The sequence below is a fragment of the Neolamprologus multifasciatus genome, chromosome 3 (genome assembly GCF_963576455.1).
Source record: "Neolamprologus multifasciatus chromosome 3, fNeoMul1.2, whole genome shotgun sequence".
NCBI classification, from domain to species: Eukaryota; Metazoa; Chordata; class Actinopteri; order Cichliformes; family Cichlidae; genus Neolamprologus; species Neolamprologus multifasciatus.
This window is the reverse complement of record NC_140441.1, coordinates 39,451,805-39,740,162: the sequence shown is the minus strand read 5'-3', so window position 1 is coordinate 39,740,162 and position 288,358 is coordinate 39,451,805. Positions and strand designations below refer to the sequence as shown.

Genomic DNA, 288,358 nt, shown 5'->3' with positions numbered 1-288,358 from the left:
AACTTAATGCTCTGTGAAATGCAACATTACTTCTGTTTTGCATCTGAATTATCTCTACATGTTTGTAGACAGGAAACTCTATTGTGTTCAAAATGTGGATTACACAACGTTTTACCTGCTTCCACCTTCCACTATGCTTTAGTCTCCAGATATGTATTATCCCTCTTACTTTATATACAGATACCAAAAAGTTGTCTACATTGTATTGATTTGCCTTTTATAGTGCAAAACCTCTGTCCCACATATTACGCGCCCAAATGATCAAATTCTGTTTAAAAAAAAGAATGGTGTATTGCCAGCCACTATACAAAGAACCGAGTCTAAAACCAGACCCTACAAACAAAGTTTACAGTGCACAAAATAACAGCAAGCAACACAACACAATGCAATTCAACGAGGTGTTTACAGAGTGTTTAGAACAGTGCAAAATATAAGCAACCAGTTTCCCTCTTAACAAAATTCCCTAGAGTCAAATGCCCAGTATTAAACTCAGGCTGCATAAAACAATTCTCAATGTAATGACACTTCTTTTTTAAAATAAGAAAAGAAACAATGACCTCTTACCATGTGGGTTATTTTGTTTTCCTATTATAAGGATAATAAGGTGGTTCTCCAAAAGTGGTTCTTTTTTCGGCTTTGTTTACAACAATACAGCTCAGTGAAGAAATTACACAGCTAAGAAAAGACTGCTGGGCAGATCGAACCATTCGAACATCACCACACACGCTTTAGTTGGGGTCAGCACTGTATGGGTCACCTACAACTAAATTATATGTAAAAGTGCCAATCATATAGCACCCAAACCTTATCAACAGCACTGCCTATATAGCGATGATGGTGTAAAAAGCCCTCTGTTTTGATTGGTCAACCCGCTCCCTGTTTCTACTCAATTCCTGTGGCCCTGGGAGGGCACAGAGAACTGAAATGCTCTAGAAAGACATTACAGTTAGGGTGAAGCCTATAATACAGAAGAACATAATCATTTCAGAGCTAACCAGATAATATACAATAAAATTAAGTAAGTATAGGATGCAAACGTGTTGCAAAATCCAATGTGTTAAGACTACATCCTACATAGTCCTAATGTATAAGAACCCAGTTTATAGAACCAGACAGTTTAGAAAGTTTCAACCCAGAAGATAGAATTTTTTTGCAAGATTAACGGTTTCTAAATATTAAATCTAAATAGTAAATCTACTGTAGAATAAAACTTAACATAAAGCTCAACCATATAAGAAACAACCTAAATTAAGTGCGCAACTCAATTAAAAAACTTAATTAAGAACTAAATAAATCATCTACCTAATTAAGTACCTCACCAAAATGTCTTCCCAGTCATCCTGTTTCAGTGTCTGCAAACGACCAGAGGCCTGTTCACTAATGTCTGATCAAATATTAATCTCTAAGATAGGTGTGTGTTGCTTTTTGGTTCCTTTTTTGGCTGGCATTTGTTTTTTTTGGCAGATCAGACAGTCAGATGTATTCTTTCATGTCTATGGATTCAAATTGCAGGGCCAGGAGAACCACTGTTTGAATAAAACATCAATCACCTCTACTGAGCATTTACAAAAACAAAGCATCATGAAAGTGAATTACAAACACACGGTGTAAACTATAATAAGAATGTTGAATGTATGAATAAAACATGCATATCAGGACTTGTATCAATAAAATAATTTCCCAAAATTATTGAATAAGTCTTACATCATCAGTCATTAACAATTTCCATCGTTGTGAATAATGCTGAATTTGTGTGGATCATTTGGTCAGTTGATTATTCTGAAAATGTGGAAGTATTCAAATGACTCGTAAGTGAAAAGGTGTGGATGTAGTCACAGCCCAGCGCACATGTGCACATGGCTGTATTTTTCCATGCGACTAATGATTTGTACTACATTTCCACCATCCACCAAGATTTTCCACCAGAAATGCTGTTTTTAAACAAAATATGTAGGTAAAATAAGTCATAAAAAGTAAAAGCTATACTTTTAAATATACTACAAAATGTCTTCTTGAATTAAGTCATCTGTTTCATTACTCATTACAATACCTTTGCATTACTGCCTAGCATGTCCGGAGATGCAGTGTTAGTAGTTTTTATGCAAAAATATATACATTTATACATACATGTTTTGCACGTCACTGTTTGAAATTTTCATTATGACTTAGAGGTACTTTAAAAAAAAAACATTCAAAAGTCTTCATCAACGTGTCTTGTTTTTCTGCATGGTGAACAAACAACAAAGGTAACACCCAAGCAGATCAAACCAGGATGGAGACAAACGATAACAAAGGCGTTCCTTTGGATGAAGTTATAATTGTTAATGTGAAAAACATTCTTTCTAAAATAAAAAAAAAAAAAAATGGACTTTCGAAAAACAAAACTCTCTAATATTTTTTTTGTAATTTAAGAAACTAAAATAGAAAAAATATGACAAAATATGCTTAGTTTAATATGTGTTAGTTTGGTAAAAACCTTATAACAGCTTGGCTCATGATGCATTGATGGATGTTCATATTGAGAGAAAAATGTTAGTCAACTATTTTTTTTAAAGTTGTGATTTTATTGTAATAGTAAATACTTATTTATTTTATTGAAATACTTATTTCCTTAAATCTTGAATCTCTGACATACCGTCCAAACAATTACACATAAAAATGACTACAATTAACACTGAAAATTAAAAATTGAACTAAATTTAATATTTTTAGACAAAAGCTAAACTGGTAATTTGAATTAAAAATATCGAAATGAAATAAAAAATTATAACTAATTGGAAAATTTAGAAAATATAATAACTCTGATAATATAGTATAAAAATATAATAACACTGTGTAACCAATATTTAAGTAAATACTAAAAAGTTAAAAGATCGTGTTGTCATTAAAACTATAATGGTACAGAAAACCCTGTGCTTTGATTGGTCAACCTACTTCCTGTTCCCTACCACTTAGCCCATGTCTTTTTTACTCTAAAGTATTAAAGAATAGTACAAAACAACCAGTATCCAGTCATCCATCTATCATAGAGCAACAGCCTTCAAAGTCCTGGCTTCCCTCTAATAATCCGCTTTCCCTAGCTCATCCAGGGAAAGACAGAGGTGGACCTCATTTTTTGGCCAGCCGAGAGATACAATCTCTTGGCTGGGTCATGTTTATAGACGTGAAACACTCTAAAGACTTACTTCACAGTTAGAACCTTTTTAGTCAGCATTTTGATGACTCAGATGATCTTTTTTAATATATCTAAGAAGCAGTTGATAATGTTGTGAATGAAATGAATGAAAATTCTGTGTTTTTACATTGAAATGTGCAATATTCAAATCAGTTTTTTTACTTTTTTGTTTTTAATGTTTTTCTTGGAGTAACTGTGCCTTACAGTATCAGATGGCTGAATGCTAAAAATAAATATGGCAGTTGCACCTTTGCACATGTGCACGCATGATAAGGTATGAGAGAAATGAAAAGTAAAGTCACTTATTTATTGGGTCTAGATACCTGGTTTGTAAAGCTCCGGTTCAGTTTAACCTCCTGGTTGTACTGAAATTACTTTTTCTCTTATTGGCGCCAAAAATGCAGAAGTTTTGAAATCTTGATCTGACTGTTATTTTCATGTAAAGAACTGTAGAACTGTTTTTCACTGAATTTGAGGATTTTAGTGTCAAGTTAACAAAATAATCGATAAGCAAGTGACACTCGTAGAACAGTGCAGTGGTGAGAAAGATCTATAACATCTAAAACAAAACAGAAACAACAGGTTTCTGAAACAATATTTATCTTACAAGGGGGGGGGTTCACATTATTACCAAATAATGCAGCAAATATACGGGAAAAATGTTGCATATTTTTGCCTATAAATTAAGGCATATTATCAACATTTTATTAAATAAAGAAAAACATTAACAACAAAATTAGAAATACCGCAGTAGGCTTCTCTCTGATTGTCCTCTGATTGTCGACTCTTTGACTGTTGATCACTTGGATGTGATCCAAATACATCTCCATGTAAATCACTGATTTAGGTATGTGTTGCTCATTATATTTGTATGTGCATGACTCTTGTCTACGCTGGTCATATTACAACAGGCAAATCTTCAAATTATTGCAGAGGTTATTGAAGGAGGTCAGGTTACATTTCCAGGAGCACTAATATTTGAATGAAACAGCAATTACCTCCACTGGCATTGTACAAAGAAAATGTAAAAATACTTTTCACATTTTCACAGTGCATCATGTGACACCTTCAGCAGCCTAGGCCTATTGCAGCAAAACAAAAGAATGACTCAGGGTCACCTGATCCAGCCGTAAATATTGAAGATGCTTTATCAAAAAGGAAAGCTTTAAGCCTCACATTAAAAGTAGAGAGGTTGACTTTCTCCTTGCATCTTTGAAGTTATAGTTTTGGTCACTACCCACGGCTCAGGACAACAGGTGAGGGTGGAAATATGAATCATTCCATTGTGTCCAAAAAAGGTGAATAAAACTGGCGACAAAGGGCAGCCCTGCTACAGTCCAACATCAACCAGGTACAAGGTTGTGAACCTCTGCCCCAGTTTGTTAAATATTTAGCAGTTTATGCAAATCTTAACTGCAACACTTGTTAATTACAAAGAAAAAGAAATGGTGCTAGAGGAAAAGTCAGGAGATTAGCAAAGTCATCCGATGTTATATGCTTTGTGGCCATGGACAGGTTTACCAAATTGCAGTCTTTTCTAAAAGATGGCAAGATTTTACAGACTGAGTTTTGATCCAAACTAGAGGCTGACATTAAATAGTACAGAAAGTGGATGCTGGGATCCTGCCAGCTGATGTCCTCCTGTGAGGAGTTTTCAGGTTCTCCCTTTGCAGGTGTGCATTTTCTCCATAAAGCCAAACTATTACAAAAAATCTAATTTGTTAATCATAGAGTGATGTGTCACTAACCAGAGACATCCAATGCTGAAATTTCTGATCCTGCCTGTAATCTAAGGCAAGTTTAAATCTAAGGCACGTTATTGGTTTAACAACATTAAGGTCCACACAGGTGAGGAGGTGAAGCAAAGCTTGTCCACAGGAGGCAAAATTCAAAAAACCAACATCATGACTGGGAGATTGAAAAGGCTACTAAAAAAGAAGAGGTGGTACCTCAGAAATGAATTAAAGTCCTTGGTGAGTGAGTGATAGAAAAAGGTGTCAGAGTGACTTTCTGTGGAAGTGGAGCATCGTTGCCTGAATTGGTGGTATCCAAGGTAAAGGACATGGATGATGAGTGGAAGGAAGAGAAGATTGGAGATGGAGACAGCCTTCTTTAGACATTAAACATGGGTTAATGGCAAAATCGATGGAGGAAGCAAGGTGTCAGCGCCCGATGAAGAGTTGATGGACATATTTAAATCCTTGGCCTGAAAGGGAACAAGAGGTGAAACAACTAAAATGGGAGAAGACAGAAAGAAAAAAAAGGATAAACAAAGGCGTAGATTAACTTTCAGGAGAAAACTACCAAACAAACAACACAAGCTGGTGCTGTAGTAGAGCAACACATGTTAGTTTTCTCAGCTTTTTTTTCTTTTTTTTTTTCGTGTTTTATTTAACTTTAGTTTGATTTTTAGATTGTTTGGTGGTGGTGTTTGATGGGTCATATATCATATTCCAGTTGTACACAGCTTTCAGCTACAGAGACCATCTAATCTTACATCATCAGATGCCAGAGACTCTCCATCGGAAGCTGGAATACCCAGAGAAAATCCATGCTGGCAAGTGGAGAACCTGAAAACTCCACACAAGAAGGCATCACCCGACAGGATCCCAGCATCCATTTGCAGTTAGCTAACCAGTGCATCACCTTGCCATCCACAATAGTGCCTTCAGCTCTGACTGAAGTAGCACTAACTTGGAGAAGTTATTTCATTTCATTTCTATAGCACCAAATCACAACAACCGTCACCTCAAAGTGCTTAAATGCATATATAGGACTCATAAAGAAATGTAGTGTTACCACAACACCAGAAAAGGCATTATGTTTAAAAACAGTATCCACATGTTCAACTAAAATTTTCCTTTTCTTTTCTTCTTAGATTATGGCTTATCAGTTCACCAAATAACAAATATCAACATAAAAGACTCCATGCATTTGAATCTGTAAAAGCATTTAGGTCTAAGTCTTTAATACTTTTGTCAAAACATACTTTATCACTTTGAAAATGCCAAATTAATTAATATTATTACTTTCATAATTATAACAAGTCTGTTTAAGAGAGAAAATACATTAATAATTAATGGGGTGGCTGTTGCTCAGGAAGTAGAGCAGGTCACCTACTAATCAGAAAGTTGGTGGTCTGATCCAGTCTGCATGCCACGTATCCTTGGGGAGGTTGCTCTCCGATGCATCCAACAGAGTCTGAATATGTGCGAATGTTAGAGAGAAAGCACTTACATAGAAAGAGCACAGAAAAAAGTTCTTGTGTGAATGAGGCTAGTTGAGTGCCCAGGTTGTCACGGTTCTGGGTCAGTTTCGACCCAGTATTTTGAGTTTTGGATTGTTAGTTTATTTTTGAATAATTGTCGTGGTTTTGGGCACTATGAGATTTATTATTATTAGAATTCTATGTTTCTGTTTATTCGGTTGTATCTCACATTTAGTTTAGTTCAGGTTCCATGTGTCATTCTGTCTGTTTGTCTCTCAGGTCGGCGTCTTGGTGTAGTGTTCTCGTTTCCTGTTTTATTGTGAAGGTTTGCGTCTCATGTGAGTGTGTTCAGTTTTCCCTCTGTCTCGTCTTGTTGATTATTCCCAGCTGTGTCCACCACCTGTGTGTAATTCCCATGTTTCTCTGTGTGTATTTAAGTCGTGTCCTCTGTCATCGTAGTTGCTGGTCCGTCTGTGTTTCCACCATGTTTCGTCTGTGTGTTCCCTGCCGTCACCATCTTGTACCGTCGTCCACCTTGCTTCATGTTTGAGTTCCGGTTCGTATTCAGTAGTTTAGTTGTCTCCAGTATAGTTTAGTGTGATCTCTGTTTCCGTTTTTCCACTGGCGCATTGTGTTAAATAAACCACCTTCACTCCTCCACTACTGCCTGCGATTGGATCCTCATTTATTATTTTATACGGCTCATCTCACTCGCCGTGACACAGGTAGAGTAGAAAAGTGCTACATAAGAACCACTCCATGATTCCCTCAGTAGAGTTTGAACAGTGTAAGGTGCACCAAAAAATGGAGAATGTTTGAACAAATCACCAATTAGCTCTGTTGGGATTCAAAGAAATAGAAAGAAAGGAAAAACACATAAAATGAATGATCACACGTGTTTTACTTTATTGAAATCCAATCATTTTTACCAGGAATTTATTTTGTTGAATTACAGTATCTTACAATATACACTATAATAGATCTTCACGTAGCACATAATTGCAAATGCCGTTTCTTCAAACTGAATGTATTTAAATATCTATCCACTTTTAAATAAGTCTGATGAAACCAGTCATTAAGAATTTACAATATTGTTACCTTTTTAGCAATTACAAATACACCACAGCAGACTGCTTGCCCCTCAGTGAATATTTCAGTTCATCCATAATCTAAGAAGTTTGTATTAATAAGTCCAAATAATCCTGATATGTCAACCAGCACAGTTGAGATTAAAGTTTTAGACTAAATTTCTGCATAGATTTTCCTTCTAGATGAACATATTTTACAGCCCAAGTATGTCTAAACTACTCCATAAATAAATTTAAATACACATGCTTCCAAGTTAAAATTAATAAATCCAATGAATTATTAATCCCTGAAGTGCTGTCATGTGTCTGGCCAAGGAGACAGTACCAATTTGTTTATTTGTTAGTTCACTGAAAGGCTTCAGTTAGTAAAGAGTGAGGAAAAAAAGATTTGCACTGCCATTTGCAGTTTTGTCTTATTACAAAATACTTGAAATATAAAAAAAAAAAACCACTACATTTGCAGAAGTATTTGTGGGTGTTTTCTTGTTTGGTTGTTTTTTTTTCTGTACTACTTGAACACTCCCCAGTGAGATGACAGTGACCGCAGTGGCAGCTGTTTAGGTTTGAGACCCCTGCTCCATGGCTTTTTGTCAGACTCAGAAATCATGGTCTTGGTTTTTGTGTACCCATTGCCCTCATTGCCAGTTTCCAAAAATGTTTTTTTGTTTGTTTGTTTGTTTTTTTTTGGAAAGAAGTAATTTGGATGACTCTTCAAGTGACACCATTGATTGGCCACTCAGTGGCATGCAGGCTGTTGTGGTGTATTTGTATGCAGATCATTCCGTTTTATATGTGTCCATCTTAACTCTTCAGTTTACTGCCAAAGATTCCTCTACTTGTTTTTACATTTTTGAATTTCGTTTTCTTCTTACTTTGATTTAGTTGTTTTTTTATAGCATTGCAGCTTTCCTGTCCGGTGCAAAAACAGCAAAGGTAGCACCAGACTGCTGGGCACTGAAAACCAGATATCGCACATATAGATCACACAATTTTCACTTGGCCCCAGCAGCTTTAAATTGTAGATGATAGTGCTTATCAGATTGCCTCCGATCCTGAACAGTAGTGTCCCCATTATAGCTATGATGGTGTACCAAGCCTTCAGCTTTGACTGGTCAACTCGCTCTCTGCTCCCGCCTACTTCCCCTGGGCCTGGGCGCTTGAGGGCATAGAGAACAGAAATGCTACAAAAAGAAAAGCTAATTATAAAGAAAGTCATAACACAGAAGTGCAAAATTAATTGGACAATAAAGACAGTTAGATAAAACACAGACAGCCATCCAAAGCTCAGTAACCAGACACAGCCAATGATCATATTTCTCATCCTGACACAATCTGCCTGCTTCAGTCTTCGATAGGTGATGGGTTTAACAACAGCAAGGTATCTGTCCACACATGTGAGGAATTGGAACAGAGCCTGTCCTAGCCAAGTGACATACCAAACATTGAGCCCCAGAAACCTCATCTCTTCAAAGTTTAAATAGCCACCACAAAATGAAAGAGTGACTGCCAGGAATGAAGCCAACTCCATGGCTAAGGAGTGGTGGAGGAAGGCATCAGAGTGACTGACTGCAGCCCTGGAAGTAGAGTGCTGTTTTTTCCATTGCTGGTATCCCAGAAAGAGAACAAGGACGCATAGAGGAAGGAGGAGGAAGAAGGTGATGTAAGATGCAATGAAGACTAAAATGGTCACTTTGGATCGGTAACACTGAATCACGGTGGAATTGGAGTTTGTGAGCTTTGTAGGAATGAAGGGGACTGCAGCGAACGATGAAGAATTGATGGTCATATCTAAATACATGTCGGGCTGAAGGGGAAAAGGAAGTACAGAAAACAATTAGGATGTTAAAAAGAGAAAATAGTTTAATTACCTTTGGACTCATATAATTTATCTAATTTGTAAACTGGTTGCCCAAGTCTTGGAATCGGATAACCAAGAAAATAATGATTCTAACTGAAATACATAAAAGTATCTCAACAGCAATTTTCAGTTTTTCACCAGGGGTGCAGCTAAAATGGCAACATACAATAGAAAATAGCTGTGATATATATTCTCTTTCATGCTGCTGCTGAGGTAGCTGAATCACTGGAAGTGGTGGAATTAAAGGTTATTTTTGTAACCACAGATCTCAAAGGGGAATCCCTAATGAAACGTAGAGAGTCTTGTACAAATTAATGTCACAAGAGAGGTAATGCAAATATGTTGCTAACATTCAATTCAATTCAAATGTATTCATACAGCACCAAAACACAACAGTCGCCTGTTCTATAAACTTAAACACTTTGAAGTTTATAGAACAAAGTGTTCCACCCATTAAGAAAAAGACATAGACTTTACTTCAGAAACAAAGGCTGAAAAAAACCTTTATCCCCAAAATCAAATTTGGGCACTTTTTATGTACTGCTTTTAATCCATCTATGTTGCTTTAGCATAATTTAGTATGCTTTGTGTGCATGATTTTCCTTTAAATATGATAACATTTGAAAAACCCATGTAGCAACTTTTTTTTTTCATACTAACACTATTATGTCTTTGCGAAGCATGAAATTTCAACAGTATTAAACATAGATAATTAGCACAAGGATTAACATGATCTTTAATCTACAGCGTTCCCCAAAGAAAACGTTAAAATGTTAGTTTTTTTTAAAAAGGTACCTCAGCAGAAATTGTTCTTGTCCCGCGTCTCTGAAGTGTCTGAATGTTGTTTATGGATGTCTGATCTAGATATACCTCAATGTGAATCTGCGGTTTAGCTGTGTGTGTGTGCGCGTGTGTGTTTAAAGTACAGCTGAGAAATGTGCTTTGATTGTGGAGTGCGATTGTGTTTTGAATAAAACCGCAATCATCCCTGTTGACACTTTAATACACAATCTTGCAACTTTTTAAAATAATTTTAAACAGCTTAAACTTTCATGAAAAAATGCAGTATTTCAGTAACTCTGATCTAACTGATTTATAACCAGCTTTTAGATTTTACACTGTAAATAATAATGTAGAAATTGCATGGTTCATTAAGTCGCTCCAATGACTGACAGGATATTTAAAAGGATTCAAATGAACAAGGGTAAAGATGAATGTATTAAAATTAACTCCTATCACATTGTCCAGCACACGGGTGTGGCTGCTTTCCTACTACAAATTTACATTCAAAGCACGGATGACTTTTTTTTTACAATTAGTTTAACAGTTACATTTATCATTATTGATAATAGTTTTTGATATGTGTCAATTGTAATGACTGTGTTTAACTCCTGAGAGTAAGAATTTGAGTTGATAGAACAATTTCTAAACAGAATAAATGAGATATTACTCATTGAATAAACCAGAATAAATCATCTCTCAAGTTGTAAAAGAAAACACAAACAGTAAATTATCAGAACATTTATGGCATAATTATATCATAACATATATTATGCTATTACATAATACCCACATAATTTTGAATATCTTATTTTAATTTCACACAAAATAAATTTCCTATTTGCATGACTCATTCACTCAACAATTTGCATTGCTGACACTATCATAGCAGTGTTAAGGATCATTTAGTTAACCCATTAAGATGAACATTTGAAAGCATTCAAAAACTCATAGGCACAGAGGCATGCATTCAAATTAAACCCTACATGTAGGTCACCTCTCGGCTTGTGCACAAGTCATGTGTTTTCATCTGTAACTCTACTTGTGGATAAAATATTTTCATAAGCAAATCACAGCGAATCAGAAATATAACAGAAAAATAAAATTCAATCCAAACATTTCCTTTTCTTTCAAAAGATACCATATATATATATATATATATATATATATATATATATATATATATATATATATATATATATTACCACTTAAGAAATATTTAAAGAACACACCGAGAACACAACAGATCTATGTCAGGGTGTCGCGGTGTGGAGAGAAGGAAGAGACGACCCAAATGCAGGACTCACAGGTTGGTGAAGGATGTGGACAGTTTTATTGTAAAGGCAGGATTAACAGAACATAACAGATGGACTTAAACTGACTGAAAGACTGAATGGCTGACTGACTGAACTGGAAAACGCACACGCGGGACTGATGATGACAAGACAAGGAACTGAGGGAAACTGAGCACTTAAATACATGGGCTAATGATGATGATGATAGACTGGTAAGTACACAAATAAACTTAATCTAACTAATAACACAGGAAGTAGAACTAGATACAATGCATATAGACACATGGCTAACACACTATGAAAGGAAACATATGGAAAATAAACAGTGAACATGAACAAACTGAAAACACTGGGTCAATGACCCAGGAACCCTGACAATCTAAATAGGGAAAAAAAATAGAAGAATAAATGAATCCATGGCAAATGCCTGATAGGCATTGGTGGAATACCAGAATTGACAGTATATTTGTCATAATGCTTTAATCGGATTAAAAAGTCTTTCTTTCTTTCTTTTTTACTTGCATATTCAATAATGGTTATGATAATTATTCCATTATGGCTAATTAGCCTTTATAAATGTCAGTAATATTTAAATGGGTTGTGATGAAATTCTGTAAAACAAAAACCAAAAAACGAAATAAAAATGAAAAAGTCATCAACAAGTTAGTTTTCCTGCCCTGTACAAAAACAGCAGGGGTAACACAAAACTACTTGGCAGAGTCAGCCACAATCCAATGGGCAGTAGCAGGCACTTATAGTAGCCTTGTGGTGCAAAAGATTTCAGGACAGCACAAATAATGTCCCCAACAAAAATAAACCACAGCACTGCTGTTATGGCCATCACAGTATGGAAAGACTTTCTTTTTGACTGGTCAACCCGTTTCCTATCCCCACCCACCTCTCCCGGACCTGGACGAATCAAAACACAGAGAACAGAGATGCTGCAGAAAGAGACAACAGTAAAACAGAACGTCAAAAAGCAGAAGAAATGGATTGTGGGAGTATTTGGGGCATATAAAAACATTAAACCAACCCACCCAAAGCTAAATAGCCAAACACACCCAATGCAAATATTTCTGATCCTTGTCCAACCTGTAGTTTTTATTGCCAAGTAGGTTATGGGATGGACAACAGCTATGTAGCACTCCACACAAGTTAGTAGGTAAAATACAATCTCTCCACACACGAAGGATGATACAACATAGATACCCACTGTAAACAAATAAGGGACAGCAAATCCACAAAGATACAAGGGACACCAAAAGGTCCCAATGAGTTCCATTAGAGTCAGGTGGTAGGTGAAGATGTCAGCATTGCTCACGTTTTTGATGGAGCGCTGCTGCCATCGCTGATATCCCCGATAAAGGACCAATACAGCAAAAGGAAAAATAAGGACTGATTTGGTGATAATGAAAGCAGAGATAAGAATGAAAAATTTGACGGCAGGACATTGGTAGGACTCAGAATCGACGGATAAGTTGGAGAAAGAAGAGTAGTTGGTCAGCATCGTTTGTCTGACTTTGGAAGCCTGAACAGGATGGAAGAAGAGGGCCATTAGAATCAGATGTGCTTCATCATTATGGTATTTTTTCAACAAATACTTATCTTTTAAATCATATTAGCAGATAAACTTCCCAAATCCACACACTGCAAATATGCTATATTACATAAAATAGCATGCATACATTTAATGCCAGAATATTACATTTGTATTTCAAGTATGGGCGGTCTGCATCCCTTTAAGCTTGCCGTCTAGTAGTCCAAATGTGAATTTAGTCTTTAGAGGTGCTAGAAGTGCAAACATGAAAAACTCATTACATGTGTATTGTCTTGGAAGTCATTACAAAACAACATATTTTGTTCTTTGGTATCTGAGGATGTGTGCCATCAATAGAAAAAACTCTCAGCTTGTAAGGTGTGAAAAGTGAAGCCTGTGTGAGTGCCTCAAGCCTACATTCTTTCTAATTGCTGTAAAGATTTTAATCTCTCTAGATAAAGGCCTGTGAAATAATACAGAATTCATTTATTTGTGTAGATAATAATAAAAAAATAAGCTACAAATGCTTTTAATGTTATGCTTGGCATGAAAAGAATCATAACCTAATTGTCATTTAGTTAGAAAAACATTCAAGGTTTGACCCAAAAAATAAATGAATTCATCATTGCTTTATTAACACCCACCTGAGAAGTTGTTTTTTACTTGTTCTTCTGGAGCACCTGAACCCTCACTGCTCGCAGATGAAGTGATCAAATACAATACGTGCCATTTATAATGTTTGCATAATGAACTTGTGAAAGCAGGACTGTGTTGAGAGTTGGATGCTTCCTGTAAAAAAAAAAGACGTTGTGTTGCTTTTTGTGGTAAATTGCAGCAGACAAATTGCTGGTTTTTGTCTCTGGTAGAAGGTCTCTGGGAGAGAAAAGCATTACTACAGTATGTAATGTTTGATCCACGTGCATACATTGATCTAATACTGCAGCTAGTCAAGCTTAAACTAGTCCTATCTACTCCATAAAGTATTCAGTTGGGTGCTTATGCTGTTCCAGTTGGTGTGGATACTACAGAATAATCTGAATCATATGGTAAAGTTGAAAGACGGGATCAAGGGTGCATCTTCCCAATGTTACAAAAAAATGTTCACAACTCATACAAATGTGAAATAAAGTGACCTGTGCACAATATTGTTGAAAAAAACAGAACTCCTAAAGGGTCTGGGACATTGATACAGTGACTAAAAGTGTAAAAATGTATTTTGAAACACAACATATAAGAAAAACTTTAAATTAAGGATTTGACACACTCATCCTCTCAGTTGTCTGGTTCTGGACATTATGCTGTTTGTTTTTGAATATTAATCGTGATTCTTAGGTTCATGGTTATTTCATCATGTTCGAGGTGTGTTTTGTTTTGACTTCAGCTCTTAGTTCAGTTTATCCTGTTGTGTTCTTTTAACATCTATTAATGCTCAGGATTTTTTACAAGTCTGTTGTGGCCAGTGCTAGCCTCTATGCTGTTGCATGCTGCAGCAGCAGGTTGAGGGTCACAGAAGCCAACAGACTCAGTAAACTGATCCGCCAGGCCATTGATGTTGAGGGGATGGAAATATTATGTTATATAATTGAGTTTAGTCTGTTACTATTCTTATTATCTTGGAGCAACTGTAACCACAAAATGTCCTTAGGGATTAATAACTGATGCTCATTGTAGATATTAACTGTTAGCACCAAATCTAAACTCAAAGACCGTCTGGGCTCTTAGCGGTAGTCAACAGCTCATTTGGTTTTCTCAAGGCCACAGACTCTAAATGGCAATTTTTCACGAGTCAGTCTTCTTGGACTAAGCTAAGAGCCTTGCCATTGTTTAGGCTCACTGGTCGAAGAGTCTGTATGCAGTCAGTGAATCCACATCTTCTCAACCTTCAGTGTATTTATACCACTGTGATAGAAATCTTGTATTAGCTTGCACTTTATTTACCCATCACATCAAGCAGTTTGACAGCTGATGAGATCAGTCATCCAGTTGGGTTAGTTCAACATCCAGCCAAGCAATGAGGTCCCCATTGTGATTTAAATAAAGCAAGAACGTCTGTAAATCATTGACATCTTTATTATTTGGTTTCAAATAAATTGTACAGTAAATATACAGAGAAAATTTGGTGTAATTCCAGAATGTTGATGCTAGAAGACAAATCATGCATTCCATGTTTATAAACGGATACAATGTAGCATATACATTTTTCAGTTTTATTCATTCATAATTACCTTTTAATCTAACGTCTATCTGATCTTCCTGATGTTTTTCTGGCCATACCACTCTTGAAATATAGTTATTGTTAATTATTTTAGATTTCAGGACAGTAAAGGATGACTAGGTCAAATTCAACATCTGGATTCTGTGTACTACAGTTCATTTGTTGTGTGTTTGTCTTCAAAGATGGTCTTTTGCCCTTGACCTTAATTTTGACTTGCATTTAGCTCAGTCCACCCTGAGGTCTGAGATGCCGCTGAAGATTTTTCTCTATCAATTTTTTCTACTTTCATTAGTTTTGATTTACTTTCATTAAATCTACAGAAAGTTATTTCTGAAGGTTATATATTAATATATTTACTTGATTAAATTAACTGCAGTGTTGTTTCAGTATGCCACATTCATGTCTAAAGTCTTTTTCAAAGAGGATTGAATGTTTGGTACACTGCATGTGTACCAAACATTCAAGCCTTATATTTATTTTTCTGTAATGCTACAGTCACACCAGGGAAAATAGTATTTGGAGATCATGGCATGACCAAACTTTTTGTGACCGCATGTATAAGTACCAGAGGCTTAACTGACTTCTTTTGCAAAGTGACGTGTTGCAGACGATTGATGCTCATAAGTACAGACCGATTATAATTGTTTGGGGGAATTAAACAGTAGTTTAACATACTTTTGCTAATCTGGGAGTTGAACCTCAATTTCTTTGCAGAAATATTTCCTCCTAGGAAACCATTACCATTACAAGTGGTCAGCTAGAGTTAACTGTGCTGCACATTCATGTTATTTTCTTTCTAGTAACAAGGAAGTTGCCATCCTACATTGGCTTTAGTGTAACTGAGCCACAACAACAACAACAGGAAATTGTTGTTGTTTTTGCCAGCCTTTAGCTCAGTTTAGTGAAGTTCTTGGTGTGATATGGAAATGTCCTCAGGGTGTCATCAGTGCACCCTAGCATCATTGATAGGTGTGGTCAGAGGGTCACCTTTTTAACAAAAAGAGGTGAGCGTGTTTTTTTTTTGTTGTTTTTTTTAATTTAACAAAGTTGTAGCTTTCCTGCTCTCTGTAGAAAAAGCAAGGGTAACATCAAACTACTGGGAAGACTGAGCCACATTCCAAATGGCATCAGCAAACACATACTTTCGTAGTCCAGTAGATTTAAAGCATACAGGGTAACAAAAATCAGTTCTCCAACAAACATTAACAACAAGACTAGTGTTATGGCCATGATGGTGTGGAAAGCCCTCTTTTTTGACTGGTCAACCCTGTCAACATTCCCTTCCCCTGGCCCTGGACGAAGCAGAATATATGAAACAGAGATGCTGCAGGATGAGACAACAACAAAGGAGAATACCAAAAAACAGAAAAAATGGATAAAGGGAAAACTGGGACTGTACCAAACCATCAAACCAATCCATCCAGAAGTAATTAGCCAAACACATCCAATACAGATTTTTCTGATCCTAACCCCACTCTCCTTTTTTAATCCCAGGTAGATTAAGGGATGAACAACTGCTAGGTAGAGCTCCACACATGTTAGCAGGTGAAACATAATCTCTCCACAGAGGAAGGACGGTATAACACAGGCACCCAATGTAAACAAATAAGGGACAGCAAATCCACAAAGATACAGAGGACACGAAAAGGTCCCAATGAGCTCCATTACAGCCAGGTGATAGGTGAAGATATCAGAGTGGCTCATGTGTTTGAATGAGCGATGCTGCCACCATTGTTGGTGTCCCAGATGAAGGACCAATGCAGTAAGAAGAAAAACTGTGACAGATTTAGTAATGATGAAGGCAGAGAGAGTAATGTTAGCTTTGAAAGTGGAGAAATGGTGGAATACAGGATTGGTGGATAAGATGGAGGAAGATGATGAGTTGATGGACATGTCTTCTGTATGCTAGTGGAAGCCTGTAGAGGATAACAGCTGAGGAGGAGGAGGATAAAAGAGAGGGAAAATAAGGGACATGTGAATCAGATGTATATCACCATTTTGAAATTTTGTTAAGAACTCTTTGTTTCAGGTTAAAATCTGTTCCAGTGACCAGTTTGTTTCATTCTTGTTTTCTGGTTTTGAATTGGCTGTATAAAATGAGATATTTTATATAGCGGCTTATAATAATGTAATGGTAAATTTGTGGTGTCATTAACACATAATTCTCACACATGAAAGATTGAACACTGGGAGGAAAAGAACAGAGTTATTGTGCTCATCCTGAGCCTAGATGTAAAGAAGAGTTGTGTAAAGTCTGTGGCAAATCACATTGATCCATCTTGGGAAATAAGAAGCAGCCTAAACTATCTTTACCACATAAGAGAAATATTCTCAAAATATAGGTATTATGGAAACAAAGCAATTGGTAAGACATAAAAATAACACTAAGATTGATCATGCAAATTGGGACTAGATGCAAGTGTCAAATAAGTCCCCAGGTGAAGGAAGGGACTTTGGTTAACAAACACCCCAAAAAACAAAGAAAAACAGTCACATGTAATATTATGTAATTTATATAACTATATGTTTCCTCAATATGCTTATAGCAAATAATATATAAGATGCATGCAGCCCCAGTGTTAATTTATTCTACAGTTTGTGCAGTTTTTATGGTGGGCTTCAAACATCCCGAACCTTGAATCCATCTCATTGAACCAGCTGATCTCAAAAGAAAGATATGTACTGCATATATAGTCTGCACTCCTTTTCCTAACTTCATTCCTGTCTATAGACATCAACCACATGAAAATAACATTGGTAATAAAAATAATTACCATTCACTTACAAGGTTAAATTAAATTTGGAATCTAATCATTAAACTCCTACCTGTGGAACTGGGGTTCGATCCTTATTCTACAGCATCTGTTTGCTAACTGCAGTTCAAAGGTAAGGTGGCCAAATACATGACACATAATTGTTAACATTTGCATGTTAAAGTTGTAAAGGCAGGGCTGTAATGTTTTGCATGTTTCTTGTAAAAACAATGAAGACCTCATACACACAAGACCTCGTACATTATGAGATCGATTTCAGGCAAATCACCTAAATATACATTTGCATATGAGGGAGGTCCTTGAGATAAAACAAAACAAACACCTTATTAAGTATTGTATACTGGACTAAAATGCACTTCACTCCATGGAAAGGAAATATTGTTGTCTCGTTTAGAAATATGAATGATAGTACTACAATTTAAAATTCCCCATAGCAAGTCTCCAATTCAAATCCTACTTTTAAAACTCCAAAAGTATCCTTGGACTGATGTATTTAAAGGGGCACACATAGTTGTTATAAAATTTAATGCATTAACATGAATACTAAGTACCTGATTCAGTTCAAACCAGCTGAGGGAGCAATGTTATGATCATTTTGCATTCTTTGATTCTTTTGAGTTAAAGTTTGACAAATGCCCAAAACACAGACACATATTTAATATGACAGCAACTGTTTATTCTTGAAAAAAAAAATCAGTTGATAAAATTTTGCTGTTTTATTTTTTTAAGCTGGAGATGCTAAACATTGGTGGACACCAAGCAAACCCTCCAGTGGTAACAACACTTCCTCCTTCAATACCACAAAAAACTATTCAGAAATGAGTTAAGAAAAAGCATTCACTTGGTCTTCATTTTATCTTATTGCAGCCTTAGCCATAATCTTTCTCTTTTTTACTCAAAATTCTATATACAGTGAGACAGTGAAACAAAAGCTTTGCTTGAAATTCTTGCAAATATATTAAAATAAGAAACAAAAATATAACATAAACATAAATATTCATAGGCTTTGCCATGACACTCAAAATTAAGTTTGGGCCTATTCAGTTGCAACTGATCGTCTTTCAGGTGTCTCTACAACTTGATTTGAGTCCACCTGCGGCAAGTTCAGCTAGTTAAAGATAATTTGGAAAAGGCACACATCTGTCTGTATGAGGTGATATGTGACATGTCAGAGTACAACCAAGCCATGAAGCCCAAGAAATTGTCTGTAGACCTTTAAGACAGAATTGTATTGAGGAACAGATCTGTGGAAGGGTACAGTATGAGTCCCAATGAGCGAAGAGACCTCTGTTTGGAACCACCACTACTCAGTTATCAGGACAGAAGGACCTTAGTCCAGGAGATGACCAAGAACCTAAATTGTTTTTGGAGACGGGAGAACCTTCTAGAAGGAATACCATTTCTGCAGCACTCCACCAACGAGGCATGTATGTGGAGTGGCCAAATGAAAGCCACTCCTCAGTAACAGGCATATAGACAGTCTGCCTGGCGTTTGCCAAAAGGCACCTGAAGGACACTGATATAATGAGAATATTCTCTGCTGTGATGAATGAAAGATTTACTTTTTCCTCCAGACATGATGCTGGCCATTATGTCTGGAGGAAACCAGGCAACGCTCATCACCTGGTCAATACCGTCCCTATAATCAAGCATGGTGGTGGCAGCATCACACTGTGGGGACATTTTTAAGCAGCAGGAACTGGGCGAGTAGTCGGGGGTAGAGGGAAAGATAAGTGCAGCAATGTACAGAGACATCCGTGATGATAACCTGGCCCAGAGAGATCTGGACCTTGGACTGGGGTGAAGGTTTATCTTCCAACAGGACAACAACCCTTAGCAAACAGCCAAAGTAACAAAGCAGTGGCTTCAGGACCACTCTGTGAATGTCCTTCAGTGGCCCAGCTGGAGCCGAGACTTGAATTGACGATCTCTAGAAAGACCTAAATTGTCTGTGCACCAACACTTCCCATCTAACCTTATGAGCTTGAGAGGTTCTGCAAAGAAAGGAGAAACTCCCCAAAAATAGGTGTTGTTGAAGCTGTAACTGTCATTTTGGAATAATGCTGTAATATTTGGAACAAATGAAGTGCTGTGAATATCTTCAGGCCCCTCTTCTAAGGAACCAGCTTGCAGTTTGGATTCGGGAGACAGACACTATCTCTACTTTTAAGATTAAAACTTTCCTTTTGGAAAACCTTTCTGCATTGAATTATACTTGTTATTAATCTCTGTCTTTATCCTGTTTTCCTTCTCTCACCCCAACCGGTCGCAGCAGATGGTCGCCCCTCCCTGAGCCTGGTTCTGCCGGAGGTTTCTTCCTGTTAAAAGGGAGTTTTTCCTTCCCACTGTCGCCGATGTGCTTTCCCATAGGGGGTCATATGATTGTTGGGTTTTTTCTCTGAATGTATTATTGTAGGGTCTACCTTTTAATATAAAGCACTGAGGCAACTGTTGTTGTGATTTTGGCGCTATAAAAATGGAATTGGATTGAATTGAATTGAATTGAATTGAACTGAACTGAATTGAATTGAATTGAATGCACTGTAGGTAATGAATAGGTTATCTTTACAGCCAGTAAGATAAAAAGAAGAAAACAGGATAGAAAAGACACTAGCACTGGCATGCTGAGTTAAAGCATTTACTTGAATGGATTCAAATGTTATTTATGAATTTGAAACAAGTAGTCTCTGCAAGAGCTTGAAACTGAAAGAAATTTTCATGGAATCGTGAGCAAACTTTTCAGCAATCCCAGAGGCTCATAAATAGTCATCCACGAAAGCTTATCATAAAGTAATTACAAAGAATTACACCCACACCACAAGCTACTATTGCTATAAAAACAAACGCCACAAGCTACCTTTATCTGTTTTAAATATTTTGCAATGTCTAATGTGTTTATATATGTTATATTAAACGAACCTCATATTACTTCCTATGTAACACCAGCTGAAAATCTAATTTTGCCTGACTTTAAGTGGTATTCATTCAGGGTGTAGCTAGTAGCTTTTAATAATAAGAATAATCAGAGTATAGCAATATTTTTGGAGCTACTGCATTCCTCCTCTGTGCAGGAAGAGCAGGGGTAACACAAAACTGCTGGGCAAAGTGACCCATATTCCACATACAAACAGGAAACATCCACTACTGTAGCTCAGCAGGTCTGAAGAGCCCAGGGCAAGACAAATAACTTCGCCAACAAACATTAACTATAGCACTCCCGCTATAGCCATGATGGTGTGGAAAGCCCTCTTTTTTGACTGGTCAACCTGCCCCCTGTCCCCACTAACCTCCCCTGGCCCTGGACGAAGTAAAGCATGGAGAACAGAGATGCTGCAGAAAGAGGCAACAAAAAAGGAGATAGATATAAAGCAGAAATATTCCATAATGGGAATATTAGGGCTATAGTAAAACATTACACCAATCCACCCCAAGTAAAAAAGCCAAACACACCCAATGCATTTATTTCTTATTCTCACACCACCGGTTTCTTTTAGCTTCAAGTAAGTAATGGGATGAAGAATAGTCAAGTAGCGCTCCACACAGGTTAGCAGGTGAAACATGACCTCCCCAAATAAAGAGGCTCCTGAAATAGACGCTCCCACTGTAACCATATAGCGGAGAGCAAATCCAAACATGTAGAAGGAAGCACTAGAAATCCCAACCAGCTGCATGACAGTCAGGTGGTAAGTGAAGATGTCAGAGTGGCTCGTGGCTTTGAATGAGTGCTGTTGACGCCATTGCTGATATCCCAAGTAAATGATCAGGACAGCAAGAGGGATTAATAGGATACCTTTTGTGACAATAAAAGCAAATAAAATGTTGTCAGCATTGGAGTTGGAACAATGGTAAAACGCTGGCTCAAAGGAGAAATTGGAGGAGGAAGATGAGTTAAGAGACATGTTGTATGTTGGTGGACAACCTGGAGAAGATGAAGCCTGGGGAGGAGAAAGAAGAGGACCTGAGAAGGAGCTTAGTGTCATTATCATCATTTTTGTATTTGCTTATACTTCTAAACAGTAAATTGTTCTATGGTTAGGCAGTAGCAACAAATATCATACATGACAATTTTCAGGACAATGGAAAATCTCTCTTTCTACCAAAGCAACAGGTGCAATTTCAAAGTGTGTTCCAGGTCTGTTACACCTGATTGCCTCAAGATCATTCTGCTTATTTGTGAAACTACATGTTGATAATGAATGCCCCTTGCCATTTGGCTACTGGGCTCTAAGATGTGGAGTTTATGTATTAATGTTGTTCAGTTTAACTTAAAGCCTTCCTAGAAAGTGAACTGCAGACCTTTCCTGTTCAGTCATGTTTGAGCAAACTTGTCTCTATGATTGAAATTCAGTCATTTTATTTATTTTTTTTTAAGTTTTATTATGTTTTGTAATCTGATTACTTTTCCATTTAACAAGTAAAGTCTCTCTTTGTGAGAGTGTCTCATGACAATGATGTACAAGCCTGTGACATTTGATTTGAGTTTGACTCCAAAAAAGTGACAAAAACATTAGCGTCTGCTGTTCCCCACATCGGAAGAAAGCCTCTTTCTGCAGCAAAAAAATTTAACTTCAGATCTGAGCAAGCACCGAGTACGCTGACACGGGAATGTGAAATTCACAGAGTGATCCCCCCACTGACATGACCGCTGCGTCACCGGGCAAATCTCCCACTGCTCCACTCCTGCTAAACAGGGGAAAGTAGACTTAAAAGCAACAGGACTTAGTGTCGCTGAGTCTTTGATTTTATTTGTTTTCTGCTGTGTTTTACTTAAATCTATTGTTTGGGATTTGTCTGTGTTTGTCTGCTGCTTGTACATTTGCACAAGGCTCTGCATCCCAGGGTTGCTTTGCTTTGCTGTTACTGTACTGTTATCTTTTGTTGGTTATATGAATCTATTCTTGTTCTAGATGCTGTTAGTTAGAAAACTAGTGATGTGTTCAATAGTTATTTTGCCCACTGAATATTTAACAGTGGCTCCATTGTGTAGTGGTTAACGTATTCACTTTACAAAAAAATCACAGTTTGATTGGTGGAGAAGACAAAAACTCAGCTAGATTATGTACTCCTAGTACCCAAACTTACTTAAATGGGAGGGTTGTGTCAGGCACGTCCATCTAGTTTAAAATCTGTGCTAAAGTAAAGTAAGTTTATTTATTAAGTGTTTTTCACAGATAAACAGTACTATTGGTCAGTACAGCACATATTAATTTTATTCTGTACAAGAGAAAAGAATAAAATAAATAAGACTGATGGTTTAAAAAAAATCTAAATTTTGAATAGAAAGCATGTTTAATAAAATGTTGTTAACTGATTTTTAAAAACATCCATAGTTAACTAAATAATTCAATAAAAGGATGTTACAATCCCTGATATTGCATTACTTCAGTGGCTACAAGCAACTGTGTAATTTGTAAGAAGCTGTGATAAATAATCTGGAATCTGGCTGTGTTGTGCTCTGCATGTGAAGACAAGAGTTTTGAAAGATATGCTAAAATCTACTAGAAAACAGTGTAAAAGGTAGTAAATGACTGTGATGTGAGCTTGCTAGAATGTGTTAACAGTCTGGTTTGCAGCATTTTTCATAGTTTGGAGTTGTGAAAGAAATTATTTATCCAAGCATTTACAACAGGGTTCAACAGTGGACTAGGGTGGACAACCTACCCAGCTGGTGAGACTTAAAAGACATAAAGCTGAAAATCGTTGGCATAGATAAGAAATGGCATCAAAGAATATGTTAATTATTACAAATTATTTAATTGTTAAAATATATGCTATTATTGAAAATAACAAGATAATCAACAAAGTTCCTGCACAATGAATTCAGTGACTGTGAGTCAGGCGACTAAGTCATGGTAAGTGAATATAAATTAAGCATATGCATAGCTTTAATAAGGAAGATCTATGGTCTCACATCTAATTCTCCTGGTAACAACTGAAAATGGAAGTCTACTAAAATGTTAAATTAGTACTTGCAAGATTGCAGCCTTGTTGATAATTTGAGGTTGCAAATTTTTTTTCACGCACATCATTCATCATCATCATGTCAGGAAGGCCATCTGGCATAAAAACCCATCAGTGGCAGCTGTGGCAACCCTTTTTGACCACAGAGGCAGACGAGATTATGTTTACCAAATAAGGAAAACATCCCCAACACTCAGGAGATAATCGGTGATTCTAAACTGTGTGACTGGTTGTCTGTCTCTATGTATTAGTCTTGGTACAGATAGGACCTTTTAATATCAAATTAATAACTATATATAAAAATGTTGAAACCTGATATTAATTTCTCACTATAAAATATTAATAACACAATTAACCTGTTAAAATGAAGCGCACATTAAAAAAATAAAATAACATAAAAAATGGAAAACTTTCAGCCTCACTGAAGAAAATTATTTACACTACATAATAAAAGGTAAGTTGTATCTATTTTCATTTAATGGTGAGCAACTACATTTAATAGCCCCGTCTTATTATGTAAATTGTTTAAATGTAGACTTCTTCAGTCTATCTTAATACATTCAGTGCACGTTCCTTTTCCCAAATTTTCCTCTTTCTGGTATAAACATGAACCACATAAAAAAGAAGTAAATAAATAAGTAAATCATTCAGTTTTCAAGGTGACATAAATGAGTCTTAACTGAAATCCTGCATCTTATTAAATACTTACCTGAGAAGATTGTTTTTGATCCTTATTCTGAAGCGTCTGAACCCTGTCTGACTGCAGTTCACAGATATGGTGGCCAAATAAACTACATGTAACTTATCATGTTTGCTTTTGGCAGCATTCAGAGCATGGCCGTGATGTTTTGCATGTTTCTAATAAAAACAATGCAGACTTTATTGTACATTATGAGATAAATTTCATCAGGCAAATTACCTTAGCTCTCCTTTTATAATTGGACATTTGCCTATGAGCCAGGTCCCTGAGATAAAAAAAAAAAAGAATAATAATAATGATAAAACAATAGGTACTGTCTTCTTAACTGAGAGGTATCCAGACAAATGGAACACAAGAGCCAGAGGGGAGAAGGTATTCAGATCTTTTCAAGAAATACTCTATAATACCACACTTTTTAATCTCCCACTATGAGTATTCAAAATGCTACTTGGAAAAAGTCCACAAGTATCTTTAATAATGTATTCAAAGGGGAAAAATAGCAGTACTTGTACTATAAAATGTAATAGGTAATGCACTACTAATATAGTGCATTAGTATGAATGTTAAGGAATCTGTCTTTAAGAAGTCATTTTATGTTACATTTAGTCAAGTTGGAACTAGTTTTACTTACTTAATAATGTGCACAGTTTTCTGGTGTCAGAGTGTTTGTGTGATAAATCAGTTTGTTAGAATTTTGAGGAAGGATGTCTCTTCAAATGCCAAATGCACATGAATTATGAGAGCAGAATACAATAGAATAGAGTAGCCCTTTATTGCCATTGTACATGTACATTGAAATTGTGGTTCTGCTGGTAGAGACATACCCTAAAAGATTGACAGCTGTAATTGCAGCAAAAGGTGGTTCTACAAAGTATTGACTCAGGGGGCTGAATAATTACGCACACCCCACTTTGCAGTTATTTATTTGTAAAAAATGTTTGGAATCATGTATGATTTTCGTTCCACTTCTCACGTGTACACCACTTTGTGTTGGTTTTTCACGTGGAATTCCAATAAAATTGATTCATGTTTGTGGCTGTAATGTGACAAAATGTGGAAAAGTTCAAGGGGGCCGAATACTTTTGCAAGCCACTGTACGTCCAGATGAACAGCACAGAGCCCATCACCCATTCCTTTACCGGAGCCTTCGTTGCAGTCTTGGCGGTGTGAGGTCCCGACCAGTAACTCCACTGAGGCATTGAGGCATGATCTGTGTCTAAAACCAGTACTCAGTAACAAATAATAGACAACACTCCCAGACAAAGCGGTTGTAGTAATTCTCAGATTGTAGCTCCTTTATTTTGTATGTGAGGGATCTGGTGTCGGTGAGGAAGCTGGATGGAAGCAGGGGTTTGTGTTGTTGTTTTCAAAGCTCGACATGATAACCAGCAGTGCATCCTCACCAGCACTTTACTCCTCTTTCAAACCATCTGTCTTGAAAGAGGAGTAAAAGAGGCATTTTATGTCCACTGTGAGCGACCATCTTTGAACAGAGGCGGTGGCTTACGACACCAACTGTCTGCCATCTATAATCCAGTTTTGAGATCCCTTCCCAGATGACTTAACACCCACTCACGTCCTGGGCCATCTGACCTCAGGAAATCACATGACAGGGTGGGGCTAAGTTTCACAGTGAGCTCACCCGAAACCTTGGCTGATTGTGACCTACACCTGTTTTCACACCTTGGCCCATGTGATTAGGTAGAGGATCATCAGGGGGTTCTTGTGTCCCTCCTTGGTGGGATACTCCCACAGGGTTTAAATCTGGGACTCTCCACCATTGGACCCTAGAACTGAGGAAGCTTCTCAGATGAGAGGTGAAATGTCTTCAAGCAACTTAAAGAAGTCCAGACGCTTTTCTTTTCAAGCTCCTTAGACTACGATGACCTGGATGACTGAGAACCTTCACAGACATCTAGGAACAACAAGTAATGTTCTTCTAGTCTCCATAGCCAGGAGACTAGAGGAAGAACAGCTTATTGTCTGTTTTAAGTTTATTTCTTCCTCCCTTGGGTAAGGATGAACCAAGGGAGGTCACCGGTGATGTTTCTGAAGCTCCTCATCCTGAACCCTCTTAAGGGGATATGTTGAGTACCCTGCATTGAACCGAGTAAAGACAAAACACTTTTCTCTGCCATGGGTTGAGCCATTTTCTCATCATTTTTCCTATTTGAATGATGTTGATGCACATTTAAAGATGCACCTAGCCAAGTTTGAAATTAAGGAAAAGAGAGAGTTGTTAAGGATGAGCTTGACTACTTATAGGTTCCACCAGCTGGAGTTAAAATCCACTGAGCCCTTTTCTGTGCCATCTCAATAAAGCCAGGTTCCTGTATTTTGGCTTACTAAAATGGAGATTTGATGCTTTTAATGCTTTTCCAAAGCATGTACAATGCAGTTGCCTTGCACTGGCCCATGGATGTGACCTCCCATTTTCTGGGGAGCAAGCTGGTTGGCAAGGCACAAGAGGCCTATGTAGTTAGGAACCAAACATAGAATCATATATGAGGCTGTGTTAAAAGTGCGAGTGTCAGAGGTTGTGAGTTGGTATCTAAAGCATTCAGACAGCACTTTTGTAAAATGAGAAAAAACTCTTCACAAACATTTTAGGATTTTCTATGATCCCACAAGTTGATGTGTCTATGGGTTCACTGTTCTTTTTAAAAATATATTTCTCTGTTTCATGGCCAGCCAGAGAGTTTCAGTATTGTTTCTTTTTTGTTTTTTGGGTTGTTGTTTTTTAAACACATAGCTTAGTATTTAATCTCTTTTACAAAAGACAAAGTTTTCATTTGTTGTTTTGACCTTGGAGAGCTTATATAGGCTATAGCTTTAATTGTTATTCCCCTTCCTTAAATTTCATAAACTGGCTATTATATTATTTTGTTCAATAATTTTGTTTGGAGGTTAGGTAAGTTATGGCACACCGCTCACTGTGCTAAACCTCTGTAATGAGGTGTTGTAAGACATCCTTAATGTACTTGATAGAAATGCAGGTATGGATTGGTACAAACATGACACTTCAAAATCAACAGCAAAACTACTAATCAGTAACAATCCATTTATAGGTGGTTCCGTGGTGTAGTTATTAACATTTTCAGCTTAAATTAAAAGAGTTCTACTCCCAGAGGAAATACAAACTCAGCCCCAAGGTACCACAAGTTTGTGTACTGCTAATGCCAGTCCTAAGCTTGGTAAATCAGAATCAGAATACTTCATCAATCCCTAAGGAAATTATGTGGTTTACAGTTGCTCCAAGACAGTTACAGTAACAGACTAAACTATTTAATCAATACATTATGTTACAGATTTTACAGATTTAAGAAATAACACTAATATACACAGATCACTCGAGTATAAATATCAAGAATCAACAGTGGTGATTATAAATAAATATCAAGAAAATTACGAAAACATGGAGATGGCCACAGGCAGGAATGATTTCCTGTGTCGTTCAGTGGTGCTTTTTGGTAATCTCAGTCTCTCACTGAACGTGCTCCTGTGACTAGCCAGCATGTCATTGAGTGGGTGGGAGGTGTTATCCAACATTGTCTTTATCTTGGAGAACATCTGCCTCTCAGACACCAGCTGAGTCCAGCTCCATCTCCACAACATTACTGGTCTTACCGATCAGTTTATTAAGTCTGTTGGCATCTGTGACCCTCAACCTGCTGCCGAGCATGCATCAGCATAGAGGATCGCACTGACCACAACAGGCTCATAGAAAATCCTGAGCATTGTCCGACAGATGTTGAAAGACCTCAGCTGCCTCAGAAACTGACATGGCTCTGGCCCTTCCTGTAAAGTGCCGTAGTGTTTTTAACCCAGTCCAGTTGTCTATGTGTACTCCAAGGTATTTATAGTCCTCCACAATGTCCACGTTTACCCCCTTGACCCCCTGGGTCAAGTGTTTCCTGGTCTTCCTGAAGTCCACGATCAGTTCCTTGGTCTTTGCCACGTTGAGCTGCAGATGATTTTGTTCGCAATACGTGACAAAGGAGTCGACCACAGCCCTATACCAACCACCACATGAATTGTGGAAACCCCTTTGGAAATAATGTTAAATTTTTAGATAATTACCTTTAGGTATAATTAATTTTAATTTAGTAGGGTTAATGAAGGACTGAAAGATTTAACACTATAAAAATCTCCAACTTAAAAGCCCCTGAAGTAGATTGTAGATTCTTTTTTCTCATAACTTAATACGCAGGAGATAAGTACGTGACATTTTCTGGGCTGAAAATACATTTAAGCACTCTTAAAAGCTGCAACCAAATCAATTTTACACTCATTCCAGGTATCAAAATTTCTGGTATGATCAACTTTGGATATGTATCAACAAAAAGCCTCTGTTACTGACCTGGTAGCCTGGCTGCCCCTGGGTGGGTCCGGGACGGGCGTGAGGTTCTGGGGGCGCTCCGGCTCTGGCCTGGGGCCCTGGCCGGGCCTCGGGGGCCTGGGTCCTGGTTGGTGTGTTGCCGGGGTTGTGGGCCGGTGGGTATATGGGGGCCCGCCACTGGCGCAGGGTGCCGCCGGTGCGCCGAGCCAGCTGGGGGGCTCTTCAACTGGTGGGGGGGGGGTTGTCACATCTTGCAGGGGCTTTCCTCTCTCAGGAACTCTCTCTGCAAGAGGGGGAGATACAGGAGAGGTGGAGGAAGATCTCAGCCTGGGCGTCTATTGTCTTATGTAGTCTGGAAGATGAGTGGATGATGGGGTGGGTGCAGTTTTCTCTGTTGTGGGGTTGAGTGGACTGCCCCGGGCTCTGTGGGGCCGGGCGGCGCCGCTGCGCTGGGCCCCGGTTCGGATGGGCCTGGGCCCCCCTTCCCTGGTGGGTCGCGGAGTATGGGGGTGCCTACTGGGGTCAGCGGGGGAGCTGGCCCCAGGGAGGGGTCACTTGCTCCTCCCTTCCTTCCCTCCCCATCTCCAGCTGCCTCCCTCTTCCCGCTCCACCACAACCACCCACACATGCAGGGCCTTGGAGTGGGGGTGTGTCACCAGGGTGCAGAGGAGGTAACCCCCCCCCCCCCTCTGTCCCCTTCTGGCTGCCTCTGCCTCAATTTTATCCCGCAACTTAGACATTCACATTACTCACATTCTCATTACACATAAATATAGGATCTTGGGGGTGGGCACGCTACACGGAATCCCAATTACCATCAGGGTGTACACCTCACCCCCGGCGTCGTTGCCCACCTCTCAATTTTAAATACACGTAGACATTGAGGGCTAGCAGGAGGGACTATGCGCTTACCTGCTGCTCTCTGGCAGGTAGCTCCATGCCCTCCTGGGTTTTAAACGCACCTTAGAACACACATACATCAACACTACAATGAGCGGGTGGAGGGAGGTTAGGAGTCTTCTCTCACCCTCGTTCTCTGCTTTCTGCTGGAGCAGGGGGGCTAGGAGGAGGAGTTGGCCGTCCGACTGGGGTCCGGAGTGTGGGGCCTCCCTGCTGCTGCGGAGTCGGGGCGGTCTGCTTCTCCCCACTGCAGGGAAAAGGGTAACACAACCTGGGTCTGGGTGCAGTTCCCCCCTCCAGGGGCAAGGGTACCTAGACCCGGTTCGTAGAGTACGCTTGGGGAGTGTGATTGTGTGTACAGCGTCTCTTTATGTCTGTCTCCACGTTGGTTGAGTGTGGAGTAAGTGCATATGAGAGCATGAGGGTGGGAATGGATGTTTGTATCTGTGTGTGCCTGTATGTCTGTGTCTGTATGTCAGGTTGGGTATCAGATGCCACCTCTCTGAGGACAGCTCAGGCCCTCCAAGGTTTGGAGGCCTATCTCCCCCCACCACTTCCCCTGCCGGGGGCGGACTCCCTCAGACGTCGGTGCGTTGGTGGTTCTTTGTGTCCGGGGGTGGGCGTCCGGGTGCACACCGGCTCACTCCTTGGCGGCTGCTTATCGGGGCCTGGAGCCTGGGGCTCGCTTGGGCCACTTCGGAGGTGGGGTGCCCCCGGCCTCTCGGCCTGGGGCTCGGTCACTCAGGCACAGCTGGCTGCCGGCGGAGCTCACGGGCACGTCACTGCAGCCCCCCCTGGCTTCTGCTCCGTGGCTGCTGGGTGACCCCTCATCTGGGACTCTCCTCAGCTCTTTCTGGGACAGTGGCGCGGCTGCCCCTCTGTTGGTCTTCCTTGGTCTCTTGTGTTCTGGGGGCCTCTGGATGTCTGGGGTCTTGATCTCCTCCATGCCTGCTTCATGCCCTGGAGGACGGGGCAGTGGCCCCCCACACCCTCTAGCAGATCATTACATGAGGGAACCTTTTAAGAAAACAAGCGCGTCCATGCTCACAGGTGTACACACGGGTGATCACACACACAAACTACACCCTTTTTGGCTCCTACCTCAATGCACACTGTGCTGTCGATCTTACGTGCTGCACAATAATGTTTAATATTTAGTATTTACTGTCATATTCCCATATATCATTGTGATGTGGTTTATTGTATTACTCTCGTTTTCTTCTGCTTGTTTTCTTTTTTCTTTCTCAACAGGTGATCCAGGTGATCGATATATGTATTTTTTTTTTTTTTTTTTTTTTTTTTTTTTTTTCTTCTGCTTATTCTGTTGGTTTTTGTTTTTTGCCCTTCTCCCCCGTCCCTCTTCTCAACTGTTTTTCTTCCCCTCTTTCTTTCTCCCTTTTCTTTCCCCCAGTCAAGTCTGTCCCGTATTCAGCAAGTGAAAATAAAATAAAGAATAAAAGGTGAATCAAATGGACCATTACGGCAAAGCTGGGATGGTCAATTTGGTAAAGAAAATCCGTTGGGCATCTTTCTTCGCCTTTAGACAATAATTCTGATGGCAAAAGAACCAAACGGGACAGGCAAAAAAAAAAAAAAAAAAAAAAAAAAAAAAAAAAAAAAAAAAAGCCTCTGTAAAAAGCACATTAGGAAAAAAAATGCTTTCCTTTAAACAAATGACAGTCAGGTACTGACACTAGGATGTATATTTTTCCCCTGCAAACATTTTAAAAGAAATCTGTGAAAAGTCCCAAATTTAAAAGATGAGCTGTGATGTAATTACCCTTTTCCCGGTTTTCTGTTGTAAGCTTTTCCATTTCTGTATACAGCAGAGACAGAAAAATAATTAGAGAATCTTTTTTTAATTCAATGCAATGATTAATAAGTTATACATGTGGGAACATAATCTCCACCAAAACAAATATATGATATGAGCAATATGGCAGGCAGCCAGATCATGAAGTAATTTTGAAGTTTTGTAATTATGGATTTTAATACAAGAAAATCACCACAATGTTAATGGAAATATTAAATTACCTTTATTGGAACAAACTTAATTTAAGCTCAAAATCAATTTTTTTATGAAAATTCTTTCAGAATCTTGATTTTTCTAAAATGTTTTATAGAACTATTACTACTACACGCAACATGATTTCATATTAAAATGCTGACCCAAGTATTAACCCTTTAAGACCTACCATAGAACCAAGTCCGCCAGAGCTTACTTTATATTTTTACATGCTGTAGTGCCATTTTTGGGAGAATTTCAAGTTGCTATACATCAATACAACTGTTATAGCCCAAATTTTAATAATACTTATGCATTAAATCCATAGTAACCCCATAAATTTCAAAAAAGTGCAATAAACTACAGTAAAATTGAAAATCGTTTTTGTTTTTTTTAATATATATTTCTAATTAGAGAAATTTAAGAGGTTTATCCCTCAAAACTTTAAATACAAAAAGGTTGCAAAACAAACAAACAAAAAACAATACTATAATGCAAATTTGCAGAGAAAACAGCATGTGCATCAAAATAAACTATTTCCAGCAGTGCAATTTGAGTTCTAAGCATCCCAGAAACTATTCAGAAAAGCATAAAGTCAAACGTGACTTTTAAAAACACCAGTTTAGGCTTTCAAGGCCTACAAGTAAAAAACTAATTTTTTCCGTGAAAATGACATCACTTCCGGTTTTGGACAGGTAATGGCGGACATGCCATAGTTCGCGCTGATGTCTGTTTCAATGTAGGAAGTGTTATGAACAGCTGATCGGATCTGCAAAGTGTGTTTCTGGAATATTATGTTTTTGTTGCTGCAAGCGCTTTTTAAGCAATTTTTGCAAAGCTATATGTGGAAGGAAACCGTGACCTAGCACAAGCTGATGGCATAAGATGTAAGTACAACTCCTCCGGTTTCATATGCAAAAAAAAATTATTATAAAAATTATGGCTTACGTGGTTCCGGTTCTACAGGGATTTAAAAATAGTTATGCAAAACAGAGCGTGGCTGCTCCGACCGGCTTTTAAGGGTTAAGAGATACCCACCTGATTATTTATGTTAGATTCTTTCTTCTGTCTCTTGTGAAATGTTGCTGATCAGTGTTCACTGAGCTAAATATATAGGTTATGTTGCTCATGTATCAGTGACGGAGGAGTGTGGAGGTTTTCTTTTTCCAATTTGCAAAATAAACAAATAATTGTATGACTATACTATAAGCTGCAGCATGCAAATTCTCTTCTCAGCTTCTTCTTTCACTGAGTGCAGAGTCACATGCTCAAAAGCACCACTAATAACAAGAACACCAACGACAATAATAATAATAATACTAATACTACTACTAATAATAATAATAAAAGCAGAGAACTTAAAAAACAATAGTAAAATAATTATTAAGATATGATTATAATTATTTATAAAATATTTTAAAATGTCTTAATAAGATATGAAACTATTAAATTACCCAATACGGTTTGTAATGGAAATTCAGCAGATTTCTTTTATTTCAGCAAATGAAATAACAGAAATCTCAAGTGGAATTAAAAAAAAATTAAAGCAGTTACAAAGTTTAGTTTATTACAATAAATATTCTGTTCATGTCTAAAATTATATCTGTGGTTTCCCACCCTCATTATCAAGTATATTTCATGACAGAGGCACATACACACTCTCTCTCGCACACACACACACACACACACACACACACACACACACACACACACACACACACACACAAACATCACAAGAAGATTGATTTGTGTATCTGGTCATACTTTTGTGTTCCAGGTGCTGCAAGGTGGGTATGTTTGTTTTTTCCTTTGTTTTTATAGGTGCAACAGATGGTGATATATCATGCTTTTCAATTTATGCTCTATCCTTTCATTATAGCTTCTTGTATTTACTTTATTTCCCCTTTCTTTCCCTACCTGTCAGCATAGTCACTGTCATACCACACATAGAAATTAATAAATAAACAGGAAAAAGAAACACATGAACAAGAGGAGCCTGTAGAGAATTAATAAAGTTCATCTTTGAAAAGCAAAATGTGCTTGAAATGTGCTTGCCACAACAGTGCGTTCAGATCATAATTCTGAAATGCAAATGCTGCCAACAGGGCAGGATTAAGAAAAAAAAAAAAAAAAGTGTATGCATCCAGTAGAGGTCCAAACCAGGAGCCAAGCTTTGTCCATTACATTTGACAGGATTCAAAAGACTGCTGACCGCAGGCTGCTGTTCATTCAAATGAAAGGCAGCTGCAGCCTGCTTTTGCATAGCTTTGTTTTTTCCATCACATATCACAAAGCAGTGTGACACATACTTTGTCATGAGGCTGAATTCATGCTTATTTATTTGCCTACCTAGTGCTGTACAAAAACAGTATCTAACACAGGATGTCACAGCCCATTGAAAAGACAATTACACACTCAGGTCTTTTGAGCACAAAAGTAAATAATACAATTATACACCAGCCATTTGGCCAAAAGCGATGGATGGCTTGTTGAGTCTACAGTGATTTCACACTTATAAACATGCTCTACTTGCGTTCTAGTTTTTATTTAGAATAGTTTAGAATTTGTATTCTTATTCTTATTTATGCACAAGAGATTTGTGTTGAATTTTGTCCCCTCTCCCCCTTTCTCTTCTTCACAGTGTCAGGGGGTGCGGTCTGTGTGTTATTATTATTAGTTGGAGTTTAGTTGAGTTTTAGTCTAGTTTGTGTTTTATCTGTCTTCTTGTTCATGAGTCTTTTCCTGACGTCTGTGTTTAACTTTTAGTTTTACTCGTCCTTGCGTCTCCCATATCTGTTCTCATGTGTTTCCCGAGTCTGTCATGTGTTTCATGTCTGTGTGATCCATGTCGTCAAGCTTGTGTTGTCTTGTCTATGTCCCATTATGTTCCTGTTTTATTTTGAACAGTCTGGTGTGCCCATGTTTAGTTTTACTTTCCCTGTGGCGTTCAGGTTCGTTTGTGTCAGCTGTGTTTCCCCAGGCGTTTCCACTTCCCTCATTACCCTCCTGTGTATTTAAGTCCTCTGTCGCCCTCTGTTGAGTGTCGGTTCATCTGTCCAACTCACTTCATTCCAGGTCTCAGGATTTTCAAAGCTTCTGTTCAGGTTCATGTTTAGATTCCTTCACGCTCAGTTTCATGTTCTCGTTTTCGGTTTCTAGTTTTCATGTTTGGTTTAGCTGTCCCCAGTTTAGTTTTGGTTATGCCCCCGTTTGCCTTGCCTTGATTTGTGTTCTTGTATTCAGCCTAATAAACAGCTCCCTTAGTGTTACACTTAGCTTTCCTTATTCTGCTTTTGGGTCTGCTTTACAAAAACACACCGACCGCCTGGCCGTAACATTCAGGTGCTTATTTCTGGACTTTTGGGAAGTCCTGGGAATTTTGCCCACCCTTGGTCACTACTGATATTTTAACTTTAAAGCCAGAAGGCAGCTCAATCAAGTACTATTCATATGGTGAATAGTACTACAGCTTATGTGCTAAAAATGTGTAGAAATTTGCCAGAGTGCTAAAACAGGGCTTTTCCCTGTCTGCTAGTTAAGTATATCATGTTAATTCTTAAGTAAAGATAAATCAAAGATAAAAGTCTAATCAATATGTTAATATACATCTAAGTAGTGAAAATGTCTATTCTGTCTAAATTTTGTGTGTGTAGACCAGGGCCGTGCAGAGAGGTTTAAAGGGGCGGGTGCTCAAAGTTAAAAAGGGGCACATTGAACCAGGCTGAATAACAACAACACACATTCATCAAGAATCTAATATGGGAAGGGCAGGGCTGTGTTGATCTGAGACTGTAGACATTAAAAAGTCCATAGGAGAGATGGTAGCTGATTAAACAAGTGTCATGAGATAATAACAAAATGCAAAGATTGGTGACAGCGCTTGGAACCATAAGGCAACAAAAACTGTGAGAAATAATTTAGGCTCTGCCTGTGAATCACTCTTTGCTTCTCTTCTTCCTTCCATCCCATCATTTCATATATCACTCTCCACTTGCTGTCTATGTGAGAACAAGGCACAACTTGTTATTGCAATAAACTATAATCTAATTATCCACACCTAACAACTCTTGCACTTAATCTATAATAAAATGATGACAGAAAAATGTTATAGCCCTGCCTTTAGTAGCCTCACACAGCTCCTACTGTTTCCTCCTCATGTCCTTACCAGCCATGTCTGGACATTGTTATATCATGAGTAATAATTTTTTTAAAAATCCATCTAAATAAAACACACACATGCACGCACACACAGTGACATTTTAGACCTTCTTCAGAATACTGTATATACTATGGGCATCACGGTGCTGATCCAGAATCCTTACATTATTATTTATTACTAGAGCTACAATAATAAAGCAATGAGGAGGGGGAAGTAATAAATATGAAATAATGTCATTATGATGATTCCATTTGTTTCACTATCCACTCTGTGCAGGAGCAAAGCTTATTAAACTGTAGAGATACAATAATTTTACTGCTGTAAAATCCAAATTTTGTCTTATTTAAAATATAAATCTAATATAATCTGCTTCTTAATGTATGTTCTTTAAAATACAGCGCATGTTTTTTTTTAATATGTTATAATTATAATAATGCATAATTATGTGGACATGCATAATAGATCGTTTTTTAGTTAAATATAATCCAGAAAGGCAGGAAATGCTCTGTAACTTACTTTAAAACTAAATATGTTCCCTAAAACGGTGACAGAGCTACAGACCCATGGCAGCCTTACACAGGTAGCCAGCAGCTATGACCAGCACTACCTGTGCAGTTAATAAAAGGACAGGTAATGTTTGTCACGCTGTTGCAAACACAGCACGCTCGTTTGTTTCAGTTCGTTGTTTGCAACAAGACAGCTTACCAACGTGTACGTAATAAGCTAATACTCCTGTGTGCTACACACTACAGTGTACGCTGTACACCTACTTACTGGTTTTGTCGCATCAGTCTGTGTCTCTGAGTTAACTTGTGTTTCTCCTACAGCTCCGGACCGCAAAAAATGCGCGTGCTCTTTGTGAGCTCGTTCCCGGCTCGTAACCAGCGCGTTCTGCCGTCAAGGGCGATCATTGGTTAAATGTGATCATGAGACTGATGCAAGCCAGATCCTTTTATTTAGCAAAACTGTGATTAATAGTTAAATATTATTGTAGAGGGGCACAGACAGGACTCCGCACGCCCACACACATAAAAAAAAAAAAAAAAAAGTTTTTAAAAAGTTGCCTCAACAAAGGGGCACTTTGGGCACCCATCAGGAAAGGGGCGGGTGCTCAAGCCCCTCTAGCCCCCCCCTCTGCACGTGCCTGCTGTACACCTACTTACTGGTTTTGTCGCATCAGTCTGTGTCTCTGAGTTGTGTTTCTCCTACAGCTCCGGACCGCAAAAAATGCGCGTGCTCTTTGTGAGCTCGTTCCTGGCTCGTAACCAGCGCGTTCTGCCGTCAAGGGCGATCAGATCTACCTTTAACCCTTAAACAAAAAGTGAAATAAAATTTAAAAATCTTCAATCCATAATACTGGACTCTTTCTGCCTGGTCTCAAATTCTTGGTAAAACACTCTACAGAGTTTTGTGATCACACAGTTGAACAGGTGTTTTTTTTTTTTGTTTGTTTGTTTGTTTTAGTTTGGCGATCGCACCATTCTTCAGACTAGTTTACATGATAGGCTCTATACCTGATATCTTAAAGAGCATGACATGTGATAGTCTACTAACATCATGTGTACATGGGAATAATTATACACACCTTTTGTCAAGACACTCAAACTGAGCTTAGGTGTCTTTATATTATATTAACTCATTTTTTCATTTATTCTCTTTTTTTCAAAGTGAGTGTTTTTCTTTTATTGTGTGTGTGAGCAGCTGACCGCTGTCAACTGATGAATTTCCTTTCCATGCTCCATCCAAGCATTACTTTCAGGAATGCTTCATCCACAAAAGAAGATTCACTGTAACAGGCCTTTTTGTCGCCTACACCTTTCTGCTTTCCTTCTTCATCCTTGTCCTTTGTGTGGGTTATCAGTGCTGGAGCAAGCGGTTCTCCTGTGTGATGATGGCTGATGATGAGCCACACAGACATGTTCACCTATTGATTAGAATCATGGGTACTTGCTTTTGTTGTTTTGGCAGTCATACTACTCAACAACATTTAAAGAATGTGGGGGTGTACATCTTGTGTACATCTTGTGCTACCTGGGTGTGGTCCACTGTATTAAGTATCTGGGTCTGTAAACAAGCCACCCGTTTCCACTGTGTTTGGTTGATTTTCTTTTCAGTGCGGGAACCCTTTAAATTTAGTATCGTCAGTGTTTCATTCTCAGCATTCACAATTTTTATTATTGCTTTCTTGAGTTTCTCTGCAGCCTGGTGTTAGCTATGCTGTATCTGCAAAGGGTTGGAAAGCTACGAGTCTGCTGGAGAAGAATAAATTGGGTGTAGTTGGAGAAACTTTTAGGTAATAATTAAAAGCTACTTTTATGAGCTCCTCTGTCACAAAGATTTCCCACAGTGAATAACATAATATCATTGTTTGGGCAGCGTTTCACATCAGATATGCTTTCTGATGCAACCCTACAAAAGATCTGTGTCTCTGGCTAGAATTAAACCAGTGGCCTTTCACATATCGAGTTAATATGTTCACCACTACGCTATTGGAGCCACACTATTTAAAAAATGATAACCAGCTTGGAAAATGTTTCAGAGCTTCTAGAGGCTTTTACTGTACAGCATGCACTTGTTTTTGAGTTCTTTATCTTTGAATGTTTTAGGACAATGAGAGAAAAGCCTTGGATTAATGGTCGACAAAAAAGGTGTTTTTAACTTACTTAAAAAATTAGTATCGAATGATTCCAGCTGTGTGAAGTAACTGCAAAGAAAAAGTTTACTACAGTTTGCTTAAGTTATTTTGTTGTTTTGATTAAATATTACAAATTACTCAAGGACATTTAAGAAAAACAAAAGCTGTTCAGTAAATCCAACAAAAAAAATGTACCAACTTTATTGGCAGTTCATATTTTTGAGTGTATAGCATGGGAAATGTTCCCATCTGCTCCCTATTCTCAAAAAAAACTTTCTTAAAAAATGGATGTTGGAAAAAGGGATTTTCTTCGTAATCTTCTAGTAATGTTAGTCATACATTTGGGCTAAAAGACATGATGACAAAACAGAAGCTAAAACAACATGAGCATGCTCAAAACATCAGACCAAAGGAAGTCACAGGTGTTCTGGGTCACATGAAACCATCTGATTTGAGTAGATGGCAGGTCCTTTAAATCCCGTGGACTGATGAACTGGATTGGCTGCTACACAGGCTCGTGCACTATTTTGTATTGCCACAAACAGTTTTAAATATTTCTATTTTTGAAAAGATTGTGTTGTTTTTAAGCAATGAACTAATCAAGCAATTTGATTTTTCAAAATGCACGGTGTTCCCTGATCAGACAATTGAATCTGTCTTTGATTTTTAAACATTTGATCACCGTGGTTAAGAACAATCATATGTTTATATAACATTTAAAGCAACTCCTGCTTCCATCTCTTGTCACAACAAATGCTAATTATATCAAATAACTACTGTTGCAAAAATGAATAATTCATATATAGTTCTATTAAGTGAGTTCAGTGATGCAGAGGGCGGACAATCACAAACACAAGGGACGAGGTGGGTTCTCAGACAGCTTTATCATTTCATAGTTTTCAGTCTCTTTTTAATTTCTTTGTAAAATGATGGAATTAATGTTGCACAAATGTCATAGAGAACGCAGTTGGGAGCAACTTTAGTAAGTAAATCTAAAAACACTTTTCTGAGTTCACAGTGTTTTGCTGAAAAAAGAAAGATTCCTCTAAATCAAAAAAAAAATCTGTAAATTGAATTAAAGAAAAATATTTGCACCCACTGGGTTTAGTAATTCCAAAGAAACTGACAGTTGTTTACTCTAAAGTTTTGAAATTACACAACAAAAGCAACTGGATGAACCTGGCAAAATGCAGTAATTTATTAAACTAACACAGTTGACATGTTTGTTAGAAGCTACTTACAGTTACACACAGTTACGTGGAACCACGTGGGTGTTGAAGGGTTTGAACCTTTTATTAGTCTTACTTTGGTACACAGTAATATTTTAGATGTATTTCAACAGCACACTTACTTTTTATCTTCTCCTCCTCAGGCTTCTCTCAGTGCTCCACACAGCAGGTATGTCAGTAAATTCATCTTCACCCTCCAACTCCGCGCTCAATGCAGTAAACTCTGACTGCTCCATAGTTTCTTTTGCAACCATCTGTATCACCAGAGTCTGTATTCACGTCCCTCTCTCCATCTTCATCCTCTACCTGGGCTACCAACAATGGCGAATTCAGCGCTCCTTCCGAATGATGAGTCACTCCGACATCTTCACCTACCACATCACAATGGTGGAGCTGCTTTGGTGTTTGGGAACAGTCGTGTACTACTGTGGCTACTTCTTAAAGGCACCACATTTAATGACAGTGGGGTATTGGTTTACAGGTATCAATTTCAGTGGACAGATGTGTTTTCACCTTCTAGCCTGTGTGGATCGCTACTTGGCTGTTGTTCACCCCCTCATATACCGGGCTCTAAGACACACAAGAGGCATCAAAATTAGGAACATTTGCATTGGTTGTGTTTGGCTGTTATGCTTCACGTGGACCTCAGTAACAAATCTGTATAATTTTAGCATACTCAATATCCCATTTTTTTGTCTTTTGGCCTTTTCCTTAGCTATTGTCTCTTACTGCAGCTTCTGTGTGCTCTGCTCTCTCACTTATCCAGGACCGAGGGAAGAAGGCAGAGACCGGGAACTGACTGATAAATCAAAGCAAACTGCATTCTTTACCATTATAGCTATTTTTGCAACATTGTGTTTATGGTTTCTCGGCAATCTTGTGACATGTGCTATATTCCAATTACTACAGCTGAGCAGAAGTGTCGAGTGTAAATTGTGGGCTTTGGTGTTCTGCTTTGGCTTTCCAAACACTTTGGTGTTACCTCTGTTGTATCTACGCAAGATAGGAAAACTCTCATGCTGGCATAGTGATAATGGGCAAAGATAATAACTGAATATTTACAAAGTAAATTATTTTATGAAGCCCAAATTTATTAGACACACTTTCTTATCATTTCTGGACGGTCTTCAGGAGTAATGTTCTGATTAGTAATTCCTTGATAAAGTTGCCATTCAGGCAATCAATAAAGCGCCAAATCACATCAACAGTCACCTCAAGGCGCATTAAACTGTAAGATAAAGTCCTACAATAATACAACACATCATGTCATAACATATATCATTCCATAAGATACCTGCCATGACTTTTTGTCCTCCACATTAGGTGCCTTTTATTTTATTTATTTTTTTAAGTTGATCTAATCCAGTTCAGGGTTATGGTTGAAGCATAACCAATAGTTATCTTGTAATATGACCAAGATAATTAGGTTATTATATATGAACCATATATTTTTTTGTTAGATTTCATGTTTTTCTTTTGCTTTTTTACTTTTGTTTGTTGGTCACTAGTGGGGTTTTTCTGATCTCAGGCTGTTGTGTGCTTGTTTTGGGGCAGTTCATATGTTATATTTTGTAGTTTGAGTTGATTGGTAGACTGCACTTTAACATCACCCATTACTTTTTCAACTTTATATTTTCAATTCTCATCTATAGAAGACACTGCTCTCAGAAATATATCTCTAATCTTTCACAGACGGAAATAATAAATTAATGTGTGGTTCACTGAATACCTGTACTTTTCTGTGTTTCATATAAACCTTATAAAATTCTGAAATTGCTGCCTTGACTGTATTTTCTTTTTTTCATCAGCAGACTGAGGGAAGTCATGTCACACGATTCCATCTGATTTGAATAGCTGACAGGTCATTTAGAGCCTATAAACCATCAATTTTAGTGGACTGATTAAACGTCAGCTGCTTCGAACTACACTAGTCACACTCTAGACTTTGGCTGTGGCTATTGTATAAATCCTTAATTTAGATATGTAATGTGGATTTTTTTTAAACATGTTTATTTATGTGTTGACTCAATAAAGGAGTTAAATTAAACTGTTACATGTTAAATTAAACTGGTACATTCCTATGATGATTAATGAACATGAGAGAAAGGGAGACGCATGGAGGAAACTTAGACCCCCAAATGTAGCCTCCACCTTAAACCTATCAGTCCTGACTGAGTCCCACAAACAATATTGTGATCGCTAGTGAGATAAGGGAACAGGTGAGAGAGACTCTGGCGAGATGAAGGTATGCATTGGAGAGAAGACGAATGCGAGTCAGTAGGAGCAAAACAGGAAATATTAATGTGAATAAGAGGGTAACAGGCGGAAAGATGAACATCCAAGGAGGACAGGTAGTGAAGGCAGATGAGTTGAAATACTTTAGATCAACCATCCAAAACAACAGACAGTGTTTCAGTAAACAGAGGATAAATATCAAACTCACTGTATATTTATATAGTGCAAAATGTATTTACATATATGGATGAAAAGGGGACCACTTCCTCATCCAAGAAAATAAGTATACTATTATAATCATCAGCCAGAAACCATGCAAGAATTTGTTGAATTGAATATAAACCCTTATGATAGGACTTCATAGGTTAACTTTCATTACAGTTAAACATTTATATTCTTTATGGTTTACCCTTGCATTTCAACAACATTATTAAAAATCACACTGCCTTAAATACAATCATGTATCCCTAAATGAACATGTCTTTAATGTGTCAAATGATGTAACACGGATACTGTAAACATCATAACCTGGAGATATCAAAAATAAATATTTAATATTTTCTTATTTAGATGCTACTGTGATACTAAAATGACACAAAGCTTTATTACAATGTTTTAAAAATAAATGCTGCCCACTCCTGTGTGCCATGTGAGGGTGCTCAACTGCTCATAATAAAGGAGTAGTTCACAGACAGCCAGACAAACAGAGACATAGAGATTTCATGTATTATATGATAACTATTTCCAGTGTTCCTTTAACACCATGAGTGAACCTTTGCAAACATTTAATTTAAGGCCTAAATGTGGGTGGATGATGTTAAAAGTACATTAGGTCTGCTTGCAGTGATTAATAGCACAGAACTCTCCTAAATGTATTTCGTAACATGCAAAACGTCTTTCATCTCTCATCCTGACATACGGATGGTTTTACTACCCATTACAGATTCACGTAAACGTGGATCCGACACTGATGAAGATCAGTCAGAGAGATCGGCAAAGCAGGAAAAAGTAGATTGCATACTAAGAGTTTAAACAAGGTGGGTGGACTCAATGGACTTTGTGATATTCATGTTTTAGTCCTCAAAGGATCAACCCTGCTGACATCTGTGTCAGTATATTAATGAAAAAGTATATTTTAGACTTTTTTGCATTTTCTTGGATAACGCTCGTCTGAGAAGACTTCTCTGTCTCCAGAATTGTTTAAGGGAATGTTTCCTGGATAAATAATTTAATAATTATGATTTCAGGTACTTTCTTGGCAACAGGCAATGTCTCCTCATTTTCTTCTGATTTCAGTTTAGTTTGCATTTGTGAAGATTTTGATTTTGCAGGTGGATCTCCCTATTGTGGTAACTGCCTTCAGTTTAGTTGATTAACATTTAAAAAGGTCCCAAAGTGAAAACTAACCTTCACAAATTTAAATACCTTTTTGCACTTGTTTGGCATCTTACTTCTTTTTCATTTTCAGACGTGACATCGAGCTGCACTACATACAACGAGCATATTAGTCATGACTTCTTCCCACTCCAACTATTCCCATCATTCAGAAGACTATATATGCAAGCACTCCTCAGTTATTTCATTAAATATCGCCTTCACTGTCAGCAGACTCTTCTTACTCCTTCCCCTTTCCATCTTCATCCTCTACCAGGGCTACCAACAATGGCAACAACATCGCTCCTTCCAAGCAGTAAGCCACAGTGACATCTTCGCATACCACCTGGCTGCCATGGAGCTTATCTGGATTTTGGGGACAGCTTTGGACTATTGTGGCTCTTACTTAATGCTCCCAAATATTGTGGCAGTGGGGTATTTTCTTTCTACTATGATTTTCTGTGGTGAGAGCAATTTTCATATCCTGACCTGTGTGGAGTGCTACTTGGCTGTTGTTCACCCCATCACATACAGAGCGCTAAAAAACACCAGAGGTATCAAAATCAGAAACATCTGCATTGCTTTCGTTTGGATGTTCTGCTTTGTGTGGAGCTCTTTAGCACTTGCCCATTATCCTGCTCTACCTATAATCCCATTGTTCTGCATCAAAGCAAAGGGCGTTCTTTACTATTATGGCCATATTGGGAGCACTGTGCTTGTTGTTTCTAGGGTCCATTATTACCATCTCTCTGACCCAGTCAACACTGGTAAGCATTAGTTTCAAATGTGTAGTAGTTGCTGCTGGGTACTGGTTAAGTATTCCCAGTTGTTTGGTGTTACCTCTGCTGTACCTGCGGAGGACAGGAAATCTGCCATGTCATTAAAACAGTGGGTAAAGATAGCTGGATTTTATTTTGAAAGCACCATTCACTGGAAAATTGACTCGAAGACCTTTTGTTATATCAGAATTTCATAGCTGTTTGGCGTTTAGACTTTTTTCTGGCATGCACCCCTGCATAAAAAAGGCAAGACCAAAACTAGATTTTTATCAGTTATTAACAATAGAAAAAGAACCAAGTTTAATATTAGTGATCCAAAGGTCAAGTGAGAAGCATCCACAAACTCTGTTTTTCTCCTGTATAAATTGTTTTCATTTGACATAATTTGTCCAAACCACCATGCCATTCAGTTTATGCTCCACCAAGTAATGCCAGATCACAGTTTGAGAACCAATGATTTATTGGAAAAAAAAATAGAGTTATCTATAGTATTCTCTATGGTCTGACTTGTTGTAGGTGTTTTAATATTACTGTTTGCTACTTAGAAATGACTGCTGGTGTATATTATTAATTTGAAGTTGCTATTTCATTGGTGGGAGCACTAAAGCAGCTTTTCTTATCATTGAGTAGACTATAAACTCTGTCTTTGAATAATTATTTAATCATATTGTTTGCATTTTATTACAACTTTTTGTAAGTTTTCTAAGTCTCTTAGGTAACTTCAAAATGTTAATGTTTGGTTTATTTCAGTTTTTTATTTGTTCCTGAGTAAATCGTTTTGGCTGAGATATATTTCAATTCGGGAGGAAACATTTTCACCGGGAACAAAACCAGCATGTTAATACGTGGCGATTCTAAAGGCTGCTCCAACAGTGATCATGTTATAATTTAAATATTTGTTCAGTTCTCTTCCAAACCCCAGCAGCTGTTTATTTTAATTTTGAGTGTCCACTACAATAAAAATAAAAGCGTTCTACCATCTCACCTGCTTGTTTTTATTAAGACATATATTTACACTACTTTTATTAATAGAGATTTCGCTACTGAGGTTAAACATGATATATAAGTCACTTAGATCACTTCTAAATGTTAATGTTTGGTTTATTTCAGTGTTTTATTTGTTCCTGAGTAAATCAGTTTGGCTGAGATTAAAGTTAAGCTTCATAACATATTATGTTAAATTAAGAGTGGACGTAAAAACTCCGGACCTGTGAGATCATCAAGTACGCTGGTGTTCCAGTTGTACAAATCGTACTCGCCGAGAACGCGAGTACGGACTTGCGTACTTGAGAATTGAGAAAGGGCCTAGGACTTTTTAAGCGGAGGACGATCCAGACATCTTGTGTTGGGGTGCTGGTCTCGCAGATTGATAGCCTGTTGCTACACATCACGTTTCCATTATCAAAGTTTCTCTGGTTGCTTTATATTGATGTTATGTTGTTGTGGAAATGTTCAGCTAAATTTTCTAGCAATTTCAACACAACTTGTGCTACATTTTAAATGTAGCACAAGCACTTCCCACTTTTTTATTAGTTTGTTTGTTTTTAGGGGTGTGGGGGTTACGTTAACTGATTTGTTTACATATTCCGCTCTCCGTGTTCCATGTGTTGCTTTCGCAGATTCTCGTTTTGACAGAACGATCGTCTCTTTACGCCTGGTCTTGTGTCTCTGTGCTTCTGTAACATAAAGAACGAGCTGATATTTTTTTCACGACACCAGCTATCAGCTCAACAGGCCCTCAGTTTACCTGCATGCATCCTCCTCGCCTGTCAGCTGTTTAACACCTGCTGCTAATTCAAAAAATACGCCCACGTTACTTGGTGATAGTCACAGTTTAACTGGGCAGCTGGTGCTCAATATAACGCAATGTCGGCACATTTTTCTGCACAAGATAAGTAAATATAGTTTTTTTCCCAAGCGCAGAGCTGCTGGAGCTTGTTTCCCTACAGAGCACTTTATAGGCGAACCCACTTTATCAGCGGCTGGTGTCCAATCACCGGCACACAGCTTTGAACCCTCACCTGAGTTTTAGCTCTCAGTGGTTAAAAGCTGGACTTAATTCACTCAGGTTTTGTTTGTCGGGTCACGTTTACTTCGCTGTTTCATTTACAACTGAGCAAATTGGTTTGGCTGAGGTGAAAGTTAAATTTTAGAACTGCATAGTTTTACTGAAGTTTAATGGTTCACTGGCACATGTGTTAGACTGAGCCCATTCGCTTTTCTTTGTCTGGTGAGTTTTGGGATTAAACTGACTTTTAAAATGTTTTATACAAAGAGGAAAGAGAAGGCGCATTTCCACCGAGAGGAGCAGAGTTTGCAACAGCATGTTCATCATGAAGACTGCAACCTGGACAGAAATATTATATCATCTGTTTTTTAATAGTTATTCAACTGTATTCTAAGCACCAGGTATCTGTTAGAATTTTTAGAGTTTACTTAACTAAAAATAAACGAGGTTATCATATAATTTGGGTGATTTTTTTTTTGTTATTTTTGTTTTGGTCATGTTTAACTGTCAAAGACTTCTGGATGTTAGAAGAAAACTAATACTGCTCATGAATGAGACTAAAGGCAGGAAGGTGTCCTAAACATGTTAATAGGACCTCGCTATTTATATCATAGTTTATGATATAGCACGTGTATTTCAGTAATAACCTACTTATTTCAGTGTAGTGGTGAACAGTCACACAGCTCACGTGGGCGTTATATGTGATACTCCTTAACTATAATTTATCCAAGTTAACTTCAGTTAACCATTCAGACAGTTCTTTTGCAATGACAAACATAAACACCCATGTCGCTGGTGGGTTTCCGCTGTGCCAGCTGGTTAAATTACAGCTGCTTATGCAGTAACCATGGTAACCACAGATTCTGAGTGGCTGGATCTATGCAGGTCAGACAACAATTTTACATCATTTTAAAACAGGACACAGTCACTATACGTGCTGGCCTCATATCAAATGTGAACGCAGACTGAGTCTATGTTTGACGTTTGTTTTATATCTAATCTTCCTCTCAAACATTTAAACAGCAGCGAGTGTGCAGCTGAGGGAACACAAACTCAAATTGTCGGAACAGGTTTGATCGTTTCGTGTATTAATTTGGTGATTTATTAAATGTATAAATGTTATTCTAATCTGCTGCTGAGTCTCTTACGCTGATGAAAATGCAGAAGACGGTTCATCTCTGTTACAGTGTTGTGTTAGACTGCTATATTTTTGTGTTCTTTATACTGTAGATTTTCATGTCTCTGGAATAGTTGGCAGTAATAAGGGTGGTTTTTTGTAAAATCATATTGATATGGCCCGTGAATTATTCGTAGATGACAGTTAGATTATTTGATACTGCCGACATTTTCAGCTGTGAAATTCTGGGTTAACTCAGAGAGCTAAAGATATCGTGGATATGCTGACCTCGCTCCGTGGTGTACAGGGTTGTTTACCCTCATGATTAATAGTAATAAGAAAAATATTCACTGAACATCATAAAGTCTGTGTGTTTCATAGTGTCAAACAACCTTTGTACAGTTAAACCTAGCAGTTACTACATGAACTTTATTTCTTTTATGCGTTTATACACAGGTTGTCATGGTCGGACGGTCCTTCCCGGGGGCGACCTGCCTGTGTGTGTTTCTCTCTCTCTCTCTCCTCCTCCCCTACCCAGTGGCTGACACACCTGCACCTAATTTGCCACCCAGCTGTCACTGATCATCCTTCGTTGTGGGCTGAGGTATTTAACTGTGTGTCCAGATGGCAGTCGACGCTGGATTGTACTGGAAGCTCGGTAGTGAAGTGTTTGTTGACTTGTAGCTTAGCCTTAGCCGGCTAGCCCCCTCACTTGGTGTTTTTGCTCATTTGTAGGAGGAAAAGATACAGAGCTGGAGGTTGAAGAGAAGGAGCCCGCGGGGTTAAGCTATTGGAGGAGAACACACACTTGGATGTCACTTTGGGAACTCACCTGCGCACCACTGGGAGTTTGGAGAAGATCACCGTTGGACTTTGCACTTCACTTTGTGTTTTGAAACTGTTTTTTGGGCACTGTAAATAAACGTACTGTGTACTTTGCACCCAGAGCTCCGCGACTGAGTCTGCATTTTTCCATTATCCGTGACACAGGTCACACTGATTATTGAACAAAAACCCAAAGATCAGATGTTAATCGGATTTATTTGCTCTCTCTCCTCCTTAAACATGTTTTTAATGTTAGTTGTAATTCAGAATTGGCGACTGAAACAGGTATGACAAATATGAACATCAGAAAATAAAAACCCAATAAATATAACCTCAATAAATGACTGAAGTGTACAGTGGGGGTTATGGCAGCTGTGTACCAGGACCTGCATTTTGTCGGTGGTAATAACAGCTCAATTGCTTGCGAGGCAAGTGGGTCTGTCCCACGCTTTGCCTGAGACTAGGTCATCTCCGAAATCATCATAGCACTTTTGCAAAGAGGCTGTTTCGTGACAAACCGACCAGACATCTGAAGATTAAACCACTACATACTCGACTAAAAAATATTAAAACGGTACTTGGTGACACACAAACAGGGTTTTTCAAGGTTCAGTTCTGTTAGTTTCAACATGCTGGTTGTTGTGTGCTAAAAACAATGGCCACCAGGCCAAAGCAATGGTTTTGACTCGATCAGCATTAACCCCGCCCCCTGAGTTTGATGGGTGAGGTTGACAGATAAAATAAATTCATGGTGAGACCTGAAGGAGTCAACTGTGCCAAAATGAATGAATGAATTAATTAATTAAATACACCATTAAATAATTATTTAAATGTGGCAATAATTAATTAATTAAATGTGTCAACAATATTTATGTAATTAATTATTTCCCATTTTAATTATTTATTCCCAATTTTAATTAATTATTGCCACATATAATTAATTATTTAATGGTGTATTTAATTAATTCATTATGGCAGTCCTGGCATTCCATACCAAGGAGCCATGTTTTTTTTTTTCTTTCCTTCTCTCACCCTCTCTCTCTCTTTCACACACGTTTTTTCCCGCTTCACTTTGCATGCAAGCCTTGTGCTTTGCACTAGGAAGAGGGGGGAGAGGCGGTAGTTACACTCGCAGTAGCACAGGAACAGAGCAGGGAGGGAAAGAGAGAGAAAGACATCCAGGGACAACAACTCACATTAGAAAGGTATCCAGCCGTTAAGTGATGACGCGACGAATCCTACTTCCGGGCCTAAAGTAGTCTGCGTTTAATATGGCTTTTGTGTTGTTAACATGTTTAATGTTATGTATTTTCTTCTATTTAATCTCAAAAAGCTCCTAAAACAGTCAGTGATCACTGTTGACCTCCCTCGGCTTTTATTACCGCTAATCATTTATTTAAGCTCAGTTTTTAAAACCTTAGGATGTAACTACAGCCCAGCCCATGCAGCAGTATATGAATGACTAACCTCGTATTGTGGATGGATTATCTCAGTTGTTCTCCTGGCTGAAGTTTGGTCCTTTTACAGCATCCTGCCATGCGATTACATTTGTTCCTGACCACCGAGAACACTCACGTTAACTTTTATCGAGTGGAAAAAAAGTTAGCTTGTTTATATTATGCTAACATAGCTGTGTCGCTAGCGGTCACGTAGCACATCATTATATACCAGCTAGCCAAACTTCAGTAACCCTACAAACGTCACTGCTGTTTAGTTTTCTGTCTTCATTTATGTTGGAAGTGATAACAGAGCTGTACGTTTTAATTTGTTTACAAAACTCGGCAGTCAGGACATGCTATATTGTATTTAGATAGAAGCTAGCGAGCTAACTTCCTGCTAACTTCTAACTCCGTTAAATGTCATAAATTCCGTTTTCATGGATGCCTGGATGTTAAACTCAATTGTTACACCTGGTAGAGCAGAACTCTGATCATTTTATTAAAGATGAAAGACTTTAGACAGTTTTTCAACTCTCAGTAATGCCATAGTGATCGTTTGGACCTGCAGCGGAGTTTAGGCCCAGACACGGCTAGTGACGTCAGACTTAACGACCAGATAGTAATCATCCACAACTATTTTCAGTTGCAGATGATAAAGGATTCAGAAAGTTTGTTCATGCAGGCCCATATGACAGACAATGTGCATCTTCTTGTTGTTTTGATATTTTAATTTATATTTTATTGTATTGTGGTTTGCAGTGTTTTGTGTTGTTTCACTTTGAATTTGTTTAAAAGGAAAAAGCTGATTTTGTATGTGCTTTGGAGTTTTTACGCGCTTCTGAGTTTTTACGTGCTTTGGATTTTGTACGTGTTTTAGAGTTTGTATGTGTTTTGGAGTTTGTACATGCTTTGTCTCTAGGGGCCACCGTAAATATGCTTTTATTTATTCACTCCACATAAAATGTAATAAATAAATCTCATACTAGTAATGGGAATTCCAGCTCTTTTTAGAGAACTGGCTCTTTTGGCTCCGATCACTAAAGAGAGCCGGCTCTTTGAGCTCCCAACCAGCTCTTCAGGATGTTTTGTCGCTTTTTTGTTGCTTCTGTATTTATACACAAGCACTCATATATATATGTATATATATATATATATATATATATATATATATATATATATATATATATATATTCAATTAATTTTTTAAAAATGTTCATTTACCTGTCACACACCAAATACAGTTGTTGGTACTTCCTGGCTTGTGTAGCCACTTTGGAGTTTTTACGTGTTTCGGGGTTTGTACGTACTTCTGACTTTTTACGTGCTTCGGAATTTGTATGTGCCATGGAGTTTTTACGTGTTTTGGAGTTTTTACGTGCTTCGTGGTTTGTACGTACTTCGGCGTTTGTACGTGCCATGGAGTTTTTATGTGTTTTGGAGTTTTTACGTGCTTCGTGGTTTGTACGTACTTCGGCATTTGTATGTGCTTCTGAGATTGTATGTGCTATGGATTTTTATGTGTTTTGGAGTTTTACGTGCTTCGGAGTTTGTACGTGCTATGGAGTTTTTACGTGCCTCTGAGGTTTTACGTGTTTTGGAGGTTTTACGTGTTTTGGAGGTTGTACGTGCTTTGGAGTTTTTACGTGCTTCAAGGTTTGTATGTGCTTCGGAGTTTGTGCGTGTTTTGGAGTTCGTATGTGTTTTGGAATTTGTACATGCTTTGTCTCTAGGGGCCACCATAAATATACTTTTATTTATTCACTCCACATAAAATGTAATAAATAAATCATATAATACAAAAACCAACTATTTACATTTCAACTATTTAAATTTTTAGCTTTTTCCTTTTAAACTAATTTAATAATCTCTGTTGGCAGCATGTAGATTTACATTCAGATTATTTTAGGATAAGACAATAAAATAGACTTGAGTTTCTGCACACTAACATAAGTATCTTATATATATATATATCACTGTAGTATATCAATGAGTGCTCAGATCGCTTTGTCCTACTGAAGTCAATTGCTATCACCTTGGGCTTGCCTGTGTTCAGATGTAGCTTGTTGTTGTCACACAAAGCATGTTTTAGTAACCATGCTTCCAGTTTCATTTAGTAAACATGAGACTCTTTTATGTATTTCCAGCTCTTTATTGGATTTCATAGATTTTTCTATAACAGTAAAGTATAACAGTTAACTATGGTACAGAACTTAACAATGTGTGATTAAAAATTCCAAATACACATAAAAAATAATGAACTTCATTGTTTTTAATTCATAAAATATATTTTTTTATTTTTGAACAAATAACTAACAAAGGAATTGTACATTTTTTAAATTATTCACACTGATTTTTCTTTTAAATCTGCATAATATGCTTCTGCTTAATTTGAACAGTAACTGTGGCCACTGCCTCCAAGTTCCTTATCAAATGGATTCCACAGCTCACTGTCAATGAGTAGGCTCTGTCCATCCTCCAACAGCACCTCAAGCTGGTTCAGCTTTTCACTTGTAGCTACACCAATGATGAGGACCTCCGCTCTGTCCTCTACTTTTGTCTGTTGACAGAGCATAAGCACATATTTAGCCCTGCAAACATTCCATTTTTTATCCAAAAAGAAAATCTATGGTCATCATGTGGTTTCAGTAAATCACCAAGACGCATACATTGTTTGTATTTGTACACATAATGTGTGTATATGTATGTGTTACATTATATGATGCATGCTCCATCCAGGTAAGTAAATCCCAAAGACCTCTTGGGATTATGTTCATCTGGACATCTATATATTTTTTGTGTGTGTGTGTAACATAATATGATATATATAATATTATTTCATATTTTGACCCAGACTGAAAAAATATGTATTTACATTTCAAAACCTAGTTCTAAACATGTGTTGATAAGACACTGCTGTGAAATGTTGGTACAAAGGTTTAGCTTCTTCATACCTCAATCTTTGTATATGTTGTGCTGTGCAGCTGTGGCCCACATTAAAGCTGTGAATTGCTGCCTCCCTCAAGAGGAAGACTGACATGGTATGACCATCCTGAAATCATCATCGCCTCTCATTATGTAAGACCCCTGCTGGACTTTAGAGGCAAACTCCTCGAACATCGTGACCTTGGTCACAGTCTGCCCATCGGTGATGGTTGCCACTGTGTTCCTTTTGTTATTAGGGGTTTTGCTGTCCCATCTTTAAAGTCCCAGCTAGTGTCCCTCAGCTGGTCGCAGGATTTTAACATTCTGAAGTGCAGTGAAAAAAATGAAAAAAATTTCATATAACCAGTTTCAATATAAAACTGAAACTGCATCATTACCTCCTTACATTACCTCCCCTTCAGCTGGAGATATCTTAAGAGAATGTGCTGTTTTACTGACAGTACGTCCTTTACTGCAGAAAACTGAGAAGTAAATTGAAATAAAATGTCAGTAATAGTTAGTGTATTGATATGTAATAGGTTTTTATTTCTACAGTAATGTGTTTAGATTATGTTATTGCTGTTAAGTATTCTGCACTGAACTTATCAGAAGCAGTTTATTAGGATGTTTTTCATATACAGTGATTATGAAACAAGGAAATCTTTCTACTATCTTCTAGTCTCTGCTTGGCAGCAAAAATCTAAATTATTTTTAACTGTAAAAAATACCCGCAATAATGGGTTATTTGGAAACCTAAAGCCATGTAAATTCTGATGGAACTACAAATACTTACCTCCACCACCTGTGGCTGTGATGAGCCCCCCATTTGTGGAGCTCATCTTAAGAGGAGTGAGAGGAACAGGAGGATGCAGAAGATCCTGTGCTTCTCTGAAAAGATCTTCCCTAACACTTAGCGTGGGTGCCCTAAAAAACTGTGTCCTTGCTGTTATGTTGATATTGTAAGGTGAGGCCGTGCCCCTGAGTTCATGGTAAGACCCCCCCTGCTGGACTTTAGAGGCAAACTCCTCGAACATCGTGACCTTGGTCACAGTCTGCCCATCGGTGATGGCTGCCACTGTGTTCCTTTTGTTATTAGGGGTTTAGCTGTCCCATCTTTAAAGTCCCAGCTAGTGACCCTCAGCTGGTCGCAGGATTTTAACATTCTGAAGTGCAGTGGGGGTGGCTGGAAATATGGCGTGTCAGGGCGGTTATTAAGAAATTTCATCAAAGCCATTCTGAAAAAAAGCAACACAAAAATATTAAGATCTTAATACATTTCTGTTATAGCCAAGGGTCATATAATATGGTAACACCTGTAGCTTTTGTGCCGTCTCTTTGCTTTCTGATGTCAAACAAAACTCATAAATACCTTCCTGAGGTTCCCGCTTAAAAATGACAGGCCCAAAAACCAGGCCTGTCTAAAAGTATTTTTTTGACCCAGACTGAAAGAATATGTATTTACATTTCAAAACCTAGTTCTAAACATTTGTTGATAAGACACTGCTGTGAAATGTTGGTACAAAGGTTTAGCCTTTTCATACCTCAATCTTTGTATATGTTGTGCTGTGCAGCTGTGGCCCACATTAAAGCTGTGAATTGCTGCCTCCCTCCAGAGGAAGACTGACATGGTATGACCATCCTGAAATCACAAACATGACAGAATTAAAGATGTATTAATTAAATAATCAAAAATCTAGTAACTAGAAAACGAAAGCTCACAGCCTTGTACAATCAGCACTACCGTACATATATCTACAGTACCCGCAATGTCAAATTTGTTGCATTAGTTTAACCAGTTTCAATATAAAACTGAAATTGCATCATTACCTCCTTACATTACCTCCCCTTCAGCTGGAGATATCTTAAGAGAATGTGCTGTTTTACTGACAGTACGTCCTTTACTGCAGAAAACTGAGAAGTAAATTGAAATAAAATGTCAGTAATAGTTAGTGTATTGATATGTAATAGGTTTTTATTTCTACAGTAATGTGTTTAGATTATGTTATTGCTGTTAAGTATTCTGCACTGAACTTATCAGAAGCAGTTTATTAGGATGTTTTTCATATACAGTGATTATGAAACAAGGAAATCTTTCTACTATCTTCTAGTCTCTGCTTGGCAGCAAAAATCTAAATTATTTTTAACTGTAAAAAATACCCGCAATAATGGGTTATTTGGAAACCTAAAGCCATGTAAATTCTGATGGAACTACAAATACTTACCTCCACCACCTGTGGCTGTGATGAGCCCCCCATTTGTGGAGCTCATCTTAAGAGGAGTGAGAGGAACAGGAGGATGCAGAAGATCCTGTGCTTCTCTGAAAAGATCTTCCCTAACACTTAGCGTGGGTGCCCTAAAAAACTGTGTCCTTGCTGTTATGTTGATATTGTAAGGTGAGGCCGTGCCCCTGAGTTCATGGTAAGACCCCCCCTGCTGGACTTTAGAGGCAAACTCCTCGAACATCGTGACCTTGGTCACAGTCTGCCCATCGGTGATGGCTGCCACTGTGTTCCTTTTGTTATTAGGGGTTTTGCTGTCCCATCTTTAAAGTTCCAGCTAGTGACCCTCAGCTGGTCGCAGGATTTTAACATTCTGAAGTGCAGTGGGGGTAGCTGGAAATATGGCGTGTCAGGGCGGTTATTAAGAAGTTTCATCAAAGCCATTCTGAAAAAAAGCAACACAAAAATATTAAGATCTTAATACATTTCTGTTATAGCCAAGGGTCATATAATATGGTAACACCTGTAGCTTTTGTGCCGTCTCTTTGCTTTCTGATGTCAAACAAAACTCATAAATACCTTCCTGAGGTTCCCGCTTAAAAATGACAGGCCCAAAAAACAGGCCTGTCTAAAAGTATTTTTCTGATATTAAATACAATGTTGGTTTTAAAATAAAGCTAACTGTTCTGAGACTTCATAGAATTAGTGCTAATATTACAGCAGAGACAAGTTGGTCAAAGTAACTGAAGAGTGAACTCATACTCACAGAACCAATGAATTGTTTTTTTTCTCACCAAGTTGTTATTCGTTTATTTTTTGTATTTTCTAGCATATAATCTTCTTTGAAAATATGCTGACAATACACTCCAGGAAACATTAGGTTTTTGTTGAACTCTTTTAGCTTAACTCCTATTTGTTATTCAATTTTTATATAGATTAATTGAGAAAGTGCTAGAAGGTGTCAGCCTTAACCTCCTAGGACCTGGCGTCCACATATGTGGACATCACATTTTGGGTTATTTAGACCAAAATACTCAATTTTGCTCTACAAGGGCCTGATATCCACTTACGAGGACATTATACTGCTACTGTTCTATCAAAATTTTAAACAAATATCCTCATATGTGGCTCTTATTTTTCTTAAAAACAAAAATAAGGTAAAAAAAAAAAAAATCTGGTAATTCTTTGTTTTTACATTCATCGGGCCCTAATATGCCCAAATATCAAAGAGAAATTAAAAATGCATGGAGGTTAAGCAAATTTAGATATTCACAGTTCAAACGTAACATCTTAAAGTGTATAAAACACCTATAGCTCTTGAAGATTTGTCAGATTCGGTAAAATCATAATATTTCATATAAAAAATTAGGACTGAAACTACACTGTTCCAAAAAATAGTAATGTCAAATTATTTTACTGTGTATTTTACAGTTGTGTACAGTTTTTCCACAATATCATCAAATTTACATAAATCGACTGTGATTTCACATATGAAATGTAAAATAACATAAAATCACTGTAAATGTAATAAAACATAATCTCCTTGTTACCCAAATATACATGTACATATCTTTGTACATATGCATAGTTAGATTGTGAAAATACATTGCACCGGGGGTGAGGGCGCGGTCATGAAAACAATGTGACATGCCATTGGATGTTCGGACACATAACGACATGACCATAAACATCAGCCAATGAATTAGAACTGACAACCACAAGGTCGCGGGTATGGCTGTGGAAAGCGAGGTGGAAGAGAGAGATTGAAAGATCATTGCTGATCAGTGCTGCACGGCAAGTATATCAAACTCAGCTCAGTAGAATCAACTTGGCATTGCTTGACCACTATGGCTTGTCGTTTACTGAGACGGTAAAAGGCATGGAATCCCTAGCTATGAAGGAAAAGCACATCTGTCAGTTCAAGGTGCAGTTAGCGGCTGGTCTAGCTGTATACTAACTTGCTGGCTAGCAGACTTGTTGTTCGCTAATTTGTTAGCTGCCAGCTTTCTGTGACCGTGTAAACACAGCAGTTGCTACGCGGATAGTTTCTACACCGCTAATACCCGTTAGGGGGCCCACGATGATAGCTGCAACTGATGCATTTGTCTTAATGTGAAAGTAAGTATGCAACTTAAGAACTAATAGGCGACCTGTTCCACTCTAGCAACACACCTGCACTAGTGATGGGAACTCTGCTAGCCAGCAAGATAGCGGCTGGTCTAGCTGTATACAAACTGCACCTTATACTGACAGACAACGTCCTTTGCCTTCATAGCTAGGGATTCCATGCCTTTTACCGTCTCAGTAAACTACAGGCCATAGTGGTCAAGCAATGCCAAGTTGATTCTACTAAGCTGAGTTTGATATACTTGCCTTGCAGCACTGCATGGATAATCTTTCACCAACCTCTCTCTTCCAGCGCACTTTCCATTAGTGATGCGCGAATCATGAACGAATCGTTCAGCACTCGAGAATCACTTTGCTGACTCGTGAATCATGATTCACAAGCCCAACTGACTCATCCCTGTTGCTCTTAGCAAACTAATTTCATTAGTAGAAATATATCTAGCTTATAATTAAAACTGTGGGGGAAAAAACAACAGCCAGTTTCTTAACAAAAACATTTCTGCTCTGAACTGGAAGAAAAAGCCCTGAGTAGAAGCTCACACCAAGACAATCCAGTTGTTAAGTGATGACGTGATGAATCCTACCTCCAGGCCTAAAGTAGTCTGCGTTTAATATGGCTTTTGTGTTGCTAACATGTTTAATGTTATGTATTTTCTTCTATTTAATCTCAAAAAGCTTCTAAAACAGTCAGTGATCACTGTTGACCTCACTCGGCTTTTATTACCGCTAATCATTTATTTAAGCTCAGTTTTTAAAACCTTAGGATGTAACTACAGCCCAGCCCATACAGCAGTATATAAATGACTAACCTCGTATTGTGGATGGATTATCTCAGTTGTTCTCCTGGCTGAAGTTTGGTCCTTTTACAGCATCCTGCCATGCGATTACATTTGTTCCTGAACACTCACGTTAACTTTTATTGGGTGGAAAAAAAATTAGCTTGTTTATATTATGCTAACATAGCTGTGTCGCTAGCAGTCACGTAGCACATCATTATATACCAGCTAGCCAAACTTCAGTAACCCTACAAACAGCACTGCTGTTTAGTTTTCTGTCTTCATTTATGTTGGAAGTGATAACAGAGCTGTACGTTTTAATTTGTTTCCAAAACCCTGCAGTCAGGACATGCTATATTGTATTTAGATAGAAGCTAGCGAGCTAACTTCCTGCTAACTTCTAACTCCGTTAAATGTCATAAATTCCGCTTTCATGGATGCCTGGATGTTAAACTCAATTGTTACACCTGGTAGAGCAGAACGCTAATCTTTTTATTAAAGATGACTTAACGACCGGATAGCTCCTCGGTTCACAGTAGCATCGCTCTGCTAACATGCTAACAGCACATTTGAGCTACTCACCCCCTCCTTTCCTGTGCTGAATCGTAGTGTAAGCGAATCACTCAGGACTCACTCACCCCCTCCCTTTCTGTGCTGAATTGTAGCGTAAGCGAATCACGCAGGACTCACTCACCCCCTCCCTTGCTGTGCTGAATTGTAGCGTAAGCGAGGACTCACTCACCCCCTCCCTTGCTGTGCTGAATCGTAGCATAAACGAATCACTGACTCACTCACCCCCTCCCTCCTGGCGCACAGCTTCTTCTTCTTCTTCTTGGTTGGCAACCAATGTTAAGGCGCATTACCGCCCCCTGGCTCACAGCTCAGTGGACATTTAGATGAGAAAATATATATTTGACACATTTGAGGAAAATACTAATAAAATAAAAATAAATGTTCCCTTTAGAATTTTTTTTTGCTTTTTTTTGCTCCATAAAAATAGTTGTTTTTCTTTTTCAATCACTCATCTTAGCAGTAGGAGTGAAAATGTAAATTTTTTGCACTCTGGTCAACTGACTCAGTGACTCAAATGACTCAAAAAATTGTATTGTACATATTATAAAGGCAGTAAAAAACTCAAAATTTATGAAGTTCTTAAGAGCAGTAAGAGCCGTGGGTGTCAAACAAAGTCTCTTAGAAAGATCAAATAAGGTTCCCGCTGGTTACAACTTGTGATGTAATCTGTCAAAACATGTTAGAAAAAAGTATTTGTTTTAGTTATGTTAAATACAAGTGCCTAATAATGATAACTTGCTGTAGGGTAAAAGAACCCTCTGGGGTCCAGGGTATAATTGGCCGTTTTTGACTACTTTTGATTTTACCTCTATATTTCACCTTTAATCAGAATCAGAATCGTGTTTATTGGCCATGTATATATGCAGACACATACAAGGAATTTGGTTCCGGTAGATGGTGACTCTCAATCACAGCAATGTAAATCACACACACACACGTGTCTATATACATTATACATGCATACACATACATACACAAAGCTGTGAAAAACCAACTATAAATAAACAATCTAAACGTATATATATACATTGAATACAGAAATGAAATGAGGTGGAATGAATACTACAGAATGTACATAAGGTGCAGTTGCAGTCTGGCAGTGGGAGCAGTGTGACAGGTCAACTGTTTAGAAGGGAGATGGCGAAGGGTGAAAGAAACTGTCCTTATGTTCCTATATTTTAAAAACTGTTTATCTGGCCTTGTTTGGTATCATTATTTTCAGCACAACCTCAAACATCTGAAATTTGAGTTATTTTTTTCATTTTAACATACTAGCACGTTTGATCTAAATTCAGACAAAAAATTTAAAATCCGAGTAGAAAAAAGTTATATTTTTTACTGTAAAACCCACGAACATGTTTAACGAATCATTTTCATAACTTGAAATGCAAATAGAAATTGTACATTTCTAAAAAATTATGCACAAGTTTTGCAAACAACAAAGTTATATGGTACTATTTACCTAAAAATGCAGCCAAGGCCTCAGGCGTTTTTTATATAACCATTTAAATCTATTTACAGAACAATCAGGTGTGCTGCATCAAATAAGAAGGCACACAAATTATTTGTGCCAGTCCAAAAACATAGTTTGTGTTCAGTATAAGACAGAGGAGAACAGCACAGGCCTAAACCCTGCAAGTCTGACAGCAGGAGGTGCATCAGTCCAGTTTTCCATGTGGGAACAGCGTTTACACTGGAATCTGCCTTTGACGGCTTTTTTAGAGCAAATATGAAATTCAGCAGTCTAACTGACACACAATCCAAAACAATAACTACACAACACACTAACTACAGCATCCAAACACGCTAAACGTCACTAATGTCTCACATATGAAATATCTCTGTCTGTCTTTCGGTCGCCCGCTTTCCATCGTGGGTGTCACTCCTAAAACTTCCCCTTCTCCCTAAACAACCAAGTCTCACATGTTGCCCTATCATTTTTTTGATTGGCTGACATGGTAAACTCTAACACCAATAGGGAAGGGGTTTTTTGTCTTTTTTTTTTTTTACTCACAAGCGGAGAGTGTTTGCTAGCGCTGTCCGTAGAAAACGTCATTTTTACCGTTCTTCCCGGTGTAAACACCACTGTTTTGTTCAGAAAAAAACATTGCGTGTATTTTTATCATAACTCTGGTTTTACGTGGCCCATCGACACAATTCAAAAACTGGTATATAGTTTGAAGTCCGCACTTTCAACCCAAGTTGAAAATGAAATTGAGACTCTGAGTAGCTGCATCATGTAGCTGTCTCGTCTTAAATTGGTCATGTGATTTTGATGCGTCCGTCGACCCCAGAGGGTTAATATTAATATTTCTGCTGAATTACAATACTTCTGCTATGTTGTACTATTTCTGGCTAGTTAGTATGTTTCTTCTAAGTTATTACGTTTTTGCTAAGTTATTACCTTTTTTCAAAGTTGTTATGCTTCTATAAAATTATTACAAGTTTGACTACTTTTCAAATACGGAATTCAGCTTCTTCAACTATTTTCAGCAGACAGCTTCAGTTTTACAGCATCCACACAGCATTTTCGCAGGAAAAGCAAATTTTTCTAGTTGCAATTGCAGTTTATATTTCTGGGTACTATGGGATTTAGTCACATCCGCACACAAAAATAGATGATATTTTGATATGTGAGGTGACCTTCACAGAAAGATAAAGCAGAATTTATCACTACCTCCAAGAAAAATAGTGATATATGGTATCATGCAAATATTCTTATATTTGCACAGATATGCAGTTAGGGTGTGCCACACTTTTCACCATGTGGCAGGTGGGATGGGCTCCAGCCTCCCACAACCATGAAATGGTTAAGACAAAAAAAAAATGGGTCCAAGTGGCATACATTTCTTCAAAAAGTGAACACAAGGCTCAACTAGATGTGGTTCACCAATTATCCATAAATACTTTCTCTAGATATGATAAGAAGGACCACTTCTTTCCACATATCCACAAGCAAATATAATCCCTGCCTTAAACATTGTACCTTTGACTGTTTACTTTAAAACCTTCCAGATATCCTGTCTATGGGATCGCAACGTCTCAAATCAGCAAATCCTTTAGAACATTTTCTACTTCACTGTCTCCAATTAACATAAACATTTCATGATCCACAGTTTAAACATCTGTAATGAGCGCTGTGAAATTTAGTTTCATATATTAACATTTTTTTCAAGATAAATATTTTTGAAAAGTGGGACTGTTGACTCACTTTCAGGTGGTTCTTTTCACACTTAAATCTTACACAATTTTTAAAATAATATCTCAATTTAAGATAAAATCCTACAAAGAATTGTTTGATGTCTAGTGTAATTAAAATTAATCAGATAATTTTAGTGTATATGTCCCAGTTGCAAATTCTGAATATTGGATAGTTGAAATAAAAATAAAACAAAATTGTTAAAAAAGCCCAGCACTCCCCTTTCTAAGCACTTTTCAGAGATGGCGCACACTACATTCACACTGCAGGTGAAAGCACATCAAATCCGATATTTTCACATCCGATCTGGGTCACTTTCGTATGTGGTACTGAATCCGATACATATCTGATGTTTTAGAAAGCGACTGCTGTTTGATGGTCATGTCACATGAAATCCGTCTTTTACCTCACTGACACGAGACAGACGCCAATTATCAGCACCGGACAAGACATCGTGAATGCTTCCTGGCCATCCAGTGTGGATGTTGGAGAAATGTGAACATTGTATTTGTACTGTATAATCTGCAGATTCTGACAGAAATCTGCAACTATCCTTTGAAGCACCGCTCCTCTCTAAAACAGCAATAAGGATCATTATTAGGCCATATGTAAATGACAAAATAACTTTATAACTTAAAGCAAAATTAGGAAACGTAAAGTCCGAAAAAAGTCTTTACATTAAGGCTCCATCAGTCAAACAATACTGTTTGGTCTGGGTCTAAACTGGGTCTTTTGTGCATGCGGGCAGCTTTGAGGGTTCACACAGGAACACGTTTGCTGTCACATTTTATTTGTTGTTTTTATTTTATTTATTTGTAACCAATATTATCTACAGCTACTCTTAGTACCATTGATGTTAAGTTAGACTCTTTTTCTCCAATCGATCTTTCTGAGTTAACTTCAATAATTACTTCCTCCAAACCATCAACGTGTCTTTTAGACCCCATTCCTACAAAACTGCTCAAAGAAGTCCTGCCATTGATTAATTCTTCGATCTTATATATGATCAACCTATCTCTAATAATCGGCTATGTACCACAGGCCTTCAAGGTGGCTGCAGTTAAACCTTTACTCAAAAAGCCATCTCTAGACCCAGCAGTCTTAGCTAATTATAGGCCAATCTCCAACCTTCCTTTCATATCAAAAATCCTTGAAAGAGTAGTTGTCAAACAGCTAACAGATCATCTGCAGAGGAATGGTTTATTTGAAGAGTTTCAGTCAGGTTTCAGAGTTCATCACAGCACTGAAACAGCTTTAGTGAAGGTTACAAATGATCTTCTTATGGCCTCTGACAGTGGACTCATCTCTGTGCTTGTCCTTCTTGACCTTAGTGCAGCATTCGATACTGTTGACCATAATATCCTATTAGAGCGATTAGAACATGCTGTAGGTATTACAGGTATTGCACTGCAGTGGTTTGTATCATATCTATCTAATAGACTCCAATTTGTGCATGTAAATGGAGAGTCCTCTTCACACACTGAGGTTAATTATGGAGTTCCACAGGGTTCAGTGCTAGGACCAATTCTGTTTACATTATACATGCTTCCCCTAGGCAGCATCATTAGAAGACATAGCATACATTTTCACTGCTATGCAGATGACACCCAGCTCTATCTGTCCATGAAGCCAGATAACACACACCAATTAGTTAAACTGCAGGAATGTCTTAAAGACATAAAGACCTGGATGGCCACTAACTTTCTGCTTCTTAACTCAGATAAAACTGAGGTCATTGTACTCGGCGCTGAAAAGCTTAGAAATATGGTATCTAACCAGATTCTTACTCTGGATGGCATTACCTTGGCCTCCAGTAACACTGTGAGGAACCTTGGAGTCATTTTTGACCAGGATATGTCCTTCAACGCACATATTAAACAAATATGTAAGACTGCGTTCTTCCATTTGCGCAACATCTCTAAAATTAGAAATATCCTGTCTCAGAGTGACGCTGAAAAACTAGTTCATGCATTTATTACTTCCAGGCTGGACTACTGCAATTCATTATTATCAGGATGTCCAAAAAACTCACTGAAAAGCCTTCAGCTAATCCAAAATGCTGCAGCAAGAGTACTGACAGGACTAGAAAGAGAGAGCATATTTCTCCTGTTTTGGCTTCCCTTCATTGGCTTCCTGTTAAATCCAGAATTGAATTCAAAATCCTGCTCCTCACATACAAGGTCTTAAATAATCAGGCTCCATCTTATCTTAATGACCTTGTAGTACCATATCACCCTATTAGAGCACTTCGCTCCCGCTCTGCAGGCCTACTTGTTGTTCCTAGAGTATTTAAAAGTAGAATGGGAGGGAGAGCCTTCAGTTTTCAGGCCCCTCTTCTGTGGAACCAGCCTCCAGTTTGGATTCGGGAGACAGACACTATCTCTACTTTTAAGATTAGGCTTAAAACTTTCCTTTTTGCTAAATCATATAGTTAGGGCTGGACCAGGTGACCCTGAATCCTCCCTTAGTTATGCTGCAATAGATGTAGGCTGCCGGGGGATTCCCATGATGCATTGAGTTTTTCCTTTCCAGTCACCTTTCTCACTCACTATGTGTTAATAGACCTCTCTGTATTGAATCATATCTGTTATTAATCTCTGTCTCTCTTCCACAGCATGTCTTTTATCCTGTCTTCCTTCTCTCACCCCAACCGGTCGCAGCAGATGGCCGCCCCTCCCTGAGCCTGGTTCTGCCGGAGGTTTCTTCCTGTTAAAAGGGAGTTTTTCCTTCCCACTGTCGCCAAAGTGATTGCTCATAGGGGGTCATATGATTGTTGGGCTTTTCTCTGTATCTATGAAGCGCCTTGAGGCGACTTTTGTTGTGATTTGGCGCTATATAAATAAAATTGAATTGAATTGAATTGAATTGAACAAGCAGACCAAAAAAATTGGAATTGAGCATTAAGACATGCAGTGTGAACGTAGCCTTAATTACCTGTGTGTGTCTCACCTTATGAAATTTGCAGCCAGTTTATTTATTCAAGCGTCTTCATTGTTATTTTTAGATTTATTGCATTAAGTTAAATGTGTAATTCTTGCTTTAATTTCTTTAGTTTTCCACGTATACTTCTAATCTTAATAAGATTAAATGTTTGGCTCCTGTGTTGTTTTTATTCTAAAGTGAAATAATAACAAAAATTATAATAATTATCATTATTATTTTTAGAATTGCAATTATTATTATTATTATTACTGGGCCAGTTGGCCGGAGTTTCGCCAGATCACCTTGAACATGTTGAACATAGTTTCTGCCATTGCTAATGGACTAACTTGACTAACTGAATGACTAATTAGACATTTGCGTTGTTGAACGACTGTACTATAGAGACTGATTCAGAACTCACACAACTTTATTGCTGGAGATCGGGAAATTAAACACAAAACAACAGAAAACGCAGTCTAAACTGAACTCCAGAACAGCATGTTTACTTGTAATGCCGTTCAAAACAATCACAACATTTTACCTATATGTTCACTCACCATGAGTCCCACTTGGCAAATCTTTTCCTTGTTAACAAAAAGCATAATCTACTTACACTTATCTTTCCTTCAAAATGTATCTGTTGTTTATTTCTATGTTGTTAATTTTTTTTAACACTAATACTAAAGTTGTCTCGGACCAAAAGTGGCCCATAATAATTATTAATTCTGCAAGAAGAGAAAACAAGTTAACAATGTGTGGTAAAAAGGGGGTCGGTGGAACATTTTTCCATAGTATTTGAGATTTAAAACTAAATTTAATTTTAAAAATTGTTTTTGTGCAATTCAGGGACGATTAAGCAGAAAATATTCTAAAAAACTGACTGATCTGAGACATTACGACCCTCATACAGAGCTCTGAGAACTCCTGACAATCTGACTCTTATGTCATACAAACATGAAAATGCTGTTGTGTGAGTGGATTAAAAAAGACTGAAGAAAAGTATGTGTGACATACAGTGTTGTTAATTGTTGTCATTTTATTAAAGGTTTTCTTTAGCAGTTTATAGCACATTTATACAGGATCATATGGCTTTGTCCCTATATTAATATATCAAATAATTTACTTGAACTGAGGTTAATGAAAAAATAAAATTAGGATAGTACCATAGCAAGTCATAAACTACTATAGCTTGATTAAAAAAAAACCCATTTGAATTAGATTAAGAGTATATCAGGGTTTTGGAGCTCAGAATTCCCTCTTTGTTTACCTATTTATAGATGTCTTTGGTTAATTTTTACTTCTCATTAGTATAATACAAATCCATTTAAAACTGAGGCATATCAATATACATAAGAATAAGAATGTACATGTAAATAGGTAAACAAATGTCCTGAGCATCAGACACTGATGCCCTACAACCTACATATGTATCATCAAAATATTTTATATAAACTACAACCTATGATTGCTTAGTATACATTGTATATAAGTTACAAAGCATTTTATACATTAAAATACAGTGTGTGAATGGGTGGATGACTGAATATGTAAAGCACGTTGGGGTCCTTAGGCACTAGTAAAGTACTATACAAATACAGGCAATTTTTACCATTATAACTTTGTTTTGTACACATCAGTCAAACTTTCTTAATGGACTCTTTATCCTGATTCTGTTTTCTTCCTACAGCCGGATAGTTTTCCTGCTCTGTGCAGAAACAGCAGAGGAAGAACCAGACTGCTGGGGAGAGACAGCCAGAAGACTAAATCCAGCAACCAGCACATCACTTGGAGATCAACTAACTTCCTTGTTTCTATTACAAAACAAAGCAGGAAGCCAGCAGTCCTCAACAGCATCATTCCTGTTATGGCTGTAATCATATAGAAAGCCCTCTGCTTTGATTGGTCAACTCGATCCTTGTTCTTACCCATGTGTCCTGGCCCTGAACGAGTCAGAGCATAGAGAACAAACACACAGCACACAATAATAACTAACAGACAGATGCCCAATGAAAGAAACGGGACCATGGGAAAACTGGGGTAGTACAGCTTTACTATCCCCACCCAACCGCCACATATCAGCCAAACACACAAGGTGCAGATGCTTTTAATTCTGACCCTTGATACTTCTCGCACATGCATGTAGGCAATGGGGTGAACAACGGCCAGATAGCGCTCCATACAGGTCAGGACATGGAAAAATGTCTGTCCAGGAAAAACTATGCAAAATAAATATATGCCCAACATCATTAGTGAGTCATTATTTGTAGGTTTGCTCAAACAAAAGAGGACTGATCCAAACACACCAAACATCTCCAAGATCATCATGTTGTAGGTGAAAAAGTCAGAGAGGCTCATCGACCTTCCTGCAGATGCAGAGTGCTGACACCTCCAATGTTGGAAACCTATGTAGAGGATGTAGATGTAGAGTGGACAGAGGACAAGGATGTTTGTAAAGGTGTACATGGTGTAGCTGACAAAGCTTGGTACTGATGCCCTGCATAATTCGTAGAAAGACATGGTGGAGTTGGAGGAATTGAAAGAGTCGTGGGATGTTGGGGCGGGGAAAACTGTGGCGAAGGAGGAAGAGTTGAAGAGCATGACCTGTGGAAGAAAGTAAGAAAAACAGAGCATAGGAGAATAATAATAATAATAATTATGATGTCATTGGTTGGATTTAATTTGATTAAAGTTGTAGTAATAATTAAACTACATACTATTTACATCTGTCGGTTTCGCACAAAAAGTAAGGAAATTTGTGTTTGCTAGATTTGTAACGGTATAGTAAATCATATACCGTTGACAAGCATGTAAAGCATTTACCCATATGGAAAAGAAATAGTAAAAACTTATATGATTTAACTCATGAAAGTGGCCACTTTCATGAGTAAATCATATAAAGCTAACATAATTTACTCATGAAAGTGGCCACTTTCTCATTACTTTCATATATTGTTTTAGTAAGTATCCAAAACATACAAGTTTTATTATATAATTTTTCAAGGGATTTTATATCTGTTTTCTAAAACTTTATAAGATTTATATATATCTTTTCCATATGGGTATGTTTAAATGGCGACACATTTGTAAGGAAAGTAATTTGTGGGTTGGGCTATTGACTCTTGTTAGCAGAGGTTGTATGATGCTGTGAGGCAGCATTTCCCTCACAGGTGACAATGCTGACCCCCTACACCACATATGTCAAACTCCAGGCCCGCAGGCCACATCTGGCCCGGAGGATAAACTGCACCTGTGCAGATTCAGATGGAGCTGCAACATGCTAAAAAATTGTGTATGTTTCTGTTCTGTGTCCTGTGTACTGTTTGTTTGTATATGTGTCTTTTTGGCTGCTATTACAACCAAATTTCCCCTTGTGGGACAATTAAAGGATTATTCTGTTCTATTCTAATGGGACACTCAAGGGAAAGTATGACCCGCAGAGTTTATTAGTTCCATTCCTGAAGCAATGGCCCAGCTCCGTCTACATGCGGATCGAACTTTATATATGTTTAAAAAAAAATTCTGGTGTTTTTTGCAGCATGTTCATATTTCTATTTCATATTTTGACAGGATATATTTTTATGGAGAGCAAAATATCTAAAGTTAAAGGGTTTTTTATAAAAGTTTATTTATTCTTGAATTATATTCTTGTCTGTTTTAATTCATATTTATGTTTAAAAAACATTGTTTTAATGTGTTCAATAAATGTTTATCTTGTTTGGCCCGCAACCTAAAGTGTGCCTTGAGGTTTGGCCCCCTGTGCAATGGAGTTTGTCACCCCTGCCCTACACAGTGGCGTTTATAAATGATTACCTGCAGAATTTAGTAGTGGACAGGATGGGATGCCTGCGTGCAGCCCTGACCTCAAACTTACTGAACACTTGTAGGATTAAGCTTAATGTTACATTTGGGATCATTTCTGTTACACAAATATAATGTTTATAATTTATGATATGGTTTTAAAATATTTATTTAAAATTTGAGCCCAGATGTGAGTGTTACCAAGAGTAAATTCTTTACATTGAGTGTTTTGTTGCATTAGTGTTTTGTTTCCTGACGTTCCTGTAAATGTCTAGCCAACTGTGGAAGATTACACCTAAAAGATTTTTGGGAGTGTTCTGTGTTTGTTTGCTTTTTGCTAACGCTAACTGCAGTGCTGAGAAAAAAAAGCCAAAATGAAATCATTGCTCCAGTCAAACCAATAAGAATTTAAGGCCACCATTCTGAAGAGCTCTGGACTTCCTTTGGGTTTAAATTACTTAACTCCTCGTTGGAGGGGAGAGGAAGGGGAAACAGGGGGACAAAGGAGGGTGGGAACAACTGAGCTGTAGTGCTTTTTTTCACTGTGCAATGTTTTTTCTTATATTTGACTATGCAATAATCACTGCGCAATAGACTCACTCAAATGTGCAATCTATATGTTCATATTTATCCATATTATATATTCTCTATTTTTATATGTGTATCTATGGTATATTTATGCTTAGCCTTACTCTCATCCCCTTTTAATTGTATCTGTAACATGCAACTTGTGTCGCTGCTGTGCTGCTGGAAACTGAATTTCCCACAGGAACCCACCCGAGGGGTTAATAAAGTTTCATCTAATCTAATCTAAATTCAAAGTCACTGCCCATATGGAAAAGATATATATAAATCTTATAAAGTTTTTATCTGTCTTGTATGAAACTTGTATGAAAAGCATACAAGAGTGAAAACACATATAAGATCCCTTGAAAAATTATATAATGAAACTTGTATGTTTTGTATATACAAAATATATGAAAGTAATGAGAAAGTGGCCACTTTCATGAGTAAATCATATATGTTTTTACTATTTCTTTTCCATATGAGTGGGTTTTTCAGCACTCTGCAAAGGTCGTGAAATTTTATCACCTACTGTATACCAGGCCATGTGTAAAATGAATAACTGACGGACAGAGGGATAACATCAAATAATATAACCAATATAACCATAACATAACCAAAATACATTTCTCACACAGGTGACGATGCAAACTGTAGATATGACGAAGTCGTATAGATTGAGTAGGCCTACCTTGAGGAAGTTGAAACTTGTCTGCAGCGTTTTCGTTTGTTTCTCCTACACAATCGATGGCTTTTATCTCGTTTCCTCAGCCTGCGACACTTCATTTATCCTGTCAAAAACAGGTGTGCCATATGGAGAATGAACAGAACTGAAGTCGTTTGCATGTTACAAAACATCTAATGATGCAAATTTTTATCTAACGTGTGCCTTGATGGCTAAAAGTTCGTAGTGGCTCCAGGTGTGCGATGAGTTGTTGGCTTGGATAACAATTCTTATTGTGTCACCATCATTTGTTGCTCCTACGGAGGATAAAATGTTGGTCATGAACCATAAAGAAAATCCAGAAACTATAATAACAATGTGGTAGTAGACTTAAATATGTCATACCTGATAATGACCACAGATTTCTGAGCGAGGGATCAACTCAAAACTACCTGTGACTTCACTTTGGAAAATGATAAGATCATCACATGCAAACAAATGACCTGTTCATAAGCTTATAAATGAGGTGGCTAATGCGAGTGCAGAAGAACCTTAGAGTTTTATAATGTTCACTGTAAAGGCAGATTGTGGCACAGCTGTCACACATCCTCTAGTCAGTTTATCCTATCTATGCAGTAATCCTGGACGCGCTCCATAGAAACATGGATGACATCCACTGCAGACAGACACCACACACCAACTAACAGCCAATCACAAGGAGAGAGAAAGGAGATTCAATTAAACCAGTGAAATGATAATACTCTGCTCATCAGCTCTGAATTGTTCAAACCTGTGTCAGAGCATCTGCAGTCAGTTGTCATGTGATGGCATTCTCACTGACAGATAAATCTGCATAAAATTTCAACTTTATGAGATAAAGCTAAAAATCTGTCAAAAAGACAGAGATCCCTCAGCTCAGCTCCAACCAGAAATGAAGTAAAAGGCCTAAAATCCAACCTTTGTGGGTGTGTTGTAGTTGTCCTGTCCCAAGTAAAAGATTAAAAATGGTTCATAATAATTTAGTGATAAAAATGTCATATTTCATCTCTGGTAATTTATGTTTAAAAAAGTCATTTAGTTAAAAAATATTTTCTTTACAGTCAGGATTAGTTTTTTTGTATTTTATTTAAATGCTAAAGCCTCGTACAGTTAGAGACAATTGGAAATTAAAAAGCAGCAAGCAAATCTGGAAATGGATTTACAGATGTTGGAGATAGAGAAAAAAGCTGCAGCTGCTACGGCAAAAGCAGAGGTTCTAGAAGCTGTGGGCTTGTCCCACTGAAGGACAAACCACTGAACGGGCTTGTCCTTCAGTGGGCTGGTACAAATGTACTCTTTATAAGACTGGGGAAACCTGCAGTCAGCTGTGAGTGATGAAACTTTTGGAGGTTGATACAACTGCTTCTGCTAGTATCAGAGAGGATGATCTAACACGTTATTGTCCAGTCCACAAGAAAACACATCCTCTAGCCAAATGTAGAGCTTTCCAGATCAAACTACTACATGAAAGACAAAACATACTCAAAGAACACAAACGTCATGCACACAATAAAGGACTGCGACTTCGAGGAGTGCCAAAGTGAAAAACATTCCTCTGCCATGCACCCTGACACGGGTCAAAAACCCCAGCCAGAAAACGCACCTGAACCAGAGCCTCAGCCTCAAGACAACACTCCACCCAAGGTTGTTTTTTTCCACTCTACCCATCATGATGCACTGAAATCTGCAGTGAAGGCTGTCTTCCACGTTCTTGCTCCAAGGTATGTCTAGTCTAGTTTTCCCTAAAGGTCAACCAGAACGGTCTATTAAGATGTACGCCGCTGGCACGCCCTGAATTCTTTGAGTTATTTGGAATCAAGGATAGACCTCTGATGTACCATATAAGAACGTGTGCTGTTCAAATGCTTGGCAGGAAAGCAGTGTGGTTCCAAATTGAGCCTGTAGGTGAAGGCCCACGTCTAGACCTCCCTCCTCTCATTGAATGTAATGACAAACTGCCAACTTCTTGAGCCACGATCTCAACAGTTACTTTATTTCAATAAAGTAACTGTATTCTAAATACCACCTTTTTAAACAATAACTTAAATGGAATACAGTTACTCATATTTTGTATTTTAAATACGTGACGCTGGTACATGTATTCCAACACTGCTTGTAGCACAAACAGTTCTATGTATGTGCTTTTGCTAAAAGTAATTCCTCCTGTAATCAAATCAGAAATCAATCAAAATATAATCAAGAATCAGTTGAACAAGAATATATTCATTAAAATGATTATTGTAATGTTTAAACCTGTCAGTCCAGATTTTCTTTATGTCTGTGTGCACTCTTTCTGTGGAGACAGAGAAATAGAAAGGTTTTAGATTTTATTATGATACCAGAAGAAGTCATTTTTAAGTGTATTGTGATAGATAAATAATAAAATTCACAAAAAAATCACTCCCCCTTCCTTTTTTTATAAAGCATCAATCAAACCTGAAATAAGTTTCCACCCGAGCCTCTGAGAATCACGTGATTGATACACCACAACGTCTTCCTTATAACATAACAGTAATGTAATGGGTCACTTGAGGGTCCTAAAACAGTAATCATAAGATAACCTGTGGTAGTTGCTCTAATAAAGGTATTCAGTCTCAATTTGCAAAACGTGCAGTGACGTAGTGGATAGTTTTGAATAGTATATTATAGATGTTAGATAAGCATGTGTGGATTGTTCTCTCTGCTTCAGCTGCGCTGAAAACAACACTTGTTGGCATTAAAGGAAGCTGCTCACTGAGCTACAGGAGGACTCGGGTGAGTGGCAGTATTTTGGAGTTTGAATGAGTTTCTCTCACTGAGATTATCCTGAGTTGGTCTCTAATTAATATTTTAATTTACACATTAAAGTACCATGTGGTGCAAAGGTCCTGAGCCACGCCTCATTTCTTTATTTTTTGATTCAATTTTTGCTACAAGGAGTCAGTTAACTGTAATTTTTTTGAGTGGTGATAAAAATATGTGTCCAGGCTTTCTGAAGACCCCTTGAAAATTATGCTCTGCACCTTGGCTGATTTTTTTTTTACTTATGTTCAGTCAAGTCCTTGTACCTGACCTTTTTCAATGGAATGCTTTATTTTTTGGTTAATACTGACCTATACATTCAATTCAAGTTAATATTACACAATTACAATAAAGATTGGAAAATAATAAATCTGGTACCAAATACCAAATATTGATTTTCAAGCTTATCAGGATGATGAAAATTACTTTCCCCCCTAGATTAACGCAGAGGTTCCCAAAGTGGGGGGACGCAGAGCTATGGGGGGGGGGGGGGGGGGGGGGGGATGAATTTAAAAGCAAAAAAAAGCAAAAAAAAGCTTGGACACTGCTAGCATAATGGACAGGTTTTTGACTGGTAGTGATGTGCGATGCCACTGATTTCCTTTCCGATCCGATACCAAGTAAAATTCAGGGTGGTATCAGCAATACTGATCCGATAGCAATACTTTACAAAAACGTATTTTATTTATTGTATCTTTTATTGTATCTCAAATTATAGCATCATAATGATTACAGGATGTCAGTTTACTTGTTCTTATCACTTAATAATGCAGAATTTATCATATAGGAATCAAAAACAACTGAAGTTGTGAGCTATTTGAACGCCTTGCCTGCTTGCAGCACTAAAGGACTCCGTGAGAGACGTCTGTCTCTGTCACGACCTGCAGGATCGGCAAGGCGCTGATCAGATTCTCCCCACTCCTACCTCTCCTTTTCTTCTCTCTCTCCCCCTCTCTCCCTCTCCCCCCAGTTTTGCCGGGGCAGAACCCATGGTGGGTTCACGCCCTCGGCCCACGCCTGAGTACACTCTGTGCCAAAAAGGGCTGACAGGAAACGGCATGCTTTTGCAGAAGCGTGCTTTTGCAGCTAGAATGAAGTGAAAGTGAAACCAGCTAGGCTGTTTGATGCACACTAGAGAGCAAGTATATAAATACCTGGGCTTCCGTTTGTGCTTCAGACCTTGGGTTGTGTGTTGTGTGCTAAGGTCTCCATATCCAGGATATGTTAATTAAAGATCATTTTTGTGTCTTTCTTGGCCCGTTGTTGTCCCTGGCTCTCTTTCTCTGTCTCTCCCTCCCACTCTGTTCCTGTGTAGTGCTGGGTATCGTCACTGATTTCTAGAATCGATTCGATTCCGATTCACAAGGTCCTGAATCAATTCAATCCACGATTCAATTTAATTCGATTCGATTCAATTCAATTTGAATCTGGGAAATTCTGACAGTCAGAAATATTATAATTCAGATCAGTACATTTACATATTTTTGTATCTATAAAAAGGAAGCTGACACACGCAAGACTTTATCAAAGGTGTGAGCATCACAGCAGATGCCTTTGAGTCAAAGTAGCTAAAGACAAAACACAGAAAAACATGAAGGTGATTTTCCTGGCCTGCGATTTTATAAAAAATATTCTGCAGTACATCAAAAACAAAAGAAAACCATTAATCAACATATGAACGTTACCTCTGAAGTTACAGCGGTTTTATTACAGACACGGCTAAGCGTTTTGCATTTTGCATAATTTTAAAAAGTTTACATTTGTTTGCCTATTGAACGGCAGAAATTAGGTTTTCTTTTCGGATGTAAAAAAAATAAATAAACATCGGCCGACAGCGCTGTAAACAATGGTAGTCTTGTGCGTAACAAGCAAGCGAATAATGCAGAAAACAGATTTTTAGACGGGAAACTGTTCTTGAAGTACAGAGAGAGAGAGAGAGAGAGAGCTGTGCATGAAGTGTGATTTTATTGTACGGGAAGCAAAACAGCAAAAGTCAGAGGGAATTCATGACGATGTTTATGTGAAGTGTAGTTTGGATCTTCTTTGCTTCTGGTTTGGTCAGTATTGTTTGGAGAGAGATAAAACTAACAGCTTTAGAATCAGTGCAAAAAGGACATAAACACAAAGCGCGGACCTGCCAACAGATCAGAATCAGCGAGCTGTCGGCTTTCAGCCCCGACCGTGTCTGTGCCGTCAGGTGAGAAAGGCGACATCTCACTGATTCTGATCCGCGGGTCCGCGCTGTGTGTTTAGGTCTTTGTGCAGAATCCGTGGACCTGCTCTCATTTACTGTCTTAACTGTTTGGTGGTTGTTGAAATTTTGTGACATTTCACCTGAGATTCTGGCATTTTGGGCAAAATAAATTTATATTAAAAAATCGATTCAGGATTTTAATGAATCGATTTCACATTATCCAAGCCAGAATCAATTTTAATAGATAAATTGATTATAAAAACCCACCCCTATTCCTGTGCTACTGCGAGTGTAAATACCGCCCCTCCCCCTCTTCCCTGCGCAAAGCACAAGGCTTGCGTGCGCAGTGAAGCGGAAAAAGAGTGCAAGAGAGACAGAGGGTGAGAGAAAGGGGGAAAAAAAACCCACGACTCCAAATAAGGAGCCGGCTCACGTCGTTCACTTCAAATATCCGGCTCTAAGAGCCGTTTCGTTAGCTAACGACACATCACTAATGACTATGAAAGGCGGAAGAGGAAGTAGTTCCTTCCAATGTAGACAATCCGAATGATATAGTTTCTTTCCATTGTGTTCCTTTTTTATGATAAAATACAAATTTACCCTAAATTACTAAAACATAAATTTTTTAATGTGAGAATCAATTCTAGAACATAAATGACTGGTATCGGAGGAATCGATATTTCAATATCGATCCGCACATCACTATTGATTGGCCTCCCACACAAATGCAAAGCAGGTGAAGCATCGGCAAAACTTCCTTCCAAGCCAAATACTAGAAAATATGATGAAGCATATCTTGCTTTGGCTTCACCTGCACTACTGCCAAGGTAGGTATCCCTGACAGAATTAGTTTCCCCTGCGTCGGGAGCACGAGCTAATGAAAAGGTTATTATTATTATTATTATTATTATTATTATTGTTATTGTTATCATTATTATTATTACCTTTAATGACACATGTTGTCATAGGAAGGTGGGGTACACCCTGCATTCAGGTCTTCCATTCCTCTGCACACAGATCATGATAGATACAAACAAAGAAGCAACTAGTATGGACAAGTTAGGAGGAAATTCCTACAAGTCACATGCCCTAAAACTGAAAGCATGTTTATTTAAAAAAAGAGTCATACTCAGTCTACTTCAGTGGAGGCAACACCAGAGAACCACTACCTTTACGACACAATTGGATATTCAGGTATGCTAACTTTGTCTTATCATTTCAATACGGTAGGAAAAAACAATGATTAAATGCAATTGGTATATAGTCCAATATGTATAGTCCAATATCCTGGTATATATTCCCAACTACCTGTTTTATTCACAGATAGTCGGTGCAAAAAACATGAGCTTCTTTAGGAAAATTATCAAATCTATTTTGGGTAAGCAGTTTTTTTTTAATGTAACATGTTTATGGCTTACATATTTGTGATGATTTACTTGTTTGTTTGCAGCTCTGCTTTAATAAGTTCATAAATTTTGTTTTCTTTCTTTTTTTTCTTTCTTTTTTTAAAATTTTGCTCTCAGTGTGTTTTCATGCATGTCAAGCTCTTTGGGTTTTTTCATATAATATTACTCTTTACGAATAAAACTTGCCTGACTGAAATACTGAATAGTTTTTTGAGGTGTGTACACCAAAGCTGCTAAAAAAGAAAATCCTGGATTCTCATCTTAACTTGATCTTGATCAGTCATTGAATTTTGCAAAGTGATTTTATAATGGAAAAAACCCATGATGTACTTTTAATCTGAACATAGCAAAGGATAACATTTCATTTAACACAAGGGAGTAAATTATATAAGTAACATTGAATATGGAAAAGTGTTGTCAACATGTTGCTAGAATGTCATATTTTAATTGCAGGTACTCCCCCTTCACCTCCCCCTTCACCTCCTGCTTCACCTCCCCGTAAGAAATTTAAAATTTAATATAAAATTCTTTAAACTTTAAGATTAAACCAACACATAACGATGTGTAATGAATTTAAAGCAATTTCCTTCTCATGTGATTCACACAATTAACATGTTCATTTTACAGTTTTACGGGAAGAAGAAAGGAAAATACCATGGAAGTGAGTATTATGGGCATGGTTTATTCTTTGTGTTCTAGAACTTAAATGTGAGTTATGTTTTTAACACATGTTTGCCATTTGATGTCAGTCTCAGACCGGATTATATAATGTGTAAATGTATCAGTAGAGAGATTCAAACCTCCAATGTGCAGCTGTATTGCTGGCAATGAATCATGGTGCTGAGAGTGCACTGAGTGCTGAAATAAAGGTATTACATTAGGAATTCACGAGATTAGTTATTTTCTGCTGTTGCTTCTCACTTGCCTCTTGGTGTTATACTTCTTATAATCTTTATAGATCATCATCGCATTTTCCTCTTATGTCTCTGACAATCAGGCCAATGAGTTACATGATACGTCAAAGCAAACTTTTATTTAACAAAATCACATGCCTTGTCTTTCTAGTTTATTTTGTATTCCTCGGGTTAGTTAGTTTCCCTCATGTCCAGCAATAAAGCTGGTTTTAGTTCACTTTTCATCTCCAAGAGTCTCCATTCGCGTTCTACATTCCTGCCTGCCACACACAGATCCTGCCAGACACATACAAACAAAGAAGCTATAACAGACTAGTTTGGACAAGTGAGGGGGAAATTCCTGGAAGCCAGATGAAAATGAAAGCATGCTTATAGGGCTGTGCGATATGACCAAAATCTCATATCCCGATATAAGAATTCTGTCGTCCCGATAACGATATAAATCACAAAAATGTAACATTTTCTGTAAATTCTGTGAATTACAGCCCGTCTTGCAGGGAAGTGTTTCCAGCTGCGCATCATGTAGCTGGAGTCGAGTGTTTTAACCGATGCATGAAACGATACATTTTTAGACATAAGTTGTAAAGGCCGCCGTTTTCTTTGTGAGTATTTATTACACGGCGTGCTGCGGGGAAAAGCCTGTTCTAACGTTTGAGTCTAAGGTTTATTTTTTAGCACCTGGCGGCTTTTTTTTACTTCTCATCCGTAAATAATCTGCATCTTTCACGTGATTCAGTTTATTTTGAAAAGTCTTAACAGGATCTTGAGCTTTATTGTGAAAGGTTTATGTGGAACATAAACAAGCAGACACGCGATGCTGTTACCGTCGTTGTTGCTAACCACAACACATAAAAACAGGCTCTTGTCTGTAGTGTGGTTATATGAAATATAAGAGAAAGAGAGAACTTTATTTTGCGACACCACAAAACAAACGATAGCGTAAAATGAAACGATAGACGTTTTTATATCGTCATCCGATATATATCGTTATATCAAACAGCCCTACATGCTTTTTATATATATATATATATATATATAAAGAAGTCATACTCAATCTGCATCAGTGGAGGCAACATCAGAGAAGTACTTCCTTTACAGCACAACTCTGGTATGCTAGCAACAAGGTGACTTGAATTCGGCTAGCTTTGCTGATACTTTAGCAGTTGTGAGAAATGTAAAGACATTCACAGATGGGGATTATACCAAAACATTTGTGCTTGATGTTGCCAATGAACTTCTTGATGAATTTTTGGATAAAGACAAGATAGCCAAACAAATAAAAGACATTCCTCTGTTTGCAAGAACTGTTCACAATTGATGGCAAATCAAATGGCAAAACACAAGTGAAGGACATAAATGCATCCATTCTTTTCTCTTGATTTGCATGAGTCAACAGACGTAAGCCATTTATCTCAGTTCAGCGTGATCGCAAGGTATGTTGTTGGTGTCACACTAGGTGAGGAAAGTCTTACTGTTTTGCCTATGAAAGGGACAACAAGAGGGGAGGATTTATTCAAGTCTTTCACTGAGCTTACCAAAGAAAATAATTACTGATGAGTAAACGTATTTTGGTCTGTACTGATGGTGCTCTGTGCATGGTGGGGAAAAACAGAGGATTCGTAGCGCTTCTTCGTGAACATGAAAAGAGAGCCATCCTAAGAAGGCACTTTTTCTCAGACGTGTGGCAAACAGCTTGGTGAGGTGATGTCGCTGGTCATTCGGGTGGTCAACTTTATTGGTGACCGAGCTTTAAATGAACGCCAGTTTAAAACACTGCTGAATAAAGTTGGGAATAATTATCTTGGTGTTCTTCTGCACAGCAATGTGCATTGGTTGTCAAGTGCTCAGCTGTTTCACCTCTTGTCTGAGCGAAATCTGGACTTTTCTTGAAATGAAAAATGTTGAGCATCATGAGTTAGTTAACACTGAGAGGCGCCTTAAATTCTACTATCTTGTGGACATGACTGAACATGTGAAAATGCAAGGCGTTGGAAATACAGTCTTATCCCTTCAACAAGCAGTGTTTGCGTTTGAATCAAGCTAGAACTCTTTGTCAACGACATTGAAACAGGTCGTTTACTACACTTTGAAAAACTGGGAGAGTTTAAAGATGCATTAAAGATGGTCTGTTAAAATGCCATCTGCCTGTCTAAGGATGGTCTGTTCTAGTAGTTCTTGAGTGTTTATAGGAGCTGCCATGCCCATAATCCTCCCTGCTGTCTTATCAAAGTTGAAATCTGATCTTTTGCTTTTACAGTTAAATTACCTTACCTTAAGATAACAATGCACACTTAGGCAGAAAGTGATAACCACCATCATGAAGCTACATTTGTGTGACTCTGGTTTTTAGCATTATTAAGCCAGCCAATGCAAAGCTGACTATGTCAGTCTGGCTTGTTAGTACACCCCTCAAGTGTTTTGTTTGCTTATTGTGTTATTTTGTGTGCGTTCATGCCACTGTTGTGTAAACTTTATGTGCATACTCAATCATATTTAATTTTCTTATTGAACAGTGAAAGAGAGCGAGACCTGCAGCTTGTCAGAGATTACAAGCCTCACAAAGATGTTGAGCATCTCAGAATTCTGCTTTATGGACCACCAGGTGCTGGAAAGTCCAGCTTCATCAACTCTGTCGACAGTACTTTAAGAGGCAAAACCACAGCTCGAGCTTTGGCAGCAAATGCCTCCAAAAGTTTCACCATTGCAGTATGTATGAGGACGTATCTATTCTTATCATAGTTACTGTTAGAGGGTTACAAAAAACACATTTCCTACAAGGTTTTCTAGGACTACAGCAGGGCACTGCAGCGGTAACTGCTTTGTAGAAATTGAACTAGAAAAGTAGGATAGTAGGTGCAACTATAGTGTAAACTATTCTGCAAATACCAAATTGTTTAGGTTCTTTATTATCTGGCACTGATATAACAACACTATTTTTTTTTTTTTTAATTTACAGTACAGGACATATAAAATTCAGAAAGGAAATCCAGACACCTTTTACCCTTTTGTCTTCAATGACACCATGGGGGTTCAGTCCAGTGACCAAGGAATTCACGTGGAAGACATTAAACTTGCCATCAGTGGACATGTCAAAGAAGATTACAGGGTATGATGTTTTCTTTCAGATGCTTGTACACAGTCTGTGATACAGAAATTGTATCATGCAAAAAAGTTTCAGTGATTTTGCTTTTTTTCCCAGTTCAAACCAACATCTCTCTTGCATGAATCGGATCCTAACTGCAACAGTTCTTCTGTTTTCAGTCATTTTGCTCTTGCATTTTTTTCCCAGTTCAATCCCAAATGCCCCTTGCCTGAAACGGATCCTAACTACAGAGGCTCCTCCTCTTTCGATGACAAAGTCCACATTCTGGTTTTTGTCATTTCTGCTAACACAGTGAGCTTAATTGATGATGACACTTGGAGAAAGATGAACGATATCAGAGCAGCAGGTCGTGACAAACGTGAGAGCAGATGTTGTTCTACGAGCATATATGATGTCACAATTTCATATACTAGAAAAACATGAGATAAAATGATTGCATTGGTTTTTGTATTGGCAGAGATCCCACAAATAGCCATTCTGACAAAAATTGATGAAGCTTGTCCTGAAGTCAAAAAAGACATAAAGAACGCCTACAGGAGCAAGCACTTGAAAAAGCTGGTATGTTCAAAGAAGTAACTTTCATGAGTTTGTAGACAGTTTACACATAATTGTAACATCTATAATTCAGCTGTACATTTCACTATATTTGTACAGAAACCTCAGCTGGAATCAGTACAAATAATTCAATAAGTAATTTATAATTATATCACTAGTGCAACAATATAGTTTCAGTTTTTAAAAAATTTATATTGTTTAACTTAGATGGAAACAGTGAGCATGGACCTGGGATTTCCACTGAACTGCATCTTCCTGGTGAAGAACTACCACAACGAAATCGAGACAGATGACGCTGTGGATTCACTGATACTGAGTATACTGAAAAAGATCATTGACTATGGAGAGGACTACCTGAATGACCAGAACAATCGTGACCTGTCACCAATGTGTGAGGGGGACAGAAAATGAAAATGTTCAGTTACTCTTCAGGTGATTTTGCTTTGCTATTGCTCCAATCATAGTCATAGTAGTCATAGCAATGATAGTCACACAAAAAGTTACTTTCATCAGAAACTTTAACCAACTGAATTTTATCTTGTTCTTATTTTCTGTAACTTTTTTCTTTCTCAAATTAAATCCAAATAAACCTCAAGTTGTTTATCTTAAGAAAATCAATAAATGTACTTTTTGTTATTTATTGTACAGTCAAAATGGTAACTGCAGCAAGGATGACAGATATATGCCTGTAACCTGTTGATCAAAAGCTAAAAATGTTACGGTTCTGGGGTCGATTCAACCCAGCATTTTGAGTTTCTTATGTTTTAGTTTATTTTTGCATTATGGATTGGTTTGATACTCTTGTGCTTTGTTGATTATTATTGTGTGGATACAGTAGGCATTCACACTATTGAGTTCCTGTTTCTTTATTGTGTGAATGCCTCACAGGCATCAGATATTGAACCCAGGGCCTGGGCTCGAATCTGGCTCATGAAAACACAGTTCAACTTTGTTTCAACTCTTTTCAGTACAAATATCAGGATCTTTACCCCTTTTCACCATAATTATCAGTTTCTTCACCTCCTTTCAGCACATAGTTGTGTGAATGCCTCACAGGATAAACAGCTTTGGTCCCAATACTGACCCCTGTGGAACTCCACAAACAATGTCCAGGCACTCTGATTGATATTCACCAATCTTCACAAATTGTTGCCTGTCTCTCCTTACCCACTCTAGCACCACTCCTCTAATGCCATAGTACTCCAGTTTATCAAGTAATATTTCATTGTCTTTGATCTATATTGTTGGTTATATTTTCAATTAGTTCCATTAATGCCATAGATGTTGATCTATTTGGTCTGAAACCATACTGACTGTCCATTATTATTTTATGTTTATCTATAAATTTGTCAAGTCTATTAATGAAAACTTTTTCCAGTATTTTTGAAAATTGTGAAAGTAGAGAAACAGGCCTGTAATTGGTGTCTATCTCCATTTTTAAACAGTGGTATTACTTTAGCTGTTTTCATTTGTGTTGGGAATGCACCAGTTTGTAGAGACAAATTGCAAATGTATGTTAAGGGTTTGGAGATGCCATCGATCACTTTCTTAACGATTTCCATGTCAATGTCATCAAAGTCTGTAGAATTTCTTTGTTTGTGACTTCCCAACAAGTTAAAAACATTGAATGAGGATTACAGTCAATGAGTTTAGTTTCTTTCTCTGCAGAATTTCTTTTATCAGGAATTGTATCAGCCAAGTCTGGCCCAACACTTACAAAGAATTTATTGAACTCATTAACCACATCACTCATGTTACTAATATTTCTATCATTATCAGTGAAATACGAAGGATAATTTAACTGCCTAGAACCATTTTTCATGATAGTACTTAATGTTTTCCAAATCCCTTTAATGTTATTTTTATTCATATTTAATAATTTCTCATAATATTCCTTTTTACATGACCTCAAAATACTAGTTAATTTATTTTTATATTTCTTGTATTTATTTTCAGCTTCTGTACTTCTGTTCTTTTAAATTCTCTATATAAGGTATTTTTCTTTTTACATGCATTTTGTAATCCTTTTGTGATCCATGCACATGCTGCATATTTTTGTTTTTTGCTATATTTCTTTACTGGGCAACGTCATATAACAGTTTAAATTTTCCTAAAAAAGTCTCATAAGCTTTATAAATATTTCTTTCCTTATACAACATCTCCCATTCTTGCTTAAGTAAATCACTTTTAAATACATTTATGGACTCCTCTGTTCTCACTCATTTGTATCTTGCACGAGTATCTAAATGAATCAGTTAGAAATAAAGACCTGAAATAAGTTTCTATGTGAGCCTCTTAGAATCAGCTGATTCGTGCTCCTTACACTCTCTTTAAGTCATGAAAATATAACATCACAACAATGTGACTTGTAGGTAAACTGTGTGACTGACTGTAATATAGATGTCCAAGCCTAATATGCAAAACGTCAGCTGTACTTAGTGGATAGTTTTAAATAATATGTGCTTGATGTTAAATGAGTGCATGTGGATTATTATCTGTGGCTTAGCTACACTGATAACACTTGTTGGCTTTAAAGGAAGCTGAGCTACAAGAGGAAAAAGGTGAGTGACAGCATTTTTAAATAAAGTCTTTATGATTATATTATTTTTACTTTAAAAAGATAATCTTAGTCAGTCTATAATTAGTAATTATTATTCAACACAGTACTGCAGAGTATGAGTTGAACCATCCCTCGTTCTTTATATTTCAGCTTTCTTCTTCGTCAGACTGAATGTTTTACATTTATAGTTCTCCAAACACTTTGAGGGTTTTGGAAAGTCTTTCAAAGTTTTTTTTTTATTTAGACACTGGTGGCTTGTTCATTTATTTCTGACTATTTCTTGTACCTGACAAATAAAATGAAGTCAGGTGAGTAATATCACCTTTATCAAACCCCTTTTGCAAAGGGACACACTTTTGTTATTACAGAACTTCTGTAATAAAGGGTTTACACTCACTCCTCCTGTGTATCTAACTATACATCCCTGAGTCTGAGCACCTGAAAGGAAGGAGAACGGAGCAGTCGAGCAAGATTATTTTCTGAGTTAAGGACATTTAGCTTCTATAGATGCAGGAAAAATAAATTGACTTGTTAGTGTGTAATAAACTAGTCATCTGATTTAATTAATTATGGATAAATATGCTGGGATAAAATTAATGTTAGTCCTGATTAAAACTCAAAGTCTAGGAAACCTTTTTCTTAAAGTAAGAGACCACAAGCATAAAAAACAGGCACACAATAAACCTGCAGCTTAAAACATATTGTACAACATGCATGCATTGCATACTCTAAATGTTGGATCTGCAGTTTGCACCATTATGAGATTTTGTGTTAAACACAGACCGCTCCACACCTGGAGGTGCTAAATCATAAAACAGTATGTGACAGATTAAAATTAGGGGTCATTAGTGGTTTTGAAACATGCAAAGAACTCGCTTTATTTTACATATATTCCTCACACAACTATTCATCAACATGTGTTCTAATGAGACACTAGCTTGAGACAGTCTGGACAAAAAGCACAGTGACACATCCTCCTTTATTAAGAAGAAATAAGGAAAATACACATAAGGTTTGACTAAAAAAACAAGAATGTTTTACTGTTTTAAAAGGGAAACATTTTCAGAAAGTACCAGTTTCTACAAGAAAGTGTGGACGTCAGCTAAAACCAAAGCCTAAGATTAGCCATAACTTGAGTTGCCATGACCTGATGGATGTTAAATGCTTAATTATACCGACTAATTTCTTCATTGTTATTAATATGACTGTAATTCTTATACGATTACTAGAATTAAAGAAATGTCTCTTAACTTATGCCAATGATGAGCAATTTTGCTTCTGTAATTATACCATTTTTAACTATTGACCATTCATGATTTCTTCAAATTAGCTTAGTATTTGCTTTATTATATTATATTCAAAAATTGTCAAGTTCCCAAACCATTGGAGAGTTCTGGTAATACTCTCATACCTACAGAGACATTTGATGGTATGGTAACTTAACGCCAATGATTTGTATTTTTAAAAAAGTCCAAAGTATGTGTCAGTAAATATAGCATTTGGACATCCACATAACTTTATTAAAGAATTCACCAATATATTCTTTGACCTTCATATTTCATAATAGCTGAAAATTTACTAGAATTGCTTCAAGGCTGACCGAAAGTCTTTTTCCATGACTTTATTCAATTGTTGGCTTCAGTTATGGCCAGAGCCACTCTCCAGTTGGCCTGCCAGTATCTGTCAGCTATCAGCTATGTCAGAGTCCTACAAGCTGACCAAGCCCAGGAGCACTCCTTTTGGCTTTTGTCACCACCATCTGACAAAAGAAACCAATCACAATGGCACCACAGCTCTGTGCAGCCAGAAAAACACTCAGTTTCAGTTCTGGCAGACCATTCCTCCTGATCAGCTTCTCCAGGTCGCATTGCCCTTTAACTGTGGCACTCAGGGGTGGAAGCCTTGTGAATCCAATCCCCATGAGTTTCATTTTGCTTTTCTGGTAAATTGGGCAAACACTTGGTGAGTGTCTTTTGCAGTGGGTTTAATAACATTTTGCAATATGGAGAAACCCTCTGGTCAAACACCAAAGTAGTCTCTGAAGATGGGCGTGGGCGCTGTCTTATATGATCTGACCAAACTCATAGACAAAGAAAATTCCTCAACACATCACTCGTGTTGAGGCCATTTAGAGATTTAAAAACAAACAAAAGAAAATTTTTAAAAGGATTCTAAAATGACAGCCAGTGAAGGGAAATTGTCAGCACGAAGCACTGACAAGAACATAGTATTGATGAGGCTTTTTGGCAGAATGAATAATTTGAAAGGATCAGTTACAAACAAGAACATCATCAGCGTAAGTGATATAGTGCATGTTTAAACTCCTGAAAAGTGTTAAATTATTAAATATATTTATTTTTACTGTCTTCAACAGACCATGTTCATCAACTCTTCCTCAGCTCTCAGTGATCTTGTCTCAGTCTCCAGCTATTTAAACTTTAACTCCTCCAGATCATTCGAATGTCACATAGTCGGTAATATCATTTTCACCATTTTCACCATCACAAACACCTTCTTCCTCTTTCCACTCTACATCTTCATATTCTACACGGGCTTTCAGCGTTGGAGGCATCGGCGCAATGCACCTGCAGGGACGACAATGAGCCACTCTGACTTTTTCACATACAACATGATTATTGTGGAGATAATTGGTGTTTTGGGATCAGTTCTCTACACTGTGGGCACTTTTACCATTAACATGAGCGTTCTTTCTCTTGGGAGGTACTTATTTGAAAATAGTTTTCCTGGACAGACTATGTTTCACATGTTGACCTGTGTGGAGCGCTATCTGGCTGTTGTTCACCCCATCACCTACATGCGTCTACGGGAAACACACGGGGTCAAGATTAGAAAAATCAGCACTGTGTGTGTTTGGGTGCAGAATGTTGGATGGTACGGGATACTATGGTCTGCTAAGGATTCAGTAAAAGTACTGCTACTACTATCATTTTCAGGTGTCTCAGTAGTAGTTGTGCAGGTTATCATTTTTACTTGTAAACAGTCACTGTCTGTGCTGAACTCTGCAGATGTTAGCTGTACCCATACACTGTAATAAAGAGGGATGACATGACTCATTTGTTTCTGGACTCTTTTTTGCTGCCATCTTGTATTTTGAAACCAAATATGAAAATATTTGGAGCACAGGCTGGAGTCTGGGCTATCTGCTGATCCAGAAAAATGGACGATCCACTCAGATGTAGACTAAATATTATTAAAAGCCATCAAATAAAATTTTTGCCCACCAGAACTATAGCATGAATGTCTTGAAGGATCTGTACCACACTGTAAGACATATCATTTGTTACATAATTCAATTACATTTTTTCAATATGTGCAAAAACACAGTCCTGAGTTCAAGCTCAGTGACTCCAGTTACTTAAAGTTCACCAGCAGAGAGCTAGTTGTGCTGTGACACTTGTCAGTGTCAAATAGACCACACCCTCTGTGAGTATCCAGATGAATTATTTACAAAAGAAAATCTGAACTAAGCCTCTGAAAATATGTTTAGTCCAAAGATCACAAAGCTAATCACACGAATGTGACTGGTCAGTAGTTACAATAATACTGTATTACTGTGTATTGTATTAAGAAATAGAAGATAAACTGTTTGGGTGACTGTAAGCCAGGAGTCCAGTCCTAATATGCAAAACAACAGCCATGTCATTAAGGTTAGTTTTGAATAATATGTACTTGATGTTAGATGAGTGCATGTGGATTATTATTTCTGGCTCAGCTGCACTAATAACAACACTTGTTGGTATTAAACGGAGCTCCCCGCTGACGAACAACAGGACTCAGGTGAGTGACAGCATTTCTATAATTAGAAAATATTATTTGATAAGGTACTGTATAAGTCTTTAACCATCACTCATTTCTTTATATTTTAGCTTTAATCGTTTTTTATAAGGAGCCGGACTTAATGTTCTACATTTATAATTCTCCAGGCTTTTGTAAGATCTAAAGGGTTCGCACTCACTCCTCCTGTATATCTAGCTAAATGCCAATAATGACAACATCCCTGAGTCTGAGTGCCTCAAGGGAAGGAGAACGGAGCTGTCGAGTAAGATTGTTTTCTGATTTAAGGAAATTCAGCTCCTGTAAATACTCACGTGAAAAATAAAGTCACTGGGCAGTTTTTAATAAACTGCTAATCTCATTTATTTATATATGGATTAAATATGCTGGGACAAAGTTAATGTTTGGCCCTGATTATAACTCAAACTCAAGGAAAGGCAAATCCAAAAGAGACGTGCAGCTCAAAAAGTAAAGTAACAAAACAAAATTAAACCCTACAACGTTCAGTGGTACTATAAAGTATGCAGTGCATACTCTGAATGTTGGATCTGGAGTTTAGAGAGATTAAGAGATTTTGTGCTATACTCAGACTGCTCAATACCTGGAGGTGCTAAGTCATAAAACAGTATGTGGCAGATTGAAATTACGGGCCATTAGTGGTTTTGAAACGTGCAAAGAACTAGCCCTTTTATTTATTTTACGTCTTCCTCACATAACTATCCATCAACATGTGTTCTGATAGGTTAACTGAGACACTCCGAACAAGCAGCAAAGTGACACGTCTTCATTTATTAAGAAGAAACCAGAAGAATACAAATAAGGTTTGACTCTTTTAAAGCATGTAATATTTCTAATACACTACGATGTAGGAACCCACATACAGCTGCAAACAGGTTTTGTTTCAAGGAAAAATGCTAAAGGCAAATTTTTAAAAACTGAAAACTTTGTAACTGTTCAAAAAGGAAAACATTTTGAGAAGATAAAAACATTTAAAAGACAATGTGGATATTAGCTGAAACCTAAGGCTTGCACCAGTGATGGAATTTTGCTTGTAATTACAACATGTTTAAATTTTGACCGTTTGTGATTTCTTCAAAAAGTTTCAGGTTCTTTTTTTTTTCCATTTGGTAAAGTAAATCCGTTGGGCATCTTACTTTGCCTTTAGACAATAATTCTGATGGCAAAAGAACCAAACGGGACAGGCAAAAATAAAGTTTCAGGTTCTTAATCTATTGGAGACTTCTGGCAATACTCTTACACTTTCAGAGACATTTTATGGTTTGGTAATTTAAAACAATAATAATGGATTGCATTTATATAGCGCTTTTCGGGACCCCTCAAAGCACTTTACAATACCACTATTCATTCACTCTCACATTCACACACTGGTGGAGGCTACAGTTGTAGCCACAGGAGCCCTGGGGCAGACTGACAGAGGCGAGGCTGCCATATCGCGCCATCGGCCCCTCTGGCCATCACCAGTAGGCGGTAGATGAAGTGTCTTGTCCAAGGACACAACGACCAAGACTGTCCGAGCCAGATTACAAGACGAACACCCAACTCTTGAGCCACGATCGCCCTTTTAATCTTGATAGTTATTAATACTTACAACTGGATTTTTATTTTTTTCCATACGATGTTGCAATAAATACAGTGGTCCCTAGTTTAAGGTGGGAGTTACGTTCTAAAAATAACCAGCGATAGGTGAAATCTGCAAAGTAGCCAACTTTAATGTGTTTTTTACAATTATTATAGATGTTTTAATGCAGAAAAACCCCTCACGACACACTTTATACATTTTCTCAGACAGGGTTGAACATTTTCACACTTTTGTCTCGTGTTTAAACACTCTCAAAGTTCAAACCTTCGTAGAAAAATTAATGCAGTATTATAGAATGAAACCAAAGATCAAACATGAGAATAGAGCAGGTGTGAGAGAATTCAACATTAATGAATCGATGGTACGAAAGTAGAGGAAGCAAGAAGAATGAGTTGAGTAAAGTCTGACTTATCTGACTGTTTTGTTTCGCTTAATGGGCTTCATAAACCCGTGTGCCTTACAGTCCGAAAAATACGGTAACTTCTACCTTCCTTTAGCATGTCCAGAAGTACAACTTTTTGTGCGATGGTTAGCATCGTCCTCTGCATTTGAGTGCTACCGCAGGTTCCTTTGGTGCAAAACGTTTCGTGTTTGTTTCAGTTTTGCCAGAACTACACTGTGCTTGGCTTGCCAGCACCTGTCCGCTATGTCCAAAGCCCTGCAGGCTTACCGAGCACACTGCAGCCCCTGCTTTGTGCAGTCTACAGTATCCTAGTGCCACATGAACACCCTAACGGTGTTTACTATGGACAGGCTAGGATCAGCACAAAAGTCCAATAACAGATCAGGTAGGCCATTCCAGGTGATATATGTGAAAATTTGAAGTTGTAGGAGATGGCACTAATTCAACGCAGCACTGACAAGAACATCTTATTGTTGAGTGTTTCTTGCAGGAGAATTAATGATTTTGTAAGGATCAGTTACAAACATGAACCTCATCAGAATAAGTGATATAGTGTTGCACGTTGAAACTGCTGGAAAGTATTAAATGATCAAATATATTTATTCTTGCCGTCTTCAACAGACCATGTTCATCAACTCTTCCTCAGCTCTCAGTGATGTCTCCGGCCTTTTAAGCTCCTCCACTTCATCCGAATGTCCCATAGCAGCCAAGGCCCTTTTCACCAGTTTCACCATCACAAACACCTTCCTCTTTCCACTCTACATCTTCATATTCTACACGGGCTTTCAGCGTTGGAGGCATCGGCGCAATGCACCTGCAGGGACGACAATGAGCCACTCTGACTTTTTTACATACAACATGATTATTGTGGAGTTGTTTGTTGTTTTTGGAACACTTCTCTGTACTGTGGGCACTTTTACCAATAACATAAAAATCAAGTTTACTGGGGGGCACTTGTTTGAAAATAGTTTTCCTGGACAGACTGTGTTTCACATGTTGACCTGTGTGGAGCGCTATCTGGCTGTTGTTCACCCCATCACCTACATGCGTCTACGGGAAACACACGGGATCAAGATAAGAAACATCATCACTGTGTGTGTTTGGGTGCAGAACATTGGATGGTACGGGATAATTCAGTCTGTTGAGGAATCAGTCAAACTACAACTAGCATTTTCAGGTATCAGCTTAGTTGTCATTATTTTCTGCTGTTTGTCTGTTCTCCATGTTCTGATTCGCCCAGGGCCAGGGGAGGTGCGTCGAAACAGTGAACGTATTGATCAGGCAAAGCAACGAGCTTTCCACATGATCGTGGTCATAATGGGAGCACTGCTGCTGAAATGTTCTGGAATTCTGATTTGTTCTGGCATAGAACAATTATCAGTGATGGACATGAAAGTTTTATGTGTGATGTGGGAAGTAGCAAACTTGCTATCTGTCCCCAGCAGTCTGGTTCTTCCTCTGCTGTTTCTGCACAGAGCAAAAAAACTATGTTGTGTGAAGTAAACCGGATCAGGATAGAGAGTCAGAGGAATCAAGAGTTTTATGGATGTTGAAAAAATAATGGAGTGGTGGGATTTTAAAATATTGAAACCTTATGAGTTATGACAAGTTATGAGATTATGAGTTTGTATACTCATTGAGTAACTAATTAAGGGTTTAGGTTTCAACTTTCAAAACAGAAAGTTGTGATTTCACATTGGTAATGTGTCTGCTCAGAGGATCCTGGTTGATGTTCGTAAATAGAATTTCTGCACTTTATAGAGTTGTTAAACATAGAAGGGGGTGTTTTATTTGTTGATCAGTCACTGTCAGTAAGATTAGGGTAGTTTAACTGAAGATTTGAAATATCAGCCTAAATACTTCCTTGGTCTTGTTTGTGCTGCTATATCACACTATCACATTAACTGTGGATATATGAAACAAAAAGCCATGCATTATTGCCTTGTAATTCATGCCAGCTAAAATTTAACAACTAAAATGCTGTTAAGTGCTGTCAGGGTCAATTTGTCTTGTCAAAGCAAAGCAACACAATTTTTACTTCCAATTCAAGGTAAGAGACAAAAAGCATTGTCAGAAGAAAGTGAGAGCTGAAAGCTAAAAGCTATCTTAACTCTGAAATTAGATGTTTATCTACTTGTGTGATTTCAATTGTATTTATATCGGTCAAATCACAACAACCATTGCCATAAAGCTCTTTAAATTATAAGGAAAGTACAATAATACAGACTTAGAGTATATACAAACCCCCGCAGTGCTATTACATTTATTACTTTTGCTACATTTACTACTCATTTTTATATACTTGGTCAGAGATGATTTCTATATCTTAACTAACTGTATGTAGAGAGACTTGTTCCTTCTCAGTAGTAATTTAATTTTATTTATTTAGGACAGTGCATGTTAATGAACATAAATGTAAAAAAAAAAAATTACATGAATGTAAACATGCCAGATTATAGCCAAAGGCTAATTTCCATCTGTTGTCCTTAAACATAAAAAAATAGACAATAATTCATAAAAATTCATCATTCATTCATAATAAAAACTCCATCACCAAACTTACACATACACACCATTCTGTTCCCAAATAAAACATTAAAACTATACAACTCATACATGATCACACACTTGATTTGTCCATAACCAGTTTTTAACCTTTGCCTTAAACAAATTGAATGTCGAGCATTCTCTAATGGGTTGAGGAAGACTGTTCCACAGATGGCCACCCTTAACAGAGAGGACGTTCTGCCCAAATGCTGTCCGTCTGTGGGGTATAAACAAGTCTCCTCGGATTGTAGCTCGAGTGGTCCTGTCTGAGCTTTCTTTATGCCTAATGAACTGCTTTAGTGGTGGTGGAGCAAGGGAGTGTAAGACTTTATATATTAAACACACTCTTTTAAGTTTCACTAAGTTATTGAAGTTCAGTAATTTATGTTTTTTTAACACATGACAGTGGTGGTGGGAAGTCGGTTTTTTGTCAAGTAGTTTTAAACTTCTTTTATAAATGTTTTCAATAGTTTTAAGTGTTGTTGGACAAGCAAGTGACCAGGACGTCAAACAATAGTCCATATGAGAGATGATCATTGAGTAAAAATAAGTTTTTGCAACATTCATATTTAAATTATTACGTATATGATTAAAATTTCGATTATTAAATTTAAGTACCTGGGACACTTTACTTATGTGACTCTTGAAGGATAATGTTGGGTCTAGAATGACCCCAAGATATTTAAATTCTGGAGCTAATTCAAGCTCTACTCCATCCAGGAATATGTTTGACTGCTTCAAGTTTAAGGGGCATTTTGAAAAATACATACAGACAGTTTTTGAGGTGTTCAACATTAGGCATGAGTCCTCCAGCCAGCTATGCATTAATGCTAAAGCAGCTGTAAGATCTTTTGCCACCTGCTGGACACTATTTGCTTGCGTATATATAACTGCATCATCCGCATACATTTGAGCAAATATATTTGGACAGACTTCAGGTAAGTTATTGATAAAAAGAGAGAACAATAAGGGCCCAAGAACAGATCCTTGAGGAACCCCTGTATCACAGTCTAAATATGGAGATTTAACCCCATCCAACACCACACACTGTTTTCTGTGTGAGAGATATGAGGCAAACCACTGAAGAGCCTGACTGGAGATATTAAACTGAGTCAATCTGGACAACAATATCTGATGGTTTACAGAGTCGAAAGCCTTCTTCAGATCTAAAAATACAGCTCCAACACAGGGACTCTTGTTCAGCAAGCTCTTCAAGTTCTCCACTAACATACACAGGGCAATATCTGTGGAGTGATGTGCCCGAAAGCCAAACTGCAATGGATGTAATGAGGGTTGGGTGTTTTCTAGGTGAGCAATGAGGAGTTTAACCACCCACTTCTCAGCTATTTTAGATACAACCGGGAGTATGCTTATGGGGCGATAATTAGCCATGTCAGTCTTCACACCTGCTTTGAAAATTGGTGTAACTGCAGCAATTTTCCAATCTGTTGGAACAATGGAATGTTCGAAAGACATATTCAAAACATGAGTTGTTGGACGTACAAGCATATCCATATGTTCCTTTAGGAAATTTGTGTTAATACCATATACATCAAGTGCTTTTGATTGTTTTAAACCTGTAATTAGTTTAGCAACTTCAGTGTCTGAAATATGAGTGATGGTGAACAAATTTTGACCAACATCATTCACATTATCAGAGCATACGACTGAGTCAAAGCTCTGACTGATCTCCTTAACAGATGAAATAAAGAAAGTGTTTAAGTTACTGGCAATAGATAGAGGCTCTCTAACAATAGAGTTATTTACATAAAGTTCAATTGTATTTTTACTTTTGTTTGAATGACGGCCAAGTAATTTATTTAAGTGTTGCCAGATAATTTTACCATTACCTTTGGCTCTTTCAATTATATTTATAAAAAGATTTTCTTTGGCCTGTCTCAAACTTCTTGTTACTTTGTTCCGCATTGAAGTAAATCTCTGTCTATCCAGAGTTGGACCTGTTTTCAGGAACTGTTTTAGTAATTGATCTCTTGTTTTCATTAAATTCTTGCACTCTTTGTTTAACCAGGGCAAATTAGATGTCTTTATTTTTTGTCGACCTCTAATGGAGTATGTTGATATAACATCCTTGACAATGTCAGTGAAGTGACTGCTGCAGAATTGTGGATCATCACTACACAATAAAGGCTCCCAGTTAACTGATGCTAATGCTTCTGCTACATTTTGTCGCTGACTTCTTGGTATAAATTCAGAAAAGGATCTCCTATTAGATGAACTTTGAAAGTCATTCTTAACCCGTGATTTTATAAGTTTTCTAGAAAATAATATAAAATTGTGGTCTGAAATACCAGTGATAAAATTATAAGATTTAATAATTCGCTCGGGCTTATTACTGAAAACCAGATCTATTTTAGTTTTAGAGTGTCTCGTTATTCTTGTGGGTTGTTCAATGTGTTGAGTAAAGTTCAAAGTCTCCATTATGTCCTTGAGTGTTTTTCTGTCCTTTTCACAGTCCCAGTTGACATTAAAATCTCCCATTACAATTATTTCATTAGACTTATTATTTATAGTATGATATTTAAGTAATATCTGTAGTTGTTCATAAAAAATATTCTTTGCGGAAGGAGGGCGATATAAACAGATCAACGTAAATGACATTTCTGGGGAAAGAGTGATTTTAACAGAAATATGTTCTATTTCGACATCTATTGGTGAACTAAGTAAAGAGCAATCCAGGTGTTTTTTTACATACACAAGTATTCCTCCTCCTCTTGTTCCAATTCTATCCCTTCTGAATACTGTGTACTCTGGAAAGACAACTGCAGACTCAGGAGAAGAACTTGTGAGCCAAGATTCAGAGATACCCAAAATAGAAATATTGGAATTGCTTAGAATATGTTCCAGTTGCTCAAGCTTTGGTAACATACTGCGAATGTTAATGTATCCACATAGAAGCCCCTTTGGTTTATTTTTAGTGTCCCAGATTACTTTAGCCTGATTAAATGTCTTGCAGATCTTTGTTCCTCTGTAAATTTTAATAGCAGGATTTCTTGTCCTTTTGTTGACAATGCAATGAGCATTTAATGATGAGAAACCCTTTACCGGAGACTGTAGTTTGGGTAGAGCAGGTAGGGGCCCAGGCAGCCGAGATGGGGGCCCAGGCAGCCGAGGTGGAGGCCCAGGCAGCTGAGATGGAGGCCCAGGCAGGCCTAGGCTAACTAGGCTAATTAGTTGTAGCCAGTCCAAATCACTGATGTTTGAATAAGGTCCAGGATTTAGTTCTATATCACCAGCCAAAAGTAGCATCAGAACAAGTTTCAGAATCTCCAGCGACAGTTGTGGTATATTTGATTGTTCATGTTTACCTGGGGGTGGTCTAGCATGACCAAAATCCAAGAATCTTGTGAACAAAAGATGTTGACTCCATTTGGCTGGGAAAGTGGTATAATTATCCAGTTTTCTTGGACATGTCGAACTCCACAGAAGATAAAAATGTATAAAAACAAAAAGACAAGTTGATGTCAAGATCCAGGGGTTTTTAGATGGTTTTTTAGGTGGGTTTTTTGGCAAACGCACAGGACCTGCCAAGCTGTGTGTCTGCACCCTAGCAGCCATCTTGCATTAGTAGTTGTGCAGGTTATCATTTTTACTTGTAAACAGTCACTGTCTGTGCTGAACTCTGCAGATGTTAGCTGTACCCATACACTGTAATAAAGAGGGATGACATGACTCATTTGTTTCTGGACCCTATATCAAAGTCGTTTTTGCTGCCATTTTGTATTTTGAAACCAAATATGAAAATATTTGGAGCACAGGCTGGAGTCTGGGCTATCTGCTGATCCAAAAAAACGGACGATCCACTTAGATGTAGACTAAATATTGTTAAAAGCCATCAAATAAAATTTTTGCCCACCAGAACTATAGCATGAATGTCTTGAAGGATCTGTACCACACTGTAAGACATATCATTTGTTACATAATTCAATTAATTTTTTTTTATTCAAAATGTGCAAAAACACAGTCCTGAGTTCAAGCTCAGTGACTCCAGTTACTTAAAGTTCACCAGAAGAGAGCTAGTTGTGCTGTGACACTTGTCAGTGTCAAATAGACCACACCCTCTGTGAGTATCCAGATGAATTATTTACAAAGGAAAATCTGAACCAAGCCTCTGAAAATATGTTTAGTCCAAAGATACCAATCTTTTCTTAAGTCACAAAGCTAATCACACGAATGTGACTGGTCAGTACACAGCAAATTCAAAAGTGTTAAATGTTTTGGTGTTAGTAGTCTTAGAGTTAATTTTACTCTAAGTAGAGTCACATGCTTTTAATGTAACTCTGAGGTGTAAAATGATAGTAGTTAAAATCGAGTGTTAAAAATTAGTGTTTCTATTTCAAATCTGGAGGTGTTACAATGGAAACATTAACTCTTGACCTCTTAACTCTGAACTCCTACAGGGGCTATGACACTAATAGAGTAAATTCACAGACTCCGCCCCCAGCACGGCTTCAATCGAAGCTGGAGTGAAGCCGTTTCAGAACATTTTGCTCTACATATTTGAGTTGTTTGCCATGCTTGGTAAGTCATTTTTTCAAAGATTGTTTCAATTATTATTATTAGCTTTTACTTCTGTGGCTCTTTGGAGTTGAGACAAAGCTGTGTGAAAGGCATTAGCCGTGTTGCTCGGTGATAGCACCGCTCGCTGTTTTAGCTAGCTGAAAGGTATTGTTTTCGGCAAATACCACAGCCTTGAAAAAAAGCTTGCATGTGAATTTTCGGTTAAATTTTTTGGTCAAATACACCTAAAACAATGTCTAGAATGTGAAATGTTGGTATAATGGTGCTACTTGAAGCCTGAAAACGATCTCCCATAAAAAACGAGCAAACAGCAGTAGCAGATGTCCTGACTGGGTTCTACGTTAGCATTTAGATCCCTCCAGAGTTTTGTGCACACGGTTTTACATTTAGTTCAGTATTACCTGTTGCCTGTGTCCTTATTTTTTGGGAAAATACTTTACACAAGTAATGTCTCAAAAAGGATTCCTTTTTTTTTTTTTTTTTTTTTTTTTTACTGTGCTGCAATTGATTTGTGCCATTAATTAGTGTCAACTAATTTTTTTTCAATCTCCACATAGGATATGCTTGTGAAGATGGAATATGGGGGAGAGCAGAAGTGCGTTGCAGTTCCACAAAGTGATGAATTAAGGACATGCATATTGTATTTTGTATTTATTGAAATAAGTGATGAGAATGCTGTTATTTGCATTTACCAGCTCACCTATGTCAGACCTTTTGATAAACGAAATTCTAATGAAATTGAGAACATGTACACTGTTACATCTTCCAGAAAATGTTTTGAAATTGTGGTGCACAGTTCAGAATAAATGTTTTTCAAAAACCATTGCGTCTTTTTAGTAAATGTTTATTTCCAAAAGAAATTTCTAGAAGTTCAGAACAGTAAAATTCCCGCTTTTTAGAATTAATTAGAAGATAACTCTTACGTAGTTAAACTAAAATACTCTTTGAGAGTTAATATATAAACTCTTAACACCAAGTGTTAAATTATCAACTCCAGAGAGATTTGGTGTTTAACACTAAATCAGAGTTAACATACCAACTCTCCAAAAAGAGTTAAATTAACACTCTCTGGTGTGGACCCATATAGACACTTTAAAAGTGTTGAAATCAAATCTGACAGTGTTAATTTGGACATGCTGGATTTGCTGTGTAGTTACAATAATACTGTATTACTGTGTATTGTATTAAGAAATAGAAGATAAACTGTTTGGGTGACTGTAAGCCAGGAGTCCAGTCCTAATATGCAAAACAACAGCCATGTCATAATGGTTAGTTTTGAATAAAATGTACTTGATGTTAGATGAGTGCATGTGGATTATTATTTCTGGCTCAGCTGCACTAATAACAACACTTGTTGGTATTAAACGGAGCTCCCTGCTGACGAACAACAGGACTCAGGTGAGTGACAGCATTTCTATAATTAGAAAATATTATTTGATAAGGTACTGTATAAGTCTTTAACCATCACTCATTTCTTTATATTTTAGCTTTAATCGGGTTTTTTTTTAAGGAGCCGGACTTAATGTTCTACATTTATAATTCTCCAGGCTTTTGTAAGATCTAAAGGGTTCGCACTCACTCCTCCTGTATATCTAGCTAAATGCCAATAATGACAACATCCCTGAGTCTGAGTGCCTCAAGGGAAGGAGAACGGAGCTGTCGAGTAAGATTGTTTTCTGATTTAAGGAAATTCAGCTCCTGTAAATACTCACGTGAAAAATAAAGTCACTGGGCAGTTTTTAATAAACTGCTAATCTCATTTATTTATATATGGATTAAATATGCTGGGACAAAGTTAATGTTTGGTCCTGATTATAACTCAAACTCAAGGAAAGGCAAATCCAAAAGAGACGTGCAGCTCAAAAAGTAAAGTAACAAAACAAAATTAAACCCTACAACGTTCAGTGCTACTATAAAGTATGCAGTGCATACTCTGAATGTTGGATCTGGAGTTTAGAGAGATTAAGAGATTTTGTGCTATACTCAGACTGCTCAATACCTGGAGGTGCTAAGTCATAAAACAGTATGTGGCAGATTGAAATTACGGGCCATTAGTGGTTTTGAAACGTGCAAAGAACTAGCTCTTTTATTTATTTTACGTCTTTCTCACATAACTATCCATCAACATGTGTTCTGATAGGTTAATTGAGACACTCCGAACAAGCAGCAAAGTGACACGTCTTCATTTATTAAGAAGAAACCAGAAGAATACAAATAAGGTTTGACTCTTTTAAAGCATGTAATATTTCTAATACACTACGATGTAGGAACCCACATACAGCTGCAAACAGGTTTTGTTTCAAGGAAAAATGCTAAAGGCAAATTTTTAAAAACTGAAAACTTTGTAACTGTTCAAAAAGGAAAACATTTTGAGAAGATAAAAACATTTTAAAGACAATGTGGATATTAGCTGAAACCTAAGGCTTGCACCAGTGATGGAATTTTGCTTGTAATTACAACATGTTTAAATTTTGACCGTTTGTGATTTCTTCAAAAAGTTTCAGGTTCTTTTTTTTTTTCCATTTGGTAAAGTAAATCCGTTGGGCATCTTTCTTTGCCTTTAGACAATAATTCTGATGGCAAAAGAACCAAACGGGACAGGCAAAAAAAAAAAAGTTTCAGGTTCTTAATCTATTGGAGACTTCTGGCAATACTCTTACACTTTCAGAGACATTTTATGGTAATTTAAAACAAAAATGATGGATTGCATTTATATAGCGCTTTTCAGGACCCCTCAAAGCACTTTACAATACCACTATTCATTCACTCTCACATTCACACACTGGTGGAGGCTACAGTTGTAGCCACAGCTGCAGCCACAGCTGCCCTGGGGCAGATTGACAGAGGCGAGGCTGCCATATCGCACCATCGGCCCCTCTGACCAACACCAGTAGGTGGTGGGTGAAGTGTCTTGCCCAAGGACACAACGACCAAGACTGTCCGAGCCAGGGCTCGAACTGGCAACCTTCCGATTACAAGACGAACACCCAACTCTTGAGCCACGATCGCCCTTTTAATCTTGATAGTTATTAATACTTACAATTTGATTTTTATTTTTTCCATACCATGTTGCAATAAATACAGTGGTCCTTAGTTTAAGGTGGGAGTTACGTTCTAAAAATAACCAGCGATAGGTGAAATCTGCAAAGTAGCCAACTTTAATGTGTTTTTTACAATTATTATAGATGTTTTAAGGCTGAAAAACCCCTCACGACACACTTTATACATTTTCTCAGACAGGGTTGAACATTTTCACACTTTTGTCTCGTGTTTAAACACTCTCAAAGTTCAAACCTTCATAGAAAAATTAATCCAGTATTATAGAATGAAACCAAAGATCAAACATGAGAATAGAGCAGGTGTGAGAGAATTCAACATTATTGAATCAGTGGTACGAAAGTAGAGGAAGCAAGAAGAATGAGTTGAGTAAAGTCTGACTTATCTGACTGTTTTGTTTCGCTTAATGGGCTTCATAAACCCGTGTGCCTTACAGTCCGAAAAATACGGTAACTTCTACCTTCCTTTAGCATGTCCAGAAGTACAACTTTTTGTGCGATGGTTAGTATCTTCCTCTGCATTTGAGTGCTACCGCAGGTTCCTTTGGTGCAAAACGTTTCGTGTTTGTTTCAGTTTTGCCAGAACTACACTGTGCTTGGCTTGCCAGTACCTGTCCGCTATGTCCAAAGCCCTGCAGGCTTACCGAGCACACTGCAGCCCCTGCTTTGTGCAGTCTACAGTATCCTAGTGCCACATGAACACCCTTACGGTGTTTACTATGGACAGGCTAGGATCAGCACAAAAGTCCAATAACAGATCAGGTAGGCCATTCCAGGTGATATATGTGAAAATTTGAAGTTGTAGGAGATGGCACTAATTCAACGCAGCACTGACAAGAACATCTTATTGTTGAGTGTTTCTTGCAGGAGAATTAATGATTTTGTAAGGATCAGTTACAAACATGAACATCATCAGAATAAGTGATATAGTGTTGCACGTTGAAACTGCTGGAAAGTATTAAATGATCAAATATATTTATTCTTGCCGTCTTCAACAGACCATGTTCATCAACTCTTCCTCAGCTCTCAGTGATGTCTCCGGCCTTTTAAGCTCCTCCACTTCATCCGAATGTCCCATAGCAGCCAAGGCCCTTTTCACCATTTTCACCATCACAAACACCTTCCTCTTTCCACTCTACATCTTCATATTCTACACGGGCTTTCAGCGTTGGAGGCATCGGCACAATGCACCTGCAGGGACGACAATGAGCCACTCTGACTTTTTTACATACAACATGATTATTGTGGAGTTGTTTGTTGTTTTTGGAACACTTCTCTGTACTGTGGGCACTTTTACCAATAACATAAAAATCAAGTTTACTGGGGGGCACTTGTTTGAAAATAGTTTTCCTGGACAGACTATGTTTCACATGTTGACCTGTGTGGAGCGCTATCTGGCTGTTGTTCACCCCATCACCTACATGCGTCTACGGGAAACACACGGGGTCAAGATAAGAAACATCATCACTGTGTGTGTTTGGGTGCAGAACATTGGATGGTACGGGATAATTCAGTCTGTTGAGGAATCAGTCAAACTACAACTAGCATTTTCAGGTATCAGCTTAGTTGTCATTATTTTCTGCTGTTTGTCTGTTCTCCATGTTCTGATTCGCCCAGGGCCGGCGGAGGTGCGTCGAAACAGTGAACGTATTGATCAGGCAAAGCAACGAGCTTTCCACATGATCGTGGTCATAATGGGAGCACTGCTGCTGAAATGTTCTGGAATTCTGATTTGTTCTGGCATAGAACAATTATCAGTGATGGACATGAAAGTTTTATGTGTGATGTGGGAAGTAGCAAACTTGCTGTCTGTCCCCAGCAGTCTGGTTCTTCCTCTGCTGTTTCTGCACAGAGCAAAAAAAACTATGTTGTGTGAAGAAAACCGGATCAGGATAGAGAGTCAGAGGAATCAAGAGTTTATGGATGTTGAAAAAATAATGGAGTGGTGGGATTTTAAAATATTGAAACCTTACGAGTTATGACAAGTTATGAGATTATGAGTTCGTATACTCATTGAGTAACTAATTAAGGGTTTAGGTTTCAACTTTCAAAACAGAAAGTTGTGATTTCACATTGGTAATGTGTCTGCTCAGAGGATCCTGGTTTATGTTCGTAAATAGAATTTCTGCACTTTATAGAGTTGTTAAACATAGAAGGGGGTGTTTTATTTGTTGATCAGTCACTGTCAGTAAGATTAGGGTAGTTTAACTGAAGATTTGAAATATCAGCTAAATACTTCCTTGGTCTTGTTTGTGCTGCTATATCACACTATCACATTAACTGTGGATATATGAAACAAAAAGCCATGCATTATTGCCTTGTAATTCATGCCAGCTAAAATTTAACAACTAAAATGCTGTTAAGTGCTGTCAGGGTCAATTTGTCTTGTCAAAGCAAAGCAACACAATTTTTACTTCCAATTCAAGGTAAGAGACAAAAAGCATTGTCAGAAGAAAGTGAGAGCTGAAAGCTAAAAGCTATCTTAACTCTGAAATTAGATGTTTATCTACTTGTGTGATTTCAATTGTATTTATATCGGTCAAATCACAACAACCATTGCCATAAAGCTCTTTAAATTATAAGGAAAGTACAATAATACAGACTTAGAGTATATACAAACCCCCGCAGTGCTATTACATTTATTACTTTTGCTACATTTACTACTCATTTTTATATACTTGGTCAGAGATGATTTCTATATCTTAACTAACTGTATGTAGAGAGACTTGTTCCTTCTCAGTAGTAATTTAATTTTATTTATTTAGGACAGTGCATGTTAATGAACATAAATGTAAAAAAAAAAATTACATGAATGTAAACATGCCAGATTATAGCCAAAGGCTAATTTCCATCTGTTGTCCTTAAACATAAAAAAATAGACAATAATTCATAAAAATTCATCATTCATTCATAATAAAAACTCCATCACCAAACTTACACATACACACCATTCTGTTCCCAAATAAAACATTAAAACTATACAACTCATACATGATCACACACTTGATTTGTCCATAACCAGTTTTTAACCTTTGCCTTAAACAAATTGAATGTCGAGCATTCTCTAATGGGTTGAGGAAGACTGTTCCACAGATGGCCACCCTTAACAGAGTGGACGTTCTGCCCAAATGCTGTCCGTCTGTGGGGTATAAACAAGTCTCCTCGGATTGTAGCTCGAGTGGTCCTGTCTGAGCTTTCTTTATGCCTAATGAACTGCTTTAGTGGTGGTGGAGCAAGGGAGTGTAAGACTTTATATATTAAACACACTCTTTTAAGTTTCACTAAGTTATTGAAGTTCAGTAATTTATGTTTTTTTAACACATGACAGTGGTGGTGGGAAGTCGGTTTTTTGTCAAGTAGTTTTAAACTTCTTTTATAAATGTTTTCAATAGTTTTAAGTGTTGTTGGACAAGCAAGTGACCAGGACGTCAAACAATAGTCCATATGAGAGATGATCATTGAGTAAAAATAAGTTTTTGCAACATTCATATTTAAATTATTACGTATATGATTAAAATTTCGATTATTAAATTTAAGTACCTGGGACACTTTATTTATGTGACTCTTGAAGGATAATGTTGAGTCTAGAATGACCCCAAGATATTTAAATTCTGGAGCTAATTCAAGCTCTACTCCATCCAGGAATATGTTTGACTGCTTCAAGTTTAAGGGGCGTTTTGAAAAATACATACAGACAGTTTTTGAGGTGTTCAACATTAGGCATGAGTCCTCCAGCCAGCTATGCATTAATGCTAAAGCAGCTGTAAGATCTTTTGCCACCTGCTGGACACTATTTGCTTGCATATATATAACTGCATCATCCGCATACATTTGAGCAAATATATTTGGACAGACTTCAGGTAAGTTATCGATAAAAAGAGAGAACAATAAGGGCCCAAGAACAGATCCTTGAGGAACCCCTGTATCACAGTCTAAATATGGAGATTTAACCCCATCCAACACCACACACTGTTTCCTGTGTGAGAGATATGAGGCAAACCACTGAAGAGCCTGACTGGAGATATTAAACTGAGTCAATCTGGACAACAATATCTGATGGTTTACAGAGTCGAAAGCCTTCTTCAGATCTAAAAATACAGCTCCAACACAGGGACTCTTGTTCAGCAAGCTCTTCAAGTTCTCCACTAACATACACAGGGCAGTATCTGTGGAGTGATGTGCCCGAAAGCCAAACTGCAATGGATGTAATGAGGGTTGGGTGTTTTCTAGGTGAGCAATGAGGAGTTTAACCACCCACTTCTCAGCTATTTTAGATACAACCGGGAGTATGCTTATGGGGCGATAATTAGCCATGTCAGTCTTCACACCTGCTTTGAAAATTGGTGTAACTGCAGCAATTTTCCAATCTGTTGGAACAATGGAATGTTCGAAAGACATATTCAAAACATGAGTTGTTGGACGTACAAGCATATCCATATGTTCCTTTAGGAAATTTGTGTTAATACCATATACATCAAGTGCTTTTGATTGTTTTAAACCTGTAATTAGTTTAGCAACTTCAGTGTCTGAAATATGAGTGATGGTGAACAAATTTTGACCAACATCATTCACATTATCAGAGCATACGACTGAGTCAAAGCTCTGACTGATCTCCTTAACAGATGAAATAAAGAAAGTGTTTAAGTTACTGGCAATAGATAGAGGCTCTCTAACAATAGAGTTATTTACATAAAGTTCAATTGTATTTTTACTTTTGTTTGAATGACGGCCAAGTAATTTATTTAAGTGTTGCCAGATAATTTTACCATTACCTTTGGCTCTTTCAATTATATTTATAAAAAAATTTGCTTTGGCCTGTCTCAAACTTCTTGTTACTTTGTTCCGCATTGAAGTAAATCTCTGTCTATCCAGAGTTAGACCTGTTTTCAGGAACTGTTTTAGTAATTGATCTCTTGTTTTCATTAAATTCTTGCACTCTTTGTTTAACCAGGGCAAATTAGATGTTGTCTTTATTTTTTGTCGACCTCTAATGGAGTATGTTGATATAACATCCTTGACAATGTCAGTGAAGTGACTGCTGCAGAATTGTGGATCATCACTACACAATAAAGGCTCCCAGTTAACTGATGCTAATGCTTCTGCTACATTTTGTCGCTGACTTCTTGGTATAAATTCATAAAAGGATCTCCTATTAGATGAACTTTGAAAGTCATTCTTAACCCGTGATTTTATAAGTTTTCTAGAAAATAATATAAAATTGTGGTCTGAAATACCAGTGATAAAATTATAAGATTTAATAATTCGCTCGGGCTTATTACTGAAAACCAGATCTATTTTAGTTTTAGAGTGTCTCGTTATTCTTGTGGGTTGTTCAATGTGTTGAGTAAAGTTCAAAGTCTCCATTATGTCCTTGAGTGTTTTTCTGTCCTTTTCACAGTCCCAGTTGACATTAAAATCTCCCATTACAATTATTTCATTAGACTTATTATTTATAGTATGATATTTAAGTAATATCTGTAGTTGTTCATAAAAAATATTCTTTGCGGAAGGAGGGCGATATAAACAGATCAACGTAAATGACATTTCTGGGGAAAGAGTGATTTTAACAGAAATATGTTCTATTTCGACATTTATTGGTGAACTAAGTAAAGAGCAATCCAGGTGTTTTTTTACATACACAAGTATTCCTCCTCCTCTTGTTCCAATTCTATCCCTTCTGAATACTGTGTACTCTGGAAAGACAACTGCAGACTCAGGAGAAGAACTTGTGAGCCAAGATTCAGAGATACCCAAAATAGAAATATTGGAATTGCTTAGAATATGTTCCAGTTGCTCAAGCTTTGGTAACATACTGCGAATGTTAATGTGTCCACATAGAAGCCCCTTTGGTTTATTTTTAGTGTCCCAGATTACTTTAGCCTGATTAAATGTCTTGCAGATCTTTGTTCCTCTGTAAATTTTAATAGCAGGATTTCTTGTCCTTTTGTTGACAATGATATGAGCATTTAATGATGAGAAACCCTTTACCGGAGACTGTAGTTTAGGTAGAGCAGGTGGGGGCCCAGGCAGCCGAGATGGGGGCCCAAGCAGCCACGTTGGGGGCCAAGGCAGCCGAGGTGGAGACCCAGACAGCCGAGGTGGAGACCCAGACAGCCTAGGTGGAGGTCCGAGCAGCTGAGGTGGAAGCCCAGGCAGCCGAGGTGGAAGCCCAGCTAGCTGAAATGTAGGCCCAGGCAGCTGAGGTGGAGGCCCAGGCAGCCGAGGTGGAAAGCCAGGCAGCTGAGATGGAGGCCCAGGCAGCTGAGATGGAGGCCCAGGCAGGCCTAGGCTAACTAGGCTAATTAGTTGTAGCCAGTCCAAATCACTGGTGTTTGAATTAGGTCCAGGATTTAGTTCTATATCACCAGCCAAAAGTAGCATCAGAACAAGTTTCAGAATCTCCAGCGACAGTTGTGGTATATTTGATTGTTCATGTTTACCTGGGGGTGGTCTAGCATGACCAAAATCCAAGAATCTTGTGAACAAAAGATGTTGACTCCATTTGGCTGGGAAAGTGGTATAATTATCCAGTTTTCTTGGACATGTCGAACTCCACAGAAGATAAAAATGTATAAAAACAAAAAGACAAGTTGATGTCAAGATCCAGGGGTTTTTAGATGGCTTTTTTAGGTGGGTTTTTTGGCAAACGCACAGGACCTGCCAAGCTGTGTGTCTGCACCCTAGCAGCCATCTTGCATTAGTAGTTGTGCAGGTTATCATTTTTACTTGTAAACAGTCACTGTCTGTGCTGAACTCTGCAGATGTTAGCTGTACCCATACACTGTAATAAAGAGGGATGACATGACTCATTTGTTTCTGGACCCTATATCAAAGTCGTTTTTGCTGCCATTTTGTATTTTGAAACCAAATATGAAAATATTTGGAGCACAGGCTGGAGTCTGGGCTATCTGCTGATCCAAAAAAACGGACGATCCACTTAGATGTAGACTAAATATTGTTAAAAGCCATCAAATAAAATTTTTGCCCACCAGAACTATAGCATGAATGTCTTGAAGGATCTGTACCACACTGTAAGACATATCATTTGTTACATAATTCAATTAATTTTTTTTTATTCAAAATGTGCAAAAACACAGTCCTGAGTTCAAGCTCAGTGACTCCAGTTACTTAAAGTTCACCAGCAGAGAGCTAGTTGTGCTGTGACACTTGTCAGTGTCAAATAGACCACACCCTCTGTGAGTATCCAGATGAATTATTTACAAAAGAAAATCTGAACCAAGCCTCTGAAAATATGTTTAGTCCAAAGATACCAATCTTTTCTTAAGTCACAAAGCTAATCACACGAATGTGACTGGTCAGTAGTTACAATAATACTGTATTACTGTGTATTGTATTAAGAAATAGAAGATAAACTGTTTGGGTGACTGTAAGCCAGGAGTCCAGTCCTAATATGCAAAACAACAGCCATGTCATAATGGTTAGTTTTGAATAAAATGTACTTGATGTTAGATGAGTGCATGTGGATTATTATTTCTGGCTCAGCTGCACTAATAACAACACTTGTTGGTATTAAACGGAGCTCCCCGCTGACGAACAACAGGACTCAGGTGAGTGACAGCATTTCTATAATTAGAAAATATTATTTGATAAGGTACTGTATAAGTCTTTAACCATCACTCATTTCTTTATATTTTAGCTTTAATCGTTTTTTATAAGGAGCCGGACTTAATGTTCTACATTTATAATTCTCCAGGCTTTTGTAAGATCTAAAGGGTTCGCACTCACTCCTCCTGTATATCTAGCTAAATGCCAATAATGACAACATCCCTGAGTCTGAGTGCCTCAAAGGAAGGAGAACGGAGCTGTCGAGTAAGATTGTTTTCTGATTTAAGGAAATTCAGCTCCTGTAAATACTCACATGAAAAAAATAAAGTCACTGGGCAGTTTTTAATAAACTGCTAATCTCATTTATTTATATATGGATTAAATATGCTGGGACAAAGTTAATGTTTGGTCCTGATTATAACTCAAACTCAAGGAAAGGCAAATCCAAAAGAGACGTGCAGCTCAAAAAGTAAAGTAACAAAACAAAATTAAACCCTACAACGTTCAGTGGTACTATAAAGTATGCAGTGCATACTCTAAATGTTGGATCTGGAGTTTAGAGAGATTAAGAGATTTTGTGCTATACTCAGACTGCTCAATACCTGGAGGTGCTAAGTCATAAAACAGTATGTGGCAGATTGAAATTACGGGCCATTAGTGGTTTTGAAACGTGCAAAGAACTAGCTCTTTTATTTATTTTACATCTTCCTCACATAACTATCCATCAACATGTGTTCTGATAGGTTAACTGAGACACTCCGAACAAGCAGCAAAGTGACACGTCTTCATTTATTAAGAAGAAACCAGAAGAATACAAATAAGGTTTGACTCTTTTAAAGCATGTAATATTTCTAATACACTACGATGTAGGAACCCACATACAGCTGCAAACAGGTTTTGTTTCAAGGAAAAATGCTAAAGGCAAATTTTTAAAAACTGAAAACTTTGTAACTGTTCAAAAAGGAAAACATTTTGAGAAGATAAAAACATTTTAAAGACAATGTGGATATTAGCTAAAACCTAAGGCTTGCACCAGTGATGGAATTTTGCTTGTAATTACAACATGTTTAAATTTTGACCGTTTGTGATTTCTTCAAAAAGTTTCAGGTTCTTTTTTTTTCCATTTGGTAAAGTAAATCCGTTGGGCATCTTTCTTTGCCTTTAGACAATAATTCTGATGGCAAAAGAACCAAACGGGACAGGCAAAAATAAAGTTTCAGGTTCTTAATCTATTGGAGATTTCTGGCAACACTCTTACACTTTCAGAGACATTTTATGGTTCGGTAATTTAAAACAATAATAATGGATTGCATTTATATAGCGCTTTTCGGGACCCCTCAAAGCACTTTACAATACCACTATTCATTCACTCTCACATTCACACACTGGTGGAGGCTACAGTTGTAGCCACAGCTGCAGCCACAGCTGCCCTGGGGCAGATTGACAGAAGCGAGGCTGCCATATCGCGCCATCGGTCCCTCTGGCCATCACCAGTAGGTGGTAGGTGAAGTGTCTTGTCCAAGGACACAACGACCAAGACTTTCCGAGCCAGATTACAAGACGAACACCCAACTCTTGAGCCACGATCGCCCTTTTAATCTTGATAGTTATTAATACTTACAATTTGATTTTTTATTTTTTTCCATACCATGTTGCAATAAATACAGTGGTCCCTTAGTTTAAGGTGGGAGTTACGTTCTAAAAATAACCAGCGATAGGTGAAATCTGCAAAGTAGCCAACTTTAATGTGTTTTTTTACAATTATTATAGATGTTTTAAGGCTGACAAACCCCTCACGACACACTTTATACATTTTCTCAGACAGGGTTGAACATTTTCACACTTTTGTCTCGTGTTTAAACACTCTCAAAGTTCAAACCTTCGTAGAAAAATTAATCCAGTATTATAGAATGAAACCAAAGATCAAACATGAGAATAGAGCAGGTGTGAGAGAATTCAACATTATTGAATCAGTGGTACGAAAGTAGAGGAAAAAAGAAGAATGAGTTGAGTAAAGTCTGACTTGACTGTTTTGTTTCACTTAATGGGCTTCATAAACCCGTGTGCCTTACAGTCCGAAAAATATGGTAACTTCTACCTTCCTTTAGCATGTCCAGAAGTACAACTTTTTGTGCGATGGTTAGTATCTTCCTCTGCATTTGAGTGCTACCACAGGTTCCTTTGGTGCAAAACGTTTCGTGTTTGTTTCAGTTTTGCCAGAACTACACTGTGCTTGGCTTGCCAGTACCTGTCCGCTATGTCCAAAGCCCTGCAGGCTTACCGAGCACACTGCAGCCCCTGCTTTGTGCAGTCTACAGTATCCTAGTGCCACATGAACACCCTTACGGTGTTTACTATGGACAGGCTAGGATCAGCACAAAAGTCCAATAACAGATCAGGTAGGCCATTCCAGGTGATATATGTGAAAATTTGAAGTTGTAGGAGATGGCACTAATTCAACGCAGCACTGACAAGAACATCTTATTGTTGAGTGTTTCTTGCAGGAGAATTAATGATTTTGTAAGGATCAGTTACAAACATGAACATCATCAGAATAAGTGATATAGTGTTGCACGTTGAAACTGCTGGAAAGTATTAAATGATCAAATATATTTATTCTTGCCGTCTTCAACAGACCATGTTCATCAACTCTTCCTCAGCTCTCAGTGATGTCTCCGGCCTTTTAAGCTCCTCCACTTCATCCGAATGTCCCATAGCAGCCGAGGCCCTTTTCACCAGTTTCACCATCACAAACACCTTCTTCCTCTTTCCACTCTACATCTTCATATTCTACACGGGCTTTCAGCGTTGGAGGCATCGTCGCAATGCACCTGCAGGGACGACAGTGAGCCACTCTGACTTCTTCACATACAACATGATTATTGTGGAGATAATTGGTGTTTTGGGATCAGTTCTCTACACTGTGGGCACTTTTACCAATAACATAAAAATCAAGTTTACTGGGGGGCACTTGTTTGAAAATATTTTTCCTGGACAGACTATGTTTCACATGTTGACCTGTGTGGAGCGCTATCTGGCTGTTGTTCACCCCATCACCTACATGCGTCTACGGGAAACACACGGGGTCAAGATAAGAAACATCATCACTGTGTGTGTTTGGGTGCAGAACATTGGATGGTACGGGATAATTCAGTCTGTTGAGGAATCAGTCAAACTACAACTAGCATTTTCAGGTATCAGCTTAGTTGTCATTATTTTCTGCTGTTTGTCTGTTCTCCATGTTCTGATTCACCCAGGGCCGGGGGAGGTGCGTCGAAACAGTGAACGTATTGATCAGTCAAAGCAACGAGCTTTCCACATGATCGTGGTCATTATGGGAGCACTGCTGCTGAAATGTTCTGGAATTCTGATTTGTTCTGGCATAGAACAATTATCAGTGATGGACATGAAAGATTTATGTGTGATGTGGGAAGTAGCAAACTTGCTGTCTGTCCCCAGCAGTCTGGTTCTTCCTCTGCTGTTTCTGCACAGAGAAAAAAAACTATATTGTGTGAAGTAAACTGGATTAGGATAGAGAGTCAGAGGACTCAAGAGTTTTATGGATTGATTAGATTTTAAACTATTAGAACTTTATGAATTATAACAAGCCTGAAAGACTGTATACTCATTAGTTAAGTAATTAATGGTTAAGGCTTCAACTTTCAAAACTGGAGTGAATTTCGTGGCGGTAACGTGTTTGCTCAGAGGATGCCTGCTTATGTTAATAAATGTAATTCTTGTACTGTGCAGTGATTTTAAGCATTGAAAGGTGGTTTTATTTGTAGATCGGTAAGTGTTTGTAGGATTAGGGTGGTTTGATAAAAGAAAAGAGGCTTTATATTGTAACGTAAATACCCTACAATAAAGTTAAAGTACTTACAAAAACCCAACAGTGCTATTACATTTATTACTTGTACTATACTTTCCACTAATATGTTCGTTTACTTGGTCAGAGGGCTTTAGTAACTAACTGTTCATAGAGAGTTTTCCTTCTCAATAATAATTGTGCATTCAGATATAATGCGATTGTTATGCAAGTTAGCATTATTACCTGTGAACTGTCTGCGCTGAATTCTGCACATGTTAGCTGTACCCATGAACCAAGGGTGGGTAACTCCAGGCCGCAAGGGCCGGTGTCCTGCAGATTTTAGATCTCACCCTGGGTCAACACACCTGAATCAAATGATTAGTTTATTACCAGGCCTCTGGAGAAATACAAGACATGTCGAGGAGGTAATTTAGTCATTTAAATCAGCTGTGTTGGATCAAGGATATATCTAAAAGCTGCATGATACTGGCTCTCGATGACTAGAGCTTCCCACCGCCGCCATACACTGTAATAAAGATTAATGTAGCCACCACATGACTCATTTGTTTTTGGACTCTAAATCAAAGTCTTTTCTGCTGCCGTCTTGTGTTTTAAAACCAAATGTGAAAATATTTGGCACACAGGCTGGATTGTGGGCTATCTGCTGAGGCAGAAAAATGGACGATCCACTAAGATGTAGACTAAATATTTTAAATAATAAATACTAAGTATTTTTGTGGCTCTGTACCACAAAGTTGGACGTATTATAGCAAGCAATTTAATGTTTTGTTTTTTTCCCACCAGGCACAAATATGCAAAACACAATCATGAATTCCAGTTCAGTGGCTCTGGTTAGTGGAGTAACTAACAGATAGGAATTGGTGACAACAGCTTCTGCAAGGACACCGGTCAATATCAAATACGCCACAGCCTCTCTGCAGTATCCAGACTCAGAAAGAAAAAATCTGAGTCAAGCCTTTGAGAATCTGACTAGTCCAAAACAACTAATCTTTTCTTAAGTCACAAAGGTAATCACAACAATGTGACCAGTCAGTGTTTTAAATGATATTGTATTGCTGTATATTATATTAAGATATACACGATAAACTGTGACTGTAAGGCAGGTGTCCAGTCCTGATATGCAAAACACCAGCAGTGACCTAATCAACAGTTTTGAATATCATGTAATGGGTGTTAGATGAGCGTGTGTGGATTCTTCTTTCTGGTTCAGCTGTGCTGAAGACGACACTCATTGGCATTAAAGGAAGCAGCTGGCTGAGCCACATGGAGATTCAGGTGAGTAGTTTTTGAGATCAAATTTTTAGGAGGTGCAGTATTGTTCAAAAGTATATATTCTTCATATATGTTGGTTTCAATTTAGGTTTTATTTTGTAAGAGCCAATTAATACTCAACTATGAATCATTCGAGCATAAAAAAGGCACCTAACTCACAGGATATATTTGTCTAGACTTAACATAGAACTTGCAAAAGAACCAATCTAGGTACTTTTTTTTTTTTTTTTACCTCTGAATCTATGAAAACCACCAAAGATGACACCATTTAAAATAGCACCGTTACACCAACGAGGTTATTCCCAAAGGATCCAAAAAGAAGTTTTATATTTTAATGTGATGTGTAGTGTGTTTTTAGAAATGTGAAAAAAAAATTGTGGACAAGTGGACAGACAAAAGAGGACGTGGCAGACCTAAAAGGTAACACAACAGTTTCTTAAAGTCAAGTTCTTAAGAAATAGGAAAGCGTCCAACAACAACTTGACACATATCCTGAAAGATGCATCTGGTGCATCAGTGGATTAATCTATAGCTTCAGGAGAGAGGTACAACATGTAAAACATGCAACCGTCATGGTTTGAAGCTGCATGTTAGCCAGTGGTGTTGGGAATCTTGTCAAAATCAGAATCAGATTTATCGACCAAGTGTGTGACACATACCTTCATTTTTTATTTGCTCTCAATGTACTAAAGAGAATACACAAACCTATAATACAGCCAACATGAATGGCAACATACTATAATATGCTATAAGAGCAAACTGACACAGACAATAAAAACACATATAGCATATTTATAGTATTTATGTTTACATTTAAATTTACCACCCTCAGTCCACCTATATGAGGCCGTAAAGCGAGGTTATTTTCTATTTTGTGATTCAGCTGCGATAGACACTGAAAAAATGCAGTAATATTATGTTATAAAATACTAATATAATTTCTTTACTAACTGATTAAATTTTGCTGAAACAAAGTTGATTTTTAGCTGACTAGACTCAAATCAATTTTAATTCAATTTATATCACATTAACAGTTTCCTCAAGGAACATTAAATTGTATGTATACAGAGAAAACTCAAAGCTGCACAAAACAGATGTACAGCTCAAAAAGTACTCTAACAGAAAAAAATTAAAAAAAATTCCAACACTTCTACAATAATATTATTGAATGTGGAGTATGCATCATTAATGCATTTAGTTTTATACACAAAACCCTCTACACCTGAGGCACTAAAATCATATTATAGTTTTCTAACATGCAAAGAACCCTTGTTCTTTTAAGGTATTTAAAGCATTTAATATTACATTTGATATACTGTTTAACAACTACCACAGCCTTGTTGAACCATCTATAGGGCTAGGAATGGGTTTTATTTTAGCCACATGCTAAATTGCATGAAATCTAAAAAATGTGACATGTGACATAAGGTCTTAGACTTTTCGTCCATGCAGGTTTTTTTGTTAAGAACTCTTCCAAAAATGAAACATTTCCAAAAACTTCAAACTAGAAAAATATATGATTAGAAAGTATGAATGTTTCAAAAGGGAAACATTTTCAAAAGGTAACATCTACAAGAAAGATGTAGATGTTAGTTAAAATCAAACCTGAAGCTTAGTCATAACTTCACTTGCGAATAACCTGAAGCATCTTAAGAGGTTAATTACAGTGACTTCTTTCTTTGTTATTATTAATATGTTTTAGTATTGTTATTCAGCCTCCTCTTTCATCCTCATATATGAAGACTTTTCTCTCAGGTAGCCGCTAATGGGCTACTGTCAAAACACGACAGTGTGAAAGACAAATCCCCAAAGGAAACAGTACAAACTAAAAAATGGTAGAAATTCATTTCTATGAATTGTTCTTGCACAGATGCTGGCTTGGTTAAAAACACGACCATTGTCAGCATATGCAAAACTTTACTGTATTTTCTAAACAACAATAAATTATTCCATATGTTACTGTTTTTTTTCCTTTGCTCTCTTCCATAGGTCATGTTCATCAACACTTCCTCCTCTCTCTCATCCTTAAATTCCTCCGTTAACTCGTTTGAGTCAATATGCCAGGATTCAACAGTCAGCAAAGTTTTCTACACCATCTACACCTCCATGACCATCCTCCTCTTCCTTCCACTCTACATCTTCATCCTCTACATGGGCTTCCAACAGTGGTGTCAGAAATCTGCACATGCAGGGGCAACAATGACCAACTCCAATTTCTTCACCTACAACATGATGTGGGTGGAGAGTTTTGGAGCTTTTGGATCGGTCTTCTATGCTATGGGTGGTTATACCAATAACATAATAATGATCACTGTAGGGATTTTTATGTTTGTCATCCTTTTTCCTGTAGAGACTTTGTTTCATGTCCTGACCTGTCTGGAGCGCTACCTGGCTGTTGTTCACCCCATCACCTATATGCATCTACGAGAGTCACATGGTGTCAGGATTAGAAACATCTGTGCTGTTTGTAATTGGCTGCAGTGTGTTGCATGGTTGGGCTTGCTCGTATATGGGCTTCAAATTTTAAATATTCTAATTCTGTCCTACTTGGGTGTCTGCATGGTGATTGTTGTTTTTTGCTGCCTATCTGTTCTTCATGTTCTCAATCTTCCAAGACCAGGGGATGTGGGCCACAACAAGGAGCATGTTGACCAATCAAAGCTCAAGGCTTTCCACATGATCATGGTGATAACAGGAGTGCTCCTGCTGAGATTTTTTGGGTTGATGATTTGTTTTGTGATAAGCACTATGTCATTGATTGCTCTCAAACACTCATGCACTTTGATGGAATCATCCGTTTGGTTGAGTGTACCCAGCCGTCTGGTTCTTCCTCTGCTGTATTTGCACAAAGTAGGAAAACTGTCATGTTGTAGGAAAAAAAAAGATTCAGGATAGGGGCCTCCGCCCTGTGCTGTGGGCAGAGGCAGAGAAGTTATCCTGCTGGTGCTCAGAAAATAGCCTGAAGCTTAATGTCCTTCAAACAAAACAACTCATAATGGACTTTAGGTCCACTTCTACCTGATTATAAATGAGGAACGGGTAAAATTTGCCTCCACTGATCTCATCTTGACACCTTGGTAAAGACATCCCAGCAGTTGCTGCACTTCTATCTTGTGCTGAGGAAAACACAGCAGGTAATTAACACTGTCCCCCAAAATAACTGGCTGTTCACTGCTACTCCTGGTGACCATCAACAGATCCTCCTGTCTCAGAAAAATCACTGCCATCACAGGTCATCTCTACCCCGCCCACCACCTGTTTGACCGGCTGCCCCCGCTTGGCACCTCACTAACAGCGTCTTCCCCAAGACCATTCAGACTGTCAACAGTATCACCCCACACACTCAGGCCCCTCACATACAGCCTCTAAATTCAAACCAAGTCCAATGTGTGTTTTTCTATTGTTTGGTTTTTGTTTTTGTTTTTTTATAAATTCTTCTTGATTGTATATATTTCTCCTGTTTTTTTTTATTTATTCTGCTGTCTTACTATTTATATTTGATTCCTGCACAGTTGGCATTGAGCATCCAACATTTTGTTGTGTATTTACAGCAACATTAAAGGGTTAGTCTGTGCTATTCTATTCTATTTATTAGTAGTAGCATTTATTTCCAATATTGTTGTATTACTAATATTACTTAAAAATTTACTACAACTACGTATAGGTGGGAGTTGGTTTTGATGGTTTTAGATGATGTATGATAGTTGCGTAAATTGAGAAAATTTGACAGCTTAGCTGTACAGACTCGTTAATACCTATAAACAGTACACATTTGTACTGAAGTCTATGGATCTTTGCTGTATCCATATACTACAATAAAGATGGATGTAATCACCAGTGTTGTGAAGGTTACTTTAAAAATGTATTCCATTACAGATTACAGATTACATGCCCCAAAATGTATTCTGTAACGTATTCCGTTATGTTACTCAATGAGAGTAACGTATTCTGAATACTTTGGATTACTTAATATAGTATCATGCTTTTTACAACTACGTGAAGCTAATACGTCGGGTTCTGTGTCGGGCTCGTAGCCAAAAAATAGCTTTACTTTGTTGTGTGGGTCAACTTTGCTACCGAGAGACAGAGAGAGGCGTTGAAAGGCTGCTCCAACGGAACTTATTGTTTTTGGAGGAAAACACGAACACAGTGTACAGTCGAGTCTTAATAGCTTACTTACAACTGGGCTCGTCAGGCACTCTTTTTGGCTGCAGTGGTTATTATATTTACATGCTTCCATCTCCTGTTTCTGCTCGGTGACAACTCGTACTTTTCTACTCTCCTTTTTCTCCCTCCCTCACTCACAGACACATAACGTGTATGGCAGTCCATTCTCCCTGCAGCACGGACTACACTGCCTATGATGCTACATTCTTTAGAGCTATGCCTGTAGCATTCTGCCTATTAGCTTAGCACAACAACAAAAGCAAAAAGGCGCTCTCTCACCCAGGAAACACGCAGAGAGAGAGCGTCACCCTGTAACCATGGCAACCGTAACGCTGCCGCCTGGAACAACAGAACGTAGCTGTCAAACAAAACCCAAACAGTCCTGATCTGTGACAATATGAAACAGGAAAGTACCGCAGTGTAATCCATTTATTTCAACAAAGTAACTGTATTCTAAATACCACCTTTTTAAACGGTAACTGTAATGGAATACAGTTACTCATATTTTGTATTTTAAATATGTAACGGCGGTACATGTATTCCGTTACTCCCCAACACTGGTAATCACCATGACACAACTAACTGGTTTCTGGATCATTGAAGTTGTGGCTGTTGCTGATGTTCTCAAATGTGACCATATTTGGGTTAAAAGATGGGGTGTAAGCTATCTAATAGTAGCTCACTTGGTTAACAAGCTTGATCCAGAAAATTTCCTGAGCTACAAAGATGCAGCTTAAGTAGTTCCAGAAGCCAACAAGTACAGTTTTGTCCACCAAAACTGAAGCATGAACTTCCTGAAAGATCTGTGACAGAAAACACATTATATTATTTGTCAGTTAATCCCATCAAAATGTTCCACCTATATGAAAAACACAACCAAGAAGTCCAGTTTGGTCACTCCATTTGGCTTGGAGACAGCAACTGGCTACAGCTGCCTGTGTCCCCCCTCCATTATCCACGTGGATCCATTATTAAAACATTTCCATATAGTTCTTATGAAGAGTAAACCTATTGATTGTGGCCGAAACAATTTCATGTTCATTTCAATAATCAAATTGGAAAGGAGCTTTGACCTAACCCTCTGAGAATCAGCTGATTCATGCAAAAGAACATTATCCAAACATTCACTTCTCCTTGGGTCATAGTGATCATATGGATGAATTAACTGAATGTAATAGATGTTAGGTGGATGTTTCTGAATTTAGCTCTGAAAAGTTTTGGCATTCAAGGAAGCTAAAGGAGGATTCAAATACGTGATTAATATTACATTTCTGTCATCTTGATTGATTTGATTAGCTTCTGTTACTTTAAAAGTTTTTGTGCACCTCTAATACAATTGAAAAATTATTCAACTAAGTATAAAGGGTGAGTTTGGTTATTTTGATTATTATTTCTTTATTGGCCTATTAATAAAGATCCTCATAGTTCAGTTCCACTAACTTGTGTCACTGAAGCCAGGGTCACTACTGAAAACAAATAATTAATTAAAATAGACCGTGTCTATTTGAGTTGCCTTTAAGGTAATGTAAAAACAAAAAAATATACTAAAATATACTTTTTCTTCTACTTTTGCATTTTGTTAAAAAAAAATTGACGTAATAAGTCAAAGCGCTAATGAATTGAAAGGTCTTTAATTAACAACAAAAAAGCTTATGATTTTGGTCTTATAAATTTTAAATTCTTATTTTGTAAACTATGAATCTTCAATAGCAAGCCAACACTACTCTATTTAGTATGATGCCATGACATTATTGAATTAATGTGTTAAATGGACAAAGCAACAAGAGGAATGCAGTTTTAAAATAACCTGTTTTATAACCTTTTAAACCATCCAGCCTTTAAATAATTCATGTACTTTATTACCATATTCTTTATAATCAAAGTTATCTTACAGTATGAACAAACTCAATTAAATTTAATTAAAAAAACAAAACAAAAAAAAAAAAACTCTGGTTTAATGGGGGGGAATTCAAAATAATGTCAAGTCAAATTTTCAGGGTTGCACTCCACAGTGCATGAAAACCAGTAGTTTGTGTTTAGATGTGATTTGGAGTATTGGCTGTCCAGCACATAACAGCAGGGTGCAAGATGCTAGAAGCCTGGACATACAGTCATGGCCAAAAGTGTTGAGAATTACATAAATATTGGAAATTTGAAAAGTTGCTGCTTAAGTTTTTATAATAGCGATTTGCATACAATCCAGAATGTTATGAAGAGTGATCAGATGAATTGCATAGTCCTTCTTTGCCATGAAAATTAACTTAATCCCAAAAAATCCCTTTCCACTGCATTTCATTTCTGTCATTAAAGGACCTGCTGAGACCATTTCAGTAATCGTCTTGTTAACTCAGGTGAGAATGTTGACGAGCACAAGGCTGGAGATCATTATGTCTGAGGACTGGGGCAAAGTCATATTGTGATAAAGCGTGCAGGCAGGATGAGGACCCACTCGCAAACTCACGGAGGCAGGAATGAACTCAAAATTCACAGCTTTATTTCTGGAGAGCAAAGCCATACAAACTAAACTGGGACATTATAAAGTATTACACAGAGAAACACACGGCCATGATTGAGGGAGAACGCGACACAGAACTGAGAGAGACACGGACATAAATACACAGAGGGTTAACGAGGGAAGTGGGAGCACACGGGGAACACAGGTGACACTGATAATCATAACGAGACACGGCAGGAGTAAACAACACTGATGGGAGACTGTCAAAGTAAAACAGGAAGTACACAGAGGTGCAGACAGGAGGGGAGGAAAGAACACTGGGAAACTGTTTTATGGACAATCACCCAGCCAAGGTGTTATGGGATTCAGGGGCACAGTCTAGCATAGTAAATGAAAACTGGTGGCAAAACCACCTCCCTCACATGGTCGTCAGACCTGTTTCAGAACTGCTAGACAATGAGACGCTTAAAGTGTTTGCAGCAAATGACACACCCATTCCCTAAATTGGCTGGATAGAAGTCAGCTTCAAACTAGGCAGCGATTTGTCTCCAACCAATGAGCTGCAAGTCCCAGTACTGGTACCCAGTACCTGGCTGTGGCTAGCTATCCCATAATCGGCTACAATGTCATTGAAGCTATCGTGAATCAGGAAGATGTAAAAAACAAAGGAGGAAGAAAACAGCCAGCACGCTATGTGAGTAAAGCATTTGAAATAACTGTACGCACTGCACATAATGTTGTCAAGCTTGTGCAGAACAGCAGTGAATGCCCAGAGACAGGTGTGGTAAGGACTGGCATAAGAAGAGTTCCTTTGTCAGCAAACCAAGTCACCACAGTTTATTTACGGGCACACGTTGGTTCACATGCCCGGGGCCAAGACATGCTCTTTCTGCCTGATGGGGCTGACCCACCACCAGAGGGCATAATATTCAATGACGTATTGGAGAAAATCCCAGACAGAAAAGTACCATATGTGCCCATCCCTGTGACTAACAATACAGACCACACCATTTATCTGGAGAGCCGTAAAGTGATTGGATACCTTGAACCAGTAAAGACTGTATACGCAGCTGGCATTCAGACTAAAGTAAACGAGCCGACACAAGAGAACAAAAACGGTAAAGAGCTAAAGTCACACAACCCGAGTAACACACAGACACAAGAAAACCAACAGAAACCAAAGTCATGGGACCCACCAGTGGATCTCCAGCATCTGGACGAAAATCAGCGAGCGGCTGCGAGGAAGATGTTGCGAGAGGAATGTGAGGCGTTTGCATATGACAGTGATGATGTTGGCTGCATACCATCCCTGAGGATGCATATAAGCCTCCATGACACAACTCCTGTGAAAAAGACGTACATGTCCATTAGGGCTGGGCAATATGGCCTAAAATCCATATCGCGGTATAATTTGCTGCTTTACCAGGTGTAACAATTAAGTTTAACATCCATGCATCCATGAAAACAGAATTTATTAAATTTAATGGAGTTAGAAGTTAACAGGAAGTTAGCTCGCTAGTTTACACCTAAACATTTCATACCATGTTCTGACTGAGAGATTTTTGAAACTAATTACAACGTACAGCTCTGCTGCCACTTCCAACATAAATGAAGACAGAAAACTAAGCAGCAGTGGAGTTTGCAGGGTTACTGAAGTTGGACTACCTGGTATATAATGTTGTGCTACGTGATTGCTAGCGACACAGCTATGTTAGCATAACATTAGCACAGTGAAGCTGGAGGATGAACGCCAACTTTTTTTAGGGACAAATGCAATCGCAAAGCAGGATGCTATACACGGGCCAAACTTCAGTCAGGAGAACAACTGAGATTATTCATCCACAATACGAGGTTAGTTATTAATATACTGCAACAACATGGGAATAGAACAGCTGCGAGAGAATTCAGCATTAATGAATCAATGGTAGGGAAGTGGAGGAAGCAGTGTTGCCAACTTAGCGACTTTGTCGCTATATTTAGTGAGTTTTCAGACCCCCTTAGCGACTTTTTTTCTAAAAAGCGACTAGTGACAAATCTGGCGACTTTTTCTGGTATTACTGGAGACTTATTTATGACGACTTTTTGACGTGAAAGCGTGTATCGCTCTTACTCTCAACAGGCAGCGGTGCTGCCTTGGGCACCTCACCCATGCCAAAGCGCTCCCAGGCAGAGGATACAGTGTTGCCAACTCCTCAGTAAGGAAAATCGCTATTGGTTGTCCTAAAAGTCGCTAGAAGTCGCTAAATGACGTCATCACATAATTTGCATAATTGGCCATGCTAATGTATTTGTAACCTACGCTGCTGGAGAGAGAAATAACATCGTGGACGAGACATAAAGTGAGCAAAAAACGTCCTAAATGCAGTTAGAATTTATTTAGAACTACAAATTAAATTTCTTTTAAGCAATTATTGTTTTTTGTAATGTCACAATTCCAACCCTGCTCCTTAATCCGGGCTTGGACCGGCAAAAGTGACCCAAAATAGGCACTCTGGTGGAGTTACTTTGTGTGTGTGTGTTTATAAGTAGTTTTAAACCTGATCCACAAAACAGCATAAGAGTAAAAGAAGAACTGACTGCGTTACAGCACCCGCTGCTTGTTGAGAGTAAAAGCGATATGCGTTTTCACGTCTTTTTTTTAGCGACTTTTCTTGGAAAAAAAGTCGCTAGGGGGTCTGAAAACTCGCTAAATATAGCGACAAAGTTGCTAAGTTGGCAACACTGAGAGGATAGTCCTCCCCCAGCTGCTATCAGGGCAGGAGACGTTCACACCTATGCGTCCAAACGGCAAATGAATCGCGCATGAGCGAAGCCGCTGCTCCCGCACTGACTGTAACGCAGTCAGTTCTTCTTTTACTGTTATGCTGTTTTGTGGATCACAAGGTTTAAAACTACTTATAAACACACACTCTCACACATAAAGTAACTCCACCAGAGTGCCAATTTTGGGTCACTTTTGCCGGCCTGTCACAATTCCAACCCTGCTCGGTTGGAATTGTGACAGTCACTTTTGCAAACTCATTGCTTTCTTCATCTTTCTGTTTTGTTTTGTTTTCCTTTTCTTGCAGCTCAGATTTTAATGAGAAAAATTCCAAACATAGCGCTACATGTAAAGGTCAACAGGCAAACATTTGAATAAAAGAACAATTACCTCTGTTGTGAGTTTACAAAAAGCAGAAACATACACATACGCTAAATATTTATTATCATTAAAATACAATCTTGTTACAGTTATCTTATTTTACAAATTACATTTTCAGCTTACAAATATATTCATTACTACAAATAATTTTCAGCGATTTGGTGTTCTTAAAGGTCGAAACACTGTAGCTGTCCTTAGAGCAGATCATTTAAAAAGTTTGTATTCAAAGTCTGCTGGTGCCAGTAGACTTTACTGCCTTTAAGTTACTTTACATGAATAGTTTCCAAGAACATTAATGTTACCATCACTCAACAAAGAAACTGTTGGACCTGTACATCTTTAGTATTTTTCATGGTACATAAAACAATCAAGCAAAACACTGGTAATGAAGCCTATCTATGGCGGGGTGTGGTTTGTGGCTTAGCTGCAGGGAGGAGTGGAGAAGTGCATTCAGGGTGCGGTGTCAGGGGAGGCTGACACACACCTGTGGTCCATCACATGATCATGTCTCTCCTGTGAAAGATGAGGTGTGTGGTTGTGCTTTTAGCAAAAAAAAAAAACAGCCAATACAAACTGTGTGAAACTGCAAACGCTGTTGGCGTCACATCCGTCATTTTCATACTATCAAAAATAATTATTGATCAAATCTTGATTACAGAATTTTTGTTTGTTTCTTGGCATGTCTCTTTCTGTTTTTTTCCCCCAAACACTGCCATAGACCAGTGTCCTGTAACAATAATAGCTTGTTCAAATAGGTGTGTCTGGAAAAATTCTAAATAAACAGAAGCGGCAGTTCTTTGCATGCTGAAAGAGCTCTGACTGCAAATTTAAATTTTATATGTGCCAGTGGCCAAGTAAAGAACATTTAGTGGCTCGGGGTGAGGATGGATTTGAATATAGAATACCGTCTCTTCACAATCCACAATCGCTGTTTCTATATCACGCAATAGTAAGGATCGTTCACACAAATAAGATGTGAATCAAAGAAGACCCAGATGTACCCACCCAGTGTCTCAGCCTATTTAGCAAACTATGAAGGTCAACAGTGTCATAGGCAGATGTCAGATCCAACATCAGCAAAACAGAGCATTCTCCTGCATCACATCTCATCACGATGTCACCGGAGACTCCAACAAGTGCAGTTTCAGTAGAGTGAGCTCTATGAAAGCCAGATTGGGAAAAAGTGTGGGCTTTACACTAATGACATCTTATTCAAATGTGATGTGCATCCCTGGCCACAAGACAATCATTTAGTGGTTGTAGGTGTGGATATATTTGTGTTTTGAGAGGTGTCACATAATAACCTCATACCCGGTATTTGGTATAGTGCTCAAATTTGGGCCATCAAGCATTAAAAAAAATCCAGTTATTTTCACTGTGAAGAGAAATCCCCTCACAACAGTCAACCAAGTGAACAACACTCTCCAGGAGTTAGAAATTCAATCGATATTCAAGTCTACCATAAAGAGAAGACTGCAGGAAAGTGCATACAGAGGGTTCACTACAAGGTGAAAGCCACTCATAGGCTTCAAGGAGTAGCGGTTTTTGATACGGGCGACACTGGCGGTTGCTGGGCGCCCTCCGTTTGTGAGGTGCGCTCTGCTGCTTGCGGCACAGGGAGGAGAGGGCGGGGCGGCGGGGGACTTATAATTTGCGCCGATGTTTTTCCGAAATTCTATACGCGAAAGGTGAGCGTGAGAGCCCTCGGTGCGCCTGCTCGCTGCTGAAGTCAAAGTAAACTTTATTGTCATCTCCGCTGCATGCAGTACACTATAGAGAGAGACGAGAGGATGAGGTTCCAGTTACAGCAGTGCAAGTAAACAAACAATAAATATAAGAAGAGTAAGAAAATAAATATACACTTTAGGACTCGGGGTAAAGGGATCAATAACAATTTAAAATTCATATGTTGATGATTTAATGTCTCACACACAACCCGTGGAAAGAGGTTCATAATGATGTAAATCCAGGCCCATTATGTATTCATGATTTGAATCCTGGGCTGTGTGAAATCCCAGAAATACACCTTAGACAAAGTGAATCTGTGAACTAAGGTGTAGGTCTATTAGGTTAAGTTGTGGTGATCCTCGAGTTGGGGGATTTGTGTTCATACTGCAGTCCAAAATGAAAACCAATGGAAGATGGACAAGAAAAGTTCAAAGCCATCAAGTGCTCAGTTTAGAAACGAGAAATGAGCAAAAGATACAGGTAAGCAGATGTGTCATTGGATAATGGCAGGTCATCCTGAAACAATCAGAATCAGAATACTTTATTAATCCCTAAAGAAATAATGTGGATTACAGTTGCTCCAAGAAGAAATGGTAAAAATACTAACAGTAACAGACTATACTCCAAACAATATATTATGTTACAGATTTTAATATTAATTAGTCATTGTCAGTAGTTGATTTGTACTGTTCTCAATGTATGACGAATTGTGATGGCTGTTTGGTAGCTGTTTGCATACAATGCATACTCTCCCTCTCTTCATGTGTGTGTGTGTTTCTCTGGTGAATTTCGACAACAGTTTTATGTTAATGTACAATCCTTAATATGTTTTATGTGTGTGTGTGTGTGGGGGGGGGGGGGCAGGCTAGGACCGCCACTGGCCTCAAGAATAGAAAGCCTACATTATTTAAATAAGACCCAGCACAGTTCTGGAAAAACATTCTTTGGACGAATGAAACCAAGATCAATGGCGAAAAAAAGGTATGGAGAAGGTGTGGAACAGCTCATGATCCAAAGCATACCTTTACATCAGTTGTAAAACACGGCGGAGGCAGTGTCATTGCTTAGGCGTACATGGCTGTCATTGGTGTTGAGACACTAGTGTTTAATGATGATGTGACATTGGACAAAATGAGCCAAATTAATTCTGATGTGTTCAGAGACAATGTAATTAAACTGACTGGGCGGTGTTTCATAATACAGATGGACAATGCATCATGGTACTGGGTCTGCGACCCAGTGTTTTGCGTATTTTAGTTTTATTCTTAGAATATTCTATGTTCTTAGTGTTTCCTGCTTTATTTTGAAAGAGTTTGGAGCACCTTTGTCATTGTATTTAGGTTCACTTTACCTGTGAAAGTGGACCTAAATACTGCAAATGAACTTAGGTTCATTTGCACCTAATGCAAATGAACCTAATGCATTAGGTTCATTTGTGTGTCAGCTGTTTCCTCGTGTGTTTCCACTTCCCCTGATTACCCCTTGTGTGTATTTAGTCTGTGTGTTTTTGCTCACTCATTGTGAGGTCGTCTGTTATGCCAAACCATAGTCTCGTCATAGCTTTCATAGTTTTGTCAGAGTTTCATAGTTGTCATAGCCTATTCTCAGTTTAGTAGTGGTTTCTGATTTTACCTTAATGTTAATGTTGTTTTTTTTCATCAGCCCAAATAAAGGCTCGCTTTTGGTTTAAGTTGAGTTCTGTCTCCTACAGTATCTGCTCTTGAGTCCTTTGCAAAATACTGGCGCACCCCGCTGTGACACAATGATCCAAAAGATGAAGCCAAAGCAACCCAGGAGTTTATTAAAGGCAAAGAAGTGGATTGAATGATTTTGGCTCCTATGCATGTCAAAAAAATAATGCTCAACTCTTTATGTCATCTATCTGAAGTTAATATTGTAATGTAATATCATAGTACACAACAATGATAATTAGCAACATAAACTATCTCTGAGGAGATACAGTACATTAAAAACACTAAAACATCAATGAGCCATAGAAACTTCCACAGTTACTTCACGGGTGCCTCTTATATCGTGATTTATTTATTTATTTATTTTTTGCTACAACATTCCAGTTTTCCTACTTTGTGCAAATACAGCAGAGGAAGAACCAGGCGGCTGGGTACACTCAACCAAAATGCTAATGCAGTCAAAACGCACGATTCTTTCAATGGAAAATATTGCAATACAAAAAAAATAATCACCCCAGCAAATCTCAGCAGGAGCACTCCTGTTATCACCATGATCATGCGGAAAGCCTTGAGCTTTGGTTGGTCAAACTGTTCCTTGTGTTTGCCCACATCCCCTGGTCTTGGGCGACTCAGAACATGAAGAACAGAGAGGCAACAAAAAACAACAACAACCATGCAGACACCGAAGTAGGGCAGAAGTAGGATATTTAAATATTGAGTCCCAAGCAAGAAATCTATCCCAAACCATGCAACACACTGCAGCCAATTACAAACAGCACAGATGTTTCTAATCCTGACACCATGTGACTCTCGTAGATGCATATAGGTGATGGGGTGAACAACAGCCAGGTAGCGCTCCAGACAGGTCAGGACATGAAACAAAGTCTCTACAGGAAAAAGGATGACAAACATAAAAATCCCTACAGTGATCATTATTATGTTATTGGTGTAACCACCCACGGTATAGAAGACCGATCCAAAAGCTCCAAAACTCTCCACCCACATCATGTTGTAGGTGAAGAAGTTGGAGTTGGTCATTGTTGCCCCTGCATGTGCAAATTTCTGACACCACTGTTGGAAGCCCATGTAGAGGATGAAGATGTAGAGTGGAAGGAAGAGGAGGATGGCCATGGAGGTGTAGATGGTGTAGAAAACTTTGTTGACTGTTGAATCCTGGCATATTGACTCAAACGAGTTAACGGAGGAATTTAAGGATGAGAGAGAGGAGGAAGTGTTGATGAACATGACCTATGGAAGAGAGCAAAAATAGTAAATAATGTCATGTTTTGTGAAAGCTAAAACATGCTGTAAGTTATTCAATACGGTTGCAGTGATGAAGTTTTTAACAGAGTCTCACAAAATATATTTGTGCTTCTGCAAGAAAAACTCTTGATAGATTTCTTTTAAGTCTATTAGCTCCTCCCCTTAATGGTCGCCACAGTGGATAATCTGCCTCCATCTCATCCTATCACCAGTATCCTCCTCTGTTTTCCCAACCTTCTGTGTGCCCTGCATTACATCCATGAATCTTTTCTTTAGTCTTTCCCTTTTCCTTCTTCCTGACAGCTCCACATTCGACATTATCCATTACTCCTCATCTGCAAATGTCCAGACCGTCTTAGCCTTGCCTCTCTAACTTTACCTCCAACCTTAACTGTCCCTCTGATTTATTCCTTTCTAATCTTATCCATCCTTGTCACTCCCAACAAAAATCTCACCTCCAGCTCAGCTTCATGTCTTTTTGTTAGTTCCACCATCTCCACAACATGCATCATAGGAGATCTCACTATGGTATTGTAAATCTTCCATTTCACTATTGCTAACATCCTTTTGTCACAACACCAATCACCCCGGACACTTGTCTCCACCTACTCCACCCTGTCTGTACTCTCTTGTGCACTGTCCATTGCTGCGAATTCCAGGTATTTAGGTATTTGATTGATTGATTGGTAATTTATTTCAAGCATGTAAACAATATACAGGTACATTTAGAAAAGAAAATAAGAGAGAAAACAAAATACTATGCAAAAAAATCAATACATTTCAATATAGCTACCGTTCTTATTAATTTACATGTTGAAAGGGAGTGGTAAGAAGGAAACACTTATTTAATCCCACCCCTTTGCCATAAATTATCAGTTAATATTTAGTCAGCTTCCTTACTGATATAATTTGTAATAAAAATACTGAACAGATTTCTGATATACTATATACTATAATATCCCATCATAAAAATTTATTTATTTATTTATTTATTTAAATAGAGACATTCACTTAATTTAAATATTTTCCCTTTCTTTATAGTTTGAGAAGATCATATTTTTATAACTCTTTTTGAACAGTTTTATGTTTGGACATTGCTTTAATTCCATATTCAGACTTTTCCACAGTTTCACCGCATGAAGAGAAACACAAAAACCTTTTCTTGTAGTACGCACCTTCCCTGTTTTGAAGTTACAAAAACCCCTTAAATTATAACTTCCTTCTTTCAAAACAAACATACTCTGAATATTACCTGGCAGTTCTTTATTTTTTGCTTTGAATAGAATTTGTGCTGTTTGGAATTTCACTAGATCGTCAATTTTCAATATTTCAGACTGCAAAAATAGTGAGTTTGTATGTTCCCTATAACCTGCATTGTGGATGATTCGAATTGCTTTTTTTTGAAGAGTAAAAACTGAATGTAATGTGGTTTTATAGTTATTGCCCCAGACCTCTGCACAATAGCTTAAGTATGGTGAAACCAATGAACAGTATAGAATATGAAGTGATGTTCTGTCGAATACCTGTTTTGCCTTGTTTAGGACTGCAATGCTACGTGATACTTTGGAATGAATATATCTTACGTGAGCTCTCCAGTTAAGTTTTTCATCTATTACTACCCCCACAAATTTATTTTCACTGACTCTTTCAATATCGGCACCATTTATTTGAATCTTAGCATTTGTATTTAAACTACTATTTCCAAATAACATAAGTTTAGATTTATTCAGATTTATTCAGTCATATCCTCCAATAAATTCTGCAGATCATCACCAGAGCAAAAAATGTTTGTATCGTCAACAAAGAGAACCATTTTTAATACTTTGGACACTTTACAGATGTCGTTAATGTACAAGTTGAAGAATTTTGGACCTAATACTGACCCTTGGGGTACAGCACAAGCAATGTCCATACATAAGGAGCAACCACCATTTAATTTCACAAACTGCTTCCTGTCACCCAAATAACTCCGGACCCAACCCAAAGCTACCCATAGCTCTGCGCGGGTCAAGAGAAATGTGGTAACTGTTTTTCAAAAGGTTAAATTGAATATTAGAATTAATATTAGACGCTATGAATACCTTAAAACAGTCAAACCTTATCTGTAGTCTACTTATTTCTTCTTAATAAATGAAGATGTGTCCGTTTCCTGTTTCTTCAAACTGTCATATACCAGTGTCCTGTCCAAATATATGTTGAAAAATGGGTGTGTGTGTGTGTGTGTGACAATTAATTAAAGCTGGGGGTTCTTTGCATGTCATAAAACCATGACCTCTAATTCAAATGTGGTACGTGCCATCTTATCATTTAGTGGTTCCAGGTGCATCCAAGGTTACATCATCAAGAGCAATGCAAACTGCGGGATCAAGTGGTGTCTAGTAGATGGCCAGAGGTGTGTTCTCTGGAGTGACAAATTATGCTTTTCTATCTGGCAATCCAATAGACAAGTCTGGGGGTTTTCAGGAGTTGGGCTCATCCCTTAGCTCCAGTGAAGGGAACTCTTAATACTGTGACTGTGGATGAGTGCACAAAACACAAAGCACGGTCCATAAAGACATGGATGAGCAAGTTTGGTGTGGACATACTTCACTGGCACAGTCCTAACCTCAACCTGTTAGAACGCCTTTGGGATTTGGGCGGAGACTGCAAGCAAGGCAATTGTCCAAATGGCCCGACTCAAAAACGCACTTCTGGAAGAATGTTTAAAAATATATATATTTAATATATATCTTTCACACTTATTGAAATAAATCAAAAACAAGGATGCCACTGGTTTTTTGTTTGCTTTCCTTTCGTTTCCATGTATATACAGTGGGGCAAAAAAGTATTTAGTCAGCCACCGATTGTGCAAGTTCCCCCACTTAAAATGATGACAGAGGTCAGTAATTTGCACCAGAGGTACACTTCAACTGTGAGAGACAGAATGTGAAAAAAAAATCCATGAATTCACATGGTAGGATTTGTAAAGAATTTATTCGTAAATCAGGGTGGAAAATAAGTATTTGGTCAATAACAAAAATACAACTCAATACTTTGTAACATAACCTTTGTTATGTTACAAACAATCTTTGAGTTAATATAAACTATAATAACTATATATAAACTTCAAATTTACAAACAACTTTAGGTCAGAGGAGTAATAAAGCATCCAGCACTGCAGCCACAACTTTGTCATGTGCAACTGATTTTCCTGAATCAGTAAAAAACAGTATTGCTTACACAATATGCCCAAAGGATCCCATTATCCTATGTGTTTATTCAGAACTACTGTACGCAGTTCTGGAGAGTCTGGGGTCAACTGGCATAGGTCCACTTGCTAAAGACACAGAGAATTTTTTTGTTAGCAGCTGCACAGTTCACACGACACTGTTTACTGTGTTACGACCCGGCTCAAAAGCCGCAACATAAAAAAAAAAAAAAGATGAATACCAGAGTATGGGTGAGAAGAGGTTTTTTCTTAAAATGGAATACCAAGTTGGCTAAAATGGCTGGTGCCACCAAGGCAAAGACAAGTGAGCTCCCTGGGAAGCTTGCCTCATGTATGCTTTTATCCACACCTGACTAGGTGTGGCCAATTAGCACCAGCTGAACACATTGAGATGATTAGGGGCTGCAGAGGGACGTAACAACTGTCAGATGCTTACTAAACACTTCATTGCAATGTTTCTTCCCCAGGTCTGTACTGTTGCACTAATCATAGACACAATCACTTTATTTAGCATTTAAAATAAAAATGTGTGATATGCTGTCATGTATTTCACTTGACAAAGCAGAGTTTGTTCCCATATAATCAGGTGTGTGTGCATGTCTAGGTGCAAGCTTCACCCATACATCAGAAACAGGAAACTCAGTCAGTTAGTCTCCACTCATTTGCAACATTGTGCTTACTTGTGTTATAATCAAATGATATTTCCCTGATCTAATAACAGTCAACTAATTTACATATCAGTTCTTAACCCACTAAGTTGACAGGACAAGATGATAACAGCTGGTTTGCAGTCTTTAATCAGTCCCACATTATATCCAGATGAGGCCCACAGGCCATCAACATAATGATCAACAGTGGGACCCACCAGTTCAACTGAGCAAACACAGTAGACAGTATAACCATAGACAGCATAACTGTTTTATAAACATTCAATTTTTAGGGAGAACAACACTTTTGGGTCCTCCCTGACTTGTCAATCGCAAGCTCTGTTACAACTGTGTACAAATCTGCCCAGGTCTTCCCACCTGCAGTCAGCGGACCTAGCAAGAGAAATGTTTGGGGTGGATGCATCCAGTATAAATAACTTTTGTTCTTTAGTGAGTGAAATTGCAAGCACAGCTAATGTAAAGCTCCCAAATAAGCATATCACAGTTAGTTTATCATTTTCAACTCTGCACCACTCCTCATGTCTCTCATCAGGGCCCTGTGAAGCAGTGAGAAGTGCAGTGCAGGCCCTGCCTCCAGCCAAAGCAGGCATCTGGAGCCGTGCAGTCACATGCTGTTTGTAAAAAAAAAAAAAAAAAAAAAAAACTTTTAGTGAACGGCTCTGCCCCCAGCCAGCATTCATACACAAAGGCAGGGGTCACAGGGCTGTATTTCACCATTGCATAGTCACATTCTGACTATGTGATTGTAATACCATCATGGCAGGAGATCAAATTTATGTTTAATTCACACATTAAGTAAATTTACTGGACATGAGTCTAACCATAGAAAACTATGTTTTAACTTTTGGCCCTGACCGTATATACAGGACAGGGGAACAGCGAAATTCTCCCTTTGAACATGTCCTGCTGCAGAGACAGAGTGGGTGTACCTTCTAATGTTGGCTGGAATTTCAGGGAGGGTGAGAGCGTAACACAGAGTGGCTCCGGAGTCTACAAGAAATTCCACATTCTCACCGCTCACAGACATTGCATACATAGGCAGAGATTTAAATGTACATATTTTTGATGTGTTTTTGATGTGTTTAAAAAAAATGTGTTGCTTGCTGTGTTCTATGGAGAGGGGAGGGGAGCCGACACGGGCCCTGTGTCAGCTTTCTCCCTCTCGCCTCCTTTCTCACTTTTTTTTTCACTTTTTTTCCTTTCAAAGCTGCTTTCTCTTCTCTCCACCCACACTTTCAAACACCTTTCTTTTATCATTCATCCAAAGCACATCAACTGACTTAACCCCTTTATTTGTCAACATTTCTTTTTCTTTCTCACAACTTCATGCCTTCTTTCCACATTTTTTACCATTGAGTCAAAGATTGGGTTCTCTCCTTGGCCACCCGGTGGAGCGTGCGCCACAGTTCACGCCCCAGCCCTTAACTCCGCCGTGCTGACTGTCTTGGGATCCCATGTTATTCGCCAAGCATCCTTAGTGAAGCCTTCCACGGACCAAAAGTGCTAAAACACCTCCACCCACCGCCTTCAGCGGCGCTTAGGTGTCCTTCTGCAACTTTAAGCAACTCAGCTGATGTCCCCTGAGCCACTGCACCAGGGGCCATTAAATCCTTTGTCTAGTTAAGACGTCAGGAAATTGCTGCGCTCTTTAAGCCCAGCCCTTCTCACAACTCACCTACCCCTTGGCCAAACAAAGAAATCTAGTGACCTATAGACATACACAAATACACAAATAGGTTGAACACAGCTCACCGGTGCAGATTCTCCCCTAGTTCTATAGGATGATCTTGGTGTGTCACTGAGGACTTGCCCCACAACTCCCCTTTTTTGAAGTTTTGGTGAGACTGACTTTTTTCCTCTGGGTGATCAGCCGTCTTTGGGGTCGTTCCTCAGTGCCCACTCTCGTGGAATTTTGTAATTAAGTCTGCAAAACGGAAAGAGCTGTGATCAAGCCATTTATTGCTGCGCAGGAGAGCCAACACACACATCAAACATCACAGTTCAAATTCATGCCAGCTCTGCCCTTGGGATGTCTCAGCTCCTATTTTATACCTCCTCCCCACACACAACTCTCTGTATCTTTTAGTTACAACAGGTTTCTTTCCCACAGGCTGTGGCTGGGCAGAGAGCAACTCCCACTATCGTTTCCCAGGAAGCTCCTGGCACCAGTCATCTTGGGAATTTCGTCCTTCCATGCCCTAACAGTTAGCAGATAACATAGCAAAACATCATTAGGCCTAGCTAAGCAGTTCCTTATGAGGTCATACTGACACACACACACACACACACACACACACACACACACACACACACACACACTCCTAAGCATCTCATCTAAGCAAACAAAGGTTATACCAAATCCTTCAGTGAGATTCTAAACGCATAAATATAAATTTAAGGATAATCTAGAATTTTCCCAACAATTGAAAACTTCAAATGTTTAAAAAGGTAAAAATTTACTGACAAAATTATTGTCAGGAAACATTTTAAGATAGAGAGTGGAACTGTTTTAGACCCTGTGTTGCTTCACTTCTCATTTATTAACAACCAAAATCTTTACAAAAACATTCAATTTCAATTCAATTTCCAAATTAAAGCAAACATAACAAATAATGAATGTTGTCCAACATCAAAACAGAATATTAAAGTCTAACTTCACTTGAATACATACCAGTCAGGTTACAAGCATTAAGGATTACAGCATCTTAAACATCTACAGTAACGCCAAAAAAGCAGAAAAACAGTTTTTCATTACAGTAGCTGAGCAATAAAACAAACAAAACAAAAAAAACATGCTCACAGCCACTCAAATAATCTTAAAGGGTCATAAAAGCAAAAAGTTTACCATTTAAATTTGTTATGATGACAAAGGTACGTTTATTGATTCTGTCTTAAGATTATTATAAGAAAGTAAAATTAATTAAAAATAAAAATAGGCATAAAAACAAAAGGTTATCAAGACTTTAGATGTCTAACAGAGTATTCACCACCTATGTAATAGTAATATAATAATAACTGATACTGAAAGCTAAACAGAATTAAAAATAAGAGTTCAAATCAACTCAATTACTCCATTTCCTCCTCAGAATCTGCTGTATTACCCTGAACACACTGCAACAGCTCCTCGGGTCTGTCTTGCTTTGAACCCACAACAGACGCAATAATGTTTTCTAGGTGTGGATTTCCCATTGCCTCCTCCTCAACTCTTTCCAACACCTTCCCATAGCCCTCTTTCTTCAGATTATCCACAAAGTTTTCAAATATAGTGAGCAGAGGAAAGGAATACTCAATCACACTCTGTTCAGTCTTTGGAAATCCATAGAAAAATCCACCACTGTGCAAACCAAACACTTGTCCATATGCATCAAATACTGGGGAGCCAGAAGAGCCGTGATACATGAAAGAGTTGTAGGTCACATAGATATTTTCACAAGGGTCATTTTTGATCGCCTGATTGATTGCACAAAGAGTGATGATGTATTCCTTGATGTCGTCTAAATTTTTATTAACAGCCTCCTCTCGTCCCTCTTTCACAATGATACACGTAGGATCCATTTTTTTCACTCCTTGTCCTGGGTGTCCAACAACACAGGCTGCACCATCTAAAGGTACAGGTCCAAATCTCTTGAGGAGCCCTGGTGGAACCTGGCTCTCTGTTTCTAGCTTAAGTATGACGTAATCTAGCTCGACTTTGCCAACAAGCACCTTGGCATTAATCTTGTTCTTGTCTGATTCTTGTTTTTCAAAGTTAAAAACAGCAGTAACGTTTAAAGTTTTATGCCAATCAGGTAATTTTGAATCAATCCAGTATTTGAATAAGTGGGCATTTGTCAAGACAAAGTTGTCAAATAGCACAAAGCCTGTGCCCTGCATTATGAAGGGATCATTTATGGGTACCTCTAAGAGACAAACTGACTCGCTCAGTTCAAGCAGCAACCTGACTTGGTGAATTTCACTAAAAGACTGTTGGATCTTTCCAAAGTTTTCCTTCCTCAGTTTCAGTGTTTTCTGGAAAGAATCTTTTGAAGAGAATCTATTTTCCATCCATTGTTTCAGACGTGGAAACTGCTTATGCAGTAGCTTATAAACCTCCTTAGGGTCAATGCTGCTCTTTGTTTCTTTTGCTGCTGTTGTTATACTGATTTCCTTCTGCTGTGCAAGAGCTAAGACTGATCTTGTTTCTCTTGTGCGCTCTGCATTATTTGATACATGTGGAGGTTTCTGTTGGCCAGGGATGGCCACTTGTTTTACATCTTTTGTTTCCATATTTGCTCCTCGTGGAAGACATATCTTAAACTTCTTTTTATCCAGATTATCAATTTTGTCTGTGCACTCAGTCTTACATTTGTCATTGATGTTGACCAGCTCAAAGTAGCCCAGGTCATCAGTGAAGCGGCCATCTCTCTTTAGGGCTTCCGCCACAGTTATCCCCTTCTCTCCGTAAACACAGAGATACTTGAACTGTTTTAAAGTGCCACTTTTAAAAAGTTTTTTTTTTTTGGCATTTAATCCTCCCTTTGTATCAATGTAAAAGACAGAATAGGCATCTCTTGGATATACTACGTAATCCTGGACCTGAGCCACTTCCACCTTTTCTGATTTACATGAAATGGTCAGAACCTCATGATCCCCAACACAAGAACACGGGAAATGTGTTGGAACAATTGATTCGTCGTCTCCTGTACCCATCTGAATGATAACATTTCCATCAGCACCCTTAACCATCTTCTTATACTTATTTGAAGATTTTATGGCCTCCAGCACTGTGCGGGGTAGAACACAGCCAATGGTGTATGTGTCATTCGGACTGAATTTCACTCTGAACTGATGTTTATGTGAGTCCTGCAGGAAAACAGAGTGGAGAAATGGAAGTTAGAGGCTGCTAATGTACCAAAAACAAAATGTAATGCATTTTGTTCATAAACAACATTTTAAAAGCCATTTTTTTGTTTTTTTTAACTGGACTGGGTATAGGAGTCTATGAAGTTTAACAAAACAACAGAAAAACAGATGGAAAAAAATTATGCTTATTCAAAATAATTTGAATGTTAATGAAACTCAATTCACTGTTTATGGCATAATGTCATGCCTGTTGACAGAAGACATCAACAGATCCCATTTCTACACATTTAAGATAAAAGGGAAGGTACCGTGTCTTCATACGTTGACTCGGCATTTGACCCATCCTAAATATTTATCAGTCACCTTAAAGAGTGACCTTAAAGGTGAGTGAATGCTGACCCCATGCCAACTAGGCAGTCAGGCTGGAGTCTCCGTTTCTACCTGTTCATGTTTCCAAAGTACAATAATTATGGTGATCACTTTAAAGTCTCTGTGCTGTTGGCTTTGTGTTCAACCCTAGAGACTAAGAGAAAGATCATGTGTTTCCTCATTAGGATAGGGATTGTGTTCTTGTGTGGGTTGGTTAAATGGTAATTATGTGACAATGCATTTCTGGACATCTTACAGAGTAATGCAAACATTTGTAAAATGAATTAATTTTAATTTTGTTCTTATCCATTCCCATCCCGAGATATAACTGTGTTGGTGTTGGTATTATAATCAGTATTGCTCCAAGACCATCACTGCGGCTACGGTGCATCAAGTGTTTCATAGTATGAAAATAAAATTTTGCATGACTTCATTAAATAAACTATAAAAAAAAAAAAAAACAAGATGTAAAAAAAAAATAGTTCTGCACGTGGGCTCAGGCAGGAACCTTTGTCAGATGTGGTTGTTCTTTACATGAAACGGTCCAGAAGCTCACCTGACAGGCTGTAGCTTCCTCTGGCTCTGTTTTCACGCTTCTGCTCGCAGGGCTGGCCTGATGAAGAAAGATGCACAAAAAAATGAACTGGGTCAATGCAAATGACAAATATCAAGGTAATGAATGACAAAGCATTACAGGACTATTAGCCAGAGTATATAATGTGTTTTCTCTTACAGAAAAGCGTAAGGTGTTTAAAGTTTTTCATTTGATAGAGAAATGTAATGGCTTCCAATATAGACTCAGTGTAGACTCTTTAATATTACTGGGTGGAGGGACACATTTTGTTCACCAGACATAAAAACAACTGTCTGTTTTAAAAACAGGAACATGTAAAAGGGACAAATTGAAGCAAGAAATGATGGATAAATCCCAGATTTTGTGTGTGAAACATTTTAATGCACTATTTAGGTACATTCACTCCTGTTCACTCTGCATGACCTGCATAATTAGATGCTCCGATACAAGTACTAACCAGGCTTGACCCTGCTTGGTGTCCGAGATCAAACATGATTGGGTGTGCTCAGGGTGATATGGCCATAAGCTGCATTATGACATGCTAAAAAAACCCAGCTAGCTATGTAAACCCTTTTATTTTACATTGCTACATCATGAAGAGAGGGCACATAAGTGAGTTGCTGGCCTCACTGTTTGGAATCTTTGCCATCATTACTGCAATTTCTAATTTCACTGCTAGTACTGCACTGGATTTTCAGAAAGTAAAGAGCTTAAGTGACTACAACTTGTCCCACTGGTAAATGTAACAAAAACAATTAGAAACTACTCTCAGATCAAAAAATTGTGATGCAATTTAGCCGCTGACAACAGAATACATAGGCTACTTACTTCAACGTTGATGTTTTTCTGAGCCATGTTCACAGATTCAGATTTATTCTGAAAAGAAACCGTTGTGTTACAAGAATAGATATGGATAGCTTCAATACGATGCACAATGCAGAATACATGAATGAGAAGTTATGAGTCATGGTAGGAATTCCTCCTCTCTATACTCACACTGAATAAGCCCCTTCCTAACAAACCCTTTACCCCTTTTAGGAACGTATATGGATTTTGTTTTATAGATTGATGCCAAGTTATCATCTCCATACTGTTTATAAGAGTGTGGCTTTATCCCACTTTTGTTGTTTGTAATCTCATCACTAAATCCAGCATCAGTGCATTCATATGCATAAGATGGAAAACAGTTCATTCTTATAAATGCAGGCCAAGAGTCATCTGCTGATAGTATAGGTAGTTTTATTAACTTCTTACTACCCACTGGGTCCCTGGTGACGTATCTAGCCAACTCAGGTGCCAGTCATTTTAAAAATCAAGGATGTAAATTCTGCTAACTCATTTTGCTTTCCAGACACTATTTTTTTTAAAGACATGTGAATTCTTCAACTTCCTATTAATCATTAACAAAAACAAAAAGAAAAAAAATTACTGAAGTAACTTTTCTTTAAGTTTTCTTAAAGTAAAAAACATAACTTTAAGTTATTGTGGTGAATGGTTTAAACAGAGTTGTTACTCTCACATTTCCAAATCTCGCTTCCCCAGCAGTTTAACAATGAGGGACATTTTGATATTAGAACCAACTTGTTATGCCGAATATTGTAGTGATCTATAACGGTCAGCATGTTCAGCAAGTCATAACTTCCACTGAATAAATGCTAAAACTTGAATAATAAATGTGCATTAGTCACTCAAAGGAAGAACTGCGTATTCTGGCAATAAAGGCAATAATAAAAACAATAATTATGGTGGGGGTTTTTGGTCTCTGTGTGTATGTGTGTGATTTCTGGCTTTAATATTAGGTTGGGGTTTTTTTCGTCTTTTCTCCTTTTTTTTAATATGCAGACTTTGTTTAACATATTTTCTAGAATAGGATCCCGTTTACTTGTGAAGTGTCAAAAAAACTACAGCAAAAACATAATAAATTAGATGAATATCAAACAAAACAAAAAAAATCACACATATCCAAATATGCTTTAAGAAATTATAAAATTTTCAGTTTTTATGAAAGAGAGGAAAAAAATCCCATTGTCTTTCTACTACAGTATGTATTAAAACATTGTTTAAGACACTGAGGCAGTGTGTATGAAAATCTGATCATTTTAAACTCAAAACTGCCAGAAGATTAAAATTCTACAAGCACCAGTAAAATTGTTATTTGTAAAAAAAATTTAAATAAACTTTAATTTTAAAACCCAAAGACAAGTTCAAAATTCATGTACGATCTTTCTCCTATATGTTGCTTGTTGTGTGATGAAATGGACACTCGGGGGAGCTGGTGGTGTATAATTTACTCAAACAGCCTGTGGAGGCGCTCCTTTCAGCAACAACTTGTGAAGAAAAGAACCAACTTCTCAAAGTATTTTTTATTTCATCTGCTTAATTGGAAGCAGCTCCCTCAGTGTTGACTATATACATTTAATTTTTGTATGTGCTTATAATGACAAAACTAGAATAGATATTTGCTTAAAAGAGATTTGCTAAGCGCTAAGGTATTACTGAGGTCATAGTAGGCGGTGTTGTTATACCAGACCTCAGATATCAAAAACATTAAAAACCTAAAGATTCATAAGGGTTCACCTGAGAGTTAGTATCTCCTCGTGGCTGCGTGCACACTCTGCTGCTTCCAGGAATGTACTATAAAAAGATACACATAAAAATGAACTCAACCAGAATGTTAAGATCATAAATTAAGAAGTATAAACCAGCAGAATTATTAGCCAAGATGTTACATTTTTCTTTATGTATGTAATGCATGTGTTAAGTTGGAGTTTCATTTCACAGACATTTTATTGACTTCCTGGTTGACACTCCAAAGGCACACAGTGAGCAAACAGACTGCTATAGCCCCTCCTCTCAAACCTAAAGGACTGTTTGAAGAGCTCAGATGTGTCTTACACATAAAAGCAACTCAGATCCAAGTTCACTTGGACTTCATCTGAAATTTGTAAACTTGACAGTTTTTTCTTAGAGGTAATAATCCTTAAAAAACAACAACAACAAAAAACTATAATAACTGGTTACTGGTGACTTTATAACAGAGGAAATTAGATGACCAAAATAGTAACACTAACTCTCTGAGTGAGTTTGTGTCTGGTAGAAAGGCACAACAGCAGCTACACATCCACAGACGATTGTTTTTTACTCACCAAACTACTGCTGCGTCGGAGAGATCTGCTGACTTCTGGAAGGAAGCAGAAAGCAACTGAATGATACTGAGCGGGAGGAACTTGTGACCAAGAGAGACTTGATCTCATGGTAACCTATTAACCAATCACATGTGAAGAGGTCTTTTGGGGGCGTTTTTACTTTGTGTGTTAAAAGCTGGATGGGTGTGGGAATAAGCCCACAGTTGAGTTAAATGAATCACAAAAGTAATTTCTACTTCTTACTATTGGCACATGTCTGTGGCTCTTACAACGACTGGTCTGTAGTCCTGTGTGCGGACAGGGGTGAAGAAAGAGAGGGAGATATTGCATGATATTATAATGTATAACCCTCTGTAGGAATAAATGAATCAGTATGGTGTTTTCCTTCATTTACATGCTGTTTGATTGGCTGCAGTGTCCTGAGAGAGAACCTGGCACTCTGTGTACATATTTCCCTTGGATGTGCTTGGAAGTTTCCCTTGGAAGTTTTTTGTGACTTTGAATAAATTGCAATACATTTTGAAGCAAATGTTATTTTAAATTCTAGATTTAGCAAATATGATACAAATTAAAAGTACATTAACTAAAATGAACAAAAGTATAGTAATTAAAATTTAGAGAGTGCCAAGATGAGTAAACCTGATGAAACTTTACACCAAAACAAATAATGTATTAAGAGCAGAAGGAAGCATGTTGCTGGGTTTCGTCACAGTCCCTAGTCACACGTATTCAACAAAAATACAAAAGACTTATTCATCAAGATACTGATCAAACGGCAAGTTTATTGCGTCCCTACGGGTTCCTTACACATTCTCATACACTGGATTTATCTGATAAGTATGATGACCCTGAGAGGTCAAACACAATGCAACTTAAGAAAGCACCCGCAAACAGAAAAATACTCCGGAAGCACACAAAACACAATAGAAGTAAAAAACAAACCCAAATCAACAGGCAACACAAAATATAGTTTTTTTGGGGGAGACATTAAGGTGACAAAACAGCTGTGGGAGTGCCAGAAACCAAAGTATGCAAAGAACTGCACTAAGAGATGCAAGAAGCAAAGGGTTCATCAGTGTTGTGAGGGAGGAAATTATGCTGGTAATGTGCTTTTTAATGATATTCATATAATACTGTAGATAAATATTCACCATTAGCTATTTACTGCTAGCCTGTCCCTTCCACAGCTGTTCCATCACATTATAATCTCCCCCAAAACACTTCAGTTGAATAAAACACAATGCAACTCAACTGAAATTGCAGTGTGTTTGACCTCTCAGGACCACTGTAGATTAGCATCTGTGGGCAGGCAGACTATGAGGACTGACTTGTTTGTAGAACCATTAAAGAAACTATAGTGTTTGGCACTTGGTCACTTGATTCATTTTAGTTCTGGAGTTTAATGCACCTAACATCTCATCAGGCTTTATATTCACTGGCACTGGCACCTGTATTTATATACATTTGTGCTGAATAAAAGAAGAATCTATGTCTTTATGCAAATATAAACCAATGGTAATATCTTTGTTTCTACATTGTGATTACATGTGGAATCGACTGGTTATTCTTAAATAACTCAAATTTGTAACTGTGTTCCTGTTCAGTAAGCATTAATGTTCTGAATTAACCTCCAAACGAATGGAGTGACTGTGGTTATGTGTCAGACTGGAACTGGGCATTTAAATGACCCTGTTCTGCTCGTCCATGGAGGTTTTGCTGCATAAGTCTATTCATTCATAAACACACATGTAACAAGTTGACACCTACTGCTACATTAAATTAACCATTTACCAACTTCATCTTCATATAAATTACAACAACAGACACTCAAATTTTCAAAAACAAAAGAGTACATTAAATGTAAACAGTGTAATGTGTACAACAACAATTTAGACTGGACTGGGTAACACTTTATAGTAAATAGCAGGGAAATTTACTTTAATGTTTATGATAATGTTTACTTATTAAAAACTGATTTGAAACCCAATCTGTGAACATTATCCAACTGAGGGCTGTCGAGGTGCCATGTGCTGAATCTAGTAATAGTTTTTATTCACGTGCGTTCCTAAACTCAGTTTACAGGCCAAACCAAAGACTATTAAATGCAAGTGAAACACTCAAACCTCCAAGCCCTACCACCAGCATTAACTTACTCCTTTCCATGACAACAGAAAAAAAAAAAAAAAAAAAAAGTTTTCTTTCAATAACCAAAATCTTTCTTTAATATGAAAATCCTGAATCCAAGAAAACAACTTTTATAGAGGCATGAAACAACCAGAAGACCATGTCATAAATCCAGGCTGAGATTTCAGAGTGATCCGGCTGTGGCTGCACAGTCAAGGGAAAACTATTTTTCATCAAACCTGAACTGTGACTTTGATAAACATGTACTCATCATGATTCAGTTATTACAAGTCTAACAGCTGTTAAGACCCGTTTAAACTTGGAATGGCATTCACATGATCAAATATGCCAGAGAGTTAGTGCATAAGAGCATATTTATTTTCACTTTCATTAACATGGCAGGATAAATTACAACATCTTATGAATTCTATGAAAACTGTGCAACAAATTGCTACCGAGAGTCACACCGGACCTTTGCGTTTTATCAATGCTGTGGGAGACGTATTCTTTCATTTCTACCACAGTTCAGCATAACAAAAAGAATCAACATTACACATAGTACACAGCGTAGTTCAGTAATTTGCATTGGCACAGTCAAATACTGTCATGTTACAATTAATCAATGTGTCCAAGTGTTACCCAGAGCTGTCCTTATTATAAGCAATGTGCAAAGAGCTGCAACAATCCAATACAGATAAAGTCTAATGAGAAAGATAAATGTTTTATTAAAAAAAAAAAAAAGAAACAAAAAAAAGGGGAGTGTGAAAATTAAACACGAAAATCTGTAAGACAGAACAAAGTAAAGCATCTTTCAGCTCAACAGAAACAACATACATGACAGCAACACTTCCAGACCAAACTAGATTGATCTGTCAAAATACTGGCTCTGTGCTCCAATCACTCTGTTTGGGTTGGCAGCAAGTTTGAGGTCGTGTTGAGACTCTGACGCTTTCCGTTTACTCTGCAGTAAACCGTGCGAGAGTTTAGTCCGAGAACACGAAACAAAAGACTTTGAAAGCAGCTGCATTCGGTTCCTTGTAGCGCCTACTGTGACAGTTTGCTATCACACGTGTCCTGAGTGTAACTCAACTCCAGCCGTACTTACGGCGGTGTTCCTCTGGGCTTTACTCGAGGCCCAGGGAGAAATTAATGCCGTGAACGATACCAATGATGATGGGTTGCCAAGCAACCAAATACCTGAGCCAGTCGAGAAGCTGCCCGTAAAGGACATGCGTCTTCTCCCAGCTGGAAATTGAGGAATTAAGGACAAAAATCATGTTTTCTAGACAAATGTCAGGGGTGCACTGTACTGATAAAGAACAGTGAAATCAAATAAGTAAAAGCACATTATGTTGAATGTTACAAGGGCAATGTTAATAGTTTATGCTTTTTCAGTTATTTGGAGATGACTTAGAAATCAAATATACTGCTGAATGTCACAGTTGCTCCAAAAAAGCCACCAAAGGCAGATTCCAGTGTAAACGCTGTTCCCACATGGAAAACTGGACTGATGCACCTCCTGCTGTCAGACCTGCAGGGTTTAGGCCTTTGGTGTTCTCCTCTGTCTTATACTGAACACAAACTACATTTTTTGGACTGGCACAAATAATTTGTGTGCCTTCTTATTTGATGCAGAACACCTGATTGTTCTGTAAATAGATTTAAATGGTTATATAAAAAACGCCTGAGGCCTTGGCTGCATTTTTAGGTGAATAGTACCTGATAACTTTGTTGTTTGCAAAACTTGTGCATAATTTTTAGAAATGTACAATTTCTTTTTGCATTTCAAGTTATTAAAATGATGTTTGTGGGTTTTACAGAAAAAAATATAACTTTTTTGTACTCGGATTTTGAATTTTTTGTCTGAATTTAGATCAATTGTGCTAATATAGTACACTAAAATGAAAAAATAACTCAAATTTCAGATATTTGAGGTTGTGCTGAAAATAATGATACCAAACAATCATTATTTTCAGCACTTTTTCAGCAAACCACTTGTAGATTAACAGTTTTTAAAGGTGAAATACAGAAGTAAAATCAAAAGTAGTCAAAAACGGCCAAATATACCCTGGACCCCAGAGGGTTAAACTCTTCCAGGCAGTTCAAATCTCAAATAAAACAGAACTCGGGGAAACTCAACCAGAAGTCAGCGGTTTAGCACCCTCTACAGTTCACTGCTACAGTTGAGTGGCACTGGTAACTTTCTGCATGTTTAGCCCGTTCTGGAAATGAAACTTACTGAAGTGAAACTTAATGAAGTGAAACTCTGTGGGAAACAGAAAGCTCAAAAATAAAATTTCATTACACAACTCCAATAACTTGGGTTTCTTTTTGTTTTAATACTTTCAGTGTTTAACAGCCACTATTGTATGAACAGTGGCTCCATTGTGTAACATGGTTTTGTCAGGAAAGGCTCTCGATTCAATTTTATTTCTATAGCCCCAAATTACACACAACAGTTGCCTCATGACACTTAAAATAGTAAAGTAAAGATCCTACACGAATACAAAAACCACCGAGAAAGAAGCCCTGCAATTATATGACCCCCTATTAGCAAGCGTTGGCGACAGTAGGAATGAAAAACTCCCTCTGGTGAAAAAAATCTGCCAGAACTACACAGATCTACCTGCTGTGGTAACTGCTTGTGAATAAGGGAACAGCCCAAATTAGCTTTGAATGAACTCTGTGTGATTAAACAAGCTCATTAAGAGCTGAGCTGTCAGCACTGACTCACCTGAAGAAGACGTTGAAGCCAAACATGGTGAACATGATGGCCATGTAGCCCAGAACCCCGACTGCATAACTCAGCTTGTAGATGAGCAGAAACCACTTGTAGACCATCCTGGAAATTCAAAGAGACAAAGACCACATCACTCCCATCCCTGCCCTGGAGTCCTGCTGAATATAAACGGAATCAGATTTGGTTAATTATTAATTACTTTTTAAGCTTTACATCGATCACTTTGCTCCTACTTACATTTTGAAATTGCCTCCAACTTTTCATACATTGCGATTAGCTGTAAATGATCTTCTTTTTTTACTTAAGTACATATTTATGAGTTTAGTTAAATACATGTATAATGAAAAATTGTTCAAGTAATTACACACTTATTTAAGTACCTTTTGTTTACTTCACACATAATTTTTTGGCCCAATTTTAAGAGCTTCTTTATTTATTAATGGGCTAATTTAAATTAATAAATACTGACATACTTATTTAAGGCCCTGTATGTTTATCAATGTTCAACTGTTTGGGAAGTTGTTTAAGCACTTATTTATTCACTTACCTGCTTTTTCCTCACTTTTTTTTACATACCTATTTAATTACATATTTAAGCACTATACTTACATACACACTTACTAGTACTGCTTTATTTGCTTCCTTATTTAAAGGCTCATTTATTAATTATTTATTTAAAGTATTCATTTTTCCCTTCACTCATGTACTCATTTAATTACCAGTTTGCTTGCTTGTTATCACTATTTTATTGGGATATTTATTTCCATTAGATTGAATTGGTTGTCTCCATTAGCTGAATAACTGACTGTGGTGTACTTATCTTGAGTGTACAGCATCAAAGCATTTGCATGTCTTGCTCATCTTGGTGTTAGTTCACATGACTATGAAAGGCGGAAGAGGAAGTAGTTCCTTTGAATGTAGACAATCCGAATGTTATAGTTTCTTTCCACTGTGTTCCTGTTAATGATAAACTACAAATTTACTCTAAATTACTAAAATATCGATATTTTAATGTGAGAATCGATTCTAGAACATAAATGACTGGTATCGGAGGAATCGATATTTCAGGATCGATCCGCACATCACTACATATCACTACAGCACCAAGGTCTCTACATGGACTGGGTAATTAGCTTTAGTTGCTGATAATTAGCACCATGTGTAATCTACACAGAGCCAATAAATACACCGAAAACATACAATATGGGGGAATACCTGCCAACTTTCCATAAGAGACTTCAGAGGAGTAAAACACTGATTCTGCTCCTAATACTTCAGGGATGTTAAAGGAAACTATAAAATTCTGCTCTGAACTTTAATGGGTGTTGTGTTTGTGTGCATGCTGAATTTAAATACATACATTCCAGGAAAACTAACTATGTGCACTATGTGTACTGGAATTACACTGCAAACTTGCTGTACATAAAAATAACATATCTGCAACCCTGTAGCACTTCAATAAATCAATCAGTATTGTAATGATATGATGTTGCATCGTGTGTGTGTGTGTGTGTGTGTGTGTGTGTGTGTGTGTGTGTGCGTGTATTAAACAGTAGTTAAACATGACCTTTGGCCAGTTTCGACAACTCTCATGTGCACACAGGCTGACGTGTATGCTGTGATAAATGCAGGATTGAATTTGAATACTCGGCTCTTTATCTACTGGTCATATGAATGTTTGAGTAATGATTGAATAAATGAGCCATATCGTTGCACTGGTTACGACTTAATGATTTATTCAGTCAGTAAAAATTCAATGTATTTAATTCTTTTACGATGTGTGTACTAATTAATGTATTTGTGACAATATATATTATCTGACACTATACTGTAATCCAGTAAAATAAGATTATTGTAATCCTCTTTTAACAAAGAGAAAACAACTTTTTGTTTTTCCTTGTAAACTCTCAGCAGCAGAGTTTGTTCTTTTATTCAAATAATCAAGTAGTCTGAGTACTGTTTCCTAGCCTGTAGAGGTTTGTGCATCCCACCATGGTTATGCTAAACCATCATGACCCACCTACAAACCAGTCATGTTGAATTTGTCTACTTTCAAGTGTACTAAGAGGCATTTAAAAAGTACCAATGTACCAATTGCATGCATAAAAATGAATTCAGTAAAAGAGTAAAGAAGAAGGGATCATTTCATGTGGCTAGTCTTGCTAGTCCAACCTGCTGTGTACACATGGCACAATTGGAAGCCTGACACAATATGCTTACTCTAAACCCCTAACCCATCAAATAATTACTTAATGCATCAAATGCAGGAAACAAGGCAGGGATCGGGCAATCACTATGCTGACTGTCGTAATAAATGCTGCAAGTAAAACTCTAAAAAAGATAGATAGGTTGAGAAGATTTTGTAAGTGCAAAATATGCACATATTTAACAAAATTATTTTCTGAGTTTTAATTAAAGTACCATGTGGAAAATCTAGTATTTTGTTCTACAATCTTCTGATTTGTTTTTGTGATACAACTTGACATATTTGTTCAATCCAGCATGGAAGTTCAATGAAAATACTATTTTCTTCATTTGTGGATGTAAAGTTAAAAATTATTTTATGTGCTTTATTTTGCAGTTTTGTGAAACTCAGATCTATACCATTCATCCCGTTTGACAAACACCAGCTTCTGTGAACAGGAGACACTCACAGGAAAGGCAAACAGCAGGTTTGCAATTAATCAAGTCTAAACACTTTTCATTCAGAGTCAAAACATGGCAGAGAATTATAAGACACTATAGCATCACATCCTTTATTTTAAAAAATTCTTTCATTGAAATGTATAGAGAGACGGGACATCTCCTTAACTTTGCTGTTGCTTGCTTTGCTTGTTCTGTCCACACTCCTACGCTGTCGTGTCATGACATCGCTTTAGAAATTGAACAAATTACACTGCTGAAACAAATTAATGGAACACTGTGAAAACACAGTCTCAATGGGGGGACAAGCTGGATATCTGTACTGATAGGACTCAGTAATGTGTTAAGTAAGGGGATACCTTACACTAAAACATTGAATTTAAGTAATTTTTTTGTCAAAATGTTACAAAATGTCAAAATGTTATTATATGAGATAAAAGTAAAGATTTAAAGGTAATCGAAATCAATGAAATTGCATTACAATAACAAAATTATGGTGAACTGAACCAGTAAAAAAATTACTGGTGATCAACAAGAGATACTCTAGTCTACTTTAATTATTTATGTTATATGAACTATATTTACAGGTTACATTTCTAATCATTGGTCTTTTGAACACATTTCTTAGTGGTAGTAGTCAAATGTTAAAATTAAGTTTGATTAATTAAATCATTGCATTTTCACCAAACTTATGCTTAATTTGTTTTACACAGTTCTCCTTTGTCAACAGGTTCCACATAATTGATTTAGTACACCTCACTTATTTTTCTTATTTCTTTTATTGCCAGCACGTTTAGTGTAACATTTTTGTAAACTAGGTCCAACAGAATAAAGCTGTGCCATAAATGAAACACACAATATTGGTTCATTATGATGTGTTTGCAGTTCATATAGTTATTTACAATATCCAGGGAGTAGAGGGCCCATTTGAGGATGTCAGGCAACACTCATGAAATCTTTTTCTGAATGTTCGGTCAGATTAACACCAGAGGCCTGCTGGAGGTTATTTAGTAGCTCTGACAGTGCTCGTCCTGTTCTTGCTTGCACAAAGGAGCAAATACCCGTCCTGCTGTTGGGTTAAGCTCTCTTAGAGTAACTGTTCATCTCCTGGAATGTGATCTTTAGGATGTTTGCTGTACCAAATTACATACAATTAATCCATATTTTACTCTTGTTTTTCTTCTTCTGTCTTCCATAGGTCATATCCATCGACTCCTCGTCCTCCCTCAGTTTTACTCCACCTCTTTTTTCCTACAACTCCAACAACACCTCCATTTCTTCTGACTTAGCATGCCAACACTCAGCATCCAGCATAGTAATGCATACAATTTACACCGTCGGCAGCATCCTCCTCCTCTTACTGCTCTACATCCTCATCCTCTACATGGGTTTCCAGCGTTGGCTCCGTCAGCGCTCTACACCTGCAGGGATGACAATGAGCCACTCTGACTAGAGATTTTTGGAGTCTCTGTTAGTTCAATAATGTGTACAAATATAATGGTAATAACACACTGCTTGTGTTAGGGCAGTATTTCTCCAGCATTACATTACCTGTACAGGTTATGTTTCATCTCCTGACCTGTTTGGAGCGCTATCTGGCTGTTGTTCACCCCATCACCTACAGGCATCTGCGAGAATCTCAGGGGATCAAGATTAGAAACATCATCACTGTTTGTGTTTGGGTGGTGGGCTTTGGGTGGATGGGGGTGGAACACTTGTACTGGCCAAATTTTCCTGCAATACCATTTTTCTCCAACATGGGCATCTGCATATTACTTATTTCTTTCTGCTGCCTGTCTGTACTTCACACTCTGATTCGTCCGGGGCCAGGGGAAGTGGGCGGAAACAAGGAGCGGGTTGACCAATCAAGGCAAAGGGCTTTCCACATGATTCTGGCAATAACAGAAGTGCTGGTGTTGAGATTTGCTGGGATCCTGATTTTTTTTCTGATACAAAATGCACTACCGGTTGATACTAAAGAGCACTGTGTGGCAGTGGAGTCAGCAGTTTGGCTGAGTGTACCCAGCCGTCTGGTTCTTCCACTGCTGTTTCTACACAGAGCAGGAAAACTGTCATGCTGTAGGAAGAAAACTGAATTGCAGAAGTCATTAGGGGGATAAAGAGTTTTATGAATGGGGACGAGCCTGGGATACTGCAAATGGAATTAGTATGAACTAGCTACAATTTAACTTTGTGAAAAGTTGGCATTTGCAGTGATACAAAAGCTTTACTGGTCTGTTGTGGTAAAAAAAAAAAAATGTTGCAAATGAAGCTGTAGATTCTCGGTTTCGTTCTTACCCTCACCTTTGACTGACAAAATAAGACCAAATAGGAAAAATGAGCTTTCTCTAAATGGTGTCTGAGCTCAGCCTAAGAGATAGTGATGAGCTCAGGGTAGAGTTACTAATCCTCCACTGGTTCCGTGGTTGAGGTTGTTGCTTCACAGCAAGAATTTCCCTGCCACCATAAAGCCGGGGTTTGCATGTTCTCCCCATGTTTGTGTGGGTTCTCTCTGGGTACTCCGGTTTCCTCCAATAGTCCAAAGACATGCTGTTAGTGGGGATACGTTAATTGGAAACTTTAAATTGCCCAAATTGTCTGTGTCTATGTGTTAGCCCTGTAACATACTGCCGACCTTTCCAGGGTGTACCCTGCCTCACACCCTAAGACAGCTGGAAAAGGCTCCAGAACCCCAAAAGGATAAGTGAAAGAGTAAGAAAATAAGTGAAAAGAGAATGGATGGATGGAGAACAAGAAGGACACCCGCTGGGCAGGCTCATTATGTATCTCTGTTTGCTCGGGAATCCCAGAAGGGCTGAGTTTTTAAAAGCTAAAATGAGTTTAAAATTTCCAATTTAGACTGATGTTATATGACATGTTCTCTAAACAACGTTGCATCGGGTGTCAAAGTCACATCACCCTGACGAATATTAACAGAAGGGCAGATGCTGCTATAGAAACCTAAATAAAACTTTTATTTCTTATTTGAGTGAAATATACTCAAATTGCATCAAGCATTGCTAAATAACATTTTTTTTAATTTGAGTTGGATTTACTTGGCATAAACATACACTACCCAAATTTAATAAATAATAATAAAAAGATTGTGTATCATAGAATGTTTCATTAATGACACTTGCACGTATCACGTGATATTAATTGAAATATTGGACATTATATATATATATATATATATATATATATATATATATATATATATATATATATATATATATATATGTCTGTGTGTGTCTGTGTGTGTGTGTATTATATTCTCTTCGTTATTGTGTACTATTGTAAATTTAAGTTTTCTTTCATTTACTTACTTGCTACATTTGTTTAATTAATTAAATATGATAAAAATTACAAATTAAAAAAAGTTATGTTTTCCTTTCCGAACCACAGTAAAGCTTTTTCTTTTCTTGCATCCAAAATAAACAGGAAATCATCCGGAATGAGCGGAACAACTGTGACGCGTTTCCCGTCGGACTGTTTTCATAGTTGTACCGGTGCACCTTGAACTTGTCTGAGTGGATTTCTCAGTTTTCTCGCACTTTAGCTCCATAAATAATTTTTTTTCACGATGTCCAACTTTCCGCAGATACTCCGAGCCGCGCCTGCGCCCTTCGGGCGGCTCTCTTGTGGCAGAGGCGCAAAAGAGAGCGTCAGTTTCAGTGTTAGCGGAAACTTTTTGCGCCTGCGCTCCTCAGCTGCGCTGTCATCCGGCCCGGAGCACCGAAACAGACCCAGAACCCGGGGCTACGCGATCTACAGCCGCAGGGAGCCGGTCCGGATCGGCTGTGCCTCCGGGTTCTGGGGGGACACGGCCACCTCAGGTAGGCCATCACGTCACCCTCCATCACGATAACGCCGTGTAGATGTAGCTAAAAAAAAGGGTAAAACGTTATTGTTTTTATTGTTATTATTGTTGCAGTTTTTGGTTTTACGTAGATGGTGATGGGTGCCTTTATTTGGCTTTCGTTTGTTGTCAAGTAAGTAAGTAAAATGTAATAATTAAGCACATTTAACATTTTCCCTCACCAAATTGCTTCACAGAGCATTTATACTATACTTTATACTAAACCTTTATACTTTTTATTACCCCTCAGTCGTAAAAGGCTGATGGGGTATTGTTGTCATCCTGGTGGGCTTCCCAGTGCTGTTTTAAATCGTTACTTGACGTAGGAGCAGCACATGTGCATATTAAGGGGCAGGGAGATGATTTTTTTTTTTTTTTTGGGGGGGGGGGGGGGGGGTTCTTTTACCTAAATAAAGACATTCCTACCTTAAACTGCCGTGTATTAAAAAAATCACCACTGCAGGAAATTGAATCTGTGACGTTTGTATTAAAAAACAGAAACATCAGCTGGTTTCGGAGGGTTTAGAGGAGCCTCAGAGTGAGCTGTTTCAGTCGGTGCAGCTGTCATCGAAGTATTTGTGCTTTGCTGCTGAGCCTCTTCTCCTGTGCTTTCAGTGCCTCAGCTGATCTACAACGGGAAGCTGGACTTTCTGGTGTTTGACTACCTCAGTGAGATCACCATGTCTCTGCTCACCGCTGCCAAAACCAAAATGCCAGTGAGTTCCTGCATTTCCATAACCAAGTTTTTACCACCTGCAGAGATACAGAAATATAAAAACAAATCAAAGAAGAATTTAAATGAACATCTTTATAAACATATACACACAGTGCTAAAATATATCAAAATATTCATGCAGCTGCTTGTGTTAAAAACTTCAGGGAAGATTTTTTATTTAGTTTTTTCTAGCTTAAAAATTATACATTTAATTTTTGTAAAAGTTCACATTGAAAATAGCCACTGACGCACAATCAGTGAGTTACCTATGGAGTCCAAACAAAACGTGTGTGGTTTACAGATTTATTGTAAAATGATCAGTGTTGGGTAAGTTACTTTAAAATAGTAACTTAGTTACATTACTAGTTACTTCTATCAAAAGTAACTCAGTTACTTCAAGTTACTCGTTACTTTCAAAGTAACTAGTTACTAGGGAAAGTAACTTTGGTTTTACTCAGAATTCTCTTGTTAATGTGTTGCTTCCATAACTTTGCCAGTCTTCTAGCTGCTTACTTGCCACAAGTGCACTGTGCCACCTACCAATAGAAAGGAAAAGATAATGTGCATATTTCCACGAGAGAAATCCCACACCTGGACCATCATTGACTGCTGCCATGATTCTAGCCTACGTCACAGCGTCATGTGTGCCTTTTACATCCAACACAAAAACTGCAGTCGTGGTGCTTTGATTGTACTCAGAACTCAGAAATTCTGCCTTCTGAATAGGAAGATGTAGGTAACACCAGACTGCAGATGAGCTGCATACAGGGCTGGACTGGGACAAAAAAATCGGCCCGGGCATTTTGACTAGAGACTGGCCCACCATTATAGGAAAAATCATAAAGCCTTTGAATGAAAACAAACGCTGTTGTGACAGTGATGTACACTGTTCTGATGGTATATATGTATCAATCTATCAATCCTTTGTTGTAAGATTCAGATAATTATTTTTTAAAAGCTAGACATTTTAAATGAGAATAAGAAAGAAAAGTACTTCTTTGTGCCCACCTCTTCCTGTTAATCCCCTACCTGCCCCCCTGGCAAAACTTTGCTAGACCCGCCCCTGCACAGTTACCAGCTGTCAACTACCTAAAAAGGATCCTGGGGTTATTTGTCTCTCAGAAACAGTTCATAACTTCCCTTCAACTCATTCATGTCACCTAAAAGGTAAACCTGTTTCTCCATCACCTGTTCAGCTCTGATGATTCAGTAAGGACATCTCCTGGTTTCATCTTCATGTTTCCCTCTCACCAGATAACCAAACCGACATCATGACCAGCAGCTTTTTTACAGCTGTGGCTCCAGCAAACATCAGCTGATACTAGAAATTAATATTAAATAAATTCTAACAACAGCTGATCAAGCTTAAACGTGCTGCTGTTGTTTAACGCAACATCGGCTGGTTTCCTGTTTCTGGCGCAAAGTGGGCGATAAACAAACAAGAGAGACGATCAGCTGATCATTGATCAGTTTCATGATTGAAGTAGAAACGGGAGAGGGAGGAGGGAGAATGAAAGAAGAAGAGGCAGCTGTGCAGCAAAGACACAGAATAACTCAAGCTTTGTGTCTTTTTCATTGTAGCTGAATTACGGGACAAACTGTTCCTTTTCACCTCAATAAGAAGCGCGCAATATTTTCTCTGAATACCAGACGGGACGGTTGGCAACTCTAACTTATGAACAAAATAAAGTTCAACATCATTAACTTCATAGCACCCACCCAGCTGTATAGAAACTCCGTCATGCTAGCTAGTACGCAGTACGGAAAAAGTCAGAATAACGAAAATAAACTCCACCTAAACTTGGTTTATATCTGACCCAGATAGACTGCAGGTCATAACTTCTTACCTGAAGTTCAGTTCACACTTGGACCGGCGGCCGCCTCGGGTCTCTTTTCCTTCTGCGTTCCCTTTCCCTCATCCACCTGCTGCCTCCACCACTTGCTAATGTTACAGAATCTGTGGAAGCTCCGCGATAGCCACCACACGAAGTAACGAGTAACAACCCTATCTAAATCCCAGTAACGACTAACGCGTTCCTGATTTTGGCATAATAACTAGTTACCGTGCTCGTTACCACAATAATAACGTAGTTACTGTAACGCGTTACTTAATAACGCGTTAGTCCCAACACTGAAAATGATAAACTTACCGTATTTTTTGGCCCATAAGGCGCACTGAATTATAAGATGCACTGTCAATGAGCGGGTCTGTTTTCATACATAAGGCGCATTAAGCAAAACAAACCAGTCAGAAAAGTCAAACTTTACTCAACTCATTCTTCTTGCTTCCTCCACTTCTGTACCATTGATTCATTAATGTTGAATTCTCTGGCAGCTGCTCTATTCTCATGTTGTTGCAGTATATTTATGACTTTCCGTCATTTTCTTTGTATCTAAATAAAGATACTGCTGTATTGTGGAGGAATTATCTCAGTTGTTCTCCGGACTGAAGTTTGGTCCGTTTACAGCATCCTGCCATGCGAATGCATTTCTCACTAACCATCAGGAACCCTCACGTTGGCTTTTATGAGTGGAAAAAAGTTAGCATTCATCCTCCAGCCTCACTGTTTATGTTATGCTAACATAGCTGTGTCGCTAGCGATCATGTAGTACATCATTATTTACCAGCTAGTCCAACTTCAGTAACCCTGCAAACATCACTGCTGTTTAGTTTTCTGTCTTATTTAATGTTGGAAGTGATAACAGAGCTGTACGTTTTTCAGAAATCTCTCGGTCAGAACATGGTATATCATGCTTAGGTGGAAACTAGCGAGCTAACTTCCTGCTAACTTCTAACTCCCTTAAGTTTAATAATTTCTGTTTTCATTGATGCCTGGATGTTAAACTTGATTGTTACACCTGGTAGAGCAGCAACACTGATCATTGTATTAAAGATGAAAGAATTTAGACAGTTTTTAACTCTCAGTTAAAAAGTCAAACAGTGTTTGTTTGACTTTGGGATGTGAAGCGGAGTTTATTCCGCAAGGCTTCTGACTACAGTAGCCGTAATCCATCAAGCGGTCTCCAGAGGCCTGGTAATGAACCAGTCAATTGATTCAGGTGTGTTGACCCAGGGTGATATCTAAAACCTGCAGGACACCGGCCCTCGAAGCCTGGAGTCGCACACCCCAGCTCTAAGAGGAGAAACGGGGTTTGTAGGAGGGTTTTCTGCCTGCTGTTGCAGCTCCGTGCCTGCAGGGAGCAGCGCTGCTTCACCTCTCTCCCCACCTCTGCATTAACATCTGACTCTTGCTCTTGCAGAACCTCGGTTACACTCCAGACTTTGTCCAGGTTGCTCTGGCTCCGTTCATCAATGACATCCACAGGAAAGGTGAGTAAACAGCACAGCGGGAAGTGTGTTTCCATAGCAACTGTTGATCTCGTGATGAACGACAATCTCTCTCATCAGGTATCCGCGTGGTCAGTAATGCGGGTGGCGTGAACCCTCTGGCCTGCGCTGAAGCCATACAGGAAGTAACCAAGAAGGCCGGCCTTGAACTCAAGGTTGCCGTGGTGACTGGTGATGACCTAATGCCTCATGTAATGCGCCTCCTCTGACATCATCACTCCCTATTTAGTGTGATTGATTAAACGTTTAATCCTCTCCTTTCTTCTTTTCTTCTCTCAGAGGAGCAGCCTGTCTGACGTAAAGATGCCGGACGGCAATGGCAGACAGCAGCTGCCTAAAACCCTGCACAGCATGAATGCCTACCTCGGGTACGGACGCCCTGCTTCGTGTTACAGATTTCAGCTGCAGCCCAAACAACTGCTGAAAACCTCTGCCATGTCTCCGTTTCCAGGGCCATCCCTATCCGCCGCTGCCTTGACCTCGGAGCGGACATCGTGGTGACGGGACGCTGTGTGGACAGCGCCGTGGCCCTGGGGCCGCTCATGCACGCTGTAGGTTTTTCATTTCTAACATTTATTGGAATTCTTCCAGCATTTCTCCAAGAAGGGATCACACTTTGTCATCCTGCTGCACATTTTTGTTTTTTCTTTCCCTTTTGGACATCATGAGAGCCACAGCGAGGGTCAGGAACGAGCAGGCGTGCAAACAGATGCAGTTCCGTTAGTGGCCACTTGAGGCAGACTCGATTCAAACACACTTATCTATTTACCTTCTACCAACGATCTGTTCTGTGTTTGTTTGAGTCGACGCCAGAGACGTGATGTCTGTGTGTGTTTCTTATCTGCTGCAGTTTGGATGGGAGAGAAACGACTACGACCTGCTGGCAGCCGGAAGGTACACACACACAACACACACACAGAAACACACATAGACATGCACAGACACGCACACACACAGACATGCATGAACACACACGCACAGACAGCGGTATTTGTGACACTATGTTAGGTGTAGGTCAAAAACTGTAGTGAATTAAGATTAAGCTTAACAAATAAAATACCAAAAAGTTGCAATAAAATAAAAATTTAAATTAAGACTCCGAACTGTTAAAAGCCACAAACAGTGAAGCTGCATATATTACAATTAAGCTTTTGCAAATAAATACAATTTAAATAATGTTATAATTTTTTTATAATGCAGTTAATACGATTATATTTTATTATTATTAATTAATATAAAATATAACAATAACATTTGAGGAAGTCCAAACTGTATTTTTAAAAAGTGAAAATCAAATATTTTTTTAAAAAGTGAGAAAGATAAATGATGTTTTAAAAGACCGTAAAATATTTAAATATTTAAAAGCAAGAAGAAAGTTACACTTGTTCCAAAAAATACTGAAAAAACTACAAAAATGTAAAATAATGTTTCAAAAACCTATAAATAAATCCAATTACAATTTAATGCATTAAAACTAAAATAACTCTGAAATATTTGAATATTTAATAATATGGGTTAAAAACACAACACAAATTAGAACAAAGCTAAATAAGGTTGACAACAAAAACAATCAGGATTTAACTGAATAAAATTTAAATTTGGTGATTAAATTTTCTATTCTGAACAAACGTTCGAAGATAAAGAAATGATTCTTGAAATTGTTTTTTATGATATTTGCTTGCGATGAAAATACTGTTTAAACCAGATCATTCAGATCATTTTGGTATATAGTCGTTGTTTTCTGTATTCCAGTCTCGCAGGTCACCTGATCGAGTGCGGCGCTCAGAGCACAGGAGGCATCTTCACAGACTGGCATAAAGTTTCCGATTGGTAAGAATTTTATGGTTTTCAACAAACTTCTCAAACCAGATCTGTGAATACAGCTCACGGGGTCAGAGAGTCAATGTTTGAATTATTTTCTTCACTTTAAAAGGTTTAAATGAGTAAACGGTAAGTTTTTACTTTTCAGACTGAGTACAAACTGTGAATGAAAGTTTTGAGAACAGTTTCAGAATAAATCCAGTTTCAGTCGTAGACTCCAACAAAGTTTTTTGCTGGCTTGACTTTGACAACTCTTTGATAACTTTCAGCATGATATTACCTAAACTGCTTGGAAGTAGAGATACACATATACATATACAGCCCACTTTGATCTTAAGTGATCTTAGGTCATGTGAAACTCTGTCAGAGACATTTAACTGCACATTTAATATGTTAATGTGAATTTCAGCAGTTTTTCTACATTATAAATTACACCAAATTACACCAATTACAATTTTGGTGTAAAATTACACCAAAGATTCTGGTAGCTCACATGGTCTGCAGTTATAAAAATTAAAGGTTTTGTTGATTCATGGGTTTCTATTGTAGACAGTGAAAAGCAGGAATATTTATTTTGTTTATCCACTGATGTTGTATGATCAGCAGAATACCCTGTGAAACCTTTAACCCTTTAAGACCTACCATAGAACCATTTTTTTTACATATATTGCTAGTTAGAGAAATTTAAGAGGCTTATCCCTCAAAACTGTAAATACAAAAAAGTTTCCAACAACAGAAAATTTATTTTGAGTGTCTTCATAGTTTTATTTTTGAGATTCACCAATTTTATATACTGCAGAAAAAACAAAAATAAATATTATAATGCAAATTTGCAACAAAAAAAGCAGCATGTGCATCAAAATAAACTATTTCCAGCAGTGCAATTTGAGTTCTAAGCATCCCAGAAAAGATACAGAAAAGCATAAAGTCAAACATGACTTTTAAAAACACCAGTATAGGCTTATATGGCCCTGAAGGTATAAAACTACATTTTCAGCGAAAATGACATCACTTCTGGTTGCAGGCAGGTAATGGCGGACATGCGATCGTTCGCGCTGACGTCTATTCCAAAGTAGGAAGTGTTACGAACAGCTGATCAGATCGGCAAAGCGTGTTTCTGGAATATTATGTTTTTGTTGCTGCAAGTGCTTTTTAAGCAATTTTTGCAAAGCTATATGTGGAAGGAAACTGTGACCTAGGAAGAGCTGATGGCATAAAATGTAAGTACAACTCCTCCAGTTTCATACGCAAAAAAATTATTGCGCTTATTATTATTATTATTATTATTATTATTACGTGTTTCCAGTTCCACAGGGATTTAAAACTAGTTACGCAAAATGGAGCGTGCCCGCTCCGACCGGTTTTAAAGGGTTAAAAATACAGTTAAAACCCCCAAAAAGTATGCCCTCCTTCATATATTTTATAGTTGTGTGGTGGACCAGATCTGAGTCTTTGCGGGGCCGATTCTGGTCCCGGGGCCCTATGTTTGACACCCCTGAGTTAGGCCTTTCTGCTTCTCAGTTTGTAATGAACCTTCACTGGTCACTGGTCCACTCTCTCACTTAATGTGAACAATCGGAAAAGGGTAGATATTCAAAAGCTATGAAGTTAAAGATCAAATATTTTTCTTGACGTTTGTTGTTTTCAGCTTACAGTTAAAAAAAAAGGCAGCTTAATTTTTTATTAGCGTGTCGGGGTTGCAGGTTGTTAATCTTAATTTGTGCAATGTCAGCGGAAGAGCTTAAGGGGAAAATGACTCTTAACTGTTCTGTCTGTATAAATCATTAAAGTCAAATTATCCTCACTATGGAAGGGAGTTTTTCCTTTCTGTTGTCTCCAAGTGTTTGCTCGTAGGGGGTCATTGGATTGTTGGGTTTTTCTCTGCATTATTGTGGGGTCTTTACCCAAACATATAAAGCTCCTGTGGGAACTGTTGTTCTATATAAATAGAATTAAACTGATTGAAGGTAAAACAGAACTTTTAAGCCACAATTAGCAGTGATGTGCACATAGTTTCATGAAGAGAAAATCCTCTTCAACCGTTTAAACCCATCATGCTTTGGGCTTGTATCGCAGCCAGCGGCAAAAGAAATATTTCACCATTAGAGGCAAGAATGCATTAAATTAAAGGTCAGCAGATCCTTGAAGCAGACATCAGTGTGTCATAAATCAGAAGCTGGAAAACCCTCCAAATCCACAGTGGACTACCTCAGGAGGTTTTTCCATGGTTTATTTCCATGGTTGCTAATGTTCAAGCACACAGAAATCAGATCTCTCAAATAAGCACAGTGAGATGCCACTGAGACCCCCTCCTTGAGACCCCAAAAGTCTCAAGGAGGTAGGAACATACTGGATGAACATACTGTGAATAACACATGAAAATTCAAAAACATGAAGGCCGTGATGTCTGCCAAAGAGGCTGTTAGTAAGTACTAAAGCAGGTTGCCCCAACCTTCTTTCAACCTTTGCCTTAACAACTTAAGTTATTGTTGTTTAGAAAGTGTAAAGTATCTAAACTTAAAAAAAAACGGGTTGCTTTATAGTATTAAACAAATGTGTTGTCTTTAAAGTTCTTCCAGGCTTATGGACTATAAATGCTTAAAAACCTTCACATCAAGACGAGGTGTGAAACCTTAAGGAGTTCCTAAAATGTATTTTCTACACCGAAGACCTTCCATACTGTTGTCATTCAGAGCAACAACAAAGTGAAAATCTAAAAACGGAAACAATTTCAGTAGAAAGTCAAAGCCTGACCTTTGATTTGGGTCTCAGGGACAACATGGGTTTCCCGGTGGTCGAATGTTCCAGCGACGGCTCCTTCGTTCTCTCCAAACCGCCCAAAACCGGTGGCCTCGTTTCCTTCGGCACTGTCGCCGAGCAACTGGTATACGAGATCGGAGACCCACGGCGATACCTGCTGCCAGACGTCATCTGCGACTTCAGCCAGGTGGTGATCCAGGAGGTACCAGGTACTGCACACAAACACAACCTCACACATACTGTTGAGGACATGACCGGCAGCTGAACTTTTGACTGTTTTCATAACCCTCAAGAACTCCTCAAACAAACCCATCTGGAGCTTTGACTCGACCCTTGATTGAACCCAACACCCTCCGCTGAACCTCCAATAAACTGTTCGTCAGCTCATCATTAGCAAATTATTCTCCTTAATATCAATCAACCCAGAGTGAACCCATCTTGAGCTGTGCTACAGTGTCTAACCTTCGGGTGAACTCCAGAACCATTGCCTGAACTCCCACTGAACTCTGCTTCTCTGATAAAAACCTCCACTTTGCCCGATTTGAGTAATTAATTTTTTTCCATTTTGATTTTATTTGAGAGAAAACACTGATGTGCCCAAATTTGGGGGATTTCTTTTATACTCCTACTCCTCTGCTTGAATAACTAACTAGAATCATGTACACTGTGTACGTGTGAAGAAAATCTTGAATATTTCACACGAAATTTTCAATTTTCAAACACACACAAGTTCAAAAACATAACTCAACATAACTCAGTTTTGGGATGTAGGAGACAGTGAAAGTTTAGTTGTGAACAAATAACTTATATTTTTATTGTTTTTATGCATAAAAACACCCAAAACATGGACTGTTTGACATACTACTTTGTTCTCCTAGTCATAACTTTTCTCATAGACACATTCTGTGGATACCAGCACAGATACAGTGGGGCAAAAAAGTATTTAGTCAGCCACCGATTGTGCAAGTTCCCCCACTTAAAATGATGACAGAGGTCAGTAATTTGCACCAGAGGTACACTTCAACTGTGAGAGACAGAATGTGAAAAAAAAATCCATGAATTCACATGGTAGGATTTGTAAAGAATTTATTCGTAAATCAGGGTGGAAAATAAGTATTTGGTCAATAACAAAAATACAACTCAATACTTTGTAACATAACCTTTGTTGGCAATAACAGAGGTCAAACGTTTACTATAGGTCTTTACCAGGTTTGCACACACAGTAGCTGGTATTTTGGCCCATTCCTCCATGCAGATCTTCTCAAGAGCAGTGATGTTTTGGGGCTGTCGCCGAGCAACACGGACTTTCAACTCCCGCCACAGATTTTCTATGGGGTTGAGGTCTGGAGACTGGCTAGGCCACTCCAGGACTTTCAAATGCTTCTTACGGAGCCACTCCTTTGTTGCCCGGGCGGTGTGTTTTGGATCATTGTCATGTTGGAAGACCCAGCCTCGTTTCATCTTCAAAGTTCTCACTGATGGAAGGAGGTTTTGGCTCAAAATCTCACGATACTTGGCCCCATTCATTCTGTCCTTAACACGGATCAGTCGTCCTGTCCCCTTGGCAGAAAAACAGCCCCATAGCATGATGTTTCCACCCCCATGCTTCACAGTAGGTATGGTGTTCTTGGGATGCAACTCAGTATTCTTCTTCCTCCAAACACGACGAGTTGAGTTTATACCAAAAAGTTCTACTTTGGTTTCATCTGACCACATGACATTCTCCCAATCCTCTGCTGTATCATCCATGTGCTCTCTGGCAAACTTCAGACGGGCCTGGACATGCACTGGCTTCAGCAGCGGAACACGTCTGGCACTGCGGGATTTGATTCCCTGCCGTTGTAGTGTGTTACTGATGGTGACCTTTGTTACTTTGGTCCCAGCTCTCTGCAGGTCATTCACCAGGTCCCCCCGTGTGGTTCTGGGATCTTTGCTCACCGTTCTCATGATCATTTTGACCCCACGGGATGAGATCTTGCGTGGAGCCCCAGATCGAGGGAGATTATCAGTGGTCTTGTATGTCTTCCATTTTCTGATGATTGCTCCCACAGTTGATTTTTTCACACCAAGCTGCTTGCCTATTGTAGATTCACTCTTCCCAGTCTGGTGCAGGTCTACAATTCTTTTCCTGGTGTCCTTCGAAAGCTCTTTGGTCTTGGCCATGGCGGAGTTTGGAGTCTGACTGGTTGAGGCTGTGGACAGGTGTCTTTTATACAGATGATGAGGTCAAACAGGTGCCATTCATACAGGTAACGAGTGGGGGACAGAAAAGCTTCTTACAGAAGACGTTACAGGTCTGTGAGAGCCAGGGATTTTCCTTGTTTGGGGTGACCAAATACTTATTTTCCACCCCGATTTACGAATAAATTCTTTACAAATCCTACCATGTGAATTCATGGATTTTTTTTTCACATTCTGTCTCTCACAGTTGAAGTGTACCTCTGGTGCAAATTACTGACCTCTGTCATCATTTTAAGTGGGGGAACTTGCACAATCGGTGGCTGACTAAATACTTTTTTGCCCCACTGTAAACATCCATAAATCCAACTAAGATTAAGGGAAAAAATACAGTTCAGAACTTACCTGGAAATTTCCATGTTTTTACATCTTCTTCAGTATTAAAGCAATTCAGTGAGAGTTTTCTTTCCTTGTATGCTTTTACGTCAGTGTTTGTGAGCAGTAGTTCTCCATCCAACTTTCTGAGACTGAACCTGGTCCTTATAGATGTGGTTATATAAATAAAAAGACTGATTTTCAATCTTTTTTATTTTTTTACCTAGTCTAATCTTGGCACATCTCAGCTTGGTGTGTATTTTGTCCTTAAACACTGAGGAAGCTGGAAAAGTGGAAGACAAAACAGATAGACAGTATCTAAAAATAATGACTTTAAAAAAAAAACGAACAGAAAACAGACCTGAGAGATGGGTCTGGCCCTTTAGTATCTTAAGTTTCCCGTATTAGAGCACTATCAGTCATAGGTTGGCCTCCAGAGAGCCCGGACATCACCATTATTAAAGTGGTGTGGGATCATCTTGACAGAGAACTGAAGAAAAGGCAGCCAACAAAGAAGGAGAGCTCTGATTGGTCTTCAACAAGCCTGGAGACTATTCCAATCTTACGAATTTACAACAAAGCTTGTCTAAGACATTTCAGGTTGTGCTGATGAATAAATCAAGTCATTCTAAATATTGACATCCAAGTTTGTTATAATTGTGCACATGTCCCAGGTGTATTTGCACGTCGTGATAAATTGCTGCATCTTTTTCCCATTTCCCTAGCAAAATACAAAAAGTGAGGGATGTTATTTTAAAAAATATTGACCTATCAGCAACAAACTGCTGCGTGTAGTCGTCTTGTTTCCCCATTTCTTCAATATCTGAGGCTTTAACGTGACTAGAAAAATGTAGGTGCTCACAGCCAAGATGGAGACCATAGTTAATGAGAGGTGTATAACATTTTGACCATGATTAAGAAACTTAATTAAGAAACTTTTTTTGCTTTTAAACGAATTAACAAGGAGAGCTTGAGCTGAGGTTGTGAGTACTCCATATGGTTACTCTGGTTGTAGTTTTCCATGTCAATGCACATTTCGCTAAAAGTAAAGTTTAAGTACAGAAAACCTGTTGTTGTCTATTTTTTTTTTTTGTTTTTCTGTTTTATCACTTGGAGGAAGTGGTGACATGCCAAATACGACATGGGAATTTCAGAGAAGTGTCAGATGAGGTCAGTAAGGTTAAATAGCTGGATGCAATGTTGTGCTTACTATTTGCATCATGGAAACTTTATTTACAGTCGCTGGAACAAATAAACGGTAAAGGGAACACTAAAATCTATAAATATGAACTTATTCAACTTTTTTTTCTTCATTTATTGGAAATCAAATTTATAGTTTCCAATTTTATCAAACTGCGTTCTTTTTCCCTGTAATTATTCCATATTTTTCTGTAAAATCCCAATGAATGGGATTCCTGAACTGAGAGAAAAGTCTGCTGTAATGCATACTTGGTTCAGATGTGTGGTAGCAGTGGATCGGCTCCTGTACAGAGTGTCCCACTTCAGAGGGGGAAATGAACTTTTGGCTCTCACTGTTGCTAAAAATGTAAATATTTCAGTCTAATTGAGCTCCGGCTGAACTCCCGAGAGCCGTTTGACCACTCGAAGACCCACTGCCCTCATTGGCTGTTTATTTTCTAACATGAAGGAGTCAGAAGAGTTGACCGCTGGTAAGTCTGCAGTCCGGTTCAAACAGGGGTGAACAAAGTGCTGCGTGATGTTTTCAGTGTACAGAGGGAGATATGAGGAGGTGAAGGACGGCGTTGAAAGATGGGGGATGAGAGGCAGAAGCGTCTCCCTCCTGTCTGTATATTTAAGTTCAGCGAGGTCAATGAACTATTTAATAAAACACAAAGCAGCTTAAAGGTCAAGCATGAAAAAACTACGAAGTAACTGGAAAACATTAAAGGAAACCCTTGAAAACACATCAACTCTCATCGAGATAAACAACATCTATACTGGGAAATGTGTCAGGAAAGAAGAGATTTTAAGGAATTTAAGGGCACCTTGGAAATCAAAGTAAGATAATGTGGCAGCTTAGACCATTTTGCCAGAGTTGTTTTTCATTGCAACAACTCAAAATGGTATTCAGTAGTTTGATGGCCCCCCTGTGCATGCAGTTCCTTCGTCCTTCAGGAACTGCCTGCATACCCTCACCACATGAGACTGGGCATTGTGATGCACCTGGAGGAACCCAAGACTCAGTGCACCAGTGTGCCAGTGTAGGGTCTGACAGTGGGTCCGGGGATTTAAGCCTGATAGCTAATGGCACTCAGGGTGCTGTTGCCTAGTCTGTAGATGTCTGTGTGTCTCCATGCAGGCCATCAATGACCCACCACCAAACCTGTCATCCTGAATGACGTTACAGGCAGCATAGCGGCCTCCATGATTTCTCCAGAGCCTCTCCCTTCTGTCACATGTGCTCAGGGTGAACCTGCTCTCTGTGGAAAGCACAGGAGGCCATTGATGGACCTGACAATTCTGGTAATCTATGGCAAATGCCAACCTTGCTCTACAATGTTGGACACTGAGTATCAGGCAAACTAAAGGATGTCAGGTTCTCAGGCAACACTCATGAAGTTTGTTTCTGGTTGTTTGGTCAGAGACATTCACACCAGTGTCCTTCTGGAAGTCATTTTGTTGTTCTGTTCCTCAAAGCAGAAAGTAGCAGATACCAGTTCTCTGAATGGGTTAAGGGCCTCCTATGGCACTCTCCAGCTCTCCTAGAGTAAATGCTTTTCTCCTGAATTCTTCTCTGTGATCTTAGGACTAGGCTGAGAGAAATTCTAAAATGTTTTTTAAAAAAAGCGTGTAAAACAGTTGTGAAAATATGGGAAATAATAGTAAGCAACTAGAATAGAAGGAATGTACAAATTTAAAATGAAACTACATTTAATTTAGTAATCTACAAGTTTGTTTTATAAACAATTATAGATTTTTAAATGAGATTAATAATAAATAAATAAAAATTAAACAAACTAAAATTAAATGACATGAAATTAAAAGATTGATACAATTTTAATATAATGCAATAAAATAAAAAATATGCAATAAATATTTTAAACAAAAATACAATAAATTAAAATGATAAAAGCAAGAACGATCTGAAACAAAAAAAGAATTTTTAATTAAGAAATGTTTGTAAATGTATGTTTCTCTTAGATATGTAAAAATTAAATAATTAATTTCTTCAATTTTTCCAATTTTCCAATCAACTTTAATACCATTAAAGTAATTACATTACATTACATTGTTTTATTAACACATGACATTTTGATGTTGTGAAATTGTTTTTGTTTGTGTTTTCAGGTGATGAGGGGGGAGCAGTCAGAGTAACTGGGGCGCAGGGCTTCGCCCCGTCACATGACTACAAGGTTAAAAAAAACTGTATTTGATTCTTATTTTGATATAATATGTCGATAATGCGGAATATCGAGTGCCACACAGGTCAACTTTTTAAATAATATTTTATTGTAATTTAGAGTTTGTGTCCTGTCACCTACACCATCCTCCTTACAGGTTTGTGCGACTTACATGGACGGGTTCAGGGCGACCGCCGTGTGTCCGGTCACCGGGCCGAGAGCAGCGAAGAAGGCCAGAAGAACGGCAGAGAGCATCATCAAACGGTGGGAACAAGAATCACAGCTCAGTGTACTCTGAACTGTGTGGATTTAAACATTAACTGCTGTGTGTGTGTGTGTGTGTGTGTGTGTGTGTGTGTGGTTAGGACAAAGAAGATGTTTAAACAGTTGGGACTGGAAGATTTCAGCTCGGTTAACATCCAGGTCCTTGGAGCTGAAGACACATACGGTGCCAATGCTCGCTATAAGGTAACAGACTAAAAAAATGCCAAAAGCTGCAGTTCCTCTAATGTCCACTTGAGGCTCCAACAGCGGGTCAGTCTCCATCACTCTCATGTTAACTTGACACATTTTTTAAAAAAATATTTTAAAAATGAAATAATAATATCTTAGATCAGTGGTCCCAAACCTTTTTTGCGCCCCGGACCAGTTTACCTTCGACAATATTTACACGGCCCGGCCTTTAAGATGTCGCCAATAAATACAACAAAATAAAACCAGTACTGGTACCAAAAAGAGAAGATTAATTCATAAAATACAGGAAAAGACCCAGGGAAACGGAGTTAACGATAGAAACGATAAAAAATAACAATAAAAACTGATAAAAACCCGGAAAACCATAAATTTCACACCCGAGCCTCAACTCTCTCGTTCTGGTACCAAACGACTCACAGACCGGGCGCGGGGGTTGGGGACCACTGTTTTAGATAAATAAAACAGAATTAATAAGACATAACAGGAAAAAAATGACATAGAATATAAAAACACTTATTGTGGCTGTGTCCTTGCTTTATATTCAAAGTTCTGCCCTGTCAGCTGACTTTTATTTTTTCATAGAATTAAATAATAAGATGAAGATTCTCTGCAGGAAACAGGAACCTTGTATTTTATACAAAGCAGTAGAAACTGGATGAGAACAGAAACCCCTCAGAGTTGTAGTGTACATAGCACAGAGTGGACTCAGATCCAGGAGCCCTTTTTTTTTTTTTTAGTGTTTACTGATCAATGGATTTACTTCATCTTAGTTTTCCTTCTTTTGTTTCTCTGCATCCTTTCCCTTCCTAAGGGTTAAGGGTCACAGCTAAGCTTGTTTCAAGTCTCTAAATGCCCCCTTCTATCATCCGCTTCATCTTGACACAAACCCGCTGTTCTACATCCAACCTTCACATCTCCTTTACCACAAGTAGGTGAAGGGTCGCAGTAAAGCCTGTTTCATGCCTCTTATTTTGACTCCTTTCACCACTTTCACCTCTCAGACTATCTCCATTGATCATTAAATTTACGTGTCCTGTCTTTTTTCAGGACTCCCGGGAGGCTGTGATCTGGTTGGCCGTCCACCACAAACAGAAGAAAGCTCTGGAGCTTTTCTCCAGAGAAGTGGCTCCTGCGGGGACCGGCATGGGTACGACTAACACCATTATCTCCTCTTTAAACTCTCTACACTTGTTCATAGTACGCAAAGACCTTTACGATGAGATCTGAGGACATCTGGATGTGGTAGCAGCTGCTTATATAAGTGTCTTTTCATGGTTATTAGAAGGAGAACAGAGTTGTCTATACAGTAGTGAATAATGCATCCACACTGGAGGCTTGTTTAATGGATAAGATTACCGCTGTTAGTAAAATTGATTGCTATTTAATTACAGATTCAAACACAGTCCGTATTCTTTCTCGCTGTTAGTGCGGCCTGAGAAACACTTCTTTGCTTGTCTTACTGACTTTATTACGTCTTACCAAAAAAAATATAGAGATCGTATTGTTAGAAACTTATGTTAATTGATCTGAGCATGTAGCAGCAGCTGCTTACATAAGGACAACATGATTATCTTTCATCAGAGTTCTCCCATATGCATCCTACCCCTCAGCAGTAAAGGCCTGAAGCGATAACTCGAGAACCATGTGATGTAGGAGCTTAAAATTGATGCCACTGGTGCAGCTATTGAAAATCTCAGAAGTGTTTTCAATATAACATTTTTAAATATGCTGTTTTTCTTTAGAAAGCATAAACTGTTTCTATGTTTTAAGGCTCTGAAAAAACAAACTTTTTGTTGCCACTGCTGTGCAAAGACTTTGCTTTAACTTTGTAATTCTCCAAGCTTTTAAATAAAGTTAAAACTAGAGATGGACCAATCCGATATTACGTATTGGTATCGGTCCGATACGGAACTAAATTACTGGATCGGATATCGGAGAGAAATAAAAAATGTAATCCGATCCATTAAATATCACGAAAGCACCTCACAAAACTTGCGACATGGCGTAACTCAGCTCATAACCGTAGCACGTCGGAGCAGTGTGCATCACGTGATAGAGCGGCTGTGGAATGTGAGACCTGTCGGTGGTCTGGTTGAGCATTTGGAGCTTCGCTACCAAACCAGCATTTCATCTCCGACAAAGTTGTCCCAGAGAGAAGTAAAGCAAGTGTGTAAGTTCATCTCTGAATGTTTGTAAAGCATTCCCACGTTAAGATTAACAACCGATATATGGAGCGACTGCCTCTCTCTCTCTCTCTCTCTTCTTGCTGCTACTTCAATCGTGAATCTGATCAATGATCAGCTGATAGGCTTTTCTGCCGCAAGTCCGTCTCTCTTGCCTGTTTTCGACGCACTTGGCACCAGAAAGAGGAAACCAGCGGCTGAACAACAGCAGCACGTTTAAGCTTGATAATCTGTTGTTAGAATTTATTTAATATTACTTTCTACACCAGGATCTTTTTCTATGTAGCTGACGGCTGGTAACTGTGCAGGGGCGGATCTAGCAAAGTTTAGCCAGGGGGGCCGATAGGGCATGAACAGGCAAAAGGGGGCACAAAGACATACTTTTCTTTCTTATTCTCATTTAAAATGTCGAGCTTTTAATAAATATTTATCTGAATCTTACACCCAAAGTTTTAATCTGATGTAAAATGTATAGAAGTCCATTACTGTATATAGTAACTATTATTATTACTAAGTCTAATATACCCTAGTAAGCTATACTGCTTTTTCCTTTGGGAAGATACCATCTGTGCAGTCTGCAGTTCTGTTGAAGAAAGATGTTGAATCTATTTAATTATTCTTGAAAAATAATTTAATTCTGTGCATTTTTTTTACACATGAATTAAATTAAAGATTACGTTATTACGTCGATTAAGCATCATGACGTGGAGGGCGGGGGGTGGTTCCCTATTATTTTTGCTGGAGTTGGCAACCCTGTTAGTTAGGTTGTTTAATATTTTCACTAAGTACTCTTTAAAATACCAGAATAGGGAGGATGGTGTAGGTTTAAATTTATTAGATTGATCAGTGTTGCTGAACTATGAAATATTTTGGGTGCAGTGTATTTTTTGCAAACAGGTATAACAGAATAGCTTTAGTGTTTTGTTTTGTTTTTTAAACTTGAGTATGAACTTATACAATATGCAGCAAGATATAAAAGAAAACAGTTTTGTTGATTATAAGATGAACTATCGGATTCATATCGGTATCGGCAGATATCCAAATTTATGATATTGGTATCGGACATAAAAAAGTGGTATCGTGCCATCTCTAGTTAAAACTTACTAAAACACTAGTAAAACCTAAAATAAAAGAAATGAATCCAGACTTGACAAAAAGAATTGTTGATGCTCATAAAGGAGGAGATGGATGTACAACGTTTTCAAGAACTGGCATGAGAGCAACACCGCTCATAACAAGCTTAGCAGAGGTTGGAAGCAAAAGATTTGAAAGACTCTGAAATGAAAACTGTCTAAAGACCCCAGAACCACGTCTGGAACTGTGGTCTCAAAGATGACAGTCACTTGAACTCAGCACAGGAATGGCCAGTGAGGTTAAGACCAAGAAAAAAAGACAACCTGGAGAAACATTAGGCTTGCTGGAAGAGCGTAAACTGGTCATATGAGACTAACCTGGTGCTCCTTATGTTTTGAGAAAGATGGAAGAGGCGTGCAACCCAAAGTACAGTGAAGCGCAGTGACAAGTATTATGTCTTGAGGATGCTTCATTGTGTCAAGCTGGAAGGAACCACGAAGATAAAAGTGTATGTGAAGATTTTGAAAGTGTGGGTTGTTGATCTGTCTTCTAACACGCCAGTGACCCAAAACATTTGCTTCTCCTGGTAAATGACTCCAGAAGACCAAACTGGACGTTTCTGACTGACCTCCACAGAGCCCTGCCTTCAATCTCACTGAAAATCTGTGGGGTGAACTGAAGACCAAGGTCAGAAGGCCATCATCAAGCTTGAGAGGTTTGCTGAAGAATAGTGGAGTGGGATCGCTCATGAGACGTGTACGTGTGTGAGACGTGTTGAAAACTATGACAACCAACAGACTGATGTCCAGTAAAACTGATACACAGACCAATTGGTTAATGGAGTTTGCTGGCAGGTGCAAAGAAGGTGCTTCACTTGTGATTGCTTTGCTCTGCAGGAAATTGCTGCGGTTGTTCATATTTTCATATGAGCAAACACTCACCACCTACTCGCTAAGCAGGAACAGTACTTGGGAAGGTGTGACATAAACTGGAAATGGTAACTATGCAGCTTTGAAATAAAACCTTTTAGCAAAGCACTTTATTTTGAAGGCGGGGGTTCATATGACATTATAAATGAGTCACAATGAGTAGGAAATACACCAGGTATTGAATTCTCATGTTATGAAAAGAAAGTTAAAAACAGTCCAAAACTGAGTCAAAGAAAAGCATAAATCCACCCATAAATCAGAGGAAAGTCCAGGATTTCACGTTGGCACGGTCAGAAGGGTTTATCTGAAAAATATTTGAAGTGATAAATGATCCTAAGAGAACACATGGAGCAAAAACTTGAGGTGAGAAACAGGCTGTTAAACAGAATTGAACAAATGAATTATGTAGGTATGTCAGAGTACATCCACTTATCAATAATAACAACCATGTAAGTGTGCTGAATCTGAATCGTTAATATTCTGAGCATGTGAAGCACATTCCCTTAAACCGTCATGCTTCATGTGCTTGTTTAATGTTGTAATGCGTGTGTTATTACATTAGCTGGACTCACACAGCTGAGCTCTGCGCTGTGAGTGGTCCACGGATGTGCCTTCCACTGTGAAGCGGGAGTCTCCCGCCTGCAGATAAGGAGGGTCGTGACCTCATGAAGCAGAAGTTGATTTTGTTTATGGTGGCAGGTCCAGTTCAGTGTGAACTTTGTGTGACTCCCGGGAGGCTGATGATTCACACTGTCAGTGTTGCTGAACTCGAATTAGGACAGGAAGGAGGTGCTGCACCTGTCAGCTTTTCATTTCTTTTTCTCTCATTTTTTCACATTCATAGCTCCCGGACTCACCAATATCGTGGGCGGACGACCCAGAGTGTGAGTTTAAAAAAATGTTTTTCCAATTTCTGCTTTTTATTTTATTTTATTTTTTACCTACATGTGGAGAAAATACACCGTCCCCATACACCATCTCTGTCACGTGAGGTTTCCTGTTGTTTATTTCATTTTTGTGGCTTCCAGGTCTCCTGTCCTAAAGCCATTTTTCTTCTTGCATCCCAAATCTCAGCTGAAGGTGAGTGTGATTATAAAAATAAAAGGATGATGTTATTTTAAGAAGTAACTTGATGACTTAAAGCTAAAAGAGAAGCCTCATTATCTGGAAATAATGTTGAGGTTTAGTCTGTCGAATATAAAAAATTAAGAATGTATTTGTATAGCGCTTTTCTAGTCCTTAAGGACCCCAAAGCGCTTTACACTACATTCAGTCATTCACACATTCACACACTGGCGATGGCAAGCTACATTGTAGCCACAGCTGCCCTGGGGCGCACTGACAGAGGCGAGGCTGCCGGACACAGGCGCCACCGGGCCCTCTGACCACCACCAGTAGGCAAACATGGGGTTAGTATCTTGCCCAAGGATATTTGGCATGCAGCCAGGAGGCAGCCTGGGATCGAACCACCGATCTTCTGATTAGTGGCTGACATGCTCTGCCACCTGAGCTACAGCCACCCACACAAGACTTTATATAAAAGATACACATACTAGGGCTGTTCGATATAACGATATATATCGGATGATGATATAAAAACGTCTATCGTTTCATTTTACGCTATCGTTTGTTTCGTGGTGTCGCAAAATAAACTGTTTACGCCAATATTTTTTCATTATTTTGATGGTCACTGTAGTGGCTATATTACTTTCTTAAAGTTCTCTCTTTCTCTTATATTTAATATAACCACACTACGGACGGACAAGCGCCTGTTTTTATGCGTCGTCGTTAGCAACAATAACGGTAAAACCACCGTGTGTCCGCTTGTTCCACATAAACCTTTCACAATAAAGCTCAAGATCCTGTTGAGACTTTTCAAAATAAACTGAATCACGTGAAAGAGCAGATTATTTACGGATGAGAAGCAAAAAGAGGCGTCAGGTGCTAAAAAAATAAACCTTAGTCTCAAACGTTAGAACAGGCTTTTCCCCGCAGCACGCCGTGTAATAAATACTCACAAAGAAAACGGCGGCCGTTACAACTTATGTCTAAAAATGTATCGTTTCATGCATCGGTTAAAACACTCGACTCCAGTTACATGACGCGCAGCTGGAAACACTTCACGCAGGACGAGCTGTAATTCACAGAATTTACAGAAAATGTTACATTTTTGTGATTTATATCGTTATCGGGACGATAGATGTCTTAATATCGGGATATGAGATTTTGGTCATATCGCACAGCCCTAACACATACTAAAGTTAATGTATATAAAGCTGTTTCACAAAAACTGTAAGCTGGATGTGTTATAAAGCTTTAACATTACAAAACCTTTATATAAAGTGACTATAAAGATAAATACCTTTAAAACTGTATATATTGATATCATGTCAAGTACAGTTATATAAAGATAAAAGGTAATACTGTAACTGGTTTTACTAATATTTAAATACATAATATAAATGTTTTTTAATAAAGTCACAGTATATTAAAAAAAAATTGGGTCTATAGAGTCGTTACATCTGTAAGTTTTGATGTCCTGGTAGGTGGACATTCACATCAGTGGGGAGCTGATGGAGTCTCTGTCAGAGGAGGAACCAGACACACCTGTGCAGGATGAAGCCCCTCCTACTTCAGTAGAGGATGTACCTGATGCAGGTAAACAAACATGCACTTTAATTACAGCACCAGAGAGATTAATACCAGTTTTTGGTTACCTATACCGGTTAATGAAGCCGTATTTGTTATAATTACCTGATAACCACACATTGTGATCACACATTGTGAGCTCTGGTGTACACAAACAAGTGAATCAGGTATTGTAAAAAATACAATATCTGATTCACTTGTCAGCCAATCAGAGAGCAGGCTTTCCTGTTGTTTTTAGTGGTTAATTTACTTTATTATTAAAATATGGTTGAATGTTTAGAGTTCTTGGTTATCTTTAAGAGGTTGTAGTGATAGTTTGAGAACTTTTACATGTAAAAGTTCAAGAAGAAAGAGCTTAGAGGTCCTTCAGGGTACTTTTTGAGGTCATCTTATGTCGAATTTGAGTACGATTTTTACTGCCTTGACCGGCCAGTTTACCAGTGAGTGTGTTTATACTTTTTCCACATTTGTTTCTGTCTGTTTCTGAGAAAATTCAGCCTTAAGACTCCCCAGGCTCATTTATGCTCACCTTTCTCACCCTCACGAACGGTTTCCAACCTGGCATGTTTGCCACCTTCGTCACAGCTTTTTCAAAATAGACCAGCCTGAAGCCAGACTATGTGAGCAAGTCCACCTGTACAGGCGTTCTCAGTTAGCACAAAACTCACGGAGGGAGATTTCCACATAGGTTCTGCAAAAGATTACAAATGGACAAAAGAAAGTGGCTGTGTGATGCTGTCACATTGACGCATGAAGCAACCAATGCGACGAGGATGAATGGGCTATTGAGGTTAGTGGGATCCTTGAGGGCTCAACCAGTCCTTGAGGAGGATCCATGGTTTGTTTAGAAGTGTAACTCCAAGCATCATGAACTAGAATATTCTGGACCTTTAAAGAGTCCAAACAACTTCCAGATGTTTATATGCCAATCACCAAGTTAGGATTGGCATATATCTCTGTTAACAACACCCTGCATTATATTTTCTGTATATGTAAATAATGGTAATAATTTTTTTTTTTTTTTTGGGGGGGGGCATCCAAATAACAACAAAATAGCAGCGAAACATAACAGATCTTTTGATTGAAAAGGATTGTTTTGGTACGAAATTAGCCAGGTGAGCCACTTGGTTGTCCAAGCCACAACTTCTATTTAGTCAGTATTTCAAGATACAGTTCAAACTAAATCATCAGCCTAACCTGCCATCAGCAATGAATGGCTACCACTGAAATGCCTCCTTGATTAATCAGAGCTTCATAATGTTTTGTCTTCATATGCACACCATTCTAGTGATGAGGACTTAGAAGATTGATCTTCTTTGTTATTCACTTAACCAGACTTAAATAATGAGATCCGGATCTGCCAAAGGAAGTGCTGAGTTGCTCGGGTCTCCTAACACTTCCTACGTTGGAATAGACGTCAGCGCGAACAATCGTATGTCCGCCATTACCGGCCTGAAACTGGAAGTGACGTCATTTCATGGAAATGTAGGGGGGGTTTTTGCGCCACAGACTGGTTTGTGCCCGACAATATTTTCACGGACCGGCCTTTAAGGTGTCGCGGATAAATACAACAAAATAAAACTAGTACCGGTACCGAAAAAACGATAACAAAATAATGCTGAAAACCGATAAAAATCCTAAAAACCATACATTTCACGCCTGAGCCTCAACTCTCGCGGCCCAGTACCAAACGACTCACGGACTGGTACCGGTCCGAGGCCCGGGGGTTGGGGACCGCTGCCTTAAAGTCATTAGGTGCTCACAGAGGTCACAGATCAGGGGAGTGCAGTATTTCCGTCATAGATTTCTGTACCATTACTCTTCTGTCTGGAACCAGAGGAGTCACCCTGTGTTGGCCAAAACAATGAACATTCAAAATGCTTTAAAATTGGATTCACAAACCACTCCACACCAACAAACCAAAGCCCACTTAACACAATCAAGATTTAAGTACTTAAAAAACCTCAACAAACTGCAAAAGTTAATAGACTTTCAGATCAGTCACGAGGTTGTGAGAAACAGTTCAGCTATGCAGGATTGCTGCTCTGTGTTTGTGAGGCTGTCTGAATCTGGGATTCCTAAGAAGTACAAGCTGTGCCACTTTTCATCCTTTCACCCTTTCAACCAGAGCTTCCTTCACATGGCCCTGGACAGCAATCACAGCAGGATTTAGGACACTCGTGCGAAGCTGTGACAAGATGCAAACTGAAGCCGAGAAACGTTATTTACAAAAACACACTCTTATAAATTCCTGACTGAGAAGAGGAATGACTCTCCAATTACAAAGACCAAAACAAGTGACGAGCCAGAAGACAGTTTCTGGTTTTAATATTTATTCATATGGTTCCATTTAGAAATCAGTCACTGACCGAGTTTAGTTGCAATTTATCTGCCTATTATTAATTACTGATTAGAACATGTGGGCAGAAAGAAATACTTCAAAGTCACTTTAGCAAACACAAATTAAAGATTGGACAAAATTATATTTTATGGGTTTAACGTGATTTTAGGTACGTGGTCATAATTAACAGAGAGTGCCTGGATAGTGTTTTGAGTGTTACAGGTACAGTTTGTCTGGCTGAACATCAGATCTTTAAAACAGCAGACATAATAGTCTGTCCTGCAGACTATCCACAAGTTCCCGACACTCATCTTTGAGAGTCCTTTTTTTAAATCATTGGTGGCAACATGGACAGCTAAAGCAGAGTCAGCGTTGTTGGTTTCTGACAGTTACAGAGTGGTTGTAGTAATATTGTAGATGCAGGCACTAGGATGATAAATGAGAGTTTAGAGGTTTAAAGCTGTCCTTAAGACGGCCTTACGAGTTCTTCAATAGTGTGGGAGCTGTTCATAGCTTTTAGGCAAGGTTCAAGAACTGAGTTTGCACAATTCTAATGAGCTTGAAAGTCAATATTTGGTATGACCAAATTTAATCTTCAACACAGCCTGAGCTCTCTTAGCCAAGCTTTCTTGTCATTTCTTTAAGTTGTCTTCAGGAATAATCCTCCAGCCTTCTTGAAGAAGGTTCAAAACTCTTGGATGTTGGCCACCTTTATTTCATTAGACTGAGTCACACTGTTTCAATAATGTTGTGGTCTTGACAATCCATGACTGATTATGTTTTACTGTGTGTTTTTCTATCCAGGGTGTGCTTTTACTCCATTGACAGTGTGTTTGGGGTCATTGTTACACTGAAAAATGAAGTTGTAACCAATTAGACGCTTTCCAGCTAGTATTGCACGGTGAATCAGAATCTGGTGGCACATTTCCGCTCCGACCGGCTTTAGTTCCATCAATTTTAACAAGATCTTCAACTGAACTGCAGCCCTAAACCATTACAATCTGTTACCTGCACAGTGTTTCCACTTTTACAAAGGTACAACAGACTGTTGAACCTCTCTGTTGATCTCATCTGTACATACTGACAGTGATTTGAATCAGAATTTTCAAATTTGGATTCATCACGTCATAGGACCCGTTGCAGCTGATTTTCAGTCCAGTTCTAGTGTAATCTAGCACACCTCAGACTTTTTTCCCTGTTTTCCTTCCTTAAAAATGGCTGCCACACTTCCACTGAGACCATTTCTGATGGGCCTTCAGTTAACAGTAGATTGATTAACTGATGGTCCAGATGACTGTCAGGTCCTGTGTCAGATCTTTAATGGACTGTTTTCAAAGGATATGACTCTCTGATACTGTTTATCTGCTGTATTTAGTTTTTTAGGCCTGTCACTTCTTCTTTTGTCCATACTGGATAAGTTTCTTTGTCCAGTTTCCTTGACTTTTTTTGACAAATGCAAAGCAAAAGCAAGAAATGCTAGGTTTTCAGTGAATAGCACTTGGAAGTCACCTTGTTGGTGCAAGAATACTATTTCATGTCTATAACCCGTGTCATTGTTGGTGTTTTTCATAGAATCAACGAAATAAACTGGAACGAATTAGGTTTGTTTTGTTTTTTGCAACAGGCTGATAAACATACAAGGACCGTACTGAAAATGAATAAAAAAGCAGCCAAAGCAAACCAAAGTCCAAAACTTTGAAAAACCTTCAGAACTGCTGTTCAAGTTTAAACAATTACAAAAACTACATATAACAATACCATCCATCCATTCGCTTATCCTTTTTCAGGGTCGCGGGGGGCACTGGAGCCTATCCCAGCTGTCATAGGATGAGAGGCGGGGTACACCCTTGACAGGTCGCCAGTCTGTCGCAGGGCCAACACATAGGGACAAACAAGCATTCACACTCACATTTACACCTAGTGACAATTTGGATTATCCAATTAACCTATCCCCACAAGCTGCATGTCTTTGGACGGTGGGAGGAAGCCGGAGTACCCGGAGGGAACCCACGCAAACACGGGGAGAACATGCAAACTCCACACAGAAAGACCCCGGCCTGATGTTGGAATTGAACTCAGGACCTTCTTGCTGTGCGGCAACAGTGCTAACCACCGTGCCACCGTGCTCATATAACAATACCATTCAATATAAATATATGCAACAATGGATTTAAGGTCATTAAAACGTATCAAAGGTCTTTGCAGGCATTTGAAAGGTCCATGAAAAGGTTAGCTCTTTTAAGAGGTCCAAGGGTTTGTCGAGGAGCCCTTGAGGCTCTTTAATTGTCACTTGAAGACATCCCACGATACGATATTATCACAATACTTAACGCACGATACGATATTATTGCAATTTTTAAAATATTATGCGATATTCAGATTCTGTACATAAAAGTAAACTTTATCAATATTCATTTTATCTAATATCAAAGTCTCACACTCAGTCTTTCTCTCATTTCAGTTTTATTGTTGACAAACTTGAACGGTTTGTATTACAGTCTAGTCCAACTTAACTGAATGCAACCATCTGGTACAATTATAGCTATTCTGAACTATGCAATTTATGAAAACTATGCAGCCCCTTCAGCAACTGAAGAATTTGAAAGTAAATTAAAACAAAATATAATTTTACATTAAATAAAAAAGTTTTAAACTTAATTAAAATAAAACATGTCTTAAATTAAAATAAGTAAACTGTCATGTTTATTGCTGCCATAAAAAAAGTTAAACACATTTGGACAGTGAAGGAATGTCAGGATTCTTGCTCAGAAAAAGGATCAACATGCTCTGAAGTCAGAGCATGTTCCACAAAAACTTTTTTTGTAACAAAATATTGATTTCTGCTGTCCCTGTATCGATACATTATTAGCAAACAAAATATCACGATACTACACAGTATCGATTTTTTCCCCCACCCCTACTTGAAGGTTTAGTCCTCAGTTGAAAGGACTGCATAAGGACAAATGATTGCTTGCTGAAAATGCTGACGTTGAGCTGGTTTCTGTGTTTTATCAGAAGCCAAGGAAAGAAATTTGAAGGCATTTTTGTTTTTTTGTTCTTTGCCCAGACCTGCCCAGTGGACCACACAGCTACAGACTGGAGGAGCTGGCGTACACGAGGAGCGGCGACAAAGGAGACTCTGCTAACATTGGTGAGAACAAATAAACCTCAGGAATGATATTCAGAAATACACAACACTGATTCAAACTAAATTAAATCCTGTCTTACCTCAAGTTCACCACACAAATCTGACTGTCCTGACTGTCTCAAAATTACAGCCAATGAGAGGCCAGGAATCTCTGTGTGTGTGGTCAGTTTGGAGTCTGATTGAGAAGTCCTTGAAGGTTCAGCAGGTTATTGTTGGAGATGTTATTCGTGCTTCATTAAAATCTTCCAAGTGAGGCCTTGAGGAAATACCATTTGTTGTTTAGAGAGTTCTTTAGAAAATCCTTAACAAGACTCAAATGGTCTTCAAAGGGTCAGTGACGTCGTTCAGTGTTCAAAGGAAAGACGAAAAGGAAGCCAATTATAAAGACGAAGGTTTACAGTAACTGTTTAAAGTTTACTGCTCTAAGCACTCTTTGTTTGGAAAAATGTTCAGGCATAGTATAATAAAGCCCTGTTTTTGATTTTTTATTTTAATGAGCAAAACACGAGTGACTGTTTTAATTCCAGAGAAATGGAAATCGCCACATCTGTGCATCTCTGTCTCTGTAGGAGTCGTAGCTCGCCATCCGCTCTACTTCCCCTATCTGAAGAAACACCTGACTTCTTCTGTGGTGGAGGAATACTTCTCCCACCTCATCAAGCCAGGAGTGAAGAATGCCGTCACGCGGTGAGCAGGAGGGGAAAAGGCTGTTTGTTGTGAGAGTCACAGAGGAATAAAGATACACTCAGGTCCTTCTTTTACTTTTGCCTCTGTGCACCACTATTTGAAATCAGTCAGTAGACTAGAATACAGTTTTATTTCCAACATGTAAATATAACTAAAATATCAAGATGCAGATGTTCAGCTTTTGTTCAAGAGGTAATAATGATAAAATATACATCATAGTATATGGTCTACAGTTAATTCAATTTATATTTGGATACTGACACAAGTTTTGTGGGTTTTTTACCTGTTTACTGAAACATATTCCAATTCATTAGAGCGTGTCCACATTTACAGATGATGAAGAGTTTAGACGTTTCAGCTCCTTAAGCCACCCTCTTTTTATAGGGATCAAAAGTCATTGGACAATTGGCTCGAAGGCTATTTCATGGGTAGCTGTGGGTAATTCCTTCGTTATGTCATTATCCAGTAAGAAGATTAAAGGCCTGGACTTGATTTGAGGTGTGATGCTTGCATTTGGAAGATTTTGCTGTGAACAGACAACAAATGGTTAAAGGAGCTGCCCAAGCAGGTGAAACAAGTCATAATTAATTTGCAAAAAAAGGAGAAAAAAACATCAGAGAAGTTGCTACAATATTAGGAGTGGCAAATCTACAGTTTGGTCAATCCTGAGAAAGAAAGAAAGCACCGGTGAACTCGGCAACGCAAAAAGACCTGGACGTCAGTAAAAGACAACAGTGGTGGATGATCTCTTGAATGATCAGGCTCCGTCTTATCTTAATGACCTTGTAGTACCATATCACCCTATTAGAGCACTTCGTTCTCGCTCTGTAGGCCTACTTGTTGTTCCTAGAGTATTTAAAAGTAGAATGGGAGGGAGAGCCTTCAGTTTTCAGGCCCCTCTTCTGTGGAACCAGCTTCCAGTTTGGATTCAGGAGACAGACACTATCTCTACTTTTAAGATTAGGCTTCAAACTTTCCTTTTTGCTAAAGCATATAGTTAGGGCTGGACCAGGTGACCCTGAATCCTGCCTTAGTTATGCTGCAATAGATGTAGGCTGCCGGGGGATTCCCATGATGCATTGAGTTTTTCCTTTCCAGTCACCTTTCTCACTCACTATGTGTTAATGGACCTCGCTGCTTTTAATTATTAGTTATTATTAATCTCTGACTCTCTTCCACAATATTTTGCCACAGATGGCCCTGCGCCTGATTCATCCTGTTAAAAGGGAGTTTTTCCCTTTCCATTTTAAGGGAAGTCAGTCTTTTAAATGTGTAGGATTTAAAATAACAAAAGGAGATTTAACAATGTCCTGATTTGTTGAAAATGAAAACAGTTGCTAGGTAAATGAGCTAAAGGGCTTTGTGCCTTTCCGATCAGTTGCTTTTTGATTTGGTAATGCTCCACAGCTGTCCATTGTGTTGTGTCTGCCGGGATAACAAGAGGAAACCTAAAATCCTACTTAAAACATCATCACCAGGCCTTCGGCTCCGTTTTCAAACCCCACAAATACCACACTGACAAAGATTTAACAGAGTGCTGAAGACACTGAAGGATGGCTGTGGCTGAAACCCTCATGCTGTAGTCATGAAAAAAGCCCACAACATGCTGATGGAAACCAGGAGCATGACTTCCACTAAAACTGAGATACAACACCATGAACACAGCTCACTGTCAGAGCCCTCCTCCTCGAGGTAATCACCCTGTAATGACACAGCAGAGGAGACGTAATAGAAACCAGGGCTTTGGTGTTTGATAGCCGGAGGCGGTGGATGACCAGGTTGTCTCCAAACAGTAGAATCTCAAGGTTCAGTGTTTTTATTTACTCCTCACAAAGAGACGAGTTTTCTGCAAGATTATAAACAGTTTATCTGCTGCCTGTTAGATTAGTAGCAGACACAATTTGTGTAAGATAAGATACACTCTGTTTACCCCAAAGCTAAGAAATTCCTTTGTTAAAGCAGATAAAAGTCAAGTTAAACGCAACCAATGTATAACAAGCAGCTCAAATAAGCAGGAAGACATGTATCTATTTACCAGGGTAAAAACCTGAAATCATGAATTCAAATATAGATTTTTACATTTTGTATTTAAACAGTAGGTAATGAATGACAGCTGTTTTTGGGGTCAACTTGAAAGAAAGGCAGATGTGAAATGTAAAAATGAGGTCAGAGGTCAAATGTGATGTCATATTTGGATGCAAACTGTGATGTGAAATTTACAGTGCCCAATACCAGGATCATTTCCTAAAGGTTGTCAATTTTGAAAAAAAAAAAACCAACGTAGATATTTAGCACAGTTTTAAAGATAAAAGGCGTAAAAGTTTGAACTTATTTTACCTTGAAAAAGACGTCAGAGGTCAAAAGTGACATAATATTTAGAATCCACATGTTTATTCTTTATTACACATTCTTTATATGCCTACAATGACAGTCAGGAACATAGATCTAAATAGCTTTATATAACAGTATTATCACTCTAACCTTCAGATCAACCTGTTGACCTTCAAAGAGAGGTTAGAGGTCAAATGTGATGAGATATAGACAATCTTTTTTGTCACTTTTCCTCCAATAAATCAGGAAGTTGACCTTGAAGACCTTGGAGGAAAAGCTCTGTACAGTAGTTTAGTGTTAAAGGTGAAAAAAAAAGAGCTGTTATATTAATAAAGTTTATGCAATTTGAAGGCAAGAAAAGCAGGGAAAAGAACCAGTCGTATGAGTTAACGGAGTTCATCAATATAACAACTGTATTATTAAGACACGGGAGAATCTGATCATTATTTAACTAAAATTCAGATTTACATAAGATGATTTTAGTTTTGTCTTTCAGCTGCAGCCTCGATCATGTTTAATGGAACGCAAATAAAGAGTAAATACAGAACAGAATTCTAATTAGGGCTGTTTGATGTAACGATATATATCGGATGACGATATAAAAACGTCTATCGTTTCATTTTACGCTATTGTTTGTTTCGTGGTGACGCAAATAAACTGTTTACGGCAATATTTTTTCATCGTTTTGATGGTCACTGTAGTGGCTATATTAATTTCTTAAAGTTCTCTCTTTCTCTTATATTTTATATAACCACACTACGGACGGAAAAGTGCCTGTTTTTATGCGTTGTGGTTAGCAACAACGATGGTAAAACCATCGCGTGTCCGCTTGTTTATGTTCCACATAAACCTTTCACAATAAAGCTCAAGATCCTGTTGAGACTTTTCAAAATAAACTGAATCACGTGAAAGAGCAGATATTTACGGATGAGAATTAAAAAAGAGCCGCCAGGTGCTAAAAAATAAACCTTAGTCTCAAACGTTAGAACAGGCTTTTCCCCGCAGCACGCCGTGTAATAAATACTCACAAAGAAAACGGCGGCCGTTACAACTTATGTCTAAAAATGTATCGTTTCATGCATCAGTTAAAACACTCGACTCCAGTTACATGACGCGCAGCTGGAAACACTTCACGCAGGTCGAGCTGCCCGAGATTCACAGAATTTACAGAAAATGTTACATTTTTGTGATTTATATCGTTATCGGGACGATAGATGTCTTAATATCGGGATATGAGATTTTGGTCATATCGGACAGCCCTAATTCTAATGTATGCTCAGTCTACCTGCAACCTCCACAAGCACAAATAGGTGTCCCAATTTATATAATAATACTTACAGAACAGCAAAGTTATTGTAAAATTGTTTGTTAGCCCATTCGATTAGCAGCATAAGTTGCCATGGTGATGTAATCCAGTAAGAAGCAACACCACCTTTGTAGAAAAAAAAACCTGGGGTTAACCTCAAACCTCAAATAAAACAAAATCGTGCCTCAAATAAACATCTGCCAGCTCAAACATGTGGATACGCCTGCTCTGGCTCTTCTATTAAGTCGTTAATAAAGGAGTAGTAGCTATTCTGATCTACTGTCGTTACCACTTGTGGCCAGAGAGGGTGCTATTCACCAGAAGTTAAACTAAGAGGTATCAAGCTAACGCTGCGGTTGCCACCATTTGACCTCTGATGTTATGAAGATGATTCACTACTCCCGTGTTAAAATCTGGACATTTTTAATATGGCTCTATGGATTGACTCAATTTAGGAGCGAGCCCCAAGTGACAGTTAGAGGAACTGCAGGTTTTTGGTATCTAATTATTTATTATTATATTTATTGTATATTTTGTAATTATTATCATTGGATTGGCTGGAGGTTGTTGAATTTCCTTGACGAGACGAGCAGCACTAGCTTAGTGGGCGTGGCTGTACCTGAGCATGTATAGGGCCGCGGCGGACATGTTTGAACGGTGACTCAGCGCGCGGCGTGTTAGCGATTAGCGTAATGAAGAGATGGAGGCCATAAAGCTCGCTGACCTGCATCTCCTCTCGCACCCTGAAACGCCTCCCTGCCGCCGCAGACGCTTCATTAGTGCACCTCCAGCACTCGTCAACCCAGCGGCACACACCCACACACTCACACACACATGCACACACACAGTTAACTGCTTACAGACAGAGGCACGCACACACGCACACTTTACTAGTAAACCACACGTTTAACTGCTCACACATCAAAAGCCCGTTTGGTACATTTACGTGTGCAATAAACTGCCAAACCAGCACATGGTGCCAGTGTGTGTGTGTGTGTTTTTAACACATATGGTTGACCGTGTGTGGTTTTAAAGTGTTGGTTACCATGGTTATGAGTGTGTTTTTTTTAGTTTTTTCTTCCTTGTCATTCACAGATACACTCTGCCAGGAATCCACGGCCTTAACTTTGTCCTGCAGAGCTCACTGGGAGGTGGAGGAGTGGCCTCTCTGCGCAGTGACCCCCAGGTATCACATGGCCACGCACACACACACACACACACACATCTATACATACAGACCCTTCCTGGATCTGTGAGGGCACTTAATGACATTAAACCTTCTACTTTAACCTGAATCAGATCCTCAGCTGAACCCTTGAAGCAGTTGGTTTAAAGAAAGAAATATCCCCACCTTCCACCACCTCTCCTCTCCCTCTTCAGCCATTCGCTGCCTGTAAAAGTTTAATGAGAACGTTCAGTCTCTGCAGATCTCATGTAATGGGCGAGGAAGGGGGCAGCTGGTTCAAAGTGGGTCTACAGCTTAATTTCAGTCTGTATGCACCTGAAAACCATCGCGGTTCTCACGTTTCTTCACCAGAACAACATGAAATCTCTTTTCTTCTTCATCGTCATTCAGTTGGCTGTGAAGGAACTTGTATTTTTTTTATTACTAACAAAATAAAAATTAAAACACACTCATGAGATTTACACCAATTATTAAAAAGCTCAATCTCAGGGTATGTTTGTATGACTCACATGTCCAGCGTGAGAGACAAGGATTGTTTTGAACCCTTCAGTTCATCCTCTGTCTGAATCCATTTTATGCTCCTCCCTCTTTAGGCCAACTCATTTTGGATTGGCTGCCCCTCATCCATATAAGAACATCTCCAAACTATGGTGTAATGTAAATATACAAGAGCAAATCCATGGCCTGAGGTGTTCCTTTAGTCTGCTGTTTGTGTTTCAACTGCAGTGTCAAACTTTAAAAACAAATGCTTTTCCTTCTTCATCCTGCTTTAGCTCTCTCTTTCTCTCTGCACTTCATCAGAGATGTAATATTCCCCTCAAAATATCTGCACCACCCCACTGATCCATTTCTAGCTCCTATTTTTGATCCAGTATTTTAAATATCATTTATATCATATCGATTCGCAGCAGCAGTCCACAAGATTCATTGATTAGAGAGAACCTCGTCAATCAGGAGATCCTCTTTGAGCAACACTTGATAGCAGTGGGGAGAAGGAACCCCTTTTAAAAGGAAATGACCACCATCAGAACCAAGCTCAGGGAAGGGTAGCCTCCTCTGAATTTAACCAATCAGCACCCAGAGGATTTTAGGGCCGATCAGGCGCACATATCCCCGAGTCAGTACAGGGACGTTCTCATGGTGGGTACATGAAATTGTGGTCAAAAACCAATATTTAATTTCCTGCAACATCCTCCCCTCTGCCCCTCAATTCTCACTATGCGCTACCAAGTCACTATGGTAGCGCATAAATATTTCTTTCAAAATAAGACACAACTACAACACGGGAAAAGACCCAGGGAAACAGAGTTAATGATAAAAACCCTGAAAACCATTCATTTCAGCCCGAGCTTCACCTCTCACGGCCTGGCACCAAACGACTCATGGACCAGTACCAGTTCGTGGCCCGGGGGTTGGGGACCGCTGATTTATAATATTTGCAAGTATATAATATGAGCATTCACGATTGTAAGAGCATGTCTATGGCAAAAGAGGAGAAGTTTGAGTCTGTGTAAAATGTAAATTCAAAACAGAATGTAATGATTTACTAACGTCATAAACTCGTGTTTATTCAGAATAGAAGATAGAAAACAGATCCAGTGTTTGAAATGACTGTGTATGACAACATATTTCTGCTGCTATCATGACACAGACCCAGTAAATTTACTGCAATATCTTATGATTTTATATCAAATTAACTCTGTGTGACTTCGTGTCTCCACCAAGCTCTGATCACTGTGTTCAAAGACCTCCATTGCCCACTGATGTAAACCCAATCAATTTAAAACCAAACCTTGCACTTTTAACACTTTTAATGTCTTCTAGAACACAGATTTCTTTCATTTTCTACAGCAGTGTTTCTTCATCATATAGAAAAACCGATGCATGCGGTTGAAATTCCGGCTCTTCTTTAATATTGGGATATCTCAGGGATTAAATATGCAGTTATGACAGAAAGCGTATTTTCACTGGTCCGGCTCACATAAGATCAAAATGTACGTGTAAACGATGGCTTAAAATGAGTCTGACAACCCTGGTGTAAGGTAAAGAGACAGCAGAGCAGCTCCAGGCCCTCTAAAAGGTGGGAAAACCTCTCGTCATACTTAAGGTCGTGTCCTTTATCATCAAAGCTTTTCTCCTCCCTTGTTTCTGCTTTTTTTTCCCCCTCATTGTTTAACAGAGGCATTGGTAAAGTTTCTTTTTCTCTCTGCTGCACATCAAAGAAACTCTTTTAACACCTCGCACAGCCGTAAAGCTCAACGACTCCAAGGTGGAAGCATGCACACTTTCACATTTCCTGTCTCTCCTCAGGGCAAAGCCTACGGTCAGATGCTGCTGGACTTGAAGCTGAGAGGACTGCCTGACCTCAAGTCTCTGGTGGACTGAAAGTCGAACAGAGGGAGGGATAAAGAGCTGGAGGCAAACGGAGATGTAAAAGAGAGTTCACGAGGAAAGTGAGACTTTTTACCTCAAGAGAAACACAAAGGGAGCATTTATAGATCCAGATCACGTCCACTTCTGAAACCTGAAGAGCACAAGATCATTTTATATATAAATTAGATTTAGAGCTTCACAATGTTTACAACATGTGGGTCACCACAACTCAAATTATCACGGGCTGTCTGCTCAGCCGTCTCCAATTGGCCTAAAAATGTTACAGTTCCAAGTCTGGGGATATAAAATGATTGCTGTGGGAGTTGTAGTTTCATATACCAAGTACTCTTCAAGACCTCTGTATTTTTTAAAATAGTCCAATGATCAACTTCCAGCATGTTTTTCTCACACTTTGAAATCTGAGGCAATGTGTGAATGTGAATGACTCAAAAACCATGAAATGAAAAAAGCCTTTTTACCATAAAAAACAATCAGGATCTGTAATTTATATACATGCCCAAACTTTAAACCACAAAATATTCAGGCACCTCCGATATGGCTGAGCGGAGCATGTAGACTAAGACTCTAAGACTCGGCAACCCAAGATCTGGCACAAATTTAGATCATCTAAAGGAGCATCCACATAAAAACACCTGGACTCAGCTGGATACACGTCCATAAAATTTAAGACAAACAAGCTTACACGAGGGCCTTAATCCTCTGAAATCCAAGTTATCATTGCTGATGATTGTAACCCTTTGCAGTCAGAATGAATAATGCTGAAATTCAAATAGGACATGGACATTTTTCCCTCGTGTCTTGAAAAAGTGTTTACGCCTCACGCAGATTAACTGGTAGCTAACAGTTACTAAATGCTAACATTTAAAGACGGCCATATCATTTTTTTGGTGTTCCATATTTGTAGTGAAGTGTTATCATAAGCAAGTTTACCGAGCACTCTTCATCCATAGGCTGTACAGAGAACACAACCTGCTAATTAATGCTAAACGGCTAATGAAATATTCAAATTTTATTCACCACAACTAGACCACAGACTTGTTAGCCGATATGGACATTTAACTGCACAGCAGCCATATACAGTCAACACAGTCCGGAGTCAACACAGCTCATTTAAATATTTATTTAATTTAATAAAAAAAGTCACCCCTGCTCAGTTGCTATTAACTAAACCGGGGTTTCAGTTACTGACTTATTTTTGGAGCCAGCCTCTAGTGGACATTAGAGGAACTACATTTTTGAGTCGTAATGACTGATAATACTGACCTGTTAAATTGAGAGCATTAGATCTACAATTTGCTAACACGTTAATGAGCTAACCGTGCTAACGCGTTGACGCTGTGCAGCCCCATGCACGGGGCGATCCACGCTAACTCGCTAACGGAGATTAATGCAGTTATGGCGTTAACGTCATTTTAACGAGATTAACGCTGACAGCACTAATTTTGAATCTCAAGTTCGAAGAGGAAAACCCAACAAAACAGAGTGGAATCACCTGAAAGGCAGCCAAACTGCCAACAACTCTCCAAACTACTTTTTTTTTCTTGCATTTTACTTTCATGCAAGTGGGTCAAAAGTTGTGAAAGCGTCATCACGCTGTATTGGACTTGATTTGAACTCAGTGACTGATTGAGTGAATCAGTAGAGGTTCCTCACCCCAGAGCCACAGATGTTGGCAATACAGGAAAATGTTTGGAGGCCGATTGTTCGCATCAGCCTAATAATCTTGACTTGCCCTGACCTCTGACCTCCCAGGGAACAAGGAGAGCTGGTTTGGGTTTCCCTCACGGGGTAAACAAAGTGTTTTCTGTGAGCTATCAGAGGAGACACTCGACGGGCACGACGCCTGGTTCTCCCCGTCTCGTTCACCTTGGCGTGACCCGGCTCCTCCGATGTTCGCCGCCCCGCAGGAATGCACGTCTCCTTCCACCAAACTGACTCTCTGCCTTCCAGCCGGTTTAGTCATAATTGCAAACAGACTGAATATGGAGTCGGAGTCACTCAGCAGCTTCCGTCGAGGCTCGAATCGCATAAAATCCTCCACCTCTGAATCATATCCCCCTTTCCACAAAATCTTCATACTCAAATTTCTTTGTTAAGTGACTTCTGGTTTCAGGGAGTTCCTGTTCCCTGAACTTTGACCTCTTTTTTTAGAGAGTTTGAGTTTACAGTCAGAAATGTAAAACAAATCAAAGTATTTTCATGACCGAATGATCGCAAACACAGAGAAGGAGCCACATTAGAGAGCCTGCCTAAAACAATAAATAAACAGTTGTCCTGTAAACGGGCATTCAAAGAGCTTGGTGCACAATAAAACCATAAAGAATGACAGCAAGACAAATCCTTCAAGACATGAATTGAGAGCAGAGCAGCACGAGGATAAATTGTGCCAAAGTCACACGGGAAAAGTTCAAATCAATCGGCTGTTCTTTCGAATTTAAGGGACGACTGAGCATCGTGTCAAAGTCAGAGCTCGAAATGGCGCTTCCCATAAAACCCCCAAACCGAAAGAAGTTACAAGCCGCAAGTGTCGCCACTTTGCATGTAAATCTGGAAATGTGCTCACATCTCAATGATGAAGGGAGTGAAACTCTGGATTCACATCTGCCCTCCACATTGCTTCCCATGAAACATTTGTCGTAATCGTGTGGAGAAACCCTTCATCATTGTAGAACAACAACACCTCCCCAAAACACATGGACTCTAAGATTTATGAGCGTGTACAGAAAAGATTTCCAAACAATTGATGCTCATTTTCTGGCATGTTTGCTCAATTTGCACGCTTTTATGTCAATATAGACTTCGTCAGCTAGTTTTGAGTCATACCTGGAGCGACTGATGCAAAGCCTGTTCAACCTCCTGACTTCACCTGGTCGTTTTCAGTAGTGGCACGTGCCATCCTAACCAAGACTGTTTTGAGTCGAGATTATTTTAATAATTTAACTATATCACTGCTTGTTCATTTATCAAAAATGAAGGTTCTGTGATGGTGTCCTGTAAAATAAGTGCTACATTTTTGCTTCATGGTTTAATTCGGGCATCTACAGAAACATCTTGAAGTTTAATTATGAAGTCTTTTCCCCCACATATTTGACATTTCTTTGCTAATCAAGGGATTATAGCATGACTTAAGAAAACCAAAATGTAATAAATAACCATATTAAATAACAACGGTCTCTGGACAGAAAAGCTCCCTGCTGTTATCTGTGCCATATTTCATATTTAGCTATCCAGTCGTTTTAGAGTGCCAGTCCAAACACATACATCCAATAATTGAGCCTTGTGGAACACCAGAGGCCTTTTTTTATTTCAGCAGGTTTACATCAACCAAAAGAAACAGAAGCAGCCGCCGACTTTTTAAAGTCTGGAAAAAAATCAGTTTGAAGTTAGTGGGTGATCTTTGTGATTTGATGGGGGTTTTTATGCATTAGCTTTTTAACATAAACTCTGATGGTAGCTTTTTTCTTATTAACAGATTTTCTCTGTGTTATTATATTTGAACCACTGCCTATCACCACTGATTTTTTTCCTTGCTTTCTCTCTTACTGGTACAAATTACCAGCACTGCCTTATTCGTAATCAATGCACTTTAGTCAAACTGGTATCATTAAGCCTTACTGAGGAACCATGTGTGCTGTTCTACGACTACATACATTTTATCAAAATCACGTAACTTTTTCATTAAATATCCAACTTAAAGGGCACATTGTTGCTTTTTGTCCATTTTAGAAAGATTACTACTTTCTACTTTGAAATGACAAAACTCTTGTAATTAAAGATCTGATATAGGCTGAAAATTAAGATTATAAGCAATATGTTAAGACTTATTTACTGTTTTTTGATGAAGACGTTTAACTCTTTGGCTTTCTGCTTTCTATTTAAAATATTCTGTATAGAAAGTGATTTTTGTAGATACTAAAGAGATTAAAGATATTTTTATTATCTAACCTTCTGCTTACAGCTTGTGCTGTTTGTGTGTGTGCCCTTTTTGTTAACAAGCTTGTCTTTGTGACAGGAAGCTGAGCAGCAAAAGGTGTCGACAGCAACAAGACAGAAATCTCAAACATGTGTTTCTTTGTTCCTAAAAGCAGCCGTTTGTTTTAAAAGCACGTTCTAGGACTCCAGAGCAGATTCCAGTCATTTTGCAGAGTATATTATGCATATGTCATACAGTTTAAGATGCAGGCATAAAACGAACAACCCCCAAATTTGGTTTAATTTAAGCTATTGGGTATGTTTCTGAGACTTCACTGTTCTGCTGTGGCGATGAATGAAAATAAAACCAGACCAGCAGGGAGTGAAACCGCCAAAGAACGTGTGCCGATAAAGTAGCAGCACAATAACAACAGAATAGTTTACCACACTATAAAAGAGAGCACAATACAAATGCAATTTAATGCTCCAAGTAAATAGCAAATTAAAGTTTTCAGCCTCAGATAGTTTAACAAAGCATTTTTTTTAAGTGACAAAAGATTATAAGCAAATAAACATGTTTCAGTAAAAGTGGATAGGATTATAAGAATTTATATGAAAACTACATTATCTGTTCCCTTCATTTATACTCAGAGTTACTAATAAAAGTAAAAAAAAAAAAAAAAGCTTTTTTAAGTTAATTTTACTTAATTTTTCTGTTTTGCTGTTTATTTTTCCTGTAATATGAGTTTTACATTTTGTTAAAGAACAGCAGATTTCTTCTCTACAATTAAAGAACACACACATACATATATGCATGTATGTATGTATATAAACATACATATGTGTAATAATAACAGTTAGCATAACAAAGAGAATAGACAATAAGTAAAGACTTGCAATCAAAAATAAACATTAACATTTTAATGATAAGCAAGGGACTACATATGTAAGTAAACATTAGTAAATAGTTTTTGATAAATACAATTCATATTTGGTGATATGTACCCATACAGTGCCTACTAACTACTTCAGTCTAGAACAAAATACTTGTATTCCTTTGAAAGAAAAAGCAGAAGTCCAGAAATGGAGCCTTGTGGAACATCAGAGAACAATTTTGTTGGATTTTGGAAGGCTTTTAAATTCCTTTCCAGTTCTACGGAGTACGCTGAACATCAGACTGACAAACAGAGGATGAAGGATGGTGATTAACATTCAGAACATGCAGACAGCATGGGAACAAGTGTGTGTATGCATTAATCAATGTGAAAGCAGCAGGTCACCAGTTTGTTGAATCGTTTGTCACAGCGCCAATGCTTTTGTCCTGCTCGGACTGATGCACAGCGAGGTATAGCAACACATTGAGGGCCTCCAACTCTGTCTGGGAGGATGGGAGATGTTTCTCTGACACAATGAAGTCCACAAACAAGTTCTTGTTGAAATCTGCTCACCAGACCACCAGGTAGCTACTGGAGCGTAAAAGAAGTTTGGTGGTGCTGCAAAAACTACGTGTGGTTATCCCAACGCGTTTTATAATGCAGCTTTATCAAATTTCTCCTGTGTCTCCCAGTTATGTGTACGATGTCCTTTAGCATCATGCTCTGACACGCTAGCTTCGGACTGTGGTGGCTGGTGAGAACTGGGAGAAAAAGAAATGCATTTTGAGACCTTTGTGTTTTCAAGTTAGTTAATTTCCCCTCGCTTTTACTTTCATTTCAGTCTGTGGTTATGTGAGCATAAACTGAGGTCCTAGTTATGGTAACATAAAAACACTAATGTTATTAGAGTTTTTATTTTAAAAAATAAACATGTTTAAGCCTTGATTATACTTTGAATCTACAAGTCCACTAGTGTCTGCTTGGGCCCAAGAAGGACACAAGCAGGACTGCCGATTTTCTGTGACCATGCAGACTTCAGATTACAAAGTGTCAGCTGCCCATCTGCCCCAGGAGGCATACTTGAGGCAAACCTGCCCTTAAGTTTGACAAGAAGGGCTACTGCGTCTCTAACTGTCCATGTCCTGTACAGTATAATCAAGGCCTCATGTTTATATTATAAAAACTACTTGGTTAGGTTAAGGCACTTCAAAAAAAAAAAAAACGTAGTAAATTTGTGTGAATTATTTTAGCTAAAAAGATTATTCTGAGCCACCTGAATACACTATAACAGTTAAATAATCTACATAAACATTTAAAGCAATCAAAATGTAGCTAACTGTTAAACATTATAATGCTACATAACAGTGAAGATAGTTCCTAACTTTAGTTGGTGAATCTGCTCGATTTGGTATGTGGTGAATATGTATAAAATATGTCTGTTATTATACGTGATACTTAATTTATGTGGGATAAAGAAGGAGAAATAAAGACAAATTTCTATTAAAGTAGGAAGCTAGGTTAGCAAATCTGTGCGAAATACGTTTTTTTCTGAGACCAATATTTGTGTGATACTCTAAGCACAGCTCAAGCTTTTTATTTTGCTTATACTCTTTAAATATGAACTTAAATAAACTTTATTCATGATACATATCCTATTTGGTTATCACTGGCTTTGAGGTTTATTTTTTTATAGTTATACAAGTTTTAGCTTAGCTTTAGTTTTTAAGCTAACACTAAAAAGGTACTACACTGAACTGTCATTTTTTGATGGTTTTTATATCGCAAGGCTTCTCACATACGAATGCTAATAACACTTTGCCTCCACAATTTCTTAATTTATCAATTCTGAGCTTGTCTAAAACTCAAACTAGATGAATAACCTTTCATTTATAAAGCGTACTGACGTTATAGTTGGATAGCTTTCTCTTCTTTTAATTAATGGCATGTCCTGCAGTGCTCTAACTAGTGGTATTGTTTCAGTAGGGTAAAAGTCGCTCTGTTGTGCTGTCAAGATTGATAAAAGGAGATGAATTACTCCCCATCGGTCATTTTTCTTCCCTCTTTGTGTCTGTTGGGCTTTTCTCACTTTGCTTTCCCTCTTTTCTCACGTCTTATTTTGGAGCTGTGACCTCCCAGAGTACGACTCCACAAAAGGATTGCCCCATAATTAGATTAGTATGCAAAAATCTAGTCCATCCCTACAGACACATTAAATTACATTCAAATTAGCATCAAACAACAGCTTCCTTCGAAAACATTTGATGTTGGGTCCATATCTGATGTTAACCCACTTTTTCAAGAACCAATTCTTCCTTTGGTCTTTGTCAGTGGTCTCTATTGGTGCACTGGGTATATAATAACCTAGATACTTGTAGCCTATTTTTATAGTTTTCCCTGAAATAATTGACATTGTTTTGAGGATGTCAGAGCTACCTTGATCTGAGTCGTTAATGACAAAATAATAATAGCTAAAATAAAATGGCTATTACTCCTTATAAGGACTCATTCAATGTCCGTTGACTTAATAGGACTCACTCTGGTTCAGAAAAGTCAAGGTATGTTTCTTGTGTTTAAAATTATAAATATTGGATTTCATAAAAAAGTATGATTTGTTTTCACACACATGGAGGAGGCTGTAAAAGCTCTGGTGCCATTTCTGATTGTGTTTGTAGGATCTCCGCCCAGTGTGAGTACTTTCACCTGTAATAAGATGCTAATGTAGGTTTTGTTTGACATGAGCTGCTGTGTTTATCCCATATCTCCTCCTCAAAGCAGCTGGAGAGCATTAACACCATGCTGAGGGACACACACAAACACATGTGTGTATGTGTGCATGTTGTTGTGGTAAGAATCCTTTTTGACAGAGAGGTTTGAATTTATAACCGGGGACCAGATTTTGATCTATATTTCTACGAGTTACCGTCTTTCATATTTGAATTTATTTCTTATTTATCCATATCACTGTCCCCTACTCCATAGGCCTGTTGTTAGGTAGTGGAAGTAACAAAAAGGGCACTGGATTGGGAAAAAAGGGACAAATATATCAAAAATATCAAACTTTTATTATCCCTTCTTCTCCATGAAGCAAGAGTCAAAACGCATAGCTCACAAGCTAGAAAGTAAAGGCTTTCTGATACTGGAGCTCTCCTGTACCTGGCCTCCAAAATGTTCAAAGTGGCAGCTAAGAGGACAAAAGAGCAGCCAGGACACATCCAGACAGGCCAATTCACAGCAGGCCCTTCTCTGGCTGTAACACTATCAGGCAATAAAGGGTAAATGCACTCCAACAGACTGCTTCAAAGTAACACAGAATGCTCTGGAAAAACAACAAATATAAAGAAAATGACGCAGAACTACTCGTGCTGACAGAAACAGGAAGATGCATGCAACTGCAGAAACAATAAAAGGACTGAAAACAAAATAATCAACCACAAACAGACGAAAACTAACTTCACAGAAAACAGACACGCAACAAATGCAAACTGGTGTAAACCAATGGCCTTACTTCAAAATGAGACAAAAAAACACTCACAAAAGATGAAAGCAACAAAGAAGAGACACAAAACATAATTAGCTAAATGAATTAAATAAAACATAAGTAGACACAGAAACACTTATGTAACTTTTTCATGTATTAAAATAATTTTCTCTTTTTTTAACTGTGAAGGGCTTAGCATGAAGTTTTCTGTGAAAATCCAAACAATGTGATGTTCATCGCACACTATCACAGATTCTTCATCCTGAGGCAGTCAGACTAGACTGTACTGTACACACATGCAAACACAAAGGACTACATATTGCCACTCCCAATGCACTTTCTGTACATACAAAGATGTTTCTATTAGTGTATTTACTCCATATAGCAACCATTCATAAATAGTAAGAGTTACTTGTAGAATTCTTATCCGGTCGTTAACTGATGACGTGACGAATCCTACTTCCGAGCCTAAAGTAGTCTGCGTTTAATATGGCTTTTGTGTTGTTAACATGTTTAATGTTTTGTATTTTCTTCTATTTAATCTCAAAAAGCTTCTAAAACAGTCTGTGATCACTGTTGACCTCCCTCGGCTTTTATTACCGCTAATCATTTATTTAAGCTCAGTTACATCCTAAGGTTTTAAAACCTTAGGATGTAACTACAGCCCAGCCCATGCAGCAGTATATTAATGACTAACCTCGTATTGTGGTTATCTCAGTTGTTCTCCTGGCTGAAGTTTGGTCCTTTTACAGCATCCTGCCATGCGATTACATTTGTTCCCAGTGTTGGGACTAACGCGTTATTAAGTAACGCGTTACAGTAACTACGTTATTATTGTGGTAACGAGCACGGTAACTAGTTATTATGCCAAAATCAGGAACGCGTTAGTCGTTACTGGGATTTAGATAGGGTCGTTACTCGTTACTTCGTGTGGTGGCTATCGCGGAGCTTCCACAGATTCTGTAACATTAGCAAGTGGTGGAGGCAGCAGGTGGATGAGGGAAAGGGAACGCAGAAGGAAAAGAGACCCGAGGCGGCCGCCGGTCCAAGTGTGAACTGAACTTCAGGTAAGAAGTTATGACCTGCAGTCTATCTGGGTCAGATATAAACCAAGTTTAGGTGGAGTTTATTTTCGTTATTCTGACTTTTTCCATACTGCGTACTAGCTAGCATGACGGAGTTTCTATACAGCTGGGTGGGTGCTATGAAGTTAATGATGTTGAACTTTATTTTGTTCATAAGTTATTAGAGTTGCCAACCGTCCCGTCTGGTATTCAGAGAAAATGTTACGCGTTTCTTATTGAGGTGAAAATGAACAGTTTGTCCCGGACTTCAGCTACAATGAAAAAGACACAAAGCTGGAGTTATTCTGTGTCTTTGCTGCACAGCTGCCTCTTCTTCTCTCATTCTCCCCCCTCCCTCTCCCGTTTCTACTTCAATCATGAAAACTGATCAGTGATCAGCTGATCGGCTTTTCTCTCTTGTTTGTTTATCGCCCACTTTGCGCCAGAAAGAGGAAACCAGCCGATGTCGCGTTAAACAACAGCAGCACTTTAAGCTTGATCAGCTGTTGTTAGAATTTATTTAATATTAATTTCTAGTATCAGCTGATGTTTGCTGGAGCCACAGCTGTAAAAAAGCTGCTGGTCATGATGTCGGTTTGGTTATCTGGTGATTGGGGAACATGAAGATGAAACCAGGAGATGTCCTTACTGAATCATCAGAGCTGAACAGGTGATGGAGAAACAGGTTTACCTTTTAGGTGACATAAATGAGTTGAAGGGAAGTTATGAACTGTTTCTGAGAGACAGATAACCCCAGGATCCTTTTTTAGGTAGCTGACAGCTGGTAACTGTGCAGGTGCGGATCTAGCAAAGTTTTGCCAGGGGGGCCAGGTAGGGCATTAAAAGGGAGAGGGGGGCACAAAGAAATACTTTTCTTTCTTATTCTCATTTAAAATGTCTAGCTTTTAAAAAATAATTATCTGAATCTTACAACAAAGGATTGATAGATTGATGCATATATACCATCAAAACAGTGTACATCACTGTCACAACAGCGTTTGTTTTCATTCAAAGGCTTTATGATTTTTCCTATAATGGTGGGCCAGTCTCTAGTCAAAATGCCCAGGCCGATTTTTTGTCCCAGTCCAGCCCTGTATGCAGCAGCTCATCTGCAGTCTGGTGTTACCTACATCTTCCTATTCAGAAGGCAGAATTTCTGAGTTCTGAATACAATCAAAGCACCACGACTGCAGTTTTTGTGTTGGATGTAAAAGGAGAATTCTGAGTAAAACCAAAGTTACTTTCCCTAGTAACTAGTTACTTTGAAAGTAACGAGTAACTTGAAGTAACTGAGTTACTTTTGATAGAAGTAACTAGTAATGTAACTAAGTTACTATTTTAAAGTAACTTACCCAACACTGTTTGTTCCTGACCACCAAGAACACTCACGTTAACTTTTATCGAGTGGAAAAAAAAGTTAGCGTGTTTATATTATGCTAACATAGCTGTGTCGCTAGCGGTCACGTAGCACATCATTATATACCAGCTAGCCAAACTTCAGTAACCCTACAAACGTCACTGCTGTTTAGTTTTCTGTCTTCATTTATGTTGGAAGTGATAACAGAGCTGTACGTTTTAATTTGTTTCCAAAGCCCCGCAGTCAGGACATGCTATTTTATATTTAGATAGAAGCTAGTGAGCTAACTTCCTGCTAACTTCTAACTCCGTTAAATGTCATAAATTCCGTTTTCATGGATGCCTGGATGTTAAACTCAATTGTTACACCTGGTAGAGCAGAACACTGATCATTTTATTAAAGATGAAAGACTTTAGACAGTTTTTCAACTCTCAGTAATGCCATAGTGATCGTTTGATATATGGACCTGCAGCGGAGTTTAGGCCCAGACACGGCTAGTGACGTCAGACTTAACGACCGGATAGCTTCTAGTTGACTTTTTCTTACTAACCCTTGTGCTGTCATAATGTGTAAATTTGTCTAGTATAAGATTAACAAAGTCTATGACAGTCGACAGTTAGCAACACTAACTAACGCTAGCTTAGAAATTTAGTCCACTAACGTTACCAAACAACTAGCTTCAAGCACAATACAGACTTAAACTTCTAAGGCCTGTTTTAGACTTCTGCTGAGAATCCTTGTGTAGCTTGAGGGGTAATTTAGGTAAGCTACATAAGTTAGAGATGGGGATTGTTCCTCTTCTGGGTCTCAGTCTTTGTTGTGGTCAGTTTTCTTTGGGGATAAACACATTTGTCTCTCAAGTTTTTCCACTTCTTTGTACATCCTCTCACATCCATAGTTTCGTCAATTGCTGAATTTGCTGACTTTTCTGAGTCCTTTTAGTGCTGTTATGGTTTTTACTTTAAAATTCAACTGTAGGGAAAAAGTAACGATCAATGCACATGAGGAATACTGAACAATCACAGTAGTTGCAGGCTGCGTAGACCTGATGTGAAGTTATATTTCTAGGGAGGTACGCTGCAGGTTATAGCACAGCTTTAACCTACATAAGTTTCAGAGGGGTTTGCGGTTATGATATAGCTTCAGATTTGTCGCTGAAGCATAAATCCCCAGTAAGCTGTGTTTCTTCTGCTAAGGTTAGCTAACACTAGTGACCCCGCTAACACAAAAAAGCTATTTACCAGAGCCTGTACAAATGTTATTACTGACACAATCAGGTCTGATTAGCAATGCTAGCTTAGCCTGTCAAATCACTTCTGCAGCTAACCCATGTACAGTGATAATATCATGTTCAACACATGATTCATTGATTTCATGTAATTGCACAAATTAATAATGTTACCGCTAACATGTGCAGTTAGCTAGCATGTATCTGACATTGGCAACTTAATAACAGTTAACTTTTTATTCCAATATTCAGTACACATGCTAGTCTCTGATGTGTTGTACAACATATGTTGTACAGCATATATGTCATCACTGTTTAGCTCATCTTCACTGTCATGGCTGAGAGTGTCGTTAATAACAATGGTTTGGAAAGGTCACGTCCTGAAAGAGAGAAAAAGATGCAAATATTTACAAAGAAGTGCTAAACAACTATCACACTCACAACGACCAAAAAGAGGCGGGGACAATGACCAGTATCAGAGATGCAAACTAACTCGTAACGACCACAAACAGACAGAAAATAACCACAGAAAGTGAAACTAAAGATTAAAAAATCCATCGAGTTAAAAAAATGAGAACAAAATAACAACTTAACCCAGACAAAATGCCTTCATGCACAAAGTCCTCACAAGGTCTGAAATAGTTCCTGGTCCCCACGTGAACAGATTCATAGGTACACCCACACACCCGCTGAGCAGCCTGTCACTCAACTCCATTCACCTTTTAGCAGCGTCTCAGCAGGGATCACATCAACACTCATTCAGCAGGCAAATCTCATCCCTCCTCAATCTTTCAGCACCAGTTAGGCTGTCTCAGCAGGGGGATGGCGGCTCAGTGTGTCCGTGTGTGTGTGTGTTTCTATAATCTACCCTTAATCCCCTCACAATCCCCTTCTTCTCTGAAGGAAGAAAGGCAGGAGAAGAATGAATAACAGAAATGAGAGGTGGATGAAAAACAGCTTCTGTCCTCCTGACTACAACTGCTGCTCTCAGCATTGGTAATTAAATCTGTTTTCACACATGCAAAGCAGCCACAGTGTTCGATTCAGTTACATGGGACATGGCGTAGACTTTAACCTTAAACTCGTGTGAGGACAGTGCAGGTAAAACAGCTTTTGTCAGACACTTGTTAGGGAATGGTTCTGCACTTTTAGCAGGCAGATCTACAGTGTTGTGCAGGGCGTCGCCAAGTTAAAGCCATTGTTATCTCTTAAAAACAGTTATTAATGCTTTTGTCACATCTTTATGAGTTGGACAAATTCCTCCTCGATTGTAAATGCTTTAAAAACCTCAGCTGCGAGAGAAAAGCTGATTTTATCAACTGTGAAATGCAAACCTCATTTGATTTGAAGCCATTCGTGGATCAGTGACACAAAATGAACTCCATAGTTTGACTCACTGAGGTTCTTTCGTCTAATAACCAAAGGTGACCCAGCTTTAAAGGCTGCTGCTCTGGAGCGCCGTGTAACTATTTTTTTTTTCCTCCAGTGACTTCCTGTTGCTGTGAGCAAAAACAAAAGTTAGTATATGACTCTGCCTGAACTATATAGAGACTAATCAGGCTTAGGTGTGTAATCACTCCCAAAAAATCTACGTTGAGCCAAAAGAAAGTCCTGAAATTGTTCCAGAACTTTTATACAGTGTGTTGAGTACACCGTCATTGTTTCCTCACTGCTCATCTAATGAATCCTCTTTTTTAATTATGTTTCTGTTTGCAGACGTTTATATTTATTGGTTGTATTTTTTTATATTTTATCTTTTCTTTGCACCAATTAGAAATCTGGCACCTATCTCCAAATATACAGCATGTTAGCTTAATCCAGCTGGGGGTGATAACTTTTACGATGCCTCTCAGCAAGTTTAATTGGTGTAGGTGTCCAGAGTTGTAGCTGTATGGCCATGCAAAGAGTGGGGGGATTGTGGGAATTCAACTCCTGCCAAGTCTTTTTTGTTTTGTTTGTTTGTTTGTTTGTTTTTTGGGGGGAGGGGGATTGCCAGTGTCTCACAGGAGGAAGTTTTAAAGTATGATAAATTTGGGTCATAATTAGGTATTTTAAAAATGCTAAATGTGTCAGTTATGGCTCAAAATATATTAGCAAGATATGCTAATATATGGATGCATCTAAGCTGAAACCCCAAATCTGTTACCAGGCAGAAGAACAGCTGAAATATCAGCAGGGGAAAAAGGGAAGAATAGAATAGAATAGAATAGATAAGAATAGAATAGAATCATCCATCCATAGAATAGAATAATAGAAATAAAAAGAAGAACAGAGAAAGGAGCACCTGGTACCAGGCTACGGTAAATGCCTACGAAAACAATGCCATGGACCATCAAGTCTGAAAAGCCACAGCAGGTATAAATGATGTCACAGGACTATTGGCTGTGATGCTATAATGACACACGCACATTAGGTGGTCCTCAATTGTTATGGAAAATGACTAAAACCGAGTTAAGCTGAATTACCAGTTCAGCTGGTAAAGGGCTAGTCCACAGGTCCAGTTCAGTGAGTCCAATTAGTGAAGCTGAACTAGCTGCTACAACCACCTAGTCACCATTCACCTGTCAGTCAATCAAAAGGCCACACCCCTAACAGTTGTTATGATGGGTTAAGTTAGCAACAGAGATCAAAACTGTTTCTGCAGGAGTCTGTCAACGTGTTCATTTAAAGTTCAACACTTTTACGCAGGAGTCTGTGGGAGTCCCAGCCTCCAGTGGTCGTTAGAGGAACTGCAGTTTATATCCTTGTTTTGGAATTTCCAGCTCCAGAGGTGATGATGTGTTTAAAGCCCCCACAGGGATTTTTGGTGGAAGCTCGGAAGTAAACAAGGAGTTTAAAGTGATACCAAGAAAAATGACTTTATTTACTAATCAGTTTTCTGAGTTTAACAAACAGGAGCTGAGCCTGCAGCTCACACACACACACAAACACACACAGCTCTGCAGACACACTGCCAGCTCACTCTGCCTCCCTGTGAATGTGTGTGTGTGTGTGTGTGTGTGTGTGTGTGTGTGTGTGTGTGTTAGGCCATTTGGTGACTTTGGGAAAGCTGTGACCTCAGCACAGTTCCCAAGAAGGTGGTTGTGATGAATGTGTGAGAGCCACAAGTTGTGAACTCTCTGCATTTTGGCTGGTGTGGAGGTGGTGAATGCGGTGGAGGACGACGCTCTGCGGTTTGAGCTCTGTTCTGTTTTTGTTTTTCTGCCGTGGCCTCATACCTGACTCACAAACCTATTCCAGCCGCTCTGCAGATCCCTGAGAGCTCCCCCCATCTCTGCCCCCCTCTCCCAGTCCCACACCCGCTTTTCACTTGCAGCCTCTCTTTGCGGTCATGACGTCACGCCCCCTCCCCTCCACAGTGAGGAGGAAAACTCGTGGCTGTGCGCAGAGAAGGCCACAGAGAAGCAGATCAGTGATCACAGACCGGTTTACTGCAGCTTCACCATGCTGGACACGCTCACCTTCCTCCTGGAGAAGCTCTTCCTCCTCGCGCACATCAAGCTCTCCAGCCTGTTGCCTCCTCTGGGCGTAGAGTGCGCAGAACCGCCGCCCACCAGCAAGCGCTGTGACCGTGAAGACTCACCGCCGCAGCCCGCCTCAGCTTCTCACCGGTTCCAGCGGGGAGACCTGCTGGAGGTTCCCCGGACTCTCTTCACTCACTTTGGCATCTACCTGGGCGACGACCGGGTGGCGCATCTCATCCCGGACATCCTCCCGGCGCTGAACGCCGACAGCCGCCATATCGAGGAGATGGTGACCAACACGCGGCTGCTGGTGGGGGTCATCGCGAAGCGCGCCAGCGTGCGCGTGGACTCTGTGGAGGACTTCGCGTACGGCGCCGGGATCCTGCTGAACGCCATGGACCACTCGGTGCGCAAGAGCCCGCTGGCCGGGGAGGAGGTGGCGCTGCGGGCGGAGCGGCTGGTGGGCACCGTCGCCTACAGCCTGCTATGGAACAACTGCGAGCACTTCGTCACCTACTGCCGCTACGGCACCGCGCAGAGCCTGCAGACCGACAAGGTGAGCCCGAGCCCAAGACCGACCCGGCGTGTTTGCTGGGTGTTTTATGTCTAATATCTCTCCTTCTGATGGTAAACACATCGCAGTGAACAGGATCGATGAAGGAGAACCTGCTCTGTTTAGGTGTCGTTGTATTTCCATTATTTAAAAAAAAAAAAAAAAGGTCTTTTTGACACTTTAAAGTTCTGTAAACAAACTTTAAGTTATATTTGCCACAAGGTTTGTTGCCCTCTTTGCCAGATCGATCTTGAAAAACACATTTTTGGTGTCACTGACACTCAGAGTGACTCCGTATCATTTATGACAGATGTGTGACACATTTTAACAGATTATAAGCCAACAAGCCATTTATGACTGTTTAAGTGTAATTTTTGGCGCAACATCAGAGCGACAGTGACAGGGCTGCACTGACGCTTCACAGTGATACACTTTATTCACGGTAAGCAGAAACAGTTTGTTCTGTAAATCTTTATTTATTCTCAACGTTTTGAATGTGAAGTTGAGGTGCATCCAAGCGTGTTTAAAAGGCTGTAAACAAAGCCCTGTTTTCCTTTTCCTTTACTGCATTCATTAGATTTTGAATGTGTAGATGGTTTGTGAACTTGAGGCTGGATTTTTAAATGTGGGGCCACAAAAAAATCTGAATATGAACTCTTTATCTGTTACCTAGTTTGGTGCAGATGGCCGTGGGTGCTGGCAGAAAACGTGACACTGACTCAGACCTCAGGTGACATTCACAGCTCAAACTCTGGTGTCATTAAACATTTTAATGAGGAAATAGAACAAGATTCGTGCCCTCATCCTTTTCGGTTTTTACATCTTTTCAAAGCCATCCACTTTGCCAGATCGGACCCTTTGCCGGGCTGATTCTAGACCACAAACCGCATGTTTGACATCTGTTTAGACTGATGAAGTAATATTACAACAGTTTTCACAGTGAAACACACTGAAAGTAAATAGTCACCTACATGACATTATTATTATTGATTGAATGCAATGACGTTACTTTAACATAGCAGCTTTTATCACTTACGTGGCCTAAAAATAAAACGAATCACAGCAAACAGGATCACAGCATCGTTTGCAGCTTAGTTTCACAAACACAGTCAGTAGTTAGTTATTATTATTGCAGTAGAACCAGCTCACTGTGTTCTGCCATGCTCTAGTCTGGCTGCAACTTATTTCCTGTCCACAGATCTTTAAAAGTCCTACAGAGAGTAGAAGAGAGGAGTGGAAAGAAGCCATAATAGCAATAATCACGGATAAAAACACATCCAAAATGTATGTGTGTGTGTGTGGGGGGGGGGTCTCTTTGTACAGCTAACTCTGTTCACCGCAGTGATTTATTCAAGAGCTTCAAGTCTTCATTTTCAGACATTAAAAACAACATTTACAGCTCTCTGCCTTTGTTTCCAAGTGAATGTGAAGCTGCTTCTGAGCAGAAAAGGAAAATCTGGGTCACTCCTTGGAAAAGTCCTGAGAACAAGAGCTGCATTCAGACCAGCGTCGCCAGCCAGAAACCAAAAGGCAGCAGCAGAATCTGGGCTGGTACGCTCTGATGATGATAATGATGATGATGCAGCAGAGGCTCCTGCACATCAGAAAGCTGACCTCTCTGTGGTTAATTCAGATTGTGGTTAGGCATCACAGAAGCAACTCTGTTTGAGTTCAGATTGGTGCCGTCCTTTTGGGTTTGTCCAAATATCTGAAAAACTAGAGACACTCCAGTCAGCCTCAGCTTTACTTTATGCTCCGTACTAATAATAAATGCTAATGAGAAAACAGATTATTAGCATGTTACACCATTTTCACCAGTTCCTCTGAACATCTAAGTTCAAAGTAAAAAGTTCGAAGTGAAATGTTCATTACATTTGACATAAAAGCACCAAAAAGTAAAAACAAACAAACAAAAAAACTGACAGATAATTAATATATTGAGTATTTAACACTCAGGAATATCATTTATTATTATTTGAGCACCAAAGCTATTTTTAGCTAACAGTTTACTTGCTAGCTAGGATAACTCAGCAAACATTTTTCTGTTGTTTTTCTTTGTTCGTGTTTAAGCAGTGCCTCAGTCACACCTAGTGACCGGTCAGCGACCGCCTCGGAACCTCCAGTCTATTCAGTTTGATTCATTTTATCTATATAGTCTCCTAAAGGGGCTTTATATTCTAAGGTAAAGACCCCACAATGAAACGGCCCCTAGGTTGCTGAAGGGCACTGCACCAACAACTTCCTTGTGATTGCATTGGTCATTAGAGGAAGGTTGCCAATAGTTTGCGTTAAATACAGATTTTACACTCTAAGCTTTAGTGAATCTTTAAAAAAGTGTGACTCAAAAAACTGAACATTCGCCCTCACAGTAAAAGTTGTGGCTTACTGCAAGACCCCACACACACGTAAAAAAAAAAAAGGCAGCTCTTACTTTGAAGGTCAATGATTCCTGATTTACAGTTTGCGTTATCAGTGTCACTACTGCTTCGCGAGTCATAACAACTCGGCATCTTTCACACAAACTGCAGGTGACCGCAGCTATCAGTTAGCGACCAAGTCAATCGCGAGGATGTTTTTAGTGCACCACCAAATACATCTTTACGACCACTTTCACGCCACCAACCCGGTTAAAGTATATACACAGTTTTGGGACACAGCTACAGTTTCCCTAGCGACCAGTGGTTGGCAAGCAGTCTGTAGGCCTGTAGAACCGGGGCCTAATGCACTTGACCTACATGTAAAAAAAAAAAAAAAAAAAAAAGGCAAACCAGTTAACGTCACAGGGGGCGCTGTCTTGCACAATGTGCAGAAGAGAGACCTCTAGTGGTAGAAAGCTGTACATGCTCCTCAGCTAAAACAACAAAACAAAGGAAAAATACATTTAAAAGTTTATTTTCTTGTACATTAAAAAATATATGTATATATCCATTTCTGAACACACATACAAAATGAAAATTCTTGCTGTATATAAAATATTATCCTATCTTATAATGAAACTGAAGCTAAACGCAGCAGGAATAAAGAACAGACTGTGGTTTCTCTCTTGCAGCAGAGAAACTTTCCCCTGATCGGGTTTCACTTCCTGCAATCTCTAACCTAAACATCAGACCTGTCTGCAGCCTCAGAGTCTGCCTCTACAGGTTCATTTCAAGGGGGGCTAGGGGCCAACAGAAGCTCTTAAAAGGACCTCTGAGGGCCCCTCACAAAAATAAACATCAGGTCAATTATGGTCGTTATTCTGCTACAAGAGGTCGGCTTAGAGAAAGTCTTACGACTGGTGCTTTGCTTCATTTGTATCAACCACAAAAAGTTCTTTGATTTGAGCTTTTTGGGTAGTCTTTGGGGGGAGGGAATAGAGTGAACTTATCCCGTGTCTAATAGTTTTATCTGTGTATTAAGTGAATCACTGGGTGTAAATTTAAAACAAATAAGGCCCAAAGACCAACCAGCCTACCTGCTTTACACCTTGGAAAACTGCTGAGTGTTTTGAGGAGTTGCCCTGGTTTTAAAAACTGTGTCACGTTGATTTGATTAGGGTTTTTTCCTCTCTGTTCACTGAGAAATAAAATTAATCCTGAGTTTATATTTGTCTTGTCACATTTAAAGCTCTTCAGCTGCTCTATTAATATGATCATAATTCATTTTGTGCCCGTTTTCGTCCTCTCTCTCCAGTTTTGCGAGTGGCTGAAGTTGCTGATCCGGGACCAGCGAAACGCCATGCTGACAGCACTGCTAGGGCTCCTTTCCATGGCTTATATGGGAATATCTGTCAGCACCGCCCTGCCAGCCTTCCTCATCCCCTTCACCCTGTGGATGGCGAGCTAAGAGCCGCCTGGAGCTGCACTTACTGTCAGCGTTCAAGCCTTACCGCTGGTTCAGAGCTCACTGAGCCGCCATATTGGAAGACCAACAGTGTGAACGTAGTCTTCTGCAAACATTTTAACATTTCAAAAAACTTTTTAAAATTGTACTTCACCATCTGGTAGCTTTTTTCTGCTGCACAGAAAGTGATTTGCTTTTTATTTTTTCAGTTTTTGGTTTTTTGGTTTTTTTTAAAAAAAAGAGGAAAAACTGGAGATGGGTAGTTAACAGAATTAGCAACAGGCTCAAAATTCACCAAAACTCAAAAATGTTGTGTCTCCAACACAATTTGGTTGACTAATGATGTCTCAAGGTGAAAGGTTGTGCTGGTAAAGGAACCAAAGATGACTTATTTATTTTTCTATTGAGACTATACATACGGTTCTGAAGGGTTTATTGACTTGAAAAAAAATTAACTCTTTCCATCTTGACCGTCTTAAAAGTCAGTCGTTTAATTTCCCTCCGTTTGAATGTTCCTTTTAGTACTGTAACCAGGTGAAGCTCGTGTGTAAATGTCTGTAGATAGTCTACATGACCTGATTGTTTCCTAACAGTCACAAGCTTTTGTACAGAATTATTTTTTACCTCTTTGTAACAATGTGCTGTGTTTTAAATGTAAATAAAGGAAATGGAAGCAAACATATCTTGTATTCCTTATCAGCCACATAACCACATCGTCAATTCCACCCTTGTTGGAGTCTCCGAGGTTCTTCTGTCAGTCAAGGATGTGAAAGTTAGAAAAACTACTTTCCTTTTGTTAGAATTTTTAAGTCTTGTAAATGATTTTTACCAATGAAATGCAAAGACCTGACAAAGTGAAGAGATTCAACACTGAAACATTTGACGCTGCATTTCAGTGCCGTTGGAGATTTTGATGAAATGATGAAAAGTAGCGTCCAACATAAAAATGTATGATCCACCGTGCAATACCATCTGGAAAGCATCTGATTGGCAGCAGATTCATTTTTCAGCAGAGCAGTGATCCCAAACACACACTGCCGGTGCAGTAAAAGCATACCTGGATACAAAAACACACAATGAAACACTATCAGTCATGGATCGGCCTCCCCAGAGTCCAGACTTCAACGTTACTGAAGCAGCGTGGGATCATCTTGACAGAACAGAACGAAAGGCAGGCAGCATCCAAAGAAGAGCTTTGAATGTCCTTCAGGAAGTCTGGAGAACTATTCCTCAAGACTACTTATAAAAACTACAATAGAACATTCAGGCTGTTTGAAGAATAAAGGTGGTCACACCAAATATCCACTTTCAAGCTTGTTAGAATCGTCCCAAGTGTTTTGCTTCATACAACGCTTCTCATGTTTCTCATTATAAACGTAGTCTTCTGTGGATTGGTACACTGTTACCTCCATCTGTTGGTGACATGTGGGAACTACAACTACATGGAAACAATGGCTGCAGCTTATATTATCTGACAGATGGTAAGATTATGTTTCAAATCAAGTTTGAGATTCTGCATCAAGTTTTTAAAGTTTATTTGTGACCAAGGCAAGGATCTTTGATCACATTTAAGACTCTAAAATGTCGTTAGAGATCAACGTCAACAATGTAAAATGTGACTGTAGAGTGTGCTGCTCAAAAAGGCTCTTAAAGGTTCCCAGCAGTTTCTAATCCCCTCTCTGCCCCACCCACCAGCAGAACAAAACCACACCGCAGACAGCTCCACTTTCCCCTTGGTCTCCTCTCGACATGTTTCCCCTGCCGCTTCTCGGTCTGCTTTTTATCTCAGCCTCGGGATTCGAGCCACCGGCGGAGAAGAAGAAAGAGAAGGAGAGTGAGGAGGAGCCAGAGTGTCATGGAGGGGAGAAGAGGAAGAGTAAATATGACACAATATTCACCAGAGGAGACCTGCTGGAGGTTCCCAGGACTCTCTTCATACACTTCGGGATTTACCTGGGTGGAGGCAGGTAAGGGTGACAGACAGCTAGAATATCAGTGAAACAGTTCAAAGGTTTAAATTCTGTTTTTCCTTCCTTTCTCACCAATGACTGACACTTTCCATTTATTTTTCATGACTCCTTTCCTTTCCACAGAGTAGCTCATTTCATCCCAGACATCATGCCCGTCATCTCCAGTGACCAGTATCGGATCAGTCAGATGGTCTCCAACACCAGACTCCTACTTGGAGTACTGGCTAAGGTACACCAAGTGGTGCAGCAGCTGAGCATCTAGCTTAATGTGCAACAGCTTCTTCTCTCACATCAAATGACAGCAGGTAAAGAATCAGTCGTAAATGAGATCTAACTTGTGTCTTGTGTCTTCAGTGTGGCAGTGTGAGGGTGGACTCAGTAGAGGACTTTGCCTATGGAGCAGACATACGGGTCAACCCTATGGATAAGGTGACATCAGGACAAAACAAATCTAACATACGAAACTTCTTTAACATCTTATAATTAAAGTACTTAACACATTATTCTATTATTGATAAATCCTTAGTCTAAATAGTAATACACCCAAAGGCACTTTATTGGTATGAGATGTCATAAAGTTACATGAACCCACTGTTGGGTTAATCCAAATTAGTGAGTAAAAAGAGAAACACTTGCCTGTGAAGCAACACCTTTTATAGCTTTAAACTGAGAAAAAGAGAGAACACAATGTTTCCTTTCAAATGTTTCTGGCCCCCAAACTGGGAATTAACCTTCTAAATAAATGTTAATCTGAAGGGATTATAGATGTGGCAACAGCTGCAGGCAACGTAGGGTTATACTCTTGTATTTATATGGCGCTTTTCACCAATATTAAGTGCTTTTTTTACTACAATTGTGAATATAAAGCACTTTCCTACTATAATCGAGCACTTAATCACTGTTCTGCTACTACTGAGACCTCAAAGTGCTTTTCTACTACAAGTCCTATTCACACAGTCATACAAACACTTTTTTCCTGTGCTTGAGCATTTTATCAAACATTCAAACACACACCCACACAGAGGAAACCTGGGGTTTGGGATCTTGCCCAAACATACTTCAACATGCGAGCTGCTCTCTTCTGTGTGCAGGTATTAAGCCACGCAGTGCTGAAAGGGGAGGATGTGGCCAGAAGAGCAGAGAAGCTACAGGGAGAAGTGCCCTACAGCCTGCTGTGGTACAACTGTGAACACTTTGTCATGTACTGCAGATACGGCACTGTCATGAGCTTCCAGACATTTCAGGTGATCTTAGAGATGATAATGTGTTTTTTCTTATTAATAGATGCATCTTAAAGTCACGTTTTGAAAATCAATCACACAACTGCACGACTGTTGTCAGTTTGTCTTTTATAGCTGATAGAAAGCTCAACTTATTATTGTAGTTCTCCTCAGTTTATGTGGAAGCACTGAAAGCAGCTGTAATGGCACCACTTGTTCGTCTCTGGATGGGTAAATGCCACAAAATTCAACATTCAAGGTCCAACTCCTCAGTGGGCGGCATGGATTCAAATCCTGCTCCTGACTTTGGAAATGAAAAATGGAATTAAGAAGTTAAGCTGCTGAAATAGCAGGTGAAGCGCTTGTGATGTTTAAACTATGAAGGTAACTGACTGTCACAGTAAAGCAAGAACAGGACAGGAACCTCCGTGCGATCAGGGGAAATTAGCAATTTCATTGAATTTCTTCATATTTAGCAACCAATCTGGTCAACCAGCTGTTCACCAACATCTTTAATCTCTTGGGGGTCTTTTTTTAATGGCAAGGCAAATGCACAGGAGACCTGAATCCACAATTTGGATTACCTGCATCCTCCTGGTTGGCAAATAATTGCACTTTATAAAAGCAGACAGATTGCTAACCTGCTGCTTTCAATCGGTTTCAGTCTGCAATACCAGTGTGTGACATTCTTCACTAGGGGGCGCCACTCGACAGCATATCAGTGAATGCATTTAAATAACCATCGGACAATCTATCCTCATGTAAAAACTTCTCACCCAAACTTTGACCTGAAGGCTCAGAATCTCTGAAAGAACAGCAAACAGCTCCTCCAACAGTGAACACACATCAGATCATGCTTCTTTCCTGCACTTCAGCTGCGAAGCAGTTGTTTCCTGCTGCAGATTAACACTGACCACAGATCAGACCAGCCTGCCTCTTTAATAGGGATAAGCCTCCCTGTTGCAGCAACAGGCCCTGAGTGAAAGCTCTTTTGTTGTTGCAGCATTGTTCCGAGGCCGTCTGATTGCAGCATGCGATTAAAAGCATGCACCATAATCGTGAAAGAAGGCAGTGCATGAACTGGAGGAAGATGAATGTGGCAATTAAAGTGAAATTTAAAAAGAGCAAAGTGGCTTAAAGAACGTCATTTGGATAGAAGACTTGTAAAAAAGCGAAAGTTGTCATTAAAGACAGCTGCGTGGTAGCATGGCAGTACCTTTAAGATTAGACAATTTATCGGTCAGCTGATAAACAAGCACAAAAGCATGTGTTGTGGGTGGTTTTCACTTGTTTCAGAAGTGACTGTCTACAAATGTAAAGCCATGAAAACCAGATTACTGTGCAACTACTCCATCTAGTGGACACACGGTGCTGATTTTAAACTCTGCACTGCAGTCCAAAAGAACACACACTCACTGGCCAATTTATTAGGTATACCTTGCTAGTACTGGGTTGGGCCTCCTTTTGCCTTCTAGCCATCTTAATTCTTAGTGGTCCAGATTAAATAAGGTGCTGGAAACATTCCTCTGAGGTTCGGGTCCATATTGACATGATGTCGTCACACAGTTGCTGCACATTTGTCAGCTGAGCATCCATGATGAGCAGTTCTACTACTTCCCAAAGGTCCCAAATAGATCCGGTGACTTTTAAGGCCATTTCAATTCAGCAAACTCATCGTTTGCTGAATTGAAATGGCCGGATCAGTCAGAACAGTCAGAATTTGCTGTTTACAGCAAATTCTGACTGTTCTGACTGATCCTGTGCAAACTGTGTGTTTAGTTTTCTGTTCTTAGCTGACAGGAGTGACACCCCTGGTGCAGTTATCTGCTGCTGTTGGTCTTCTACATATCTTGGTTGCATCGAGTGGTTATTTGAGTTACTGTTGCTTTGCTATCAGTCAAACTAGAGACTCTGACCTCTGACATCTGACATCAACCAGGCATTTTCACACGGAGTGAAAAAAAAGTCTCTGCAAACCTCAGAAATGGTTGTGTGAGAAAATCCCAGCAGATCACCAGTTTCTGAAACACCCAACAACCAACTTAAATCATCTTTCTTCCCCATTCGGATGCTCAGCAGGTTGATCATGGCCCTAAATGCACTCAACTGCTGCCATGTGATTGGCCGATTAGATATTTTTGTCAAAGTGCAGTTAAACAGGTGTGTCTAAAGTTAGGCTTGTGACTGTGACACTGGGAAAATGCCAGGTATCACTTTAATAAAATAAAAACTTTTCATTTCATTTTCATCACAAAACTGAATATTTGCCCCCTATACATGTCAGTGTATTTCTTTCCTCACGCTATAAGATGAGCAGATTAAGGGTTTTAAATTACCATCACTATAATAGATGGTTTTACATTATTGCCTTTCTTCTTCTTCTCCTCATCAGTTCTGTAAGACGATGAGGAAGCTGCTACTGAGTCCGTGTGTTGCCAAGTCAGCGGCAGTGCTGGCACTGTGTTTGGTGCTTTACCTGCAGGCTGTGAGTCTGTGCTCTGTGCTACTGGCTGTTATACTGCCTTTCCTCATCTGGATGGCCTCATGAAGAAAAACCAGCCATTCAAACTTGCAGAAATTTGCACCCTGAACAACAAAACATTCAAAAAGGAAAATTCAATAAAATATTTAAAGTTCAATAAGTGTTGAGTCCTGGCATTTTTACAGACTTTTAATCTGAGTCATCACCAAGAGAAAAATGTTTGAAGTCGAGGAGAACAAGAAAAATAAGTTTGCCTTAATTCTTGTATGTTCAAGTCATATATTAAATAAATTTTTATTTTAATTCAGCAGACATGAGTCTCTGTCTTTTCCAGGTTACTTCAAGTGTAGATCTGCTTTAATCACAATTTTAGTTCAAAAAGCTAATTTATTAACATAACATGATTAGTATATGGTTTTGTGTCATTTTATTATTATTTTTTATTAGATAATTATTCCAAAATTATTTTACACATGCTTCGTTTACATTTTATTAAGTATTTTGTTATTTTTTATTGCTCCTATTTCGTTTCATTGGTGTTATAGTTTAATTGGGGTTTTTAATGTAAATAAAACCACATTTAGATTTTTGGAGGGGTATATTAATTAATTTATTATTATTATTATTATTATTATTATTATTATTATTATTATTTTAAAACAATTTCCAAAGTTCAGGGTCATACTTTAAGATTTTATTTTGTTTTATTAGATATTTTTTATTTTATTTCTGTTGCCCCGCCTATACAGAGGAACGTTGTGATTGGCTGACGGAAGGCCAGCTTCCTGTCACTCACAGGTGTCAGGTTGGCCCGGCCTCTTTTCTCGGTGAGTCGTTGATGAAGAGCGCAGCATCGTCCGGGAACGGGAGGGTTTTATTTCACTGTGACAGGAAATGGCGCTGGAAAGAAGCGGTAAGATTTTATCCGACCCAAAATAAAGTTTCATTATCATGGTTTAATGGTTTAAAAACGGTCGGAAGAAGAGAAAGTTTAAGTTATATCACGGAACTGCTAGCATGACGGCTTGCTGAGTTAGCAGCGGATCGTTGGCTGCTTTTAAGCTTTAAACGAATAAAGTTAGCTACACACGAGCAGTTTAGAAAGAAAGTATTAGTGTTAAATGTTGCTGTTTGGCGTTAAGATGTGAAGTGAACGCTTGAAAGTGAAAAATAAACTACAAAAGCAAATGAAAGCTAGTTTAGCTTTTATAGCGGCTTTAGTATATACGAAAACGGTGACTTAGAAAACAGGCAAAAAGCACAGATATAATATTTTCAAGAGAGTAAAATCAATTATAAGACACTAAAAGTTCACATCATCCTCGGGTTCAATTTATGAGTGTTGCAGTCTCACCTGAGCTGGCAGGTAACCCAGCTGTTTGTCGGACAGAGGATCCCAGGGAGGGAGACGTTGACTCGGACTCGGGTGAAGAGGCGAGGCCGCTGGTGATGGAGGAGGACTTAAAGGTGATCTGTGCTAAAGAGATGGCTCTGCTGTCCCTGATCGATAAGACAGGCTACAACATGGTGCAGGAGAACGGGCAGAGGAAGTACGGAGGTCCACCTCCAGGTATGTCAACCTGCGACACAGGTAAAATAACTGATGATATTCTTCTTTATTGCAGTTCATTGTATTTGTGTAAAACTGAAATATTTTGCATCCTATTCTTTTGATTTGGTGATTTTATTTTTAGTATACAGTACTCGTTTAACTAACAGATAAATAAGTCTTTTATATATTCATTTTGCTTTAATGAGTTTCAAATAATTTATTTTTGCACATTTAATTTTCTTTACTTTTACAAATGTGAATTATTGTTTTAATTAAAAAGTAAATTCAATAATAAATGATTATTTATATATTCTAAATTTTATTTTGACACTTTAGTTTACTGATTTTAATATAGCTTATTTAAGTTTTAATTTTAGTATTTCAATTTATTTCAATTATTAAATTTAAAAAAATTATATGATTTTGTTACATAAACTTTTTATTTGTAAGTCATGCTTTCATTTTTTTAAATTTATGCTGCTTTCAGTTTATTAGATTTGCTGTAATCTGCACAGCTGTCAAAAATACCTGCAGCAGCATCTGCTCCACTCCACATATTTTAATAATAATAATAATCTTTTTTACTTAAACTCCTAATTAAAAAGTCGAAAATCCCAGTAGAAATCCCAGAAATACCTTCTAATCTGATCAAATAAGTGATAGAAATGTTTATGAATATGAAGGCTTTGATCAGCTGACTCTGTGTCTGTGGTACAGGCTGGGAGGGTCCCGCCCCCCCGCGGGGTTGTGAGGTGTTCGTTGGGAAGATTCCCAGAGACATGTACGAGGATGACCTGGTGCCGCTGTTCGAGAAAGCCGGGAGGATCTACGAGTTCAGACTGATGATGGAGTTCAGCGGAGAGAACCGTGGCTACGCCTTCGTCATGTACACCAACAGGTCGCTCGTCTTCCTCAGTTTTCTTTGACTCTTGCGTTTGTTTTTCAGGTGGATGCAGATAACGTTACTATATGGGGCCCAACCATGTTTATATGTGTAGGACACAGGCATTTTGAGTCACATCACACTGAGTACATGTTCATTTATTTTTTCTTATTGGTAAAAGTAGTTAAGCAGTCCAGTGAAGTGAAACCTGTGCAAGGAGCTTAAAAACGAGTGTTTCTGTGCTCCAGAGAAGCAGCGCAGAGAGCCATCCAGATGCTGGACAACTACGAGGTGCGCCCGGGGAAGTTCATCGGCGTGTGCGTGAGTCTGGACAACTGCCGCCTCTTCATCGGCTCCATACCCAAAGACAAGAGGAAGGATGAGATCATCGAGGAGATGAAGAAGGTAAAACAGACTCACTCACTGACCCACAGTTCCTGGTTTCCATATGTGAGACCAGCATCTTTGGGTCCAAACTTATTCCTCATCACTGCTAATGGAAATGGAGGAGGGTCAGACCGCTGTAAGAGGAAGAAGACGGTCTAAGTTAAAGTCTTACAGGTAGCAGATGGATCATTTCAGATTCAGTCTGTCCTGCTCTGCAGCTTTAATGTGTCCTCACTGTGGAAGCTTCGCTTCTTTGCAGAGTTTTGCTGTCACCTCTCAGTTTGAGGCTCAGCTGTCTGCTCTCTGCACAGCTGCTGTTTAATTCAGTAATGATTGATCTGCTGCTCGGCAGCTTCCTCCTCCTCCTCTCCGTCTTTGATGAAAAACCTGAAAAATAGCTGAAAATATTCAGTAAAAAGAAGGGTCCCCTATAGATATTTGTTTATAAATGTCATGTTAAAGATGGTAAAAATGGCCTCAGCGGGAAAGAGAGCAGAGCAGCCCACTGGCCGTCTGTTAGTTTGACGCCTCCTGTTCTACTTTTATGGAGCTGGTTTGTAAATTTTATGATTTTAAAACATAATATATATATATATATATATATATAATTATTTCAAAAGGCTTTCTAACAGGACAAGTTAAGGCACTTTAAAATCAGATGATTCCTTTCACTCTCCCTGTATTACTGTTTGCTGTCTTCTCTGAAGCAGTGTGTGTCTCTCAGATCTCAGTTTCTGCTCCTCCCCCTCTGCGTCTATGTATCCAGGTGACGGACGGCGTGGTGGATGCGATCGTGTACCCGAGCACCACAGACAAGAACAGAAATCGAGGTTTTGCCTTTGTGGAGTACGAGTCCCACAAAGCTGCAGCGATGGCTCGCAGGAAGCTCATTCCAGGTAGCCTTCCTCCTCCTCCTCCTCCACGTGTTTCCTTCCTAACCTTTGAAGACATCTGTGTGTCCACTGGTTGTTTTCACTGTGCTGAGTCACACGTGTGCACCTGCAGCCTTTGAGCTGACTCAGTTCCTCTCAGCGTCCAGCAGAGGGCAGCACAGACTGACTTCTGGGTCTGAGGGTTTATAGAGGAAAGACAGCAGCTTCCAAAGCTCTGATCGTTTAACCAGCAGAAGAGTGAGCAGTGAGTTCACTGATGTAGAATCCACAGGAGTGCTCGAGTCCTTTAAGCACCAAAATCACAAAAACAGAGCAATGAAGGAGACTGGAGCTCCAGCCGCTCTGAGTGCTGCGATGATGTAAGAGAGACAACAACCCAACCCGGCATGTTTGCTTTTTGTAACGGCAGAAGAAACATTCAGAACTCCACATGGGTTTGAACCCACAACCTTTTTGATGTGATACAAGAGTACTGCAGAAACACACTGCTGTTATGAATCTGAGGCAGGACAGACAGCGTGTCTTGTATTGATGAGTTCGGTCTGCAAAGACAGGGGGAGTGACTGATAATAGAGGTCATGACCAAGATTATTTATCTGTCACATGCATAGTTATACAAGTGCGACACGCAGTCGAATGTATCCTGACACACGATACATTAAGTGGATATATACAAGAGGACTCTATGTGCAGTAAGTAGCATTACATGCAGAAAGTGAGTGAATTATGTACGTTAAGTGGATTAAATAAGACAGTCTGGAAATTTGAAACTGAAAATCGGATACACATTGTGCAGATAATAGCACGCGTGCAGTTTCTGCATCTCACTGACCATTGAACCAAACACTGTAGGTGCCCAGAGGTGTAACCCAGCTGTGTGCAGATGAGGTGTTATTGAAGGCTCCATGTGGCTGCTTTGTTCACCTCCGCCTCTTTTTTTTTTTTCCTTTTGTCTTTATTTTTTAGTTTTACTCATATTTAAAGCTCAAGCTTTGGAAAAAATCACGTTCAGTGGCTCTAACAGTGTTAATCATGTTGGATAACTGAGCCGTGAGTATGAGAACACCCCTGCAGTGTTCCCCCCTTTGCCTCCTTTCCCCTCCCGATGAGTTTGCGCTGCTGTCCGGAGGTTCAGCTAGCTGTTTCCATTAAGCTATCGGTTCCCTCCTGTCTAAGCCCCTGGGCTGCATTGGACATTGATCCTTCAGTCAATCGATTCACCGGATTAACCACAAACATGTTCCCCAGCTGCTTATTTTATCTTCAAACTGCCGCTCCTGCAGATTTCCTGCACGGTGGAGTCGGACACCTGTCAAGCAGGTGTTGATTCAGAGCAGCTACAGGAAACTGAAGGTATAAAGCCGAGGTTATTACTCTAACCGCCAGCAGCAACTTTAGAAGGGAAACAAAGATCAAAAGGTTTTTGTTCCCTTTGAAAAAATTTTTTTTTAATGAAAGTGAGATTTAAAATGAGAATCACAATGGTGTGAAACAGGAAGTTTAATCAGGAGGAAGAGGAGCCTCACCCACTGAGAGCAACGTGAAAACTTCCTCTTTTGAACAGCCACCCTTATGTGTGTGTCCTGCCAGCGGAGAGCCAGCTGTGCGCGTGTTGTTCATTCATTGACGGGTTTAAAACGTCAGCACCCTCGCGTTACAGTCACGTGATGCTGCTCTGTCCCGCAGGAACTTTCCAGCTGTGGGGTCACTCCATCCAGGTCGACTGGGCGGAGCCTGAGAAAGATGTGGATGAGGAGGTCATGCAGCGTGTTAGGGTCCTTTATGTACGTACACACACACAAACACACGTATATATTTATAACTTTTTTGTTTAGTTTGTTTGTTAGCAGTGTAGTGTCCACAAGTTTAAAGGTTAAAGTTAACCTTGAAAAAACAGTTTCAAGGAACCATGTTGAGTAATATATCATATGAAAATACAGAGAGCTGTCCAATGTACGCCCTACTACATCACAACGATGTCAACATGTTATGATAAAAAACATAAAGTTTGTTAAAGTGCTCTTGTTGTCATAGATTTAACACCGTCTGTGACGCTGGATGTAAGAAAGAAGTGTTTACATTTTCTAAAGCATGTTTAGCACCATCTTTTTGCCGGTACAGAATGTGACACCACCTCGCTGGTTTGTTGGTTGCTACATTAGTTAATGTTAGCTAGCGACAGAACCAGTAATTGATTGGAAAACAAACTGAACTAATGTTTGTCACCGTAGATTTAATGTAGGGTGATAAGTAGCTGAACTCTGATTGGTGGAAACAGGCCTGGATCTGGCTGCATCGTTTATGACAGTCCATCCTTTCCTAAACCTGACTTCAACCCTCGGTTTAGCGAGTCGGGCCTCAGCGAGTGTAAGGAAGGTTGCGCTGTGCAGCAGAGGTCAGCGTGTGTTCAGGCAGAAACCCATGAAACACTCATCTGCCTCACCCAGATCAAAGGTGAGCAGCAGCAGGAGCCGTTCACCCCCCAGGGGATCAATTACTGAGGAGGCTGAAACACTGAGGTGTGATCCGAGGCCAGCATGTACAGTGTGAGGGGTATTTTTAGCAAACCAAGCCCTCGACTCGAAAAAACCTGCTCGCAGCGGGTCCGTTCACTCGGCCTCTCATCAGCCACAGCGATGAAGTTTAGAGAGAAGTCGAGCAGATCTGTTTGTCTGCACAAAATGTGACTGCTTGAGTTTGTTAAGACTTTTTCACTAACATTGGTGTTATGTCGGGCTCACACTGTGCGATTTTTGGCCCATTTTGAGCAGATTTTTGAGTCGTGCGACCGTTTTGGCGATCGGCCCGATTTTGGCCTTCATCGTGCGTCGTGCATCGTGTAGTATACGTGGGGTAACGAGAAGCGATTAACACCTCACGACCAGCTCCCGATCATCAATCGCTTGGTCGTGAGGGTGTCACCGCAGTTTCTCACACTGCGCACGTGCAAACACAAATGTCAGCGAAAAAGACGGCGCAGCACAGCAGTGCAGCGTGTGATCTGGACACAAGCGATGGAGGCACTTGTAGAACTTTGGAAAGCTCATCCGAGCCTTTTCGGCTCACAAAATCATCACGACCACAACAACCGTGAAAATAGTTGGATAGACATTGCTGCTCAATCACAGCTGTCTGATCAATGTTTTTCATTAGCAATTTAGCAAAGTTGATGGTGGTGTGCGTGTCTGTGTGAGTGAAAGACAGAGAGGGAGAGCGAGCGACAGAATTTCTGTTATAACCTTCATTTTATGGACGCACAGTGTGAGCACTCGGGTCGCATCAGAGCATCGGGTCGTATAGTGTGAGACCTGCATCGTGACCTACGAACTTCTAACCCCTGCGAGTCAATCGTACAGTTTGAGCAGAAGCTGAATCGTGCGACTGAAAAAAATTGCACAGTGTGAGCCCGGCATTAGATGGAGTTTCAAAGACACTAATCAGGATGCTTTTTAATGTGCTCGGGTGGCTCTTGTTATACCTCTTCAGTCACCAGCTCCACTGTCTTCTGCTTTGGTTTGGCTGGAACAAAAACAGTAAATCTTTAAAACTCTAAAGGTGCTTGTAAGGAGTTCGATGAAGCTCACGTGTCCAAAACAGAAAGCTTGTTCCTGGATAAATCTGCAGCTCCACAGTAGTTGAGACTTATCCTGCTGGTTTGCTGCATGCATCGCGAATGAGATGGTTTTCAGTTCAGGTCTTCCATCTAGGGAATCTCAACCAAAATGTTCCCAAAATCGCTGGCAAGAAGGCTAATTGAACAAAATAAAAAAGCAGAGCAAAGTAACTGAAACAGTCACTCTGACAGACAGACATCAGGGAGATGGACCAGGGAACACAGGTGAGCTAAATCTGACTGAGAGACAGGGAAGCTGAACTGAGATGGGGACTATCAAAACAAGACAGGAAACATAACAGAGACAAATATATAAAAACGCGGGACAGACAAAAAGGAAACAGAGACATGACTAACTGGCGAGGGCTGACTTAACAGAAGTAAAGTCACATAGTCGGAGACTGAGAGGGATCACAAAAAGGAACTAATTACAAACCTAATGAACAAAACTCAAAATGAAAAATAAAATTGTTAGTAGGCCATGAACTCGCTTTTAATTGTATTTTGGGGTGTAATAGACCAGCACCTTTATCTCATTTCAAAGTCTCGGCTTTGTTTATGGCCATAAGTTGTTTTTAGGTCTTAACAGGGAGGGTGTGTGTGCCTGTTTCATGCTTGTGCAGTTGTCTGACAACAAAAACAGGGAACAGCTTTATTCTGAATTAAATTGCTCTAAAACACCATCGAGCTGCTAGAAAATAGCAGAGCCACAAAAGCTGCCGACACTAAACATACAGGAGCCTTTCTCTGTAATATTGTTGGGTCCCTACCTTACAATATAAAACACCTTGAGGCAACTACGGTTGTGATTTGCTTGAATTAAATAGAAAAAATGCACAAAATAAAACATTTAAATTCATCTGTACTCAACACACGAGACCAAAAGGAAGCAAACAGAAGCAACGCGGCGAGCAGAGATGATGGGAAATCAATTAAATGATTTCTCAGCTTCGAGGCAAGCAATTGCGTACCGCTGATTGGCAGGGCAATAAATACTTTACAGGGTTACCTAGGCAACCTAGTGTCCTGTATTGATAAACGGTTAGTGAGCAAATCTACTTCCTGTCTGGCTCTTCACTTAAACTCCCAGCACTTTCTGCCTGTCTGGATTTATTTTGTTATTCTGGTGATTTAATTGACACCATTTCCATCCAGAGTTGAGTTCCTCCTGGGAGTTTCCAGGCCAGACGAGAGAAATAATCTTTCCAGCTAATTCTGGGTCTAAGCCCAGAATTAACTTGGTCTGGTCACAGTTAGTTTCCTGAAAAACCTGAAAAAACTAGGTGCATATCTCAGCCAGCTTCTCCTAACACTGCCCAACACTGGCTCCTTAAGAGCTTGAAAAAATAATAGAAGGCAGCTGGACTTGTTTAAGTTCGTGAAGACATTTCTACTCCCACCCAAGAGGCGCTTTCAGTTCTGAAACCAAAAGATGGAGTTTAAACTGTAGTTGAGGTTCTCCTCTTAGGTGGCTGTTAACCCTCTATTGATCACATGACCCACAATGTGTGAAAAAAGGCTTTTTGCCATTATCATCACTGGGGGTTGAGACCACACTGTCATGTGACCTTTTGAGGTCACCTGAGGTAAGGTGTGAGTGGGGAAGCCTGTTTTCACTTCATCGGGTGAAATCATGACAAATAAAATGGTTCTGGGTCAAAAAGTGGTGAGATCAACGAGGACATGTAATGCCACACGCCCTTTGTTTGATCATTTTTGAAAAGGTTTGACTAAAAATGTGAAATCACAACATTTTTTTGGTGCCATAAACAACCTTTGGCTTGTTCCTGCTGCTGTTCGGACATGGTTACCAGGAATAAAAGTGATCTGTATTGTCTGTTTGCTGTGTGTTTTATTTCATTTTCTGCTTTCAAAGCCTGAGCAGCCACTTAAACTAACTCTCGTTTGTACTTCAGGTGCGAAACCTCATGCTGGAGACGTCGGAAGAAACTCTTCGTCAGGAGTTCTCCCGCTTCAAGCCGGGCTGCGTGGAGAGAGTCAAGAAGCTCACCGACTACGCCTTCGTCCACTACCGCTCTCGCAGCGATGCCCTCACCGCGCTCAGCCTCATGAACGGAGCCCAGATCGACGGAGTCGCTGTGGAGGTGACGCTGGCCAAACCAGCGGGTGTCAAAGACGGAGGTGCAGCTGGCCGGAAGTGCGGCACCAGAGGTAGTCAGGGAGGAGGGAACGGAGGAAACGGGACATTTGGGCTGCACAAGAATGATGGAGGGATGATGGGAAGAGACCCAATGAGACTGGTGTCCCTGCCACTGACAAACCCCTTCCACAGTGGGAGTCGAGGTAAGTGGGGGAAAAATAGAAATCTCTTTTATATGTTTGGTTTTTTTTGCCTCTTACGTAGAAGTGAAAGGTCGCTGGTACGATTCCAACCAGAGGCACAAAGTCTCCAGCAGGAAAAATAAGAAAATAATATTTAATTTGATAGGCTGCAAGTTACCTTTTCTTTCAATTTCCAGCCTTTTTAATGAAGCCACTGGTGGGCTTTGTTTCTATAACCTGCATTTAATGTTGTAGTGACGTGAAAAAGACCGTCTTCTGCAGAGATCCACAGATTGGCATTATTAAAGGGTCTTGTGTCAATGACATTTTCCCTCAAAGTGAAGTCCAAGGGTTAGGAGACAGAGGCAAGAGGCCAGGAGTTTTGAAATGCCCGGGGAAGATGAAGAAGCAGCTGTTTTGGCTGTCTTCAGTTATTTTTTACTGAGTCGTCCAGTATTTGGAGCTGAGCCCCCCATCAGGGCTCGCAAAATCGCTAGCCCGATGTCCCGGGGCTAGCGATTTTTCCAGTCGGGCTACCAAAACCTGTCTCTGCCCTGCCCGTCGGGCTATCATAGGAAGGAAAAATATACGTCAATGCTTTTGCATTCTTTCGGAAATGTAGCTGGGTAATTATGTCATTGGCATCGGTGAGCCAGAATTTGCGCTTGTTTTTTGCTTTCACTTTGCAATCGCGTGAACTGTGTATAGAGAGCGACAGCACTGATTGGTGAGTGATGATAATTTGCGCACCAATTCCTCTGACATTGTCTTATCAATCGTTAGCTTACTATGCAAACATGACAAGTGAAATCTCCCGCAGCTTAAACATGTGAGAGGTTGATCACGCAGAGAATCGCTGAGCGTTATGTGAGTGCGTGTGTAAAAGCAGCAGGATATATATTTTAGTAATGCTGAGCCAAATAAGACAGGTCAGGGTGAAGAAGTGACAGCCAAAGAAAAGCTTACCACAAAACGGAAAAGTTATGACAAATCAGACTATAAGGCAAAAAGAAAGTGCAGCTTTATGGTTTCATGGACAAAAGAATTTCTGCGGCTGCAATATGACGAGCTAAATAACCGGGGCTGCACATAAGTGGTCCGCAGGTGCGCATTCGCTGTCAAAATAAAAGACACGCACAAGATAAGAAGTTGCAATGCGTGTTTGCGTACATAAGATTTTCAGGAGGAGGACAGACATTTGTTTAGAACTCTTAAAGATGTCGAAGAAGCTCCTTTAAGCAATTACTGTGATGTTCCTCCACCTCCAAAGAAATGTCAGAAGGAGTCCGAACCACAAAAGAAGCTCGTATTCACGGAAAAGTGGTTGCAGGAGGTGAGCTGGCTTCAAACAAATGAACGCACGGAGATGTGGTGCAGAATGTGCCGCGAAAATCCCACTCTAGCGGACAAAAACAGCCTTTTATATGGACGCAAACGCGCATTGCAACTTCTTATCTGGTGCGCGTCTTTTATTTTAACAGCGAATGCGCACATGTGGACCACTTATGTGCACCCCTGTAAATAACATAATGTTTTGTCGGGTGTGTTGTTGGTTTTCCCTCAATTTCTGAGTCGACAAGCGCCTTTGTTACTGGGACCAGTCATTTTAAGAAAGGCCCCCATTAGAACCCATGAGAAATGCATTATTGCTCAGTCTGCAATATCTTTCCCAGAACAAACACCAATTGCAAATAACATACTAAAGATAAACCTGAAAAATCTGTTTAGAACAGCGTACTATGTTGCAAAGAGTGAACTACCACTGGCACAATTTGGCAGTCTTTGCAAACTTCAAAAAGCAAATGGCCTCGATCTTGGTTCCACTTGCCTCTTACCCGTGACTTCAGTGGAAATTTCAAATTCAGGATCTGACACAGACTGATTCATGTTCTACACAGTTCTTGAGAGTCCATAGAAATTTCTGTTCAATTAGAACCAAGTATTTGAGTTGATGATTGTAATTTTTATACAATGTTGTAATTTGTGTTTCAACAATTTTTTGATTAATGTTTTGTTTCCGTTACAATATTATACTTTAATGTATAATACTGTAACAGAAACAAAACAGGAAACAAAACATCAATCAAAAAATTGCTCTTTTTTTTATTCGGGCTACTTAAATTAATTTTGGGCTACCAAAAACTGAAGAGTCTCTGCCCAAAGGGCTACCAGGGATTTTGAAATTTTGCGAGCCCTGCTCATGTACTCTTGTATTACTCGTGTGTAGGTCAAACACACGAGAGGCTAACTGAGCTAAAGTGAACATGGAGGGTGACTGCTGATTTTTTTCTTTCCAATTTTTTCACCAGTCAGTGATAAATTTGAACTTTTTAAGGACTTTAAGTCCCAAATGAACACAGTGAAAACTCTACAGAAAGCTCTGCTTTAAACAAATCAGATGTAAACTTTGGCAAAAGGACTGTTTTTAAAGAGTGTTTTTTTACTCTATGCAACATGCCTCATTCACACCAGCTTTCTATCTAACACTGTGAAATGACTGGACCGACACAGTGTACAGTTGTCATGGTTTCGGCTTTATTTTTGACCACAAGCGTCTTTTTATGTTTGTCACTGTCTTGTAGCCTGGAGCCAGCTCTCTCTGTGGCTTCCTCCGCTACACACAGTGCTCCCACCAGTCTCTTTCATCACTTTAAAAGGGCAGAGAGTCATCAGTGCCATCATTATCACCTGTCCCCTCTGACATCACTGCACCACCTCTCCACTGCAGCAGGCCAGAGACCACATCCCTCCTACACACTCACATTCTTATAAACGCACCAGAGAGCAACTCGGGCTTCAGTTACTTTGGCATGCAGGCTGGATTAGTCTATGACCGGCTGTACCTCAACAGCCATTTTACCGTAGAAGTCTGTAGCATTGTGCAGAAAATAGCAGATTTCACTGACAAAAATATGAAGTAATGGAAGGGAGAAGATTCGGCACATCTAAAAATGACAGCTTTTTATTCAGGTCACAGTCTGCTTCTCCTTTCTTTCAACTGCTGCCTTTAGTGGTCACAACAGCGGACCGTCTACCTCCACCTCACCCTGTCTCTGTGGCCTTCCTCTTTTCCTCTTGCCTGGCAGCTCTGCCTCCACTATCTCCTCTTCACGTGTCCAAAACCATCTCAGCCTTGCCTTTTTAGCTTTTTAATTTCTTCAAACTGCTGCCCTGTCCCTCTGATGTACTCATTGATTATCTCGTCCATGTTGGACACTCCCTATGACAATCCACTGTCTTTTTGTCAGTGCTACCTTCTGCAAACCACACATCACAGCAGCTCTCTCTAATATCTTGTAAACCACCCCTGACTGCAGTCTCGTCTTCCCCTCTCCTTCTTTGGATGGTTGTCATGCTAGAAAGTTCAACTTTAATCAAAAGCATTCATTAGCTGCAGCAGTTGTAGGGAGGAAAAAAAAGCAAAATATTTGTTAAAACTTTCTAATGAGCAAAAACTAAAAATATATAAAGTCATCAGTTTAATGTATAATGGATTTTTTTTTCCTCTGTGAGGAGTCAAATCAATTCCCCCTTTTCAAAGTTTAAACGGCTGCGTAAAACTGTGAAGGTGGTTGTCAGACAGATATTTTCTTTGAAACATTGAACAATGTGGATGAATTTTCTGTCATTCTCAGTTCAATTTAAGATAGAACTGTGCAGCATAGATCTTCTCCTCATCTGTAGTTGATGTTTTATTTGTGAAATTGTTCATTTTCTGCATAATAACCACATCTCTCATCAGTTCTGATCGAATATCTTTCATAATAATCCAGCTGTAGATTAAAGTTTGGCTGAGTTTGTCACCAGTTTTAAATAGTTTTATGTTTCCCTTGTAGTCATTTGCTTTCTTGAGAATTAACCAAAGTACAATGGGGCGAAAAAGTATTTATTCAGCCACCAACTGTGCAAGTTTTCCCACTTAAAAAGATGAGTGGCCTGTAATTTTCATCATAGGTATACCTCATCTATGAGAGACAACATGAGGGGAAAAAAGTCCAGAAAATCACATTGTCTGATTTTTAAAGAATTTATTTGCAAATTATGGTGGAAAATGAGTCAACAACAAATACTGGCTGATGTTGATTTTGAGTACCATAGAACTAAGGTGCCAGTGTCTGTATTAGTGGGTCACTGCTTGCTACAAACATACAGAATCCAGTTTGGGGATGGCAGTAGAGTAGTTTTATAAAATAGGAGCTTGTGCTCCAACTACGGAGCCTCCTCAGGAAATTGATGAGTCTTACCCTCACATTTAGGGGGTAACATCAAATCTCTGCTGGCAGTGGAGGAGTGGATCTACTCTGAAGCTCGAGCATGTTTTCACTGCGTGTTGACTCCACCAGAGTTAGCCCAACTTCAGAAGTACACCACAAAACCTTTAATTATTGGGTTGTCCAGCCACCACCTGTTTACATGAGATCATCATGGTAATGACCAAAACGATAACATCGCAGATACAAGCATCCTCCACACTGTCTGGTCTCAGCTTCAGGGTGAGAAGCTGGAGTTCCAGGTGAGGTGGGGAAGGCCTCATCCTTCAGGAGGTTTTCCCACAACTGAGAGTAAAACCTGGATTAGACCCAGAACTCTGTGTCTCACCTGACCTGGGAGCACATCAGGATCTCCCAGGATGAACTGGGAGTGGTGGTGGGGAAAGGGGTCTAAAATGGTCAGTTTGCCCTCTTGTCAATGCGAACTCACTTCAGATAAGGAGAAGGAAATGGATGGATGTCCAGGTCTGCTTGTTCATACACAGCATTTGTTTTGACTTGCAGATAAATTCTCAAAATATGGCATTAACTATTTATTTCTAAAATAATTCCCATTTCTAACAGGAAATCATGTGTAGTGCCAAACAATCAATATCCCCTCCCTGGGAGAGTAGAAAGTGCTTTCTGCTGTCAGAATAACCTCTTCTGGACCGCTTGCGGCTTTCTAATGAGCTGCACTTTGTTTTTATTTTTCCCTTTTTTGTAACACAGGGTCATTCTCTGTTTTTTCACTCTGCCAGGAAAATTCGCCTAGATTGTTCTTCCTGTACATATGATCAGGTTTCGACTTTGTCTCATCCATTACAAACCACATTCATCAAGCCTCTCACATATATTGAGAAAGCCGCAATAATAATCTGGTGTCAGAGTACGAGCTCGTGTTCCCTCGTGCTCGTGGCGATTTTCTGAAAATGAGAAAAGTTTGCGAGTTAACTCTGCTATAAATGGGCTGTGAAATATTTATGATGGGAAGATGTCAGAAAGAGACGATGATATGGAGAGATGAAGTGATTCTGAGAGAGAGAGAGGTTTCATTTGGGGAGGGTTCAGATCTTGTCCACTGTCCACATTCAGCCACACACAGTCTTTTCTCTCCGGTTTATTTCTGTAGAAGATTCAGATCAGATGAAGGCTCTAGATGAGACAAAAATAAAAATCTCCATCCTGTTATTGGGAAAATGGCAAAATGGTAGCTGTAGAGTGCATTAAGTCTGGATGTAGAAGAAGAAGAAACACAACATCTACAGCGCTTTGCTGACTCAGAAGACTCGATGACATCATCATGTTAACTCATCGTCCAACCCAGCAGGAAGATGCTGCTGAAAAGGATTTAGAGTGATATAGAATGGGTCTATGCTTGCTGACCCTCACAGCGACCTTCGTGTTTTTGTAAAAGTAAAGTTTTTGTAAAAGTAAAGTTTTTGTAAAAGTAAACGGGAGGTTGTCATATGGGGAAAGAGTCGAAACTCCTCCGAACTCAGCTCTCCAACAAAGCCTTCAACCTTTAGGGTTTGTTTATTTTTTATTTTCCATAAAGGGTCCTTATGCATATTTGACTTTCTGTCACTTAGAGCTTAGAGCCATGGGCTTTGATTCAGGTATTTGGATAGATGTAGCCACCATGACTGGTTTCTTAATGTTTCCAGGCCTCAACTGAAGTGTTTTGGCCATTTTGGAACAGGATTCTTACTTGGCACACAGATATCTGAAGCACTGACTTACTGGGCTGTTAGTGCAATTGACTTCACAGCTAACCATATTGTTTGTCAGATAAACACCGTCTACTGTTCGGGCACTTCATTTAGCTGAAGAACTCTGTTTTTGATATTTCTGAGGTCTATTACGTTCACCACCTCAGCACTGACAAAGCTCACACTCTTAACTCATCTTTGTGTCAGATAGAAATTGTCCATTCTCTACTTCAGAGATGTCAGCCTGGCCTCTTCAGTTTCTTTTCTTTGTTTCCTCTTCTTTAAGATGGAAAAGAAGAAATAAAAAAGGAAGTTTTTTAGAAATCACCGTCCTCAGATTCCGATAGTCTGACAGAGAAGAAAAACACCTGCCACCGTAAAAAAGAGCGACATGACCACCGCAGATACAGACATTATCACCGCGGACAGTGTCCTGCATTAGTGACTGGTGTCTGGAGGTCGGGCTGACCCGTGTCACCCGGACTTATGATGATGGATGCTGTGGCAGAAACTATGCTGTTTAATTTCCATTAATCACAGCTCTTCGCTTCAGTTTCATTCAGATAATGATCCAAACGAGCTTCTCTTAAATCTGTTTCCCATCCATCATTTTCTCCACTCGGCCTCCGGCTCACAATAAAATCTGCCGTCTCTCTGTACAGCCGTCCTCAATTTTACACCATCAGCCATCAAAGAGACATCTGAAATGTAACTATAACTTCTGCCATCCCGACCCCCCATCATCGCTGGGATTGATTTCGAGGAGACATGTCTCACAGAATTCCCTCACATCGCTTCTGAAAAAAAGAAAAACACATAGGTGTTTTTATAGACTTGTGTGATTTTTTTTTTTTTTTTTAAACATCCTTTTTATTGTCCTCAGCCTTTATTATTGTTTGTGATCATTTATGCATCATTTATCTTCTGCTTTTTTTAATTAACTTGTTTTTAATTTGATCATTTTATGTTTTCTTGTTACTCCTCAGCCTTTCTAAGGCGACAATTAAGAGCTGAAAGTGACTCTCGCCATTTGTTGTGTCGAGTAGAGAGTTGTAAACATGTATGATTGTCCGGTGTCATGGAGACCTGGCATTGTATGGTTCATTAAGAGGCTGCACAATGATCCTCATCTGATTGCTTCTGCTAGGCCATTCTCTCTGGCTTCAAACAGGTGATTTTTGCATAAAGCAGGTGTGCAAGGGAAAGTGTGCTGAATAAATCCAAATGAATAAAACTCATGACTCATGGCAGCTGGTAAATTTAGAAATGTCTTAGTGTTATCCACTTAAGTCATCTTTTATTTCAAGGCTAAATGCCCCTTAAATTGCCTAAAACAAATGCCGAGGCGCTGCTAAGAGTTAAAAACAATCCAAATTCTGTTAGCGCCATGAAACGGGCACTAACAGATATCTATGAAATGTAAGTCAACTAGTTAGTTTCCATCTAAAGATAATATAATATATTATGATTGAAGGATTTCTATTAAAAAACAGGCAAGTACATAGTAGAGCGCTACTACAACTTTTATCAGTTTGGCTAGTTAACATGCAGTGTAATGAAGTGCTACTAGGTGGCTAGCTACAGAGCTATGGTCAACGTTGGGGAGTAACAGAATACATGTACGGGCATTATGTATTTAAAAGACAAAATATGAGTAACTGTACTCCTTTACAGTTTAAAAGGGTGATACTCAGAATACAGTGACTTAGTTGAAATAAATGGATTACACAGCGGTATTTTCCTGTTTCATATGTTCGGCTATGCCCTCTCTATTTTTGATAATTCCACGCTGGTGGAAACACAAACAAAACACACATTAAGAGGCTCAAATGTCTGTGTCTCAATCTCGCGGCCCATGTCACCTCTACTTACAGCCCACATAATGACGTGAAGTAATATTTTTTAAAATGATTATTTAAATAATAATTTAATATGAAGGCAATAGGCAGAGTGTTACAGGCATAGCCCTTAAGAATGTAGCCTCATAGGCAGTGTAGTCCGTGCTGCAGGGAGAATGGACTGCCATACCCGTTATGTGTCTGTGAGCGAGGGAGGGAGAAAAAGGAAAAGTACGAGCTGTCATCAAGCAAAAACGGGAGCTGGAAGCATGTAAATATAATAATAACCACTGCAGCCAAGAAGAGTGCCTGACGAGCCCAGTTGTAAGTAAGCTATTAAGACTCGACTGTACACTGTTCGTGGTTTCCTCCGAATCAATAAGTTCTGTTGGAGCAGCCTTTCAACGCCTCTAGTTGGTATTGGTAACCTTCAGTAATAGTAATAAATCACACAGCAATAGGACATTCATAAAAAGCATGATAATATATTAAGTAATCCAAAGTATTCAGAATACATTACTCTCATTGAGTCAACCAAGAGAACATCCAGAACACGAGGTTGATCATGAATATGTTGCTGCATGTAGGACTGGGCGATATGACCCAAAATTCATATCTCGATATTTTTGTTAAAGCCATAAAGTAAGAACAAAAAGAGAGTTCTTAGTCAAAGCTGTGCCCCAAATCTCACACAGGCACTTTTATTAACATACAGCGTAGATGTACATGAAAAAATTACTCAGAAATAAGTTATCAGCATTTATTAAAATAATGCTCCATAAATAAAATAAAACAATGTTGTTTTTGTGCATAACAAAAAGCTCACAATTGTGCTGTCAAAATGTAAACTAAAAGACGCTGAGCATAATAACAAAGACAGATTTCGCAGCTGCTCTGTTCCCAACTTCTAGTGCGTGACTGACAGCCTGGAGTTTGAAATCCAATTTGTAACCACGCCTCTGAACAGGTGCCATTTGTGGTCCTTAAACACACACAGTACGGTAATATTACGTTGAAGCACAGTTCGTATCACTCCGCGAGGCTCCTGACTACGGTAGCAGTAATGCTTCCACAATCCATCAAGCAGTGCAGCTTCATAGCTTACCAAAGTCGTACTAAAGCATTTTTTGACAGACAGCTGAGTCTGCTGCTTTATACCACATAAAATCGGTTCGCCGTCATTAAGCACAACTAGAATTCATACATAAGGCTCGCTGTCGATTTTTGAGAAAATGAAAGGATTTTATGCGATGTCAATGCGTTAGCGCGGTTAGCTTGTTATCGCATTGACGCCACGCATGGAGTGATGCGCGGTAACTCGTTAACGGAGATTTGCCGCGTTAATGCAGTTATGGCGTTAACGTCATGTTAACGAGATTAACGCTGACAGCACTAAAATAGTCATCTCCAAATGTTTTCAGCTCCTCTTTGATAGCTCCATGTCCATCTTGTCGTTACCTGCAGGTGAAGCGATGGGGGAGGGGGAGTTGTTCAGTGAAGGTGCGAGGTGAGGCAGAGTAACGCAGCGTAGAGACAAAAGTGGACGAAAGAGAGATGCTATATCGATGTAAACGATATTGTCACATCTCATATCTCATATAAAAATATATCGATATATTTAAAACTCCATATATCACCCAGTCCTGGCTGCGTAGTTTGGATTACTCGCTATGGAAAAGTCCCGATAGAAGTTTAATGTTCACACTCAAACCTGAGTGTGACCCCAGAGTGATTCTTTTCTGAAGTGATAAAATATTCACTGTGTTCAGTGTTTTTAAAACCTTAAAGACGTGCTGCACACAAACAGAGCTAATGGAAAACTTCAGAGGGCGAGAAGGATGGTCAGATGATTTCTGGGGACTCATCAAAGCGTTGCTGCACATTAAAAAGACTAAAGCCTTGGCACTTAACAGGGGGATTACGCAACAAATAATTAGTTCCATAAATTAAACCAAAACAATACGCTGTGCATGAGCTCAGGTTGTTGGAGCCTCTTTAAGTGAGGCTGCAAAATGAGGTGCACCGACACAGACGTGCAGATGAAAACCCAAAGGACTGCCGAGCTTACCTCTTTTCATTTATTGCCACATTTCCCTCTCAGTCCAGCTTCAAACTGTTGCATAATTGAAAAAAACCTGCTGATAGAAACCAATTAAAGTTATTTCTGGGTTTTGATTTGTCGCCCGATAAACTGAGAGTCAGTGAGGGAGTAATTGAGCGAAAAGTTGGGGAAGATGGAGCAGAGCTGAGTCAGTCACACTTTATGATCGCTGCTTTAGTGATGAGATGAGCCTGGTTGTTACTGTGCTGCAGTCAAAAGTATTAAACTCAGTGAACCGCAAGAAGAACCGGGGGGCAGAAATGATGCTCATCCAGCGCCATCACACCACCCTTTATTCACCAAGACTGCTCTCCAGTGGTGACTCCTACGTAAAATAGGCTTTTTCTGATGGTTGCCATGGGTTCCCAACTATTCTATATCCCAGTGAGTAAATCCTAAACAAAGAAGAAATTCACCATAAGTACGTTTCCTCACTTAACCTCACTGCCAGTGGTTCAGAGTTGACCCGCCCATAACAAACACTTTGTCGTGAATATATAAGTAACAAATGTTACGCACGAAACACAAACCAGTAAACATGAAATTTATGAAATTCATCTTATTCACATTCACAAAAATATTTCCTGCTCAAAAACCGGTTGGAAGAAGGGTTTAAAAAAAAGTTTTTTTTAATTCCACCCCCTATTTAACTCATCAAATATATCTGTTTTGGTTATACACTATAAATAAATAATAATAATTATACACATTCCCTTGTTATATTAGTCTATACATCTTTTTGTATATGTCCATAATTATTAACTTACTCTTGTCAAAAACTATTGCAATAATACTCCCCCTGCCAGGAGGGGAAGTGAACACCATAATTTGAGAATAAGTGACGCAGGATTCTGAAAATCACAGACAAGTTCAAGTCTCAATGACCTTGACTTTGAGTTCAAGCTCACTGAGACTGGAAATCTACTAGGATTTTCAAATTCATGCCATAAGTGCACGGGCTGCCTCCAGTATTTTAAAATGTCATCATATCGAGTTATCCATATTTAATGTGCAGTACAACCATTGTATCCCCTATGGCATGGCTATTCAACTAAGAAGTTAGTTGGGCCAGATTTTCAAACCGAGGAATTTATCTGGGCCAGATATTTTTTTGCAGCCAGTAAGCAGCAGATCATGATCAATTTCAAACCCACACAACTGTATTGAAAAACAAGTAATTTTTTTAAATTCCTTTTTCCCCTGTAAATCTGGTCTCTCACAAATGCACACCAAAAGGTCCATTTAAAAAAGGGGAACTATAACTAAACTATTTTTTGCACATTTGAAATAATAATCATAAAAAAACCATTTTGATAATTCCCTTTCAAATTAAAATAAATATTTTGCTGACCACTCACTTTTCCTGCCATGGATGGAGCCCCATCCATCACATACAAACACGCTTCATATCCAGACCATTTTCCTCAAAAAGAGCTGAAATCTTCTCAAACATTATTTCGCCAGCTGTGTGTCCCTCTAACGGCAGCAAGCCGAGCAATTTCCCATCCAAAAAAACGGTCATCTAACAGCATTTCAAACTCGTCTGACGCCAGAACTTCAACTCTACGAACTGTCCTACAGGGGTACGTTTTTAATAGCAGATGTCACACTTACTTTAATTTTTTCGTCACTTATCACCGCATCCACCACGGCCAGCATGCAGTATTTCACTGTTTCAGAATCTGTGAAAGGCCTTTTCTTCTTCGCCAAGAAGCAAACACGAAGGGAAGCTGCTGCAACTCTCTCTTGGACTGTACAGGACCCTCACCATGGTAGTACAACTCCGGTTGTAAGATTATTAAACTCGCAGTTAAACTGTACTTTTGCAGCCCTCTCCTGAGATTGCTCTGGAAAGTTTGTGTAGAAAGTCTGGTGTTTGTCATTGTGGTGCCTTCGTAAGTACAGCAACACACTCACTGCAAATTAAACACATTGGTTTGGCATTTGGATTTGGCGGTAAAATGAATAAGTATTTGTCAGTCCAGGCAGGGTTCATTGTCAATTTTGCGCTTTTGGACTGAGAAAGACGTGCTGTTGTCGCATCATATATTACGATGATTGTTTAATATGTTTACATCACGGTGCATTGTGGGTTAAATATTGCTAGGCTACTGAAGTGTTGCATTCACAGTCTACACTACGCTGTAGGATTTTTTAATTTTTTAAAAATTAATTAATGAATTAATTTTTTGCGTTTTCTCTGTGTTTCTGCCAGGACCACAGGCAGGGCCACTCGCAGGTTGCTTCTGGGCCGCATTTGGCCCGCGGGCCGCCATTTGAATAGGCTTGCCCTATGGTTTTGATATATGGACGAGACAGGGTATTAAATATTTAAAGTAAATTTTGACAATCAGAACCTGAAGTGGATAAGTGGAAGAGAAGAGATGGCTCGATGTATTACCCCGTTTCATTCATTTGGTGCTTTATAAAGGTTTTTTAATCTAATTTTTAAAACTGATATATATTTGTAAATCTTTTCAAATTCTCCTCGTGACTATCCCACAAATAAATTACTATAGTACACCTATGCCCACCTTTAGACGCACCCCTGCATGTCGGTATCACTTGTCTTTTTAGCACTAAAGGGTACACAGGGCTGCTGTTGTGGAGACTTCAGAGACATTTTATTTGTCTCCACCTGACTTCACTGCCTCTTTGAGAGGTTTTTGAGAGGCTGTGAAATCAGCAGTATCATCTTTTCTGCTGTGGTGTTTTCAGTGGGCTTTTTGAGAAAAGTAGGATCCATTTAGGCTAAGTCTTTTAAGGCCTTTTATTCACACATGCTCCTACATGGGTTTATACTCCGTTAAATTGATTTTCAAGTCACAAATGTGAGTAAAACACTTACGCTGTCCAGCATAAACGACACAATTTTTCCGCTGTGTTGTCCGCTCCACAAGAGTGTTTATATAACATAAAACTACTAGCAGCAGGAAAAGGTTTCATGTAAAGGTCAATGTAGTATTTTGGGTTCACAGGTTAAGTTACAACTGGGTTTACTGGTGTATATAAATGAATAAGACAAATTGCAAATTCTTATTCATTGTGATGTTGTTCTTATACTCTGTGAGGTCTTAAAGAAGTCGTATGTACCTTGAGCTGAAGGAAGCACCTGTCTAACTTAATTCTGCTCCCCTGTATATGTGTTTGTACCGTCAGATGACCTGGAGCGCTGCATGTACCCCCTGCTGCCCGGCACCCCCCTCACTGGCACCAGCCTGCTGTCGCTCAAGCAGAGTCAGATCACCTCGGCCGTCAGCCTGCTCGACTTTTACTGCTGCAAAAACTGCTGGTTGCCCCCAGAATACTACCTGTACTCCACACCAGGGCAGGATGGAAAGCTACTGTTACTGTACAAGGTTTCAGACTGACTAGATGTTAACACATAAACATGCATGCAGTTAAACATATCTGAGAGGTGTCTGAATTTATGCACATCCATTGTCCTTATATATGTACATGGTCGTCTAGCTTCCTGTGCAGGATCCAGTTAATGACATTTAGAGTTGCTGCACTGACATTTTTACAGTGTATTGGATCATTAGCACCTCTTCATGTGCTGTGTAGCTAAGTGTTAGCTAGCTCTCTATCCATGCTAATTGTAGCTGTCTCTAAAAAAAAAGTAGTGTTAGTCATGCATCTTAACTTGTGCGATTACACAATAGACTTATGGCTAAAATCAATACTGTTTGCTATTATCTACGAAATATTGTTGTGGCTCATGCTATCCAGCTAGCATTTTCATTTGGATGCCATTTTGCTAGGTTAGGAAGCTAACTCCTAGCTGTAACTTGACTATACTCTGTGAATCAAGTGACTACTGATTTGTGACATTATCTGAAAAAGGTCAGCTAAATTACGAGGTCAGCCTTGGAAGTTTGGAGGAAATGGCGAATCACAGACTAGATTTTTGAATAATGTTAGCTTGCTTAAGGTTAGCTCAGGATTGCTGCTAAAAGCTAAACGTTTCGCTCCATAAATCAGTTTTCCTGTTGATGTTGACACTAGTTTTCCGTCATAGCTCAAATGGGCTTGATTACATAAGTGACAGATTTTTTTCTGGCTAATATTAGCTAACGTTAACATACCTGTTAACATGAACAAAATACCACATGTAGCACCTAGGGGGCTAAGCTTGTGGATTGGGTGGAGATGAGTGTGAGGGTTGATTTGTGGCAGAAGGACAACAGCAAGAGTAAAAGGAAAGGTTTGAGGATGTCAGCTCGGACAAAAAGACAGGAAGTCGAGCTGAAGATGCTAAGGACACGATGAAAAGATTACAAAATGAGGACATCAGAGGAACAGCTCATGCTGAGTGGTTTGGAGGCAAAGTTAGAGAGGCAAGGCTGAGATGGTTTTTAAATTAAGGTGCAAAGTTTTTATATACAACAGTAATAAAAATAAAAAGGAGATTGTGCACGAGAGCACTGCAGACTGCATTAATGCATAAACATGTAGTCCATAAATCTCCATAAACAGCTGCGAGAAGGTGTAAAACAGAAATATGTGTGTGTCTGTAACCATGCATAACATTAATGAAGCAACCACAAATATAAACATAACTTGACCGTACTGAATTATTTATAGCTTCTATATATTCCATACATATGATTCTGCTGCAGGCACAAGGACAGATTATTTTACAACCTGGTGGGACAGGGTTGTGCTGTGGGCTGTCCACAGCAGTAAATTATGTATGTCACAAAGCTGAAATGCAACACAATCATGTACATAGATGAGAAATATTTCTATGTTAATCAGTTTAAACATTTAAAGACGTGATTTTAAAAGTACAAATAAATTGATATTCAGTGAATTTTTACTTAAGTGTTCTTGTGTTCTTGTTTCAGTGAAGTCTTACATATCATGACCATCTCTAACATTATCCCGTTATAACATCCAGATTCTTCCTGTGTTATCAGCACATGAACATAAAAAAAATAACGTTTATATTCTGTAGTCTGTGTAAAATTCAGCAGTTCCATTTAAAGCTGTTTTTTTATTTTTTTTATTTAAACCGTTTCACAAGATGTTAAAGTTACAGAAACAGTCATAAAACCAGCCAGCAGCTCGCCTGTTTTTCTTTTGTTTCCCAGCAATGCAGTTTTGACTGTGGCTTACCCCATTAATTACCTCCCCGGTCTTTGTGTGTCTTCATTTCAGTGAAATGATTGTTTGTTTCTACATTAACCAAACACTGTGTGTGTGTGTGTGTGTGTGTGTGCGTGTGCGTACGTACATGTAGGTGGTGATACAATCCACACGAAGGACGTACATCCCTGACAAGCTGTGTGCTCTGCTGGATGATGCCAAGGAGCTTGCTGCTCAGACCACCCTGTGGAACCTGGGTACTCCTCAACACACACACACACACACTCACACACACACACACACTCGTGTTTTCATGTGAATAAATGAGTAGCTTGTGCCAGACCCAAACACTGCCCAGCCTCCCTGGTGTATGCCAGGGTGCTGGAGAGCAGAGTGTGTTGAGTTGAACCTCAGACCAGGACTTGGACATGGATTAGGACCGTGTCGTAACTGAGGGATGTTCTGAGAGTATTGGGTCTGTTATTTGGGGCTTTTCAGCCCCACTCTTGGTTTGCATTTCTTCCAGTAAGTCAGACTCATTTGGAGAGTGCGGTGGACGTCACCAGGGTTCGTCTTTGGTAACAGTTCACAACTTGAATTGGACAGTAACAAATTGTAGGAGAATATTTCAAAGAAATTGTTAATAACAATTCTCCAAAAGTTGATTCTGTTCATCTGGACGTAGCGTTTTCTGGGAGAAACGTTTCGTCACTCATCCAAGTGACTTCTTCAGTCACTTGATCAGTGGTCTTTGATCAGTGGTCTTTGATCAGTGGGTTTTGGTCAGTGGTTGTTGATCAATGGTCATGAGAATTTGCATAATTATGATTAAGGAACTGACCTCACAGCCCATTGTTCCTTCAGTGGCCTGGTTTCAGTCATTATGCAAATGTACTGTTTATCAGATTTGGGGAAACCTGCAGTCAGCTGAGACTGAAGAAGTCACTTGGATGAGTGACGAAACGTTTCTCCCAGAAAACGCTACGTCCAGATGAACAGAATCAACTTTTGGAGAATTATTTTCCTGGATGATTGAGAATGCATCAAGAAGATGTTAATAACGATGTTTCTGACGATATAGAAGAAAGTACTGAACGGTGTTTTAATCGATGCTTGCAGCTTGGCAGGCAGCAAATAGAGGTTAAGAAGTATCGTAGATAGTGTTTTCTCTGGAAACTTTAAATAAAAGTGTAAAAAAGCCTGTTAGCTAGGATGAAGTTAGGCCAATCTTTTTAACCAGCTGCTGAAAGTCCCACCATGTAACAACATCAGTGGTTTCCGTCCTTACTCTTCCTATCATGTGGAGCGCAGTTAGCCAGTCGTTTGTTTACATTTAGGTCGCACATGACCAGCTGCTAGCATCTTCTCCTTCGTAGCCTGGATGTACTCAACAGTGAAACTGCTTGTTTTCTTGCATAATTTGGAAACTGTTCCTTGTTGGAAGTAACTCGCCTTTTAGCTACAAAATCTACATCAGCTGACGTGCATCGCTTGCAGATCTCTGACATGATATCACATTATCTCGTTCAGAATGTAGCTGCATAGCATTGCTATTGTGCTGAAAGATTTTTATATCATGAAAACAAATTCATGCCAGCGTCATCGTAGACGATATAACACAGCCCTAATGCAGAGATTTTCTAGGTGCAGCCAGACAAGCAGACACTCTGCTTTGGTTTTGTCGGGGTTTAATCTCCTCTTGGTCTTCAACAACCTCCAGCATTGGAGCGGTGTGTAAATGACAGAAAATAAGGAAAGAAAGTTGAGGTTTCCGGTAAAACTTTCCAAGGTCCACACACAGGAGGACACCGTCACGCCTTTCTGTGACGAGTTTGGATCTGTGTGGGTTTTGTCCAGGTACTTTGGCTTCCTCCCACATGGCTTCCACCAGAGACATGTAGTTAGTGGGGTTAAGTTAACTTGTGATCAACTTAAGTGGTAGCTGGGATAGACTTCAGCCAGCCCCCCTGCCAACTTCCTCTAACCTCTTTAGAAAATAAGAAAAGTAAAGACAGGAAAGGTCTAAAATACTTAGCCTGAAAAAGAGTTTCAGATTTGCCCTTCTGTTTTTAAAAAGACAACAAAGTCTTCACTCGAGCAGACAAGTCACCAACTATCAAATTAAAGGTAGATTGTGTTTAATCTCCCAACAGCATCTCAGACGGGAGGATTCATGAGTCACACTGATGTAAAGGATCTCAAAAGGAGGCTCTCTCACTTTAATGGCTGTTTTAATGAGGTTATAATAATAAGAGTACTCTCCATCATCAGTATTCATACAGCAGGACTCCTTTCAGCAGCAGTCTGCTTTTTGCAGTCTCACCATCATTTGTTTCCATTCATGTTGTTGTCCAGGGTTCCTGCAGGGAATTAAAGTCTGACATTAAAATAATGGAAAACACATTTCCTGTAAATGTGTTTTAGGAAAACGCATTTGAAGATGGAGTGTTTAAAAATAAAAAAAAGATGCTTCATTGTTGTCGCCTTTTTCATCCTGCACCCTTCATTTTAGGGTGTAGTAACGTGGATCAGCACAGCAGGGGGGGTAACACTCACACTGAGCATAAAGAGAAAGTCAAGTGTGCTCCAACCTTTTTAGCCTACAACTATAATTGATGTAGTCTTTGTTGATAAATAAATATTAAATTGATGAGAAATTCCAACATTGTTCCTGCACTGTTTAAACAACTCTCAGTCACTTTAAGGCTTTTCTAACGTGTTAAATAAAAAAGAAAACCCCAAAATGGATTCTAGCATCTCAATCCATATTTCACTGCGTATGTTCTGTAATTATGCTTATTAAAAACAAGTCCTTAAAGATTTAATTGTCTTTATCAAAGTGGAAGCTAACAAATCGCACCATTAAAACATTAAAAATGAAAAACGGACATGGGCCTAAATAAAAAAGACAAAACAAAAACCACCAAATTCAGCTTTTAAAATGAAGTAATAGCAGTTTTTTAAAGAACTTTAAATGAAATAGAATATAATTTAATGAAACTTACTTGATTGTAATGTCAGTGAAATGAGTAATGTTGTTATTTAATTGGTGTTTTTTCAGCTGTGTTTATATTTAAATAGTATTTAAACTGTTAGTACTAATGTACCTACAGTGAAACAAGCATTTTGAGCGTAGCCACTGAGTGGCTCAGGGTTCAGGACCCTGCAGGGGCCACTCTGGCGGGCAGTGATTTTGGGTCACCTAAAAGCTGAAGGAAGGCAAGAAGAAACATGGTTGTTTCCCCTGAGAGGAAAAAGCTGCTTTGCAGTCGTGCTGTGTCGCTGCAGCTGTCGGAGGCTGAACTCTTTCCACCTGCATTTCCCTGGGAGCCAATCGCAGCGCTGCCTGTCTGTGCCAGCGTCTCCTGAACCCTGAACGCTGCAGCTTTGAGAGGATCTGTTCAAAGTGAGATATTTCAAATCAACACCACCTGCAGGCTGCGGGGAATAAAACTTATCAGCTCTGTTAGTGAAGAACTTTTTCTAGGTTTTTTTAACAGCTAAAAAAACAAGTCTACAAGTATTTTATAGATATATTTGAACAGAAGTGAAGAAAAATCATGTGAATGGCGAAACTTGAAGGGTCTGTGAAAACCGTTGTAGCTTTGCATGATTTTCAGTTCAAAATACACCTTCTTTGTGTAATACTGGGCCTCTTCTCACTTTTATGCCACCTTGGTTGACATTAAACCTGGAAACCTGTTAGGGGGACATCACCCCTCTGTATTTTATTCAGCCAGAGGCACCCATCCATCCTTGGTGATTAGCTGGATAACAGAAGCAGTGGTCTAAGCAAGTTACACCCAGACCTCCCCCTCACTAGCTACCTTTTCCTCAGCAACTGACATGGGAACCTGATGCGTTCTTAAGCCAGCTGAGAGACATGATTCCTTTGTCTTGGGTCTCCTCCTGGGAGGACGTGCCTGGAACATCTCATCAAATGCCCGAAACAACCTCAGCTGGCTCCTTTTTGGAAGTTAAAGAGTAGCAGCTCTACTCTGAGCTCGAACCTGCCTCAACGTCTGAGCCTTGCCACCCTTTGAATGAAGCTCGTGTCTGCTGCTTGTCTCTACCTTCACGTTGTTTTTAGTCTCCACCAGAGCTCGTGGGCTTAGGTGAGGGTAGGAATGTGGATCGACTGGTAAATCGACACCTTTCCCTTCATACTCAGCTCTGTCTTCACCACACGAGCACAGTGTCCACATCAGTGACACAACACCAATCCATCAACCTCCCACTCCACTCTTATAAACAAGACTGCGACATATGTTACTCCTCGGCCTGGAGGAGCGAGTGATCCCTGAGTCTGAGTGGTTACTCCACCCATTCTGCCCATAAAGTTATGAACAGAGAAATGTCTGACTTACTGAATCAAGCTCTCACTGCGGTTTTACAGGGACTGAAGGTAGGCACAGACTAGATACCTCAAACTCCTCAGGCACCACAGGACATCCAGAGGAACGCAGCCTACTCCCATGGCCAAGCTCCTACACACCCTGAAATACCTTTGAGAGGACAAGGAGCTCACCTGATGTCCACGAACAGGACAAAAACCACAGTCTTCCTCCTGAATTCAAGGCCAGAAGCACCCATGACCTCATTTTTTTTTCATACCGCTGCTCTCAGGTGAAGTGATTACTAGTTGAGGATAGTACGAAAATATAATAGAGCTCGAGTTTCTCTCTGAATGTGTCTCTTGTGGTTGGAGCTTAAAAGCAGCTTTTACTCGAAGACGTCTGGACATGAGTGTGAGGATGAGGAGAAGAAGAAGAGGTGATTTTTAAAGCACCAAGAGGCTGAAATACGATTCGGGTGTTTTTCTTAATTGACTTCAGGAAGCAGGTTTGTGTCCCGGTGGTTTGACGCTCGGACCAGCACAGAACCCAGACACAATTAAGTGTTTTCTTTTGGCCTTTTGAAAACAAGATGTTGTTTTTAAAGAGCGTAGCGCAAAGCTGGGAGCGCCCCGGCAACTGGACGCTTTTAATCAGCCTTACTTGCACCGAATCCATTTTTTAACAGTCTCGCTTCTCCACGGGGAGCCTGAGATCTCTGCACATCCTCAGTCTCTTCCCCTTTCTCTCTGGCTTCCTTCATCTCTCTTCAGGCACTCCAGGTCACAGTATATAAATATATACACTGTTTAGATGCTTAAATCATGCATACATTGTGCTACTTGAAGATGAAAAGAAAAACAAAAGTCAGACTATTACTGACTCACTGCTAAACTGGTCGTGCTGCATGATGTTGGAGGCAGGCCATGGCTCACATGCACCCAGTATAAACCTGCTCTCCCCTGTGAAGATAACGGGGCACCAATAGTCCTGGTGATCTCTGGGGAAAGTCAGATAAACAGTGAGGTCCCACTAAGAGCAGGAGTGGCAGACATCAGGCTGAAAGAAAAGGGAATTTCACTGATCTGGTCCATCTTATGTCAAAGTGGGTTGGATGTGGCACATGATGTTTAAATGAGGATATTGGACCCTCGTGGAGCCAGATTAAATCGGAGACATGCGTGAGTAGCCCACTGTTGTAGAGTTCTGGCCCTGTGCCATCCAGCTCTGGTAACAGCTCATCGCCAGATATCACCTCCTCACTCTTGACTGTGCCGGGAGATGCAGCACGCCTTCTTGCCTTGTTACGCTGACACAGTAACACAAAGTAATGAAAAATCAGTCAAGAGGGATAAAGACAGAGCAGTGATCTGTGGCCATCACATCCTAAACCATTCTCTCGTTTCTCTCATTCTTACTTTTATTTACACCGAATCAGGTGGAATATTCATTCACAAAAGTGTCTGCTTCCTGACTGAACAGACTGAAGTTTAACTGACTTTGTGCTGATGACAAGTTTTTTGTTTTATGTTCTTTCAGTGCTTGTGTTTTTCTGTTTGTCTTATTATTATATATAATAATGGATGCAGCAATAAAAACACAACTATCCATGTTACGTAGATATCTCAAAGTCTCAGTATGTACACAAAAAATGTAGTTTCATTTCATTGTAATAACCTTTCTTTTGTTATGTGTGACCAGGTAAAAAAACAAACTGCTGCTGTAACATTCATTGACTCTGTGTGCTATGCATGTGAGACCAAACTAAACTCCCCAACATCGACAAATACAACTGACTATTCTCAAACACCATAAAGCAGCGAGAATATGAAAGTTAGTTGTGTAAAAAAGAGTGGTTTTCAAACTTTTTCTGCCCTAAGCCTGTCTGTGTTCATATCTGAAGAAAATAGCAGCTCTTTGTCTGGGCTCTAAAGTTAATTTGAATTCCTTTTTTCCCTGCTAACAATTATTAAAACAAGATAATTCAGAAAAAATAATATTCTGCTTTTGCCTTTCAGCACATTCCTTTTCTTTACCTTTGCCCCTTCACAAAAGTCCACATTGATTCCCCTCTGGGCTTCGGCGTGTTTAATTCATTTCTCTTTTCATTTACTTTCATAACATTGAACATCTCATAACATATTCAAAAATATCGACTTAATTGAAAAAAGATTTTTTTCCTTTTCCTGTTCTTCTTTTAAAGTTTGAACAAACAGTGTATTTATTAAACTATGATGAGTCACGTCAAATATTTGTAATCTCACTGTTGACCAAAATAATTCAGACTTATCATTCATACCAGACTCGAGCAGCAGGTGGAGGCATCCTGTGCATCACACCTACAATTCTCTTGCTTTGCAATGAACACTACCGGCATGCAACTTTCTTCCATTATTTGACGCTGTCTCACACTAAACTGTTCAGTTCAGTTCAATTTTATACAGTAAGACAAAGAAAATGGAGAAAAACCCAATAATCATATAACCCCCTATGAGCAAGCACCACGGCGACAGTGGGAAGGAAAAACTCCATCGAGAGACAGATTAATAACAGATATGATTCAATGCAGAGAGGTCTATTAACATAGTGAGTGGGAAAGGTGACTGGAAAGGAAAAACTCAATGCATCATGGGAATCCCCCGGCAGCCTACATCTATTGCAGCATAACTAAGGGAGGATTCAGGGTCATCTGGTCCAGGTACTACAAGGTCATTAAGATAAGACGGGGCCTGATTATTTAAGACCTTGTATGTGATGAGCAGGATTTTGATTTCTGGATTTAACAGGAAGCCAATGAAGGGAAGCGAAAACAGGAGAAATATGCTCTTTCTTTCTAGTCCCTGTCAGGACTCTTGCTGTAGCATTTTGGATCAGCTGAAAGCTCTACAGGGAGTTTTTGGGAGGACTTACCTGTCGCCAGCTGCCAGTGCTTAACTAACCTTAATTGATTGTGTAATGTGATCTCAGTGTTTCCTGCTGGCCTGTGATTATGTGCTGGCTTAATGACAGCTAATCATTTGATGAGAGTTGGCGAGGAGAGCAGATAATCTCCTTGAATTGCTTTCAATGCACTCACTTAGAACAAGACTAGAGTGCATGAAGGCCTGCAACAGGTAGGATGGGCTTCAAACCCACCCACCCCCCTACAACTGTGGCTGTACGGAAGGACCTAATTGTTAAGGTTCAATGCAGAGGACTCAAACACGGGACTCCTGAATCAGCTGAATTCAAGGGTTTATTAACAGAGTTCACCAAGGTGTATATACAGAGAGTGCGGGGTAGTGCTATATACAGAAATGTGAGGGACAGGTTCAAGGGAAATCTAAGGGGGGGAATCGCTCGCTCTCCAGCTCTCCACATACACGACGGCAGTCCTCTTTTTTCACACTTGACGCACAGATTCACACGGGAAGGGTAATCCAGTGGGTCTGCAGATAAGAAGACAGGAATGAGAACGATATTCATAGAAGACACTTGACTTCTCTTGAGCTGAAGTTCGACTTTCACTGACGCGCGGCAGACAACGATCCAGCGAAGACCAGCAGTCACCTCCTGGCTTAAATGCCGTTCACCTTGATGGGCATCAGGTGTGTTCTTTTCCGTGGGCGTGGGCCGAGGGCGTGAACCCACAACGAGTTCCACCCCGGCGACAGAGAGAGAGGGAGAACAAGAGAGAAAAAGACAGAAAAGGCCGATCAGCGTCTCGCCGATCCCTCAGGCCGTGACACTAATAACCGTAGGTTATAAGATGCACGTAGATGCATCTTTGCACCTTTCACTTTTTTATCTTTTTGCCTCATTGGGTGCAAAGCAGGTACCAGGCAAATGCAGTGACCGACCTTTGAGAACTACAGATACAGTAATAAAAACTAGAGTGAAACGATATACAAGTATGGAAGTGTGTATCTTCTGATGACTTTAAGACCTTTATCGTTAATTATGTGTCTTATTGCTGGAGCATATATAATTATCTTCAATTGGTAGCTTTTATTCAAGTCTTTTATTTTTATTCAAGTCTTTACAAATAATGTTTTTCCCCCGTCTTGTCTTTGCTCCTCCAGACTTGTCTTTTCTGAGCGGAGCATCCTGCGACTCTCCCAGCAGCAACTCTCCTCCTCTCGCCATTTCCCCACCTGCTGCCACTGTCACCACTCCAGGGGTCCTGACCTGCGCCAGCCGGGCCTTCGCCTCCTGCCTCCCTCCACCTCCACCTCCTCCACCACCTCAGTCCCCATACCCCCTCTCCACCCTGTCTTCTCTCTCATCGCTCAGCCCTGCCGCCTCTCACACTCAGAGACTCTACATCAGCCCGCAGTCGCCGTTCTACTGATGGTGAGACTCGCTGCTGCAGTGAGGAGGGATTTAAACTGTGCTGTTCTTCAAAGTCTGCCTCGTCGAGGAGATACATACTGTCTCTGCAGACTTTTTGTGTCCTACTTATATAAGAAAGGTTTCCAAGGAGACAGAGTAAAGGCGATTTGATTTTATGCCCTAATTCAGTATAACTAATTTTATGTGACATTATTTGGGGTTTATTTATTTTTGCGCTTCAGAGCATGTTATCTTCACATCACCTGCTTTTGATATGGCACTTAGATACACTATATGGATAAAAGTATTCATTCATCAACCTTCACAAGCATATGAACTGAGTGACTGATGTTGGACGAGAAGGCCGAGCTGTCGGTCTCCCCTCTTATTCATCCCAACGGCGTTTTATTGGGATGAGGACTCTGTGCAGGCCAGTCAAGTTCTTCCACACCAAACTTGCTCATCAATGACTTTATGGGTCTTCCTTTGTACACTGGTGTACAGTCATGTTGGATGAATGGATACTTTGGGCCATATATTGTATAAAAGCAGATGTTGTATGTAGGTAATGTTCTCATCTGCGCTAAAGATGAACGACAGCTCACAGCATTTCATCGAGTATCACTTTAACAACGCTCACCAATAACAGGTTAACGCAGACGTTTCTATGAAGTAACACCGTGAGCTGACTCACCCCCGAATAGCCCGTTCTGAGCCAGGAGAAACGTTGCATACATTTTTATTTTTATTTTTATTTTTTTTGACGTCTTGTGTTTACTGTTTTGTTTTTTGTCTTTTTTCTTTATGCCCTCCAGTCATTTTCTGCCAGAGGCCTTGCCTGAAGGTCAGAAGTTAGAGGAAGATCTACTGAAGGAAAAGTGCGAGGAAGAAAAGGCAGGACTTTCTTTCTTACAATTACGCTGCACACGGTGTAATTGCATTGTTAATGTGCTTTTTTAAATTAGAGCCTCTGTTATGTTAACTTTTGTCCTCCTGTTATGTGGCGAAGGAGGGGGCAGAGTCACTGTTTTATCATCCTCTTCTTCTTCTAGAGGAATTTTTGTAGCTGCTGACTTCCTTCACAATCCGACTCTAAATATGAAGCTCCAAAACAAAAGACCATTTTTGTCTTTTCTTATTTTGTGTGAGCTGCTTTGCATCCAGGCTGATTTTAAGCACGAGGAAGAAGGAGGCTCTGCAACAACTTTTGTTGTTGGGCTTTTAGTCTCATTTAAACTGCATTCAGCACAAACAGAGGCACAGTTAGTTTCTCGTGGTTTTGTTTCACATTCTAGTTGTTTAGTGTTCATAAAGAAAAGTTCATTTATCAGTAATTTCAAAAAAACAACAGTGGGGCGGGGGGGTCCTTTTAAAGCGTTGATCTATCCAAAAGCAGCCGCCTGAGTAAATATCCCATAATATTTATTATATTGGCTTTACAATTGGAGCTTGCATTTAATTATTTATTTTTTTATTTACAACTAAAAGAGCAGAAGAAATCATAAAATTAGCATTTTTATTTATATTCACAAAATAATTAGAAGTTGGATGCCTTAGTGATAATATTGATGGTACTTCTTTATTTTTGGAGACTTTCATTGTCATAACATTTTAGACCTTTAATTAATGGGGGTCCTTAGTTAATGGCAAAAAGTAGAATGTTTAATAAAAATCAATAACTCGGTATTTCTTTTTTAGTATTTTATGTTTTAGAGTTTCTCTTTATGGGACCCAAAATTCACTTGTTATTGGTAATTACTTCATTTTTAGGCAAGTTTTCAATTAAAAGTAGTAGTAGTAGTATTTACTGCCAAAATAATCAGCAGATTGATCAGTTTAAAAGTACAATTATTAATGGTAGGATTACAGATAAATGCTGTTTATTTTGTTTTGTTCTTTCCTTTGGAGACACTTTGAAATTCCAAATAAGATTTTCTAGAAATTTTATAAATGTTTAAAGATGATCCGTTTTACAGAAAGTTGTTACAAAATTACAGATTTTGCATAAATATTTGGGAGATGAGGGCGTGCTGTATGTTTTTTCTTCTTACAGTTTTACACTTTTAAAGCAAGCAGAATTTATAAATACTTTTCTGCTGAGCAATGGGGGAGTTTGAAGTTGAGAGGAGAGAGTTGTACACAGTTCCTTAGAAAATGAATTCAAAAGCACTGAAAGTTGTGCTTGAAGGTTTGAAATCGATCGTTTTTAAGATCAAAGTAACAGCGGAGTGTCTTTAAGTTCATGTTTTCTTTCTCTTTCTTGATTAGTTTGACTGATGCATGTTGCTTGGACTTTAAATGTTTTATATGTATTTACAGGGACTGTGTTTGCGTAGTTTTACTTCATGTTCATTCCCTTGTTTCATACAAGTTCCTGCAATATGTTGCTCTGCTCGACTTTGTTGATTTTTAGGAGAAAAGGTTTAATTTGTGTTTAAAACCAGACAGAAGATTTTGTTTGACAGAGAATCTGAATATTTTTAATGCACGTCAGAATATTCGTCCCAGTTTTCGTTTTAGTGAAATCCAAACCAGACAGCAGACTGAAATCTCTTCAGTCGTGAATAAGAAATGCAGAAACAGTAGTGATAGTAAGTCCAATCAAAAATCACGATAGTGTGTAAAAGAATAAATCTTAGTTGCTCCCAATGTGACCGTATTTATTAAAAACAGATATGAAGTATTTCACAGCACTCAAAAACAAAAAGTAATGAAGGGTTTGCTTATAAACTTGCCACACAGTTAAATTTCAAGCACATGAAGATAAAGAGTTTTGTGTATTCATGTGAATCTCTGTGTTGTAGTTTAGTCTCAGGAATCTTGTTTCCAAAAATTAAACAGTGGGAGTATTTTGGAATAAAACTCTGCCACAGTTGATTCACGTACACCTCTACTGTTTTTTGTCCCAAGAAATGGTTGAATAGTATAAAATACAGCACTATACAAAGGTCTCGAGTCCCCATTCATTTCTTTTCATTTTGATCCCAAGAAGCCAGACTTTCTTGAATTTGAAAGTGGTTTTGAGCAGTGGTTTGGGTTTTGTAGGACTTTCTGTAGGCTTGACTCATTTCAGTCCAGTCTGTGTACCTGAATTGTTTTGTTTGTTTGCTTGGCCACTTAACACTGATCTATGTGTCATTCAAACATTAAAAGCCGGACCTAACTCAAGGGATTACCCAGTGTTGTGTCTACACATAACAGAAAGCTAAATTACACACATTTTCTACTAGCAGCTTGTTCCAAAAACACATCGTTTGTTCCAATTTCTGTAGTTTAATCTTGAGAAATTCCAAAGATAACCCAGTTTGGCAGACATAAAATTGAATTTTTGCACCAACAAGGCGATTCCCAAAGAGCTATTAACCTGGCATATCTCAGCATGATGTGCAGTGTATTAAAAAAATGTGGAAAGTGTGAGGCTTAAAAATGATCTACAGCAGATGAACAGGAAGTCATGTCCTTAAGGAAATGGTCTCGGTGGAAGGGTGGCAGTAAGGCTTTTATCAAGGGAAACAGAAAAAAGACTGAGGTGTACTGAAATGAACATGAACTGGACTGAAAAATCAGCAGCAAGAGGTCTCTTGGAGTGAAGACTACATATTTGACATTTCTGGTTTAAAGAATGGTTAGTTTGTATGGAGGTGGTCAGCAGAGAGGTACAACAGTGAGTGTCTGCAGCCATCGGTAAAACACGCTGGAGGCCTGAGGTAGATGGAATTATGAACACAGAAAAGTACTGTCAGATTGTAATCCACCATGTAATAACATCTGGAAAACATCTGATTGGCAGTAGCTTTATTCATTTATCGGGTTTCAATCCATTAATGTTTTTTGAAACAGGGTTAAAAAGTATTCAGTTTAATTTTGTGAAGACTAGAAGAATATCATGTTTTATAGAAAGCTGATGTTCTTGAAGATGGTTGTTTTCATTCCACTTCCAGTACAGAGCTCTATCTTGGGTAAGAGTTCAGTGTGCTAGTTGTGATTTAATGCAATCCCCTTTGAGCTCTCCACATGGAGTCTGATCTAAAGGCAGTATAGCCTAACATGAACACTCGTCTTATGCACCAGGTTTGGCTCATTGCAATTTGGCCTCTTAAACACAATGAATTTCGTGCTGCAGGGGAAACATTTTTAACCTTCAGTATTAAATGGGAAGGCATCCAGGTGATTACCTTCAAACAGAGATTTAATTTAAGACAAATTTTGGTTCACTGAACTATAGAAGTTTTACAACACACCTCATATTTGGCACCCTGAGGCTTAAAAGGATGTAAAAGATCTTTGCTGAGCTGGTATGACTCAGCATCTGAGTGTTCTGTGTTTTTTCAAGGAATAGTCACACTAGTCTGACAAACTAATGTATACTGGCTTCCATCAAGATGGTTGTTTTTACCCCTTGAAAGCCCACGAGGAGTAACCCACGAAGCTCTTTTTCTGAAGTGAGCGGTTTCTGTCATATTTTGAGCTCCTTATAGAACAAAATGACTGAGTTTGCGTCAGACGTTAGTGACGCTGGTCTGACCGTGCTGTTCAAACCTCCTTTTCTGTCTGGTAGCCATTGCCTGAGCTGTTAACTAAAACATCAGCAGACCACAGGAAAAAGTTTTGAAATTAGATTTTGGCAAATCCCACACATCTTTTGCTTCCTGAAAGGGACATTTACCTGCGTATTCATGGTACTGGTCAATGAAATCTGAAGCACAAATGTCCGAAATAAAAGTCTTACAGATGTTTTTTTCTGTTTTTGGCATGCCTACTTGGTTTTAGATCATGTAGAAGGAATGCCAGTGCTGCTTGAACTGTGGCAAAAAACAGATGAACAGTAGTTTCTGTCTTTTCAGTTTCACTGCCTTTGGATCCTTGTTTTCCTCTAAAGATTTGCTGATTTGCTCTTCTGCAGCTCCTATTTCTCTTCAGCACTTTTCTGAACCCTGAACTTTCATCGCTCGAGAAACTTTGTACTTGATTCAGTCTTTGTAGCATGGAAACTTAAAAGGGGAACCCATTAAAAGCACTATATTTCCCTTTTTTCACTTATGCGAAAGGTTTTTATTTCCAATTCATTATTGATTCTCACCAGTAATCCAGCCATATGGTTGATTTAGTAGTTGTGTTGGAGCTTCCGAGTTCTCAGGCCCCCCCTATGCAATGTCAGAACTTCAACTTTTTAGGAAATGAGGACAAAAGGTCATAGAAATGCTTAAAGAAGCAGGAAGAATATGATTCTATAATCAGCTGTTCAGTGCAACCTGTATTGAAATCTTTTTTCTTTGTTACCTTATTTGAATGGTTTTGCTGTTCAAAATGTTCCTTTGTTGTTGTTTTTCATGATACAGGGTCACAGTGTATTCAGTGAGTTTGTGCGTTGTCAGGTACATCTATCATGAGATTACACCCAGAGCTGCTGCTTTGATGCAGCAGTGTGCTGGTATGTGTGCTTGGAGATATAGAGCACGAGTAATTGACTGTGTGATTCTGAGTAGAGATGTGTGTTTGTAGTTACTCTGCTATGTAGCAAACGGATCTCTTCCACTGAAAGGTTTAAGAAGGCGCTCAATCGTTTTAACGTTATAAGGGAAAAAGACACATTAACTGAAGTGTGTAATGGCTAATCAGTACACCCTTGAATAACTGTGGACAGGACTAATAGCATCCACTCTTTTGGTTTGAGCAGCGCTGATGATGTTGATAAGCTCGATGATGTTGATAAGCTCGGTGCTGTAGTTCAACCCAAAACTTCCTTTATAATGAAATTCACACCTACTCTTCTTACAGGTTCGTTTTTAAGACTAACCTGTAATTTTTCATTTTGACAAAATGGATAAGGTCAGGTTCCTAATGATTTATTTACACAAATCTCTTAAAAGAGATCCATGAAAGAGGTAAGAGTAGTACAAATCTTTTTTTTTGTTGCATGATTACTATGTTGTAATAACGCTCGCAACTTTGGAGGAATCTGTGAAAAACTACCAGAAAGAACTTAAATGCGTCAGTGTACTTAGATATCTCCTAGTTATGTACCAATATATCTATGAAAAGTCACAATCCCAGGCTGTTACTCAGCATCATCAAGTACACTGTCAATGGTCCTTGACAATTGACTGGCCTAAAGCTTAAAGCTGCTGATATTGGGACTGTGGAGAGTTACAAGTATTTAGGGGTTGTTCTTGACCACAAACTGTTTTGAGCCTCATGCTGATGCCACTACCAAAAAGGTTAATGTCTCATCTAAAATGTTGTTCTTGTTTTACAGAAGTTTTATTTGGTAACATGACTCTGAAGAACAAGAATCGGTTGGGACTTGTGGCAAAAACTGCCAGCAAAATCTCAGGTTGTTGGCAAAATGAGCTTTTGGCGATTTATAACAAACGTGCTGAGGAAGGCTCATTTTATTGTGAATTGTTTTAACCATCCACTTCACAATGAGTTTGACTTGTTGCCCTCTGCCTGTCATTTTAGAGTACCTGTGAGGTAGACCAAAAGATTCCAGGTTTCTTTTATCCCTACTGCAACCCGTCTCCTTCGTGGCAAATAACTGTCTTGTGGCTTTTTATGACTCTTTTGTTGCCCTTGCTGCTAAACCAATTTCCTCTTGTTGGACAATAAAGTAAGTAAGTAAGTAAAGTTTATTTATATAGCACTTCTCACAGACATGTGTAACAAAGTGCTTTACAAGGTAAAAACACAATACAGTCATAAATACATCCTAAAAACCCTTGTCTAATGAAAAGCTTTTTGAAATAAAACGGTCTTTAGCTGCTTTTTGAAGGTCTCCACCGAGTCCAGACACCGTAGACATAGAGGAAGTGCATTTCACAGTCTGGGTGCAACAGCTTGGAAAGATCGGCCCCCTCAAGTTCTGAAACGAGTGTGGGGGACCGCTAAAAGGTTTTGGTTTGATGACCTCAGGTTACGAGAAGAGGTATGTGTACGAATCAAATCGGCAATATAGGGGGGGCCTGTCCTTGTAATGCTCTAAAAGTTAAAACTAACTAAACTAACATTTTAAAATGGAACCTAAATCTGATTGGTAGCCAGTGCAGCGACTTTAAAACAGGGGTCATTTGAGCTCCCTTGTTCACGCGGGTCAGTAGCCTCGCTGCAGAGTTTTGAACAACCTGTAGACGAGCTAGCCCTTTCTTGTTTAGACAATTAAACAGGCTGTTACAGTAGTTGAGTCTTGTAAAGACAAAACCGTGTATTATAATCTGGAGTTCCCTTATTGACACGATGGATTTAAGTTTTGAAATGTTCCTCAAGTGAAAAAAGCAGGTTCTTACTATCTGATTTAAATGTCCCTCCAAAGAAAAAGCTTCATCAAAAATAACACCCAGGTTTCTAAGGTTATGTTTTTGTGAGGAACCTAAATCGCCCAGTCGCCGTTTAATATCAGGTATTGCACTGTTTGGTGCAATAATCAAAGTTTCTGTTTTGGCTGGGTTTAGCTGTAAGCAATTATTGTTCAACCATTATTTAATGTTGGTTAAACAGTCAATCAGATCGGATGAGCTTCAGCAGGCTTAAATGAGTAATATAGCTGAATATCGTCAGCAAAAAGATGATAAGATACTTCAGGTAACTGCTGTATTAGCTGGCTTAAAGGAAGAATGTATATTAAAAACAGAATAGGTCCCAGCACAGAGCCCTGAGGAACTCCACACAGCAACTCTGTAAATTCTGACATGATCTGGTTTGCAGACACACTAAAACTCCTTTCAGATATATAAGATGAAAACCAGTCTAGAACAGAGCCAGACATCCCAACCAGGTCTCTCAGTCTGTTTATCAGGATGGTATGGTTGACTGTATCAAAGGCTGAGGTGAGGTCTAATAAGACTAGGACTGTGTATTCTCTGGAGTCTGCTGACATCATAATATCATTAGTGACTTTCAGTAGTGCTGTCTCAGTGGAATGCAATTTACAGAACCAAGATTAAAAACGGTCATAGATGTTGTGTTTCTCCAAGTATGCCGTAAGGTGGACAGCAACTGCCCTCTCAAAGAGTTTTGACATAAATGGGAGTTTGGAGATCTAAAGGTCTAAAATGTTCAAGTAGTGTTGGATCCAGGTTGGGTTTTCTGAGCCTTGGTTCCACAATGGCATGTTTAAAAAAGCTGGGGAACACCCCAGTCTAGTCAATCAGGCTGCGAGTACACAGTGGTAGAGAGGTAATCGACAAAATCCAGAGCATCAGACGAGCAGGATCCAGGCTGTAGTGGCTGCGAGTACGTGTTTCCAACCAAATCCGGAAGCGTAACTGGCAGCAGAAACCGAGGACGCTTCCAGACGAGTCGGGAAATCTCCGATCTGTAGGCTCATCTAATGTGTACCTGGATGCCAGCTCTACAGCCTCTTTTCCTTGATTTCTTCTTGGAATTGCCAAGGGCACGTTTCGTAGGTAGCAAGAAGTAATCCGGTGAGGTGGAAGAGCACACAAATGGTGGGGGGAAAGTTTTCCTATAACTGTCCCAATCATCATAAAGACGTTCCATAGATTCTTCGATGTGGAGCAAGGAAGAACGGTCATAAATCACAGCAGCATAGCTCCATATATTAAACGTCAGGACTGATATAATAGCATAAAATACAATACGATGCAGGCAGGTGGAAGTCAAGCTGAGCAAAGGCGCCATCTTCCTGTCACAGTCAGCTGTTTTCCCACACTAACAATTTTCTGTATTGTATTGAACTGAATTGAAACAAAGCTACTTCAAATTGTCCACGTGTACAGATATCATCCCAACCTAGTTTTTTAAAGGATTTTTTGTTGAACATATTGTTTCAGTTATTTCTTTGCTTTCAGCATGCTATCATTTAATTCAAACTTAAAAAGTCTAATCTGAATTTCTGAGGTTCTGAACAAAATTATTTCAACTAATTTGTGAACAGTAATGCTATTTTTATACTTTAATACTTTTCAGTATTAAAAATACCAAAAAGGTATAATTACCTATATAGATATGTGTGTATATATATATATATGGGTTAAGGATGCCAGAAGCTCTACCTTTTGGTGAACAGTTGGTTGCTGCAATTTGCAAACAATCCCAGGTAGCAAATAATTTCATCACAGTCACTTTTCTACCACCAGTTTTTCCTGGTTGCACCATCCTATTTCTGCTCTATTGTGGCAGAGAACCTATGTCTCTGCACTCTGGAGGTTTTCATATGTAATTGTCTCTGTTTGCCCTTCACTCACTTCTGTCTATATAACAAAAGCAACCAAAAGCACGATGCTGCCTTCACCATGCTTCACTGTATTTAACACTATTTAAAGCCCATAGATCAGTTTTTCCTCAACGCATCAAAGGATCTTTTTCTTTCTTGCACAGTCAGAACGAGTCCATATAAAACCAGCCAAATCGGAAATAAGTTCCATGGCACTCCCTCATGGAGGCTGGCAGTGACAGACTGGTCAGAAACATGCACATGAGTAGCTTTGGCTGTGCTCCTCTGGTTCCTCCTCACAAAAAGGAGCAGATTCTGGCCCAACTGCTGGATTGATGCCCTTTTAGGGCTCTTTCCACCTTGTCTCCTGGTACAGCAAACGCTTAATTGTGACTGGGTCAGAATATTTCTGTCTTTTTCCTTCAGTTTCTCCTCTTGTATTATTTGTGCATCAGAAGTTAAACAAAGGGGATTATGAAGGCAGAGAGCGGAAGGGGAAAAAAGAGGAGGGGGAAGGAAAGTGTAATTTGTATCTGGCTATAGTGAGTGAGTAAGGAAGAAATTAATCAGTTAATGTTTAATGAAGCAAAACTGCACACTCCTCCTCTACTCTTTATTGTTGACACTCTTTGTTGCTCAATCAGCACAGAAACAATCCTCCCCAAGTCTGAGCTTCATCTTCACTTTTTGACCCGTCTTCTCCCTCTCAGCCTTCCACAGCCCTGGGAGTTCATTTTTCAGTCAGGCGTCTCCCCGAGCACCTCGCTCCAAATGTGTGCTTTACAATTAGCAGGCAGAATTAAAGACAGGGTCCCAGGAGGGTCTCGTCTAAGTACTCCAATCACAGATTTTTAACAGCAAATGGAATTTAGAGCAACTTTTGGCTACTCCCTTGTTGCAAGGGGTCATCACAGACAGAGAAGCAGAAGAATTTGAGCTTTAGGATGGAAAAAAACTCGGCTATCAAGGAAATAATATTCTTGTCCCCCTCAGTGACTTAACTCACTTTGTGAGATCACTGCTTCGGTGGCTCATCTAACTCGACCTCTAAGGATACGCAAAACTGCTCACAAATGGACTCTTCTTTATTAAGCAAATGCATTTGCATAACATGAGCTCCAGACTCTTGAATCATGTCACAACCACATGTTAAATTCATGACGTGCCATCTTGTAAGAGTCAGAGGGGCTGCCGTGTTTAATTTAATTGCTGCGAGTTCTGCAGCCACCGATAACTGTGGAGCCTTACCTGGATAGTCACCATCATAGTGTTCTTCACGCCGTCCATCCGATTGTGATGAAGCACTTCCCCAAAGACTGCCGGAATACAAGACATTCCGGCAGTCTTTGTTTTCATGATTATGTAACAGGGGGGTGCTGTTACACATCTGGTGACAAATTGCTGGTTTAGATTGGTGCAGTGAATCCTGGCTGCTCATCTGTTTGTTGCCTGTTGAAGTTCAGAACTCTGGGTTCTTGGCTAGCTTAGCATTAGCTTCCTGTCTGTGCAGGTGTGCTAGCAGCATAACGCTGTTGTTTCTTTCCTCGATGGAGTTTCCACTTTACCATCGAGCTCTCATTCTTTTGTGCAATACAAATAAAAATAATGTCACGTAATGTAACTGAATATTTCTAATACGTTACACCCAACACTGACATAACCTGTGTAAACGGCCGACGTCATGTCGTCACCCTCAGGTCCCCTCAAGTTCACTCTGAGTCCTTATATGTATGCTATGATTTTGCATCCTCGTGCTGAGACAATGTTTGTTATTCCCATAATAGGCAAAAGAAAGTAGCCGGAAAAGCACAAGAATACACTTCTAAACTGGAAATCAAGCGCAGAAAAAGGTGCGGTGTGAGCTCAAAGCGCTTTTTTACGTATACCAGAGCTAATGAAGATGAATTATACAAAGAAAAAAAAGGCAAGAGATGGGGCGAAGGTCCAGCTTTCTCCCACAGTCCAAAGCGCTAAACCGATTGTGGGTAAAAGAAGATCTGTGAATGACGGTGAACTTTCACAAACAGGATCAAAGATTCAGGTCTGTCTTTCATTCAGGTAAGACACAATCATTACCATGTTTGTTTTACTTCAAGATCACTTTAGAATGCTCACAAAATTATGAGCAAGGGTAAAAAAGAAAAAATATGTTATTTTGCATATATAACAGATTTTTATGATATTTCACTGTAATATTATTTGAAACAATGAGCTGAAGGTTTTAAGCCACGGGTTTCGTTCCATTCTTGCAGCAGCGAATCCTCTGACATGTGAGCACGAACGTCATGTCAGCGCTATCCTCAGTAACTTGTCTCCGATTTAGCCCGGACGATTTCGTGTGAATCGATCCTCGGTAATACTACTTGGCCAGTAACCTAAAAACTACGCGGTTCTCATTTTTAAGTTACATTACAAACTGTTCACACATAGGCAATGAAAAGCATTTAATATGACAAAACTGCATAAAATACGTTCAATGTTAATTTTTAAAACTTTTTATAAACTTATGTCTGACATAACTGTACAGATTAAGTATTTATGATACAGAGAAAATCAGTTTGTGCTTTATTATAACAAAAATGTTGAAATTATTCTTTACTTCTGGATTCATTAAACAGTTATTAGAAAGATAAACAAATGAATGTGACCAAGTTGTAAATGAAAATGGAAAGTTTTAAACCCTGTATTTTGCAGAGTGCACACTCCCATAGGAGATTTAATGAGGCACACTGGCACACTGGTCCAATTTTATGTTTCTTGTTTCTAATTTCTAGTTTTTGCCCCTGGAAAAAGAAAAGGAAATCTTCCTAAACAACCCTCTGTAGACTCCAGCTTACTCCAAAGAATATTTAATAGAAGGAGAAATGGGCATTACATGGGACGAGTTGGCACTGTGAGAATTAGGTGTGGCTGATTTACATGGGATTAAATTCCTTCAGTTATTCCAAAACCCGGGACGTCCTCATGAGAGGTAAGTCTTGAGGGAGAGACTCTGGTGTTCTGACAAATATGAACTGAAATGGAGGCTTTGAAGTAGAGCCCTGCAGGCCTCATTTGCTACTGACTGTGCATTTCCAGAAACAGAAAAGTGAGCTTGAAGACAGCCAGAAAGTCCTCCGAGACTTAAAGATGGACACGTGTCTTCTTGTGTTTGATGTGTACCTCCTGCTTGCCCCGAGGACAGCTTCCTCTGCCTCATGTAAGTGTGCAGAAAATATTTCTACTCCACTCTTCTCCAGTGTGGGGCTATTATTAGCATTTTGAAATGAAAGAAATTAATTTTTGTCTTTGTTGCAGTTCAAGAAATAAATGTGGTCATTAAAAGATCCTTTTCCATTTCACAGTTTCGATTAGGTTGCCTGCCGAAGAAAACACAAGGTAATGTGCCCCCAATGTTTCTGCTCATACATCTAAGGGAAGGTTGGACTTTTAAAAACAAACCTGGAGGCAAAACTTAATGGTGAAACTTCAGTGACCTCATTCCTGCCCCTTGTCCTTGAAGACAAACTGTTGTAATTTTTTTGCCTCGATTTTTGTCTTCGGCCAGCAGCAGGTCAACTTCCCCCCCAACTTCATGGCAGATTGCCTCTAAAATTAATAACTTGGCCTTGGCTGTAGCACGTTTACAAGGTGCGACTGAAGAGTTAAGAGGATACAACATATCTGATTCCACTGGCCATTAGATAGTATTTGAACACAGTTAAGCATTGACCTTGTATTTGTTTCTAAGACAGTTCAGGCTGTGTTGAAGACACAAGACAGTCCAGGACTTAACTTTGTGTTCTCAACCTTGTCTTTAGAAATGTGTCTACAGGAGGGATGGTTGTTAAGGCAGGAAGACTAAACCAAAGTCTTCAATTTCTGAAATTAGATTTTTTTCAGATCAGTTTGATGTGCAATGATTAAAATGTGCTTTTCCTCCATCTTGCCGTTATGTGGTTTGGCTGGTTGTGGACGCATTTGGAGGTAAGCTTGTTCTGACTTGGTCAATAACTTTTAGAGTCTGAGTCGGGATATTTTGGAAACTCTTTTGTGCTCTGAAATACGACACGTTTGAAGTTTGGGGCGATCGTGGCTGAGGAGTTGGATGTTCGTCTTGTAATCGGAAGGTTGCCGGTTCGAGCCCCGGCTCGGACAGTCTCGGTCGTTGTGTCCTTGGGCAAGACATTTCACCTGCCGCCTACTGGTGATGGCCAGAGGGGCCGATGGTGCAATATGGCAGCCTCGCCTCTGTCAGTCTGCCCCAGGGCAGCTGTGGCTACAACTGTAGCTTGCCTTCACCAGTGTGTGAATGTGAGAGTGAATGAATAGTGGTATTGTAAAGCGCTTTGAGGAGTCCCGAAAAGCGCTATATAAATGCAATCCATTATTATTATTAAGTGACCTAATCCGAAGTCCAAGTCTACTTTTGTTGACCTGGCTTCAGATGTCTGGAACCTGGGAATCAGGTTATGCACAGTGTGTTTGTAAATGTCTAGTCGTGGTGGTAATGTGCAGTCTGTGACTGTTGGAAACTTGACTTCAGGGTATTTGCAGCTCATAGTTCTTGCTGTGGAAGGTCTGGAACATTTCTGTGTGTATAAATAAGTTTAAAAATACAACTGTCTCCACAGGCAAACACACAGTGGAGCAATATTTCATGTTTTGGAGGCAGATTGTTCAGGCAGATCGAAGAGAGGTGACCTCAGCTGGGATAAATGGAGGTTGACCAAAACCTTCTGTCTGCGTTGCTGATGCTTATCGGTGTGTGCAAGAAACAATTTATAATAACAAAATAGACCTGATTGTTTCCTGTCCTTGTTCGGAAAGTTAGAGGATTTTCCAAATTTAAAGGAGCAGCATGAGTCAGAAGGTGAAGAGTGGAGGCGAGAGGAGGAAGGAAATGAAAGGACTCTAACATGAGATAACAATCATAATGAGCTGTGAGACTTTTGGGAGAAAGATAAAGACATGGTCTAACTATTACAAACCAGGATAATGTGATGCTCCGCTCTGTACGGATGGAAGAAAACGGATGTCAGGAAAGATGACATTATTTGCTGGATTGAAGCGATGCCTCTTTAATGATGAGTTCAGATTAGATTAAACTGACTGGCAACTGGTATTATTGTCCTTTTATTAAAACTCTTTCATCAGCTGATGGTGTCACTGAACTGATACCACAACATAGAATGTGTACAGTGGGGAAATAATTATTTGTCAGTTTGCTCACTTAGAAAGAAACGGTCTCTAATTTGTTTTTACTTTAGGTTCATGTCAATGTAGAGAAACAGAATATAAACAAAAAATACAGAAGAAATCGATATAATCGCAAATAGAAAGTGACCATCAATTGCACTCTGTCTTGGAACTCTGCATCATGAGGTGAGCATGATGAACTAGAACATGAACTAAACACAGGAGAAGCTTATTAATGATGTGAAGGCCGACCACAGTCACCAAGAACACTTGGTAACAAATTACGCAGAAATTGATTGAAATCTTGGACGCCTACATGGACAGGCCTGTCTTATGTTTGCCAATGAACATGGTTAAGAGAAGGCTTGGGGGAAAGTGCTGTGGTCAGATGAGACCAAAATCAAGCTCCTTGACATCCGCTCGATCCATCATGTTTGGAGGAAGCCAAACGCTGAATATGACACAAGGTCAAGACCCATAAGTCATCACAGAGGTGGGTAAAGGATGACTTGATTCAGGGGCCAATGGACAAAAGTCATGTTCCATTTAAAATCTTATACTACAACCTATTTCCCTCAGCCACAACACTGAAGATGGGTTGTGGATGAACCCTCCAGCATGACAGAGACCCAAAACATACAACTAAGCCAACAAAGGAGTAACTAAAGTAGAACCAACTACAAGAAATGTTTTGCCAGCAAGGGTTTCTCACAGTACTTAGTCATGTTTTGCTTGGAGATCAAGTACTTATTTTACTCAGTGACATTATATATCAACAACAATATATTAATAACTAATGTGATTTTTATCATATTTTGGTTAATATTCTGTCTCCTTTAAAACTAATCTACCATAAAAATTAAAGATGGTTCTTTTGTTTGTAAGTTAAATAACATTTAATTTCCTGTAACACCTTTCAAGATAAACATCACAAAATCCTTCACAACAAAGTTTTTTATATAGATCATAAGTCCTGTGAGAGTGGTAGTTGAAGGTGGGAAAGGTCTTTCATTAAAGAGACTCAGAGCATTGAGTCCCACACTTTTAATGGTCTTTAGCAGCTTTTAAAATGAATTATAGAAGATTTAACGAGTAGAGTTCAGGGTAGGTAAAGCCACAAATCAAAGGGGTGAGATCAAAAGAAACTTCAACTTCAAGCTTTTCTCTGAACTGATTGTCAGAGCTCAAGTTTTAACTGGCATTTAGTTTGAATTTAACCAATCAGTTTGAAAAATCAGAAAAAAGCAAATGAATATGTTTCCATGCACCACTGTTGATCATGTCAATGTCAGTCCACATTAATGGTGGTAAACAAGAAGGTAAGCCTGTAGAGCAGTTTGTAAAAGAAAACGTCAATGACAAATATTCCCTGATTATCTGTTCTTCATGAAATAGGTGAAAGAAAAGAATCGAAGCTGAAGTGAAGCCGTTTCAGAACATTTTGCTCTACATATTTGAGTTGTTTGCCATGCTTGGTAAGTCATTTTTTCAAAGATTGTTTCAATTATTATTATGAGCTTTTACTTCTGTGGCTCTTTGGAGTTGAGACAAAGCTGTGTGGAAGGCATTAGCCATGTTGCTCGCTGATAGCACCGCTCGCTGTTTTAGCTAGCTGAAAGGTATTGTTTGCAGGCAAATACCACAGCCTTGAAAAAAAGCTTGCATGTGAATTTTCAGTTAAATTTTTTGGTCAAATACACCTAAAACAATGTCTAGAATGTGAAATGTTGGTATAATGGTGCTACTTGAAGCCTGAAAACGATCTCCCGTAAAAAACGAGCAAACAGCAGTAGCAGACGTCCTGACTGGGTTCTACGTTAGCATTTAGATCCCTCCAGAGTTTTGTGCACACGGTTTAGGTAAAAATAAAAAAGGTTGAGGTTTTACATTTAGTTCAGTACTACCTGTTGTCTGTGTCCTTGTCTTTTGGGAAAATACTTTACACAAGTAATGTCTCAAAAAGGATTCCTTTTTTTTTTTTTTTACTGTGCTGCAATTGATTTGTGCCATTAATTAGCGTCAACTATTTTTTATTCACTCTCCACATAGGATATGCTTGTGAAGATGGATTAAGGGGGAGAGCAGAAGTGCGTTGAAGTTCCACAAAGTGATGAATGAAGGACATGCATATTGTATTTTGTATTTATTGAAATAAGTGATGAGAATGCTGTTATTTGCATTTACCAGCTCACCTATGTCAGACCTTTTGATAAACGAAATTCTAATGAAAGTGAGAACATGTACACTGTTACATCTTTCAGAAAATGTTTTGAAATTGTGGTGCACAGTTCAGAATAAATGTTTTTCAAAAACCATTGCATCTTTTTAGTAAATGTTTATTTCCAAAAGAAATTTCTAGAAGTTCAGAACGGTAAAATTCCCGCTTTTTAGAATTAATTAGAAGATAACTCTTACGTAGTTAAACTAAAATACTCTTTGAGAGTTAATATATAAACTCTTAACACCAAGTGTTAAATTATCAACTCCAGAGAGATTTGGTGTTTAACACTAAATCAGAGTTAACGTACCAACTCTCCAAAAAGAGTTAAATTAACACTCTCTGGTGTGGACCCATATAGACACTTTAAAAGTGTTGAAATCAAATCTGACAGTGTTAATTTGGACATGCTGGATTTGCTGTGTACTTTGAAACAGCCGGTACCCGTAAAAAGTGCTCTGTCTCTATGAAACTCAGTTTAACTCAACAAAAAACTTTCAACTTTTTTAGTCCCAAGATATTTCATGTTCACATTGTTAGTCAGTGGGCTAGAGGCATGATTGTCCTTGTGCGGGGTAAAAGTCAGTTATTACAATTTATCTTTAAGGATGCCATAAACATCTGACCCTTGTTTTATGCACCTGTGAAAAGTGTTAGATGGATGGCCAGAACTCCATCCCTGTAAATAAAAACATTCTCAGAGCTACCTCATCCTCTCTACCACTCAGCCGCCAGTTCATACTCTGACAGGCCGAGACCTGCTGAAGCTTTTTATTTGACAGCAATCATCAGCAGAACAGGGGCCCCTCAGCGGTTGGGGGCAGTTTGGAGGTCTGACAGTTATCTCCATCAAAATGAGACCCTTGGGCGAGTTGCTGTAGAAACGTGAAGCTGCTGTGCCATCCCGCCATGCTGCGGTGAGGCCATTATCTGCTGCTAAGGTGGACTCTGCAGACGGCGGGCAGATGCTCACAGGCAGTCTGTTTATTTCTGTTTCTCACTCTGTGCCAGTTTATCTCCTAAAGTTCACTTTATTTTTTTCTCCTTCGAAACACTTTTTTTTAGGCTTCCTTAGGCTCTGTTTCTTATTTCAGAAGCTGACTGAACATCATTATAGCTCTGACCTCTTTCTGTCTTCGTACCCTTCTTTTGTTAATCACCACATTGATTCTGACTTTTAAAATCACTGACTGAACTTCTTAAACAAAACGGACAGATCCTTTAATTCTTGCAATCCTGATTCTTGCGATTTGTGCCTGTAATTGAGAAAAGAAATTATCCAAAATATACCAACATGATGGCTATATTTTGAAATTCCTCTTGGTCTTCAGTTCTTAAAGGTATAATGTAACACGATTGTGCTGGTTAAAATCCCATCTTTATAATTCAAATGTCCTTGAAAACAGACTGTAGAAAAGTTGGATGTACTTTATGGAGCAGAAAAGTGAACTTTAAAGTGCCTACAGCTGTAGTATTTGCCACTTGAGTTTCTAAATTTAGTCTGTCCTCATAGACTTCAATGTTAGCGTTCAAATTCACAGCAGAAGTAAACTTTTTTATAGGCTGCTACAAAAACTATTTTGGTCTAATTTCCCCTTTCATAACAAGCACTCAAGGGTTAATTGTTTTATAGCAATTATATCAAGTAATATAAAATCTTGATTAGGATCATGGCCTCTTTGATTGACAGGTGGATGGGTCACACGGGTGGTTGTAGCTGTTAGCTGTAGCTGCTAGGCTTCACCTCAGCTAATTTGAGTCACTGAAATGGACCGCTGGTTTATTTTGGAGCAAATTTTAATGCGGTATTTTGTCAAATAAAATGGCATGCTGTACAGTATGAATGTTTTAAGATTGGGTGTAACGATGCTCCCCTTGATATTAACCTAATATGAACACTACAGCCAGCTTTGTACCAGTATAGTTTTGAGACTTACTGTATACTGTATTGAGTTGTTGTTTTTTTTGCATAGGCTTTTTTCAGCTACTGCAGCAACAACCCCCCCCCCCCCCCCCCCCCCCGGAAGATATATAATCAGACATTTTGAAAATGCATGTTAGCAATCAAGACTACACTAGGTGAGTCTAGTGTTTTTAAAACTTAAAACACTTAATATCAGATCACCTAAGCTTAGATTTAACCTTCATTTTCCATTTTCTCCATGCACAAAAAAATTCAATCATATCTCTGTTTTGTGTTCTGTCCTTAAAAGCGAACTGCACAATAAGTATTTAATCCAGTAGATTAGTGGATATTTATTAGATCTATTTCACTGAGTGACCCGCCAAGATTTATCTTAAGCTTTATTTAATCTTTATTTAATCAGGCTGTCTCATTGATGTGAAAGGATGCAGAAATTAGGAGGCTCATCCAGTCAACAGTAATAAAAGCACATAGATGTTAAACTGTGCTGGCAGTTCAGAGTATGTTACCCCTAAAACTCTCTCTCTCTCTTTTGTACAAAGTAGCACATAATTAAACTGCACAAGGACACACAAAGCTAAGCCTTTTGCAATAATTGTGTGTCACTCAACACAAAGCTCCCAAAGTCGAGTTTTCAGGACATTCTGTAGAGGAGACAAAGTATCAGATTGAAACTGACGCTATGTTGTTACATCCACAAAACAGGTTGTGTTAGAATCTTCTCGATGGGAACACAGGAAGTAAAAGGAAATCATCAAGCTCAGGCAAATCTAGGGCATCTCTGAGAGAAAACGATAAACAAATCAAGAAAACGTCTTTTTCAATGTGACAACAAAGGAGAAAAACAGATAAACTGTAAAGAACAGACTCCGGGGAGTAAAAAGAAACAGATGCTTGTTGTAGTGATAGTTTGTGACTCATGACGTAAACGTTAGAGCAGCACATTTTTTAACACAGCTAATGGATAGTCCACCTCAAACTTCATGAGTCACACACTATTGTTTCCACTCATTGTTTTTTGTGCCCCCCAGAAAACAGTTATTGTGTACTAAATATGTAATACCTATGTTGGCTTACAAAACTTACATTTGTTTGGTTTTTTTGGTCTCTCTTAGGCTACGTCCACACGTACACGGGTATTTTTGAAAACGGAGATTTTCCGTTTTCGTTTTAAAAAATAATCCCGTCCACACGTAAAGGCAGAAATGAAGGAAAACGCTGCTAGGAACATGCCAAAGCAGCAGGTGGCGATATATTCCTAACCGTGTAGAAATGTTGGCCAATCAGAAGTCTAGAAGCCTGGGTGGGAAAAAGTAAACAAAGCTGGGGCACAGAAGCAGAACTGAGTCGTATGTGTGGAGGGACAGTAACTGTGTGTGTATATGTACACTAAACATGCGGCTAAACATGTCACTCCTGGTCCCCAATCAGACCAGGAGTGACATGTTTAGCCGCATGTTCTCCTTAAATTGCTGGCTGTCTGAGTGGTGTCCCAGAAACGATGTGGGCTTCATAGATAATTGGCAAACCTTCTGGAGGAAACCTGGTCTTGTTAGGAGAGATGGCATCCATCCCACTTTGGATGGAGCAGCTCTCATTTCTAGAAATATCGACAAATTTATTAAACCCCTCAAAACATGACTATCCAGAGTTGGGACCAGGAAGCAGAGTTGCAGTCTTACACGCCTCTCTGCAGCTTCTCTCCTCCTGCTACCCCCCCAAAAACCCATCTCCATAGAGACTGTGTCTGCTTCCAAAAAGACAAAAAACAAACAACTTAAACAATCACAAAGAAAGAATAATACAGTATCCACATCTGAACCAAAGAGTAAAACAGTGAAATGTGGATTATTAAATATTAGGTCTCTCTCCTCCAAGTCTCTGTTAGTACATGACTTAATAATTGATCAACAAATTGATTTACTCTGCCTTACAGAAACCTGGTTGCAGCAGGATGATTATGTTAGTTTAAATGAATCAACACCCCCGAGTCATTCTAACTACCAGAAATCTCGAAGCACAGGTCGAGGGGGCGGTGTGGCAGCAATTTTTCACACCAGTCTATTAATTAATGATAGACCAAGACAGACTTTTAATTCATTTGAAAGCCTGATGCTTAGCATTGTCCACCCCAGCTGTGAAACTCAGAAACCAGTCTTACTTGTTATCATCTATCGTCCACCTGGGCCTTACACAGAGTTTCTGTCTGATTTCTCAGACTTTATATCTAATTTAGTTCTGAGCTCAGATAAAATAATTATTGTGGGTGATTTTAACATCCATGTAGATGCTAAAAATGACAGCCTCAACATGGCATTTAATCTGTTGTTAGACTCAATTGGTTTCTCTCAAAATGTAAAAGAACCCACCCACCACTTTAATCACACTCTAGATCTTGTTTTAACATATGGCATAGAAACTGAACATTTAACAGTGTTTCCTGAAAACCCTCTCCTGTCTGATCATTTCTTGATAACATTTACATTTACAATAATTGATTACGCAGCAGTGGAGAGTGGACTTTATCAAAGTAGATGTCTTTCTGAAAGCGCTGTAACTAAGTTTAAGAATATAATCCAGCCACTGTTATCATCGTCAATGCCCTGTACCAACACAGAGCAGAGCAGCTATCTGAACGCTACCCCAACAGAGGTCGATTATCTTGTTAATAATTTCACCTCCTCACTACGTACGACTCTGGATACTGTAGCTCCAGTGAAAACTAAGGTCTCTAATCAGAAGTACCTGACCCCGTGGTATAATTCTCAAACACGTACCCTAAAGCAGATGACTCGTAATCTGGAGAGGAAATGGCGTGTCACAAATTTAGAGGATCATCATTTAGCCTGGAGAAATAGTTTGTTGCTTTATAAGAAAGCCCTCCGCGAAGCCAGAACAGCTTACTACTCATCACTGATTGAAGAAAATAAGAACAACCCCAGGTTTCTCTTCAGCACTGTAGCCAGGCTGACAAAAAGTCAGAGCTCTGTTGAGCCAACCATCCCTTTAACGTTAACTAGTGATGACTTCATGAACTTCTTCACAAATAAAATTTTTATCATTAGAGAAAAAATTACCAATAATCATCCCACAGATGTAATATTATCTACAGCTACTCTTAGTTCCATTGATGTTAAGTTAGACTCTTTTTTTCCAATCGATCTTTCTGAGTTAACTTCAATAATTACTTCCTCCAAACCATCAACGTGTCTTTTAGACCCCATTCCTACAAAACTGCTCAAAGAAGTCCTGCCATTGATTAATTCTTCGATCTTATATATGATCAACCTATCTCTAATAATCGGCTATGTACCACAGGCCTTCAAGGTGGCTGCAGTTAAACCTTTACTCAAAAAGCCATCTCTAGACCCAGCAGTCTTAGCTAATTATAGGCCAATCTCCAACCTTCCTTTCATATCAAAAATCCTTGAAAGAGTAGTTGTCAAACAGCTAACAGATCATCTGCAGAGGAATGGTTTATTTGAAGAGTTTCAGTCAGGTTTCAGAGTTCATCACAGCACAGAAACAGCTTTATTGAAGGTTACAAATGATCTTCTTATGGCCTCTGACAGTGGACTCATCTCTGTGCTTGTCCTTCTTGACCTTAGTGCAGCATTCGATACTGTTGACCATAATATTCTATTAGAGCGATTAGAACATGCTGTAGGTATTACAGGTATTGCACTGCAGTGGTTTGTATCATATCTATCTAATAGACTCCAATTTGTGCATGTAAATGGAGAGTCCTCTTCACACACTGAGGTTAATTATGGAGTTCCACAGGGTTCGGTGCTAGGACCAATTCTGTTTACATTATACATGCTTCCCCTAGGCAGCATCATTAGAAGACATAGCATACATTTTCACTGCTATGCAGATGACACCCAGCTCTATCTGTCCATGAAGCCAGATAACACACACCAATTAGTTAAACTGCAGGAATGTCTTAAAGACATAAAGACTTGGATGGCCACTAACTTTCTGCTTCTTAACTCAGATAAAACTGAGGTCATTGTACTCGGCGCTGAAAAGCTTAGAAATATGGTATCTAACCAGATTCTTACTCTGGATGGCATTACCTTGGCCTCCAGTAACACTGTGAGGAACCTTGGAGTCATTTTTGACCAGGATATGTCCTTCAACGCACATATTAAACAAATATGTAAGACTGCGTTCTTCCATTTGCGCAACATCTCTAAAATTAGAAATATCCTGTCTCAGAGTGACGCTGAAAAACTAGTTCATGCCTTTATTACTTCCAGGCTGGACTACTGCAATTCATTATTATCAGGATGTCCAAAAAACTCACTGAAAAGCCTTCAGTTAATCCAAAATGCTGCAGCAAGAGTACTGACAGGGACTAGAAGGAGAGAGCATATTTCTCCTGTTTTGGCTTCCCTTCATTGGCTTCCTGTTAAATCCAGAATTGAATTCAAAATCCTGCTCCTCACATACAAGGTCTTAAATAATCAGGCCCCATCTTATCTTAATGACCTTGTAGTACCATATCACCCTATTAGAGCACTTCGCTCCCGCTCTGCAGGCCTACTTGTTGTTCCTAGAGTATTTAAAAGTAGAATGGGAGGGAGAGCCTTCAGTTTTCAGGCCCCTCTTCTGTGGAACCAGCTTCCAGTTTGGATTCAGGAGACAGACACTATCTCTACTTTTAAGATTAGGCTTAAAACCTTCCTTTTTGCTAAAGCATATAGTTAGGGCTGGACCAGGTGACCCTGAATCCTCCCTTAGTTATGCTGCAATAGATGTAGGCTGCCGGGGGATTCCCATGATGCATTGAGTTTTTCCTTTCCAGTCACCTTTCTCACTCACTATGTATTAACAGACCTCTCTGTATTGAATCGTATCTGTTATTAATCTCTGTCTCTCTTCCACAGCATGTCTTTTATCCTGTCTTCCTTCTCTCACCCCAACCGGTCGCAGCAGATGGCCGCCCCTCCCTGAGCCTGGTTCTGCCGGAGGTTTCTTCCTGTTAAAAGGGAGTTTTTCCTTCCCACTGTCGCCAAAGTGCTTGCTCATAGGGGGTCATATGATTGTTGGGCTTTTCTCTGTATCTATGAAGCGCCTTGAGGCGACATTTGTTGTGATTTGGCGCTATATAAATAAAATTGAATTGAATTGAATTGAATGTAAGCATTTAAACACTGCAGAGAGTACAATTAACTGTAACAGTATTGTAGAAATTCATTTCACCGAAACAATAACGTGGCGCACAGTGTGACGTCAAAAAAGGCGCACACCTTTGACGCTGCGTTTTCTCCGTTTTTCTCGTCCACACGTAAATGCAAAAACGAAGTTTTAGAAAATCTCCACCCTGGCCGGAGTTTTTAGAAATCTCCGTTTTCAAAAATACCCGGGTACGTGTGGACGTAGCCTTAGTCTCAGCCTTGAAATGAGCAAAATAGTTCCATTTTAATGGTATGTTACAGAACTCCCTTTTTCAATTTATCAAAATATTTCAAGAGCACATCAACGACTCTAAAGGGGTCAAAGTTCATGGTTCGGCAATAAGAAAGAATGGACAAATCATTGCTGACCAAAATGAATGGCTCAAAAAACAAAATGAAGAGTGGTGTAGTCAAAGTCCAATCTTAAATTCATCACTGACCGTAATTATGCTTGAAAACCCTCCAATGTTTCTGACTTAAAATAATTCTACATCCACGGTGATGTGAAAGACTTATAGCCAGTTTTTACAAATGATTACTTCTAAGGGTGACACCACTAGTTATTAGGTTTAGGTTTATTTTATCCAATAGGCCCAGGTATGTTTAGATAGTGTTTTTCCTTTGATAAACACACCAGAAGGGAACTTTAACGGCACTGTGTGTCAAGGAAAGAATTTCCTTATTGCTCACTTGATTTATGACTTGAGTAAACAGTTTCTCTAATGAGTCTGTGGTCTTTAACACAGGTCGAGTCTTGTGGAATATTACACGCTAATTTCGCAAATTATGGTCCCAGTTGGCATCTACAGTGGTGATAGTGCAGGGTATGCTTTTGAAGAGGTATAACTTCTGATTGATAATCATACAAGTGGCAGTTCTGGATCACCACAACTGCCTTTTTAAGCTTTCTCAAGTGTCCATGTTTTTCCTCCAAATACAAAGGTTTGGATGCAGGTTTTGTCCGCACATGTCAACATAAGAAGCACGGAAACAATGTATCACATGCTTAAAAATAATTTAATATACCAGACACTTCCCCAGATAAACCTGTTGAAATATTATATTTCCAACATGGGAGCAGCCCTGATATTGTTGAGTTGAAGCACTGTCATTTCCTCTATGTGTTAATGCAGCAGTCCTCAGGCTGAGGAGCCATTTTACAAATCTATTTAGCATACACCACTCAGCACCGCCTGTTCTTTAGCACACAATTCTCCCTGACAGGAAGCAGTGACCACGCTGCATACCAACGTTTCATAAAAAAAATCCCCCATTGGAGGTTCAACAACTTGACATCATGGGATCAATTCTGCTGAGACCTGACCTCAAAACTCTCCGTCTCCTCTCCAAGCAGCGGCTCTATGAAATTAATCTTTGAGAAGGTGTTGGCCCTCCTGATAGCTCGACTAATGAAGTGAACTGACCCGTGCCTCCCTCTGCTCTGTGTCGCCTGTTTATTGCCTCGCTCCGCTCTGCTCCTGTGTGGCTGTTTATCATCGAGCGTGAAGTGTGGACTGTAGGGCATGAGGATGACTCACGGTACTCCTCTGCTTAAAGCAGTGGTTCCCAAACTTTTTTTGCTGGGCCCCCCTTGTTTTACAAGAAAAATGTTCGCGCCCCCCGTCGCGCGCGCGCACGCACGCACGCACGAACACATCCTCCAACCACACAGACCCATATTTTGCTCCATTGCGTTTATTTTACACCTCAAACATTTAGTAAACAATTAAGCAAATACAAGAAATCTGCAATAAATTACAGGTAGTAAGAAAATAAACTACTAACTCTTTTACGCTACGTCCACACCAACATGGGTATTTTTGAACACGCAGCTGTTTCGTCCACGTAAACGGCGTTTCGAATCACCGAGAACGGAGATTTTTTAAAACTCCTTTTTTGTGGTTACGTGTGGACGAGGAATACAGAGTTCGTCGTGCAACGTCAAAGGTATGTGCCTTTTTTCACGTCACGCTGTGTGCACGTTATTGTTTACATGAGATGAATTGCAGAATGGCAGATAGAGACGAAATACTGTTAATCTGACTATCTGCAGGTTTTACACACTTACATATATACACAGTTACTGTCCCTCCATTTAGAAAGGCAGAGGCGTCACGGTGTAATTGTAAATAACATGTAGTTGTTTTTTTTCCTGTGTAATAATATTCAACATTGCTATCAATACATTTTTCAAAAAATCCCTCTGCAAAATGGGTTCAAAAACATAAACAACTGTTGGATGCTGTTTGTCCGTGATTTGAACCGAGAGAACAAATTGTGGCAGGAACGACCTGATGTTATTTGTATCCCGCTGTAACTTTACTGTATAAAGAGCTAACATCTCCAAAATGTCAGGAGTAGTTAGTCATTACAACAAGTGTTTGTGAAATACAAATCAAGAATGTGGGATACTGTTTGTCCGTGATTTAAACAGCCCAGCGCTGCTCCCAACGAAGGGAAAACCAATTCTGCAGGGAGACCTACCTTGGCACTTGTGCAGGTGAAACCAAAGGGAAGATTTGCTTCACCATATTTTTCTAGTCTTTGGCTTAGAATGAAGTTGGTTTAGAAACATATTCAGCTATGCTTCATTTCCTGCTTTGCGTTTGCGTGGGCGCCCGTGCTAGCAGTGTCCAAGCGTTGTTGTTTTGGGTTTTTTTTCCCTTTTCATGCCACGCCCCCCCTGCAATGGCTCTGCGCCCCCCTAGGGGGCGGGCCCCACACTTTGGGAACGTCTGGCTTAAAGGAACCTTTCACAGATATTCACTGGAGGAGTGGAGCTTTTCAAATTAGGCCAATAACTTTTATTCATTTAACAAAATATTCACCTATACAAGAGACATGACTACCTGTGTATGTACCTTTATATGAACATAAATGTGCCTTTTAAAAGAGCCACATGATGGTGATCCATTAAAAAAAACACTTAGAATATAGGATAAGTTATATAAATAGGTTAAAAGATGAAATATGGTTTAAGCTAACTCCTGACCAAAAACGTATTTCAAAATAGTTTTCAAATCTCCTTCTTTGTAGCCAGTCTGGTTATCTTTGGTTGTTGCTGAATTATTCCGTGTAACAACAGAATTACACCTCTGTAATCTCGCTTTGTAAAGTGTTTTTAGACACCAGCTGTAATTGTTAAGCCAGCTAATTCATGTGAAAAGCCTGAAAAGTAGATTTGATGCTCGGACTGTGTAATGTCCTGTTGCATGACCCAGTTTCAGCCAGGTTTTAGCTGTCACACAGACAGGCTTATTTGACTCTAGAATACTTTGATACACACTGGAGGTCATAGTTGACACAATGCCAAAGGTCTTGTGGCTGCAAAACAAGCCTAAATCATCACCCCTCCAACTCTGTGCTTGACAATCGGTATGAGGTGTTTGTGCCTATGTGCTGTGTTTGGGTTTCAACAAACTTTGTTCTGTGGCCTATCATTTCCACTGTGGTCTTGATGTAACTTTGCCTAAAGTACGCCATTCTGCCATATCCTTTTTTTTTTTTTTCGAAAGAAAAGACTCCAGGCAATCCTTGAAAATGAAGTTTACTTGTTCAGTCTTTTTCAAATTGTGGTTTCATGAACATTAACATTTAACATGCTAGTTGAGGCCCGGAGCTATTTTTTTTCCTTTTTTTGCATTTTCTATGAGCATTGGATGGTCTGACATTGGGGTGAAGTTCATGTGAAGATTGCAGCAATGTGTTAAAACACACCTGAATGTTTCAGACAGTCAAAAAGCCAAAACCTCAGCTTTTATAGAGGTGCTCATAGATATTGAGGACTTTTTAACATTTTCACAAATTGAAAAAATGTGCTAACATACTGAGGTGTTTGGTAGTACTTCTCCGGTAAAGAACAAACAAACAAAATCCCTTCATAGTCACATAAAAAGCAGATGGACTGCAGATAAACTTGAATCAATTCAAAACTGTTTGGCCACAGATTGAAAATAAAGTGAAAACAGCAGGGAGCAGCTGCTAAACACAATGTTCTTCTGTTGTTTGGCTGTCATTCTCACTTTATCCACAGCAACTGAGAGAAAACTCACAGCACAAATACATCTGCAACAGAAGACAGTTTTCTTTCATTTCTACTTCTTTATGGGTTTCATTTTTTCAATACAGCAAACTGATAATTTCTTTTCAAAAGCACTGAAATGATGACGTTTCGCAGGACGATTCAAAATGAAACCTCTGCACATTTCTCACTTTGAGTTTATTTTTTTAAAAACTTTGTGCATCTGATTTGAAACTCAAATCCAAGATAAAAAATTTGTTGGTCTTAGTATCTCGGAAGCTGTTGATCTACTGGGATTGTCCAACACAACCATCTCTAGGGTCTAGTAAAAAAAAAATCCAGTCATCAAAAGTTTTTTGGGGGGTGAAAATGCCTTGAATGTGGCAAAGGAGAATGGCCAGATTGCTTTAAGCTGACAGGACAATAGCAGTAACTTAAAAAGCCACAAATAACAACCAAAGTATGCAGAAGAGCTTCTCAACAGCAGCAGAAGACCACACCAGTCATCATTTCAGTTATCTAAGAACAGGAAACAACAGCTTCATACAATTCATAAAGGCTCACCAAAATTGGACAATAGAAGACAGGAAAAACATTTCCTGATATGAGTTTTGATTAAAATAAAATAATAAAATAAAAACATAAAAAACATGGATCCATCCTAATTTGTATCAGCAGTTCAGGATGTAATTGGATGTGCAGTCAGCAAATCTACAGCAAATGTGTGGTGTTACGTTAATTTAGAATAAATCTATTCCCCAAAGAATCAACACACTCCTGAAGGCCAGTAGTAGCTGGTGAATGTAAATTACAATGAGGAATTATAAAAGTAACTGGACAAATGGCATTGTCCGGTCATGGCATTTTATAAATAATATTGAATTGAATTGAATGTACCAGTTGCATCAATTTAAAACATCTCCATGATGTAAAACTATCATGGTAAAAACAGTAAGTAAATGAGAATATTGGGATAGAAGCTTTATCAGATAATTATTTGTGTTGATTGGTCTCACAGCTTATTTGAATTCCTAATATGATGAAGTAAAATCATCACCTGGATGTTTAATTAATGATGCTGAAGGGTAAAACCAATTATTTGACTAAAACAAAACCTAATAAAACAACTGCCAGTGTGACATTACAATTACATTAACTGCCGGCTGTAATCGGTGACTCATTTTAATTAATGATGAAACAGCAGCCAACGGCAGGACACTCATGGCTGTGGGAGTTTCTGCGTGTTTGTGGTGCTAAAATGTGGAAATACAAAGAGACAAATAGAAAAATACCAAAGACAGAGCTGAGGGCAAGGTGACCGCTGACATGAAGGGAGTGTTGTGGTGACGTTACCTGAGGGGGAGCACGAGGAGACAGAAACATGGGTTAAAAATGAACAAATGGAAGTAAAAAACACTGATTTTGGCCTTTAGAACTGATGGATGTAAAGGGCAAGTACACCTTTAAACAGAGCAGGAAGTGTCCTTCCCTTCATGTTACATTACAGATGCTACAGGACTACATTATATACATTATGAAAAGGCTTTTGGCTGCTTGATGGAGAACAGGAGGTTCATGTTCTCGTCCACATGATCTGAAATGACCTTTCCTTTAGCATTTACATGTCACCACCTCCTTTGTCTTCTTTGCTTTACCAACGGACAACGTAACTCAACCCTGTCTCTCAGGCCGCTAGTTACCCCACAACTCTTATGTCTAATAATGTTCACTCTTTCACCCTCTCCACCATCAGCTTTCTTTGGCCAGTTTGGGTTCTTTAGATCCTATAAAATATTCTCAGTAGTTTTGGCAATCAGTGGATAGATAAACCAAAGACCAAAAATAAACCTTAAAACTGTTTACCCAAAAAGTAACATTCTAGTTCAAGAGAAATCTGAACTGAGAAAATACAGATAATACAAACTAGCAAAAAACAAAAATGGAGTTTCTTAACGCCGTTCAGACCAGACGTGTTGTATGAAAGACTCTGACTCATCTCCAGTGACTCACAAACTATTTGCTGTGTGGTTGTGAAACTGCTGCTAGCCGTCAGAGAGATCACAAGGAGGAGTTTAGGCTTGCCCTCTTCATGAGTGATTTCATCCAGCAACTTCAAACCAGTACTTTTCTTGCTGTGACATTTACATTAGTTATTTTCAGGTTAGTTTTATTGCTATTACATTTCCAGCTATATTCCTGTTATTTTGGTGAGTCCTTATCACTTGTGCATAGTTTCACATTGTTGTCTCATCACTTAGATTTAGTTCAGCTGTGCTTAGTTTCCCAGGTGTCGCCACTGACCTTGATTACCTTTCTACATATATATATATATGTGTGTGTTGTCTTTTCATTCAATAGTCAAGTTTTCAGCACAAGGCCAATTCAGTATGCCCTAATGATTCATTTTTTCATATCTATTTTTTTTTTGCTAGTTTGTATTTCCTCTAAGGAGCTTGGAAAGAAAAGCATCTGGACTTCTTCAAGTTGCTTGAGGACATTTCAAACTTCTTCAGTTCTAAGAAAAAATGGTGGAGAGTCCCAGATTTTTAAGCTCTATGGGAGTGTCCCCCAAGGGGGCAATGGACCCCCTATTATTCTAATCACCTAATCACATGAGCCAAGGTGTGAAAAAGGGTGTGGGTCACAATCCGCCAAGGTTTTGAGTGAATCCACTGTGAAACCAACCCCACCCTATCATATCATTTCCTTTGTATTACCTGTATTTTTTACTTGTTGTTTTTCTTTGCTTCTTTTCCCAGTATAGTTGTTGATGTTTACAGGCTTTTGCCCTTTTTTTGGCTCATCCTCACTTGCCTAACTGCATTATGTCAAATGTCCAGCTGATCCTTGTGATAAAAAGCCCACTGCTCAATACATAAATGAACCCATACAAGATGCATTTACAGTCTTAGTTGCTCATTTCAGGTATTATTTTTTAGTGATAACGATAAAATTGTGGCTTAAGAATGAAAAAAAGAAAAGAAGAAAGGGGGGATGACTTATGGTGACTCGCTACCTTGTGACTATTTTAAAACACCTTATTTTAAAATATCTTAAATATTAGTACGCAACAGGGGAGGTTTTTAATGTATTACCTCATTTGTCAATATGGGAAAACATGCAAGTCTTTTTTATTATCTGAAATAAAAATGTATTTCAACCAATTTTCCATACATTTCCAGACTGAATCAAATGATTTTATGATCTTGCCCTCATCCCTTTTATGTTTCTACTGTTTCTTTCTGTATTTCATTTTACCCAGCTCAGATATAGACACACACTATATTACTCTGGTGCATAGCATTATAAATCACCCACTGACACATGGTCCATAAAACTCAACATGTTAACGTCTGCTACCGTTGGACAGAGCCAACATAAAACACTTTGAAGGATGTGCATGACACCTACACATGACTGCAGGCTGCATTATGTCCTGTTAGCATGAGTGATTCTTTGTCACTGACAGAACACCGTCTCATTTTGCCTGGGTTTCTAAAAAGTTTAAACACCAGCCGTACTGACCAAAACAATAGATAAAAACATTTCCTGTGTGTTGTCTTCAAGGAGTCACCTCACCGCTTGAGTGGATGGAATTTCCATTCCATTTGCCAGAAATCCCAAAATACACCTCTAGCTGTCCCTGAGTTCACCTGAGCAGCCTCCAGATGTCCTGAATATCAGCCTAAGTGTCCTTGACTTACCTCATTGTTAAGACCCTGTGCTCTCTTGCAGATTACAGTTGAATGAGGGGATTTGAAGTGTTATTCTCTCTCGGTACCTGACTCAAGACGGTCAGAGTGGCGATGCGCTCACAGTACACTGGCAGAGAGAGTAAAACAGGTAAAACTACCTTTCTTCCAGCCTGGGAAGTTTCACTTCAGGTTCAATTCAGTTGGTTACTTAGATTAGAGACTTGTCAGACTTAACATTTATCAGTATACTGGATATTATTTAGGTTTAAGTACCAATAGATTCTTTGACTGACTTTCTGATTGATAGTGAAACTTGAAACTGTATAGAAGCTGTATAGAAAATGAAGGTTTGCCTTCAAAGTTGTGCCTTCCTGCTGAAAACAAACCCATTTCAAAGAGTTCATCATTTCCTTTTAAAGGGAAACACTCTCTGATTCCAGTTTGCATGTTGCACTTTTCATGTTTCATGACCACTTGGCATGTAGTTTCAGAGTGTTTGCAGACAATTTAGCTTATTCCATGCAAACTTATAGTAACCAACTTACTACACTATGTTGCCAAACAGTAGTTATTTACCTATCCAATTAATTGAATTCAATCACTTTCATAAAACATGCATGAGCGAGTTTATTGTGGAAGAACTAGACAGGCCTGCACTGAAGATAACCTTTGAAGTGTCTGACCTCACAATTGCACTTATGCTCAAAAATTCCCATAAAGATGCTCCTCAACTTTGTGGAAAGACTTCTAATCAGACGTAAATCAATTTAATTCAATTCAATTTTATTTATACAGCACCAAATCCCAACAACAGTTGTCTCAAGGCGCTTTATATTGTAAAGATCCTACAGTAATACAAAGACAAACAAAAGCCCAACAAATATATGACCTGCTGTGAGAAAGCGCTTTAGCAACAATGGGAAGGAAAAACACCCTTTTAACAGGAAGAAACCTAAAGCAGAACCAGGCTCAGGGAGGTGCAACCATCCACCGCATCCAGTTGGGGACATGTAGATGAAGAGAGGACAAAACAATATGTTTTGGTATTGTAGGACCCACATTTGTTCATAAAACAGCTCATCCTTTAGCCATACAGTCAACTGTATTTCTTTTCCAAATTTAAGCAAACTTTGGAATAAAAACTGTCAAGCACTGAAACGTAGAAATGCTTCAAAATCCAACAACAACCTAATGTGTGGATGTTGTTTTGGCTCAACTCCTGTGTTTAAGGCACATTTTGTATCTAGTATTTCACCACATCATACTTCATCGACCTTTGCCCTGAGATGTTTGTCCATACTTTCCTGACATTGTCTGGTCGAGCAACTTTTTTTTGCTCTGTTTGTTAGTCGACTCTCCCAACATGGCTCCATTTGAGAAATAAACTCTGAAAACCACAGAGAATCACTCCACTTAATCGGAAAGCCGCAGCAGCGGCTCGACCGCCTTGATAATCTCTCCAGCGCTGCGAGCAACCAAACCCCAGAATCTCCTCTGTTGCTGCCAAACTCCCGCTGACTCCCAGCTCAGAAATGTGTCGCTTCTTTGCTTGGGGACAGCTGCTTACTGAGGATTTATTGTCAGTCCATACAATCATTCAGATGGTAGCATAAACCTGAAGCCCACAATAAAATATCCATAACCCAGTTGTTGATAATCTGTTTTTTCAATCTTTTTTTATGCTTTTTAAAATAGATTTTCTTTTTCATTCAAATGCATTTTTTCACCTTCTGTAAAACAATGTTTTCGAAAGACACTCTACAGTAGTGGCTAAAATACACTGGGATTTTTCTGGAGGTACCCATAAACCCATCTGTCCATTTTCTTATCCAGTTCAGACTTTGAGGAAGGCTGAGGCCTACAGGGTGTGAGGGGCTAATATTTTAACATCCTTTGTCAGCCACTTAGATGTAGGGTGAGGGTTTAAGCCATGTGTTAAACAAGCATAGCTTCATAAAATAGAAGATGTTACCCTTTAGCTGAACTCTTACAAGTATTTTGGTCTAACCGCTCTTTGGTTACAAGAGAGTACCATGTAAAGAAACAGAGAAGCGACTGTTCGTCATTACTTCTTTCTTAAGTGCATGTGTTTGGATTACTTGCTTGGATTACCAACTTCTCCAAACACCCCTGAAGGAGTAAATCTTGACTTTCTTCAGAAGAGTATTCGATGAGAAACAGACGCACCAAGGCCATTTGTTTGGAAGTGTTAAAATTATCGAACCCTTAGTCCTTCTGACTTCTTTTTTACCCTAAGGAAAAAAAAGGCCACCTTCCCAAAAGCTGCTGTAAAAATATTTTTTAGTAATATTTTTTTCCACTTTAAATGACTTGATCTTTTAAAACTATTTAAGCCTGAAAATACATATCAAAAATTATTTATAATAATTTTTATTTTAACCCCGTAAAGGCCATTATGTTTAGATAGAACTACCAACAACTACTCTTCAAGGAGTGTTTGATTTTAATTTTTATTATGCCTTTAAATGAGTCAATGAGTGGTAGACAATCTGATTTTCTTGCAATTTTACTTTTTCAACAATATCAGATTTTATTTGGGTTTTTTTTAGTTTTTTTTACATAAACTCAAAAATAATGCACCTTTTATGATGTAGTAATATTTTTCCCCACTTTAAATGACACAGTCTGGTAAAACTAACTAATCCCAAAATATACATGTCTAATTTTAATTATAGTTTCTGGATTTTAACCCTTTAAAGAAGAGGGACTCCAGCTGAGAGAGGCGGAGCAGAGGCTGCAAATGGACAGTTTGTGGTCTTTGTATGTAAATTCCACTTCATGGTGCTGCCAGCTGTTCTCTTTCTGTCCATACAAAAGTCCCGCTGCTCTTACATTTGCTGATGAGAGGGGCTTGCAGCAGATATAAATTGATTCATTTTTTGACTGTAAACACCGTCCAAAATGAGCATCCCTACATAAGCCTGCAGTTCTTCCGTGTCCACATGAACCACTGAATGTTTTCATGCAGGTTTGTCATGGCCACAGTTTGCTGTAGGGTTTCATCCATCATCAGCAGTGCATAGCTGTTGGCATGGTGTGTAGGTCCGGGGATCAAACCTATGGCTGCTGGGACATACCAGAGAGCTTGGCAGTCTTTGTGGGAGACCAAGTTAGATTAAAATTTGTGGGGGAAAGGGTGCCAGGTGCTGGGTGAACAGGTGACTGCAGGGCTGCAGATTCTTTTCCATCCCATGTCATGTCCTGTGTGCTCTCTATCCTCTCCAGTCTACCGTCCTGTCAAAAATATTTGCAAATTGCACAGAAAATAATCCTTAAATAAATGGCGAATACTTATTTTTGTTTTAATTAAGTGTTCAAATATAAACCCTAAATTTGACACAAAGCTGGGTTTAATCAGACAGTGGCTGTGTTAGGATACCGCTGTATAAAGTGTTTAGCTCTACCTATGATTTATATATATCCATACAGCTACCATCCTTCATCTCATCTATCATGAACAGAACGATCAATGCAAAGATCAATACATATGAGAGTCCATCACTGATAGATGGAAATATAGTTTTTGTCTGTGGTTCTGTATATCATGGATGGATGAATCCATCCTTCCACCGTGGACTGTATAGTTATGGATGTACATAGGTGAAGAAAGGTTATTGTATAAAAATATATGCATGTATATTAAAAAACCCCACAAAGATGTTGTTTTATATCACTGTTGTTGTAGACTACAGCCAGCTTATTGCTATGCTTTAGGCAGCAAGAGGGTCATTAAAATAACTGTGTTTAGGAAAATACAAAACAAAGAAACTGTCATTCTTTAATTTTGGTCTTACCAAAAAAGTCGAGTGTTTCAACATTTGAACATACAGATAGATTAGATACATTACATGAAATTGACGACATTACGACTTACATCTTGAATTACAGGAGCAACATTAAACCCCTTAAAACACTCTGTGACTCATTCTGAACTAAAGATAAACATTTTAAATGGTCTCACTTATAAAGACACCACAATGACAACTGTTTCCACTATAAGAGTCCAACAACAAAATGCTTTTAGTCTTTATTAATAACATGGATTGGGATGAGTGTTGAGAGGTTATAATGAGGCATTACATTCTGCAATTTAAGGGGACATTATGTTCACTAAAACCTACCATTTAGTTGGATTGGACTAGTAAAATTAAAAAAAAAAAAAAGTAAAATAATGTCTTTAATATTTGCAAGTGCACATAATAAAAGTTCCATGAGCATTCATTCTATTTAAGAAACTCTTCACCAGAACATCAGTTTTCTGTTTTTATTCAAATAAGTGATGGAAAAATAATAACAACAATAATAATATGATATATGATATATACATTAACAGAAAAACAATTGCAGTCTCAGAATGAATTTCTATGTTAACAGGTAAGACTCCACATCTGGTTAATAAAATTTCCTTTAAAATTCAGCCAAGCTGAATTTTTTAATTTCCATGAATATCTTAATGCAGCAAGAAAACACAACTTTAAAAAATGTGGAGATGTGAATTGTTGTGGAAATACTTTGGGAACAGGTCTGCTTCTAAGGAAATCAAGGGACTATTTGGTTCAAAACACTGCAACAGCAAAATGAGGCATCTAAAAAATTCACTGAGCCTTCAAAAGCACTTTGAAACCTTTGTGTTCAGATTGTACCTCAGGCTTTTGTTTTTCAGATCACCTACTTTTCTCTCTTTAACCCAACAGTTCAACCTAAATCATTCATTTTCTGCCATGAGCTTTCAAACGTCCATCAAGAGCTGATTGTCTTCCTTCAGAGCAGACTTTTTGCTTTGCTGAATTGTTAAAACTAGGGACAAGCCTGATTTTACCAACGTTCAGGCCTCCTCTCAGTGTTTTGAGTGTTTAAAAAAATCCATTTGATCTTACCTGTTTTCTCAGGATCAGAGTTATCTGCCTCAGTCATGCCTTTCTGAATAACCACGGAGGGATTTTCTAGTGTTCATGCAATTCTGATTTTCCCCTTTTCAGTCCAATAAAACTTTGGCAAAATTAACTTTTGTCATGTAAGTGTGACGATTTATTGCTTAATATTCTCTTTGAAAACAGATTGGGTCTATACCTAGCAGTGAACCTCAGGGCTGAATGTGAGCCAGTGCAGAAATGGCAAAGTTTTAATTTTGCTCCTCCATATCAGCTGTACATGGGTGAATTTCATCCATCGTGATTCTAAAGCCAGGATTACACTTTCCATGCCCATTAGCGTCCAAGAGACGTAAAAATGTATATTTTGCAGTGGCATGCGGGAGTACTGATTAGTGCCATCAAACCTCTTGGTTTTTATTCTTGTTTCCTCTCACAGCCCAAGGACATGCTTGGTAGGTCCATTGAGCCATTAACTCTAAACTGACTATAGATGTGATGTAGATGATGCTTAAATCACAGAATGTGATTGTAAATTAATGTTTGGGTAAATCTGACTTGTAGTCTAACATCTGAGTGCTTAGTAATACTGCAAATGCACTAGAAAAATACCTGTCCATACCAAAAGCTATTATTTAGTTTTATACATTTTTTACTTTTCCCATATTCATAAATTATGACCTTCCCTACCCCAAGGCTCCTTCAAAGTACTTTTCAGATTATCTAACAGCATCCTTTTGGCAAAGAGAAGGTTATGGGGAGCACTGTGAAACTGTCAATGTGCCAGTCATCCCTGCTTCATGCACTAGTTGGCTGCCATCAATTTTTGTGAACGCAACACTATTTACATGGTGGAGGAGAGAAATCATACACTGTTATGATGAGGCTTTTTTGCCCCTCCAGGTTTCACCATTTGGCTGACTAAGTCTTTTGACACCATCTAACAAATTGCTGTTCTTGCAAGTCCAGTGCAGGTTTACCTTGGCTTAAATCACAACCCAACATATTTGATGACAGGGGGCAATAAAACCTGAAGCAGGACTTCATTAGAAACCCAGGGTTGTGAAGATATTCCTGTCGTCCGTCTTATGAGACAGTAGTGCTGAAGTGCTTAAATTCAAGAGAGGTGTTTGTGATTGATGCAGTGATAAACAGGTTGAAAAAAAAAGATGAATCCTTACTCTTACCAAACAAAAAGAAGACAGAAAATGTGCGAGAGAGAGAGATGTTGACTTGGGTGGCCGAGGTTTTAAAGCTGCTACTGCTGGCAAAAGAACAGATTCCTAGTGACTGCTCTTCATGTCCCGAGAACATAGCTGCCGCCGCAAATATATAACAAGCTGCCACTCCTCAGGGTGACTTTGACTCACTCTACCAAGATAACAGACAGCAACATCAATAAACAGTGGTTCCTGGACACAATATCACCACTTCAGGTGTTTTCTGAGGCTCTACAGTGCAGTTTTATCAGCCTGGAAAGACAGGAAGGGAAACTGTTTAGCTTATAACGTCCATTCAGTGACCGGAATAGTTGATATTACTTCATCTGCTGTTTAAACATGTACTTATAAGTGCAACTTCCCTAAATCACTATCAAATGTTTCCAAACTGAACTCTGCTGAACTAAACTTAATTCAGCTTCTGGTATCAATACGCAAAGCAGGAATAACACTGCATACCTGCTGTCTCAGTGTTGTGAAATAGATTGGTGTGTGTTCAATTTAATTCCTGTCCATGTATTATCTCTGGTGTAATGTAAATATGTGTTCAACAGACATAAAAGTAAGACTCTGGTACATTTACAGGACATAAGTGCCACAGGACAGTTTTTACATTCAGGAGTGCTGCTGCACTTAGTTGTAATTCAGAGTGAGTGATATCGGGTCAGTTATAATCTCTTTCTAAATGAGTTCTGCTTAGTCCCAAGCATGGGCTCTACATAAAAGAAACCACTGCAATGTCACCCACTGGTTTTGAACAGAACTAGCAACATTTCAGTTAGACACTAAGTTATATCCATCATTTTGAGATATGAGACTCAGGGCCTTCTTGACGTGACGTTCCTCTGCTTCCCTCGCCTCCCTGTCTGTGAGGATGGTGTGTGTCTGTGTTGTAACCTTGTAGCTATGTTGTAAGGCTGGGAAAACCTGCATTCAGCTGAGACTGAAGAAGCCACTTGGATGAGTGATGAAACGTTTCTCCCTCTAAAACCGCTACATCCAGATGAACAGAATCAACCTTTGGGATTTACTTACCTGGATGATTGAGCACGCATCAGGACATAATGAGCCAATGGAACCAATTCTCCAGCTGGATCCCATAAAATCACAGGGGAAATGATAATTCAGTACGGATGTTGAAAATGAGTTAAAATTATAGCATCTGTGGTTTGATTGAAGTTTATCTTTGAGGAAAGGTTAGTCTGTTTGTTTTGTGCCACTTTTTGTCTCCAGAGGAGAAAGTTTAGGTTGATACTGTAGTCAGTTTTTAATCACATTACTTTTAATTACATTAACTGACTGTCAGTCTACATGAAATTTGTCAGATGAAATTGTGTCAAACTATGAAATTATTAGATGGTAATATCTACGTAGTATTCGTGTACATTTATATACATACATACATGGAGGATAGAGTACTTTGAGAATAGAATAGGATCGAATAGAATAGATCTTTGTTGTCACTGTTGCAGGAACAACGAAACACAGTTTGGCATCTCGCTGTTGGTAGCATGTAGATTTACATTCAGATTCTTACAACGTAAGTATCTACAAAGTAACATAGTTGTTTTTTTTTATCTACACAAAAAAGATACGTACAAGTTATACACACACACACAATATGATATTGCACATTGAATGAGGGGTAGGGATGCTGGGTTGCTATTATAATAAATAGAGTTATGTAGATGGAGGTAGGAGTGTTGGTTGCAGTATAGTATAATAAATACATTTTATAAATACAGTGTGAATGTCCATGAATGTAAACAGCACAGTTATCCTCCAATCAGGGTGGAGGTAGTTTGACAGAATGTGAGTAGAAGCTTCTATTGAGTCTGTTTGTCTTTGACCTGATGGACCTGTAGTGTTTACCAGAGGGAAGGAGAAAAGTGAGTGCCCAGGGTGCGAGGAGTCCTTGATGATGATGCTGGCTTTCTGCTGAAATCTGCCAGTATAGATGTCTCTGAGGGAGTTAGTGAAGTGCCAATTGCCTGCTCTGCTGGTCTCACCACCTGCTGCAGTTTCCTCTTGTAATCCACAGTACAGCAGTTGAACTAGTGTTCAGCAGTAAGTCAGAAGGCTCTCGATGGTGGAGCGGTAGAAGTTAATTAGCGGACTCTGGGGTACTTGACGCAGCTTCCTGAGTAAGTACATCCTTTTTTGTGCTTTTCCTACTTGTTTTCCTACCAAATGTTTGTGGACGAGGTAAGGTCAGCCGAGATGTGGATCTCGAAGAACATGAAGCTCTTTACCCTTTCTACCTCCTTTCCATCAATGTAAAGGCTGAAGTGCTCAGATCGCATTGTTCTTCTGAAGTCGATTACCATCTCCTTGGTCTTGGCTGTGTTCAGATGCAGGTTGTTGTTGTCACACCATCGCTTCAGATGCTGAACCTCCTCTCTGTCGGCTGAATCATTGTTGTTGTCAATCAGTCCGATGATGGTGGTGTCATCAGCAAATTTTATAATGGTGTTACTGGTGTGACTTGGAGAACAGTCATGGGTGAGGAGTGAGTATAAGAGGGGACTGAGGACACGCCTACGTTCAGAATGAGGATGGAGGAGTTGTGAGTCCCATCCTGACGTTCTGGAGTCTTTTGCTCAGGAAGTCTAATATCCATGTGCACAGTGAGCTGCTGAGTCCTAAGTTGCTTAGTTTTTTTAACCAGTTTGTTGGGCTGAACTGTATTGAAGGAGCTGTGCCTCAATTCTATTGACATGCTTTCTGTAGAAGGAACTGAGTCTGGGGATGAGTGGGGGGTAGCTCGTCCATCACTGAGGCTGAGATCATTGAGATAGTTAAAAAACTCATTGGGGCAGGTCCCCTGGGGTGGATGACATTCAAGTTCCTTGAGGCTCTGAATGTTGTTGGGCTATCTTGGTTGACACTCTGTAATGTCATCTGGAGATCTGGTGAACAGTATTTCCCCTGGATTGTTAATAGTGGTTCCCATCTTTAACGAGGGCTCTAGATGGCTTGTTCTCAATCCAAGGGGTCACATGACTTGGCCTCCTTGGGAAGGTCTACACCAAAGCACCAGAGAAGAAAGTCAATCTGACAGAATCAGGAGGGAGGAGCTTTGGGTAGACCCTGGACCTGCTGGCAATATTAAATGTCTTCAGTGGCCTGGTATGCCAAAGTGTGTCCCTGAAGGAGATGCATCAGGTGTCTGCGAAGAGGGAGGTTTGGACTTTTCAACTTAGTATACTGGCAATGCTATCCATTACATTGGCAGATGATGGATGGATGAAAAAAAAAAACCCATTGCCTGTTTTCTTGCAATACTCATTTCCAGGTTTTGGAATTTTGGAACTTTGGAAATTAGAAAAAAATAAAAACATCATCCCTGCAGCACTCCATTATCAAACAACTACCCAGGCATTTTTATCCACCTGTGAGAGTGATGCCAGCTCTGTTTACTAGTTAGCATTTACCTCACTCTCATTCTTAAAGTAATGTTGCTGTTAACCAGCTAGCCCTGACACTTTCTGTTATTGTCTTTAATATCATACACAGATATAACTTGGCAGCTTCACCAAGAAAGATCTCATCCTCACCTGTCATGGACAATACTCTTGCTGTGAAAAACAACCATGAATCCCAGGTGCAGTCCAATGCAGTGGATATTTTTCTGTTATTTCTACTCTAAAAATAAATACTTAATAAATGTAATATTTGCAGACTATAAAGTTAAAAACAACAAAATCTTGTAGTCCTGCTTGATGAAAATCAACAGCCACCGGTTAGATTGTCATAAAATGTTTTTAGTGTCTAAAAATATGTTAACTATTTAAAAAAATCTTTATCAAAAAACCCCCAGATTTTGCAGGAAGGTTTTTCCTGTCGTAGAAGTTGTTACTGCTGTCTCTTGGACTGTAAACTCAGAATTCCCTGCAAAGGTGCCTTTGGTCAGAATTGGATAAACAGGAGTCAGCAGCTGCAGCCAGACCTCACAAGCAAATCTGTCCATTTCACTTCAGTCACCTCTTCCTCGATGAACAGAACAAAAAGGCAAGTGTGGGTAGGGATGGGTACCGGTATCCGGTGCCATGATGGCACCGGTTCTGACATAAACGGTAGTAACCAGACCGAAAAGCAGCGCACATTTCGGTGCTTTATTTCGGTGCTTTTTTTTTCCTGAGATGTCATACACTTTGAATTCTAGCCAATCATTTTACGTTTCCGAGGATAGTAGGCGGGTCCAGGTACGTACGTACTTTTAGAGCAGAGCTACAGATTAAAAATGCCCAAGGCGAAGCGGTCAAAAGTCTGGCTGTACTTCACAGCAAAAGATGCAAAAGATGCAAACTCAGCAGCCTGCAACAAGTGCTTTAAGGTGATACTGTGCAAAGGAGGTAACACCTCAAATCTGATGAAACACCTGGCGACGCATAGCGTTTTTTTTAAAAGCAGAAAAATGTGCCGTATTTGATAGCTTGCTGCGAGACCTCACACCGAGCACATCTACTGCGGGTGTGGTGGTGACGGATGATGATGGCAGCGGCAGCCGTTCTTCTCTGCGTGAGTAGCTTAATGTTGTTCGTGTGTAATTTACGTTGAGTAGGCTAACCACGTTATTACAATAATGCATGTAAGGTGAACTAGCAAACACTGTCGTAGCTACATGCGGCTGTCTTCTTGTTTGATGGCAGATACTCCCTTCACTCTGGCCAAAAAGGCTAAAATGACCAAAGAAAAAGTGGAAAACAGTTAAACATGAGAGGTTTTTGGACAAAGTTTGTTTTTTCCATTGTTTAAGCACTGCTTCCAGCCAAGAGTGATACCATATATGCCCTATAGCTGCAGAAAAGGCTAACATTGTTATCTTTTTACAAAAAAACAGCTGAACATGAGAGGTTTTTGGACCAATTTTGTGTTCTCCATTCTTTAAGCACCGGTTTGAGCACCATTTAAGCACCGGCACCGTTTCAAAAGTACCAGTTTGGCACCGGTATCGGATAAAACCTACACGATACCCATCCCTAAGTGTGGGTGTATCCCTCTACAGGTGGCAAACTTTAAGTGACTGTTCGAAGGCATCCGCATCACTGAATCTTCTGCTCCGACAAAAAAAGATCCACTGAAGCACAGAAAAGGCTAATAAGGTGTCAGCAGCAAATCACGATGAGAAGACACATCAGTGAAGACTATCTCTCAATTACTGCTGGTATCTGTTCCAAGCCGAGGCACAAACACACACAAAATTGGAGAGCACACAAATACAATGAAACACAGACTCACAACAGAAACACAAACATCTCCCAAAGCCCCTCACTGCAACAAAACAGCTTCTCATTCATTCCACGGATAAGTATAAGCTCTTTATCTGCCTCATTTTCTTACATACACACACACACACACACGCACGTGCACACAAAAACAGACCCACACACAGACAAAACGCACAAGACACAGCTCAAGTTTGACACAAACAGCCAGAGGAGCTGTGCGGGGGCTGCTGGATGAATACCAAAAGAGCTCAGAGCCTGACTCTTAACTTTACTTGACAACTCACAAGTAAAGTTAACAACTCAAAATAATGTATGACCAGACCTCCTGCTGGAGCTGCACGGGAAGCTGTCAAAATAAAGATGCAAAATGAGGGCTTGATGTGTGAAGAGATTTTTTCCACAAGACAAGAGGGAGTGTCTGGATAATAAGAGAGTTAATCTCCCATCGAGTTTAAGGTGCCACGATGCTCCACAGCAGTCAGCTCGCTCACGTGGAAAAAGAAAACTGTGTTAACTCCTCAGTTGCCCATGAAAATTATTATTATTGTTACTTTATTATTGCCTCTTGTTTTAGATAGTCTGGGGATCTTATGGGAACTTTGCATTGCCATAACTGAGTAATCAAAGGTGGTCTAAAAAGAAAAAATATATCTCTCCTACAAAATTCTTAAATACTGGAAAGTTAGTTTAGAGCTCAGTTATTTTCTTCCTATGTGATTTTTTTTTAAACGTTTACATGAAGCAGGGTAAAAGATTAAAAAAAAAAAACCCAACACATCATGCCACAATTTAAAGAAACAAAATCACAGTTGGGAATTCTTTGGAATTCCAGTGAACCACAGAGACAGCCATAATTCACAAATGGAGAAAACGTTGATCAGTAGTGAACCTTTCCAGGAGTTGCTGACCTACCAAATCACTCCAAGAGTGCATCAATGACTTTAACAGGAACTCAGAACAACATCTAAAAAGCATCATTTGGTCAGTGTTCAGATTCAACAATAGGAAAGAAACGGGACAAAAAGGGCATCCGTGGGACAAAACATTTGTTACAGCTCATTGCACACATTTCCAAAAACATCCTTAATGATCCCCGTGACTTTATAACACGGTATTTCGGAAAAAGAACATCAACAGCCAAACATGGTGGTGGTAGAGTGATGGTCTGGGGATACTTTGCAGCTTCAGGACCTGGGCGACTTTACGTGGGTGATGAATTCATGAATTTTGCATCTTCACCAGAAAATCCTGAAGGAGGATGCCCAGCTCTGAAGCTCAAGCACACCTGGGTTATGCAGCAGGACAATCACCTGACCTGGAGAAGTTTGAAACCTTTTATCATCCACACAGAAAAATGGCTGAAAATAAAAACAGGTGTTACTTTAGCCAGCTCCTAATTTTATAAATCCTGCACTTACCTTTGTAGTCTCGGATATCTTTGAAATGCAGACAGATGCTGCTCATACTGCGCTTCTTCACCTTATCCCGACACATTTGCATTTAAATCCGGCT

The 288,358-nt window shown here is 39.0% G+C and overlaps 11 protein-coding genes, 1 long non-coding RNA gene and 1 pseudogene across 17 annotated transcripts; 9 read left to right on the top strand and 4 right to left on the bottom strand.

The window, feature by feature from the left end:
• Positions 1-55,654: 55,654 nt before the first annotated feature.
• On the bottom strand, positions 55,655-196,186 carry LOC146523122 (uncharacterized). Its single transcript, XR_014871994.1, has 2 exons — positions 196,121-196,186; positions 55,655-57,743 (listed from the first exon to the last, which is right to left on the bottom strand). It is a non-coding gene; the product is annotated as an uncharacterized LOC146523122 (long non-coding RNA).
• LOC146523131 (uncharacterized) lies at positions 64,655-67,027 on the bottom strand. The gene has a single exon (XM_085154745.1). The coding sequence runs from the start codon at positions 67,002-67,004 to the stop codon at positions 66,033-66,035; it is 972 nt and encodes a 323-aa protein (XP_085010871.1). The 5' UTR covers positions 67,005-67,027; the 3' UTR covers positions 64,655-66,032.
• LOC146523130 (interferon-induced protein 44-like) lies at positions 75,411-82,260 on the top strand. Its single transcript, XM_085154743.1, has 9 exons — positions 75,411-75,607; positions 75,737-75,791; positions 76,273-76,317; positions 76,447-76,480; positions 79,247-79,439; positions 79,690-79,839; positions 80,023-80,194; positions 80,294-80,394; positions 80,599-82,260. The coding sequence occupies exons 1-9, from the start codon at positions 75,434-75,436 to the stop codon at positions 80,800-80,802; spliced, it is 1,128 nt and encodes a 375-aa protein (XP_085010869.1). The 5' UTR covers positions 75,411-75,433; the 3' UTR covers positions 80,803-82,260.
• Positions 84,220-90,565, top strand: LOC146523129 (uncharacterized). The gene is made up of 2 exons (XM_085154744.1): positions 84,220-85,905; positions 89,927-90,565. Exons 1-2 carry the CDS (start codon positions 85,329-85,331, stop codon positions 90,250-90,252), a joined length of 903 nt encoding a protein of 300 aa, XP_085010870.1. The 5' UTR covers positions 84,220-85,328; the 3' UTR covers positions 90,253-90,565.
• On the top strand, positions 108,592-111,119 carry LOC146523128 (uncharacterized). Its single transcript, XM_085140812.1, has one exon. The coding sequence runs from the start codon at positions 109,057-109,059 to the stop codon at positions 109,975-109,977; it is 921 nt and encodes a 306-aa protein (XP_084996938.1). The 5' UTR covers positions 108,592-109,056; the 3' UTR covers positions 109,978-111,119.
• Positions 113,438-115,094, top strand: LOC146523127 (uncharacterized). Its single transcript, XM_085140823.1, has one exon. The coding sequence runs from the start codon at positions 113,551-113,553 to the stop codon at positions 114,451-114,453; it is 903 nt and encodes a 300-aa protein (XP_084996949.1). The 5' UTR covers positions 113,438-113,550; the 3' UTR covers positions 114,454-115,094.
• On the bottom strand, positions 124,493-126,959 carry LOC146523126 (uncharacterized). The gene has a single exon (XM_085140559.1). The coding sequence runs from the start codon at positions 125,984-125,986 to the stop codon at positions 125,102-125,104; it is 885 nt and encodes a 294-aa protein (XP_084996685.1). The 5' UTR covers positions 125,987-126,959; the 3' UTR covers positions 124,493-125,101.
• Positions 132,407-139,213, bottom strand: LOC146523125 (serine protease FAM111A-like). 2 transcript variants are annotated; one of them, XM_085155411.1, is made up of 5 exons: positions 138,812-139,213; positions 138,243-138,299; positions 136,494-136,541; positions 135,600-135,704; positions 132,407-134,722 (listed from the first exon to the last, which is right to left on the bottom strand). In XM_085155411.1, the coding sequence occupies exons 1-5, from the start codon at positions 138,917-138,919 to the stop codon at positions 132,947-132,949; spliced, it is 2,094 nt and encodes a 697-aa protein (XP_085011537.1). In that variant the 5' UTR covers positions 138,920-139,213; the 3' UTR covers positions 132,407-132,946. The 2 variants fall into 2 exon arrangements, with proteins under 2 accessions (XP_085011537.1, XP_085011538.1); XM_085155412.1 differs by having other exon boundaries at positions 132,408-134,722; positions 135,648-135,704; positions 138,812-139,212.
• Positions 147,165-149,388, top strand: LOC146523124 (uncharacterized; annotated as a pseudogene).
• Positions 149,795-190,006, top strand: LOC146523123 (uncharacterized). The gene is made up of 20 exons (XM_085148974.1): positions 149,795-150,154; positions 150,793-150,893; positions 154,154-154,223; positions 154,302-154,432; positions 154,521-154,609; positions 154,693-154,792; positions 155,092-155,135; positions 155,994-156,071; positions 158,835-159,031; positions 164,685-164,749; positions 164,895-165,001; positions 165,103-165,205; positions 166,259-166,358; positions 170,242-170,281; positions 170,426-170,477; positions 171,944-172,055; positions 177,455-177,538; positions 178,105-178,222; positions 182,955-183,045; positions 185,356-190,006. The coding sequence occupies exons 1-20, from the start codon at positions 149,902-149,904 to the stop codon at positions 185,428-185,430; spliced, it is 2,010 nt and encodes a 669-aa protein (XP_085005100.1). The 5' UTR covers positions 149,795-149,901; the 3' UTR covers positions 185,431-190,006.
• Positions 196,187-200,683: 4,497 nt separating the features above from the next.
• On the top strand, positions 200,684-206,246 carry LOC146523121 (lecithin retinol acyltransferase-like). Its single transcript, XM_085148982.1, has 2 exons — positions 200,684-201,373; positions 205,043-206,246. The coding sequence occupies exons 1-2, from the start codon at positions 200,798-200,800 to the stop codon at positions 205,193-205,195; spliced, it is 729 nt and encodes a 242-aa protein (XP_085005108.1). The 5' UTR covers positions 200,684-200,797; the 3' UTR covers positions 205,196-206,246.
• A 545-nt stretch (positions 206,247-206,791) lies between these two features.
• lratb.2 (lecithin retinol acyltransferase b, tandem duplicate 2) lies at positions 206,792-211,024 on the top strand. Its single transcript, XM_085148992.1, has 5 exons — positions 206,792-207,159; positions 207,286-207,391; positions 207,517-207,591; positions 208,254-208,406; positions 210,775-211,024. Exons 1-5 carry the CDS (start codon positions 206,942-206,944, stop codon positions 210,928-210,930), a joined length of 708 nt encoding a protein of 235 aa, XP_085005118.1. The 5' UTR covers positions 206,792-206,941; the 3' UTR covers positions 210,931-211,024.
• Positions 211,025-211,642: 618 nt separating this feature from the next.
• On the top strand, positions 211,643-246,989 carry rbm46 (RNA binding motif protein 46). Of its 5 annotated transcripts, none has more exons than XM_085145118.1 (11): positions 211,643-211,777; positions 212,255-212,434; positions 213,134-213,314; positions 213,548-213,704; positions 214,453-214,582; positions 216,266-216,363; positions 220,109-220,496; positions 233,536-233,735; positions 235,622-235,724; positions 243,863-244,133; positions 244,928-246,989. In XM_085145118.1, the coding sequence occupies exons 1-10, from the start codon at positions 211,759-211,761 to the stop codon at positions 244,129-244,131; spliced, it is 1,725 nt and encodes a 574-aa protein (XP_085001244.1). In that variant the 5' UTR covers positions 211,643-211,758; the 3' UTR covers positions 244,132-244,133; positions 244,928-246,989. The 5 variants fall into 5 exon arrangements, with proteins under 5 accessions (XP_085001244.1, XP_085001229.1, XP_085001215.1 ...); XM_085145089.1 differs by having other exon boundaries at positions 211,655-211,777; positions 212,224-212,434; XM_085145107.1 differs by having other exon boundaries at positions 211,668-211,777; positions 212,231-212,434.
• Positions 246,990-288,358: the final 41,369 nt, after the last annotated feature.

Bases quoted from the DNA above. Each gene is read 5' to 3' on its own strand.
- LOC146523131 (XM_085154745.1), bottom strand. From the start codon at position 67,004: ATGCTCTGTTTTTCTTACTTTCTTCCACAGGTCATGCTCTTCAACTCT.
- LOC146523130 (XM_085154743.1), top strand. From the start codon at position 75,434: ATGATAGATACAAACAAAGAAGCAACTAGTATGGACAAGTTAGGAGGA. The intron at 80,195-80,293 runs GTGAGAGCAGAT...TTGTATTGGCAG, and splicing joins AGCAGCAGGTCGTGACAAAC to AGATCCCACAAATAGCCATT. The intron at 80,395-80,598 runs GTATGTTCAAAG...TGTTTAACTTAG, and splicing joins GCAAGCACTTGAAAAAGCTG to ATGGAAACAGTGAGCATGGA.
- LOC146523129 (XM_085154744.1), top strand. From the start codon at position 85,329: ATGTTCATCAACTCTTCCTCAGCTCTCAGTGATCTTGTCTCAGTCTCC. The intron at 85,906-89,926 runs GTGTCTCAGTAG...TAGCATTTTCAG, and splicing joins GCTACTACTATCATTTTCAG to GTATCAGCTTAGTTGTCATT.
- LOC146523128 (XM_085140812.1), top strand. From the start codon at position 109,057: ATGATCAAATATATTTATTCTTGCCGTCTTCAACAGACCATGTTCATC.
- LOC146523127 (XM_085140823.1), top strand. From the start codon at position 113,551: ATGTTCATCAACACTTCCTCCTCTCTCTCATCCTTAAATTCCTCCGTT.
- LOC146523126 (XM_085140559.1), bottom strand. From the start codon at position 125,986: ATGTTCATCAACACTTCCTCCTCTCTCTCATCCTTAAATTCCTCCGTT.
- LOC146523125 (XM_085155411.1), bottom strand. From the start codon at position 138,919: ATGAGATCAAGTCTCTCTTGGTCACAAGTTCCTCCCGCTCAGTATCAT. The intron at 138,300-138,811 runs GTGAGTAAAAAA...ATCTTTTTATAG, and splicing joins TCCGACGCAGCAGTAGTTTG to TACATTCCTGGAAGCAGCAG. The intron at 135,705-136,493 runs GTAAGTAGCCTA...TTTCTTCATCAG, and splicing joins AGAAAAACATCAACGTTGAA to GCCAGCCCTGCGAGCAGAAG.
- LOC146523123 (XM_085148974.1), top strand. From the start codon at position 149,902: ATGTCCAACTTTCCGCAGATACTCCGAGCCGCGCCTGCGCCCTTCGGG. The intron at 154,224-154,301 runs GTGAGTAAACAG...CTCTCTCATCAG, and splicing joins CAATGACATCCACAGGAAAG to GTATCCGCGTGGTCAGTAAT. The intron at 166,359-170,241 runs GTACGACTAACA...TCACATTCATAG, and splicing joins TCCTGCGGGGACCGGCATGG to CTCCCGGACTCACCAATATC.
- LOC146523121 (XM_085148982.1), top strand. From the start codon at position 200,798: ATGCTGGACACGCTCACCTTCCTCCTGGAGAAGCTCTTCCTCCTCGCG. The intron at 201,374-205,042 runs GTGAGCCCGAGC...CTCTCTCTCCAG, and splicing joins AGAGCCTGCAGACCGACAAG to TTTTGCGAGTGGCTGAAGTT.
- lratb.2 (XM_085148992.1), top strand. From the start codon at position 206,942: ATGTTTCCCCTGCCGCTTCTCGGTCTGCTTTTTATCTCAGCCTCGGGA. The intron at 207,160-207,285 runs GTAAGGGTGACA...TCCTTTCCACAG, and splicing joins ATTTACCTGGGTGGAGGCAG to AGTAGCTCATTTCATCCCAG. The intron at 208,407-210,774 runs GTGATCTTAGAG...TCTCCTCATCAG, and splicing joins TGAGCTTCCAGACATTTCAG to TTCTGTAAGACGATGAGGAA.
- rbm46 (XM_085145089.1), top strand. From the start codon at position 211,703: ATGAAGAGCGCAGCATCGTCCGGGAACGGGAGGGTTTTATTTCACTGT. The intron at 212,435-213,133 runs GTATGTCAACCT...TCTGTGGTACAG, and splicing joins GTACGGAGGTCCACCTCCAG to GCTGGGAGGGTCCCGCCCCC. The intron at 216,364-220,108 runs GTACGTACACAC...TTTGTACTTCAG, and splicing joins AGCGTGTTAGGGTCCTTTAT to GTGCGAAACCTCATGCTGGA.